A 230,150-nucleotide genomic window follows, 5' to 3' on the forward strand; every position below is an offset into this window, starting at 1 on the left:
TCCTGTCCCAAGCTACCTCTACCAGCCCCGCCTCTCCAGCAAGACTTCCTGTGCGCCTCCTCCCATCTGCTCTTCAAGGTTCTGTAGCTCCGCAAATTGATGGCCATGAAATTCACCTGCCTGGGATGAGCCCCTGCCAGTACTTGACCAATTTTATGTTTCAATATGGATTTTTGTCATGGTAGGATGCCCATGTGTATTAAACGACTTTTACCTAAAAGGGCAACATTTGATTTGATTTGAGCACAGAGAAGAAACACGGGTTTTTCTTTTCAAATTAAGCAACTTTTTAAAGCACCATTTTATTTAAAAAATAATCTATGCCGCACTTTAAGAAACAACTATAGGGTGTTGTATATTATAAACTGGTGACATTCTATTAAATTATGTACAACATGCTTATTTGTATGTTTCTTGAGGTGGTAATGAGAAAAAGTTTTTTTTTAAAGCGTTCCTTAATGTATTTCTTATACCATTTATTGAAAAGCTGCTTTCATGGTAAAGTTAGGTTGGTTTGAAAGGAGGAAGTAGCGAAGTTAACATGTGTAAATAATTTCTGTATATATGTATAATCAAGTACCAACCTTGATGTATAATGACAGTATAAAAGCTGTCATGTTTGTGATGTCTAGTGATGGGGAAAATATAAGTCTTATATCCATTAGATCACATGGTGATTAAAATTGGCATAATAAACATAGGTTACTAGGGGAAAAGGAAAATTAGTGATCTCTTCCACCTCTGTGTTTACCAAATTATTGCATCTGGTTATGGAAAAAATATTACATATAGTAGCTTCCAAAATATCTATATTGCATCAGAGGGTTGAAATCACTTCAATTAAAACAGTGGTTCTCAACCTTCTGGCCCTTTAAATACAGTTCTTCATGTTGTGACCCAACCATAAAATTATTTTCGTTGCTACTTCATAACTGTAATGTTGCTACTGTTGTGAATTGTAATGTAAATATCTGATATGCAGGATGGTCTTAGGCGACCCCTGTGAAAGGGTCGTTCGCCCGACAAAGGGGTCGCGACCCACAGGTTGAGAACCGCTGAATTAAAAACTACACATGAAACCTTCCCAGTTTTCAAAACCTTTCCAATCACTATAAAGATCTTGGAAACCAAATGATTTCATGCTAGTTTCCCTAAACCAGTAAAATATATATCCAAGATTTTTTATTTCTACTTATCATTAACTAGAGGCCCAGTGCACAAAATTCATGCACAGGTAGGGTCCCTGGGCCTGGCCGGCGATCAGGGACAATTGGGGCCTTCCGGCTGCTGGCCGGGGCCTCCCTTCCCTGGCTGCCAGCTGCTGGCTGCTGGCCAGGGCCTTCCTCTGTTCCACACTGTCTTCTGGTGGTCCGCGAACCTCATAGTGAGCAATCAAACTCCCAGTCTCCCGGTCAAACTCCCGAGGGGACACTTTGCATATTAGCCTTTTTTTATATATAGATTGTTTTAATGTTGGATCTCAGAATACTTAGTGCACTTATACTTATTTTATGTTATCATTTTTATTGAATTTATTTGAGTGATATTTGTTAATAAAAGTATACAGATTTCAGGTGTACAATTCTATAATACTTCACCTGCATATTGCATTGTGTGTATTGACTTATACCCTGTCATTCCTCTCCATAGTACTTAGCACCATATACTACAGTTGTTCTTTACTTATCTGTCCCTCCCCCTATAAAATCCAGAGACCATCACTTATTCATCTTAATATTCTCAACACCTAACATAGTTCCTGACACAAACTAGGCACTCAATGTACAGAGGATAAATAACTGATGGACAGAAGTGACATGTTAAATCTGAAAAGAGAAGCTGGCGTTTCCTATTCCTAGACCTCAAAGAACAAAATTCTATTCACAAGCAGAAAGTTGCAGTTGAAAGAAGGCATTAGTTGTGTTTTCCTTTAAGTAGGTGTATTTCATAGTTATGGCTATTTAGTGCCCTGGAGCTATGACACCACTTGTGGAACTACAGTCTGGCTGCCAGAATGACAAACCAGAATGAGAGAGTGACGCCGTCCACGCACTGGCCTTGATGTTCAGGTGTTCCCATGCTCGATGCCAGGGATAGTCCTCTTTACAGTCGTTGCTAGTGGTTTCCATTTTGCAGAGAATGTGAATTTTGGCACGGGGCATAAATGTGTTCATTAACTTTACAGCAGCTTCAAGGTGATGCTTAAATAATGGCTTCATTTTTTCTGAAAAAAATATTTTGTCAAATTGATGAAACAAAATAAAATCCTGGAAGAATTCCACAAGAGGAACCCATTATTTTTGTCCCCTATAAGGTTTCATCCCAGAGACCAACATTCCTAAGATTTTCTCCCAAGTATAAAACCGAGATGTAGTTTACATCTAAAACCATCAAGTCGAAGTGGAGATGACACTTTAAGCCCTTGAAATCAATCATTATTTTTTTGTTTCGGAAGGTTACGAGGAAAGGCGAGTTCAGAGCTAACATTGGCCTGCAGCCTGGCCTCCCTGGTTGGAGTTAGTGCCCTTTCACTTCCTCTGTTACCTTAAGGAAAACACAGCTTCAGCTCAGTGTGGTTTTGCGGGGTTAGGATTCGGATAGGCATTCTGCATGGGCAATAAACTATGAAAACACATAAAAATCTCAGCAAACTAGGAGGGAGGAGGATCGCTAAGAATTTGAGGGTTTTTCTCAAACACTCCTTTTTCACACACCCAGAATTTAAACTCAGATGTCGCTCTTGTGGGATGCGCTGCACACAGATTCAATATTTAACGACAGTGATGATGTAGAGCAGACACAGATCCCAGGATATAAAACTGGAAATGTAGCAGAGTAATCTTTCTTGTGCCGCAAGGGGACAAGAAAAAAGAAAAGGTGAGAGCAGAACCATGTGGAAAATTAAGTATTTGAAAACTAACTTTCAGAAGAGAGTACAGAAACATGGGAGAAGGTCTTTGTGTCCTTGGAGTAGGCAACATTTCTTAAACAGGACACAAAAGTAGTGCTAAGCATAAAAGAAAGATGTGTAAATTAGGCTATAGTAAAATTCAGAATTTCTTTTTATAAATATAAATATAAATATAAATATACCATCCATGCAATGAAAATGTACCCCCTGAACATGGAAGGTAATATTATTAAGACAAAGGACTTGAATCTAGAACATTTAAAAGAGAAAAATTTTTTTAAAAGAAAACTCAATAGAAAAACTGGCTATTGATTTGACACTTTACAAAGATGTCCAAATGGCCAATAAACATATGAAATGGTGTTTAACCTCATTAATCATCAGAGAATTAAAAAAATTAGTTCAACTTCAAAGATAAGTGAGTGTTTCTGTGTTTGCTTGTGTGTGTAACCAAGTCTTTGAAGATGTGGTAGAACCTTCTTTTACTATTTTTATTTTACTTCAATCTGAATTTCATAGAGAAGAAAAAAATGGGTTCCCAGGTGCGAAGGCTCTGACATGAAACCAAAGGATCAGTCTTGAGAACAGAGTCCAGACAGTCATCAACAGACCTGGCTTTCACTGAGAAGTAGACCTTCGTGTGTGGCCTCTCTTTGACATGCGTTAGTTTTAAAATTGCCACATCTCAACCACATCAAACACCTAGATGAACATAACTGTCTCTTTAAAGTGAAAAGCAAAAAAATAAATAAAAGCAAATCTTTGAAGCCTGGAACGAGAAATGATTTACCCAAATTCCAGTAACAAATAAGAAACTTTAGAGTTTAATTATTCGATTTTTATTTGACCCTTGATTCAAATAAACAGTCGTTTGACTATGCCAGGGATAAGGGATATAAATGTGTGTGCAGGTGTGATATTTTCAAGTCATTAACTCCAATGAGCACAAATACAAGTTTATTTACTAACTGGAATCAGCTTTGTCTGCCTAATGCCTAGTCCTTAATTTAGTCATTTCCAAATGAAAATCAGGTGTTTCAAGGTCCAATTTCAGGTTTTTCCTTTCCCTCCTTTTTTTCTCCAGATTATGGGGTGCTGAGTTCTGTGGGTTAACATAGAAGTAATAGTGGGGCTGGCTGGCTTGTGTCAGTGGTTGAGCGTCATCCTATGAAGTAGGAGGTCACTGTTCGATTCCCAGTCAGGGCACATGCCTGGGTTGTGGGCTTGACCCCCAGTGTGCAGGAGGCAGCCCATCAATGATTCTCTCTCATCATTGATATTTCTATCTCTCTCTCCCTCTCCCTTCCTCTCTGGAATTAATAAAAATACAATTTTTAAAAGTAAGTAGTAGTGGGAAGAGGAGGAGGGATTTGATTGGCAGCCACTCTCTGCCTGTGCTGGGATCTGCCAAGGTGACTAATCAGTTGCTGGGGTTCCCATGGCCCCCAATCCACTTGGCATTACTCAGTCAAGTCCCGTCTTCAATCCACACTCGCTGTTTCCTCTCCATCCAGGTATCACACGCCTGCTGTTCGCCGTTTGCATGACCCTCACGGAGCAGAGAACCTTTCAGGAGCTCTCTGATGCCTTTGGGGACATTTTCAACCCTCTCAGCCAACACATACCATGACAAACACGTCTACTTCATTTGTGTTAGACTATGGCAGGTTAAATTGTTTTCCCAGGTGCTCTTTACCGCCCCTTGGCTGTGGTGGGCCCATGTTTGGTGCCTTGACTAGAGGAGGATCAAGATTAAAGTGAAGAAAGTCAGTGAAGTCCCTAATAGGGTGGAAACGCCTTTATTATTAAATTAAAATAGTAATCCAGTGAATGTCCTCAAAGAACATACAGTCTCCTAGGAGAGAGAGACACTCACCAATAAGCAAGAGAAAAGCTTTAGGGTCTGTATAAGATATTCACCGGAATTCCAAGGAGAAAAAAAAAGGCAATTTCTGTCTGGAGAGAGAAGTGAATGAACAGTTTCTTGAAGAATATGATTCTAAAATAAAATTTAACAGGCGATCATGATTTCCATGGATGATAAGTTAGGATAAAGCCAATTTGGGCAGAAGAAAGCAACAGCTGAAGGGTTTGTCTTAGGAATCTCAGTTCTGAAAGAGAAGTTTTGACTTGTGTCCAGATCACTAAAGCAGAACTAGAGAGGCTTGAGTGGCATTTCCCAGATTGTTAGGTTTTTGCTATTTAATTAATTTGTCCATCAGCGTAGTGTACATTATATAACTCACATGTTGTCGTTATATTTCACATGAACTTTAAGATTTATTAATGTGGACACTAAGGAATAAGAAACTTAAGAAATAGCCCCAGCTGGTTTGACAGTGTATAGAGCATTGGCCTGCAGACTGAAGGGTCCCAGGTTAGATTCCCGTTGGGTTGTGGGTTCTATCCCAAGTAGGGGGCATGCAGGAGGCAGCCCATCAGTGATTCTCTCTCATCATTGATGTTTCTAGCTCTCTTTCCCTCTCCCTTTCTCTTAAATGTTTAAAAGAAACTTAAGAAATGAACAAAAGTATTTTTTCACCTTTTAAAATTTATTTTGGATACACTGGTATGAGATATCTGCCATCAATAAAGCTCTGATGGGCAATAAATAAATAAATAAATAAAGGTTTTGAAATCGCCTAGTACAGTTTTTATTAACTTCTCCTTGCCTTCCCACTAGATTTTGCTTTATGTATTTATAGGTTGTTTGGTGCATATGAGTTTATAGGTATTATAGCTTCTTCATAGATTAGGCCTTTTATCATTGCTTCTTTGTCCTAGCACTTTTAATCTTAAATTCCAGTTTGTCTAATAGTAATATTATTCTCCTGATTTCTTTTTTTACCTTTTCTGGGGTTTTTGCTTGTTTGGTTGGTTTGGTTTGGTTTGGTTTTGCAATTGCCCGGCATCTCTTTCCTCTATTCCTTTGATTTTCTCTTCATTTTAAGTGATTCTCTTTTAATCAGTATAAATTGAGTTTTGTTTTTTAATTCTAATTTGATAGTCTCTGTCTTTTATGGAAGAATTAGGTTTGCTCCCATGTACTACCATTACTAATGTAATTGATTTTATTCCTTCTGCCTTTATTTTATACAGGTATCCCCCCCCCCCAAAAAAAATGTGTTATTGCATCTGATTATGGAAAAATGTGTGTTATTGCATCTGGTTATGGAAATTAAAGCCCAATGGATTAAATATGAAAAGAAAGAAACATTGAAATTAATAATTATTCAAAGTGTGCATACATTTTTTGGGGACACCCTATATTTTCATTTCTTTTTTTCTCCCGTTTTTATTGATGTGATAAGATTGCTTTTCATTCCATTTTTCCCCTGATGAGTTCACGATATTTTTCTGTTCTATTAAATTTCTAGTCCTTTTACCCTCTTCTGGTCATTACTCACCTACTTCTCCTTTACTATTTGAAAAAAAAAAATACTATTTTACCAATATGATACCCTATTTCCCATTGTTAGGCTCTTTTCTCTCTGTGTCTCTCCTGCCTCAGAAAAATGTGACCTTTACTAGTAGAACACATTTACTTCCCTCCATGCCCTTCTACCCTAGTTCCTAGGCGTTTGTCAGACAACTTAGCACTTTAAATTTTGGATTGCTTTTGAATTTCACCTGAAGAGTGTCCTCGAAGAGTTTTAAACATGAGATTGATATTGTGACATGTGTAGGTTAAAAGAGCACCCTAGCTTCAGTGAAGAAACTCAGATAAGAGACAGATACCCTTTACAGCTCACATATTCAGATCATCCATATGCAGAGTAAACACAATATTTCACGATGCGAGCATGAATGCATCATGTACAAAAGTGTGTACATTGTTACCAGTGACAGACAGTTTCTTATATTTTTGTTTAACAACTAGTCTCTCATAAACCCAAAAAAGAATTATGATAAACTAGAAGCAACTGCTAGAAATTCAGATGGAGATGGGTCATAAACTGAGGAACTTAATTTTCTGATCTTTATCTTGAACTCTAGAATGCCATCAGCTTAACTCTGCAGTGAAGATAAATTAGAGAAGTCGGGGGAGGGGGAGAGAAGCATTAGTCTATAGGTTAAGAATACCAAAGAGATTTAGATGAAATGCTTGATTCTACTTCTGTTTCCTATGATTTTTTGCTTGTTTTCATGTTACCTATACTATCTACACTAATAAAAGAGAAACATGGTAATTGGCGTACGACCGCTACCCTTCCGATTGGCTAATCAGCGTATCCTTATGCAAATTAACTGTCAGCCAAGATGGCGGCCGGCAGCCAGGCAGCTGGAAGCGAACATGAGGCTTGCTTGCTCCAGGGACTGCAGACTCCAACGTTCCCCGCCTGACTTGCCGGACTCTGAGCTGGCAGTTTGAAACATTCTAACAAATATAGCCGGCTGGGATCTCAGAGCTGAAGTTATACATTGTTTCAATTATAGAACCGAAACAAACCAGATACCTGCTCTCAGAGCTAGAGCCAGAGCTAAAGCTGGCCCAGAAGAAAAAAAAAAAAAGAAAAAAAGGAGTGGTTGGGAGCTTCAGTCAAAACCCCTAGCCTGAAAGCAGTCCTCAGCCCCTCACCCAGACTGGCCAGGCACCCCAGTGGGGACCCCCACCCTGAAGGATGTGTGACCAGCTGCAAACAGCCATCATCCCCTCATCCAGGTTGGCCAGGCACCCCAGTGGGGACCCCCACCCTGATCCAGGACACCCTTCAGGGCAAACCAGCCGGCCCCCAGGCCTCTATCCTGTATAGTAAAAGGGTAATATGCCTCCCAGCACCGGGATCAGCGTGACAGGGGGCAGCGCCCAAACCCCCTGATCTCCCTGCAGCTCTGTGTGTGACAGTGTGTGGCGTCCCAACCCCCTGATCGGCCCTGCTCTGTGTGTGACAGGGGGTGGTGCCCCAACCCCCCCCCCCCCCCTCCATGGGCCCTGCTCTGTGTGTGACGGGGTAGAGCCATAACCTCCCCATCGGCCCTGCCCTGAGTGTGACAGTGGTGGCGCCCCAACCCCCTGATTGGCCCTTCTCTGTGGGTGACAGGGGGCGGTGCCCTAACTCCCCTATCGGCCCTACTCGCACTACTCTGTGCGTGACAGGGGGGAGCTCCCCAACCCCCTGATGGGCCCTGCTCTGTGCGTGACAGGGGGGAGCTCCCCAACCCCCTGATGGGCCCTGCTCTGTGAGTGACAGGGGGCAGTGCCCCAACCCCCTGATGGGCCCTGCTCTGTGAGTGACAGGGGGCAGCGCCCCAACCCCCTGATTGGCCCTGCTCTGTGCATCACAGGGGGTGGCGCCGCAACCTCCCCATTGAACCTGCCTTGAGTGTGACAGGGGGCGGTGCCCCAACCCCCCAATCAGCCCTACCCTGAGCGTGACTGAGGGTGGCATCGCAACCTCCCAATCCGCCCTGCTCTGTGCATGACAGGGGGCGGCGCCCCAACTCCCCAATCAGCCCTGCTCTGAGCCTGACCAGGGGCTGCACCTAGGGATTGGGCTTGCCCTCTGCCACTCAGGAGCAGGCCTAAGCCAGCAGGTCGTTATCTCCCGAGGGGTCCCAGACTGCGAGGGGCACAGGCCGGGCTGAGGGACCCCCTCTTCCCCCCCCGCCCCAGTGCACAAATTTTTGTGCACCGGGCCTCTAGTATATATATAATGCTATATTTAGAGGAAACATAGGATTATTTTTATAAAAATGTGGCATTCCTTTAACATTGTACTAGTATAACTCAAGAAGAGACAAGATAATTCCCTTCAGAGAATTTACTTACAATCAATGATGAGCAAGTTTACTGATGTGCCTGGCATGATATTAGGTGCTGTGGATGGGGGCAACAGAGGTACGAGATCCCTGTTAGTCCAATAGTGAGCTTTTAATTTGCCCTTTCATTTTTAATCCATGTGGTTCTTAAGAAAGAAATTTATTTGAAATTGATTTGAAATTTTGTTCAATAAAAAAATTAGCTCTCTCTGGGCGGCAGCTTTAAGCTCATCATCAGTGACTGTATTGAGTGACTATGAAGGACGTAAAATTCTGCTACCTGTCATTAAGCATCTTCCTTCTGCAAAGTGGGGGAAAGACGCCCATGCATGGGGGCGAGTGAAACGCTTCTAGAATCGAATGAACTCTTCAGAAGGCTTGCCTGAGCTCAATAATGAGGAAAATAAATGATAAGGCTACTTTGAGAAGAATGGCTAAAAACGGGTAAAATTTTTGGTCTGAGCCATAACCACCCTTTCCTATTTTATTTGGTATTTCTTTCCTTTCTAAGATCTCTCCAGGACCTCCAATTTCTATGCAATAAGTGAGATCCAATTAATCTTTCCTAAGTCATTTAAGTAACTTGTTCAAATACTATGACATTTCTTCAAGAAAACCCATTCATTTATTCAACAAACATGTATCCCTCACCTTCAGTGTCACATTCAAAGAGGTAACGTACAAAGCACACATAGTTACCTGCTCTATAAATGTTTATTACATGAGAAGACAGCCATCATGATGATGATATTTTCCAGGCACCGTGCTAACGGCAAGGCATACATTTGCAAACAAAAAAGATATGATCCCGGCCTCTTTCTGCCTGGGCAAGACAGAAAATACACCAAAAAAATTGCAAGATAGTAATGGCGTGATAAGTGCTATGAAGGAAACTGGGTGTTTTGATGGAAAAATGGGGAAAGCGATATTGACAGAACCGAGTCTTGTGTAAAGTTTGAACCAATGGGTCTAGGGTTACTTCCTCTTGTTAAAATGCCCTGCCTTTAAAAAAAAGTATTGTTTGAGATGAAATCTCTTAACTTAAGACATTTATTTAGAGCCATTGAGAATATCAGGTCCTATCCCTTTCTTCCTTCACATTAGCTACCTATGGTTGGCTCTATCTTCACTAACTTTATTTACCGGAAGTAGAATGTAATCTGTAGAATTACCTGTGAGGAGGGAAGGACACAAGAATCACTCTCCCCTAGTGGAGAAACGCAGATATCAGAAATAACAAACTCTAAATCAAATCTGTCCCTCCAAGTCCTTCTTAAAATTAGTCATTGGATTCATTTTTCTCCCTTTTTTTTTCCTGAGAGTAATCCAATTACTAAATGGTTTAGAAGAAATCTTAATGAAGTAAGCGTTCTGGCTAAAGGGGAAGGAAAATTAGACTTTGAAGTACAACCCCGAAGACTGGTCTTGTGTGTGTGCCTCTCTGCAAGCATGATGTTTTTGCGTAACTTAATTGGCTCATTTCTCATTTTTTGTCATCTCTCGCTTGTTTCCTGGCCCAGGGGCAGGCCGCTGCACTGTGTACCATTGTTTTAACCTCTATCAAAGGCCTTATTATGCATACCCCATCATCAGTAATATCAAAATCCATAAGCCTTACCTTCAACTGAGTTAAATATAATTGGACTTAAAACAACCAATTATGTCCTCAATGCAGCTGGTGAGCAAGGTGAGGAATGCAATTTCCCTGGAGGAAATGGGAACACCCTCCCTCCGTACAATACTTGTAAAGGAATTTTATAATCGTTCCTGTTCTCTGCCAGGCCTGTGCGCAGATTCCATTCGTGCATGTTCCCCACTGTTCCCCAAGCACCCCACATTCTCCCTGCAGTGCCCTTGTTCCTCCCTCTGTAGGGAATGCCTCTCCCCTCCCTGCAGTTCCCCGCCTAAGTCCCACTCATCCTCCGAGCCACCTCCGATGTGACCTCCTTCTTAAAACCGCCCTCATCCCCAGAATTATCCCCACCACCCCACCACCCCGTTCTTGTGCTTGTACCGTCTAATATCTCTCCTCACAGTGTGCCTGACTTTATAGGTATCTGTGGTCTCTTTTGCTTCACTTTCTAATTTGTAAATTCTTTAAGGCCAGGAATTTGGAAGCTTCTGTTTGTATCCCATGAGCCCCGCCCATGTTGCCTTTGACCTAGGATAAATTGTATTTTGAGAATAAATAAGCAACCAGACCGCATGTTATATCCAAAACAGTGCTCTTACATTCAGCATCCTTGTTGAATGGGATATGTTTTTTCTCCCCCCAAAAAACAGTTACTATTAAGACTTTTTCCTGCTCACATCCATAGAAAATTATAAAGCCTGATACAGGGGGAGTGGGAGAAGGAAGAGCGAATGCTGGCACTTTTGTTCCTGTAGATATCGCGTGTGTGGAAAACCATTTCGTCTCATCACCGCAGTGAATGTGGAATGAGCTCTGTAAACACTGTCTGCTGAGAGCCTTTCCCGGTGCAGGCGGCTCCCAGGCCGCAGGGTTTTCATGCTGGGGCCGTGTCAGCATGTATGAGATGGTTTCAGAGTTGCAGTCTTGTCCACCTCTTTAATTATTCACTGTGAAGGCAATTCATTATGCTGATTAGATTGGCAATTTCTTTAAATTCAAGTAGGAGGCTCTCACAGGATGCCCCGCCCACATGGACTCACAGTCTCCAAAATGGGAATGTTGTGGATGTTCAAGTCATTAAATCAGAGAATGCTCCTCTCCTTCCCTAATGCTGGGAAGAAACTTTTCGTGCGCACACACCACACACACACACACACACACACACACACACACACACTGATTTGCAGACCATTTCATCAGTTGAGTTCATCCAAACTCAGAGCAGAACTTTCGGTGTTGGCATGTCTTGGGCTGGTCATGAACCGAGATTAGCTCTGCAACGAAAGGCGTGTTTCCCTGGGAGCCCGTGTGAGAGAGATGTCCCGGTTGTACTCAGGTGCCCTAACTCCGAGCTGTGGCTGTCCGTCCCGACCCTCCGACTCTCCCTGCAGCTGGGCGACCTCCAACTCCAGCTCTGCAAGTTTCAGCCGAGCTCCAGGCCATGCGCTCCAGGATGGCTCCACTGACTATCCCGGTTCTCCCTCGCCAGATGTGGCCGAAAAGGAAACCGGGCCCAGCCGGCTCCAGCTCCCTCCCAAGAGGCCCGTCTCTGGCTTGTGCACCTCTGGGCTCGGGACCCAGCAGAGCGCTGCAGACTTTTCCCGAGAGCCTGGCATCTCACTGCATCCAAAAACAACTAGACAGGCCAGGCTTGGGTCTAGGTAACGTTTTAGCTCATACATGTATTTAATCATGGAAACGCTGCTCTGAGATTTCCTACAGAAACCTTTGCTTTGGAAATGGTTTCCTTTACACACAGCTACAAAAATACCATTTTTGAAATAGTTAGGTGGGTGCTGTCTTTAATCTTTGTGTGATTTCTGGAAAAGTCCTCTCGGCCAGTAAAATCAAAAGCTCCTGTTTCCGCAGCAGCCTCCTCTAGAAGTGGCACCAAGACTACAAAGAAGAGCAAGTAACACAAGGCCTGTCTCATTGGATGCTTCACTGATAAGAACTTTTTCCCCCCAGAAAATATGGATGCATTTTGTTCTGTGTTACGCTGTTCTATATTTAAACATGCAAAAATGGCAGTGGATAGTTTTGATTTCATTTAATGCTTAACAGTGCCGAGTACTGGTATGTTGTCATTATTTGGCTTAAAACATATGCTGTAAGTCTAAGAGAGTTTTGAATTCCCTGGAAAACCTTGCAAAATGCTTAAATCTCATTAAACGCCCCAAAATTACTCTATTTACTCAGCAGAACGGGCACCACTCCATCCTTCACTTTCTAACACAACCTTACTTGACTCAGGTCCCAGGTCTGCTGTCACTGCTCCATTGCTGGGTGGAAAAAATAAAATAAAAATGGAGGCATCTTCCTGCAGCAAAGGCAACAGGGGTGTGAGACCAACCAGGGCAGTAGATCTTCATTACGTCCCAGGTTGACGCTGAAAATACAGCTGCAAAAAAATCCAGTCTCTCGCGACCTCAGCGGAGAAAAGGATGAGAGCTTTACAGTTGTGGCATTGAGGTGCTGGATCTGCTACTCTGGGTACAAACTTGACTCAATTTCACAAAGCCTTTATTTTCTCATCTGTAAAATGGAGCAATCCATTCTTGTTGGCAGAATCAAGTGATGTAGATTATTTCTAAACTATGAAGGATCCCAGAAACACAAAATATTACTTTGAAAGAGAGAAATAAAGTAAGCTATTTTAAAACTAAACCTATGCCTAGCCTGTGTGGCTCAGGGGTTGAGTGTTGAGCTATGAACCAGGAGGTCCCTGTTCAATTCCAGGTCAGGGCTCATGCCCAAGTTGCAGGCTCGGTCCCCATCAATGATTCTCTCTCATCATTGATGTTTCTATCTCTCTCTTCCTCTCTGAAATCAATAAAAATATATTTTTAAAAAACCCTAAACCTACTATGATTTCCTTTAGAAAATAAAATGTTATCTTTTATCTTCCTAATTGCTATTAAGAGGCTGTCGCAGCGAAGAGGGCTATTCTGTCTATCATCCATCCTTTGGACAGTTAGGCGAGGAAACTAATTGGAGTCCAGAAAGTTTGGGTCAAAAGGATTGAACGTCAAAACTGTGGAACGCAGGCTCTATCATCCCTTCCATCTGTGCCAAGCACATGGAACTGTGCCGGTAATTCCGTGCCTCCAGCTGCGGAGGGGTCGCTGGATCAGGGAGGGTAGCGCTCTGTTGTGGCAAGCAGACCCCCAACATGTACAATATAAAGGCCCTAACACAACAGAAATTTACTTCTTGCTCATGTGAAAACCAAAACAGGTGTCCCAGGAAGGCGAGGGCTGCGCTTCAGGCAGCTTTTAAAGCACCAGGCTGTTTTCATCTTCTGGCTCCACCATCTTCAACACAGCGTTCCCAAGGTCAATATATTTGTCTATATTGATCCTGCAGAAAAGGAAGAAGAGCGTGAGAACACTCCCAGGCCCCTTAACCACGCCAGTGGGGAAGTGACACGTACATACCACGCTGCTATACTCCATCGGCAGGAGCTAGTCACGTGGGCCCACCTTGTTAGACCAGGAGCTAGGAAGGATAGTTGCTGGGTACACAGCACGACTTTATGATATAAAGAAGAGCTTTCATTTTGATTGACAATTGGTTTGCAGTCTCTGCCATGAAGTCATTTGCACAACAGACCGATTAAGGGTATCACAGCTGGAGGGCACCTGGAAGTCATCTCTCTCAGCATTTCTCAAACTGTTTGGCTGTGACCTACAGAACTAACTTTACATCCTAACCCAGTACACTGCACATGTGTGAGAAACCAGTTACATAAATACTATTTTTTTCTCTGGTGTATGATGCACAGGTATTTTTCACTCTTTAACCCCATTCTACTTAACCCGTTATTTTTATCGCTAGTTTATTTCACAGCTTACTGCTGGGTTGTGACTCACTAGGTATAGCTCATCACTTTAGAAATGATGCATATGAGGTGCCAATGACGTACCTGAGGCCACAAATCATCGGCACCAGCTTTGGACCCATACCTCTGAGCACAGCCATAAGCCAAAAATGAGTTTTTAAAAAACAATATACATCTTCTGGTTTAAACTTTAGAAATAAGTATCTTTGCTGAAAATTTTTAAATGTATTCGATGTAGGCAAGTGCTGACCTACTAGTGATTACTGAATAATTTATTATTCTCTAAATCTATGTATTTTTGAAATTTAAAGAGAAATACCAACTGTAAGCTATAAATATGTAGGGCATTTGAATCTTGAATAAGTTGAAAGACAAAGATTCAAATTTTCCCCATTACTGCATCTAACTGTCTTATTACTAAACTCAAAATTCTATTTTAAAAGATTTAAGTTCTATAAACTTCTTGCCTCAGAAATTCTAAATTTACTTTTACATCTTTACCCTTAAAGAAGACGTTCTACACACACAGATATGCAAAACTGTACAATGATATGTGTGCTTCTTTCCTTTCTCACAATGTTATTGTGGAGTCAGAGAGTAACTTGAACGTCACTTGGAAACAGAATATAGCACCATCCTCATCAGAAACATGGCCATCTGGCCTTGAAGGAAGATCGATCATTAAGAAGCAAAAACATCTCTGAAATGAACACATCCTCTTTCCGTTCAATTGTATTTTCCTTTTTCTTACATTCTATGCAAGGCTAATGATGTCCTTATGATCTCTCGCCAACTCTTTTGATTAGCAAGATTGTGAGGGGAAAAATGCTTTTTTGAGCACACATCATACATTTTCGTGAAAGAACTGTACTGCACAGGGTAATTAACGTTATAAATAGTGAGTGTTTATTTCTGCGAGGAAGCTGCTGGTTGCGGGTTCCAGCTGGCTAGGTGAGTGTTTACTCAACCGAGAAATCCATACGGCCGCCACAATAGCATCATTATGCTCCCTGGGTGGCATGGGAGAGGAGATGTGGGAAACTCCTCTAGGAGGAAATATTCCCATTATTTTCTCCCGGTTGCCAGGAATTGGCTCAGGATCCTGGAATTCGACTTCACCTTCTGGTAGCTTCAGTGTGGTATCCAGGAGTAGAAGTGTGAGCTTTTGGCTCAAACTGCTTTCAAGTCCTGACTCTTCCTCTTACTAGGTAGGTGAGTTTGAGCAATTTGCACAGCCTCTCCAAACTCTAAATGAATTCTATAAAACAGGAGTACCTATGTTACAGGATTTTATGAGGAGGATTAAATGAGAGAGAACGCATGTAAAGTACTTGGGGAAATGTCTGGCCTATGGAACACGTACAAGGATTGCTATTACTAAATTAAATTTGAAGACTCAAAAAGGAGCTTCACAAGTAACTATGAGGCTTAATTTTTTTTTAAATCACTCATAAGCAGATCCCCTTTGGATTAGACAAGTTTTATTAATTGTTATAAAAACCCAGGTTTATGTAGAAAGGCCTCTCTAGGCCGAATTTGCTTCTGTCTGAAATTTAATAGAAAGGCCCTTAACTGGCATTATGTGGCCAAATAATACAGCGGATTAATATAGAGAGAGAAAAAGATGTGTCATCAATCCGATGTAGCCAGGTGTAAATCACATTCCAGAGTGTCATTCACTTAAATGAGCCTCCTGTTGCTCTCCGTTGATCATTTGCTTGCCCAGAATCCAACAGGAGAAACGCTCTACATGGTTTAACTAGATATCAGAACCACATACCTCCACAGGCTCACAGTCCCTGGGTTGGTGATTTGCTGCAGTTAAAGGTAAATCTCTCTACCTTGTTGAAGAATCCAGAGAAGTAAACAGCATTTCATAAGTTTCATGTATTATAGCTTATCTCTCAGGTCATCTTTATTCTCTAAGTGAGACCATTATCTAGATAATTTACAATCACACTGTCTCCAGGAAGAAATCATGGCTTTTCTCATCACGTTGCCTGGCAGGTGAAATCCAGGTTCTTTTCCTGACTCTTCAGCCATTTAAGTCTTAAAGACAGGAATTTATGAAATTTAAAAATTATTTTCTATTTACATGCATTACTTATTTTGAGAGATTTCATCTTTTGCACTCCTGTCATTAATTGTGATCCTTCTGCCTTTGGGGGAACTTTTGTTTCCAAGTTTTACTGAAAAATAATTGGCATACATTACTGTATAAGTTGAAGGTATACACGATGATACATTTACACAATGGAATACTATGCAGCAATTAAAAAAAGAACTCTTACCATTTGCAACAGCATGGATGGACCTGGAGAGTATTATGCTGAGCAAAATAGGCCAGTCAGAGAAAGATAAGTATCACATGAACTCACTCATATGTGGAATCTAATGAACCAAATAAACTGATGATCAAAAATAGACCCAGAATCATAGAAGCATAAACACAGTTGAGCCTCAGAGGGAAAACAGGGGAGGGTGGTTGGGAAGAGATCAACCAATGAACTTGTATGCATTTTTGCATAACCCATGGACATAGACAAAGGGGTGGTGAGGGCCTGAGGGGGAGGGGAGGATGGGAGCAGGTTGGAAGAGGTTCATGGGGGAAAAGGAGGACCTATGTAATGCTTTCAACAGTAAAGATCTTTTTAAAAATGTATATGCATGTGATCCTTGCCATGTAAGAAAAATATTAACAGAATAAAATCTGAAAGAGCATGTACCGCCCCCAACCCCCAAAAAAGAGTTTAAGGTATACAGCATGATGGTGTGATTTACGTATTTTGTGACATGATTCCACAATAGGTTTATTGTTATTAGCTATATGCATCTTCTCTTATGGATACAATAAAAAGAAAGGGGGGGGGGGGAGGAAGAAAATGCTCCTCCTGATCAGGACTTTTAGGACTTACTCTCTTAGCAATCCTGTATCCCATAGATCAGTGTTTTTTCCAGGCATCATGCTGTATATTATACCCCTGGTACTTCTTTAGCTTATAAGTGGAAGTTTGAGTCTTCTGACCACCTTCCTCCATTTCCCCTGCCCCCACCCTCCACCTCTGGTAGCCACAAGTCTGATCCCTTTTTCTATGAGTTTGGTTTTTGGTTTTTATTGCTGTTGTTGTTGTTGTTTCAGATTCCACATATAAGTGAGATCATACAGTATTTGTTGTTCTCTGCCTCACTTAATTCACTTAGCAAAATGGTAGGACTTCCTCATTTCTAAAGGCTGAATAATATCCCGTTGTACATATATACCACATCTTCTTTATCCACTCACCCATCCATGGACACTTAGGGACTTTTCCATGTCTTGGCTATTGTAAATAATGCTACTATGAACATGGGAATGCAGATATCTCTTTGAAATAGTGATTTCATTTCCTTTAGATATATTCCCAGAAGTGGAAATGCTGGATCATATGGTGCTGGGGTCCAACCCCAGCGGGTCCAGGGGTCCCCAAAGGTGTGGACGGAGTCGGCGAAGAAGGAATGAAACGGAGACAGGGTTCAGTTCATCAGCATAGCGAGGTTCTCCAGCCAGGATCTAGCCCGGATCTGTTGCCATGTTCTGTCGCCAGGTTCTAGTCAGGTTCTCTTGCCATGTTTTCTTGGTAGGTTCTGTCTCTAGGTTCTGTGTAGGATCTCCAGCCAAGTCCTGTCTCTTGGTTCTCTCTCTAGGTTCTCTCTAGGATCTCCAGCGAAGTTCTGGTCTCCAGAGAAGTTCTGGTTAGGAACTGATGAGGAACTGATGAGGATCTGATGTTTATTGTCTTGTTACATCCGTATTTATACCAGCCGATTTTAATCCTGTCAATTTCTATTACAAAGGTTAGGGTGTTTCTTATCTCCATTCCGGGGAGTAAAGATTATGTAGCTTAACTACCCGCCTGGCACTTAATTAAGGGGTTGTATCCCCTCCCTAACCTCAGGGAAAGATCCCCACCTTGGGAAACAACCTTTTTCAGAGAGGTGACCTTGGTTAAAACACATGGCACTAAGGAGAGCAAACATATTAAGAACAATATGCTATATATGCCAGGTCCCTTGAAACATATGCTGTGCAGATGTTTCTTTCCTGCAGCGACTGTGTCAAGCAGCAAGGATGGACCGGCTTCCGGCAATATGGTAGTTCTATTTTTAATGTTTTGAGGATCCTCCACAGTTTTCCTTAGTGACTGCACCAATTTACATTTCCCACCAACAAGGCACAGGGTTCGTTTTTTATCACATTCACGCCAGCGTTTGTTATCTCTTGCCTTTTGATGACGGCCCTGTCAACGGGTGTGAGGTGGTAGCTCATGGCTTTAATGTGTCTTTCCCTAATGATACTGAACAATTTTTATTTTATCTGTAAGTCTTTTGTCTATCTTCTGTGGATAGCTGTCTACTCAGATCCTTTACCTATTTTTTGTAATTGAGTTACTTGTGGGGTTTTTTCCTTATTGTGCTGAGTTCTTTATATATTGTAGATGTGAACACCTTATCAGATATGTGGTTTGCAAATATTTTCCCCATTCTGTAGGTTGTCTTTTCACTTTGTTCGTGGTTTCCTTTGCTGGGCAGGAGCTTTTCAGTTTGATGTAGTCCCACTTGTTTATGTGTTTATTTTGTTGCTTGTGTTTTAGGTGTCATATCCAAAAAAATCACTGCCAAGACCCATGTCAAGGAGCTTTATTCCTGTTTTCTTCTAGGAGTTTCATGGTTTCAGGTCAAACATTTAAGTATCTTATCCATTTTGTGTTAATTTTTTGAATGGTATAGAGTTTTCCTCTTTTACATGTGAATATCCAATGATCCCAGCACCATTTATTGAGGAGACTGTCTTTTCTCCATTGGGTATGCTTGGCTCCCTGGTCAAACATTAGTTGACGGGATAAGCTTGGGCTTATTTCTGGGCTCTGGATTCTGGATAACTTACTCTGGGGACAAAATAATAGCAATTCTGTATCTGTTGATAACTTTCAATTTCTGCATCATATAACATTATATTACCCCCATGCAAATACTTTACTTCAAAGGCAATATCACAGGAAATGCTAGTATAACTCTGGGAATTACTACATGACAGTTTGAATGATTCTGTTGATTGCTGAAGTCCAGAGCCTAGAACTGTGCCTGGCACATAAGTGGTACAAAATAAATATTAGTTGAATATAAAAATTCATTTAAATCAATATCAGATATGTAAGTGTATCAACAACTATAGTTTTAAAATAAAACTTCCTACAAGATCATCTGAAGTAAAAGTAGGAATATTAATTATTACTTATAAAAAAGAGACTATTAGAATATCTTTACCTATTGTCTCACATTTTTCCATCGTCAGGAGTGTACAACTGAACAGAATCATCAGCCATATTCCTTTATACAAATAAATCTTTGATTCTTAAAGTTCAAAGTAAAAGCCATCAGGCACTACAAAGTCTTTTGATCAGCTGAAACTACTCCTCTCCTCCAGGAACTGCTCCAGTGAGCAGAATTTTCTTATTTGCAATTTTCAGCTGGCAGATGAGAAACGCATGAAGCTTTATCCAAATGGAAAACTCAGTCATTCTTGGTAGAGGGGGAAAAACCTGTCAGCTCTAAGAATTGGTCCGTGGGAACTATATTAAGGTGATGCAACTTATTTCTTTGAACCGGAGCAGGCATAGACTGAGTAGCTTCTCATTCTCACAAGTAACTGGACTCTCACCACAATTATGTTCCCTGCCCATATAGTCCACTCCCCTGCCACACACATATAAGCATATACACTCATATGGGTATATGCTCCTTGAAAAGGATGGGCATATGATTCTTGGTGGGATTGTAAGGGTAGCAAAAGGCAGAGAGGTTCTCTCCTCCCCACCACTATAGCAAGTCCTCTGGGCCTAGGACCCAGGAGGAGAGGGGAGGCAAGGGTGGCTCTGGTTTCACTCCTCCTGGGCCAGCTCCCCCTTCCTGCTCCCTTCATGGGAAAGTGCATATTGCTAATGACTGCAGAAGCCCTCCTGGGAGGAAAAGCCATGTTTACACAATTATTACTGAGCTGCATTCCAAAGTCTTTGTTGTTTTAGTTGTCTGTTTTAAATCACAGAGAATGGTAGGAAGTACTTGGAGAACCAACTGAAAAAGAGGAGTGGCATGGCCTCATGCAGTGGTTCCCAGACGGTTGGGTTTCCTGGACCAGTAATATGGCAAAGATAAGTTGGGGAACTCAGAGACAGTTACCAGCTTTTATTTTGTCAAGTAAGACAGTAAAGCAACAATACCAAGTCCTATTATTCACTATCATCAGATCTTCATGAAAGGAGCAACATGGAAATACCAATTAAAGCAGGAAGAACATACTCTTGGAATGAAGGACTGTTCTTCCAGAGAAAGGAGCATTGGCAACCCTAAAGAGAGAGAGATTAAAGAATGTTTTGCTAATAAGGATATTAAAAGACATATTTATGGGTGTTTTTTCTTTTCCTGTATTTATCAGAACAGATGTAATGCGTGACATAAATTCTTGTTATATTAGCATAAAAATGAAAAGTAACCACAGGAAATGATTACAGTATAAGTATGCTTATAAATTTAATATTTTCTTTGTAAAAGATGAAGGGCATGATTTTTAGTGGGGGGAAAAACATGTTTATTTTATATCTGAAAATGGACTTTTTTAGTATAAAAAAGGACAAAATGTCATATTGGAAAATGGACAACTTTTTTTGGTATAAAAAGGAAAAATATACCCAGGACACTCAATGTGATTAATAGAATTACAATTAGTCAGAACAACTCTCCCTACTGCTCTGAAGCGCTCGCCAACATGTAACAGAAATGCCATGACTGATGGGCTGTAAATGAGAATAGCCCTGCCCTGCCACGGGGTTGTTCTGGAAGATAAAATGAGCCTGTAGCATGTGCAACAGAAGTCCAACCTACACCAGCTCAGGGCTTTTCTTTCCATTGATCTCAGCCCTCTGGCTGTCAAGGCCCAATACCAATACCACCTGTCTGTAGGATAAGGGGTACAAGGGTCTTGGGTCATTGAAAAGGACGGGCATACACACATCAGAGTTTGGATGGAGGTTAGCTGACTCTCAGAGATGTGCCAGCTTTCTGCCAATGGGCAATCGAAGGCACTGTGCAGGCAACTGTGGATGGAAGAAAGATAGCCCACAAGAAAATGAATTTGTAAAAAGAAAGAAACAGCCCAAGGGCTTGAGGCAACAGCTCACATGAGTCCTACCCGTGGCTGACAAGACCAAAAATGTGAGAGGAGGGAGAGAGGAGAACTAAAGGCCAGGGCCAAGGGGGCTGGGCCTTGGAGAAGGGAGCTGGTGAGAAAGTGAGGAGGAAGAGTTGAAAGAATGACTTTCTCCAACACTTGGTGCTTGAGGAAGCTAGAGAGGAAGAGAGGCCATCAGGAGGTTTCTAAGGGCTGTAAACTAGATCTTAAAATAAAACCGTACAATGACCAGAAGGTAAAAGTTCTTTCAGAAGCACAATTAAAGATGTGAGTGGCTCTTTAATTACTTGTGGGTGCTAGACTGAGTCTTTTGGATGATCTATTGAGTAACATGGAAGCTGTGGTGTTTATTCAGGTGCTTATTCAGGTAGCCATAGTACCTCTTGCTGGCATATATATTGTCTGCATAATAACATATCACTGACAAAACTCAGATGATAGATCTAGTGAGATTTTAGTAATGAGACCTACCTCATGTACCTCAAAAAATTCTTGAAACAACAACTAGAAACTCTTTCAGATTCACACCATGATGTAGAAAGCAAACAGTTCTGTTTTCCACATGAAGTGAGTGTTTCTCAGGAGGTGGTATGTTCTAGTAGAAATTCATGTGAGTTGTGAGTCTTACTATCTAGTTCCAGTGAAACCACAGACTTTTTTTTTTTTTACTTTAGCTAAGTCATCCTCTCTGACTCTTTATAACTTCCCCCAAAAAATATAGTCAAGAGAATAAATCAGATTATCATTTGTATCTCTATCATTTGTGTCCTATTGAACATTTCAACAAAATGAACAATATAATCACAAGACTGGTATCTTAGTCAACGTTCTGGGCACCCCATAGCCCAGTCAAGTTGACAAAAGGAACCATTCCAGCTGGGTTTTTAAAATTAGAAATAAAGCCATGTTTTCAGGGGAAAGAGGACATACGTAATACTTTCAACAATGAAGATTAAAATGAATAAAACCATGCTTTCATCTGATAGAATGTAGTGTGAGATTGTCTCTACTTCTTTGCCTGAGAAGGAGCCAGGAATTCATCGCTTTGGCCAAGGGCCTGTCTGACGTTAAGGGATTCCCATCACAGATGTTTTCCTACTTTGAGCATCGCCCCTGAAGGGTCAGCCTTCCCATGGGTTGAAGTGAATGGAAAGCAAATGCAGAGTCAGCAGCAGGCTGGGAGCAGGATGAGCAAGGAGGCCAGTTAGCTCCTAGAGCGGATCCTGTCTGACATTCCCAGACCTCACACCGCCTCACCAGAGACCTAAGAGCTGGACCACCCTTTGGGGACATACAGCTAAAGGAAGATGAGTTCACTCCAGGAGAAAACAGAGGGAGCTCTTGGCTGGTTGTTGAGCTCACGGGTCAGCCCCTGAGAGCCGATTTCTCGACTTTATTTTGTCTCTCAGAGTTCATTTTGTTTTGCAACCGGTCTTACATTTCAGCTTAAAACCATATCTGAGTGGCCCCTCCCTCTCCCCAAGCCTTAATCAGGCAGTGCGTGCCTTGCATCCAGATGAGGAATCCTCAGTGAGTATCATTCTGGAGTAATAGCCTCTTTGTAATAATAACTTACAACTAACTCATTACCTTCTCACCAGCCAAAACTGTGCACTTCTCCAGGGCATATATATCCACATGACAGTGAGTAAATGTGGGAGCAAAGAAACAATCGCTTTCCATGAAAATCTGCACTGATTTCTCTTCATGGAAATTGGCTTGACATACTGATAGTTCTGGCCTGACTCTTCAACAGATAAGTGTTCTCAGTTGATTCATTCTCATAACCAACAAGACCCTGGCATACTAGCTCGTTGCCCAGTCCTTAAGCTAGAACTAATTTCTCCTTGTTTCCCCTCAGCATATAGTTGCACATCTCTTTTGTGGTGTAATTATTTAGGTATACATTTTGTCTTTCCTACTGTGTTATAAGCTCCTTAATCTTTCTGTGATCCCTCTTTACACCTTGCACAACACTTAGCACAGTACTTTGCTGTTGGTATGTTCTCTATGAATGTAATCCACATAATAAAAATGTGTATTTGCCATGCCAAAGCCAGTTATTACTTACTGAGCAGCTAGTAAGTAACCAGTATGGTGCTATCCCTATGAAAGGAATGATCTCTAACACGGAGGATTTAAAATCACAGTGGTGGATCCCAGATGACATGGCTCAGTGGTTGAGCATTGAGTTGAACCAGGAGGTCACAATTGGATTTCCAGTCAGGGTTTGATCCCCAGTTCCTATAACTGTTGATAGTGTATCCTCTGGGCATTACATGAAACATCATAATCTTCTGTTGGACCTTCACGCTTACTTCACTAAGCTTTTTAATTGCTTCCTCCATTGTCTGCCATGGCAGTCTGGGCATTTCAACTTTATATAGACCATCACTTTTTCCACATTTCTGGGAGCCACACTAATAACAAGCTTGAACTGTCTCCAGAGGTCCCTTCCATCCTGTTACTCCTGTATCTTGGGAGAGTGATCTCAAATCAATAAAATCTGCCCTATATAATCTTACGTTCCTACCTCCTTTATCAAGTTCACCCATAATCTTTTGTTGGACCTTCATGCTTATTTCACTAAACTTTTTAATTGCTTCCTCTCATCCCAGGCAAATGCTCCTTGCTCAGACTGGTATATGTTTGCTAGCTCTTGCAGCTCCTTTAGGGCATGGTCTAATTGTTTCCCCGATCAGTTCCCTAAAGTTCTCTAGTTGGTTAATATTATGACTTCACACCAGTTATAGGCTGAGTGGTCATGAGAGAGGGTTAGGGACAGGTCCTGAGGAGGCACATGTTCTCATGTGGGGGAGAGGCACTAAATTGTCTCAAGGACAGGGGAGTGTGTTAGTTCTTAATAGAGAGGAATGGGTGATTTGAGAAAACTCAAAGGGTTCAGGAATCTGTGACTCAAATTTTAATGGGTGACTCATCCAGATGTCTTTATACCAAAAGTGAGACCCCACTTTTCTCCAAATCGGGCCTGACCTTGACATAGCGTACCTGTCTTGGTTGGATGTTTAACCTTCTCTGGAGCTTGGTCACTTGATTAATTCTTGGGCCTGGGGTTAGTCTTCAGCTTTCTCTGCCCCTCTGCTATGGGAAATGAGAGCCCCTTTGTAAGTTATCAGGGAAGACCTCTGTTTTCCATGCCTCACTTTTCAATTGCCGGTTCATCACTTACAGCTTTCCATAATCTTTTTTTAGGGCATAAACAGTATTTAGCAAAAGCCATATAATCTCACTGCCCTTAGAGTTTCTATCCCCCCCCCCGCCCCCCCCCCTCCCACACACACACACACTTCTCAATTGTTTACTCACACCACTAATACTTCTGGTGAGAATGTTAACCACTGGAGTGCCACCTTGGGTCAGGAACTCCTCCTACCAACAGTGATGGGGATCTCATTACCAAAAGGGAGGTATGTGACCCAGCTCATCTTTATCACCCATTTCCTCTGACAATCCTTGTACTAATTGTCTCAGATTGGGTTACCTCTGCAGGAGAAATGGGGGTGATAAAGGGGAAGAGCAAATAGATTTATGGAAATGACCAGCTAATGCTCCTGTTCTTGAGTTGGGTGGCAGACTCGTTATTTATTGTATTATCTGGTAATTTACACATAATCTCTTGGCTATATATACCAATATTTTTTAAAGACTAGAAGGCAAAAAATAAATTGTTTATTAATTATTTATCTTGCGCAACATCTTATGCTACTATAATTAGAAAATTATGAAAAAGCATTACTACATTTAAATTTTTTCTTCTATGCTTGTAAATACTTTAAAACAATACATGTTATTTTGCTGTTTAAAGTATATAGTGTAATCTGTTGGATTTAACTAATAGTAGTGATAGTTCATTATCTTTGTTACTTTTTGTTTTAATCTTGGAAATTATTTTGAATATAAACATGGCTCATTTAACTTTTAATGAATATAGTATGCTTTAGCTTTTAACCAAGTAATGCTTTAAGTCTCCATTTTGAGGTATAGGTTATATATCTCTATAAGAAATCAGAGTTTTAACAAGGCTCTGAGGTAACACTCTCAATGTAATAAAGGATAGTCTCCTAGGTCAAGTTCTACTAAATTGTTTGTGTTGATCTTGCCTCATTAAGTTTCATCTTTCAATTAACCTTGTTGTAATATTAATGTAATGATTCTCAATTCTGTGCATGATAGAATCCTTAAATATTGACAAGATTTGGCATGGAGCAGAGTTATGAGTAATCAACAAAAGTCTTGGATGACTGTTTTTTGTTTTTTAAGCAAGGTAGTAAATGATCATATCTGTGTTTTAAAAAAATATATCTTGATGTTCTTAGACTAGTTAATGGGAGAAAAAAGTGTAGAAAAGGCAGGAAAGTGGCCACTGAGGACTCTTACCAAAGTCCAGGTGACAAAGAGTAAGTATCTGAATCAATGGAAGTGATAACGGAGAGGAAGAATGGAACCACAAGAGACCTTTGGGATGTATCCTAGGGATGAACTTGGTACTCAATCTGATATAGAGATGAAGGGCAAGAACTAGTCAAGGGTGATTCAAGTTTCTAATTGAGTGGACTTCGTGGAGATCTTGCCATCAGCACAGTTTGATAATCAATGAGGAATTGATAGGTTTGGCAAGGAAAGGATTAACCCACGTTTTAGCCATAGTGACCTGAGAAGTCAATTGGGCAGAGTGGTAGAGCTGCATAGAGGTACAGCTGCCAAAGGAACACTTCGTAAGATTTTTAAAAATATTTTAAAAACTTCTCTGCCATTTACCTCAGCCTTTTCTTTTTTTTAAATTTAATTTATTGAGGTGACATTGGTTCACCAAACCATACATGTTTCAAGTGCACAACTCAATAAAACATCATCTGCACACTGCATCATGCGCCCATCACTCCAAACAAAATCTCTTTCAGGCCCCATTTCCCCCACCTTGGCCCACCTCTACCTCCCCCAACTCCCCTTTCCCTCAGGCCAACACCACACTGCTGTCTGTGTCAATGTGTTATGTATATATGTCTTTGGCTGTCAGTTATGTCTTTTCTGTTTTCCTAGAGGAAACCAGACGCAGCTCCTGAACCTGTGGGAAGGAAGAAAAGACAGCCACACAGAAGCAGCCCCAGGCCAATCCCAGTGCCCAGTGCCATAGAGGCCTAATATGGAACTGAGAGTTTCTCCATATTACTTTAGATTTTTTTCTTTTTAACATCACAGTACAAAATATTTTCGAAACTGTGTAAAGTCCAATTCTTTATAAGTTTGGAACATATAGCCCATGTTAAAAATGAATGATAGAAAAAACATGTTGAAAAAAAATGAATGACGATATACTGACAACCACAGGATCCATAATTCCCAGTGGGAACAACACAGAAATAATGGACATATGACAACAGGCCTACCAAATATCAATATGCAGCAATAAGCCAACCAGTTCTTTTATAAACGGGATATATAAGGCTTTAGCAGCAAGCCCACTTTGGGCTTTTATTTTTAATTCCGCATAGCTGACCTTTAAATAGATTTGCATTGGGAGAAATGTAAAACTTCCTCAAATATCATACTACTTAATTCAACATAAGCCGTGGGGTGAGGGTGGAGGATTCTATCTCTGGAGAGACTTTTTATATCATAGTAACTATAAAATAAAGGTTAAATATTAAGCTATTTCTCTGAATTTTTCAGATTTTAGTGAAGTTTATAAATATGTCTTTGGCGTCGGCCTGCAGACTGAAGGGTCCCAGGTTCGATTCCCATCAAGGGCATGTACCTTGGTTGCGGGCACATCCCCAGTAGGGGGTGTGCAGGAGGCAGCTGATCGATGTTTCTCTCTCATCGATGTTTCTCTCTATCCCTCTCCCTTCCTCTCTGTAAAAAATCAATAAAATATATTTTAAAAAATAAAATAAAAATACATATGTCTTTGGGCTTAATAACAATGCCACTGAGTGGTGTGACCCCCTCAAATCTGGGCCTGGGTTTTTGGCATCTACCCTCAGGGTGATTGTTGTCTCACTCTGAGAGCTATTTCTTCAATTTTGTTATGATGCCACCAGAGGGTGATAATAAATATACTGAGATCAAACTGTAGAGGCTGCACCCCAACGATGCAAGACGGGCAGGCAACTAAAGGATTAATGGACACCTCTTTTCCACCCATGATTTTAGCTTTTGTAATCACAATAGTACAAATACAGGGTTGTGAGTAAGTCTTAAGTGAATGAATTTGTTTTCTGAAACCTCAACTTCCCCTTCGAGCCCTTTACTAGCCCAGGCATTTCTTCCAACTTCTTGCCCAGTATCAGTACCTGTCTCTGCTTTCAATGGCAACCCCAATATCTGTCTCTTTATTAGGCATCAAGTTTTTAAAATATTATGTCAGTTATTCCTCATGTCAATCTGTGAGTAGAAATTAATATTATTCTTTCACTGAGTATAGTAACACCAGGGGAAACTACGGATCCAAGCGATTAAATAATTTGCGTGTGGCAACCCAACATATTGAAAATGTTATTAAACACTGGAAAATTTAGAACCAGGCCTAACTTTAAAACCTCAGAAATTCTACTAGCTGACCTCATATGTTATCTGCCTGGCTCTACCTAGGTCATTAGCGGAAGGGAATCCTTTTGGTGGGGAAAAGGAATTTCCGGTATGAAAGAGTTTAGGGGAACTGGAAGATCTCAGAGGATGGAGATTTTTTTAGCTGTTTTCCTACTAAGCCCCAGATGACATCTTGGCCTACTTGATTCAATTCAACCAAAATTGATTTAAGGCCTCTGTGTGCTAGTAAGTGCTCAGTGTTATAGCAGAAACAAAGATAAATGAAGCCAAGTGCTACCTCCCAGGAAGCTTATGTTTCTCTCCATCTTTGTCTACCGCATCACTGGATGGCATGCTATCCTCACAGAATTTGTCTTAATCCAGGCAGCAACAACCTAAGGTTTATCAGGTATAGATTAGTACATAGCCCAGGACTTATTTGGACCCATCCCAAGTCCATACATTCCACATAGTATCAAGGAACACATTGAGTAACAGAGGAAGAGCATGAATGGAGGAGTCATTGTTAATCTCCTACTTATGTTTAACACCGTAAAAGTTTTATGGACCATTTATATGTTGCAGTGTGCATCCTTTTATTTATCATCATCCCTTCCTTGGAAAATCTACCCCTTCCGTGCGTGGTTAGATCCTGACAGAGCTATTAATCACACAGCCCTGCCTCCATTGGCCATAGGAGTGGGCACATGAGCCTCAGATTATTCAATGGTGTCCCTTAAGGCATTGTGATTGGTCCAGAGGTGTACATGTGCTTCAAGGATAACCAATCAGAATTCTCTTTGGAGATTTATATGTGGACACTAGAAGAAGCTCTTTTTCCCCACTGTGATTTCTAACCATGGACCATGTGAAACTCGCCCACCATGTGGAAAGAGACTGCAGCTGGAATAAAGCCAAGAGATGGAGAGAGTCGCAGCTCCTGATGACATCATTTGAACTCTTGGATACATTTCTTAGACTTTCAGTTGTATAACACACACACACACACACACACACACACACACACACACACAAGCAAAACATTTTTTCCGTGTCCATTTGGGAGGGGGTGTTTGTTTGTTGGATGTACCTGAACGTTTAAGCAGCAGTAGGAGAAGTTAGGTTGAAAGTATAAGAAGTTCGATTGACTACCCGTTGCCTAGAACCAGGAATCCTGACCATAAAGAGAAAAAACATAATTTGTAATTCCCTTAAACCTGGCAGTTAGTGGAGCTGCATCCTTAAATCTCTGAGGGTAATGAGACGCAAAGCCAAGGGCCTGCAGACAACCTGCTCTTCATCGGCTGTGCCCACGCACAGCTCTCTTGGGCATGAGTTCACTGTGTTTCTGAGGACTCTTCCAGAAGGCTTTGGAGCGATCTGTCACTCTCGTCAGTATCAAGGATGTCGCCGAAAGCAGCATCTTGAATCCTAAGTATCCAAGGCAGCCTTCACCCCATGTCAGCGATGTGGGCAGCCCGTCATCAGGTCTTGGGTCTTGACCCTTCTTTGCTCTGACTCTGCAAATGCTCTGACTCTGACCTGAGGTCCCTGATCTAAGGTCTCGACCTCCACAAAGAGAAATATTTCAGCTCATTCCTCCTAGTGATGAACAAAGGGGCTTCCGGCTATGAATAATCTGAAAACAAGCATTACGAGGGCTCTCGGTGGCCACTATTAAATGGGTAAGTCATTAATCAATTTCAGTTACCTGGCACGACAGGGGGATGAGGTCTGGAAATGGATATTCGGTCTATAGTGCCCTGGTCTGGGAAATTGGCTACCAAAAACATATGCAAAAAGTAGCTGAGGTTTCAGCCTCACAAGCTCTGATAATTTACCACTAAAAATAAACATGTGCTCAAGAGATGACTACTATGTAAACAGTCTCAGAAAGATTTCCTCAGCATCTGCCTGCAGAAGCTGCCATCCAATAGCCAAGGACGCCGAGGGCACCGCTCACAAAGAATGCTTTCTCTTTGGGGGAGCTGGCATCTGCCGAGCAGGAGGGAAAGGCAGGACAAAGAGTCACTTCTCCAGTCCAGGCGGGGAAACCAAACGCGATTCATTGTCTGTCTTAAGCAGTTGCCTGTTTGTGGTTCCATAACTGGGCTGAATATTGGAGTCTGCGTTTCATTAGACACACAGTGCCTGTCCTTGGCCTTGGTGTTGAGCAACCCGATACTTATTGGGAAGCTGAGATGACAGTCCGCCTTGTTCTCACTGGGTACCCTGCGGTGTGTCCAGCATGCTACCTGGCACTTAGTAGGCGCTTCATAATTTGTATTTCTTGCCCACCTTTCCATTACCGCCTACTTTAGGCGAATACAATTTGTGAAACTCAGGTCTATGAGGCAGCTAAACTAGAACACAAAACCCATAAGATCAAAAGACTCCTTTACCTCACAGTGATTTTAACGGAAAGTTCCCTCCCTCAGGGTGCATTTAAAATGCACAATTTATATACAACTTTTCAGGGACATTTTAAAGCGTAAGAAGCAGGGCCCACATTTGTGCTTGCCTGTTTGCCTCCATCAGGGTTTGCAAAGCAAAGGCTAGAGGAAGAATTGGCCAAAAGAACAGCTGTTTTGGGAGGCAGGAAGTCAAAATTTTAAAAGCTTTTGCATTGAAATGAGGTTTGGGGATTATCTGAGTCCTTTAAATATGCATACGATTTGTATTCTTCACTTTCCCTGGGTAGAGGAGAGGCCGTGCAGTGCTTGGGAATTTACTGCCCGGCACTGTGGCAGGAAACTCCACAATCATTAATTCACGGATTTCTGGGGTTTGAATATGAATTTCTGCCATGGATCACACACTCCTCGGGATGCGGAGTTGCTTTGGATGAGCTGAGTGAGAAGCAGAAAATGCTGCCAAGGTGAGGAGGGGTGGGGAACGACACCTGGATGGGAAGGAGCTGCCTGCTACTTGATATGCTGCTTTCTCAGCTTTTCTGTAAGTCTGAACGCTACACCTGCCCCAGCACACATCAGTCTTCCCGGAACACACTAGCCTCCCCGCTGAGCCTGGTGCCTGCCAACCCGCCCCCACCCCCTCCCCCCACCTGGTGGGTAGTCACATCTGCACTGGACTTTGCAGTGAAACCCTCACTCCGCCTAAACTTGAGGGTCTCTCCAGATGTCTCTACAGTTATGCTGATGGTTTAGTTTCTTTTCTCTCATTTTGAGTTTGTTTCTGATTTTGTGGTTTTATATAGTTACACGTAACGTTATCTAGGCAGGATTGGGGTTTTTGATGATTCCTGGCGACTTGGGGCCTGATTCTGGCTTTCAGCATTTGCTGAATGATGGCTAACATTTCTGACTCCCAGCCAACTCCTTTCCATTCCTGTTCCTCACGTTAGAATTTATAAAAACACATCACCAAATTCTCGTGCTCAGGAAATCTCTCACGGGGACTCAAGGTCAGAAGCCCAGAATTTTAGAAACAACCCAGTGACTAATGATGGACTCTATAGGCTTGAACAAGTTCTGGACTCCGAGACCCTGGTGATGGTCAATTTATGTGTCACCTTGGCTGGGTCACAGTGCCCAGATATGTGGTCCAATGTTATTCTGGATGTTTCTGTGAGGGTGCTTTTGGATCACTAAACTTTGTGGAAAGCAGATTGTCCTCCATAGTGTAGATGGGCCTCATCCAATCAGTTGAAGACTTTAATAGAACAAAAAGATCAGTCATTTCAATAATATTCTTTTGGTTTCAAATTTCTGCCAGTGATCTAAACATTGTTAAAGAAGCCCTTTTGATTTTATTTTAAATATGAATTCCTTTTGACTTGATTATCTGTGGCCCCTGGCTTTACTCTGAATTGAATTCTGTGTGCATTTGTAATGCCTGAAAGTAGTAGTTAAAAATATAAGCATCAACAACATACATGCAACTATGATCAAGTTAAAATGCTTATTATTTATGCATGTGATTATGTAATATTTTAAACACATAAGTCCTGACCTGTGTGGCTCAGTGGGTTGGGTGTCATCCTATGCACTGAAATGTTGCTGGTTCAATTCCCAGGTAGGGGGCGTGCATGTTTCTCTCTCTCTCTCCCTCTCCCTTCCTCTCTCTCTCAAAACCAATTTAAAATAATAACACTAATAAATATTTTAAGCACTTAAAATTTTTTTGTCTTCACATAGCTCTAATTTCCCCTGGAGTTTTAATTTCATTTTCAAGCATATTTACACACTGTTTTAAAAATGGCTAAAAAAAAAAAAAAAACCTACATAAATATGTGACTGGAAATGTAATGTCTCCTTAAGTTTATTATACAACAGGGAAAGAAAGAAAACTAACATTAATTATGTGCATATGTGCTAATTCGTATGCTAGGTTCTCTCATTTAATTATAGACAAAAAGCTTATAGTAAAACAAAGGAAAAGTGTAAATGAATTTTAAGGATTTTGCAGAAATATGATGATTTTACTGAATTCATGAGGATTTTTTCAATGTCTACTTTAAGTTCAAGTTGAATAATGACTATTTGAACTCCCTAAGAAGATCATCTCTAGTGGATAATTAAAATGAAACCTTCTGGGCTCGCTCACCTTGATACTAAAAATGTGTTCAGCAATCTGACCCTTCTATTCCTCCTATACTGTCATGTTAGTGTAATATTAAAATTACATTTTACTTAGTCCCCCTTTGTTCAGCTTATTTTCTAAGAAGTCTGAGAACAGATTTGCATTAGGTGTGATAGGGTCTTCATTGAGTGCTGTAAAAATGGGTTTCATTTGTATCTAAGAGACTTCATTGACATAAATTAAAGTAAAACATGTTTAGGTTACCTCTAATTCAAGTTTTGGATTGTTCATGAGTCCTTAGCAAAAATAGCAATTAAAAAATAGCACGTAAATAGACCCATTTGTAATGCCGCGACCCTTTAATACAGTTCCTCATGTTGTGGTGACCCCCAATTTCATTGTTACAAATTGAACATAATTAAAGCATAGTGATTCATCACAAAAAATATGTAATTATATATGTGTTTTCCGATAGTCTTAGGCGACCCCTGTGAAAGGGTCGTTCGACCCCCAAAGGGGTCACGACCCACAGGTTGAGAACCGCTGCTCTAAAGTATAGTGATATTGTCCTAGCATGTTATTGTGAAATGGAAATTATTGGAGAGATAAACCCTCTTTTATCCTGATTAGCAATGAATAGTCACTGAGATAGGAGATTTGAAAAATTCATCCTTAGTGCGAAATGTATGTGTTCCAAGAGAAGGAGTGGGAGCAAAAGAGGCAAAGAGGAGAGACACAGTATGTTGTGTTTTTTTGACCATTGAGGTTTTGGAATTTCCCAGATCTGGAAATACCATCGTAGCCTGTCTCGTCAAGCTAATTTGGGGTCAGAAGTTACCTAAGGAGAAAAAGCTGAGATCAGCTTGGAATAGCTGTTTGTGTTCCCCTTGAAATTCATATGTTGAAACCTAACTCCCAAAGTGATGGTTGTTGGAGGTGGGGCCTTTGGGAGGTGCTTCAGTCATGAGGGTGGAGCCCCGGTCATGGAATTAGAAGAGACTAGAGAGATTAACCCCTCCTTCCCTGTGAGAACACGGCAAAAAGATGGCCCTCTGTGAACCAGAAAGCAGACTCTCACCAGACGCCAAATCTGCTTGCACTTTGAGCTAGACTTCCAGCCTCCAGAACTGTGAGAAATGAATTTCCGTCGTTTTTAAGCCACCCCAGTCCATGGTGTTCTGTTACAGCAGCCCAAACAGACTAAGACACCCAGGACCTGGGGGAAATTGCAGTTCATGTAGTACCATTTGGGATCCAGAGAACAAGGGCATCACCAAGTTGGGGAGATCGTCCAACCCATTTCTGCCCAGGACACTCATGACTTTGTTGGCACAGGCCCCTTGAGGCTTTAGGACATAGTCTGAAGGTGCCATCACCAAGGACACCAGCAGCGGAAGCCCTGAAAAGCTGCCTTTTCCAAGGGGTTGGCAAATAACTGCTTTTCTCATAAACCTCAGAAAGGCAAGATCCTAAGAACTGAGCCACCTTGAGATACCACCTGGTGACTCCCAACAGAGAGGGGGTGGGCATGGAGAGCGGCCACAGTGTTTGGACAGGTTCAAGCCTCGGACTAATGAGAGGGCACAGCCCTCTCATGGCAAAGCCACCTGCAAGTTCCAGCTTGGAGGGCAAAGCCCTCCCAGCACAATTATTGCCAAAGGCTATAGTTGTAAGCTTGAACCTATGGTCCTAACACGTGGTCCCACGTGGCTGAGTGATGTGGGCTTGATAGAGTTCAGGTGCATGTAGTTGAGTAGGATCGAAACCCACAAGAATGTTGTAAACATCTTGACCACGCCCTTACGTTGCCTCATGGAATCTGGCTATAAAATAAAGACAGGGCTTTCAGGCTGTGGTGCTGTTGCTAGCTCTCCATCAGAGAGGACAGCATCCCACCCGGTTAAGCTGGCTCGGCACATATGGCACCCAATGTGGGGCTGAGTATGCCATGGCCATGCCGGCTTGCCACGGCAGGGAGGGGAGGACGGGGGGAGAAGAAAACTCAGGGCGATTTCAATGGGGAATGGGGCTGAAATCTGGGAGTAGTACAGGTGGGAATATAAATCTTGCCAAATATTATTAATAAACATAACCTCTTCATGCTCACAGGCTGGTGAGTGCTGAGGACGTTCAAAGGAAAGAAATTTTTAAAATGACAGCAATCTTAAGAATACAGATTGCAAGCACTCCGTCTTGTGGTGGGAATAACTTTGTTATTTTACTATTAGTCACACACCATGAGTAATTCTAATTGACCTCAGCTGCTTGCAAACGGCCACTTCAACCACCACTTCTGTTACCAGGTGTGGACCTCCAATGGGAACCCACGGCTCTGGGAGTGTGAAGCATCAGGTGAGCGGGTTTTGCTGAGCTCAGGTTCACTGAGGAGGGGCCATCCTCTCCTCCTCCAAGCAGCTCCTCCTCGGCCCATAACGTCCACCTCTTTGGTAGTAATGGGGAGACTGTCCTCATTCCACTTCACTCCCCTTCTTTAAGGAGACAGAAGTGGTGTCTATAACTGATGAACTTGGAGAAAGGAAGTGAATTGTTCCTAGCTTAGTTCTTTCTGCTTCTTTTTCTTAATAGATTTTTTTTCCAGAGAGGAAGGAAAAGGGGGAGAGAGAGAGAGAGAAAGAGAGAGAGAGAGAGAGAAACATCAATGATGAGAGAGAATCATTGATCAGCTGCCCCCCTACTGGGGGTTGAGCCCACAACCTGGGATTGTGCCCTTGTCTGGTATCAAATTCAGGACCCCTCAGTCTGCAGGTCGATGCTCTGTCCATTGAGCCAAACCAGCCAGGGCAGTTCTTTCTGCTTTTGATATGGCCAGTCCTCAGGAAAAAACTTCTCCTCTGCTAAGAAGGGGTTTGCCCTCCCCAGGGAACATGTTGTATGGTTGTAGTTGGGTGGGTAACAGAGTTCAAAACCAGTTAGCTGCTGTTTCAAAACACATGATCCCATCAGGGTCCCAATGGAACAAATTTATATTAGGGTAATTTGAGGAGCGTATATTCACAAAGGAACAGTTTACAAAGATGGGAGCAGAGTACAGGAAAAGCTCAAGAGATTGAACCAGGATAGAGCTCCCCGATGTGGATGGCCATCATCCAATCCAGGGAGGACCTCAATGGCACAAAAAGACAAGAAAGGTTGAATTTGCTCTCTGCCTGGCTGCATGGGCTGCACAATGAGCCTCGGGGGCTTTTAACCAGGAGCTCTTGTAACTCTTTGCCTCATGGATTTCTCAGGCCAATAGGATCTACTTGACCTGCACACAGAACAGCTGATAGTTGCTTCTGAGAGCACCACTCAACCAATAACTGATGGGAGTTGGAGGATATCTACCTCAGGCCCTTGTTCAACAATTTTGAGGTATGTCCTACACTATCTTCCAGAGTTTACCAGTAGGTCAAGGCCAAGGGTCCAGTGGCAATATGCTTGGTACTATACCCTCTATTGGGCTTCCTGCCCTTCCCTGTCTCATTTCCCCATGTCCTACCTGTGCTTCTAAGGATTATCTCCTAAAAAAACTATTTTACTCACGTCCTTAATTCAGGGTCTATTCTGAGCACACCCAAACTTCAATAGTAGTGCACCCAGCTGCAAGAAAATGAGATAATTATCCCAGAAAGCATTTCAATAGACGGAGCTCCAAATAACTCTACAAATCTCGACCAGACCCCTCAAGTCTAGATAAAGTTAAGAGAGCTGAACTGAGATTTAAACCTCCATCTAAGAATCAGAGTTTGAAATCTGAGTGTAACCAAGTCAATTGCACACTGTCTTGGACAGCATCTATGGTGCCTAAGAGACCCCCTTCTGAGAGACCTCAGAGTGATATCTACACTCACAGGCTACTGCTGAACATGTCCTTACCCCTCCTCACCATGCTTTTTATCACTGCGTCTTAGCATCTGCCAGGGTGGAGGGGACCATGCACATATCTGTCTGTTTGCCAGTGACTGAAAGAGATTTTGGAATTGAAACTGATTGACCAAACCAAAATTTGAGCGTGAGATACCATAGACGAGTCAGGTAACTGGTAGCAATTGGAGCAGAAAGCAGCTAATGCACCAATATAGTAGAGCACTAGAATAGGGTTAGATACCAATTTCTGAGGCAATTTTAAAAAATTGGGGTTTTGAAAAGCTCAATTTGAACCAATTTTCAAGGGACTTTCTGAGGCTTTGTGGTATATCCTCATAAACCTGAGGATATGTGGTATATCCTCATAAACCTGAACAGACCTCAGTTCCTCCCAACCTTCAAATACCCAGTCTCATCTTCCTTTCAGTTAAGTGACAGGCATGAAAGGGAAAAGAAACTCATTGCCTCACACAACTGAACAGCCTTGAAGCGTCAAGGGAAGTTGATCTAGCAGTTCAGTTCCATCACCGAGGACTTACTTTCTCATTGACCAGCCCTTCTGCCATCTACCGTGTTGGCTTCATTTCCAGGTTTCAAATAGAAGCTCTCTTCTCATGGTGGCAGCAATTTCAGCCTTTACAATTTTTTAATCCAGTGCTTGGCGAAGAAATGTCTGATGGTTCCTGCACACGTCTAACGATTCACTCTCATTGAATCAACAACTCATGTCATATTCCCATGCTTGAACCAATCTCAAGAGCCAGGGGCAGTGAGAGCTTATTAGTCCATGTTCCATACCTGAAGTTAGAGGTGGGCTCAGCTTTTAGGAAACTACATGACTTCCCAAAGATTTGGGAGGCTATGGAAAATGGGATAAAAGAAAATGGATGCGTGGAAGCAACATATATCTACATATGTCCACTATGGAGCCTAACATGGCCGTCAAAGATAGCCATTGACTCCTTGAGCCCGGACATTCCACTCTTATAAAGTTTTTTGGTTAAGCCTTGTTCTTCCCCTCGTGGGCAAGTATCCCTGTTAGTACATTCAGACGTAATCATCAATCCTGGGCAGGTTTAGATTTGAGGAAGGGAAAGGGCAATTGAAGCCCAAGAGCCTTGGATACTTAGAAAGGAGAAGAAACTACCAGAAGGGGAATTGGAGAAAAGACAGTTAGGATGCCATTACAAATTGTGTCTCGTTTAAAAAGTGGATACCTTTTTAATGGTTAAAAAAGAGAGGCTACTTCCCAATACCAGCAGTAAGATGCCTCTCGGCTGCACTGAGCAGGCTGAGCAGGCCCATGTGTCACCTCAGACCTGAGAATGGCTTTAGGGCTTCACAGGCCACTCCAGACATTTGAGACATTTTTTTATCAAACTCTGGTGGGCCACTCCAAAAGGGGAAGACGGGCCTTTTCTCTCTACTAAACTGAAATAAACAAGATCTGTAATTAACGATCCCCTTTCTGCCTCCTATAAAAATACACAGACACACACACATACTGTTAAAGATATTCCACTCCTGCAAGGGTCAAAATCCACACAGAAAAGATGCTTCATGCAATAACACTGGAGGTTCCCTAATGTGCCAGTTCAGAGTTAGGAGGATTTTAATGAGGTATCAGTTAGGCATATTTGCCCCTGGTTCATACCTACCCTGCTTCCCATTATTCCTCTTGCACTTGGTAAGGCCCCGGAGCTCTCTGGATTAAAGCAAGCTTATAGAACTCAAACTTTATAAACTGAGAAACCAATGGGACATGAGACAGGAATAATGTTGAATGATTCCTTTACTATAAAAATAAAAAAGTTAATGTGACACCTCAAAAATTGGTTAAGTAGAGAATAGATTTACATAACTCTCATTACAGTATATTGTTATAATTATCCTATTTTATTATTATTTATTGTTGTTAATCTCATACTGTGACTAATCTGTAAGTTAACTTTATTATAGGTTTATATGTATAGGAAAAATATAGTATATACTAGTATAGGGTTCAGTACTATCCACGATTTCAGGCATCCACGAGGGATCTTGGAACACATCTCCCAAGGATAAGGCGGGACTGCTGTGTAGAGGGAGGACAGGACACTGGGAGCGCCAACATTTAAGAGACAGGAGAAGGAAGACACGCCAATGTGAGACTGAAAAGAGGCAATCCAAGGGTTTGGATGAGAAGTCAGAGGGTAGCACAGAGGAATAGAGCATTCTCAAAAGGATAACAGAGTCCAATAATTCAAGGAGGGCATGGAAGATAGGGAGTGAAGAGTGTCAACTGAATGTGGCAAATAAGAGGTCTCCAGTGACTTTGGTGAGAGCAGTTTGCATGTCACTGTAGATAGGAAGCCAGACACCAATGTGTTCATATTCTTGCCTTGCACGTTCATTATTGTAAAGGAAGCAGAAGAGAAGCAGTTGGACATTTGAATCATTCCTTCTCAGACAAGACTCCCAGCTCACTGGAACAATCAAAAAATGGCATTTGTGTATTTAGACTTCTAGCTTTCACTTATTTGCTCCCTTCCTAATATTGATCAGAATTCATGGCAGTCATCACTTCATCGTTCCTTTTCCCCGTCACTTAAACTTCTCTGCCCCTTATTTCTTTCTAATTCCATCTCTCTCCTTCAAGCCGCTGGAAAGAGTGGTCCATGCCCACCATCTCCACTTCCTCACACCCCCTCCTCTCCTACCATGTTTAGGCACCAGAATCCAGTCCTGATATGATGGGGGTTTGTAATGCTAGATAAAGGGGAGCCTAGAGAGTTTGACCACCAGACTTTAAGACGCCAAATGTGATGTACTTTCCAGATGAGAACCATACTGACATGTCTGAAATCTTCAGTCCCAGGGCTGTTCACTCTTTAGTGTAATGCCTGTCTGGTTCCTACCCTGAGATGGCCCTTTTCTGCTCCAGCTCTTGACTGCTGTCTATAGACCGTCTGCTATCCTACCTGTGGCTCAGTGGCAAAGGGAATGCTTGGTGGGGGGCTTTGGGGTTTGGATTTAAGTTGTTCTTTCTTTCAGAGTAGTGTGGCTAGTTTGGCTTTTATCTGATGTCCTAGTCTTATTAGCTATCCATCTTCCTTCTCCCCCCCACCTGTACTAGAATTCTTAGAACAAAATTCCCGTCTCTGTCTCCTATCCCTTAGCACCTGGCTTGTTAGTTGGTGATATCAGATGAGAATTTCAGTTGGTACCGAAACAGGGAATAACAGTGGCTTCAGCAAGATAAAAGCTTAATTTTCTCTCATGTAGAAACATCCAGAGGTAGCCAGTCCATGACTGCCATGATGGCTCTTCTTTGGTGAGGGACCAAGATTCTGGCTTTCTTTCTGGAACAATTTCCTTAGCACTTTTTCTATTTTCAAAGTTGTCATGTGGCCCAAATTGTCTGTTGAAACCAGCCATCATTGCTGTCTTTCAAAGAAAAAGCTGGAGACCAAGGGAACATGGTGGATTTGGGGTAGAAGACGAGCAGTCTCTGAGCTAACTGCTCAGCTTAGAAATGTTTGCCATTTGCGTTCTATCCTCCCTCTTCCCCTGTACCAGTGTCCCACCTTATCTCTCTGACCCTAATATCTGCTGATGGACTTCTATGAACCCAACTGCTTACTGATTACCCACCTGAGTCTCCAAATACTGCCTGCTTCCACAGTTTCTATAGCTATGCTGTGTCGACATTCTGGTTTAAATGACTGGATCACCCCAACGGGCCTTCCATGCTGACACTAGGCTCAGACTCTCCATAAATTCCTGGTGAATGGTACTTTCCAATATTGCCAAACATGCTTGGAGGTCCTTAAGGAGAGAACGATGAGCGCATTGCACAAGGGGCAAGGGTTTCGAATGATCGTGTGGGAGAGAAACACATCTGGTCTGAGGCCAGCAGCTCCGCCCTGTGAACGGCAGCATCTTCCCCTTCTCCTTCCTCTCCTCCTCTAATCAGCCATCATCTCTGGGCTATGCCCCTGCATCCAAGGCTCTCATTCCCGGTTAGTAACTAGATGGCTTCCTTCTGAGATGTTTTTTCTCTGTGTCTTCCTTGGCTCAGAATCATTTTTCTGGCTACAAGTCTTCAGTTTTAAGACTTCATCTTAGAAATTAGGTTTTCTTGACTACTGTCCCCTTCCCCTGTGCAGGCTGACACTCATTCTCACTAACAGCATCTCTAGGCTCTCCCCCGAGACTGCAGGCAAACAGTTTGTTGGTTTATTGCCAAGAGTTTGCTGGAGCAGGCTCACTCTGGCTTGAAAGAGACAATTGTTAAATATAAAAATATATTAAAAACAATATAAATACAAATATAGAACCTCTTGTTGAACTGTTGGTAGCTTGAAATTGGGCATGGTAGAAGTACTTATAGCATGGAAATTAGCAGATGCTACAAATCAGGAACTTGTTTCCCTGAAAGGTGGTTTACTAGCACACAATTGTTTATTTCCCCCCATAATTACCCTCTGTGCACATGCGTGCACGCACACACACACTACACACGCACAATGCACGCACAGTACAATTCCAACACCAAGTCCTCCTCTCTCCATCCACCTTAGCTTCTGGCTGCAGATAACCCTTTCACACTCACCTGTTCCAGTGAATTGACACTTTGACTCCTACCTTAACATTCATTTTTAACATTTGATAATTTGAAAATACATTCTGGACCCTAAGTAGACATATCCGAAAAATAGCTGACCACATGTTCTGAGAACTGCTAATTAGCCCCTTTAACTTCTGTGAACTTAATATTTGGAGGAAGAGAGCCAATTAATTGCTATAGATAGTTCAGAAAACCTGGTGCAAACTGCAGTGATAAAGCTGCATGAGCCACCAAAATTATCAAGTTGCTTTGCTTTTGACAAGAATCATTCCGATGCAGATCATGCTGTTACCTTATGTTGATTGGGAGCTGTTACATATGTCTTTAAGAAAAATGAAAAATGAATTAATTATTGCTTATTGCTGTATTTTAGCAAATAAAACCATTCAAAACATGGAAGGAAAAAATATAAAAGACTAGAGGCCTGGTGCATGAAATTTGTGCACGGGTAGGGTCCCTAGGACTGGCCGGCAATCAGGACTGATCTGTGAGGCAACCAGTGGGGGGACCGGGGCCCCCGCTGGCACCCGCCTTGACTGGCCTGGGGCCTATGGGCTGGGGGCAGCTCCTGCGTTGAGTGTCTGCCCCCTGGTGGTCAGTGCACGTCATAGTGACCGGTTGTTCTGCCGTTCAGTTGATTTGCATATTAGGCTTTTATTATCTAGGATAATGAAAGGCTAAGAATCACCAGACTATGAATTTCTAAAGAACATGCCAATTTCTTTTATTTTAAAGAGTTAATGTTTAGAAACATGTAGAGGTTATTAATATAGTGACTAGAAGCACAGGCTCTGGAGACAGACCACGTGGGTTTGTGCGAGAGCTTTGCCCTCAAGTTACTTACTGCCTCCATGCCTCAGTTTTGTCACCTGTGAAATGGAAATAAAAGCCTCTATCTTACATGAATGCTATGAAACCAAAATAAAATAGCACATAAAGTGCTTAGAATGGTGTCTGGCATATAGTAAGTAATAAAGAAATATTGGCCATCGTTTTCATTATTAATGCTCTTTTTGGAGTGCATATAATGGACCAGGAACTGTGCTTCAGGCTTCTCTTCCAATCTCCTGTCACCCTCTGAAGTAAAAATTAAGCCTTTATGGGTAAGGAAATAGCCCCTCCCTGAAATGATGCAACTTTTCCAAGGCCTTGTAGCTGGTAAGTGGAAGAGCTTGGCTCAATCGAGTTTGGGAGTTTTAATTTCACGGAGAGAAGATGCAAGACCACGGCTTGTCCTGGAATCCAAGCGGCCCCGATATTTGGTATTCCACTGGGAAACCCTTCCTTCGCAGCCGGCCGGCCCTTGCATGCTGCAGCATAAACTGCCCTTGTTCTGTCTCCAGCGGCGACAGGAAAGCTCATCAACATGCCTGCGTTTCCACTTGAAGACTCTTATTACGTTGCCCTCCTGACGTGTCTTCGCCCGGTTTCAAACACGCACAACTCCCACAGGTCTTCTCATGAGCTCCACTTATTAACCATAGAATGAGCTCCACAGATGTAGTTCCACTTTGTCTAACTCTACTTTTTAAATTAGACTCTAAATCTAAGGCTCGTTATTCCTGTAAGTAGGCCACAGTAGCCTTTGGCTGAACTTGCTTCGTTTCTAAAGCAGCTGAATATCAGGGTGCTTTTCCCTGGTTGGACTTTCCTCACTCCACCTTCCCATGGAGGGGCTGCTGCCCACAATGTGCCGCAATGAACCCTGTAAGGATTGCTCCAGTTTTCAGATGTGCTTGTCATCTTGTTCGCAGGGGTGAGTCTTCTATTTGGTTGTGCAATCTGGAAGACAAATGGCAGTGTGGACCGGCATCCTTTCAAAGATGAACCTTGTATCGTTGTCCATCATCCATTCGTTCCCCTTGTCTGGACCAGGCACTGTACTAGGCATCAGAATCAAGGACACTGTCCCTGCTCACAGGGAGTGCAGAAGTCTCCTCGGGGAGATAGGTGCACAATTACCTAATCATGGTGATAGGACAGGGACAGGAACGTTCAGGAAACACAGCAACATAGGAGAGGAGTCAGGGAAGGCACCCTGGAATGCAGCTCTGATAAAAAAATCCTGGATAGCCAGCCAGAGACCCAGGCTCGAACCCCACTTTTATTATTATTAACCTCGTCATTATGGTTGAATTGTGTCCCCTCCAAAAAAATCTGTTGGAGCCCTAGCACCCCCGTACCTCAGAATGTGGCCTTATGTGAAGATAAGGTCAGTAAAACGAGCTCACTAGACTGGACCCTAATCCAATGTGGTTGGTGTCCTTATAAAAAGGAGGAATTTGGACATGAAGACAGATGCATGCAAAGGGAAGACACCATGAAGAGATGCAGGGAGAAGGCAGCTGTCTGCAAAGCAAGGAGAGAGGCTGGGACAGACCCTCCCCTCACAGCCCTCTGGAGGAGCCAACCCTGCTGACCCCTAGGTCTCCGACGTCTAGCCCCCAGGACAGTGATACAATACATTCCCCCTGAAGCCACCCACTCGCCTGCCATACTTCACTATGACAGTCCAAACAAACAAATACTTCATTTCACTGTCATAAGCATATCTCCCATCTCTGCTTCCTCCCCAGGCAAGACCACGCCCACCTATGGGAAAACTTGGGCAAAAGCACTCAGGGCACAACCAATGAGAAAAAAGTGCTTGGAGCTGCCTTTGACTCATTCATATGCTATGACCCAGAGGAATCTTGAGGTTTTTTAAAATAGTGAGTTTAGGTACAGAACAAGATTCCTTTATCCTCGCTAGTGTGGTATCCAAAAGCAACACAGGAAGCCTTTATTTATAAGGTAAATAATACACAATAATATGGGGAATTTTAGAGTACAAGCTATACCCAATAGATAAAACAAAGCTCTCTGTTAAGTAACTGATCAACATGGCACTACTTAAAATAAATGGTTAATAAACACACGAGACGATGTTCTATCTCACTAGAAATCAGATTTGTGATCAACAGAAGATGTTAATACACACCAGAGAGCAGCTGAACACACGCATCCTGAATGCACGATAGCCTATTCACCTAGAACACACACTACTGCCATTTGTCTTCCTGTTGGCACAAGTAAGGTTGAATGAACCTGGAATTATCTTCCTAGAACACACAGTGACATGTAATCTTTAAAACAAAACAAAAAAACAAACCGAACCAAAAAACAAAAACAAAAACAAACCCAACTTCCATGAGGTACAGATCACTTCAGGCACCAGATTCTGAGAAGGTTGTAACCTAAAACAATCGGAGGCAGTGATATTTAGTTCCTGTAGAGACGAAGCAAGTTCAGCCAAAGGACATTCATTTGGTTTTTTTGTTTCCAACATGTTTGCCCTCAGGCCAGCAAGGTTGTCCTTTCTCTTCTCACCCCAAGCCTTCCTCTTTTCTGGAAAATGTCCAAGCAGAACCCTGGTTCCAGTTCATAACAACTCCATCCGCTGCCATTGGAACACTGAGACAGTGACTCAGTCCTTTGGATGTGTCTCAGCAAGTCTTCAGCCAGTCTTTGTTCCTCAGGCCATTCATTCCTCAGCCCCCGGCATTGGCCAGTGTCCACAATGGGCTTTTCTTTCCGTCTCTCTTGACTTCTGTTTTGTTTTCAAATTATAACAATAAAGATGATAGAAAAGGGGGAAAAGTGTACAAAGTTAAAAATGGAAGTCCCTCACCCCAAGGGTTATTCGTGTCAACGGTGTACATTCCCACAAGACACAAAGACTTCTGCCCTCCGATCCCACCCCCTTTTAGAGCACACACTGTATATATTATTCTCACTTGCTCTTATCACTGAAAATATATCATTAACACTCTTCCATGCCAACAAGCACATCTCTCTCTCATTTTTAAACAGCTGTTATTATTCCAGTGTATATTTAGCAAATGTATTTAACCATTTCTCTATTCATAACTGTTGAGCTGTGGTCCAATTTTTTTGGGGGGTGGCTCCTACAAATAATACTACAATTGACATACCTGTAAATATATTTTGGCACACTTAGTATTTCAGTTGGATAGATGACTTATAGTGGAAATGCATGGTCAGAGCATATATGCATTCTTAATATTTACAGATACTGCAAATTGCTTTCCTGAAATGTTTATCAATTCTTACTCCAGTCAGTTCAGTATGAAAGTCATTTTTTATACACATTCACAAAGAGTTGTTATTAAAACACTTTTTTCCCAATCCGACTAGAGGCCTGGTGCATGAAATTTGTGCACTTGGCGGGAGGGTTGGGGGTGCCTCAGCCTGGCCTGCGCCCTCTCATAGTCCGGGAGCCCTGGGGGGATGTCCGACTGATGGCTTAGTGGGTCTAAGCCGTCAGTTGGACACCCTTAGCATTGCCACGGAGGTGGGAGAGGCTCCCACCACTGCCACTGTGCTCACCAGCAGTGAGCCCAGCTTCTGGCTGAATGGCGCTCCCCCTGTGGGAGCACACTGACCACCAGCATATATTCTTTCTTTTGAGAATTACCTCTTCCTATCCTGTGTTCATTTTCTTATTTTACTGCTTCTCTTTTTTTATCTTCATTTCTAGAAGCTATTTGTTATTTTGCATATTAAACCCTTCCTATTGTGTATGTATGTTGTATATATTTTCTCCCATTAAATAACATTGTTTATCATACACTTCACTGTATAGAAATTTCTTGGATGGTAGTTTGTTTGTTTTTTTAGTCAAACATGTTTAATCTTTCCTGTTATAGTTTCTAGAATTTTAATCGTGATATTTCTAACTAGTATTAGAATGATAACCAATATTATAATAGAATCTCATATTTTCTTTTAGTCTTTTATAGTTTTCTTTGTTTAGATTGTTAATCCCTCTGGAATTTTTCCCTGGAATATGGACTAAGATAGTGTATTAGTTATACTCAGCTCAACAGGTTTTTTGTTTGTTTGGTTTTTTATTAAGAAAACATTTCAACATGGGTGTTCAGCAAGAGGACACCACCCAGTTACTCAGAGACTCAGGCCCCTTCCATCCTGTGTGTCTACCCTCCTCTAGGTAAGGAGTCAACATATTACTGTACTCAGAGCACAAACCCACTACCCATTTTTGTAAATAAAGTTTTATTAGAACACAACTATGTTCATTTGTCTATGTCCTTTACAGTGTCTATGACTGCTTTCCTGTAAAACAGCATAGTTGAGTGGTTGTGATAGAGACCGATGACCCAGAAAGCCTAAAATATTTACTATATATATAGTCCTTTAAATAAGAAGTTTGATGTCTCAGAGACCTTAATTTCCACGTGGCTGATGGAGAAGAGAGATCCCATAGGAGGCTTTCCGTGGGTGAGGACTGGAAGTGGAGTACAAAGCTTTCGTCTACATTTCATTGGTCAGAATTGAGTCACTTGGCCTCACCTGATGACACAGGAGGCTGGGAAACGTGAATTCGTTGTGCATCGAGGGAAAAAGAGAAACAGTTCTGTAGAATTATTAGCCGTTCTCGGCCACAGGGTGCCCAGCAATTCTTTCTTGCTTGCTTGCTGCCTATTTTTAATTAGAATAGGCTAGATTATGCTGCAGAAACAAACAACCCCTACATCTCAGCAGGTGAGAACAACAGAGGGTTATGTCTTGTTCATACTGCATGTCCCTAAGGGCCAGCAGGGGCAGCACTGCTCATGGTTGTCATTGACCCAGTCCAGTGAGCATCCAACACCAGGCGCACCTGGTGGGCTGCAGTTCCCGAGGGAAGAGAGAAGGGGGTGAGCTGCGCCAGGGCTTAACTTCTACCCTCCTTTCGCAGGCTGACACAAGTCGCACACTGTGCATCATGTGCTTCAAAGGAAGCAGAGCTGGAATATCCGGGAACAGTCCTAATGAACACCGCACTCGCACACGGAGACCACATCTTTCTCCTCCCTCAGGGAGGTCCCCCAGATTCCCACACAGTCACAGCACGACTCTCAACGGGAGACGCCACAGGTCTGAAGAGTGGTCTGGAGCCTAGCAAGTCACTTTCTGTCCCCACCGAGGATTCAGATGCCAAAATTCTAATTCAGATCCCGGCCTAACACAGGCTTCTGAGGTCTGAGCTACTCCCAAGGATGTGAGCCCCGCTCGGAATGACCACATCTACAGACTCAGAAGCATGGCACAGCCTAGGGGTGGAAAGTAGAGAGTAAGGAAGGCATTTTGCTGAGATTGGGATGGCAGGAACTAGCCTCACTGGAGGATATGTCATGGTTCCCCCATGCTCACAATGCAACACAATGAATTGCGACTGTTGGCGACAATATAGAGGAAAGCAGCAGACACAGATTAAACATACCTATATGGAGACCCTGGAAGGGTAGCTCAGTTGACTAAAGTGTCCTCCTGACACGCCAAGGTAGTGAGTTCAATCCCTCGTCAGGGCACATAAAAGAACCAACTAATGAATGCATAAATAATTGGAACAATGAATCGATGTTTCTCTCTCTCCTTTGTTTCTCTCTAAAAAAAAAATCGATCAATAAAATAATACCTATATAGAAATATTAAAATATATAAATTAATATTTTGTTTTCTTAAAAAGACCCTCACTTTTCTATTTAGTTTTGAAAAGAGTAAAAAGAGATTTGTGGATTATAATAATAGAGAATCATTTTGAACAATAGAATCACACTACCATTAAACAGATAGCCTCCTGATCAAAATTTCAAGTAATGTAAGTTTTCAAATAAATGTTCAATATCTGATGCCAACAACAATACATACCCTCTCCCTCAGAAACAGAAATTTTCATTTTTTTCCAGAGTAAATTAAACAAAAAAAGATTTGTTTGATTTGAAACTCACTGTCTATAAAACTATCAAAAGTCTGATTTTTTTGTTTTTTTTTTCTGGCTAGGTCCCTTAGCTAACTCTTGAAAGCTATAATGATTTCTTTTAGTAACTTTGTAATTGTCCTTGCATGGGGTAGGCCTCCATTCCTAATAGAGAATTAGTTTTAGTCCAGTTTGTGGGACAATGGTTACTACTACATCCCTATTCTCTCTATTTTTTCATCAATGGAATGCTTTAACATTTTTGCTCTCAACACACATACCAGTTATTCTTATGTATAGTACCCACTAACTGGGAAATAGCCTTCAGATATAAAAGCCACATGTGTGAGTTCCAGAAAACTCTTTCTTCCTTGTGGTCATGTTTCTTTCAGACTTGACGAAGAAGCCAGTTAGATTTGGAGTCCTGGGAAGATTGTGAAGTTGTAGAAGAAAGAAATGAAAACTGAGTTCAATGTTATTTCCAAAAGCCTTCTTAGGAAAGCAATAATTTATTCTTTATTTTGGAATTCTAACTATGGAGCGAGCCCAAAAAAGCTAAAATTATTTTGCCAGAGAACCTAAAAAGCATATCAAATTTTAAGTCAAATTGTTGCAAATTACCTTTTCCACCTAAACTTAATAAGCAATAGGATGGTGTTTATCCTTTATATTTATATGTTACATTGCTTCTAGAAAGCACATTTTCCTATCTGCAGCCTCAGCAGAGCTAGACATGTAGGTTCAAATCCTCCCTCCACCATTTACTAGCTGTTATTTAACCTCTTCATGCCTCCGTTTCTTTATCTATGGAAACGAACAACAACAACAAAAAGGATTGTTTGAAGTATTAAATCAAGTTAGTACTTATAAAGCACTTACAAATGCTCGTGAAATAAATCATAGGACCCATATACCCATCCAAGTATAACAAGAACCACCAGCACAAGTCACGTAAGAAAATCTATTCCTTGCCTTTCAGCCTCTCTCTTTCTTATTATGGCTGTGCTTTGCTAACTGGGGCACATTATGTTAGCAGATCTGAACTTTGCCAGAAAGGTGTTTGTATTTTATTTCAAATTATGATTCTCGCACATCTGGTGATATATAGACCATTCCGCCGTGCTGCTCAGGAGCCCCTCAGAGTCCGGGGCGTGAGACGCATAACCAACTCTGGTCTGATATTTGCAAGGGGCTTTGACGTCCAAAGAGCCGCCGAGACACCGTTATTGGTATTCCGGAAAAGGGAGGCAACGAAGCCATCCTTTCAATAAAAATAAACTGAACTGGAGAGCTGCCTGGGAAGAGTGCGTTATCCAAAGTACTTCCATCATGAGTAACGATTGAGAAACGGCCTCTCCGCTCCCAACTGCTTCCTCCCAGGCAGCACCCCACCCGATGCCCAGGTGCCAATCGGGACCTCGGTGATCGCACACGGTCAGAGCCACCACTTTCCAGAAGCTCGGCGTGCACTGGCAGCGAAAGAGGGGGGGCCGGGACGCCCCGGGCTGGCGGGGTTTCTAAGGTGGGACCCCAGCCCAGGACTTTCCCGCGCCTGGTTCTTCGGGTCCCTTCGGAACCCGCTCTCTTTGTTTACGTTTGGCGCCTGGCTCAGCACCGGAGAGCATTGCAACCTCCCCAAAGGGGCAGCATCTCGCCTCTGTCCACGGGGCGGGGGGCAAAGTTCGCGCTCCCGGGTGTGGGGGTGCCTCTCCTGCAACACGTGTCGGCGGTGACCGAATCACTAACAGAGGCGGCGGCCGGGGGGACGGCGAGCTGGCTGGTGCGGGGCAAGCGAGCAAAGTGTGGCAGCGATCCTTCTGGAAAGTGGGTGGGAGAGGAGCTGGGAGGGCGCGGGAGGGACGGGATCGGTGTCAGAACGTGCGTGCGAACGGATGCAAACCCGAGAGGCGTGAGCGGCGCCGGGTGCGAGCCGAGCGGGGGGCGCCGCGGGGGAGTGCGCGCCGGGTGAGTGACACGGGGCGGGCGGGCCGGGGGCGGGGGCGCCGGCGGGGGGCGGAGAGCCGGGCGCGGCGGGCCGGCCGAGTGGTGTAGCGAAGGCATCCGCCGGGGCCGAGCAGGCTGCGCCCTCCGCCGCGAGCGCCGGCAGCTGGGCGAGCTCGGGACAGCGCGCGGCCCAGCCAGCGGCTCCCTCCCGCCCGCCCTCCTCCCGCGCCGCAGGGGCCGCCACCTCCACGGAGCCACCCCCGCGACCGCGTCCCCGATCCCGGTCCCGGGTTCCTGGTCCGGGACGGAGTGCCCGGCGATCGGCAGAGAGGTAAGCGCGGGGCGCCTGGCCACCGCCTCCGGGATTCCCTCCCCACCCGCCGGGCCCGAGCCCGGATGCGGGACGGAGGACGGGCGCGGCGGGGCCTGCGCGGCGGGACGGGGGCTCGGTCCGGGTCGCACGTTCGGCAGCCCGAGCCGCCCGGCTCCCGCCGCCTCCGGGGCGCTGGGTGTGGCCCTGCTCGGCGCCGACGCCGGCGGGCGGCGCGGACCGGACGCGGAGGTCGCCGTCCTTCCTTTCTCCCGCCCCGCACGGCGCGATCTAGCGGGCGAGGAGAGGAGCCGGGCGCCCCGCACCCCTGCGCGCCCTGGGAGAGCTGGTGGCCGCCGCGCTCCGACGTGGACCCGCCCGCCCCGGATCTGAATCGGCCGCGGTCCCCGCTCTGCCCGCCCCGCGCGAGCGCCCCCTGCCACTGGCCGAGCGGAGTGCCACCCATCCCGGCCCCGCTCGCTGCCAGCCAGGAGCTGCCCGCCCCCGGGGACCACCCTGCCCGCGACCGGGGCCCCGCGCCCCTGGACACCGGTGGGAGCGGGATGTGGCGGCCCCCGTGCCCGCGGACTCGCCGCGTTTGCAGGCGGGGGGACAGAGGGGGCGCCGAGCGCCCGGCCGCGGGACGAAGCGGTGGTGCCGCGGTGTCCGGGCGGGTGGACCGGAGTCCGCAGGCGGCGGCCGAGCTCGGGACTGTGCAGAGGACGCAGTCCCGGGACAGCGGCCGTTTCCCGGGGCAGGAGGGTCCGCCCCGCTCTCCGCACCCTCCTGCCCGCTCGCGCTCCGCTCGGTGTTAGTCTCACTGCACCCGCAGGAGAGGACGGGCTGAGCCTGGACCGGGATGCGACCGAAGCCTTGCATCTTCCCGAGCGGAGGTCCCTGTTCTTGGGGGCTGGTGTGTGTGTGTGTTCGTGAACTTCCCAAGCTTTCAGCTCCCAGCATTGCTGGTGTCAGTGGCTGCGAGGGCTTGGGGACCTGACCCTGTCCTGATTCTTTATGTACAGTATTTCCTTTGAGGAGATGACAGACTCTGTGGCTTGAGAACTGGTGAACTTCAAACACAGCCCATCTCCACATAAAATGTTGTGGAACCGCTCCGCTTGCTTACTTGCAATGTTAAAAAGTGTATTAGAAACTTTTACTCGTCCCTTCGCAAGTAAGAAAAAAAAAACGGCTCTGAAATTGTAGAACCAATGCAGAGGGAGAGGCTGGGTGCCAGCATTTGAAAGAGGAAGGTCGTGTCACCTTTACGACAGCGTTTTAGTTCGTCTTACAGGAATGATTCATTGCCGTTCTGATGGATTATGTTTTCTAGACAGAAAGCTGATTGCAATATGGCAGGAGGGAAAAAAAGGATAGGAAGTCAGAAATTGCTTCATTAAGAAAAAGAATAAGTAACAAATTCGGTTATTTTGAAAGATGCACTGAAAATAAAGACTTAAGTTGCTTTTTGGGTAACGTATGTCATTGGCCTTAGACAGTTGTATTACTTCACCAGCCAGCAGTGTGTTGTGTGGATGGGGGCAGTTTTAGCAAGTGACTGCAGTGTTTAAAAATACCTGTGTCTGATCATATTTGTTGGATCTTTAACTGGGGGGAAAAATCAACTTTGGGAATGATTTTCTATTTGGATAAGGCATTCATTGCCGCAGTCTCTAATTAGAGTTTTGGATTAAACTCAAGCTTTGTTAAAACCTATTTTATGGAGCAGCAGAACAGAAAGCATGTAAAATTCTGTATCTTTGTGGCTTTAAACACACACACACACACACACACACACACACACACACACACACAAACTAGACTAGCCCCAAAGATAATTTGCATAAAACATGCAATCACTTGAATGCAGAGAATATTTAAGAGGATAGTAAAAACTCAACATCTGGGAAAGGAGCATATTAATTGCCAATTTTCTTTCTTTCTGTAATCCTTGCCTCTGAAAATATTAAATGATTTTCTAGGAATCAACTTCGTTTCATATACTTACTTGGACAGGCAGAGGGATCAAGACTCCTTTTGTATTCATTTTGTTTAAGGGGGGCCCCTAATAGAAGTCCTGTAATCGGTCTGTGAGCCCACTGATTTTCAGGTGGCCATTGTGGGTATAGTATCCCTGGGCTCGGGAGCTGCTTTGCCATCTCTGTAATGGTCAGGGAAGGAAAATGCTTGGGCCACATCACTGCAGTCTTTGAAGCACTGCCAATCACAAGCAGCTCATAGGTCACTTTTGCTGTGCAAATAGGAATACTTCTCCGTCAGAAGTTAATCTTGAGATATGGCTCATTTTGGGTGCTAAGTGTTATCAGTATCTCAGTTTCTGATCATAGAATTGTGCTGTGATTAGCCATGAATATTCATGGATGGCTTTTTGTGTTGAAGGCGCGCGCGTAGGTGGTCTTCATTCTACTACCTTTGCACAATTTTAATCAGCATCTTAGGAGGTGAGCCGGGGCAGGAACTTCTGGTTTTGTTTGATAAAATGGGAGACCCTGAGATTGCTTATGGTAAGATCTGAGCTATCACCACCTGTCTCGCCGAATAAGAATGGGGTGGGTTCTGTGCACATTAAACAGATTCTGCCTGCTCGCTGTTCCATAGTACTTCTTTCCTGCTCATCTTCTGTAGACCTGCTACTATTATTTGACTGTGACAACTGCATCATAAGACTGCTGTAATTTTTGTACGCAGAACAGTCGCTTTTATAAACATGACACAGGACCTGAGGGCAGAAACATAATGTGACAGAGTGATGGAGTCTGTTTATTGATCTCTACATGATTGTGCGTAATTCAGCTAATCAATTCCTGCCATCACTGTTCTGCCTTGCCGTGTAATCACACAATTAAAATAGGATTTTCATGATACAAACAGTTAATGACCCAGTACACATAATGATAGAAGAAAAACAAACCTTTCTTTCTCTTCCCCTTTTGGAAGTAGTCTGCTGTGAAGGTGTTAGTTCCTTGACACATCAAAATGGCTATTTTGGAGTTGCGATGCTTGTTATGTAAATAGGCCATATGTTGAATTGCTACAGAACTTAATGCGTTCAGTGTTGTGGCACTGGACAGGATCCACTAAGTACCACATCTAAGAAAAATAATCGATTTCTCTCTCTTTATATCATTCCCATTACCTTTGTTTAATAGTATCTATACTAATAAAAGCCTTGGGGCGATCAGCCAGCAGGGGAGGGCAGTTGGGGGTGATCAGGCCAGCAGGGGAGCAGATAGGCATCAATCAGGCTGGCAGGGGAGCAGTTAGGAGCCAGTGGTCCCGGATTGTGAGAGTGATGTCTGGCTGCCGATTCAGGGATCAGGCCTAAACCGGCAGTCAGACATCCCTTGAGGGGTCCCAGATTGGAGAGGGTGCAGGCCGGGCTGAGGGACAGCCCCCCCCCCCCCCGCATGAATTTCGTGCACCAGGCCACTAGTTTCTAATAAGAAATTCTTAATTGTGATGGTGTCATCTGCCTTTGCATCATACAAATCTTTAGTGCTGACACAACTACTATCCGTGTTCATTTATGCGCCCATTTAACAGACTTTTCCTAAGTGGATGCCCTGCTGTCAGGTTAAAGGCCTCCTGCCTGATAACAAACTGTTCATGTTCTTTGCTAAACCTTTTCCTTGCACAGCGAAAAGACTTTCCTTTTCTTGATAGTCTTAGCATTCTCTTCATCACCCAGACTGGAGACCTAGGAACCACCCTGACTGCACTCTCCGGTTCCCTCAGTAAAACGCTGCATCAGGTCCTGTTAACTCTTCCTTTGTAACGCTTCCATGGAGCCAGCCCCCCCCCCCGCCCCCCCCGCCCCCCCCCGCCCCCCCCCGCCCCCCCCCCCGCCCCCCCCCCGCCCCCCCCCCCCCCCCCCCCCCCCCCCCCCCCCGTCCTCTGTATTCTCACCTTCCCCGGATAGCCAGGCCCTCAGCACCCCTGTGCTCTCGGGTGATTGTAGTCTCTCTGTAATTGAGTCTGCTCCCTTCTGCACACTTCCGTCACATGGACCTCCCTGAAACTCTTCTCTAAGAATTGTCTCATAGGAAGGCTGTGTTGAAGTCAGGTTTTTCTGATTCTAAAGTGCTCTTTCTATAGTTAAAATCTTTCCATGCCCTGCCCCCTAAGTTGCCTTTGACGTAAAGTCTAATCCCTCAACCTGTTTTAATGTGCCTCATGGTCTTGCCCAAATTTAACTTACTTCTCTCCAACATGAACCTTTACTCCTACTAACTGGATATCACTGGCCTTCAAAGGTGACTTTGTACCCTTTTGTTCATGATCTACATTTTGGGGGTTTTTTTGTTTATTGATTTGAGAGAGAGGAGGGAGGGAGGGAAAGAGAGAGAGAGAGAGAGAGAGAGAGACTAGTTGTCCCACTTATTTATGCATTCATTGGTTGATTCTTGTATGTGCCCTGACTGGAGATGGAACTCAAAACCATGGTGCATTGGGATGATGCTCTAACCAACTGATCTACCTGGTACAGTCCATGATTTACCTTTTAGAATGTCTTTCCTTTTTCCTTTGACCTAACCACAGTCTTTAAATTCAAGTCCACCTGTCCATGTTACCCTCATCTGTTTCTTTCTCTTCTGCCCTTTTGTCTGCATCGTTCCTTTAGACCAGTGGTTCTCAACCTTCTGGCCCTTTAAATTCCGTTCCTCATGTAGTGACCCAACCATAAAATTATTTTCGTTGCTACTTCATAACTGTAGTGTTGCTACTGTTGTGAATCGTAATGTAAATATCTGATATGCAGGATGGCCTTAGGCGACCCCTGTGAAAGGGTCGTTCGACCGCCAAAGGGGTCGCGACCCACAGGTTGAGAACCGCTGCTTTAGACCATCAGGCCCTCTCTTATACTATTGTGTTCGTGATTTTTTCTTTCCTAACTAGATTGCAAGTTCCTTGAGGGCACTGATGTACCTTGTGCGCTATCCTTGAATCGTTTACAGGCCCTTTGGCATAGCACTGGACAACCAGAAGGGGATTTTTTTTTATGATGGGATTTAATATTGTGTACTGCTCCCAATTGTGTCCCCAGAGCCTACGGAACACCTAGCTTGACACCTAGTCCTGACCTTCATAAATATTTGTTAACATAGAAATTAATGTTGACATTGGGTCACAGGGACAGACAGGCATTTGAAGGAGGCATTTGTCAAGGAGATTTTCCCATTTTTCTTCAGTGGTTCTAATCAGCCTCTTTACTCGTCAGCTGTGAGGATTCAGAGGCCTGGCATTTTCCAGAGTGGAGATGATGATGGAGGCTGGCAGGTGTGAGTTAGGATTAAGGAGGTTATCATTATTTTAAGGTGAGTGATGGGTCCCATTAGTGAGCAAAAATAAAGGCATGCAGGCTGTGCCAGTATTTTATACATAAAACAATTTAGACTAGAGTTATCAATTGTATAAAAGTTCAGCTAATCGGCCCTAAAATCCTAGACTTTATCAACTGGGTTGCCCAATCTTTTCATTTAAAAGCTGCCTTGTAACGTTAAAAATAAATTTATCTGGGGATCCATCTGGGGATGAAAGTTGAGGTAGGGAAGAGATGCCACACCCCTGCTATTGTGTTGAGGACAAAACCCAAATCTTTAAACTTTTAATAAGACTTACGTAACTGTTTCTGCCAGGAAGGAGTTTGTAGTCAAGAAGGAGAAAAAACATGTACCCTAGAAACAAGGGTCTAAGAGAGCTCCGAAGGGAAAAGTTCCTCCTTCTGGTGGGGGGCAGGAGCCTGCTAAAGTGTCATCATTGTTTGAGCTGATTATTAAAGGGGTTGGGGTAAGACTTCATAGCTGTTATTGGAAATACAGGGGCATGGGAATGGGGGAGGGGGGACAGTGCCGGGCAGGCATTGCAGGGTTTTTAACTCTACCCTAGGTCGTATGCCAGGGCTCTCCTGGGCGTTGGTGGTCTGCGGGGTTCGATAATGAAACTTGAAGGATATAGTGACACCTGCAATAACTACTTCCGGTGCCAAGTGCTGAACTGACCGTGACATAAAGCGCAAAATAAGTCTTGTAAGCAGTGTAAGCAGTGCATTCCTGGGTTGCATCCAACTTGCTTATAATGCTCAGAAAGGCGTCCTGCATTATAGAAACACCACTGAAGGCTGAACTCTCCAGGTGATGTAAAGAGGGAATGTCTGCCCGATTGTGCTCCCAAGTGGACAGCCATATAGACACTGCCCAGTGCACCTAGCAGAGCTCAGTAAATGGGCAAACATAGTGTTATATATAGAACCCTAGTGAGTCGGTAGAACTACCCCCATGGATTGTGAAACGAGGACCGATGGTATGTTTCAGAGAGACAGATTTGGGGTCAGTGGAAGGGAAGTAGTCCTGTGATGGACTGCACTATCTCATTAGATGGTAAGCCTGCCATGACTGAGTGCATTCAAGCATAGGCTAAACCACAGGCAGTGTCTCCTTTAAATGCATGCATGACCTCCTTTCTTCCTCAAAGTAGTGCTTTGAAGTACTTATGCTGATTACTCCCGGCTCGCTGAAGAGCAATACTGAAGCCTAGGAGGTTGAGGAAGTTGTAGAGCAGGTGCCAAGCCCAGGCAGTCTGAGGGCAGGGGCTGAGTAGGTACTGGATGAAGAAAGGATGCAAACATCGAATGGCCGGTAGGATTTTCAAGGGCCCTTCCTAACAGGATTGATTCTGAAGTTCTTATGGATCCAGGCGCTAATTGTTGCAAAGCCCGCATTCATGATCCACACACCCAATTCCTGCAAATCAGAACATAGTGCCTACAATTATCATCATCTAGTTCACACTTATTGGTCATCTCATTTAAACCTCACATGATCTTGCAAGGTAGGGATTATGTGCCTTTTTAAGAAGAGCACACAAGCTCAGGGAAGTCACGTGGCTTGATCGAATCAGCAGAGCTGAGAAGTGGCAGATGAACCTGTTTGGTGTCTGACCCCCACCCCCAGCTTTCTTCTTACCCTACCCTGTGAGGTAATGCTTGGTGACATTGAGAATATTTACCCATCAGTTCAGCACTGGACACCAACCAATCAGAGAGGCCACTCGCTATAAACAACCATGGTGGCTCTCCGGGGTGATGACTGTCACCTGAGGTGACGTTTAGGTGAAGTCAGTCCAAAGGTGTGTGAAAGGCTTGGTAATATTCCAAGAACTATTAAAGAAAAAGCATGCCTTCATGTGCAATTATATTTCATCTATATTTCTACACAAGGAAAATTTTGCAATGTTAATGTTATATCTTCCTTAGAAATGACCAGATCTTCCCCACTCCTTTTCTTTCCTGTACCTTCTTCCAACCTGGGGCTGGTCTCTCTGGACGCCATCCCCTCTTGCTTCCTCAGGGATCTGGCTTCTTTATCTTCCTTGTCTTCAGGGTCTCAACCAACCCTTTCTCTCAGTGCATGAGCATGTGTAAGTCCTCATTTTTCTCAAAACAGAAGACAAGACAAACAAAATCCCCTTGGCTCCTTCTCTGTCTGCATGGTTATGTTCCATCCCATTCCTGGCCTCAGAAGGCAGCTCCTTGAAAGATAAGTCCTCATGCAATACCGGCTCCTCCCACCTACTCATTCTCTCCAACCCTCCACAATCCTGCCCTTTCATAATGGCCAACTCTGTCCTTCAAACCGCCAGATCTGTCGTCCAGGATTCTCCTCTAATTCTTGACCTGTGCTGGTGTTAATGACCTCTCTCTGCCCCTTGGAACTTTGCCCATCTGTTTTCTGAGACATTCCTCTCTCTTTGTTTTTCCCTGTTGCCCAGTGTTCTGTATCAGTGCTCTGTGGGTTCCTTTCCTCCTCCCAAACCTCAGCATCCTCTAGAGCAGTGATGGCGAACCTATGAACTCATTTTTTTGGTTGATTTTTCTTTGTTAAATGGCATTTAAATATATAAAGTAAATATAAAAAATATAAGTCTTTGTTTTACTATGGTTGCAAATATCAAAAAATTTCTATATGTGACACGGCACCAGAGTTAAGTTAGGGTTTTTCAAAATGCTGACACGCCCCTTCAGCCCTCTGTTCGCTCTCCACATTTGCCTTGGGGCAACTCACCTGTTTCCTTCTGCTACCACCTATATGCCATTGATTCCTTAATCAACCTTGAACTCTTCTGACCTCTGCTCCAGGTTCAAAACTCCACTTCCACAAGCAGCATATTTTTTGTGTTCTCTTAATCAATGAAACCTACTTCACCAAGTTTAAAATCTGGGAGTTGCCCTAGATTCCTTGTGCTTCCTCAATCCCTACGTTTTACTGATCCCCAAACCCCGTGGAAGCTATCTTTTCTAACTGTCTTGCACCTGCCCTCGCCTCTCTAGAGCATTGCCACCATCACTGCTGTGGCTCATGCCCTCGTCACTCCTCTTGCGGATCACTGCAGTTGCCTGGGAGCTGGTCTCTCTGCCTTCTGCCTGGCCTGCCTCCACTCCACTCCCCACACCGCTGCCTTTCTAAAAGGCAAATGTAATCACGACTCTGCTGCTTGAAACCCTCCAGCAGAGTCAGTGCTGCTCCGGGATAAAATCAGAGCTCTCCAGCCTGGAACAAAAGCTCCTTGTGATCTGGGCTCTCCCTCCAGGTGTGTATTACAGTCTCCTCTGATGGTCCTGGTCCCCACTGTCGGCCCCTGCCTATGTCATCCCCACTACAGAGCAGGAGTCATTCCAGGGGAGAAATGAGAGGAGGGGTGGGAGCATGGGACTGACCAGTACCACAGCCACCAGCTGGATCTGGCCAGTGAGCCCTTGAAGTACGTCTAGTCCACATCGAGATAGGCTGCAAACGTCAGATGCACCATCGGTTCAAAGACTTCATAGAAAAAAGAGAATGTAACATCTCACTAACAAATTTTAATATAGATTAAAGGTTGAAACCGTAATATCTTGGATAGAGTGAGTTAAATAAAATGCATTATCAGAATTAACTTCACATGTTTCTTTTACCTTTTTAACGTGACTGCTAGGATATTATAAATTGCCTGTGTGGCTCACACTCAAGCCCCACTGGACAGCATCGCTATAGGACATCTCCTCATTCTCAGGAGAGGCTTCCTGCGAGAGCCAGCCCAGGAGCCCTCTGGGGTCAGCCCTACAGGCATAGAGAGGCAGCAGTCACCCCGTCTCTTCAATCCAGAGGTACAAAGTGCTTCAGAGCAGATTCAGAATCGGAGAGACGGATTGTGCCAGCGCCAGGCAGGAGAATTACAGGCAACGCTCACAGTGCTGAAGTCGCGATGAAAGCACAACTGTCTCCCAGCCACTGTCAGGAGTGGGAAGCAGGGATCCTCGTGTGCTAGAGGGAGCATTTGAGACCGACAGGAGGAGCAGGGAAGGACAAGTGGAGTCACAGCCCATGGGAGCTTCCCAACCCTGAGGCACCAGGCGGGATGCTGAGAGCCACGCCTGTGTCTCCGAGCCCTCCAGCCTGCCATTGACCCTTCCCAGTGGCTAAGTCCCGGCTCCCCCGCTGTCCAGCTGTAGGATCCTGAGCAAGCCAATGAATCGATGGGTCTTAAGCCTCAATAATATGCACATCCCATGGCCACTGTGTGTCAAACAAAACGCCATGCCCAACATCTGGCCCATGCCCTACAGAAGCGCAGCATGCCTCCAGATCTTGAGGACGGCAATCTGGCAGCCGTGAGCCCCTGAGGCTTTGAGGACAGGCGTATGGGCCTTCAGAAAGGCCCTGAAGCTCTGCCTACAAGATACGCAGAGTTTCAGGTTTTCACAGTGGAAAAGCCGACCGGTGATCGGGAAGCAGAGCTTAGCGTTTGGAGCAGGAGCCAGGAACGTGGCAGTGAGGGGAAGAAGCCATGACCATCAGGAGAGAGGCTGACAGGATCAGGTTCCAGGGAAGGCGCTCTCCTGAGAGTTTGCACGCTGTGTCCTGTTGAACCCTTCGCTTCTGAGTGGTTTTGTTTCTTTGCTTTTACCTACTAGGCATTAGTAAGAGATTCTGTTAAGGGGAAAGATTCTGTGCTCAAAATAAAAGGATGAAAGTCACCCATCTATAGAAACGGCCTGCGAAAGTGGGGGCCACCCTGCTGGGATTATTTCTCCCCCACTTGCAGGATCTGGGAGCGGTTTAGGCCCTATTCAGGTGCCTCACAGCTTCCTTAGTGACTGTCCATCCTGCTGACCGTGCAGCTTGCCTGGCCAGACAATTGACCTAGGAAGCCATAGCAGCCTCATCCTCGGGTAACCAAATCTTCCCTTTGTCTCCCACATTCCCAAGTCCCTGCTTCGAGTTCTTGCATAGCAATCCCAAATGGCTTGGGGTGAGTGTGCCATCACGTATCTCCACGCCTCCCTGGACGGTAGTCTTGCCTCTGAGCTGCAAGGCCTGCCCCTCCCTGCTACTCCCTGCCAGGCTTCTTTAGGATCCTTCAGGCCTCCAGCAACGGGCAGGAAACTCTGTTCGTTTAATCATTGGTTTCATAGCTTGCCTGGATGCTGGCTGGTCCCTGGTTCCAGGTCCCTAACACCAAACACTGCTCACTAATTGGCACCTCTGTCGGTCTGGAGGTCCCATTTGTACCATATGTGCAGCTTGGGAAGAAAAGGGAAGGCACAGGTAGGGCTGGGTTTTTCTAAATTGTGATACAGCTGCTGCTTTGTCTCCTGTGGGCAGGCCAGTCTTCCGTGTGCATAAGAAAGGCAGCTGCCTCGACGAGGTGATTTCAGAATCTGCACCACTCAAAAGGGCGCTTCAGATGTCAGCGCTTCCACTTTCCTGCTCTCTGATATGGGAAAGCGTATATTATGACAACCCCGGGCTTTTTCCTAAGACCAGTACGGTTTAGAAGAAAAGGAAGACACATTTGGTCCTTGAATGCCCTGGTTTTGATTCATGTAATTGGCTGGCTCGATGAACTTGAGCAAATGATTTAATTAAGAAACCTCAGTTTTTTCATGTATGGCGTGGGACTGATACCTATTTGTTTTGTTATGGTTTTATGACTAAATAAAACAGGATAGAAAGTGCCCAGCAGCAGGGCCTAAACTGCAAATGCTATAAAAGTGGTAACTTAGGTCCTTGGAATGAATAATTGTAGATCCTTCCCTGCGACTGGGAAGGAAGAAAAGAAGAAATCTGGGTCGACAGGCCCAGGTTTTACCCATCCAAGGGCACAAAAGGAGCAGAAGGAAGTTGCCTTCACATTTTGCTTGAGGCCAGCCTTGCCTGGTGGTTTGCATTTGTGGAAATATTCACCTGGGATTGTGAATACAGCAGGAAGCCATGGAAAAAAAGGCATGTTTACATCTTCTGCCAGGAAAATGTAAGAATAAACAAAGCAACTTTTTGAATCTCTGAATAGTCAGGTACACCGGCCATCAAAATAAACTTTTATTTCTATGCTTTGCTGACAAATGACAAATAAAGGACGGCACTCAAATACCCTGAAAGGAAGACTCAGACACAAATTAGGTACCAGGGACAGATTTCACACTTATTTTGCCGGAGCCATTCTTTCTGTAACTGGGTGTTTGGGAAGTTCTTTTGTTGTAGCTTTTGTTGCTTACAGGAGGGGGGAGAAAGCTGTAGTGTACTGAGGAAGAATGGTTTTGATTGGAGGCAATATTGTTCTCAGTGTGGGCTGACTTTCATATATTACAGTGATTGCTAATACATAACTGAGAAAACCCATTTATTGAAGTGCCATTCAGTGGTGAGATGGTCGGATCTGCCACTCTGCCACTGCTGATCAACGAGGGTTTTTTATGGAAATGTGGGCTGTGTCGTTGAATTTGTAAAGGGGAAAGTGGAGGCTGTTATGCTGGCTACGTGACTGCCAGTGTCCTGGCCTAGAGGGTCTTTGTCCTTCCTCAGGCGTTCCCTCTGGGAAGGGTGAGTGGTGGCCTGGATTCAGTACATGGGTTGACTCCCCCACTGTGATACCATGGCCTTAGCGTAGTGCCATATTGAAATTGTGAGCACGCAAGGAGAAAGTGTAAATCTCCTGCCTCCAAAATTAAAAATAAAAGCTTATTTAGTGCCGGTTTGTGGCATTGAATATATAAACTCAGTTATTGTTCTGGTAGTCCCAGAGCAAGAACTCTTTCAGCTATAATGGATGATATCAACTAAAGTTACCATGACAACATGAATTTATCATTTCTAAACTTTGGTAGAATTTGACTCCTGGTCTCCTCTGGATTGCATTTAAATGTAGTTATTTCTCCTTTATTAAGGCCAGGCATATTTAGATATTGCTAACATAAATGTACTGGGAAGTACATAAACCTTCAGGGAAGTTTCTGATGTGAAGTTAGAAGCATAGACTGTGGGCATTGGACAAGGGTAGTGGATGCTGGGGGTCTAAGATTCCCCCAAATGCAGTGTCCAAGTCAGCCAGCTGCCATTTGTTTTTTGTTTGTTTGTTTTTATCTTTATTGTTGAGAGAATTACAAATGTCTCCCCCCCTTTTCCCCTTTGCCCCCAGCCAGGTGCCATTTGAAGCGTGCCAGGGACGAGGAGTTCACGATCTTGTGATGCCAAGGAATTTTGCTGACAGAGCCTGCAGGGCTCCTAGACCTTAAGCCCCTTTAGATATGGTTGGGCCAATACTCACTAACAAGCACAGGAAGACAATAATATTGACACCTGCCTCCCTGAGCTCCCCCACTTGTCTCCCGTCACCCTTTGGGGTGCCACAGAATAGACACGGACCTTCTGTGTGGCGGCTCTTCACATATTCCATCATAGCTATGGTATTTCCTACCATATGTGGCCCCAGGTCTTTCCACAGGTTCCCTAGCCTGTTAACACTCCTCCGGGCCCCCGCCATTCTGCCTGTGCCATTTACAAATGAGGCAGCTTGCCCAGACGGCGTGGCTCAGTGATTGAGCATCAACCTGTGAACCAGAAGATCCCTGGTCACTGCACATGCCTGGGTTGCGGGCTCATTCCCCAGTAGGGGCGTGCAGGAGGCAGCTGATCAATGATTCGCTCTCATCATTGATATTTCTATCTCTCTCCCTCTCCCTTCCTCACTGAAATCAATAAAAATATATTCTAAAAGATAAATAAAAGTGAGGCCGCTCGAACAGAACACCCTACTCCTGAGTTCCCCGAGGGGTAGAAACGCAGAGCTGCTGTTGACTGCCTTGTGCAGGCCCCCTTCTTTGTTAAAATATATTTTATTGATTTTTTACAGAGAGGAAGGGAGAGAGATAGAGAGTCAGAAACATCGATGAGAGAGAAATATCGACCAGCTGCCTCCTGCACATCTCCTACTGGGGATGTGCCCACAACCCAGGTACATGCCCTTGACCGGAATCGAACCTGGGACCTTTCAGTCCGCAGGCCAACGCTCTATCCACTGAGCCAAACCGGTTCTGGCTAGGCCCCCTTCTTTTATTAATCTAGTCAAGTACTGTGTTGGCCTCCGTTCTAAATCAGGGAGAGTTCATTGTTAGTTTATATCTATAAAGTCAAATAAAACCTCCCAAGTCTTTTTCCTACCAACTGCTGCAAAGCCAAGTGTTCCTTCTCCTGTCCGTGTGCAGTTACTGCGTGAACCTTATCCTTGTTCCATTTTTGTCTCTTTTTGTAGAATTTTTAAATTCTCATTAAAAAATCCAACCCGTTAGTGGTACTTCTTTCACTTGTCAATTACACCTTTGAGAATGGTACTTTCTCTGTCATTGACAAAATGTTGGTCACAACACAAGCCAAAGATAGATAGAGGGAGAGCCCTTTGACCTTCTGGAGACCCCTGACACCCACCTGTGGATTTTGGTAGCTTTTTAACTAGCTGGGTCATCTTTGACTTGTGCTTATTTTCCTGCCCCAGGTTGCCTAAGAGTCAGGAAAGAGTTAGTCAGATGCTTAGTAAAGCTGTCATTGTTGATCCACTTATTGCCAGTCTCGACCCTCGCCTATGAAGTGAAATGAGATTCATTTGGAGCCACTGTTAGAATGCATTCATTTTTCTTTTGACAAATTTACTAAAAAGCTTATCCAAACAACCTTATTTTCAATTTATGTAAAAATAATTTGATGAAATAAATTCATACCTTGCCTATCATTCCAGTTCCTATGAACTTGTTTGGTTCAAAGGAACTGCCTTTTGGCCCATCATTCCGTTCTTTGTGGAGTCATTGCTGTGAAATGACTCGGTGGTGTGACAGGAGATCACTCCTCAGGTGTCACTCCGGCACATCATTATCTTCAAACTCCTGGGAGCGACTGCCTGCGATCAAGCAGAGGCAGGTCCAGACAGTGCGCAGGTCTCTGCAAACAGCTCTGACAGCATCGCTACATGGTCATGACGGAGCATGCGCTGAGGGCAGTGTCCCTGATGGTGCGTACTCTCTCTACATGGAGACTTATATGTTACTTGAGAAGGGTTATTTTCCCCCTTCACACAAACACTTTGGCTTTTTATGTTAATACTAGGAGCCCAGTGCACAAAATTCGTGCATGGGTAGGGTCCCTAGCGGCTGCCGGCTGGGGCCTTCCTTTGTTCCGTGCCGCCCCCTGGTGGTTAGCGCATCATAGCAAGCAATCGAACTCCCAGTCGGTCGAACTCCTCAGGGGACACTTTGCATATTAGGCGCATATATATATATATCAAATGTCTGTCAGATATCCATATGGTGGTGTCTGTACTTATTCATGTACAAATTAGTCTTTTTTTTTTTTTTTACTTTGGACTCAATGGAAAAAATAACTTAAAGGAATAATAGCACTGAGAAACCCAAATCTACCATAAATCAAAGGATAAACTGTCACAAGTACTCTCTCACATTTCCTTTTTTGAAAAACATTTTTTCTAGTTGTGAAAACAATGCACACTCATTGAATTTGGAAAATATACTGAAATGGATAAAAATTATTAAAAATTAGCTAAAATTTCACCACCCAGAGACTGTCATTGTTGGCCTCTGTCATTTATTACTTCCAGATATGCATGTGTGTGTTGTAGGTATGCGTGTATGTGTACATTTGCGTGTGTTTAAATAGCCTTATGGTGGACCCAGATGTCTGTACTGAAGAGTCCATGTCACGTAGTAGTTAAACATGCTTTGTAATCAGACACTCTGAGATTCCAGTCCTGGCTGTGCTACTTATGCAGTGACTGTAAATCGCGATGATGAAGACTTCAGTTTCTATTTCTGTAAAATGGGGATAATAATATGCATCTAATAAGTTTGTTGTAAGAATTAGTAAGATAATGCATGCAAAGTATCTAGCATGCTGCATAGCTCATAGTAAATGCTCAGCAAATGTGAGCTGTTATTATTATATAGGTTTTCTTGTCTGTTTTCCTCACTTAAACTTTAGGGTAGCAATTTCCCTTGTCATAAAATACATTTGAAAAATATTCGGAATGACTGCATATAGTTCAATATATGAATATACCTTAATGTAATCATTTCTCTATGCTTAGACCATTTCCAATTCCTTGCTATCATAAAGAGCACCACCGCTAATATCCTCTACATTATTTGGGTGCACAGACAACAGATTCAAAATGAAATACTAATAGCATTTCATAGAGAGGCAGAAAAAGAATAACAATTCTTTAGTGTCTACTAATGTACCAGGGTACACGGCAGGTTTCTTTACAGCAGAATTCTCACTGGACTCTTCCATGGCTCTGCTTAGGTGCATCTGTTACCCCCATTTTTCAGATGAAAAGCTCTGAGGGGCGATAAGTAGCTTGCCAGGGTCATGGAGATAACAGTGGTGGAAATGGTATTTGACCAGCTGTCTGATTTCAAAGCTTACGCGTTTCCATGCTGGCATGCAGTCCATGCCTATCTTTTTCAAGGCTGGAGGAATGAATAGTGACCATTGTGCATTTTACAAAATGTCACTCGGTGCCACGTAAAAGATAGGACACTTGGCTGGAACTCTTGGCTTGCTCCGTTAGTACCTTTTGTGTGCGTATGTTCTTATATGTTTTGGAATCGAGCCTCATTAACATAAGGTGTTAACCAAAGGAAATAAAACATGATGAAAGCAAACCTCAGGGAAGAAAATATTTATTTATTCAATCATACAAAGTCATCTTTGTTTAGTTGTATGGACTAAGCCAGAATTACTTACCTCACTAGGAATAGAGAATTTCACATAGATCAATGTAGGAATTAAACAGTAATGAGAGCCGGAGTACATTAAGGCGGTCAAAAGGAATTCTAAGTTTCACTACTTGCATGTGAGGGTTGAAAGGGAAAATCTTTAGTCTTGGCTATCAGATGATACACCAGCGAAGAGCTGTAATAATTGCTATAGGTCTAAGTATAGGTATAGGGAAGACATAAAGTGTACGGGGAGGAACCCCTAAAGAATTACTTGGTGAACTGTCAGGTTGTCTTTAAAAAGTCAGCCGTTTGAAACATTTATCTTGGCAGCTCTCAAGGCTGGTAATGTGGCAATCAATTTTGTAGGAAAAATGCATAATTAACATGAAGATGATGGTATAGGTATTGCCAGTCAGTAGCTAACAGTTTCTCAGAACAAAGGAACGATTGAAGGTGTCTTTTAATAGGGTAATCCTGGTTTGTCATTTTGTAGGTCTCAGTTCTTAGTAAAAATAAAAGAGAAAAAAAAACCTAATGTGTAAGATTTCAGATCCAAGAGGTACTAACCAACCGCTGTCTCATCAAGAAAGCTATCTTTGGTTTTTGAGTTCTTGAATTTTTATAGCCCTTGAGCTTACCCATTCTTGTCTTTGGATTGTTCTCGTTTTCTTCCGTTATTTTAGTTCTTGCCAGGGAGGGACAGTGTCATTCGAGCCTTCCTAAGAAGGCGTGGGATCTTGATAGAACATGACGGCCACCTGGACCTGTGGAGGGTATGTCCCGCCAACTTTTGCAGGTGGGAAGGACACACCAAGTTCCATTCGGGCTGTCTGTACAACTCGTGCGTAGCTAGACCTGTGAGCAGAGACTTGGATATGAACCTGCAGACTGGATTCAAGACGTGGCTCCGTGCTTAGTCTAATGCTGGGCAGTGCTGTGCTATCTCTGAGCCTGGCTCCCTCAGCCCTCACATGGAGATAATGATGAATGCAGTCAAAGGTCATATGGGGGATTAAATGTAGTGAGCAAACTACTTGGCTAACTCAGAAGTGCTCTTATGATTAGTTTCCCAGTTATTAATTAACTAGAGGCCCAGTGCACGAAATTCGTGCACTGGTAGGGTCCCTAGCGGTTACCTGCTGACTGCAGGTCGAGTACTCCCTCTCTTCCCCTGGCCACCTGCTGCCACCACAGCTGGCCAGGGCCTCTCTCCCTTCCCCCGGCCGGTTCCACCCCCTAGTCAAACTCCCAGATGAACTTTCGGTCGAGGGGACAATTTGCATACTATGCTTTTATTATATAGGATGGTCACTGGTTATCCCTCTTGAGGAGAAGCGATTTACCATTTAAAATATTTTCAAATGAATAATGGGGATATTAGTAAAATATACACTGAGTTGCCAGATTATTATGACCACCCCATCAGTACTTCATTGGGCCCCCTTATGCCTTCAATACTGCGGCGATTCTTCTTGGCATTGACTCCACGAGATGTTGAAAGGTGATGTGAGGAATCTGACACCATGCCTGATGAATAGCACTGTCCAGTTCTGTGAGATCTGATGGTTGTGGAACCAGCTGCCTGATGGTTCTTTTAACTTTGTCCCACAAATGCTCAATTGGATTGAGATCTGGTGATTGTGGGGGCCACCTAAGCAAGGTAAAGTCTCCCTCATGTTCTTGAAACCACTCCTGCACAATATGAGCACTGTGGCATGGTGCATTGTCTTGTTGGAAGAAGCCATCTCCATTGGGATATGCCATCAACATGATAGGATGAACTTGATCAGCAACAATACTTAGGTATGTTGTGCTATTCAGATGTTGTTCCACATGAATTAAAGGGCTCAAATCATGCTAGGAAAACATGCCCCAAACCATAACACTGCCCCTACCTGCTTGAAGGGTTGTACTCATGCATGTGGGGTGCATGCTTTCATGCTGTTTCCGCCAAATTCTCACTCTGCCATCTACATGATGCAACTGGAAACGTGATTCATCGGACCACATGATTTTTTTCCAATGCTCGACTGTCCAATCCTTGTGTTCCTGTGCGAATTGGAGACATTTTATCTTGGTAACTGCAGACAGCAAAGGTGTTCGAACAGGCCTTCGGCTTCCATATCCCATATGATGCAGTGTATGGCTAATTTGCCTACAAATGTCAGGTGGTCATAATAATCTGGCCACTTAGTGTGTATGTGTATAAATAAATAAAGGAGAACATTACATACCTTTGTTAGAAAGCAAGATATGTTTCTAGAGTTGGGAGAAGGGAGATGTTAAGTATGTAGTGATTTTTGTCTTTTGCTGCACATTTTACAATAAATTGTACTACATAAAATCTATACCAATATTCATTTATGTAGCAAATCTCTTCATAAAGAAAATTCCCGTTAATCTGTGATTTGGGCAACATCATTAGAACACAATTCCAATACAGAAGACTGGACAATCCCTTGGAGTGAGCTAAATGAGATTTGACCTATATATCAAGCTTTTCATGGTTTTGATATTTTTCATTTCCACATGTCAACAAATACCTGGCTTGATATTAAAGCCAGGTAAATCAATATTTCTTGCTGTAATCAAGGTACAGCAACCAATATCCAAGGGCAACATATCCCCCACAGCCATATTCTGTTGAGTACAGAGATTTATCACAAACCTCACTGATTGAACTACCCTTGGATGAGTAGGATGAAAATATCAACATAGCCACCATGAAAAAAGAAAAGCCAGAGAATCTATAATCTTGTCCTCCCCCCTCATTTAAGCAATATCATAATTTATTCTGCCCACTTTAATCATAAGGAATGACGATATGGAAAAGATCTTGATTGTGGTAGCTGTGGGTCTGCTTTAACCCTTCTCCCAACTCCCATCCAACCAGAAGATGTCTGAATATAGAGCAGTATAGTAGCAGGTACCAGTGAATCCAAGTGTCTCAGACTGTAGGAATATAATAATTGTGATGACTAGGAGAATGGGATGGAGCAAATTACTTCTTACTCTTTTTCTGAACTTTTAACTCTTAGAAGATTTTTGTTAAAAACTCATTCGCTTCTATAAACAAATGGCCTGAAGCATCTATATATATAAAAGCCTAAGCAACCGAACGACTGGTCGACCGGTTGCTATGACACGCACTGACCACTGTGGAGCAGATGCTCAATGCAGGAGCTGCCTCCTGGTGGTCAGTGCACTCCCACAGTGTAAGCACTGCTCAGCTGACCAATGGGTGCCAGATGCAGTGCTCACAGCTGGTGGTGTGAGCCTCTTACAATCTGGACTGACTGGGTGTGAGCCTGCAGCAGGTGCAGCAGGGCTGGAATGAGTGGGAGCGGCAGGCAGGAGCAGCAGTCCAGCATCCCCTGAGGAGGTCCTTGATTACGAAAGGGTGCAGGTCAGGCTGAGGGACCTCACTGGTGCATGAATCCATGCACCGGGCCTCTAGTCAATTTGTAAACACCAATGAATTTATTTACTGTTATCAAAGAAGCCTAACTTCTCTTCCCCGTGTACTATGAATAGAAGAGTGATTGTCATTTATTGGGCCCCTACTCTGTGCTAAGCACTAACAGTATCTCATCTGTAATAGGTGAAATGTTGCTTCAAGGGATGCGTCATTATTTCCCTTTCATGTGCAACCCAGGCTGCTGAGCAACTTATGTGACATAAGTTGCTAGAAAGGGTACAGGCTGGGATTTGAGCCCAAGCTTGTCTGATTCCAGCGCCTTTTCACTTTTTACATCAGGTGATTTTCCATAATATATCATAAGATTGAAAAAGCAATTGTTTCAAATTGTTAAAGTAGCACATGATTATTATAGGAAGTTAGGGAAGCAGATAAAATTATAAAGAAGAAAAGGATCACCCATAATTTTTCACCCCAAAGATCATCACTATTAAAATTTTGATTATTTTCTTTCTAGGCGTAAGCAAGCTATGATTTATATATCCAAGGAGTATTGTTCCTCAGATTTGTCATCTTTGAAGTTTATGCATGTGCTCCAATAATGTTGCCATTGCTTAAAACATTTTTGGAATTCCTTTCAGAGTAATTTAGGAACCAAATTTTCTATAGACTCCTATCCACAGGGTGCTTCGATAGAGACATTATGTCCATTACCTGATTACCTATCAAAATAATACATTTTTATATCTTCTACCACTTTGTGCCTTCTAAAGTTATATGCTGCCAATATTTAACCATCTGTAAAGAATATCATCATTGCCTCTCTAAGAGCATAAACATACTGTGCTGATTTTTATTGTGTTAGCAGATGCCACTTTCTCCCATGTCAAAGATTGATGGACATTTTGGGATATGTTGAAAAGTCTTTATTAAAAATTAAATCTATACATGTTTAATATCTCATCTGACAACTTGTGTGTTATTTATGACATTGCCAACACAATATTTGCCTTTTGTAGTTCATAATATCAGAAAATTTTGTTTTTCAAAAGTTTGAAAAGCATATTTTAAAATCAATTTCTCGTTAATGGAAGTATTATACTCACTGAATTAGTCTCCTCTAAGGAGTATCTATGGAAGCAAATATATCTAAGTGTGATGAATTGATCTTTAAATAAAGTTAGTAGCATCTTGTGTTGAAGTAAATGTTTCTCAAAGGGGCAGTATGTGTGTACTCACACATACATGAAGAGAGATTGCTATCAAAATAGCCAGTGGCATACTTCATTAAGGTTGAGAAAATCAACTAGTTATCTGCCAGCTGAGTTCTCATCTCTGAGTTGTTGAATACAACACTGTTACTTTAGAAAACAAATCCAGCCCTCTACCCAAGCATCTCACCGGTTGTCTGTTTCTGGCTTGTTTTCCACATTCTTTTTTTAAAAAACATTTATTGTTGAGATTATTACAGATGTCCCTCTTTTTTCCCACCATAGCTCCCCTCCACCCAGCTCCTGCCCTGCCGCAGGCCCTCTCCACCCTATTGTCTGTGTCCATAGGTAATGCATACATGCATATAAGATCTTTGTCTAGTCTCTTCCCACACCCTCTTCCCTCTGAGAATCATCAGTCTGTTCCATTTTCATGCCTCTGATTCTATTCCATTCACCAGTTTATTCCATTCATCAGATTTTTTATTCGTTTGATTTTTAGATTCAGTTGATGATAAATATGTATTTGTTGCAACTTTGTTGTTCATATTTTTTTATCTTTATCTTTTTCTTCTTCCTCCTCTTCTTAAATAATACCCTTCAACATTTCATATAATACTGTTTTGGTGACTTCAGCTTTTTCTTGTCTGTAAAGCTCTTTATCTGACTTTAAATTTTTAATCATAGCTTTGCTGGGTAGAGTAATCTTGGTTATAGGTCCTTGCTGTTCATCACTTTGAATATTTCTTGCCACTCCCTTCTGGCCTGCATAGTTTCCGTTGAGAAATCAGCTGACAGTCGAATGGGCATTCCCTTGTAGGTAACTAATTGCTTTTTTCTTGCTGCTTTTAAGATTCTGTCTTTGTCTTTAGCCCTTGGCATTTTAATGATGATGTGTCTTGATGTGGTCCTCTTTGGGTTCCTCTTGTTTGGGATTCTCTGAACTTCCTGGACTTGTAAGTCTATTTCTTTCACCAGGTAGGGGAAGTTTTCTGTCATTATTTCTTCAAATAGGTGTTCAATATCTTGCTTTCTCTCTTCTTCTGGCACCCCCATAATTTGGATGTTGGTACACTTGGAGTTGTCCCAGAGGCTCCTTACACTATCTTCATATTTTTGGATCCTACTCTACTGTTGAATCCCTATATATTATTCTTTATTTCAGTCAGTGTATTCTTAATGTCTGATTGGTTCTTTTTCTTTTCTTTCTTTCTTTTTTTTTTTTTTTTTTTTTTTTGCATTCTCACTAAGATCCTCAAAAGTCTCACTAAGTCCCTTGGAGGTTTCTAGAAGATTCTTGAGTAACCTTATAACTGTGGTTTTGAACTCTATATCCAATAGTTTGCTTTCTTCCATTTCTTTCATTTGTGACATGTTTCTTTGTCTCCACATTTTGGCTGCTTTCCTGGGTTTGTTTCTATGTATTGGGTAGAGCTGCTGAGTCTCCTTGAGTTGATAGAGTGGTCTTGTGTAGTAGGTGTTCTGTAGGGCCCAGTGGCTCAGTCTCCCCAATCACCTGAGGTGGACACTCTAGGTGCACCCCTTTGTGGGCTGTGTGCACAGTTTTGTTGCAGTTGAGCCTTGATCCTGTTGGTGTCACTGGGAGGAATTGGCTATGAGGGCCAGCTGCACCTACAGTGGAAGAGCTGCTGTGCAGGAGACACCCCTATGGAGCAGGACTTGCTTCAGTGGGGCTTTGGTGCTCACTGAGTCTCTGCCTCTTGAGTGTGTCGCTTATGGAGGTATAGAGTTGTAATCTGGTATGGTCTGACACTGACCACTGGGTACACTGGCTCTTGGGTCTCCAGGGAGGTGCAAAATCAGCCACTGCCTGCGGCCAGCCAGCAGGAGCTACAGAGATCTGCAGATTCCTCCTTTTGTATTGCGTTTGGAAGAGGCCCAGCTATGAAGCAAGGCAGGCTGGTGCTGGTGTCTTGGGCCTTTTATTGATTGGTTTGGGGCTCCCTGACCCAGCTGCAGCTTGTTTGACAGGCCCTTCATATGCAAAAGCCACTGCTCACAGCTTGGATGGAGTTGTAAATTGGATGGGGCGGGTCTTAGGGAATCACCAGGGTGGAGCAAACAGAAATGGCTGCTAGTCAGCCCTGGGACTGGGGAGGTCCCAGTGTAGGAACAATGATCCCTGCGAGCACCTCCGTCTGGAAGAAAGCCGCCCCTGAGTTCCTGCCCCATGCCAGACAACCCAGTTTCTCCTCATTTGTGTCTGTGTTCCCCAGAGCCTCGCCCTGGTGCGGGAGCTCAGACGAAGCAGGACCTTGTAAGTTCAGTTTGTGGTGCCGGCCTTTTAAGAGGAACAGCTGGGTCTCCAGCAGCCTCTATGTCACTGAGCCCCAATTGCACTGGTGGTTTTTACAGCCTGTAGTTCTTACTGCTCATAGGGACTTCTTTTCCCAGCTCTGGGACCCTGGTCTGGGGGTCTGGTGTGGACTGGGGCCCTTTGCTCCTCTGGGGGACCTCCGCAGAGATGATCTCCCTCCCAATCCAGTCTCTGGGGCGAGATGGTCACAAGTAGAATCCCTGGTCCACCACTTGCCCTGTATGGTTTGATGAGACAGGTGATTTGACTCTTTGATGTCTCATTTTCTCCATCTGCAGAATGCCAGCGTAGTCGTGCCTACCTCAGAGTGTTGAAGAGTCAGCCTATTTGAAGCTCTAGAACAGTGGTTCTCAACCTTGGCTGCACATTAGAATCACCTGGGAGTCTTTTTAAAATCCTGATTTCTGGGCCTGGAATGATTTTTAAAAGACTCCCAGGTGATTCTAATGTGCAGCCAAGGTTGAGAACCACTGCTCTAGAATAATGCCAGGCACTTTCTAAGCAAGCAACAGATGTTAGCTATCGCTATCATTATCGTGTGCTCAATTCGTTGCACGACTTCTTTAATATCCAGTCTTCACAACAACTCTGCTAGGGATGTACTATTACCTTCCACTGTACTATTGAGTAAACTGAGTCCCAGAGAGGCTGCTCTGCCCACACAGCTATTGTCACGAATAAGGGCAAATTCCAGGTCTGTCTGACTCCAGAACCTGCAGCTGGGTGTGGGTAGGATGGAAGTGGGTGGTGTGGCTGCTAAATGTAAGATCTGACCTCCCAAATTTCCTTTTCCCTAGAGCACTCCAGAACCCAGGCTGCATCAGGAACACCTCTGTGGCTTCCCGGGTAAGTAGCAACGGTCCTTCCCTTCTCCATATCCTCCTCCCGTGCACATGGCCAGCTGTCCTTGCACCTGCGGCTGACTCCCAGGGGCCTTGTCACAGCCTGGTCAGCCTTTCAGGGTCTCAGCGCCAGAGTTCCTGCTTATAGGTGTGTAGACTGAAGTCACTTGTAGTGGAGTGTGGGGGAGGGGCAGTGGACCCAAGGCAAGTCTGCCTCATTTACATTCCCCTTCTCCACCCACATTTACATTTCTGTGGGTTTTCCAGGGGGGTGTTATGCATGTCAAATACTTCAAAGTCCCAAAAGAAAGTATTTTACAGATGTCCCTGTGCTGTAGAAAGGAATTATGGTTAAGTGTGGCGGGCTCTGGGGCTGGACTGCTTGGCTCTCCCTCCTCGGTGATCGCCAGGTTTGCTGTTGTTGACGTTGTCGAAGGTCTTGCTCCAGTGACTCTAGGAGTAGGACTTGCGTCTTCAGGGCTCACTTGGCGTTGGGTGGGAATGGAAGGACATAGGCATTTGAGCAAGATGACGGGGCTGGCTTTGCCTCCTGCTTCTGCTGCCTAGAAATCGTGCGGTCTTGCGTGTCACCTGCTTCTCTGAGCCTCCGTTTCCTCCTCTCTAAGACGGGGATAATCACACCCATCTTGCGGAGTGGTTGGGATGTTTCTAGCCCTGGTGCATAAAGGGGCCTGTGTGACATAGACTCTCAGTTAAAGGGTATTCACTGTTGTCAGTTACTAGTATTTGAAGGGGCTCATCAGATGTATTTGCTGGGCAGAAAGCATGGTCTTTCTGGTTCATCATATTGTCCTTGGACTAAACTATTTGTATTCCCACCCCACCCCCCAGGAGTTTTGCTTGTTTAATTTACTTAGCAAGCCATATATTTATTGTGAAAAGATCATCTCTGGTTCAGGCCCTGTCAAATGATTATAAATTCCAAATTGAGGTAGTCCAAATTAATGGGGCCTCATGGCACCTGGATATTTCCATGAATGTTTAATCTAAACTTGATTCTTTTTCCATAACCTTGAAATTTTACTGGTACGATGACTAACTTTGAAACCATTAATGTTGGTGGGAGCTGGTTTTTTTCCATGAATGGAATAGAATATTTGACTTCCTCATATCTGAATTGTGAATCACCATGAAAACACTTTATTGTTGTTCAAAGAGAATTATTACAGAAACTCCTGGTCAACCCCTCCTCTCTCTCTCTCTCGCTCGCTCATGCGTGTGCACACACACACACACGCATACACACTGCTTCGTTTTTCTTTCTGTTAGGCAACTGAAGAGTTACTATGTACATTCTGGCAGCCTTCTGCCCATCAGACACGCAAGGGCACAATCAATTCCTGTTTTCTCGGAATGTACCAAATAATCAGAATCTCTGATTATTCTGCTGGAAGGCAACAAACAGCTTGATGGAAAGATGTACCAATTGAAACCAATTCTGATCATATTTCTGTCGGGAGAAGGAGAGGCCTCCAGCTGTCTGTCACTAATCATATTAGAGGTGGGAGGCGGGAATGTTGTGGCCTGCAACAGATTGCTCTAATCGCGTGTCGGAACACGACTTCTACTGACTGCTTCTCCCAGAGCAGGGACAGGGGACGGCCGTTCTGTAACTCCTCTTGCCAGTGGGTGGTAGCCTCCAACATATGTCCTGTGAGCACACTTAAGGAATTTTCTAATTACAGTTCAAAGGCTTTTCTTTTATATTTTTATACTCACTCCGCAGACATCCCTGACTGCAGTGTTTTCTCCCTCGGCACAACCCTGGTGCCAGCTCTTACAAAAGAGTGATGAGATGGCAGATGAAACTCACAATAACTGAAGAGGTGTCCGAATTTAATTAGGAGGAGGCCTCTCCCGTGTGGACGCCTGAACCATATAAATCCGTTTTAATCGTGAGCTGTGGTGCTTATCTGGTCATGTTTATTTTGGATACAAGTGCCAGAGCTGGATTTAGACCAGAACTCCACATCTTTGAGCCCTAATGACTAATTTGGGTATCCGTTGAATCCCTTAATTCATTTCTTAATTAGTTCTCTCAGAGTTAGAGCTGCTTGGTTACAACCATTTCCACAAAATGTTCATAAATGAAAACAAATGTACACAGGTTCCCCCCACCATGGCTCGTACATTTTTGCTCTGGTCTTAAAAGAGCTATTCTTATTATTATCAAAATAATAACAACAATGACAATAGCAAAAACGAATGGGTTGCCAGGCAGTGCAGTGGGGTCTGAACTGAGACACCAAGAAGTTTGGTTCCGATTTCCAACGCGACTACTTACAGCCGTGGGATCTTGGTCCAGTTACTTTCCCTATCTGTGCCTCAGTTTCCTTTTGAAAATGGGAAAAATAATCATACCTTCCTCATAGGGCTTTTCTGAGGATTAAAACAGCGTTCCAACATGAGCTAATATCCAGAAAGCTCTATAGTAAATGTTAGTTATTAAGTTTGCTATCAATGAGACAATGGGTGACAACTGAAGAGTTTCACTGGTGCCACCATATTGTCGCCTAAGCGTGTCCCATCTCTGTAGTCCGTTTGCAGATCACTCATGACTATAATGAAATATCAGGAACTCTGACGTTGGAATTATCTTTGTCATTTGTATTTGTACTCAGTTTGGCTACAGGATTAACATGTTTGGCTTTTCATGTTTGATCAATCTGAGTGTTAACTGGAAGCTTTTTTGCTGCAAAATGGCTTTAAATTTTGAATGGACATTTTATTCTCTCAGCAGACATGTATTGGCCCTCATTAAAAGGAAAAACTGTTCTTACAATGTAAAAAATAAATATGTGGGGGAGGAGATTCGGGGCAGTTGGCTTCAATAAATTCGTTGGAAATTCTCAAAGTATTTTTTAACATAGTTAATATCATAGTTCAAATTTAATGAATGTGCCAGGCATGGAAGTCTAGGGATAAATCTAGTAATTTAATGAGCTCATGGCTACATAAGAGTTAGTTAATGTGAAAATTGATTGCTGAGAGTCAAACTAAGTTAGATGGGACCCGTCAATTCCATTCACCCACACTCGCGTGCGTGCGTGTGTGTGTGTGTGTGTGTGTGTATACATTTTAGAGAAACGTATACTCATGTGCGTCCATAAATAGGTGTGCAGTGTTCTTAGCAGCGTTATTTGCATTCACCTCAAATTAGAAACATCCACAATGCCTATCAGTAGTAGAATGGCTGAATAAATGGTAGTGTTATCATAGGATGGAATACTAGACAGTGATGAAAAAAGAATACACTAAAGCTACCCATAACACAGATGTATCTTAGAGATATAATGTTGAAAGGAAGATACAAAGGAATACATAACAAAATTTTTCTATTTATATAAAGTGCAAAAACATTAAAAACTAAACTCTGTTGCTGAGGGGTGCATACATAAGTGGCTAAAACTATAAAGAAAAGCAAGACATGTATTACCAGAGGAATTAAGATAATGGTTACCTCTTAAGGGAGGGTGTGCTGGGAAAGAGAAGGGACCTGGAGGGCTTCTGAGGGTGCTGGCACTGTTCCGTGTTTTGACTGGGCTGCTAGTTACATGGGCAATATATGGTCTATTACAGCCAACATTAATGTTTTATGTGCTTTTCTGGTTGTGAGTTATTGTTTAAAATTTTTAACGTTTTTTTTTTAAAAAATGCACTGTCACTGTCTTTTCAGCCAGGGTTGGTTTGTTTTTGTCCTGCATAGTTTTAGGCCTAGAGATTCCTGTGGTTGTAATTGGCTCCAGAATTGAGCTACTGCCTTGCTGCACAGCAGAGTGGCCTCCAAGGAGGCATGTGCACCCCTAGGAGCTCCTGAGACTGACTTGGGGGGAAAGAAATGGATTAGACCTTGCATTTCCGTTCACTTTATCATGAAGCATTGTGATAACTGGTGTTATCATGACAGTCAACAGTGACTCCTGACACTGGCATTGTCCCAGGGTCCACATGCCAGGTGGCCGGGTGTCATCACCTGGAGGGAGGGAGGTGAGGCCTCCCCTTCACCACGACTTCCCCTCCGGTTCCTCTGCTTTGGTGTGGAATAGATCGTGCCTGGGTAGCTGGATTTACAAATTCTCAATTTTAGTTTTAGCAAATCCTCACAAACTAGCAGTTGCTTAAAAAGATTCTGCAAAGAATGCCCATAAATTAAAGGTAACTTTAATATTGCAATCTGCAAGAAAATGGCAAAAATTTAGTGTGAACTCTTTGTCAGCCACATTATGAGGTAATGACAGTGACCATTAAATCAGATCTGGCAAGAAGCTGGCCATGAAACTCTAAATTATCTGGATGACATATGGATTTATAGCCACTGTGGTTAATTAGTCATGAACCTCATCCCGTGTGTATTTGCCTTGAAATAATCATGATTAGCAAAACATTACATCAATTCCTTTATTCTGTTCCATTTTGTGCATGCCTTTAAAGGTATAAAAACATGTATATTGATTATAAACAAAAAAACAAACATATTTGAGGACACATGCTCAAGACATGTACGGTGGAAACATTTTGGGGCACCACTGGCATGCAGTTCAAAGGCCACTCCTTGCTAATAGGTAAAATGTGCCGAAGCTGGCGAACTCGCTCTTCATATCGAAAGGAGGCGCCTCTCAGTCCTAATTTCTCTTATTAGCAAATGTCAACATGATGGCAATAATTTACATGTTGCACTTTATTAAAACTTCTCCAAGCCGCTGAGTTGGAGTTGGCCAGTAAGAGATAGCAAGTCCTAAATAGAGTATTGTCCCCTTTGGATTATTCATTATAAAGCTATAAAGATTGCGGAAATTCTTTGTTTTTCAAGCATGTACACATATGAAGTCACCGCATTCTATATTGTTAATAAAAAAAAAAAGAAATGTCTTAGAGCAGGTGTACCACGGAAGAAAGAGATATGGGAATAGCAATCATTTGTTGCTTAGCCTCTGTTTTCCAAAGTGCTGAGTTATAACATCATCTATGGTTCATACTTTTGTACCAACTCTCAATACATTAACAACCCAGCGCCTCACCCTGGTTACAAGGATGATTTATTATTCGTTAGATTTTAAGTGCTGACTCATGGAATGCTAAACTTATATTGGCAGCTGTTGTCCAAAGGTTTGCAGATGTCCCGACTAATGCTTTGAAAGACCAGCATTAGCAATAAATCACTGCATGCATAACTTTTCAATAAAGTAATGGAAAGGATTTTGTATTCTGGGTCCTGTAAGCCTTAGCATTTGGAAGTTACTGCACATAGAAAATTCAAGTAAAGGGGTAAAATCTTTTCAGGCTTTAACCCTTGACCTTTGGGCCAGCCATAGTCAATAGCAAAAGCATCTTGGTAGCTTTGTTCTAACCCTGAGCTCCCTTGGCTCTGAAATCTGACACAATGCCAAGTACAGGCCTAATTGCATTCCTTGTTACTGAGAAAAGAGAATCTCAAAAGAATTTTCCTTTTATTTCAAGGGGTACCTTGAGCATTAACATTTTCTGGAATAGCAAAATTGTTTACAAGCTTTTGCAAAGCTTTCTGAAAAGAGAGTGTGAAGAGGGCTCCGGCGGCCAATTAAGAGGCATGTGTTGCTTACCTAGAGCAGCAAAGTGTGGGGGAGATGAATCAAAGGAGTAGGAGAGATGTGGCTTTGTACTCTGCGAGCTTGATTTCTGACTAATGAGCTGATGTCCTCTTTTCTTCTTTCTTGATGGTCTGCCCAAACATTTAGCAAGATAGTACAGGATATATTCTGCTAGCCCCATAACAGACCACTGACTGTCTGAATGCAAGTTCTGCTCAGCCGTAGCCCCACCCCCTGTGTTATGCCCATTGCCTGGTATAGAAGAGATGTCCAGTTAGGACCTGCTGAATGAAGGGATATATTCAGGCAGATCTTTCTGTGATCTATACATTAGTGAATTATATATTGGACCAGATATACTCTGGGCCAGACTAACTCTGATCAAAGAATCAGCATCAGACTCTGGGATCTTCCAATACAGGAGCCAATACTCTGGTCGGGGAGCCAGACAATGAAGAAACAAGTAACCAGGTGAGTAAACACAGTAAGTATAGCTAAGTGATAAGGGCGCCAAAAGACCTCAGCGGGCTGCGTGCTGCGATGCGGACCACAGGATTGGAGAAACCACAGCCCAGAACAGCGTGGGAACTCAACGGTGTAGAAGGAATTGGTATTACCTCCCAGGGGGCTTCATTTACCCCGGAAGCTAGCGGACCCAGTAGAAATGTTCAGCGTATCGCAGCTTTTCCTCATGTACACAGGCTGGCAGAGTTCTGACCACACCGGCCGTACCAGTCTCGACTTGATAGGAGTCTGCTTCTCACACATCAGTTGGCTGGTGCCTCGTGCCAAGGCCAAGGGTGAGCTTTCTGCTTCCCTTCCCTTCTCCAGGCTGCAACTTCTCTCCCCAAGCTAGACAGCTGTCTCCCAAGTGCCTGCTGTCTGTCATAGAGGAGGCAGAGGACCCAAAGGGAGGAGCTCAGCACAAATCTATCATCAAAGCTGAAAGGGGGAAAAGAACCTCAGAGTCAGCGCCCCGCTGACTGTGGGTCAGAGTTATGTCTTTGTGTCTCCAGGACAGAACGTTTAGTGAAGATCTGACACGAAGGGCACCTCCCCCTCCAGGCCTGCAGAGCTGTGTCCACCGGAAGGCTGTTCCTTAGGCAAAGAGTCCATAGGACACGTACTTGCCTAATGACACAGCAGTTCATTTCAGCTCAGCAAGCTGGAAGCAAGGTTAGCCTGCTTCCTTTCCGCCATGCTTTGCGGGAATGGGCCACAGTAATTTTGCTTCACTCTTCTTCATCACCTTCTAGCATGCTTCCTGTTGATGCTATTAAGAGCTGTTTTTAAAGACCCCTTAAGGGATATCCTTTAATGCACTCTTTTTAAAATAATTATTCATCTATAGTTCCCACTCAGAATGTCTGAGAGTTTAGGAATATAGAATCTTCTTAAAGAGAGATGCTTAATGGTCTATGCAGAGTATTGTCAATCTCACACCTAGTTCAGTTCATGCAAATTATATTTAATCAGCCATTCTGGAAAAGTAGTAGATATTTTAGTATAGATTCAGAGCTGAAAACTCACCATTTTACATTTATGTATAGTATTTATAGATAAACTTCTAGGAGTAGTATTTATAGATGCAAAAAAACATTTGCAGTAAGAAAGTCACTTCTCAGGGACTCAATAATATGAACAGCGTGTCTTGTTGGGGCCTGAGAAATATTCATGCGGGACAGAAGATCCCTGTGATAAAAACTCTTTCTCGCCTTCAGAGTGTGGCACAGGTGCAATCTGTTCGTTGTGTCCACACCAGGGCCTGCAGCGCTGGGCTGACAGCAGTCTGTCACTTGAGTTTCAATGGTGAGCATGCTCCTGTTCCAAGTGAGATTTCTTCTTTCCCATGTAACTCCTGTGTCCTACCCAAAGCTCCCCACGTGGGTTCCTTCCCACTGCACCCGACTTGAACTCTCCCATCTATGCTGTGCCACTGAAAGCAGCTTCCATGATGCTCTAGAACAGCGGTTCTCAACCTGTGGGTCGAGACCCCTTTGGGGGTCGAATGACCCTTTCACAGGGGTCGCCTAAGACCATCGGAAAACACACATATAATTACATATTGTTTTTGTGATTAATCACTATGCTTTAATTATGTTCAATTTGTAACAATGAAAATATATCTTGCATCTCAGATATTTACATTATGATTCATAACAGTAGCAAAATTACAGTTATGAAGTAGCAACGAAAATAATTTTATGGTTGGGGGTCGCCACAACATGAGGAACTGGATTAAAGGGTCGTGGCATTAGGAAGGTTGAGAACCACTGCTCCAGAAGGAGGTTTCATTTCTAGAAGGAACCTCAGCCCGCATCACATCTGAGCTCCATGGATGCGCCAGGAGCCATGGCCAGGCCAGCTCCCAGTCCCCTGCGTGTCCTGCTTCACGTGTGTGGTCCTCTGTCGCACCTGCTGTCCCACGGCTCCTGTGGCGTGACGCTCTCTTTGCTGCCTTGGTATCTTCCGCAGGCTGGCCCTTTTTGTGTAGTTATTCCAGCCACCGGTGGCTTTCTGCTCATCCCTAACCTCCCAACACCACATTCTCTGCGCATTAGCCTCCTTTTTTGCTCCCACAGCCACACACGAAAACTAGAAATGTTAACAAGCGCCCAGTTACTTCCTCTGCAGATTTCCCACCGCCCAGTCCTGTGGGTGACACTGGTTTTCCCACAGCACTCCACGGGCCCCCCAGCTCTCTTCTCTCCTCATAGGAGGCGCACGTGGAGGGGGAGGGAGGGCTTGGGGGGGAAGGGCGGTTGCTGGCCCAGAGAAGTGCTTCGCTGTCCACATGGAGGACCAGGCCACGAACAGCAGACTCCCCCCCTCCCCCCCCCCGCCCCCCCGGCCAGTCGCCATAAGCTGCACAAATATTATTGCCATTTAGCTTCATCTTCCATTGTGCTCTGAAATAACTGAAAATACTTAAATCACGTGCAGTATTTTTCTGGAAGCAAAAAGAAATGGGGTCCTTTTAAGAAGCCACCCTTGAACTTTTGCCCTTTTCTGACTTTTTGAGTCATTATATCCAGTTCAGGGTTTCCTTTTGTGAGAAATAGCTAATTTCTCTGCTGATAAAATGAATCATAGGAGCGCTGTAATTGTTGGAGATTAGGATGCCTCCCCCCGGCTGGCTTTCAAGCACTTGGCTCTGGGAACTGAGTCTTGCAAACATTTCTGAAGTGTTTACTGTGTGCCAGGCTCTGGCCGGCTGACTTCCTAATTCTTTAACTGATCTAATGTATTCACTAGTCCTCACAGCAGCCCTGGGAGGTGGGTAGTATCGTCCCTTGTTCCTGCTTTATGATGTAGACACACTGAGGCAGAGTGAAGTAACCGGCCCAAGGTCACCGAATGACCAGTGGTCAGGGCCTGGACTTGAACCTCGGTGCCCGCTTCCATGCCCACGTTCTCATCACCCGGCAAGCTGCCTGACTGACTCAGGTGCGCCTTGGACCCTCGGGGAGCCTCTGCTTTCTCATCTCCAAAGTGACACGATAGCACTTACCTTCCTAAGTTGTGGTGAGGATCCAATAAAATCGTTATTCGAAAGGGCTCGGTAGACTGTGAAGCACAGAAACGTCGGGCGGCCTGTCCGCATGCTATTTCCTGTTAGCCAGGCGGGCCTTCCTGCTGAGCGTGGCCCTTGCTCCTGCACACGCTGCCAGTTCAGATGGAAAACCGTGAGCTTTTCTCGTCATTTCAGAAAACCTTGGGTTTCACAGTGGAAATGGGCATGTGTGAGTATGTAGAACATGGGCGGGTCTCAGCATCGAACTTGTAATGTGCCAAGCACATTAATGACATTCACCCCCATTAATGTAGCACTTAACACCCCTCCCTTTCCCTCTAGATCACAAAAGATTGCTTTCCGCCAAGTGTCTGCTCACACATACTGAGGACTTGGCCTGAAGGGCCCTTCAGTGTGTCATATGGGGTCTGGGACCATGTCTTTTCAGCATGCGACCCCGAAGCAGAAATGATATCGAGCAAGATTTTGACCAATGGAATTGAGGTGGAGAAGAGTCCAAAGATGAGGATTTAGAAAGGCCACGCACTAAAGAGCCATGCTTCCAAATGCGGGATAGGAGACCAAGCCGGCCCTCTGCGGTGTGGTAGGCGATGCGGGCAGGAGGAAGCCTGGGAAGGAGGAGCAAGAGTTGACTGAGAAGGCCCAGTGGCTGGAGGGAAGTCCAGGGTTTCATTGCAGTGGATCTAGTGAGAGGCACTTCCCCTCCCCCTCTGATGCTGGGCCTGCTTTCCCTGTTGCTGGGTCCTGGCACATGCTCTCAAGTCAGAATGTGGGAGATCTGAGTTCTTGCAGTCCCTCAGGGGAGGTGAACAGCCCAAAGGCTGGCTTTTGGGGATTCTTTGGAGCTTTTTAAATGCATCCTAGAAATTGAGTTCTTCCTGGCTTTTTATGGGGCTGGTATTGCATCCCCAGGGGCACTCTGCTGGGGGGTCTTCCAGGCAGGATTCGTGATCACAATGAGCTATTTTTCCCTCTTTTCTGGATGAGAACAATATCCTGCCATTCAGTGTCCAAATATAGCAGGCAGTTATGATAGAAGAATATCCTTATGTTAGGAAAGAAGTTGGCAGCCTCAATGATGTGAAAATGTCCAATTTAGAAAACACATTTAAAAAGAAAAGCTCCTTAAAGTCGTCCTTTTTTTGGAGTCAGGTGGAATAAATAAAAGGCTGAAACGGAAATGTGTGGTCTGACAACACAGTCCACTTCCTGTCCTGGGTCCTGCAGGTACTTGTTGATTTTGCCTGAACTTCAGATGTTGTTTCTGTCGTTTCACTAAAATGTCAAACTGCAAGCTGGTTCTGGCATCTGATCGGGAGCATAATTCGCAGGATAGATTTTCTAGCTGGTGCATGTAATCGAAGCACTGGAAGCATGTTACCAGGGACTGACCATCTAGACTCCTTTTGAGCATATTGTTAAGACTGCATAATTCAGAGGAGGGCAAAAAGGCATCAGATCCCAGAGAAAGAGTCCAGATGGGATGTATTAGTCGGTTACGGTTGGCAGTGTATAATTAGGGAGATCCTAGTGAGCCGGGGTGTTTTCCCTGAGCAGGATGCAAGGGTGATTTCTTTCCCGGGTTCTTGTCCAAATGAATTCGAAGAAGGAAGCCATGGACAAAAGGTGGTAGAGGAAAGAGTGGAAATTTATTGGAAGCAAGTACAGACTCCCCCATAGTGAGGTGGTCCCCAGCGGGTAACCCCCCAAGCTCTTTTTTGCTGATGTTTATAAAAGCTGCAGTCCTTTGTCTCTTCATACTGACTTCTAATTGGTAGAATTTCAGCTTCAAAGCCCAAACTCCACATGGTTCCCCCCTCTTCCTCTCCCCTTCAGTGATAGAATTCTCTGTCTCCTGTGAAGATCTGTTTTCCTCTTTCTCCCATTCCTCGGCATTTCTCTATCCTCTGTGAGTTTGTTTTCTCTTTCTCCCCGTGCCCTGTGGCTTGTCCCTATCTTCTGTGAGTGGATGTCTTCCTCTCCCCTTATCCTGTGGCACCCTTTTTTTTCCTCGGTGAATGTATGCCCTTTGGCAGCTCCAAGCCCTCACCTCTGTCTTCCTCACCCATGGACACTCTTTATTTCTAAAACTCCCTAAACCTGCCTATTTTATCCCTAAAACTCCTTTCACTAGTATAAAATCATTTAGTTGATTAAGGTGTCTATAGTTAACATTCATCAGAATTGTAAACGTAAGCATGTCTGTCACACTTGGCCAACCCCAGTGCACCTCACGAGTTTCTCTTCATGGAGTCCTGAACTGACCAATACAAGTGATGTACAACCCAAGCAAATTGAACTCTATGATTCCCATGTAGAGGGTAGTTTGGCAATGTGTTTTTTTAATCCTTTAAAATGAGATCACTGTTCTGTCACAGGAATTTTATTTATAGGAATTTATGTTAAGGAAGTAATTAAGGATGTGTCAAAGGTTTTAGTCATAACGTTATCAACCACATTGTTTATAAAGGGGTAACTAGGAAATTGCTTACATGTACAATAGCAGCTTAGTTAAATATATTATGTTACAGTCAAATATGAAATACTATCCAGCTATTATAGGTGATGTAGATAAACATTGATAATGAAAAGATGTTCACTATATATTGTTAAATGATAAAATCATGTTTAAAAACCACACAAGTATGCACAGTACGCTCACATTTTTGTTAATCTATAGGTGTATTTCTAGAAATTGACCTGGAAATATATTTCAGGTTTTTAAGGTGGTTCTCTGGCTTGTAAAATCATGGGTATTTAAAATGCTCTCCTTTTTTGTTTATCTCTGTCTTTACTTTTCCTGCTCTAAGCAGATACTGCTTTTATATATAAGAAAGAACCCACCAAGTTTCTTTTTATTAGAAAGGAAAACGAGCCGGACCATCTGAACGTGAGTGATTCTGATAACCTCACGTGATGCTTCTCAGCTGCGCACATTTGTAAGCAGATTTCAGCTGGCATGCCCTGCCTTCAGAGCAGTAACCGCTCTTTCATCCCTGATGTAGCAGAGATGATTCGCTTTCTCCCTAATCTCTGCAAAATGCAGGAACTCCACTTATCAGACCATCCCTGGGGTTTCTTCCTACTCCCAAACCCCAGGTCCACACTTTCTGGATTTCCCTAGAGGAACTGCTGAGTGGGTATGTCCTGCAGGTCTCATACTCACAAGCGGCCAAGTGACGCATGTATATGAAGAAGAACCCATCTTATTATTTGTATTGCACTCACACTAGCCACTCTGCAAGGTTATCCTTGATTCTGTCTTCTGCTACTTCCAAGAGAGGCCTTTATATGATCTCGTTTTTCCATCACTTGTCGAGTACCCTAGTTTTGAACTTTGGGGGAGAGCTTATGGCGAGGGCGGCACGTGGCTGAGAAGTCCGTGTTTCAGGGGAAGGTCAGCAGTAGGTGGGAAGCACTTGAAACAGTGACAAGGAATTCACTTCCTTTCGAAGGAAAGGTCCCACCAGCTGTTAAAGCCTGGCAACCTCTTAGCCCCTTCCTCCCGTACCAAGGAGGCCTCTGTTGTTACAGAAGAGCAAAGAAAAATCAAGCACGCTTCCTAGAGAAAGGAAAGGACCCATTTATTAACACTAGTGACTAGTGGACTCCGGGAATAATTTCCAAATCAGAGTGAAGTAATATACAGAGGCTTTGCTTTTTATAATCTTTTGGGGTCTTTGTCTTGCAGATATGGTTCCGCCCCATTGTGGGCTTACAAGAAGACCCCCAGGTGTTGGGGTTCCCAGGTCATATCAGATGATCTGTCTAGGGGCCAGCGATAACGACCTTCCCCGTCGTCCCCCCCCCCCCCCCCCCCCCCCAGCCCAGGGCAGTGCATTGTTCAGTTTTTATGGCCTGACACGCCTTGCAAGACCAGTTTCCTCCTCACTGTCTGTCTGTCCACACTCCCTGGGCCCGTTTAGTTCAGTGAAGCGAGATACATGTTTTTCCTCATTAATCACTCTTGGCACATGTCATAGTATTACTGTTAATTTCTCCTACCTTTGAAAATACAATTTTAGGAAGAATTTACAGTCAACACAGAAGCGAATCACAATACACATCTGGTAGACCAACTTCCTCATTCTGTGACTTTGGAATGGAAATTAGTGGACAGAGAGTTGGGAAACCTGTATTTTGATTCTGATTCTGCCATGAACTTGTAGAACGTTAGAGAGGTGACCTACCGTTTAGGTCCGAATTTCTCCTCTGCAAAGGGACAGGGTCAAATTCAGTGATTTTTCAAGCTTCCTTCCAGCTCTGAAATTGTGTGAAAATTATCCACAAAGGATAATGTTATTGTTGCCTACATCACCCAGGGCTGGAGGCAGAGCCCTGTGAATATCCCAGCCCTGTGGCCCCCCTGCTTATCTCTCTTGGTCCAGTCAGCCACTGTTTTCTGGTTTATCTTCCTCTTCTCATGCCACACTAAGTAATTTCGGAGAGAATCTCATTTTGGCATTCTCGATATCCTCTAACGAATGATGTGTCTTTGTGACTAGTGAAAAAAAATCTTAAAAGCAGCCATTTCCATTAATCCCCAACTTTTAAAGCTATCCCCTGGGAACTAAATGTCAATTCGAAGATACCTACATTTATAACCATTTCCAGCCTAACCTGGAGAAGCCGAAGGCATAATTCGAAGCAAAAGATTCCTGCCCTGAGACAGTGGACTCATAAATATGGAGTGTGATTTATCTCTATAATTTAGGAAGGAATTAGGATATTTAGCATTTTTAGCAACATTTTTTTTCAGTCTCTACATTGAGTATGCCAAATTGGGCTGCTGCACGTGCTTGCCAATCCCGCATTTTTAATTGTAGATACCATATTTTAAAATTGAATAATAATTTCAAATGAATCTACACTAATAAAAGAGAAACATGGTAATTAGTGTACGACCGCTACCCTTCCCATTGGCTAATCAGCATATCCTTATGCAAATTAACTATCAGCCAAGATGGCAGCCAGCAGCCAGGCAGCTGGAAGCAAACATGAGGCTTGCTTGCTCCAGTGACTGCAGACTGCAACGTTCCCCGCCTGACTTGCCAGCCTCTGAACTGGAAGTTTGAAACATTCTAACTAATATAGGCCGGGATCTCAGAGCTGGAGTTATACATTGTTTCGATTATAGAACCGAAACAAACCAGGTACCTGCTCTCAGAGCTAGAGCCAGAGCTAAACCTGGCCCAGAATAAAATAAAAAAAGGAGCGGTTGGGAGCTTCAGTCAACAACCGCCAGCCTGAAAGCAGCCTTCAGCCCCTCACCCAGACTGGACCCCCACCATGAAGGGTGTGTGATCAGCTGCAAACAGCCATCATCCCCTCATCCAGGCTGGCCAGGCACCCCAGTGGGGACCCCCACCCTGAAGGGTGTGTGACCAGCTCTACACAGCCATCATCCCCTCATCCAGGCTGGCCAGGCACCCCAGTGGGGACCCCCACCCTGATCCAGGACACCCTTCAGGGCAAACCAGCCGGCCCCAGACCTCTATCCTATATAGTAAAAGGGTAATATGCCTCCCAGCACTGGGATCAGCGGAGCCGCAAGGCCTCCTGGCACCGAATCAGCGTGACAGGGGGCAGCGCCCAAACCCTCTGATCGCCCTGTGGCTCTGTGTGTGACAGGGTGCGGCGTCCCAACCCCCTGATCAGCCTGCCCTGAGTGTGACAGTGGCGGCGCCCCAACCCCCTGATCGGCCCTGCTCTGTGGTTGATAGAGGGCGGTGCCCTAACTCCCCTATCAGCCCTACTCTGTGCGTGACAGGGGGGAACTCCCCAACCCTCTGATGGGCCCTGTTCTGTGCATGACAAGGGGGAGCTCCCCAACCCCTTCATGGGCCCTGCTCTGTGCATGACAGGGGGCAGCACCCAACCCCCTGATTGGCCCTGCTCTGTGCGTGACAGGGTACGGAGCCCCAACTCCCCTGATTGGCCCTGCTCTGTGCGTGACAGGGGGTGGCGCTGCAACCTCCCCATCGACCCTGCCTTGAATGTGATAGGGGGCGGTGCCCCAATCAGCCATACCCTGAGTGTGACTGAGGGTGGCATCGCAACCTCCCAATCCGCCCTGCTCTGTGCATGACAGGGGGTGGCGCCCCAACTCCCCAATCGGCCCTGCTCTGAGCCCGACCAGGGGCTGCACCTAGGGATTGGGCCTGCCCTCTGCCACCCAGGAGCAGGCCTAAGCCAGCAGGTCGTTATCTCCCAAAGGGTCCCAGACTGCGAGAGGGCACAGGCCGGGCTGGGGGACCCCTCTCCCCCCCCCCCCCCCCCCCCAGTGCACAAATTTTTGTGCACTGGGCCTCTAGTTTATTATAAAAGAAAAATCAGATTACCTTAATGAAAGATTTTACAAATCAAATACTTGTGTGTGTTAGCTTGGTCTCATACTGTATTTATAGATCCTGAAATATGTAATAACTCTCTTACGGAACCTAACCCAAACAGGTCACAAAAGAGACTATTAATTGCCCATCCAATACCCATTCTTTCCTCTTCCTTCGTAACACACTCTGATTTTATTCAGGGAGGCAACCTGACCAGCCAAAAGACTGCATTTCCCATCCTCCCTTGCAGCAAGGGGCCAACAGAGAAATGGTTGATGGGACTTCCGGGAACCCTCCTTGGTGGGAGTAGACTGGGTTGTGCATTTCTTGACTGCTTCCTCTGGTTCCTCTAGGTTGGCCCTTTCCCAGCTCCACATGTTCACAAGAAGGCTGAGGCAGCGTTAGTCCCTCCATCCCCTTCATTCAAGCCTAGTAAAGAGAAAGTCCAGTTTCCTCGTAGTCAAATAAAGCCCCAGACTTGCTTCTCCTTGGCCTGCCAGCCCGTTTTGAGCAGCAGCGAACCCATCACCGAGACACATGGGATGACGTGCTGGTGGTGCATCCTGGTCACTCGCCCCACCCTGAGGCCCATCCTGGAGGTGGCTTCTCTGGGCACTCCCAAGCAAAATAGAGCTTTCGTGGCCAAGGGAAGTGGAGGTGAATAGATACTGGAAGATCAAACCACAAACATCCATCACCCACCAAGTTTGCCAGTTTATTCTTCAAGTCATTATAGTCCCTAGTCACGAGGTAAATAATCATTGGGTTTGCAAAGTTATACTGAACGATGACTTGGTCATTGGATTTATTTCTGGTAAGTGAAATCTAAGTCCCAAGCCCACACCATTAATTCAGGTTAGATATCAAAATATATATCTTTTCATTTTCCAAACTAATTCTTGTAGTAAACCATATAACTTCTCTTCCTCATTACCACACTGTATATGGCTGTCTGAAAGGGTGGAATAAAAGTTGGCCAACAATTTTTTAAAACCCCAACCAACTGGATTCTCCAATCTAGCTTGTTGATGCTGCAGAGGATATTGTTTCTAAACATTCAGTTGTGTAACAAGTTAGAGCTAGATGAAATTTAGGATGACTTACAGTAAACACTGGAAAAGCGGTACTTTAAAATAATAATGTCAGCAAGCCACCTGTTAGGTAGCCACAGTGCCAAGTGCCCTGAGTTTAGACGGAGGAGCTACCGGGCAATGACAAAAAGTATTGTGTGGTGTTCTGTTTTGTATGGTGAGCATGGAGAAGTGATTTGGAAGTGATTTACTGCAGGAGCATGTTGGGACATGCTATGCAACAAGATAGATGATTATGGTCACAGTTCTGAAAATGTTCAGATGGCTTTCAATTAGCTTTGGGCAAGGCTGCTTCTTGCAGGAGCCAATATTGATTTTTGAGATTGCATCTTAGCTTTCCAGCAGAAGGGCCAATCATGTCAGTCCTTGGAAGCCACAAGAAAGGTCATTGGAGGATGGACTGCAGAAAGCTTTCTGGCTGAGGCCGGGGGACTGGCTGTCTGAGCGCAGGCTCTGCAGTTAGAGTGAGATCTAGGTCTGCCGCTGGCCACTCCATGGGTACCAGTAGATCACGTAAGCTCTTGGCACCCCATTTCCTCATTTGTGAAATGGGGGTACATGAGAATCTGATGAAGAAAGATGTAAAACTTCTGGCCCAGTGCCTCGGGCCTACCTTAAGTGTTCAGTAAATGTTAACGATTATTCTGTTTTCAACGTTGACCTTAAAAAGAGAGAAGAGTGTTGAGTTTTTCACTCCTTTCTTTTCCTCCTGAGTTTCATTAAGAAAATAATAATGTGTGCAGGTAAGAAGTTGGGTTGGCTCTACCTGGGAATGCTTCCACTTTGTTATGTGGGGAAATGGAGAGTTGATGGGGGTGTATCGTAGGTGCCTCGGGTGCTGTCCTATGCTTGGGGTGGAGGACTGTTGCAAACAGCCTTTGTGGAAGAATGGCGTCATGGCATCGCATCTAAGAATGGCAGCCACCTGCTGTGGAAGCAGCCAGGACGCCCAAGAGGTCAGCGAAGCCTCAGGCTACAGATGGTACCATGTCAAAGACCTCAGACACTCTGCCTGTCGTTTTAGACCTGCTGGGAAGAGTGAGCATCTCAGAATAACACGACCCTAGGACCGTTACCCTTCATTTTACAAATGCGGAAACGGAAACCTAGAGAGGAAAAGTAACCCAGAGGCCACGTGAAGGGTCAGTGACACAAGCAGGGCCTACACCCAGGTTCCTGATGCCCACCCAGGTCAGGGAAGCAATGACTGCAGCCACTGGCCTGCTGGTCATCCTCCAACCTCTCCTCTGGTCTGTTCATCGCCTATCTCATCAGCCACTGATAGACAGGAAGTCGTTCCTGTGAGCAAATCAAACTTACCCCTCCCCAGATGTCAGCACATACAGGTCTTCCTAGTGTGGCCTCCAAGTTCCCCATCAACTGAACCCACACCTCCTGCGTGGCCACCAGCTAAGCTGTTGGACGGGGGAAGGGCTGGAGGCTGCCCTGTCAGTGCCCAGGCTCCCTGCTACATCCCTTGTTCCCAGCCTGGCACCCACACTGTTCCTGATGCCTGACTTCACCAGCCTCTTGGGGTCAGCTTTTCTAGAGAATAAGCCACCCACGTCCCACAGGCCTGGCTGCTCGGAGGGGGTGGATCTGCCGCCTCCTGATCTTCCCGGGGTTTGGGGTGGGCCAACCCGCTGGCTTCCCCTTTGTATTCTTGTCTGTGGGCCCTAAGTCTCCATCTGTTTACTTTTGCTCTTGAAGAATCATTGTGCCGTGTCTCAGCCATTTTTGTCTCCTCTCCCATGTGTTGTCTTTTGGGCTTATACCTTTTCATTTCTTTCTCACCATCCTAGTGGGTTTGGGAAGGAAACTGAGATGAGTTTATCTGTTAACTACTGTCCCTCCCTCCAGAATGTTAATAGCCTTTCCCCCCACCTTCACCTCTCTTAATACAAGGTCCTAATGGACCCACAGTCTAAGGCAGTGATGGCAAACCTATGACACGCGTGTCAGAGGTGACACTCGAACTCATTTTTTTGGTTGATTTTTCTTTGTTAAATGGCATTTAAATATCTAAAATAAATATCAAAAATATAAGTCTTTAATTTACTATGGTTGCAAATATAAAAAAACTTCTACATGTGACATGGCACCAGAGTTAAGTTAGGGTTTTTCAAAATGCCGACACGCTGAGCTCAAAAGGTTCGCCATCACTGGTCTAAGGAGTAATGCCTGACCAGGGCTGAGCGCAGTGAATTTTATTTATTTATCTAATTATTGGGGGTGGGGGAGTCTTGAAGACCTTGGCCTGGGGTAACACAGAGAATGGGTTCAGGGAATCTCCGTTCTCATGGGTGAGGAGTTACCCTCCACAAAGAACACACCATGTGCCCAGTCTCTGCCAAGGACCTTCTGAGAGACAAGTCTCAGGTTTGTGTTGTCTCCAAAAGTTAGCCTCAGGCGTAGCTCACACTCACGGTGATGAAAGGGTTTTAAACGTGAAACCCTCCGCTGTGAAATCATGGGTGGAAATCCGCGAGAGCTCCAGGGACAGGCAGGAAGTGTGTTTCTTCAGCAGCAGGGCACTTGCAGGGAGGAAGTGCCAAGCATCGCTCTGTGTGTTTGTGTTCCTAGATGCGCTGAGCAGCGTAGACACTTTCCTCCCGGTGTGTACGTGCGGAATGCGGAGGAATAAATGTTTGCTAAGTAAATAAACTTAAAGCATGGTGGGGGATTTCTGACTGCAGCAACGTGTTTGCAGTACAAACATTTGAAGGCAAGATGCTTGTCAAAATCCCGGGAAATAAAAATTCAATGAATGGCCCATATTTTATTTTCTCAAGACTAAAATTTTCCCTTAAAGAAATAAATATATTAGCCCATCAGTAAGTTTTCTCCAACACCTGACATATTTTCGTTAATACTGCATTATTCCTGGTGTTGACAGGCATAATTGTTACCAAAGGGATTCACGGATACTGTTTTCGGAATTGATGGCTGACTTACACAGCCTTAAGATGAAGGATGGCGCATTAAAAGTTTTGTACTCACTTCCCCCAGTCCCTCCAGTGAGGGATTATGAACTGAGCTTTTACTTTGATGCAACTACAGTTCAGCCTTGTGAAAACGTAGCTAACAATAATGCAGCCCTTAGTATAAGGTGGTCCTGTGGCCTTTATCCAGGAAGTAGTGGATTCTAGAAATAGCTGGGGAGTTGGGTTATAAATCCCTGCCCCTGGACATAGTTCTTGAAGGGGGTGGACCTCATTCAGTATCATCCTTCTAATGGTTGCTTTCTATTGCCTTTAACGCAGTGGTTCTCAACCTGTGGGTCGCGACCCCTTTGGGGGTCGAACGACCCTTTCACAGAGGTCGCCTAAGACCATCGGAAAACACATACATAATTACATATTGTTTTTGTGCTTAATCACTATGCTTTAATTATGTTCAATTTGTAACAATGAAATTGGGGGTCACTACAACATGAGGAACTGTATTAAAGGGTCGCGGCATTAGGAAGGTTGAGAACCACTGCTTTAATGGATTCTGAGAATGTTATTACATCTCTTCTCCCATCTATTTGCCTACCTTTCTGGTTTAGGGAGTTTCCCATTTCGGTGTCCATCTCAGTTTCGTGTTCATGTGCTTGAAGAAAGAACCAGAGACCGAAGCGGTTCTGTGTCCCACGCTTTTTGTTAATGGCCAGACCACGTGACGATGCTCCGTGGTTTACAACCCAGTGCATGCTGCCTTTGTGTCCTGAGTTGGCCTTCTCTCGTGTAAGCAAAACTGATGGTTTAAGGACCATAGGGAAGGGCCTACCCTTGAAGACATAAAAAGCGTTTGGCAAGCTCTCTATAAAATAGAAAACATTTTGCTTTGAAGCCAGTGTGTAACCAGCAGACGTTAAGATAATAAAGGCAAAGGCAAAGGGGCCATCTTTCTCTCCCACACCATGCCAGATAACTGGTTGGACTAGTCTCCGCTGCATTGAATGCTCTGCAAACCTGAGCCCTTCTTTTCTTTCCTAAGCCCCCGGCTTTAGAACGGCTGCATTTCATGGCAGGGGGCTCAGCCTCTGTCCCAAAGGCCTTTCCCTCCCACTCCCCTGGAGAGGGAGGCAGGATTCATTTCCCCCCTTCCCTTTTGACTATAGGGAAAGCCGGCTGCACCGTAATTCAGCGCCAGCGCACCTGAACTGAGGGGCAGCTCCCCGACAATCGCACTCTTGTTCCTTAGTCTTCCCGGTCTGGGGAACGGTGAGGGCGAAAGGGTAATGAATTCTTCTGGGTGGTGATAAGAGCCACATTCCAAGAGGATTAGCAGCACAAAAAGACCTGCTTCTAGAAGGAAAAAGAAACACTGAAAAATCGGGGGAGGGGGAACACCCACATAGACACGCACACAGCCGCACAGTGAGCTTCTGAGGGTGTGCTCAAAGCCACATTCCACCTTTAGCCCCTGGACCAGCATCTACATGCTGCACATGGCAGGAGCGGTCTAAGGCGGGGAACGCCTTGTGCAGAGGAAGGGCAGGTGGGCTGCGGCCTCTGCCTCGCTGTAAGGATGCCATCTGGCCTCTATCAAGTACTTCCCGGATCAAGACCCAGCAGCATTTTCAGAATACCTGGGTTTCAGACTTTGCAACCGAGAGGAGCAGAGAAGAGGGGATGAAAAAATCCATTGTAATCTGTTAGCCACATCTGAGAACAGCTCTGCAAATAGAAATCTGGCTCCATTTAAACTTTCCTAAAACAGCATGAGCACCGCATTGAAATGTGGGATCTTGATTGTGCAACTCAAGTGGAGGTCCCTCTGTGATTCGATGGATATATTTGGTGAGACGTAAAGGCAGTATCATTCCTGGCTGCTAATCAAGGGCCAGAATCAACCCACACACATCTGCTTAGCTCTGCCTCACTGCCTGTTATGAAAATAACCTCTCCTTCTGCAGAGAAGTCACTACCCTCCCAGGGGAAAACGAGAGCACATGGATGTGGTCCCCGTATCTTCTCACCTCCTTCCAGCCCTTTACCACCCTCAGCCCAATGGCTGTGCTCCCCCAGGCTCCCAGGCTTGACATCTAAACATCCTTTGTCTTGCCACGTCCCTTTTTTAGCTAAACCCTAAAAAATAATTCTGAAGGTGTTTCCCACTCGGACACATTGTTCTTGAGAAATAAACACATCATCATCTCTTGCTGAAACAGTGACTTTTACAAGTTCTGTGCTACAGCCTAAAAAAGAAAATTGCCACCCTGTTGTAGGAAACTACAGCTTTGACATTTTCTTGGCCAAAGTCTGGTTTTCTTTTTAGCCAGAAGAGAACATTCCACAGATTTCGAAGTGGGCCTTCGGCAGAGACCCTGGTCCACAATCCATGGCTGAGTCCATCGCAAAGCCACCCTCTCGATGACAGACAGGCTTACTGACGTTAATCATTTGCCCAGGGAGTTTGTTTTTGAGAGGAGTCGCTTTGGGAAAGGCAGGTTGGAGCAAACCTTTGCTTAGCTAACCATGAGTAATTATTTGCCTATGTCCATAATTTTAACAATGTGAATTATTAGCTCAGACCCTCCCTTTGATCCCAAATTGGAAAAGATCCATTGGCCAAGACCATGAATTTGAGTGAAGGCTCTTTGCTCTTAAGAGAAAAGGATGTTGATGGTCTCTGTGCAACGAGATGACTTTAGCTTCAGCGTCTGTGACCCCGGACATGGAGCCACCAGTCTTGTGCAGTGTAACCAGCTCTTGTAGAAAAGGGGGACATCTGTAATATTCTCAACAATAAAGATAACTAAAAATAATAAATAATAAAAATAAATAAATGGATTAAATTTTAAAAGTCCCGTGGGTCCACCTCCACCCGGCGTACCTGCTTCAGTCCCGTGCCTCTGAAGCCCTCGCCAATGGAGGAGGCCCGTCATTGCCAAGGATTCTTGTTGCGGTCCTTCCTTCCCATTTGGAGAGGCGTGGGCTGCTTGTAGAAAATCCAAGTCGCTTTTGACTGTCCGTGGATGGATTTTAAAGTGCTTTCTGGGATACGCGAGAAAATGCTTTTCAATTTACGAGAAAATAGCCTCGAGTTTGTTAGCTATTTGCTGTGACCAAACAAACCCGGTTTTAGCAACAAAGGCAGTACCTTGACGTCTTGCCAGGGTTGTGTTTCGTAGCTAAACATGACATTTAGGAAATGTCAACTGTGAATGACTTTTTAAAAAATCGTAATAACGTGGGGTTGGGTGTGCGTACAACCCCTGACTTACAAGAACTTGACAAACAAGTCTCCAGTGGACATAAAAGGCTGCCCTTCCTCCATCCGTCCTTTTCAGGATCCCTCTCATGTCTCCTCGTGGGCCTTCCATCCCCCCTCCCACCCTCTGCGGTGCCAGAGCAGTTAGGCAGCGCTATGGAAACTGCCGGTGGAAAACCGTGGCTCTTCTGGGAAAGCTGGTTTCCAAGGCAGGAGAGGACGCTGTGTACAACAGGCACAGTTGCCCCTGACCCCAGAGATGGCTCCTGAACTGCACCAGCTGGACTCCCCAATATTTCCTCTAATGCGACATGATTCTTTCTAACTTGGTTTACTTTTATTCGTTTAGACTTAAAAGTCTTTTCTTTTTTTTTTGAAGAGCCCATGTCTGTGAGAAAGATGGGAAAACAACCCTTGTTCATTTACATGTGCATGTGAATGGGGTGAGCTATGGTGACCACATGCACACACACAACCCTCCTGTATGTTTAGTCTTTATATCTCACTGTTTACATAGGCATCCACACACACTTACTCTTCATTCACCTTTACCAGTGGTGCATCTGGGACTCAGAGAACTTGAAATGTCTGAGCTGCTGGAAGCAGGACTAGAAACTGAACATTTCATTCTGGATTGAGTTCTCCTGTTATTCCATATTACATTGTGTGTGCATAATTTTATATGTGTGAGTGTGTTTGTATGTACACAAAAATGCTCACATCTCCGCCTTTTTAAAAAGTGAAGCAAAAGCATTTGCAGATGATGAGCAAAGAGTGTAATTCAGAGGGTCTCAGACCATCTCTGACTTCAATATCCTGCTATTCAAGACCTGTAAACCTGGAAGGTGAAGATTAGATGACTGGATCTTGTTGCATAAGCTTTAGAGATTGAGGGTTCTATGTGTGCAACTATACAACACACTTAGAAACCTGAATGGTAAGATATTACTACTTGACTGAGAAATATCTATGTAGTGGTTGATTAAATGATTAATAAGATTCATGAATTATATTTCTGTTGATAGGCCTAATCCCAACACTAGTAGCATATTTCCATCTGTGGTTTGGACTTACTAATAGTAGTCAGTCCATTCTTGGTAAATGGGTATTATCTGTATCTACAAAGTATATTTGAATCTCATACCAAAAAGCTTATTTAATATCATTCGATCTTTTCGTGTGATAACCTTTCGGATCAAAGCCTAAATAACACAATTCTGCAAGTGAACATGATAAACATGTACATAAGCACATTTCACAGCTCTATTTATAGTAATAATATTGATGGCTCTAGACAGATTGCTCACTGGCAGTGAACACACAGTGGGAACGTCGTACAAGATGAACTGGTGCCATTTGCTGAGATAGAAAATTCTCACATTTTACAGAAAGCCTAAAGTTAAAATGGTTCCAAGAAAAAAAAAATGTGTTAAGAATTATAAGTGTTTAGCTTAACAAGAAGGAAAAGAATTGGGTTATCACAAACATTGCTTTTTTTTTTGCTCCCAAAGTATAGAAACAGTTTCCATCCTCTGATTCCATGATGTCATGCTCTGAATAAGAAATGGTGAGGGAAATGGAATTATGCAAATGAATGACAAACTTGGTACCAATTAGACTTAATAGCAAATTAAAATTTGAAACAAGTTGGTAAATATTTAATAATGCCTTAAGGAGCATAGAATTATTGTTTGCTAGAATCTTGTTTATGATTAAAATTGTATCAAGTTCTACCTGCAGATGTTCTCAAAAACAGTAACATCATCTTCCAGCCTTCTCCACAGATGTTGAATGTTGGTCCATTCACGTTTTTCTTATGGCCAGAGTTTTCGGACATGTATGTACCCTGCTAATCTGCCTCGTTGGGATGGGCTAGCACTATTCCTGAGGGCCATCTCATTGGCAGTATCTATGGAATGCTGCTTTGGGCTCTGCTGCAGCCCTTAGCATTGCTGGCTAAGAGAGGCCCCTTAGACAAGAAGCCAAACCCATAGTTCACAGACTCCAACACTCCGCTCAGCCTTTCGCTGTCTCTGGGGACAGGTAGGCAGTTACAGAGATCAGCAATTCCTGACTTTTGAGAAACTAGGAAAGGGGAAAAGAAACTATGAACTGATGTGACTTTTTAAAAAAAGATTAAATGCCTCTTTTCTTAGTTTAAACAGGATGTGAAAAGCCAATCCATGCCATGCTACTTTTTCCACACTTTAGTACACCCTGGCTAAATTTTATTTTATTTTGTATTTCATTTTACTTATCCCAAGAATGCAAGGATGACTTATTTTCAAGATTGACAAATAAGTCAATATGATACACTACATTAATTTAACAAAGGATAAAATTACATGCTTATTCAGTAGATATGGTAAAAACACATTTGATGGAAGTCAGCATCTGTCATAATAAAAACAGCAAAATAGGAAAAGAAGAAATAAACATCATCATCACCCTGGCTAAATTTTACAGCATAGGATGGATTTTATATAATGAGAATAGGGGAATGTTATTCCCATTTTTCATGGGACTTGGCTTAGGTCCGTTTACATTCAAGCAGACCATGATAATGTCGACCGTGGCCTAGCACTGGGTGTTAAAGTTTTTGTAGTTAGTTTTAGAGCATCGGTATATGTACAAGAGCAGTCCTCGTCCCAAGTGCATTGCAGATGTCGTCTTTGAGAGATGACAAGGATAATTGGTTTGACTTCATAGCTGAAAGCACTCAAGCATGCAGACTCTGGGAGAAACTTGCTTAGCCACTGAGACCGGGAAACTGCCCTCGTGTCACGCAGCTAATGTTCTGTCACTTGCCAGACATTTCTGCTACAGGTTCATGTTCTGATAGTTTCATGAACCAGCTAGATGAACAAACTGTGTGGTCTGGATTAAATAATATCTGCCTGAAGGAAGGAAGTGAAAGTTCGCCAGAAGGCCAGATGGCAGCTGCATTTTCTACACAACTCCATTTGGAAAGTGAGCTTTATGTAATTTTTGGTCATTTCTTACCATCTTGGGAGACCATTTTCAGAATAAGTCATTGAGCACACAGGTTTCAAAAAATGAACTGCACAGACATAGATACATCATATATTCTGCCCACGGAATTACAGTATAGTTATATGATAAAAATGCTTGGGTTTCTTTTTCTTCCAGCATTGTTATAACTGACTTCTCTAGTCTATCTTTATTATTTTTCAGCTGACTCAATTATCCCAGAGCTAACCTTCATAGCTTATAAGACCATGGAATTCACATGGAGGAACAACGTGGCTGAAAAGGTCATGAACTTATTACTCATCCTCAACTTGTGGTTGACTAGATTGTTCACCTACAGAAAACCAGAAATTGTGAACTGCATACACAGAAATACCATGTTTCCTTTCTTTCCAAGGCAGTGCCATTTCTAAACTGCATCTTCCGGCAAAGTAAGCAAGTCATAGCTGGGACTCCTGAAGAGTTAGTTAGTCCATGGTCATGTTTAAGTTAGAGGCTGAGCCCCAAGCTTTTAAATAAGAGTAGAGAAACACCATCTCACACTGAGGTTACTTACCTTGGCAGATCAAGAGAGAGGATCATTTCAAAAAGTCAGTTAAGGTTGTTCATTTCCCAAGTGGTGGCATATTTGGTTTCTTCTCCTTCTCCCTCCATATCATATTGGTTACCAAGGGTTAATCGTATTCCTTCTAATTGACTTTTACTTTCAGACTTTCTCCTCCATTATCACCTCCATCACTCCAGTCAGATTCCCACGGTCTCCTTCCAGACTCCTCAGAGCTGCTCAAACCCAGTTGAAATATCATTCCATCCAATACACATCCTACTCCCAGTCTAATCTTCATCAAACATTGATACCATGATGGTGTTTATATCTTAAAACTTTCAATCGTTCCATATTTTGTTCTACAGCAAATCAGATCCAGACACCTCTGCCTAGATTTCATGGCCCAGGAAAAACCGCCACCTTCTCTCTTCTCTCTCTCCTCCAACAACCAACTTCATTTCCTGCTGCTCTGCAGTATGTTGGTGCTCAAGTCAGTGTCTGATGAAAGCCACTCTCTCCCCCAATTCTGTGATGTCTGTCCTTGGAATAAGAGATTCCCAGATAAGGCTCTCTTGGAGTCCCTCTCCCTTTTCCTTCTAGCTCGATAAACACACCTTCATCCACAGTTGACTCAGTTCTCACCTTCTCTTTCCAATCAAGTCAACACACACTGAGTACCTGCCATAACATTGAAAGGCACCTTCCAGGGTGTGGTGAGGAGTGCAAAATTGTGCGAAGCAGTGTCCCTGCTGTAGTGCTGAGTTGTCTGGATTGTTCCGGACCTCCAGGTCCTTTTCTTCTAAGTGTCTTCAGCATTTAAAGTCTAGACCAGTGATTCCCAAAGTGGGCGCTACCGCCCCCTGGTGGGCGCTGCAGCGATCCAGGGGGCGGTGATGGCCACAGGTGCATTTGTTTTAACTTTTTTTGTATTACCTTTCTATTCTGAGTTCAATAAATAGTTTCATAATTTCAAACTTCAATGTTTCTAATTTACACCTTTCTTTACTATATTTTACGAAAAAGGTAGAAACATTAATACATATATCTTTCTGTTTAATTGCTATTAAAATTTTTAAAAAATTAATTTCCAGGGGGCGCTGAGTAATATTTTTTCTGGAAAGGGGGCGGTAGGCCAAATAAGTTTGGGAACCACTGGTCTAGACCAGTGGGTTACAGCGCGGAGTGCTCAAAATAACACACTGGGTGCAGGAGGAGCATATTGGAATTTCTAGTTATAGTTTTTGTAATTTTTTCAAATTTATTTTAGAGTATTTTTATAAGGTATATAATATGTTAGTACAAAGGTACATGTTTAACATTTACAAATACATAATATACTAGTACATGTATTGGAGGTACATGTGCAAGCATTTTTACTAATGGAGTGAATGATCAAAAAATATAGACAGCCTCAAATTCAAAACAATTTCATCAGGGCTTTAGGTCAGCAAACTGATGCAGCCAGTCTATGCATCTTTCATTGATTTTCATTGATAACTTGTTTACAAATACCAGAGAGTTGAAGTTGAAGCTTGACCACAAGAATGTCTTTTGCTACCGTACAGCTGAATTAAAATAGATTTCTAGGTGAAGTTTCCAGACCAAGTAGGTTCACTATAAACCAAGATCACGCCTGGCTGGAGTGGCTCAATGGTTGAGCGTCAACATATGAACCAGGAGATCGTGGTTTGATTCCTGGTCGGGGGCACATTCCTGGGTTATGGGCTCAATCCCCGGAGGCAGCCAATCAATGATTCTCTCTCATCATTGATGTTTGGATCTCTCTCTCCCTCTTCCTTCTTCTCTGAAATCAATATAAACATATTAAAACACACACACACACACACACACACACACACACAAGATCACAACTGTGCTGGTATTTCAGGATACAGAAGTCATGCTCCCTCATTGCCCCTTGATCTATTAGTCTAAGGCAGTGTTTCTCAACTTTCCTAATGCCGCAACCTTTTAATCCAGTTCTTCATGTTGTGGTGACCCCCAACCATAAAATTATTTTCGTTGCTACTTCATAACTGTAATGTTGCTACTGTTATGAATCGTCATGTAAATATCTGATATGCAGGATGTATTTTCATTGTTACAAATTGAACATAATTAAAGCATAGTGATTAATCACAAAAACAATATGTAATTATATGTGTGTTTTCCGATGGTCTTAGGCGACCCCTGTGAAGGGTCGTTCGACCCCCAAAGGGGTCGTGACCCACAGGTTGAGAACTGCTATAAGGTTTGCTACACTTTTCTGGAAAAGGCAGTGATGTATATTTGGAGCTTGTAATGATAAAAATAAAACTTTTTAAATGCTAGTGAATGAAAATTTTAAGTTTAATAAAATTGTACTTCTGCTATCTTACAAGATCTGCATCACTTTAAGAATGTTCTAGGAAAATAACCATAAAAGACACGTTGCTGATTCCGGCGTTACCCATACTCCATCGGGGACTCGAATGCTGTATTTGTTTACTTGATTAGCCAGGCGCTTTTTCCTGTTAGTGTCCACATTCATCTTTTTCAACTATAACCCTGGTTTTCATCTCAGCCTGACAAAACCAACCTGGATTTTGACAGTCACACTGATGTTTATCTATTTAAACTGCTAGGAGCAAAATCTGATTTTGTGCCTGGCTTTTGTTATTGAAAAAAAGTAATAAAAAAAAAACCCAAGGCAGAATTAGATCAGGGACATCCTTTATTTTAACCAGGAACAAAAATAAATAAATATATAGCTCTACCTGAATATTGGATTAATTTAACTGTACAGGGGATGCAGAAAAATTGCGTTTGAAATTTATCTCTCAGCTGATCATTTATTTCATAGACAAATTTAACATTTCTATTGCCTATTGTGGAAACATTAATATAATAATGATGAAAACTCTCATTTGTTGAACGGTCAGTACGTATCTTTCTTGCACTGACTTCTGTGGTCAAAGCTTCTGCCTCGACTCAGTCCCACCCACCCTGGAAGGCTGCTACACACCAGAGGAAGGAAAATTGCGGAAGATAAACAATAGGTTCTACTTCAGTAGTGTTATTCCCATTTGAATAGAATGTGCATTCTCAACAGGGCATATTGCACCCAGATTGAAAATTGGTTTTTGGAGAGCGAAAAAATCAGATCTTCTGGCTGACGTCCGAGGGAGAGGGAGATGTGACTGTGGGAGACTGGTCGGGGGGATGCTGCATTGCTGGCTTTGAAGGTGGAGGGAGGAGCACCAGGGAAGGAATGCGGACAGAATCCAGATCTGAGGGGATGTGGAGAGACTTCAGAATCTGAAAAAGGCAAGGAAACAGACCCTCCTCTGGAGCTTTCAGAAAGGAAAGCAGCCCCCAACACCGTGATTGTAGGCCCATGAAGTCTACGTTGTATTCTTTGAAGGCAGCAATAGAAAACAAATGCACTCAGTTACCTCTCCTCTTTCATGAGAAGAATAGAAGGATCTGCACCACAGGTGTTTTGTAAGCATTACGGTAAATAATCTGCGAGGAGAAGGTAGGGAGCACAGTGACGTGCCCTGGCCTTGCCGGTGTTCAGGTGGACAAGGTTTGCCCTCCGAGTCCACATTGCTCATGTTTAAGTTGCTGATAGACTTCTTTCTTTATGTCAGAAGTGATAACAGTCAAGTTTTACGCTGGCCCTGTCACGTTAAGGGGACTTTATCAATTTTCCCGCAGGTTCATCGTGTATTGATTTTATATTTCAATTGCGGGAGGTTCCTTTTAGTACCTTCCACGTACCAACTCTTAGCTCCTCTCCCAAATCTATTCTCCCCTTATGGTCTTGCCTGTCTTCTGCCCTGTCTGAGAAATGCCTGTAGCCTTGGCTAGGGGGGCGGGGGTTGTGGAAAGGTGGGGATCCAGGGAGCAGAAAGGAGAGAAGGGCCAGCTGCCAACGCCCCAGTGGGGGAGTGGGAGCCCCCGTGGGGCTGCCATTCCATTGAGAGGCATTGCAATTAGAGCCGCCCTGGGCTGGGAAGAAGGAGCTCCGGGTATTGTTTTATTTTCAACTTAGGCAAAGTGTGTGTGTGTTTCTGTTCTGGTTTTCTTAACACGTTGCGTACCGCTCAGGAGTTTTCTCGTGTTTCGCGCGCCATCTGTTAAGGACCGCTCACGAGTGTTCTCGTTTTTCACGCCCATGGAAAAAGGAGCGAATCTAGATACTTATGTAAATTTTGTTTGGTCCCTTTTCATAGAGGAGAATGTTTTACGCAGTACCATACGTTAAAAAAGTACTAGGAACTTTAATTGTTTAAGTAAATAAAAATGTTATAATTATTGAAAAACAACACCTAAAGTGCATTATGATGATTTAAATAACGTGCAGTTTGCCCAAAAACATGCGGTCCCTGGCGTATGTCTTAGAGATTTCTATGCTGTACGCAATGTGTTAAGTGACTAAGAACATGTCTCCAGAAATGAGAGTCTCACAATGTCCCGTCGCTGACTTGCTCCATGAAGTCAGTTGGGTTGAGCCTGGTGCAAATGCAGTGAGAGCCACCGGTTTTTCTCTTCTCTGTTGTCAGTTATTTTCACAGAGAACAGCTTCTGCATGGTCACAGGAAAAGAAACCAACAGAATCATGTTCCTACTACCCGAGTGCTAAAATATGTGCGCTTACATATGTTACCTTTTAATCCTCCCAGCGTGGCTGTGAAATAGATATGATTACTCTCATTTCCTGCTGAGGCAGGGAGTACCCTCCCAATATCACTATGAATAGATTAAGAGATAGTATTACCCCCACTTACAGCGGAGGACCCCCGGCTCAGGGAGTGTGGCAGCTGCACTGGGTTGGCTGGGGACTGCAGGGTGGCCGCTGACTGGGCTGCTGTAGCTGGTTGCCTAGGCAGGCAGGACTTCTTGTTTGAGGCAACAGTCCATACAAAACTTTCAGTCCCCAAGGCCCATGCATTGGACTTTTCCTGTGAGCTCAGAGACACTCAGACTCTACAGTGCTGTATTGAGCTAACAATGTATTTATGTGGATGGTGGATAAATCACAAAGTTTATTTCTTGATTTTGACTTCCCAAGGGCCAGGACATCCCCTTTCCTATATTAACTGTGTGGAATATTTGATATGAAAATAAAAGGGAAAAAGGAAACCACTAACATGTGTGAATGTCAAATGGAAGCCATTGCAATAGCTCACACATCATGTCCACTAGGCTAACTCCATGGTGAAGGAATCCATGTCAAACTGCAAGACTGTATTTGAGCACCTACATTATGAAAGTTGCTTCCTTCTACACATTCCTAAGGCTTGTTATCATAGGAATCATACCCTTGACCATGTCTCGGGTACTCCTGCTAGTAAATGAAACATGTTCAGATATTTCATTAATATATGTAATCATCTAAAGTAGTATTTTACTAAGACATTCTATAGGTGTTAGTAATTTCTTCTAAAATTTGCTCTACATTTCCTGGTAATTGTGACTAATTCAAAATTTGAAGATAGACTGAAAAAAATTTTCACTAATTACTTCTTAACCTTACTGCAAAGTCTTGATCAATATTATTGAAATGATGCACCTAATGGGAAAAAATATTAGTATTGGAAGTAAACTCACTACAAATGATTTTAATTCCCACTTCTTAATTGAAAGTTTTCTGGCCAATGCCAAATTTCTTTTATCTTTAGACAAAACTGTATTTGGCCTAGTTTGTAGGCTAATTAGCATTAGGGTTTGTGTTTTTTCTCTCCATCACTTTCATGTGTTATTGCTTACTTAGTAATCCATGATGATCTCTGACCTCCTGACTCAGCAAAGCTCCCTTCTAGGTCAGATGTCCATGACCTTGTGTGGATAGAGCATAGTCTGTTAGCAGCACATAAGGAAAACACCAAAGACAAATGGATGTGTTGTTTCTCTTCTGACAAGTTACTGTGAGCTCAAATCATGGCCAATGAAAATGATTTGATGACTCAAATAATTGCTACAGAAATTTTGATAAAAATCCATACTTTTCAAGAAAATAAGAGTATCTATTTCATATGGAAAATAAATTATGGTTTATTTGGGGACAGCTTTTGCATTTGATTATAGATTACTTAAATTACTTTGCAAAAAGTAGATTAAAGAAATTAAGAAAGGAATGCTTATATTTATATGTGTCTTAGTATTGAAAGTGCATTCTAAATTTCATGCTACATATGGGGTATATAGACATCTAAATTAAAGTCCAAATCCTATTTGGTTGATCATCAACTCTGCATGTTGATGACCAATTGAATAATGATATAAATTTGGCTATATTCTTTAAAAATGTTAATTATTTCCATCAAGATCAGTGATTCTTAGTGGTGGGTGGAAAGGAATGTAGTTTATAACAATAAAATACTTTATCTCATAGCTCTGATTTTTTAAGTTGCTGGTCTTAATTTGACATTTCAAAAAACAGTATAGGAAAATAAGGAAGTTTTTATTACCAAAAGACTGAGAAACCCTGTTTTAGCTAATCTGCAGTTACAGAAAAGGTTGGTCAGTGGCAGAATTTTTGACAGAGAAGAAATAGAAGAAAATGGGTTATTCCGGTAAAGCAGGAATCGAGACATTCCAGGATGCAGAAGTGTGGGTATCCAAAAACCCGAGAGAGGCACACTCTTGGTGATGTTAAAAGGAGGAAGAAAAAAATACAGTGCCCAGAATAGTTCCTTGCACATGGTAGGTAGTCAATAGATAGTTTGGAGTGAATAAATGAACTCAGACCACCCAACATATCAAGCATTGATCTAATTTGCTTCTGATATAGCATACCAAGTGACACGAAGTCATTAGTAGGTCTTATGAGACACTTAAGCTATGTGGGCCTCTGCTAGATATTTTTGTTCATATCTAAATGAAGATAGGATCTCAGATACCGGTCTACCTTGCTGACATTCATCTCTAAGAAGCTAAAGGAAATTAAGGGAACTGTTATTTTGGATCTAATTTTAACCAAAAAGAGATTGGTTAGTGAAATAGAGGTGGAAGGAGATTTATCCTTTTATTCAATAAGTATTTTTGAATGTCTGCTATGTGCCAAGCACTTGGAAGATTGTGCCATATCATCATAGCTTTTGTGATACTATGATGGATAGTAGGAGCAGATGATGGATACGGCCAGATATGTATTACAGCCTTCTGGAGGAAAATTTCAACTATTCAGAGAAGTAGATGTGATTCTATCGACTGAGACTCTAAAAGAAGATGACTAAAGAAATGAGAAGCCCAGCCCTTTAGTTCAGATTAGGGCCGTTTCTCTGTGTCCCCAGAGCTCCTCAAACCTCCCTTCTCAAATCCGATATCTTATGGGATCATAAGTGCCTTTGTACTCATCTCAATTTATACTGAAACTTTAAGCTTCAAGAGGGCAGTGCTGCATCTATCATGTTTATCTTTGTGTCCCAGCAAATAAGACAATACTTAGCACATAACTGATATATACAATAAATTACACACACACACACACACACACACACACACACAAAACACACACATGTCTAAGAGACCACAATTTTTTGAATGATTAGAATTAAAGGTTTGAAAGTTCTAAAAAATGAAGAAAACAGAGAGTTGTCATTACAAAGGGCATGTTCAAATTAACTAAAAATATAAAAGACCATTTAAAGAAGAATGCAAGGAGAGGCACATAACAAATACCAGAGAAAGAGATAATCCCATTAGAATGATGTCCGGAAGCCTAGAGTCCAGAGTGAGCTGAAGTATGTGAAAAATGCTGAAAACAACAAAAAGGGACTTAAAAGCTGGCAAGGAACAATCCTCCAGAAAATGAAATTCTGCAGGAATGAATAAGCCGGACGGCGAAAACTGGAAAGCTCATGGAGGTCAAGCATATCGTCCCATTTTTTTGGATAATGACATAGTTATAATTTTTGTCAAGACTGAAATACTATTTTTATAGTGTTTTTTATTGTAGAATTTATTTATTTATTTATTTATTTACTTTTGTAGAAAATAAGAAACAGGAAAGGGATAGGACCTGTGATGGGAAAAAAACAAAGGACTTTTCATCTCTTCTTATTCTCTCCTTGTAATCAAGGACCATGATCTCCCACCTGGGAAGTGAACAAAATGTGAATCTTAGGGAATTGTGGCCCACAGAGGCATAATGCTGGATCCTTAGCCCTTCGTCATGGGTAGGGCTGCCTGGCCCAGATTGTATCCACAGGCCTGGAAACCTCACACCTGTAGCTCTCCCAATTCAGCCAGCCATCTGGAAATTTCAGCAAATGGAGAAATCCCCCAAACCTGACAAAAAAGAAAAACCATGAAATCCCAGTAACATTCTAGAATTTATTTGGAAACTTTTGAGAACACTTAGAAATAAAAAAGCGATAATCATTAGGCAACAATAAGAAGTCAAGTTGGACCAAATGATTTTCCTTTTCAATAAAGTAACTGAAATAGAAGACAAAAATATGGTAGAGATGATGCATATGAGTTTCATCAAGGCAGTTTTCACAGTATCTCAAGATTTCATTGTGGATTTGATGGGAAAATTGGGACTGAATAACTGAAGAGTTAAGTGGATTCACAACTAGGTTTGCATAACCAAACCCAGAGTGCTAAAGAATGGGTCCATGTGATCACAGAGGGCGATCTCTAGACGTCTACTTGTGTCTTATTCTAGATTCTTCTTTATCAATGACTTGAACGATGATGAATTTGATGAAAATAATAGAAATAATAGACACCTGGAAAGCTCATGAGGTCAAGTGTATTGGTCCCATTTTTTTGGTTAATGACATAGTTCTAATTTTTGTCAAGACTGAAAAGACTGAAGGCGATTAACTCCATTTTATCCAGAATTTACTCACAATTGCTCTTGTGCAAAAGAAGCCACATTGGGAACTCTTATGTGTCAAACCCTTATATTACTCCATATGTATTTAATTCTTACAGCCATTCTATGCAGTTGCCACTTCTATCTCTACTTTGTAAATGAATAAACTGCCGGAAGAGGGTTTAAATAACTTCCTCAAGATCACAGTTCTTAGGTGGCAGAGCTGAGATTCAAGCCCAGACTGTTCACTTAATGGCATAAGTTATATGAATGATATCCATCGATTTGTGAATGACCAAGTGAAATGTACAGCTAAAGTGGAAAGTTATAGATTTGGTATTAAGAGAACTAATAGACTGGAAAATTCAGCCAAATTAATGAGGCAAAATTAATTGAGGCAGATATAAACTCATGCACTTAAGTTCCAAAAAAATGTCAGTTGTAAACAGAAAGATTGGGGAAATAGGACTTACTTATAGGTCAAATGAGGAAGTCTTAAGGAGTTCCTTTACTATAGGCTTTATATGGCTAATGTATAGTGTGATCTGATTGTCAACAAATGCAGCCTTAGGCCATAGAATGAATATATATATGTATATATGTGTGTATATATACATATCTACACACATATATGGACTTATGTAGGGTGAGAAGACTCAACACTTTGTATATGAGGAATGAGTGGACTCTCAAAAATAAAAAGTTCTGAAGGCCTGACAATACAAAATGAATGTCTTATCCACGAAATAGCGTAGGGATCTATGAAATCCTTTTGTGCTCTGACGTCCTGTGGTTCAGTGAATGATTTTGCACTAGAACAGAGAAAGCATACTTAGGGCAGATCTGTTTGGCAAGAGTGGTTAGATTCCTGGCGTGTCTGGAGGCAGAACTAAGAGCATTGCATGGGAAGTTGCAGGACAGCGATTGACTCCATTCTATCTAGAATTTACTCACAATTGCTCTTGTGCAGAAGAAGCCTCATTAGGAGGCAACGTGCCTCCACCACGGAATTTGTTCGAGCAGAAGCTGGATGGCCACTCAGTGAGGATGTTGGAGAGGAGATGCGCTCATAGGTCAGGAAGGTGGGGACCTCTGAGTCCTTTTGTAACTCCACGGTTCCAGAAGAGTGGAAAGTCACTAGACTCTCTCCGAAGCGAGCAGCGAGGGGGGACGTGGAATTGTGTCAAAGCTGCACCAGCTTATAGGATGTGGGCACGTTGAGGCCTCGAGATGCTTTCCATGGGAGGTAGATTGAGTTCTAAACCAAAGCAAACACAAAAAAGCTCAGTTATAAGGTACTGGTGTGCGCCTTCCTACTGACAGTTTCTTTAGATTTTGCCTCAAATGTTCGGTCACAACAAAGCCATCCATTCATCAGGAGACCTTTCCGGCCCCACCTACACACAAGCTCTTCCGGGACTCTCTCAGATTCCTAGGCACAGAAGCCCCAAGGGGATAACTCACGTCTGGGAGTCTGCCAGACATCAGCAAGACCGCACGTGGTTTGTTTCCATTTCAAACTTTCAGACAAGGCATGACTCAGACAGAAGGAGAGCACTAGATGCTCCATGGGGGACTCACACACTGAGGGAAACGACACACCTCATTGTCTCCCTTCTGGAGTCCTGGAGTTAGGAGGATTGTAAGTGAGTCCCCGCTCCACTACCCCATCCAACTTCCGCCTGAACAAATTCTGTGACTCGCTGCTCCTAAGACAGCTCCTGCTGCCTAGAGACACCAGACGTAACGGGAAGCAAGGGAGGGGAACACATCATTCCATTCCTCAAAAAGCTGGAAATGGAACTCCATTACACTTGACCTCATGAGCTTTCCAGGTGTCTATTATTTTCATCAATTCATCATCGTTCAAGTCATTGATAAAGAGGAATCTAGAATAAGACACCAGACGTAACGGGAAGCAAGGGAGGGGAACATGGGAGCGCAGGCAAAGGGAAGGGTGAACAAGAATACGGAAATGGTCTGAGGATGTGTGTTCCACAGTGACTGTCCTCACTGGGAAGATGAGAGGAACATTTAAAACACTGACATAACATTCTCCTTCTTCCCATTGATAATGTTCCTGCCCCACGGGGCTCTCTGCCAAGCCATCTTTCCATTTCTGATTCTAATTCTCATGAATGCTAAGATTGCTCAATTGGAATGAACCCACTAAATAGTTTTTAGGTGATTGCCTTTATTAGTGTTGAACCTAAATGGTGGCAGCAGACTAGTGGTATGGCATAGCTTGGGAGTCAGTTTCAGAGGTTTGAGCCCCTGCCTTGCCGTTGTCTGGCGCTGGGACCCTGGGCTTGGCCTCAACTTCTGTCCTCCTAGTTCCCTCATCTATACAATAGAGATAGTAATACCTACCTTGTGAGGACTCAGTGAGACAGGCAGACAGACAGAGATACAATCACCCAGCATAGTCCTGAGGGGATTTTGTTTTGCTTACTGTTGTATCTCCAAAACCTAGGACAGTGGAGCTGCTTTATTTATTTTTTTTTAATATATTTTATTGATTTTTTACAGGGAGGAAGGGAGAGGGATAGAGAGTTAGAAACATCGACCAGCTGCCTCCTGCACACCCCCTACTGGGAATGTGCCCGCAACCAAGGTACATGCCCTTGACCAGAATTGAACCTGGAACCCTTGAGTCCGCAGGCCGATGCTCTATCCACTGAGCTAAACCGGTTAGGGCAGTGGAGCTGCTTTAGGCATTGGTTAAATTAACACTGAATGAATGAATGAATGAATGAATGAATGAATATGCTCAATATATCATAGCTCTTGCTAAAGGGATGGTAGTGTTATCAGATATGAGACTCTTTGTAAAACAATAGGCTGATTATTCAGAGGCTTGAAGGAGAATACTTTGTCCTAGCTACATTCCCGCCCCCACCCCCAGCCCTCACCCCCTGCCATCAAGTAGCGTAGCTTTAGGATTTTTAAAAAGCTAAACTAAAATAGTGACCATTATGGAGTCTTTGTATTGTTTCCTCAGTCCTTACCCTGTGTTTCCCAGGAGGTATCTAGCATGGTCTCATTTTGTCTAGCCGTATTGTTTGAAAGTTTGAAATGAAAAAATAGTGAAATAAACCAGTCAGAGAAAGGTAAGTACCACATGGTCTCACTCATATATGGATTCTAATGAACAAAATGAACTGATGAATAAAATTGAACTAGAGACATAGAAGCATGGAACAGACTGTGGAATCTGAGGGAAGGTGGGAGTGGAGGGTGGGAGGGGAGTGATTAATCAGAGAACTTCTGTGCACATATGCATAACCCATGGATACAGACCATAGCGTGGTGAAGGCCTGGGAGGGGCAGTTACAGGATTAAGGGGGTGAATAGGAAAAAAATTCACAAAGGGGACATCTGTAATATTTTAAAAATAAAGATAAATATAAAAAAAGAAAAACAAGTTAGCCATTCAGAAATAGATTTTTTAAGTAGATTAATTTTCAAAGACATTTTCCCTCACTAATACTTCCTCATATTTTTTTAAAGGAGCATTTAGTAAAACAACAAGAGTATCTTTTCAGTTTCTGGTTGTCTCTATTTCAAGACTGAGTTTGGTAATTGTGTAATATTAGCTGTTGGTCAATGCCCAGGACATAAAACCAGGTAAAAATAAAACCAAATGAAAACTTCAGTGTAATTTATGAGTTGCTTTCCTAGAGCTCAATGAAACTCAGGTACTTGGTTTTATTTGTTTTGGAGCCTCTGATATCAGTCAGATTATAGCATGTTTATGCAAAACTAAAAGGACAAAGAATCAAGTTGCATCAAGTTGAAATGGTTAAAAAAAAGATCCAGTTTTTGATTCAGCATTTCAAGAATAACAGAGAAAGTAAGGTCTAGTTTCAGAGCCTTGTAAGCAGCAATGAGAGTGGCTAAGCAACAACTGGGGTGTGGTGGGGGTGAGAAGGAACTCCCCCACTGCTAAAAGGAAAACGAAACAAGGGCGTTATCTCTTTGCTTCATTGCGAACAGGACAAGCGTATAATTGAAACCACACCATGTAACACCTTTCACATACTGCCTTCTGATGTCAGCTAACTGCTTACTGCCTGCTAATCTTATCTCCCGTCGATCTTGTACTGCATTATAATTAGCTGCACACACTGCATGGAGCCAGGACACACAGTGCACACCCAATAAATATTTCCTGACTGACTGTGCATGATGCAGGTAGGTTTTCTTCCTGGCCTCACACGTGAGTTGTTTCTGCCAGAGAGGTTTCAGCTTTGCTCTTCCTCTTCCCTGGAATGCCATTCCCATCACTGCCTCAGAGCAACGGAAAAGGGCACTTCCTCTCAGAACCCACCCCGATTAAAACCATCTCCCCTCTCTAGAAGCTCCTTTTATAGACATGGTCGGAGTCATTTCATCATGATTTGTTTAAGATTCAGTCACTGGCATTCTTATTTCTCTTGGTTCTGACACACCCCATGCCCACAATATACACTCCTAAGAATAGGCATCTATACAATGGAATGTTACTTGGCCATAAAAAGGAATGAAATCTTACCACTGGGGACAGCGTGGATGAACCGAGAGGGTATTATGCTAAGTGAAATAAGCCAGACAAAGACAAGCACCATATAATTTCACTTACACGTGGAATCTAAAAAACAAAATGTATGGACAAACAAAGCAAACAAACCCCAACCTGCCACATGGCTCAACATCCAGAGAACATTTCGATGGTTGCCAGAGGGGAGAGGGGCTGGGTGGCTGGGTGAGAGAGGGGGAGGGATTAAGAAGCACGATAAGGATGTAAAGGACAGCATAGTGACTCAGTAACATTGTAGTCCTTCCGCATGGAGTCAGATGGGCACTGGACTTACCATGGGAGATCACTTCTTAAGTTACATCAATGTCTAACCCCTGTGTGGTACACCCGAAACTAACATAATATTGTATGTCAACTTTAATTGAAAAAAATTTTTTAATTATGAAAAAAATTAATTAAAAGAAAGACAGAATAGGCATTGAGTTTTACTTCCCGTAGGGACACATACACGGATGTCCCTCTGCATGCGGTGTCCGGCCCACGGGGAGCACGCTGACTCACAGGCGTGTTCTGCAGCAGGATGACGAGATGAGATGTTCAGCATTCGTAAACAGTCAGATAGCACTGCTGGCTTGTCTCTTATCAGCCTGCCAAGAACGGTATTCATGGGATCAAGGCTGTGAGAGATGGATCTTTTATATCAACAAGTGATCAAAACCTAATACATTTACACCTCAGAACTGCTTCCAGGTAAATTGGGGGCCTAACAGAAAGTCTTCCAGAGGGAAGTAATCTATGGCGTTATATTTATTTGAGAGGCCTGTGCAATATTGGTAGGGAAATAGTTTTGATTTATTCCATCTTTGGAGGAGATTAAACTTCATATCGCTAAGGCTTATAGGCCATCCTGAGCATTTGATACTTTCCGAACGTCCCGCAGTGTGAGTGGAGCCATAGGCAGGTTGGAGCTCAGTGCAAAGTAGAGGCTGAGGTGTCTGCTCCTGGGCCTTTGCTGCTGTAAACCAAGGAGAAGGCAGCCAGGCCAGGAGAAGGCTGACTGAGAACCCATCGCACGCACATGTCGTCCACAGCAATAAAGATCCATATAAAGGCGAGATTAGTGTTTAAATATGTTTAGCATCGGGTTGGAAAACAATTATTTTTTGTTTTCTCATACTCCATGGAAAAGGTTAAATTTCAGTCTTTTCTGTTTTGAACAGAGCATAGGCTAGTCCAGTGATTGGGTTCTCCTTAATGCAATGAAGGCTCTGCATTAAGAAATAAAATAAGTAGAAGAAGTTGGGGTAGTTACCTGGTTAAAGATAAGGGTACATGGGGCCTAACGCAGGAAGATGTGGGGGGCTTCGGGGCTCGTGATTAGACCTTGACTCTGAGAATGACTAAACCTTGCAGGGCTGGAGACACAGGGGAGGGGGAGAAGGAGGGTTGGAGTGGGTGTAGACCCGTGGCTAGGACAGCATTTGACAGTGCTGGTTATAAATGGTGGCATTTAGAGTGGGACCCCAAGTACTAGGTGTTGAAAACAGGAGAATAAATTATTAAAGACTCGTTGCAACCAAGAAAGGAAAAATAAAATGAGAGGACATTTATTCCTCTTTTCCCAGATGTCTTTATTGAACATTTAATTGCCAAAGGGATTCTACTAGGTGCTTTGGAAAAGAGAAAGAAGCAGTGGAATTTATCAGAGACAGGCTTTTGGAAAGAAAGGAATTATTTTTGTAATTTAGTAAATCTATTAATATCTTGTATATTTGAAGCATTTTAAAGCATTTCTTCATTTCCCCCTAAACAGCATATTTCAGATGGCAAATTTCATTTTGTATTACAGTGAGAAATTGAAATGAAATTCACTTAAGATAGTAAATATGACCTCTCGAATTTTGAACATGTCATAAAATGGTCGAAATGAGTTTTTATTATCTGTGATTGCATTAGAATAAACTCAAGGACATGAGAGTCATATTAATTCTCTCTACCCGTCTTGATCTCATTACTTGAAATTAGAATGTGTGAAGAGACTTTGTCGTTTGTAGGTGGTTCTCTTAGTAGCTGCAGAACGTCCTTTGAGCTTTGCTCTTTCTATGTGGTAACTGTGAATTGTCTCCCAAAGGCCAGCACCTTCGCTATGAAGTGGGTCACTACGGCACTGATCACATCCGGGAGCCACAGGCAGGAACCCGGGACCTGGCATGGGTTTCCGAGCCGGTCTGCAGGGAAAAGGGGTCATGGTTTTGCATGGACTTTACTTGCGCCCGATAAGTTTTAAGACCACGGGGAACCAATGACCCTGTGGACACAGGGCCCTGAGAGTGTCTACCCGCCTGGCAACGCCGCAGTCGGGTGTGGCGGTGGGGAGGGAAGAGCACAGCCGTCGGAGGGATACCTGTGCTCAGGGTTTCGTGTCCAGGTCCACCTCCATCACTGCCCAGGCACAGGACCGTCAGTCCCAAGGCTTAGTTCCCCAGCTACAGTATGAGGATGGTGGGCAAGCAGCCGCACAGGCTGTGGAGAATCTAAGGAGAATGGTTACCTGATTCTGTTGCAGCACTTTCTGCGTGTCAAGCACTGTATGAATCGCTTTGCAGGTGTGAACTCATGTCATCCTTACCACCACCCGATGCAGTGGCGAACTGTGGTTGCTCTGATTTTACTGATGAGGAAACGAAGGCATGGAAGGGTTGAGTAACTTGCTCAAATCCCCAAAGAAGTAAGAGGCCAAGTTGGGATTTAAAGTTGGTTAGATTGTACTTGCTTATTTTCTATCATATAAGATAAGGGGGATCTAAATAGCAGAAAATAGGCAGTGTTTCCTTTTTGCCATCATGTAAGGGCCCACGATACTATGGCTTTTGAAAGAGGCACCTTAGTTAAAACAGATACTATAGGGACTTCCTGGCTGACTTTGCCCATGAGTGGTTAGTGAGATGAGAACCAAGCAAGCCTTACCTTACAGAGAAATACCGCCTAAGAACATGTTGAACAAACTCACAACCGGTTTGGCTCAGTGAATAGAGCGTCGGCCTGCGGACTCAAGGGTCCCAGGTTCGATTCCAGTCGAGGGCATGTACCTTGGTTTCGGGCACATCTCCAGTAGGGAGTGTGCAGGAGGCAGCTGATCAATGTTTCTCTCTCATCGATGTTTCTAACTCTCTATCCCTCTCCCTTCCTCTCTGTAAAAAAACAATAAAATATATATTTTTTAAAAACACAAAACAAAACAGAATACAAATGACATATATAGGACTAACTTGCCGACAGGTAGAGGAGGCATAAGAAAACCTTCTCCATTCTGCCCCTCAATAGTTATCCCACCCCCATGCTCCTCACACTAGCTGTCAGTGGCAGAAACTGGACATTTCACCGTGAGAACTTCATTCCTTTGAGTGACAGCATGATCCCGAACACAATGTATATACCCCTGGACGTGGTAGGACATTATCCATTTAGTGCAAAACCAGCCAGCGGATACTTGCAGGGAAGTCCAGACAGGAACAGGTTTCGGAAGAGCGAGCCTCGGGGTGCCGTGCTCGGAATGTTTGCTAATTGATTGCGATGCCTGTGCTGGTGTCACCGGAAGATGACAGGCCCTCAGCCAAGACCACACTCAGAGAGTGACCTTTGGAATGGTGACTGCAGTCCCAGCCTGCACTATCTCAGCCTCTGGGGCAGTCGATGTAAAGGTTGCAAACTCATTCTTAAAACCGTGTCTTTCCCAAGAGAAGAAGAAGAGCTGGGCATTCACTGACGGGCCTGCAGACAGAAGCCCTGGCGGTTTGACAAAAAGGTTTCCCTGAAGGTGAGCCCCTGAGCCTCAGGTGGCTGAGGCCAGCAGCTGGTTGCTCAGCCACACCCAGGATCCTGCCACCGATCCAGGTGCCCGACTCCGTCTGCGTCACTTCTGAGATGACTGACTGGTCACAGGACGTGCAAGTTGATAAAGGAGGCCAGCTGGGGAGCAAGGCGGATTTGCCTGTTGGGAAAGCCAGTAGCCGGGCCGTGCACTGGGAACCCTGACTTGAAGCTCCCGGAAACCTGAAACAGTGAGTTGAGGTTAATTTTGTTGGAAAAATCTTAGGCGGCGCAGTAGGGGGTGGGCAAGAGGCAGGCGGGGGCTGGCTGCAGAGCTCTCTGTCGCTGGATGCCCCGGCTCTGCCTCATCCCCTAGCATTCTCCTCGTGTGAATTAGTACATCATAGGCTGTTTGCAGTCAGCAGCGCCCGTGGCATTTCAAGGAAGCAGGAAGGACCCGGCCGCTCTGCTGCTTTGAGAAAATCATTAAATGTTTTCCAGGAGACTCCCGGCTTCATGACTCAGGAATGCCGGGAGCTTGTTGAAGCCAGAATGTGCTCTGACGAGATGAGGGCTTCCTCTAGCTCGTGTTTATTCCGTAACAAATGAGCCACCTTCCCCAGAGCTGGCTCTGGACGTGGCGCCTCTGTCTGCCAGGTTTTCTCAGGATGGTTCCTGGCCAGTCCAGAGAGTCATTGCAGAACCACAATGCATGTTCTCGTTGGAGATGAATGTGCAGCGCTATCCTTAAAAAGAAGCTACAAAAAGTTTTTTAAAGCAGACAACTCCTCCCCCGCCCCACGCCCCCACCACCTCGAGCCTGCCTCTAGCCCTGGGCTGTACCAGGTCTCTGAGATGAGACTTGCAAGTTGGGCAAATCACAGCCCCAGTGTTGCTCTGCCCAGAACCTTGAGCCGGGTCCATTCCAACTCTCGTTTCCTCAGCCCCTTCTGTGTTTTCCTGTACATGTCTGTCTCCATCCGACCATATGAGCTCCTTTGGGGGCAAGAGCTCTGGACCAGAAGGTCCAGCTCAGCCCTCAGCTTAGCATCTTTCTAGCTGTGGGACTTGGGTAAGTACTTAGCTATCTGTGTTTCCATTTCTTTTTCTATAAAATGAGGATAATGAACTTCCTAGGGTGATAAGGAGAATTAAATGAGTTATTACATGGAAAGGGCTTCGAGCAGTGCGGGTATACAGTAAGAGTTCAGTAAGTGTTATTTTGTAACCATTGCCAGAATTCCCCAGAGAGCCTGGCCCGTGGTGGCTGTTCAGTAACTGAATGTCACATCAGAGGAAAAAGCATTGCCCTTTCTGTAGGAATTGCCTAGAGCTAGCTGGGAGGTGGGGGAGGGAAAGAAGGAAGGGGTAGGCATAATATTCCCTTTTCAGCGTCTGGGGACTGTGTGGTGAGATGCAAGGAGAACTGTGCTTGGTCTTTTGTCTGGACCCCTCTGGGACTTGGGATTTGCTCAGCGGGTGGGGGTGGGGGTGGGGGTGGGGGTCTGCCAGCCTGTTACGGTGTGCTTGGAGGGGGTGGGATTTATTCTCCCGAACCTCACAACGTGGCCACTTCACCTTTCCCGAGACATGTCTAAGGATGGCTCTGTTTTAGAGACTTGAGCTGACATCATAGCATCTTCAGAGAACCCAGCATAATTGAATTGCTGATACAAGTGGCTATTTGCCCCAGGCCCGGGTCGCCCCCATCTCTATGGAAACACATGTTTGCTTAAAAGCCCGGCCATCAGAAGCAGAGTCAGTGTCGGGTCACTTAAAAAAAAAAAAAAAAGACACTTGTTTATATTCTCAAACCGTCAGAGACCTACAAAATAAGATAATTTCAAATTAAATAGAAAAATCATGCCGTGGATGAATGCGAATGGAGCCTCCACGGGCCCTCCCCTCTGCGCGCGGGGTGAGATCCATGCATTTATTTTCGCTGTCCTTTGCTCTTTCGCTCCCATTTGCATTCTGCTGCCGTGGGGAGCTGGTTTGTCATTTTATGCAAAAATGGTTAATCTTCATTCATACGCATTTGGCAGCACTAAGATGGAAAATTCAAAGCGGGCCTGCCCTGGTGTGCTCCGTGCTGCTCTCGGCCTCCCTGTGCGGCACACACAAGGGCGTGCAATCCGAGGGCCATGCCTCCCGCGCCGCACTTAGAGCTGTTAGTGAAGACTGGCTCCCAGGAAGGTCTGAAGCTGCATCAGCACATCTTGCCCTAGATGTGCTCCAGTGATATTCTTAGTGATTGCAGAGCTTTTATCTGGCCCTGGAAGCAGGCCTTTTCAAAAGAGTATTGACTGCTAATGACCTGTTTAAATAAAACATTCCATTTTCTTTCTCCCCCCACAAAGGACTTAGTAGGCAGTGACATTTCCAATCCAAAAGCTAACCCTGCTTTTCTAAAGAGGCAGAGCCAGGGCTTTCAAATGTGAAATTTTTGTCTGACATTTGCCCTTAAAATGCTTTTCAGTGAAGTTGTTCTAACAGTGGGTTTGGTGCATTGAATCGTCTTTGAATAAATATGCAACCTTGAGATTTCCCTCCCCAACTAAACAAAAAAGTTTAGGTAAATATCTTCACATGAAAACCATATTGCAGTCATCATTCCGTGTTTCATTGCTTATATGTCCTCATTCCTAATAATGAAAGCAACTTCCCTCTGAGGAGCAGGCACTGCTCAGGAACTTTATTGAACCGGGAATTCAGCCCCAGAAGAGAGAGCTAGAGCACTTGGAATATGAGACCTCAGTACTTAAGACCAGATAAGGAACAGCAAAGGAGTAGAGGGAAAGGGCAAAGGGGATCAAAGAGGAGAGAGATTAGGCAATGAAAAAGTTAAGCAGCAGAAAACCTACATAATGGTAAATTTAGACAAAGTCCCGAGTTTATAGAAGGACACTCTCTCTCAGCTGGCATGCCAGCACCCATGGTGGTGCTAGGGGACAGGGCACTTCGTCCTTGGCCCGTTTCAAGGTGATCCTACAGATGTCAACATAAAAAAACAGCCAGACCTGAAGAGAATTTGTATGAGTTTATTTGAGCCAAACTGACAACAATTGCCAGGAAGCAAAATCTCAAGGGCTTGAAGAAATGCTCCATCCAGAGAAAGGCAGTTTTACTGCTTCCTTTCTACATTAGAATCAAAGGAAGAGGCGTAAGGAGGGAGGGTTACATGAAATCCTTTGGTGGTGGACTGGGGAGGTGGGAGAAAGCAAAGCATGGAAATCTTCAGGAGTGGATGAAGAGGAAACCCGGGAGACACACTCCTTTCACATTGGTGGCTGCAGGACAGTTAGCGATTAACCTTTACAGCACATAGAGATGGAATTCGGGAATGAGATAACAGTGAGGTCTCAGGCTCTGGGTGCAGTAGGTGTGCCCTGAGGGGTCTGGAACAGGGATTACTAGGGCATTCCAATGGTGATTATCTTAGATGCCGGAAGACCATAGGCAGGCTCACTTAATGTAAACCTTGGCCTTTGTCAGGGAAGCTACAAGCCTAGGACGTGACCACGCACCATGACCCGCTTTTGGTTAGGAATGTCGTGTTCAGGCCAGCCTATGCGGTAACCTTTGGTCTCCGAGTTTGTAAGGCTCACCAGGCTGCCCCCCCCACCCCCACCCCCCAAGCCTGTCAGGTTTAGTATGTGGCCTCTTTTTTGTCCACACAGAGAAACAGCCTAGTACATTGGAGACACCATCCACATCTTTTATTTTTTTAAGTTGAATTTTCAGCCTTTTGCTGCCCTAGTTGCCTGGCACATTATAAGTACTGCATACGTGTGGCAATTGTTATTTTAAAATGTCTTCTTGTGTATTTCCTCTGGTTTCACAATTCAATTCAAGTAAAGTGATGTCATACCTGAGAACACGAAAGTGAATCTAAGAGCAGTAATAGTTTCCAGAGAAATAAAAGTGAAACTTTATCGCCACCTGCATAATAAAACACGAGGAAAAACAGTCATTGGGAAGTCATCAAGCAATTTGGCATTTCAGTACATTGTTTTAACTTTTTTATATTTAAATGATTGCAAGAAGAATATCATTTATATCTTTTTTAAACTGTTAATCAGATTGTCATATATATAACACTTCACTGAATTGTATTCATTAGAAATGGTGAAATAAACATATTTGCCAGAATTGGTATTATTCAGTTTTAGTTTTTATAAAGAATATTTATCTTTGTCATAGACTAAATAGATTTTATGACTGGCATTAATGCATATTAAGTAAAATATTTGCATAATGAGTAGCTCAGTTTGCATAACTTTGAGCATGAAGTGATTGGTGGCAACCGTATTTGTGGTGTATTAATTTTCCACTGGAGAAGTGTATAGATGATATATCGGTGATAAATGGTGAAATTCTTTTCTTTGGAATTTTTTTCCTAATATGTTTTTGATGATGGAAGATATATATCTAGAAAGAAGAGATTAATCTGTTATTTCATAAATAAAATTTCAGTCAATTTTCTTGATCTTTATTTTTCTCTAGGAATAATATATATATATATATTATATATATATATAATATATATATATATAATATATATATATCTTAGATGACAGCTATATATGTTGGTAATGTTATTACCGAAAAATAAAGTATAATTTAGAGGAAAAATATTTCAAATAATACCTAAGCTACTGAAATGTTGCATGAGTATCAGAACTTACATTTCTGATTATTTATATGCCTGGAACATGTATCGTGGATTTGAATAGCTGGGCCTCAGTGATTGGTTGGTTCCAAGCACAGTTTTAAGTGATAATAGGGATTAGAAACCACATTCTTTCCCAAGAAGCCAGAAGTCCCTTCTTGTGGACCTGCAGTTCTTGCGATCAAGCTCTGTTGGGATATGGGCATCACTCATGTCCAGGAGTGATACACTGTCACCTGTGGTGAACCAAGCATGATGGGAGGGAAGTAGGACTTCTGTTGGGCCCGAACATCTGTCACTCACAGCGTTACAGGTGTCTCGGGTTAACCCAGCGTCTGCGACTCTGAGGACTGGGGTTTGAAGTTGCTGAACTTTGGGCCTGTCAGTGGGGAAGGTGACAATATGTTTCCTAAAGGCAGAGTTCCTTAACTGTCTAAAGGTTAAGATTCAGACTGAGTTGCTCCGACTGTCCCGATATAGTTCATAGTAGACAACAGAATCCCAAGAGTAGGGGCACAGCACAGGTTCACAAACGGGTTCATTGTCACGGGGAGAGGCTCCAGAGACGTAAGGGGCACGCAGCGCTGTGCCGGTCGAGGGGCGCTTTTGAGTATTCTTGAGGGGCTGGCGCCCACACAGGGCCACAGACCCCAGCAAGCCCCTTTGGCATATTGCAGATCAACCCCTCCTGTGCCATAGTGTCCCTAGCATTTGTCCTGACTAGTAGCACCCAATTGGACTGTCTGTCACTTAACTTCCTAATTCTTTAAGGCAAACCCAATGTACTTTTTTTTTTTTACATTAAAATCCTTCATCTAGTGTCCACAGCTGGGGCGGATTTCCCAGGCCTCTGTGTCCCCGCTTGCAGGAAGCCTGGACTGCAGAGGCCATTGGAGGTCACGGGGAGGTGGGGCCTGGAGAAGCAGCCCTCCACGCAGAAGAACATTTAAGGGAGTAAAATGAGCAAAGAACAGCTCCCTATAATAATTTTTTATCTTATCTTCCCTGTAATAGCCTCATCCTACCCTCATAGCCAGCATTTTCCTTCCACAAAAAAATAATGTTGTAATTAATCTTACTGGCATCAGTGCCAAAAAAGAGCTTGCCCTGAGTCAGACTTTGAGGTTAAAGAGAAAGGGAATTGCCAAGGAAACATATGTATATTCCTATGGATTATATACGTATACGCACATTGTTTTGCCCTATGAATATAGCTCACCATTCAGTCCCTCCACTTCCTCAGATCTCAGAAATTCCTCCCTGATTCCTCTGTGGATTAAAACGCTCTAGCTTTAGAAAACGCCGCACACCCAAATCCTAGACATCAAAGCAAAAAAAAAAAAAAACCAACAACCAAAAACCACAAAACTTCTCTCAGTTTTCACCTATAAAGGCAAGATTAGATGTCTTCAAAAGATTTAGCTAACCTAGTCTAATGAAAGGAAGGTGGCTCACAGATCCGTCCTAAGAAATAGCGCCAAATCCCGTCATCACCTTCAAACCTTTATAGTTCATAGGTTTAACCTGTATCTCTCTCTTTCATCTGTTCCCTTCCTCCTTCCATCCCTCTCTCTCTTCCTCCCCCATCTTTATTCTCTTGCACACCCACATATACTATAATACACAGAAAAACACCAAAAATATAAACTGTATACATGATGCCTAAACTCCCATGTGAAGAAGAAAATCAACCACCCACAAGTCATCGAACAGCACGACTGGAGGCCGACTTGTGGGCAGTGTGATGACTGACCAGAGGTTTTGCCTCTCCTGTGTGGCTTCTAAACAGAAACACCTGGTTACTTGTCCCTGGGCCTCATGTCATCTCTGTTCACTGATACAGATAATCAGGAAATAATCCTGTTGGCTTTTACTAGTAACTCTCAGGGGCAGGAATAAATGAGGATGAAGTTCCGCTATTCCCTGCCAGCTCGTGTTATTTACTTTCTCCCATATGTCAAGTCAGAGGATATGAAATGTACCATTGGGGAGTTATTTACGAGGGAGGTGTGTTTAATGGGATGGGCACCCTTAGCAGAGCGTATGGGAAGGAGCTGCCTTCATGGGGATCGGGTATGCGAGTCTCTCCTGCCACCGTGCCCACGTGTATGTCTGTCAGTGGCTCTATCATGTGGAAAGTTATAAAAAGAAAATCTTTCTGCTTCTAATAGTTGGTAATATATAATAGTATATCTATAAGGATTCCTATTTGAGTGTTACTAGCGTTAAGATGATATATTGCCAAGCTTTCGTCCTAAAATCAACAAAAGGTAATGAATTGAAATTTATAGTTTATTTAAGATCTAGTTTTAAAAGAAAATGATGAGGCCCTGGCCAGTGTGGCTCAATTGGTTGGAGCGCCATCTGTGCACCAAAAGGCCGCCAGTTTGATTCCTGGTCAGGGTACATGCCCAGGTTGTGGGTTCAGTCCGCGGATGGGATGCAACCGATTGATGTTTCTCTTTCACATGGATGTTTCTCTCTCTCCTTTCTTCTCTCTAAAATCAATAAATATGTCCTCGGGTGAGGATTAGAAAGGAAGGAAGGGATAGGGAGAAATTCAAGAATTTTTGCAAGTTATCCCTAAAATGTATCAACTCTAGATACACTCTTTGTCAAAAGACAAAAAAGAATATAGGAAAGCATTTCTGTGGTTCTTGATTTACAAAAAGCATAAGTATGCAAGTAGGTGGTATATTGATATCTTAGTCTGTCTAGCTGCTAATCTGAACCAATGTGTTCACTCATTTTAAGTCATTTATATGCTATTTCAAAAAGAGATCGAAACTGTTAAAGACTTAAGATCTAGCTTCCATCATAACAGTGAACGACTTAGAGCAGATGAGAGGAGAACACCTGAGCTCAATGTTAAGAATAGACATCTCAGCACCGGCCACTTCCCAGAGAAGATTGGACACCCAAGTCAGGAAACTAAGAGTTAGGGAAACAGAAGGATTATGGGCAATTGTAAGGGTCCATTTGAAACTCAGGAGCATGAATCTATGGTCATTAAAAATATGGTTGCCCTAGCCAGTTTGGCTTAGTGGATAGAGTGTTGACCTGCAGACTGAAGGGTCCCAGGTTTGATTCCGGCCAAGGGCACATGCTTGGGTTGCGGGCTCGATCCCCAGTGGGGGCCATGCAGGAGGCAGCCAATCAATGATTCTCTCTCATCATTGATGTTTCTATCTCTCTCTCTCCCTCTCCCTTCCTTTCTGAAATCAATAAAAATATATTTTTAAAAAAATATGGTAAAGGTATGGATGTTCATGATATGTTGGTAAGTGAAAAAGCAGGTTTTAACTCCATTATATGTAGTGTTTCTTATATTTAAATCTGGAATCATTTCTCCTATTTCTTCCTTAAGTGCATGATACAAATATACCTGGTATGCAGGAAAGACTCACTAAATATTTGTTATATTACCTGTCCGCTGATAAAAGCTTTGGGACAGTAAGGATTGTAAGACAATGTGTAGTTAATGTAGGTACACTTTTCCTCCTCTCACTGCTCTGACCACCTTTCTTTTGCGTAATAAGAAGAAACTCAGTTTGGGTGCATAACCACCTGTCTTTGTCATTTTTCATGTCAATTCAGTATGAATAAAATATTGTGCGTTGTCTTCTAGAGTTATCGTAACTTGCTTTTAGAACATATATAAGACAAGTGCTTTGCTTGAAAGTATTTTTACATTCCACAACGGTATTTATGATTATGTCAGAGTGAAATTGTTTACTAGGTTGGAAGAGAGCATAAAAATAACACATTGGGAAATCAATTTTAAAACTTTAAAGTTAATCTTTTTCCCCCTTCTTTACAGGGCTCATTCCACTAGAACCAAGATGGCTGAACTCAATCCTCATGTGAATGTCAAGGAGAAGGTAAGATCAAGTTGCAGAAGCTCCACACTGGATGACATAGTCTCTAGCTGGTGCAACTTGCAATGGAAGAAGGGAAAAATGGTTTGGGGGGATATTTAGTAAGTTTGACACACTAGGAAACCATTCAATGGAATCATAAGTCCCATTTACTGAATTTTTAGTAAGCATATTAATTCATTTTCTCATTTAAGCTTGACCATAACCCCATAAAGTTAATACTGTTATTATTCTCATTTCACAGAGGAGGGGCTGAGACACAGAGAAGTAATTTGTCTAAATTCACATAGGTAGGCATCGCCAGACCTGGGATTTGAACCCAGGTGGTGCCGCTCCACAGTCCATTCTCTTAACCATCATGCTGTTGCCTCTAAAGACAGTGGTTCTCAACCTGTGGGTCGCGACCCCTTCGGCGGTTGAACAACCCTTTCACAGGGGTCGCCTAAGACCATCCTGCATATCAGATATTTATATTACGATTCATAACAGTAGCAACATGACAGTTATGAAGTAGCAACAAAAATAATTTTATGGTTGGGTCACAACATGAGGAACTGTATTTAAAGGGCCAGAAGGTTGAGAACCACTGTCGAAGAGCTGGAGTATTATGCTGCATCTTCAGAAATGGTCTCGTGTAGAGATATCCGAAGCCTCGCCTAGGGGTCGTGCTGTGTAGCCTGTAAAGTTGTTCAACTCTGAGAGTTCATGGCCAGCAGTCCCCCTCCTTATTGGTTGGAGGCTGATTACATTTCAGAGTCCCACCAAGCCTTGTCCTCCTCTTGAACTGTCCTCTACTTAGGGTCACCAGTCACAACCCCTCACTTGCCACGTAGGCTACTGTGCACTGTTAGCTCTTAATGATCATCAACCATAGACCATATAAGACCATGGAGAACCCATTCATCAGGGGACGGAGGCCCCAGAAGAGATTTGCCCCTGGTCATGCAGCAGAGAGAGAGAGTACGGGCGGGAACTCTCTCTACCTTCCAGGTGGCCACTTCCCGCCTCCAGTAGTCTGTAAACTACTTAAGGGCTGGAGTTTGTCTTTCGTCTCTTTGTGCCCCAACAGCACCTGAAACACACAGTGAAGGATGAGAGGAGTGACATTTGTGGGGTTCTTACTTTTTTTCCTTTCACTTAGCAAAGATGCATCAGACCCCTACTTTGTGCCAGACACCGTCCTAGATGCTGGGACATGGCACTGAGCATGGAGAGGAGTCCCTGCTCCCGTGGAGTTCGCTTTTTACGGAGGGAAACAGAGAATAAGCACAAGAACATGTATGAACACAGTCATTTCCCATAGTGACAGCTACCATGAGGAAAGCAGGGTGGTGGGCAGGGGGGAGGGGCAGCCACTTTAGATGCTGTTGGTCGGGCAGCCCTCTTGGAGGAGGTGACATTTGAGCTGAGATAATGACAACAGGAAAGAAACCATGCACAGATCCACGGGCAGAGCGTCCCAGAGGGAAGAACCAAAGCAGATAGGCAGGTGGACTAAATAAGCTAATGTGTTTGAAGAGCAAGTGGTTGATGTGGACACCGTATGGCAGGCAGAAGGGATGGTGAGATGAGATGAGATGAGTGAGGCAGGAGCCAGTGCTGGGAGAATATTGGCGCCTTACCTGTGCTCCTGTACCTCTAATGGATCCGTGGGTGGAATTCAGGTTCTGTGAACTTGGATGGGAAAAAATACATTTTCTTCTTCACTAACACCTGAATGAAATGTAGCATTTCCTTCCGTCAGGAACGTAGGCAAAGGGAAAAAATATCCCCAGTAGTAGCAGGAGTCCCCGTGACTCTCACAGCTGGAAATCAGAGGTATCTTCACGTCCAGTTACATTTGCAGCACATCTCCTGCGGATTGTTAGTGCATCACTACTTCACCGTCGCTGTGGTTATGGGGCCTGCACTTCACCGTGTTGTTGAATGTGGACATATTACCGCAGCATGAATGTGTTTGTTCGTTAATATTTTAACTTTACCTCAGCAGGGGGAGGTTTCCTTTGTAATTGGATGTGCTTTATTTCGTGAATTTTAAGGCATTATTCTTAGAAGGACTCGCGGGCTTCACTGAGTTCAGAGCCTGAGACACAGCCACAAAGGGCTTTATTCAAAGGGCAGAAGCAGCTGTTGAAAGGTTGCAAGTAGAAGCATGAGTCAGAGTGATATTTCCTAAAAGCTCACCCTGGCTCAGCTGAACGCTCACCGTGGCTTGTCGGCAGCTATGCTACATGTTTTCTAAATCTTCACAATAAGTGGGCTTCCTGTTTGGTGAGGTCACAGAGGCTTGAGGCGAAGCTCAAAGTCAGAACACACTGGTCACCCCAAATCTCTGCGGACACGATCAAAACCAACTTCCGCCAACATACAATTTCTTTGCAGTTGTACGTGTTACCGCAAAAATGGGTGCATGTGTTTTAGCCATTGTATCCCATACTACGCTCCACGTTTTTACTGAGCGCGCAGTAGCAGAAAGATGCGCCCCTTTTATAGCATGGCTTCAGATTCTCCCTGACCGACAGTCACACACTCAGGGGAAAACTGGGCCCAGCACCAGGCGCTGACCGAAGACCCCCTTTCCCTAATGCCTGCTGACCGATGGGGGGAGCAGCTCCTGCAGGTGGGCTGTGGGGAGGAAACGCACTTTACACATCAGGGTCTCAGCAATCGATTCCCTGCAAATTACAACTACTGGGCAGACCAGGATGGTCGTCTCGGCAGTCAGAGAGAGTCTGGCTCGGAACAAAGGTGGCGCCCAGCCAGTGAGGGGAACGTGGCTGGTCTGTGGCGCGCACCTCCGAGGCTCAGTGTAAACACTCGTGTGTTGCTTTCGGCACCCCCTTATCTTCCTGCTGTGCTCCATGTCCCATACACACAGGAAGATGAGCAGTCAGTGGTGTTCCCGCCATCCCACTTCAGAAACTGATGGAAAGCTTGGCATTATTTTGAAAGAGGATGATATTTAAGTTGTAAATATTATCAATCCGCATGACAATGGCAGCAGAGCCCCGCCAGCTCCATTAGTAAAGAGCCCCGCCAGCTCCATTAGTAAAGTCCGTCTTCCTGGGTCAAAAGGTTAATAGATTTCTCAGCTCAATAAAATAAATCATCATAAACAACTGAAGATTCTGATCACTTATAATTTTACATTGATTTATTTTCAGTACGTTTATTTCCTTTAGTTATTAGCTTTTATGGCCCTTTTATGATTACTTTGTTTCTCAATCTGTCACACAGAGCAGTGATATTTTAGTTCTGAAAATTAAGAATAATAACAACTGTTATGTCTTAAGTCCTAAAGTATAAGCTTTGAGAGGTCTGAGAACAGATCCATGTAGAGCTCTTATACGATGTCCAGCCAAGCGCTGTGGGAAATGAAATACTCAATAAAGGCCTTGCAATGGAATGCGCCCACACTTATGCCTGGTGGACCCACTATCAGATGAGTTGGAAAGGAGTAGGTGCTTCGATGAGGAAATAATTTCTGTCCTCAGGCAGCTTTTCATTCAAAGGAGAAACTAATAACTCAAGGTTTCATATCCAAGACAGCTGAAATTTACAATTGATACTCTGTTTCATTTTAAAATATCTTGATATTATTGGATGGTAACTGTAAGGATTTAAATTGGAAATATTGTTGGGGTCAAAGTTCAGTCTCCTTGGTGTGACGTGGGTGATCAGTCTCCTGTGTGACCCAAACCCCATTACTTTACACCTTTATCTATTGCCTCTTCTCCACACCCTGCAGCAGCTCCCGGCCTCCAGCACTTGGCAAAGGCAGTTTTCTCTCTCGGGGCAGGGGGGGGGGGGGGGGGCAACCCTCACTCCCTCCGTTTCCTGAGCCTTTCAGATCCCTCCTTTCGCCTTCCCTCCGCTTCACCTGGATCATCTGCACTTCCGCCCTTCTTTTGGCTTCGGTGGGGTTTTCTGGATTCCGCCTGCAGACAGCACTCCTTGCACTGTGAGTGTTAGCTGTCTCCTCTGGGAAGATGATGTGCTCCGGGGCAGGAACGGGGCCATTCACCTGGGTGACCCCCAATTAGAAGCAGTGAGATGCATGGGTAACAAATGAACGGACATGCCTGCTTGAGTAGCTAAGTTCTTTAGAGATGCATGTCTCACTCGCACTATTTGCGAAATCGCAAGCCTTCTTGAAAAGGAGATACAGGTTAATGGTTAATGGCAATGTCATCTCATTTTAGTCCTCTCTTTGCTATTAAGTAAAGCAAGTTTTAAATTGCTTCTAGAATCAGAAACTAGGGTTACCTAGGTGATTCTGTCAAAAAAGCAGCGTGTTTACGAGAGGCTTACCAAATGCAGTTGTTCTCACGTAGGTTTCATGATAACAAGCGATGTCTTTTGGTGTGTAACTAGTCATATCCCACTATGACAAAAAAAAAATTAAAGAAAAAACTGGGAGGGAGGGAGGGAGGGAGGAAGGAAGGGAGGGAGGGAGGGAGGGAGGAAGGGATCCTCATGTGTCATTTTGTTAAGGAGAGATACCAGAACCAAATATTTGGGCTAATGAGGGATCTTATATTTAGGGCATGCTCACTTACAGCTCTTTTCTAAATGACATATTTTTAATGAAATTCAACATTGGAAAATCATAGAGAAGCTAAGAATAGGACTCAGTCACTATTTCATTACTTCTCATATGAAACACTAGGGTACCAAGCCAAACTGATTTATAAAATTTTAGGTGTAATTCTCAACTGAGTATGAAAGGATTACTGGAACTAGAATGAACAAAATAAAAATTTTAGTTAGGTATTTTCAAGCGTTATTATAAATCAGTTTAAATAGAACACAACTCAGCAATAAGATTTGGTGATGGAAAGTAAAGGGCTCCTCGTGTGTAAAATGGGGTTAATATTCCTGGGTGTCCAGCTTTGGACTGAGAACTAAACCCTAAATCACCCTAGAGAACCCAGAACACTTGGGAAGTAAGCTCCAGGGAGGACAAGTCGTGGGGAAAGTGTGCAGGTTGGAGACAGAAGCAGAGATATTAGCTCCCCGATTATTAGCTGAGCAGCCTGGAACAAGTCACTTACCTTGTACGGGCCTCAGTTTTCTCCTCTGTAGATTGGGTATAATAATAATAACACCTACTCAACAAACTCATCAAATGCAGTAATAAACGTGGAGCTGCTTTATGAGCTCCCAATCGTATAAACTACGCAGGATCCGGGGGAGCTCATCTGTTTATTTTACAATTTAAAAATGGAAAAGCAGCTCTAGTTAGCATTTTTGTGTAGAACTCAAAATATAGATTCACATGGAACTGAGATTAGAAAGAAAACAAAATTTAAAAACCCCAGTAAGAAAAAGAACCATGAACACAGACAACAGCATAGTGAAGGTTTGGGGTGGGGTGGGAGCCGGTGGAGGGGGGCAGGGAGGTGAAACAAAAAGAAAAAGAACATGAAACTGGACTGGACTCTCTCAGACTTTCTCAAACTATTGCTGAGCCTCGGACTAGAAAACATGCTATGGGAATGAGGAATAGCTCGGTCGAGAATATCCTCACAGAGCTGGGCCCCTTCCTGTGAACAGCTTTTATAGCTGTTCACGTTACAGAGGTAAATGGGGCTGTGAACAGTAATCACATGGAGTCATTAAAATAATGGAGGAGGAAGCGCAAAGGCAGGAGAGCCTCTTGTCCACAGTGGGAGCAGGGAGGGGTCATCTCAGCATTTCTGCCGGTGACTGGACAGGCTGTGTCCCCCTCTGTCCACAAAAGGGGAGCCTATGTCCCATTTCTCTTTTCCTGGAACCGCCTCGGTCTATTTCACAAAGCACCGAATATAGTTCAAGTCTTCCTGGGGCGGGGTCTGGTCAGGAAAACCCAAGCATTTGATTAAAGAGATTTCAGCAGCATCAGAGAAAGTACAGAAGAGACCCGCCATCCTGTCATCGCCAGCTTTGAAGTACTAACTCCATTGAACAGAGAATTCGTTTTGTGGGACTCGGGACAAGTTTTAATGATACGCAGTTGTTTTAGAAGACCAGATGTGCAAGCTTTGGGGGCACATGTTAACGTCATGAGTTTTTAAGGGTGTTTAAGTCAATGTCGCCCAGGCCTGGAGTTCCAACAGCAAGACCACCAAGCCACACGCAGCTTTCCGGTTTCCCGCCGGCAGGTTCTTGTCACCATCTTCTCATAGGAAGGGCCATTACGCTCCCGTTTCAAAGAAAGGAGAGATGTTTGACAACAGTCGTTGCCTGATGCTTATGTACAGAGCTTGCTGTTTTTGTTGCTTGGCAACTGGAAGAGAAAGAGATTTGACAAGGAGTCTAAAGGAACTGAATGAATAAGTGGAAATGCCAGCATCCCTTTCAGGGGATGAGAAGGAATCCACTATTGTGGGACTAGCATGGCCTGGCTTTTTTGCAGCCAGACGATGAGAATTCAGTGTTTCTATCCTGCTTCTCCTGCTCTCTCTCCTTCCAGCCTTTCCCTGTAGCCTTTCTGCACTATGTATATATACATAGGCTGAGATGTATATATACCATAGATGATTAATGCTAAAGAATACAAGAGCGCAACCAAAATTGAAACCTTGGCGGCAGGAAGAAGTTCCCTCTGTTGGCCATCCCTTGGAATTTATGGGTATTTCACCAACATTCTAGTTATCTCTCATGATGATCCTTCACATTAAATTATCCAATTTTTACAGATGAAAATATGAGACGACCGCAATGGTTTCTTCCTTTCTGACCCTGAGCACTAAAATCCTATCGAGATAGATTAGATCAGTAGACAGCTGAACGGATGAATGCGGCACTCGAAAGTATACTGCGAGTGGTATTATTATTGAAAACACTTTTTCTCTGTGAGCGCTTTCTCCACAACTTGATTACACGCTCCTTGTAAAACAAATGGACTTTTTAATTTATTTGTGTACTTCATAACTCCTGTAACAGTAATATCATAGACTTCATGTCCCCAAATACTTATAACTCAGCGTGTAGGTAAATGACTGAGCCAAGATTGTATACTGGTGGCTCTCAGCTATTAGGACAACAGGAAGAGGGAGTGGGGCGTGCGTTAAGATGGCTTGGGACAAGCACATTTGTGGAAGAAGCATATCTGTGTTCATTTGAGTCCTCCAAGACGCCAAGATCAGGCTAGATGAGGAACAGATTTGGGGGCAGGGGGAGCAGGTGAGTGCTTACAAAAGAAAACCGAGAGGAAGGAAGCACAGGCAGGTAGGGTGAGACCTCCATGAGGGTCTTACATCTTTGCAGGAAGAGGGAGAAGAAAGGAAAGTTGGGGAGGCAGTCTCAACCGGCAGCGTGGTTCTAGGAAAGTTTCTGCAGGCTGCTGGGGAGTCCTTGGGCCGGAGCTGCCCTCATTCCCCAGACAGGAGGTTTCCCCAGCACCGCAGCACCCCAGGTGTTGGCTGGGGCGTCCTTGAGGGGGAGAGGGGTGGTGTGGATACCGAGGCACCAGTGGACCCATGGGGTGACAGCGGGACTGTCGGTCCCTGGGCTTTCCGTAGTGGGAGGCTTCCATAGCCACACAACATGAAGGGGCAACGAAATATTTTATTTAGAAAGGGAATTGAAATACCTATTTGGGAATTTAAACATATAAGTGATATATGTTTATTGAAAGGCATTAATAAAAAGTTTGAGAACCACTGTTCTAAAGTAATTAGTAAATTAAATACAAACTCTAGACTTTCCTTTCCCTTAATAAGCTGAGCCATGCTGCCACTGGTAGAGGGGAGTCTTCTCAACTTTCAGGGCAAGGAAGTTAGGAATCTCATTTTTTAAAATATATATTTTTTTAATGATTCCAGAGAGGCAGGGAGAGAGAGAGAGAGAGAGAGAGAGAGAGAGAGAGAATCATTGATTGGCTGCCTCCTGCATGTCCCCACTGGGACCAAACCCGAAACCAGGACATGTGCCCTGACCAGGAATCGAACCATGACCTCCTGGTTCCTAGGTGGACGCTCAACCACTGAGCCATGCCGGCCGGGCTAGCATGCCTTTTTTTAATTGGTAAATCCTATTAAAATAAAATAAAAAAGATATGTGGGTGAACAAATACACTTCTCCCAAAAAAAGAGTGTGTTCCTAGTCTCCATGGTGTTCAAAGGGTCCCCTTCCTGCATGCCACGGTGAGGAAATAGCCAAGGTTGAGGTAATTGGGAGATTAACTTAACTCCTTCATTCTGGCATCGACTAAAGGGTAATTAACTCCTTTACTCTTGCATTGATTAGCGGGTATTAGTGACTTACACTTTCATGGGGCTGTTGATCTGAAAAGTCCTGTGAATGGATGAGGCAAAACAGCCACAGGGAGAGTGGGCGTCGATAATTACCCTCCCCCCAGCCAAGCAGAGGCCTTAAATTCCAAAGAAGAGGTTTTTACTGAATAGTCTTAAGTTAGAAGCGGAAGATAAATTAAAGCTCTCTTTTCCATTCTGATTAAAATACCAGAAACAAATGTCTTGTAAGAAGAATGTCGCCTTTTGTGTCTTCACTAATAAATTCAAATATGGATTTCATCAGAGAAGGTATTTACCGAGGTCCTAAACTGTGTGGGTGTAGCAGGCTGGCTGGAAACAGACTTCCCGTGGCCCCAGGGGCTCACGCTGCCCTAAATTATGTGCAAGTCTAACTAGTGGTTCTGGGGAAACAGGGAGAATCAAGCACAATTATAGAAAACAGGCAGGATTGCGTGCGTGCGTGCCAGATGGGCGAGATGAAATGTGTATGAAGCCCGTTGCTTGTTTCAATAGAGATTAGAGGGGCAACGGCTACTAATAGCAACCTTTTGAGATATATACACGTGTGTGTGTGTGTGTGTGTGTGTGTGTCCTGCAAGTGTCAGATTAAAGGTAAGAATTCTGCTATGAAAAATGTATCATAGACAAATCTTCAATTATAAGATTGAAGATACTTTGGTTATCAGACTTCAATTTTGTGTTGTTTTTAGATAGGAGAAAAGCCCATCTGAGTATGTATCTCTTGCTTGACACATCAAGTTTTTAGGAATTAAAGACGTTATATGGCTTTTTGATGCTATCGATTTTCATTTAGTGTTATAACAACTGTTAAATTATTTTTCTCTCTCAAAAGTTTAGTGAATTGACAAAGTCTAGACCAGCGGTTCTCAACCTGGGTGTCGCGACCCCTTTGGCGGTCGAACGACCCTTTCACAGGGGTCGCCTAAGACCATCCTGCATATCAGATATTTACATTACGAATCATAACAGTAGCAACATGACAGTTATGAAGTAGCAACGAAAATAATTTTATGGTTGGGTCACAACATGAGGAACTGTATTTAAAGGGTCAGAAGGTTGAGAACCACTGGTCTAGACCCAGAGTTGATGGGAAGAAATCTAGGTGGTGGTTGTTTTGAACCCTTTGAGGCAGATTGTATTCTCCAGTGGCCACAGCAGCATCCCCATCGACAGGTGGGGGTATGCCCCTTCCCTCGATTGGGAGCGGGGCGGGCTTTTGGAACCAGGCGGCCAGGATAGCAGGAGGGAGGTGGCCCTGTGTGGCTTATGCAGCCAGATGACTCGGCGTCTTCCTCACTGGTTGGGACGGTGGCTGCAGCTCTGGGCTGCCCGGTGCACAATCTGCTCTAAGGCCGCCATGCTGTGAGGAAGCCCAGACCAGCCCATAAGGAGAGGCCACCCGGACATGGAGAGAGAAGCCCAGCCGGTCCCCAGCTGCACCAGCATCCCTCTCCCCATCCTTACCAGCCCCTCCACCTGCCCGGGTGAGAGACCCCAAGGCAGAGCCACTCAGCAAACTCCTCTCGAATTCCTGACCCACAGAAACATTGAAGACCAGGAGAGGGATTGCTGTGTTAAAGCCACAAAGGGGTGGGGTGACTTGTTACTCAGCAGTAGATCACTAGGCTAACCTCTCGCAAGGTAAAACTGTTGTAAACGAGAACCGATATTTTTGAAGTCATGCATAAATAATGAAAGATGTGGATGAGCAGGTGGTGCGCTCAGGTAAATTAGTTGGTGGCGAGTGGTTATAACGAGAAAGAGGTCTGTCCCATCCACCTCTCTTCCTTCCACACTGCCCCTCGCCTGTCTGTGACTTCCCTCATGTCTCTCCCTCGTGGTTCTCAATTCTGATGCACATTAGAAGCACTAGGAACACTTAAAAGATAATCAGTGTCCAGGCCCAGATTTAATTGTTTGAGGCAGGACCAGGTCGGGGTATATTTTTAAAACTCACCGGGTTACTCCGATTTGCAGCCAGGGCTGAGAACCACTGTTTGACACCCAAACCTGTGTCCCTGGCTCAGGTCGTGCTTGGAGCTCAGATTTCGAGATCCGATGGCTGCCTAGATACCTGGACATGCACGCCTCCCTTCGTGCGTGGTGCTCATTACTCCTTTTCTCTGGAAATGGCACCACTGTCCAGGTAAACAGATGTTCCTGCGACAAACCTGGGAGCCATCCAGAGTCCCTGTCTTCCTCCGTCCTCACCTCTAGTTAAACACAAGTCATTCACTTCCTCCCCAGTAATTTGTAAGTCATTCTCCACCCGGCCCCATCTTGGTCCGCCTTCTCCTCCGGAATCTGCTCTAGAATCCTAGCTCTATCCGTTTGCTCTCCTCCAAGTCATCCACATAGAAGCCACAGTGCCCTTCTCAAATGCGTGAATGTCACACTGCTCTGAGGAAAACCCTTCAGTGGCTCGCCCTTAGCATAAGGCTCAAGGTTGTAGGATGGCCAGCAGGGCCTTGCCCACTTTTGCACCGTGCTTCATTGATCCAACTGCATCTGACATCTCCTTCCTTGTAAGATTCCATGATGCTCCATCGAGCCTGGCGCTTCATTCCTTTGAACGTGCTTCTAGTCCCTCGGTCCTGTCCATCATAGATGTGTGTACCCTTCCCGGGACCCTCCACCTCCTCTCCAGTCCCCTTCTCCTGTCTCAGCCTTGCCTACCCCTCATCCTCAGTCCTCAGTTTAAATGAGCCCCAGGCCTGGGAGGGGACTTCCCTGACTGTCCAGATTAGGTCAGGTCCCCCTGTCACAGCACCCAGACCATCTTTACTTCCCTTCTGGAACGCTCACCAAGCATCAGTCTTTCTAGACCAGGGGTGGGGAACGTCCGGCCCACGGGCCATGTAAGGCCCAAGAAATCATTTGGTCTGGCCCTGTCAGGGTAACCACAAATGAGACTCCAAATTCAATAAATCTAAGAGCCTTTTTTTATAGCAGCATACATTTATATTAGGTGAATTATATTAAGCAAATGATGTTATAAATATCCAGATGGCCCTCCCTTGGCAGAAGTAAAAGGTTCCCCGCCCCTGCTCGCGACTGTCAGGTCTAAAGCAGGTCAGGATTGTATCTGCCGCCGCCTACAGCTCAGCTTCAAGCAGAGTCTGCACATTCTAGTCCCTGCACAAGTGAGAGACAGGGTGCACTTGTCACCGGAACAACTCGGGGCGTGTTAGCCGGAAAGGAAGCTCCCTGGGAGGCAGTAACTGACATGGCTCCCAGAGGTGCTCATGCCAGCTCAGGCTCCTCTCATGGATGTGCGGGGTCCAGCCCAGGCAGGCGGCCCCACGGTCCTCTGCTCCGACCGGCCACCTCCGCTGCACCGCCTCATGCGCAGGACCGCGCTCAGCAGGACTCGCGCAGAGGGGCTGGACCCGGGGAAGCCTGGGAGGCACAGCTTATGGGAAACTGCCAAAGAGCCAGTGTCTCCTGCATACAACACGGAATTCTGGGGCAAACTTTATTACCATCCCCCCCCACCCCTGGTCTCCCGCCCACCATCCCCCATCCCTGGTCTCCCGCCCACCATCCCCCCGACCCCTGGTCTCCCACCCACCATCCCCCCCTACCCCTGGTCTCCCGCCCACCATCCCCCCCACCCCTGGTCTCCCGCCCACCATCCCTGGTCTTCTGCCCACCATCCCCCCCCACCCCTGGTCTCCCACCCACCATCCCCCCCACCCCTGGTCTCCCGCCCACCATCCCCCCCCCCGACCCCTGGTCTCCCACCCACCATCCCCCATCCCTGGTCTCCCACCCACCATCCCCCCCACCCCTGGTCTTCTGCCCACCATCCCCCCCACCCCTGGTCTCCCACCCACCATCCCCCCCCACCCCTGGTCTTCTGCCCACCATCCCCCCCACCCCTGGTCTCCCACCCACCATCCCCCCCCACCCCTGGTCTCCCGCCCACCATCCCCCATCCCTGGTCTCCCACCCACCATCCCCCCCACCCCTGGTCTCCCGCCCACCATCCCCTGTCACAGACCACAGGTGCCTTGAGTGGCCACCTGGATGACTCTCAGCCCCCCTGTCCCTGAGCCTTGGGCTCCACCACTGTGATTCTCATGTTGTAACCTCGGGTCCTTCCTTTCCATTGCTCCTGCTCCTCGCTTACTGAGAATTGCTAGGGAAAGCCATGCCAACTGGCTCCGTGACAGCCCTGTGCTATCAGCGCTAGTGGGCCTTCGTCCTGCTCAGCGTCCTTCCATTCATCCAGGCCATTTCCTACCACATCCCAGAGAGCAGCTCTAAACCTTTTCCCACTGTTATAGCCCTAAGCAAAATCTACAAACGCTCACACAGACGAAATAGTTGGCTTAAAATTCCTCTCCACAATCTCAAAATGTTATTGTATATTCATTCTTCCTTTTTCTCTTCTCCTTTCTCAGAATTCTGAGAACCATCCCCCATCTCCTCCTCCTTTCCAAAGCTTGCTTTCCACGTGGACTTTGGTGTCTTTTTCTCTTTTTTTTTCCTCTTTTCTTTTCTTTTCTTTTCTTTTCTTTTCTTTTCTTTTCTTTGCATTTCCTCTGGAACTTCGTTGCATAATTTATCTCCTGTCTTCCCTTCCCTGTCTCCACATTCTTCCTCATGGCTGGCCCCTTCTCTCGGTTAGTGAGCGAGCCTAGTACTTCGGGGAGATTAATTGTGCCGTGATTGTTTGAGATGGTTGCAGAGCAGGCTTTTTTCCAGGTGAAGGGCGAAGGGAATCCGCACTGAAAGGATGGAGAACCGGTGAGGTTCAGAGGGATTTTGTTGTCAGAGTGACTCTTGAGTTAGTTGTTATTTATGTCTCTGCCTTCTTCTCCTACTGTTCTGTCAGCTCCTTGGGGCAGAGGCTGTCAGATTTATCTCACTTTCCGGCAGAAATATCTGGCTTGAATGAACAGAATTCCTGCAAAACGTGTGTGTATGGGGAGAGAGAGCTGCTCTCTAAAGGTGTAATTTTTAAAAAAACAGGAGAGTTGATGGGAGAGAGAAAGACATCTTTCTGTTAGGAGGACAAAAGGGGTCAACCGTTCTTCCACGTGTGGTCCATTGTGTTAGGTTCCTGTCGCTGCCACAAATCGCCACAAACATAATGGCTTCGAACAACACAAGTTTATTCTCTAACAGCTCTGGAGTTCTGGACGGGTCTGACTGGGCTGAAATCTGGTATCGGCAAGGCTACCTTCCTTGCTGGCGGCTCTGAGGGAGAATTGGGTTTTTTTTGCTTTTCCCAGCTTCTAGGAGCTGTCTGCATTCCTTGGCTCGGGGTCGCCTTTCATCTCCAGACCCAGTCATGGCGGGTCAAGTCTTTGTCGCGTGGCATCGCTCTGACCCTCTCTCCTCCCTCCTTCCAGTTATAAGGCCCCTTGTGGTTGTCTTAGGCCCACTGAGAGCTTCCCGGGTTACCTCCCCATCGCCAGGTCACCTGACCAGCAACCTCCTTAATTCTCTCCCCAACCTTAACCTGCCATGTTACCTAACGTCCTCACAGGTTCCCGGAGGTTAGGGCATGGACGTCTTTGGGGAGCATCCCTCTGCCTGCCACCGCTTTGAACAAACAGCATGGGAGCTTGTTAGAGATGCAGAATCCTGGGCCCCACCCAAGCTTCTGACGCAGAATCTGCATTCTAATCAGTCCCCAGGTGACTGGAATGTACTTTCTAGTTTGAGAAGCCACAACTAGATTATCGCAAAGCCCCACTTTAAACTTCCCACGATTCTATGAAAACTGCATTTCCCCCCACCTTCCAATCTTCATTTTTCCTTCTTATCCTGGTTTCCTGCCAAAAAAAAAAAAGTTAATTTTGATTTGTACCCATGGTGTTAATTCCCCAAAAGTCAGCCAAGTAGAACATGACAACAACTCATGCATATATTTTGCAGGCAGACAGTAGATGCTGGGAAAGGCAATTAAATTATAGAATCATCCATGATGCGGAGGTACTGGTCTGCAAAGAGTATTTTCTTCCCCAAGAAGATTCACCGGAGAACTGCCTTCATTAGTGAGAAGATGACGTTAGTGGCCCAGCAAGCGAAGCAAAGTGAGCTGTTTCTAAGGCATCTTTGAGTGGCTCAGCCTTTGAGAAATGTGACCAAAGCTGATTAGAAAATTCCTTTCAAAGTTGCAGGAACGGCAAACCCATAAATAACTCTGGTTCTCATTGGCGGGAAAGGAGGCTGCTGGCTGTGTGGTTGCTGTCCTTCTGGCAGGAACAGGACTGAGCTCACCTCCCAGACGACAAGCTGCTCAAGGCTAGGACCAGCCATAGGCCGTGCCTGGGACCTGGGAGCCCGCCATACATTCTGGGCTTGAGCACTTTCTAATACTGAGTGATACTTTATGCTGAATCCAGAGATTCACCTTGTTCCTAGACACAGCGTGAGCACACACACTTCCCGGCACAGACGGCCTGGCTCCACACCGCCCTGGGGGGGGGGGGGGGGGGGAGGGGGGGGGGGGGGGGGAGGGGGGGGGTGCTGAGTCTGCTTCCTCTTCGTGTCCTCAGCACCTGTCACTTACTGGGAGCTCACCCACTATCTGTCTGCTGGGCTGAGCTGCGGAAGGATAGGTAGTTACGCTGCTATTTCATATTTTTTAAATACATTTTTATTGATTTCAGAGAGAAGGGAGAGGGAGAGAGAGATAGAAACATCAATGATGAGAGAGAATCATGGATCAGCTGACTCCTACATGCCCCACACTGGGGATCGAGCCTGCAACCCGAGCATGTGCCCGGACCGGGAATCGAACAGTGACCTCCTGGCTCATAGGTCGACGCTCAACCACTGAGCCATGCCAGCCGGGATCATTTTATACTTTTAAAACTCCACAAAATACCATGAGTACATTCTAAAGAAAGTAAAATTATCGAGTCTTATAAATATTTTTCCCTCTCCATTACTGAAATTTAAGAAACATATGTGTATTCTTCCTGCCCATGTAATGTTTAGTTACATCGCAGTCAACAGAGACTCACCCTCTGTTACTGTGGTAAAAATACTGGTGAGTCAAGGCAGCAGCCTGGTATACCTACACATTGGCATCCTCTCCTTCCAGTGGGCGTGGGATTATGCACAAATGTCTGGGAGGAGGATTCTGCGCCCTCTGCCTGGAAGACACAGTGTGTACACAAACACTCGATGTGAAGTAACAGGTGCTAAGTGTTAAGAGAGACCTACTGCTTCCCGGCGGTGTGACTCAGTGGTTGAGCGTCGACCTATGAACTAAGAGGTCACGGTTTGATTCCCATCGGGGCACATGGCTGGGTTGTGGGCTCAGTCCTCAGTAGGGGGTGTGCAGGAGGCAGCTGATCCATGATTCTCTCTCATCATTGATGTTTCTATCTCTCCCTTTAAAAAGAGAGAGAGAGAGAGAGAGAGAGAGAAACCTACTGCTCAGGGCTATGGGAATTGAAAGGCAGCAGGGATGCCCTCTGGCAGGGATGGGGAGGACTTCATGGGACACAGGGCATTTCAGCTAGAATGTAAGATTCAGACAAACGCACACAGCTCAGGTCAAAGGCAAACCACACAGAGGTGGGGGTGGGGGTGGGGGTGGGAGGCCAGCACTGGGCTGTGCTTGTCCGTAAAGGGCAGAGCAGGAGGGGCGCTTGCAAAGCAGGTTGGAGCCTGTTGCCGATGGCCCCGAGAGCCAGTGGTAGAGCTCACTTTGTTCTCAGGAAGGAAGGTGGTAAATGGCCACTATTCCGCTTCAGGCAGAGCAGTCTGGCAGCGGAGGGAATGGATTTTCGGGGGAGAGCCTGGAGCAGAGGGAGCGGGGATTTTATGTTTATTTGACAATACTGGGTCTTTACTGATCACACAGCTGTGTAGGGGGACTGGACACCGGTCAGGACCATTTCTGAAACTTGGGCACAGGCTAAATGACTCATGGCTGAGGCTACAAGGATTTCTAAGGAGTCATCACAGACAGGCTCAAACAATGCACAGTGCGAAGGAGGGAGCCTGCTAGCAGCTCTAAAACCGGGCCAGGCGGTCCAGAGGAGGGGGAGGGAGGTTAATGCAGGAAGCAGCAGTCAAAAGGCTTGTGGAAGGCAGGGCCTCGCTGCTCAGTGAGGGCGACATGCCAGCAGGCGGGCCTGTGGCAGAATGGGACAAAACCTGCCCAGCCAGATAGGAAGCCCCAGAGAGAGGAGGGGAGGGGAGATTAAAACGCTGAAGGCGAAATCACAACCACTTTTGAGGTGCAAAAGGCAAATTTCTAAAGCAGGGGAACATGATTTGGGGAAAGGCAAAGCAGTTGCTAAGTGAACTGCTAACAAGGGCTCCCGATTGTCAGCCTGCAGCCTGGCCCACTGCTGGCCCACTGGGTTTATGGCATCGGATCCGTACCTAGAGGGATGCAGTGGAGCGCAGCTCCGAGCAGCGGGCCTGGGTGTGAAGCTGCTGCAGCAGGCACATCAGGGTTGTGGGGTGCAGGACGCACTGTGTACCAGGCAGCGCCAGAAACAGCCTCTGCGGGACAGAGCAGTCCCTGCACGCGTGGGTTTTCTGACTTCCCCGGAGGCAAACTACCCTTCCTCACCTCACGCACTGATTGATCCACTCCTCCAGGAGCTTCGTTTCCAGATGCAAAGGCTGCCTGCAACCCAACCTCGCTGCAGCACTGCCCTGTGACCCCCTCCTGACAGTTAAAGCAACTGGTCAGGAGGTCTTTTTCAGAGTTAAATGTTCAGAGCCCTTAGGACTGGGGCTGCATCTTGGATTGTGACACCGTGGGGTTCCTGTATTTTTATGCGGATACGTGCGTGCACACGATTTCATCATCTTTCTCGCAGACGTTTTCGCAGGAAAATAAGTGTAGTGACTATGAATAAGAAGGTGGTGGAGCAATACTACGCCCTTCATATCAGCAGAGTTCAGTGATAAAAGCAGAAACAGTGTGGCCCAGAAATTCACTAGAATTCAACATCACTACGGAATATCTAAGAATAAGCAGAAGCTATTTTTTCCCCTCTTTCTCTTATTTTTTTTTTTTTATTTTTATTTTTTATTTTTTTATTTTTCGCTTAAAGTATTACAAAGGGTATTACATAAGTGTCCTTTTTTCCCCCCCCACCCTTGACAAACCCCTACCCTCCCTTACCCCCCAGTGTCTTATGTCCATTAGTTATGCTTATATGCATGCATACAAGTCCTTCGGTTGATCTCTTACTCCCCTCCCTCCTGCCCCCCAACTCTCTCTGGCCTTCCCACTGCAGTTTGACAATCAGTTTGAGGCAGCTCTGCCTCTGTATCTATTATTGTTCAAAAGTTTGTAATGGTCTTTATTATCCATGAATGAGTGAGATCATGTGGTATTTTTCCTTCATTGACTGGCTTGTTTCACTTAGCATAATGCTCTCCAGTTCCATCCATGATGTTGCAAATGGTAGGAGTTCCTTCTTTTTAACAGCAGCATAGTATTCCATCGTGTAGATGTACCACAGTTTTCTAATCCATTCATCTACTGATGGGCACTTAGGCTGTTTCCAGATCTTAGCTATGGTGAATTGTGCTGCTATGAACATCTGGGTGCATATATCCTTTCTGATTGGTGTTTCTGGTTTCTTGGGATATATTCCTAGAAGTGGGATCACAGGGTCAAATGGGAGTTCCATTTCCAATTTTTTGAGGAACCTCCATACTGCCTTCCATAGTGGCTGCACCAGTCTGCATTCCCACCAGCAGTGCACAAGTGTTCCTTTTTCTCCACATCCTCTCCAGCACTTGTCGTTTGTTGATTTGTTGATGATGGCCATTCTGACAGGTGTGAGATGGTACCTCATTGTTGTTTTGATTTGCATCTCTCAGATGATTAGTGACTTTGAGCATGTTTTCATATGTCTCTTGGCTTTCTGAATGTCCTCTTTTGAAAGGTGTCTATTTAGATCCTTTGCCCATTTTTTGATTGGATTGTTTATCTTCTTTTTGTTAAGTTGTATGAGTTCCCTATAAATTTTGGAGATTAAGCCCTTATCAGATATGACGTTGGCAAATATGTTTTCCCACGAGGTGGGTTTTCTTGTTGTTTTGTTGATGGTTTCTTTTGCTGTGCAGAAGCTTTTTATTTTGATGTAGTCCCATTTGTTCATTTTCTCTTTAGTTTCAACTGCCCTAGGAGCTGTATCAGTGAAGAAATTGTTTTGGCATATGTCTGAGATTTTGTTGCCTTTGTATTCTTCTAGAATTTTTATGGTTTCCTGTCGTACATTTAAGTCCTTTATCCATTTTGAGTTTATTCTTGTGTATGGTGTAAGTTGGTGGTCTAGTTTCATTTTCTTGCATATGTCTGTCCAATTTTCCCAACACCATTTATTGAAGAGACTATCTTGGCTCCATTGTATGTTCATGCCTCCTTTGTCAAAAATTAATTGAGCATATTGGTTCGGGCTAATTTCTGGACTCTCTATTCTATTCCACTGATCTATATGTCTGTTCTTGTGCCAGTACCAGGCAGTTTTGAGAACAGTGGCTTTGTAATACAGCTTGATATCTGGCATTGAGATCCCACCTACTTTGTTCTTTCTCAGGATCGTTGCAGCTATTCGGGGTCTTTTTTTATTCCAGATGAATTTTTGGAGAGTTCGTTCTAGATCTTTGAAGAAGGCCATTGGTATTTTAATGGGAAGTGCGTTGAATGTATAGATTGCTTTGGGTAGTATGGACATTTTAATGATGTTGATTCTACCAATCCAAGAACATGGTATGTTCTTCCATCTGTTTATGTCTTCCTCTATCTCTTTTTTCAACGTCCTGTAGTTTTCTGAGTAGAGGTCTTTAACCTCTTTAGTTAAGTTTATTCCTAGGTATCTTAATTTTTTTGGTGCGATGGTAAATGGGATTGTTTTTCTGATCTCCCTTTCTGAAAGTTCACTATTGGTGTATAGAAATGCCTCAGATTTCTTGGGGTTAATTTTGTATCCTGCTACATTGCCAAATTCATGTATTAAGTCTAGTAGCTTTTTGATGGAGTCTCTAGGGTTTTGTATGTATAATATCATGTCATCTGCAAATAAGGACAGTTTTACTTCCTCTTTTCCAATTTGGATGCCTTTTATTTCTTCTTCTTGCCTAATTGCAATGGCTAATACTTCCAGTACTATGTTGAACAGGAGTGGTGAGAGTGGGCATCCCTGTCTTGTTCCTGTTCTTAGGGGAAATGGTGTTAGTTTTTGTCCATTGAGTATGATGTTGGCTGTGGGCCTGTCATATATGGCTTTTATTATGTTGAGGTATGATCCTTCTATTCCCACCTTTCTGAGAGTTTTTATCAAAAATGGGTGTTGGATTTTGTCGAATGCTTTTTCTGCATCAATTGATATGACCATGTGGTTTTTTTCTTTCAATTTGTTTATGTGATGTATCACATTTATTGATTTACGGATGTTGTACCATCCTTGCATCTCTGGGATAAATCCTACTTGGTCATGGTGTATGATCCTTCTGATGTACTGCTGGATCCGATTTGCTAAGATTTTGTTGAGGATTTTGGCATCTATGTTCATGAGGGATATTGGCCTGTAATTCTCTTTCATTGTGATGTCTTTACCTGGTTTTGGTATTAGGGTGATGCTGGCTTCATAGAATGAGCTTGGAAGCGTTCCTTCCTCTTGAATTTTTTGTAGTAGTCTGAGGAGGGTAGGTTTTAGTTCTTCCTTGAATGTTTGGTAGAACTCCCCTGTGAAGCCGTCTGGCCCTGGGCTTTTGTTTGCTGGAAGCTTTCTGATGACTGCTTCAATTTCTTCCATAGTTATTGGCCTATTGAGGTTTTTAGATTCTTCCTGATTGAGTTTTGGAATGTTGTATTTTTCTAGGAATTTGTCCATTTCCTCCAGGTTGTCTAGTTTGTTGGAGTAGAGTTGCCCGTAGTATTGTTTAACAATCATTTGTATTTCTTTGGGGTCTGTTGTTATTTCGCCTCTATCATTTCTGATTTGGTTTATTTGGGACCTCTCTCTTTGCTTCTTGGTGAGCCTGGCTAGGGGTTTGTCAATCTTGTTTATCCTTTCAAAGAACCAGCTCTTGGTTTCATTGATTTTCTGTATTGTTTTTTTGGTCTCTATGTCATTGATTTCTGCTCTAATCTTTATTATCTCCTTCCTTCTGCTCACTCTGGGGTTTTCTTGTTGCTCTCTTTCTAATTCTTTGAGTTGTAGAGTTAGATGATTGACTACCATTTTTTCTTGTTTTTTGAGATAGGCCTGTAGAGCTATAAACTTCCCTCTCAGGACTGCTTTCATTGTGTCCCAGAGGTTTTGGATTGTTGTGTTTTCATTGTCATTAGTGTCCAGGATGTTTTTAATTTCTTCTTTGATGTCATCGGTAACCCAATCAATATTTAATAACATGCTATTCAGCTTCCAAGTGTTTGAGTATTTTGGGTTGTTTTTATTGTAGTTTATTTCTAACATTATACCATCGTGGTCTGCGAAGAAGCTTTTTATGATTTCAATCTTCTTGAATTTGTGGAGACTTTGCTTGTGACCCAATATGTGGTCTATTTTTGAATATGTCCCATGAGCACCTGAGAGGAATGTATATTCCGCAGCTGTGGGGTGAAGTGTTCTGAAGATGTCAATTAAGTCCATCTGATCTAGTGAGTCATTTAGGATTGCTGTTTCTTTGCTGAGTTTTTGTCTAGCGGATTTATCCAGTGATGTCAGTGGTGTATTAAAGTCCCCTACTATGATTGTATTGTTGTCGATCTCTCCCCTGATATCTTCCAGAAGTTTTCTTACGTATGTGGGTGCTCCTGCATTGGGTGCATATATGTTTACCAGGGTTATATCTTCTTGTTGTATTGATCCCTTTAGTATTATAAAGTGGCCTTCCTTATCTCTGGTTATGGCCTTCACTTTGAGATGTATTTTGTCAGATATAAGTATTGCTACCCCAGCTTTCTTTTCCTTTCCATTTGCGTGAAAGATATTTTTCCATCCCTTCACTTTCAGTCTGTGTGAGTCCCTTCTAATGAGGTGGGTCTCTTGTAGACAGCAGATGTATGGGTCATGTTTTTTTATCCATTCAGCCACTCGATGTCTTTTGGTTGGAGCATTTAGTCCATTTACATTTAAAGTTATTATTGAGAGGTACTTGTTTGTAGCCATTTCTTTTTTTGTGTGTGTGTGTGGCTGTTTTCTTTCTGAGCTTGATATTTCTTCTTTTTACACCAGTCCCTTTAGCATTTCTTGCATGGCTGGCTTGGTGGTGATAAACTCCCTTAGCCCTTTTTTGTCTGTGAAGCTTCTTATTTCCCCTTCAATTTTGAATGATAGCCTTGCTGGATAGAGTATTCTTGGATTCAGTCCTTTGCTTTGTATCACTTTGTAGATTTCCGTCCATTCTTTTCTGGCCTGATGTGTTTCTGTTGAGAAATCATTTGATAATCTAATGGGAGATCCCTTGTATGTTACTTTCCGTCTCTCTCTTGCAGCCTGTAAGATTCTCTCTTTATCCTGAACATTTGCCATGGTAATTATGATGTGTCTTGGTGTGGGTCTTTTCGGGTTCACCTTGTTTGGGACTCTCTGGGCTTGTGTGACTTTTTTCTTCCCCACCTCAGGGAAGTTTTCTGATATTATTTCTTCGAATAGGTTTTCTAATCCATGTTCATCTTTCTGTTGTTCTGGCACCCCTATTATTCGTATGTTGTTTCGTTTCATGTTGTCCCAAAGCTCCCTTAGGCTCTCCTCCTGTCTTTTAATTTTTTTCTCCATTTGCCGTACAGTTTGAGTGTGTTTTGCTTCCTTGTCTTCTAATTCACTAATTCGGTCCTCTGCTTCTCCCAGTCTACTGTTGATACTTTCAATGGAGTTTTTTATTGAAGCTATGTCACTCTTCATTTCTTCTTGGGACTTACTTAAGTTGTTGATTTTTTCATCTGTTTCTTCTAGCTTCTTGCATAAGTAGTTGAGTTTTTCATCTGTTTCTTCTTGCTTCTTGAACATCTGGTGCATGTACTCTAGGAACCTTATTCTGAATTCTTTTTCCGTCATGTTGCATATCTCTGTCTCACTTAGCTGCTTTTCTGGCGAGTCCTCCTTTTCTTTCCTTTGGGGGTTTCTTTGCCTACCCATGTTTGATCTCGCTGACATATGTAGATGTTGAGATGTTCAGTGGCTGCTCCCTGGGTGGCAGGGGCTCCTTGGGTTGTGGTTGCTGCTCAGACGGTTGCGGTAGCAGCTGCTTTCCAGTTGGCAGCAGCTCCTCTGGTGGGTGTTGTTCACAGCTGTGTTGGCTCTTCTGGCTGGTGGGGGGAGGCTTCACGTACACCTGCGGTCTGAGAAACGCTCCTCTCTTACCAGCACTGCATGGTCTGGGAAACGCTCCTCTCTTATGGGCACTGCATGGTCTGATCAGTTCCTCAGGATGCCCCCTTTAGTCTCAGTTCTCCGCAATCACAAAATCCAAATCTCAAATCTCCTGGCGCCAGCAAACCCGCGGAACTCCTTACCCTGGTCAGGGTCTGTGTCTGTCCCAAGAGACGCGGCTGTCTGCCATGCGGTCTCCCTCCGACCCTCTGGGCTCAGGTCTGGCAAACTTTCCTGCCCAGATCCCTGGTTTTTAACCTTTCCAGGGGAGGTCTGCCCTTCCCGGCTGCAAACCGTCTCCTTATTTTTTTTTTTAAAACTTGATATTCCTGTCTTGGTTAAGTGTCTTCCTCTGGGAATCATATGCAATATTCACAGTTAGATTTGATGTCAGAATTCTGTTGTTGACAATGTTTTAAGGATACGTTCAGAGCTAGGATGTCTAAGATGACAAGGATGGATGTTTTCTATATCTGACCATGGTTGTTGTATAAACATCTAAAAAGGAAGTGTCTGTAAGCCATGGTTTATACTGTGTTTTGCTTTAACCTGATACAGTGCATTATGTTCTGCAGAGGAGAGACTGGAAACAGGTAGAACCGTTAGTTATGCTTATTCCATAATTGTGGGTCTTTACTGATCACACAACTGTGTAGGGGGGTTGAGAACTCCGGTCTAATGTAACTACAGATGACCCTGGAACCACACGAGGGTGGGGGGTTACCGGCACGCCCCTCCCTCTTTCCCGCACAGTCAAGAATTTGAGTGTAACTTTTGACTCCCCAAAAACGCAACTACTAATAAGCCTACTGTTGACCGAAAGCCAATGACATACACAATAGCACATTTTTGTATGTTACATGTATTATTCTGTATTCTTATACTAAAGTAAACTAGAGAAAAGAAAATGTTATCAAGAAAGTCATATGGAAGAAAAAATACATTTACAATATTTATTTAGAAAAATCCAAGTCTAAGTGGACCTGCACAGTTCAAACCCAGGGATAATGTAGTTAATGTCATTAATAACTAAGCATTATATTATTTAGAGGAGCATGGCTGATGTGGTAATAATAATGGTGATTATTAAGAAATTCTGTGTAATACTAACCAACTAGAGTGGGTTGAAATGCTAGAATTTTATTTTAAAGAACTACGTTAGAAGGGTCGCACGTAATGTCTATACATCCAGTGCACTGGTAAATACCAGGTCACTGTAGTTATTGTTGGGCACACACTGATAATGACTTCCCTGGGTTGGATGTAGGTGGTTTTGTTCTTGTTTTTCTCGCCATCTTAACTTCTTTTAAAAAGAGGGGGAAATGGGAAGATATTGGTCAAGGGGTACAAACTTCCAGTTATAAGATTTAACAAGGTCTGGGGATCTCATGTACAGCATGGTGATTGTATCTAATAATACTGTACTTTGTATCTGAAAGTTGAAAGTAGATCTTAAATGTTCTCACCACAAAAATAAATGGTAATTATGTGATGAGATGGAGATGGTAACTAATACTATAGTGGTAATCGTTTTGTAGTATATAAGTGCATAAAATCAACACCTTAACTTGCATTTAGATACACATACACACACACACACACACAGAGAGAGAGAGAGAGAGAGAGAGAGAGAGAGCGCTTTTTTAACACAATGAATAAGAACAACTTAACAGAAGTTCTTGTGAGCATCCTTGAGGGATACTCAGAAGACCTGAATCCTTTGCACAGCCCCATGGGCCCTGCATGATCTGGTCCCTGCCGTCTCTGGCCTGTCTTACCCTCTAAAAGCCCCACCCTCTGCCTCCCTCCTAACTCACCTCCGGCCACTCTCTCCTCATCATGCCTTGCTTCTCATTCATGCTGGTCCTTTTGCCTAAAATGCCTTTCCCCTTACCTCCCACTCATCCCTTCTCACTTCAGATCTCAGCATACCTACATAAAGGCATGCATGTCTCCCTGCCATAAGATTTTATAGATTTTATCAGTGTACATGTTTGTGTGGTCATTTGATCAACATGTACATTTCTCTCTAGTCTGTAAGTTCCAGGAAGTTGGATGCCTTGTCACACAATAGACATTCAAAAAATAATCACTGAATGGATTTAAAAAAAAAAAAAAAAAACTTAGATTTGAAGAAGTTACTGTTTTTTTAATATGGAGGCTAGAAAAACTAAGAACCATAAAATGTGAGAATAGAAAAAAACACACAGAGAAATCTTGAGTCACATATACAAATACATATATTGTATGAGTTCTCAGTAAACACCACAGAGTTGACATTGTTGAGTGTTAAGATTCAAAACCAGCTCTCTGATCTATAGTGTCAGAAACTCTACAAGTCATTTACCCATCGCGTATACTGTTTGCTCATCATAATCTAAATACTCATCTATACAGTTCTATATGGAGAAGGCTACCTTTTTCCTAACGTAATTGGGAGAGAGACTATCCTGTTTAATTAAATGTTCTAGTCAATCGAGTCACACTCCATCCATACCCGTATAATCCATAAGCCACGACTCTGATTACAATAAACTGCAGGCAACTCACAAACTCAGCTGGTCATACATCACCATTGCTGTAAACCCTGAAGATCGTGCAGGGATCACCCTGTGATGCCACTTACCTGGGCACCAGGCGGCACCCTCGTATTTGTCAGGAGCTGCTGCAGTAATCTTGACAGGAAGCTGGTGAGCCAGGCTTTGCTAACGTGGATCGAGCACACCATAGCAATTGCAAGGGCGGTAAAGATCAGTTCTGTTGAGCCAGACGAAAGAACACGTGCTAAATTTGACTAAGAAATACGTACAGGCCATTAAAAATTGACTATCAGCCTAATCTATTGCAATCCTTTGCTCTCACATACGTATTTGCTGTGTTTGAAATGCTTGGTTTTCAGACGTGTGTTGAGGAACATTTTCTGTCCTGTGGCTAAGTCTGCCACGTCCCACAATGCAATGCCCGCGTTTTCCTGTCTCTGTAAACATCCGTGGAGGGTCACAGCACACTGGGAGCCTCGGATGACGGGTTCCACTGTGCGGAGCGGAGACGCTGAGGCACGAGGCCGCATCTGCACGTTCCCCAGAGATCCCCCTGAGCCAGTGCAGGGGGAGCCCGAGACAGAACACATCTGTGTCCTCCCTGCAGCACATCTGTGTGCACCTGGAGTCTCGGGGAGGGTTAGTTGGCTTTTCACACGCGCCGTTAGAGTCCGAACAAGGGACCTTTGTAAGACCTATGTGTGCAGCACGGGGGTGTCCAGGTGGTTGCAGGGTGCATCCCGCTGGCCTGAAATGCCTGAGAATGCGGAGGGCAAGAGGCTTCCCAACGCCTTTCCCGAGGTTAGAATTCCGTCCGGTGAGAGACCCCTGGGTGGGAAACGTTTAAAGCGTTTCCCCTCCTTTTCCCTTGTCCCCCTTACAGATCTATGCGGTCCGCTCTGTCGTTCCCAACAAAAGCAACAACGAGATCGTCCTGGTGCTGCAGCAGTTCGACTTCAACGTGGACAAGGCAGTGCAGGCCTTCGTGGATGGTGAGTGCAGGCCCTGAACCGAGGGTGTCAGAGCTGAGTGTGCCCTGTGCTTCCGTACGGTTCTCCTTAAATGCATCGAATACCAATGCGTTACTAATGCTTTCTCATAAGAACAGGCATTTTGGAAAACACACACACATACTCAATAAAAACACAATTTAACGTTTTTTCCATCATTACTAGTAAAAAACAAACAAACAAACAAAAAACAGTATAGATGTTTTCTAAGTATTTTCTAAAGGATTCCTATAGTAATGCTACTGCTTCCATTGCTACCAGTCATTCACGTGTGTTACTAAACACGAGCTTCATTTGACGGTGTCCTCTGCCCGGAGGGGGAAGGACTCGCTCCGACCTGGGAAGTTGTCGCTCTACTTGGCTCTACGACTGGAGTCCTTGAATGTGATGCTTTAATATCCAAGGGGACTGGTTTGTTCTTTGATATCCTTGCTTTTTTATTTTGAATTTGCCTAATTAATTGGAATATCAGTTCATCTCATCTACTTCTAGAACAGTGGTTCTCAACCTTCCTAATGCCGTGACCCTTTAATACAGTTCCTCATGTTGTGGTGACCCCCAATTTCATTGTTACAAATTGAACATAATTAAAGCATAGTGATTAATCACAAAAACAATATGTAATTATATATGTGTTTTCCGATGGTCTTAGGCGACCCCTGTGAAAAGGTCATTCGACCCCCAAAGGGGTCACGACCCACAGGTTGAGAACCGCTGTTCTAGAACCTTTTTGCTTTTTTTTTTCTTACTTGTTTTTTAGAAAGCCCATTGCCAGCGATGTTATAGAACCTCAAGTCTCGAAATGTTTTTATCCTGTAAATGTATAACCTACTGCTTTAGATTCCCTGTAAACTAGGAAATCCTCTTCTCCTAATCACATTAAATACGTTTCCTTGATGGACAGAGATCACATGCCCGCCCTTGGGTATCATAATGCCTCTGGTCCCGTGTCAGCGTCTGTTTTGTAAATATGGACTGGCTCGCCCTTATCTGACGGATGAGGTCAGGGAAGACTTAGCGCATCTCTCAACCACATCCTATTTACACCGTATTTGTTAAGGGTAGTGTGACCTGCTCATTTTCCGAGGAATAGAATAATCGTCCGACGTTCCTACCAGCATATTTGCCTTTCAGACAAGGTCTCGGAACCAGGCAACAGGCTCGCATTCTGATGTCTGCAGCCAAGGTCTAAGGCCCTAATTGAATTTAAAAATGATTATCATTCAAAATAGACCTGCAAGCAAACCCGCAGTGCACAGCTTCCCTGCTCTTCCCTGAATCATGGACCAGCAGATAATCTGTAGTTATCAACAACCAATAGTAGAGAGAGCCATATTAACCAGGCATTGCGGCTTCCCGGACAACGTGTCTCAAGAAGAAAATGTTGGGCCCTGGCCAGTTTGGCGCAGTGGATAGAGCATCGGCCTGTGGACTGAAGGGTCCTGGGTTCTGTTCTGGTCAAGGGCACATGCCCGGGTTGCCAGGCTCGATCCCCAGTAGGGGGCGTGCAGGAGGCAACCTTCAATGATTCTCTCTCATCATTGATGCTTCTATCTCTCCTTCCCTCTCCCTTCCTCTCTGAAATCAATATATATATATGCGCAGGACCTATTTAAATGCATCGAACCTATGCGCCTATTTAAATATATTAAAAAGAAAATGTTGGAGCCACACACATCCTGGCTCAGACACACTGCTCAGGTTTCCCCTGCCAGCGTCGCTCGCATGGAAACGGAGCTTCAGGAAAGGGTGAGGGGGACGGTACCCACCCCCGCTGGCTTGTGGCCCCACATCGAAAGTTCCATTACAGAGTGACCCTGAGGAAGTGATGGACGCCCAGTAACTGATCACTGTCGGAGGTCCGGGTGTGTTTAAATAGAGCACCTTGCTTGTCCTTCCTGAAGTGCTCGCCTTGTCAGCGTCGAGGTCTCATTAAATAAAACCCTCATCGATCGCTGAGGAGCCTCGTGCCGTTGTGGCTGGGCACCAATCACACGGCTTGTTTAAAAGCCACTGAGAATCAAAAATATGTGTCAGCAACCAACTACGTGGCATACAGCGCTCCTTCCGAGTGGCCCAGGAAACCCCCAGCATTTTCAGGAGAATTAAACTTGAACAGTAACAGTTTCACAATTCTCTGCAAACATGGTTATTACTTCTTCAGAATTACTCTCCAGAAGCTCATTTTTTAAAAATTGCAAGTAGAATTTATGTCAAAATATGGAAACCAGAGGAATAAATGAGTATTGCCACTGAAAGCTGGAAGCAGTTCACCTCCTTCCCCTGCTTAAAAAGGACAGTATTTTGACATTTTTAAAGATAGTACTTAGAAAACTGACGCTTATCTATGAGTGAGGACCACCCTCATGATTAGTAGCCGCTGCTGTGACTTACCCCGAAACCTGATGAAAGTGACTTCCTCCAGTTCTAAAGAGAAATACTGTGAAGCATTAATTCTTTGGGAAAATTAGAGGAAGGCCGGGCCTGTTAATAGAAAGTCTGAACTACAGTGCACTTTTAAGTGCAGTGTTATTATTTCAAGTACATGTAACTCAAAAAGCCTGCGAGGGGCGCTGAATCGGAAACTTCGAGTAGACAGGAATAATTAGCCCGTCTAAGCATTAGTCACAGCAACGCCGCCTCTGCTTACCCAACAGTGACAGCAGACTCCATAATTGGGACCCGGCTAATTTGAAATTTCTCACAAAGGCCAGGCTCAAGTTTATCTTTGTTTGGCCAACACACTCCTTGCAGGGAACTATTACAGTGCAATGAGATTGTGTGCGAATGCTTACTCTTTGAGAAGTAACTACTTAATATGAAAAAAGCTAACGTACTCATTACCAATAAGTTATTGTTGAAATTACCCCCTCCCCCCTCACCCCGCTCAGGTGGAATGAGTGAAAGAACTTTGTTAGAACAGGTAGAAACATTTACTTGAGCAAAAGATAGATACAAGCATTCGTATATACATACATACATACATACAAAACAACAATGTTGTGTAACATACCAGGGTAGGCTTTTCCTCTGAGTCTGTGTGATTCCTCATGTGTGAGTGGTATTGACAGAACCTGGCACTGTTGTCATTTGATGAACTTTTTTTTTTTTTTTAATATATTTATTGACTTTTTACAGAGAGGAAGGGAGAGAGATACAGAGTTAGAAACGTCGATGAGAGAGAAACATCAATCAGCTGCCTCCTGCACATCTCCCACTGGGGATGTGCCCGAAACCCAGGTACATGCCCTTGACCGGAATCGAACCTGGGACCCTTCAGTCCGCAGGCCTACGCTCTATCCACTGAGCCAAACCGGTTTCGGCTTGATGAACTTTTGTTTCAAAGTGGGCGCCTGGCAAAGACCACCCCCCACCTTTCCCCCAGTGATGAGAGCAATGCTTTCGTCAGCTCATCTGGCCTCCTTATCACCCTGCAAGCCGTGAACACAATAGAGGCAGGAAAAAGAGTAGGAATGGCCAGACAAAAACCTATGATTCACATGGTTAATAATATTCAAAACCCCACCTTTGGTCCAGAAGATTAGAGGTATTTTGATTCATCTATCCAACAGAACAATTTTAATTCTACTTACGGCAACAAAGCTAGCAGAAAATTCTCAAGATATATTTCATTTTCTCTAAGACAACATAATGACCAAAAAAAGCAAGCTTCATGTAGTAGGGCTTAATGTTTTGATAAAACCAAGATCATGCAGTGAATTAAATGAAAATCTGGAAGTAAAACACGAAACTGGCATTTTTATTAAGGCAGGATGTATCAAAACAAATGAAAAAGCCGGGGGGGAAAATTGCTACCAAGATGAAAAGACCGAGATGAATTTTGTGTGGTGTTTTATTATGTGAATACGCATTAAAGATCCTTTGTCTTTGTCTAGGCAGTGCAATTCAAGTTCTAAAAGAATGGAATATGACAGGAAAAAAGAAGGTAAGATTAATATTGATTGTAAATTAGTAGCATCTTCAATCAAAACTTTTATTGTTGTTATCATTTTTTTAACAAGGCTGCCAATGTTACGCTTCTTTCAAATATGATAATATGTGCACCCACAAAGCTTGTAAATCCATGGCTCTCTTCAGTTCCCAGCCGCCCTCCCCACGAAGGCCCTTGTTTTCTGCTCGGTGTTCCAACCACCAGGTGTGCTTCAGAAGTGCCCGGGTTTTTCTTTTTAAGGATTAAGGGGAGCCTCGCCTGAGAACTCAAAGGATTCAAGACATTAACATGCCTGAACAGATCCTGTGGCACAGGGAAGATTAGGAGTGTTTCAAAGACACTTGGAAACGCTCTAAATATATTTTCACATGTTTTTCCAACTGCAAGAATCTATCCAAAGCTGCGCTGAGATACCTTTTTGCTGAGTTCTAAGCTAGGTTTTCTTAAGAGAGAGAGAAAATACTTTAAAATCAGAGTAAGGGACCTGTTTTTTTCTTTTTGAGAACTCTGGCAGACTCCTCCTTGAAAACAGAGGGGAGATTTTAAAAGGCCCCTTTAACATTACTTTGCCTTCTTGTCTAGTCCGCAAGAGTGACTTGTGGACACGCGTGAGGTGTGCGTGCACACACGGGCCTCTGTCTCCAGCTCGCCTTCCTCATCTTGTGAGCATGCTCACTCGCTCCTGGTCCTGCGCCTATAACCTGCTTCATGGCCTTTACAAAAAGTCTGCTCTTTTCTTTTTTTAAAATAAATCTTTATTATTAAAAGTATTATATCTGTCCCCTTTTTTCCTCCGTTGATCCCTTCTAGCCTGCCCCACCCCCCACCCCCACCCCCACTCCCACCCCAGGCCTTCATCACCCTATTGTCTGTGTCCCTGGGTTATGCATATATGCATATAAGTTCTTTGGTTGATCACAAGTCTGCTCTTTTCAAAGTCACTGCCCTGCCATTGCCACTGTTTGCCAGCGGGGCCTGAGTCCTGGGCATCCCAGGAGATAAACCCCAGTCTGTCCTGCTCCCTGAGGGGCAGTCACAGGCCTGCAAGCCAGGTTTTCACCAAAACAAACGAGCAAGCAGCATTACTTCCATACAATCCCGAGATCGGGACCATTATCCTGGCCCCTTTTTGTCTTCCTAGTTTCATGTAGAATAGGAAGAATTATGAGCTTTTTTCCTAGTCTTTGTGAGCCACCATCTTTGACAGTCTCCGCTTGTCTTTAATCATAGCTCCCTGGGCATTTGTGGGAGATGAAGATGATTCACAAGCGACTGAAAGGCGGTATTTACTCTTACATGGAAATTTTCAGAAGTGTGGTTTGGGTATGAATTTCTCTGATGTGAGAAAAGGAGCAGACAGCAGCTGCAGACCCAACTCATTACCAAGTCTCCCTCTTAGTGGTTGGGTGGGACCGTGGGAAAATGGTCTGCCCGGCCTACTAGCTGTGGGGCTCCTGTGGGAACTGGGACCTGGTGCTGCTGGCCTTGGCCGCCACCCAGTGAATGAATGAATCTGCCCCCTCGTTTCTCTAGGGGAGAACTTTCTCAGGGGCATGGTCGTGGTTTCAAAGGAAAAGAACGGGAGTAGGGAGGAGAATTCAGGAGAGAAAGCTGTTCTTTTTATTCCTTTTCCAAATGTGTAGAAGAACAAAGCCAGCTGAGGTTCAGCTGGTACCCACTGATGCTGCAGGCAGACAGGCCGGGTCCTGATGGGTCGGCATCCATTCTGATTGGCTGAGGCCTGTACCACACTGAAGGTTAAGAACAGTGAATATTCCTCGGTACAAAACCAAAGCAGTAAAGCATACAACATAATTAGGCACAACGTCTCAGTATGCTGACCATTAGGACATTTTAGGAGAGACAGGAAAACTCCCATATTGTAATAATTCAGGCCTGAAAGATTTCTGTTGTCTGAAGTGCAGGGTAGGGGAGCCTTGTAAAGTCGGTCAGCTACAGCTACAGCCAAGCGGTCAGGGGGCCCACTGCTCAGTCCAAACCCAGATGGACTGGGTCCATTTGGCCTTACTTTGTAGCCATGGTCTGCTCCAGCTTAAATATTCGTGGGGATGATTTGGGGTCCCGGGGCTGCCTGGAACCTCCCAGCAGGGGTAGCAAACAGGACAGGACCTCTGGTGGGCTGGCCGGTGCCTATTTCACAGACCCAAGGGGGGCTTTGGGGATCTGCCGTTCACATCCTCATCTTGCAAGGACTTGCCTGCCTTTTTCGTGTCAGTCCTTCCCTCAACATCCTCTCCTCCCCGGAGGATCAAACCTTCGTGTCCTCCTCGCCTCCCACCTTCATTGCCTCTGTAAGAAAGGAGAGCCATTCTCCAGGGCGCCATGGCCGATTCCAGTTCTCTCAGGGCACAGTCACAGGTTCCCTGTTACCGCGTGTGGTGTCTCGGTTCGCTCAAGCCTGCCGGTGTCTAAGCCATCCCTGCCATGGTTCCCTTTCAGAGGAAGCTTTCTGTTTACAATGTTTATGAAATGAAGGTTGATACAACTTATTGTGAGAAAGAAGATATTTACTTACATTAAGTTGGGTGGTTAATAAAGATGTGTTTTCACCCATTCTATTAGAAGAGACAGGAAATTATATATATTTAATAAATAATAAGACAAGAATAAACTCTGTGTGTTTCACATACAACTGTAAACCTACTTTTGCCCCACCTTGTGTTTATGTGTGTATGTATATATATTTGTGTGTGTGTGTATGTATACACACACACATATATATATGTATGTATCATCTTATATAAAACTAAAGGCCCGATGCACGAAATTCGCGTCTCTGTCTTGGCCCCCACCCGCTGTGGCTGTGTCCAGAAGGAAGGATGTCAGGAAGGACGTCTGGTCTAATTAGCATATTATGCTTTTATTATTATAGATATCTTATTTTGGTCTCTCGGGCTCATCTTATAATTCAAGGATCTGAGCTAAAATCATATTTCTTCTCATTCTAGAACAATAAACGAAAAAGAAGCAAGTCCAAGCAGCATCAAGGCAACAAAGATGCTAAAGACAAGGCCGAGAGGCCGGAAGCAGGGCCGCCACTCCCACCACAGGCCCAGAACGGCCACAGCGGCAACTGCGAGAAGGATAGCTCGTCCACCGACTCGGCCAGCGAGAAGCCAGCCCTCCTCCCTCGGGAGAAGAAGATCTCGATACTCGAGGAGCCCCCCAAGGCTCTCCGTGGGGTCTCAGGTCAGTCATTGTTAAGTCAAGTTGCTGAGGAAGATGTGGAAGGAAGGGATGCAGAGGGAACCAACTGGCCCAGTCGTGGCTGCTGTTGGCGGGGAAAGGATGGGCTCGGTGCACATGGTTCAGGCTTCCTGAGAAGGGGAGGGTGCGGAGGACTGTCAGGGACCAAAGAACAAATGCTCAGTCCAGTCCTGCACTGAATCAAAGGATTATCTTTTCTCAAAAACCCCAATCTTGTCTGTATTAGGATCATTAGGAAAGTGGAAATTCCAAGTTTAAAGACATTTTCTCTCTTGACACTTTTGCTGGGATAAAGGAGGGATAATTGGTGACAAAAGAAAATGTTATTTAAAGGTAGTATTTTCCATGATGTGATAGAACGTTATCTTCCAGGGTGTTAGATTCTGGAATGTTAATTATTTGGGCTAAAGCTATATGTTAACTAATCTACAAAGGCTACTTCTCAATCAGCTGCATGGCCTTGGGAAACATCATTTCATCTCTGCTCTCCCATTTCCTTGCTGTCTCTACTAGAATGTACTAGATCACTGGTCTTCAATACTACCTGACCCAATGCTTCATTTTTACAACAAATCCTAAGACTAAACTTCATACGTAATGTAATCTACCTAGAATTTCAATAAAGTAACACATATAAGAGTTCAGGGACAACTAAAATAGAGGCCTAAGAAAATGGCCAGATGTTCACACCTGCTGATAATGAATCACTTTGCCCTAAAAGAAGCGAGACATGGCTGGATATTGTGGACACTGTTTCTCTGTATTTGACATGTGAATTGAGAGCTAAGTAAGTGTTTTTGTAGGCAGACCTGGAAGTGAATGCAGCCGCTATAAATACAGTTGTCAATTCAAATACCGCGACTGCTGGTGTAGTTGGCCATGTGATTTTCTAAACGGTGAGATTCTCCTGGTAAAGTTCTGAACACCATAAAGTACAATCTTTTCTTAATTGACACCGCAGCTGAAGCCTGGGAATCCAAGTAAAACAGTGCAAAAAAAGACCTTGGGTTTATGTGTAAAGTGACTAGAAGGACATGAGAAAGTTCAGGACACAAGGCAATTCTTTGTTGTGCAAGACTGTTGTGATTGTAAGTCGACCTGTATCCTCCTTCCCCTCCCCAACCCCCCAGACATCACTTTTTTAAGTTTTAAAAATGCCGTCACTTTTTCAAAATGCCTCCTAAGAGGTGGTAGATCCCTTAGTGAGATCCAGGACACTAATTTATTCCCAAAGTCCTTCTAGTTATAAAACCCTGAGTGTATTGCATCAGCAACTTTTTAAGCTCCTCTTACATGCAAAGAAGTGCGCTGGGAAGGGTGTGGTGTGGTCCAGGCCCTGGGGGAACCCCACTCTGATCTCTTTAAAGAGAAGGTCATGCGAACACTGATGAGTTGATGGTTTGGGAAGAGAAGAGCCACATCCGACTGAGCGATGCAGGGGATGTCGTGGGAGCAGTGGGTACTGAGGCGGCAGAAAGGACTCGGAGGGTCAGGAAACAGTAGGGAGAACTTGACTCAACACCCACCTGCTATATTCGATGCTGCACTGTCCTCTGATAAACCCAAGATGAATTGGACAGGGGCCCAGCCCAGGAAGCCTTCAGTCCGGCAGAAGAGCCACGTGCCACGCTGGGGGTGCAGTGAGGCAGCATGAAGTAACCGACACGCTCTACAGCACACTAGCAAGTGTTCCGATGGTCACTAAGCTCTACTTTTCTCCCATAAACACATTACCTAACAACTCTGTTCCTAGGGCTGGAGTTGGGGTAATCCTGACCACACCATGATTTCTGAAAGCCAGCCAAACAGCAGCAAAGACAACCTATTTCCATTTAGAATCCGGATTTTCCAGGAATTTTATAAATTCCGTTGTTAACGATGCCTACCCTTTTGAGAATGTTTTGATTTATAGTCAGGGCAGGAGAAAGAAATTAAATAATCGAGTGGCAGATTCCCAACTTTGCTTGTTATTGCTTTCACATGAATTACTTTCAAAATCTAATTACTCAAGTTGCTGCTTCGATATCAATCATAGACTAAAAGCCTAGCACATACATTTGTTCATTTACTGATAATTTATACCTTCTCCCTAAAACAATTTCGGTAACTCTATCAAGTATACAACGTTAGAGCAAATGCAATATTGAAGAGCTCCCTTCACCGTGGAGAGCTGCCTTGAAAGTTAAGTGCCCACTGGAGTTCTCTGTCCAAGGGATTCCGTAAACCTGCCGGGAACTTCCTGTGAAGAAGTCTTTCCTGCACAAAGAACCATCCCCAGTGTCCCTTCAATTGTGTGAGTTTAGTGCGAAGGCATTGGGGCATGTCAGCATTATATATTTTTTTAAATATATTTTTATTGATTTCAGAGAAGAAGGGAGAAGGAGAGATAGAAACATCAATGGTGAGATAGAATCATTGATACGCTGCCTCCTGCACACCGCACACTGGGGATCAAGCCCACAACCCGGGCATGTGCCTTGACCGGGAATGGAACCATGACCTCCTGGTTCATAGGGCTATTTTAATGTTATTGGTTCATTACAAATCTATGTCTCATGTAAATTTTTCTGTTAAACAATAAGCAATGGTAATGGACGGTTATTAGATGTTTTTACAAAAGGACGTGACCCCTGGTTGACCATTCACTTCATTAGTAACTCACTTACTAAGACCATACATTTTTAAATGAGTTTGTAATTAGTTTTTTAAATGGGTGTGTAATTAGATTTTTCTTCCCCAAAATAATGAAGATTCTCGGAAATTGATGCCAAGTCTGTCAGATGACTTGAAAATGTTTGTCCAATCTGCTGGCAATCCACAGGCCTCGAACCGCTATTTCACAAGCGAGTGTTAGGTCCTGGACATTCTGCCCTCTATTTTCAGTAGACCCTTGGAACCAGAAAGGATGGGAGGGATCCTTTAATCTCGCGCCCTCATTTTATAGCTCAGGAAACCGAGGCCCCCCAAGTTAAGAAGCTGAGATGATAACCTTGGGTTACCCTGGCGTAACTCTCTTTAGTGTGCAAACACCTAACACAAACTCATATACTTTTATGCATGCATTGGAGAGCTATTGCGAAAGCCTGGGCTTCCTAACTCCTAAATGATGTATAATTGGAAAATGATATTGTGTGTTCACCACCCCAAGTCAATTTTCCTTTGCCCTCTTTACTCTCTTCTATCTTCCCCCACCCGCCTAACCCTCTGTGTCATTGAGGTATTTTTTCCTTAATCCCTTCACCCTTTTCACACAGTCCCCCAACTCCCTCTCCTCTGACAGCGGTCAGTCTGTTCTCTGTACCTATTAGTCTGTTTCTATTTTGTTAGTTTATTTTCTTCATTAGATTCCACATGTAAGTGAAATCATATGGATCTTGTCCTTCTCTGACGGACTTCTTTCACTTAGCATAATGCTCTCCAGGTCTATGCACGCTGTCGCAAAATAAGTGATGGTGGGAGAAGACTTGACTTGGGGTGGTGAACGCACAATACAATATACAGATGATGTGTTATAGAATTGTACACCTGAAACCTATGTAATTTTATTAACTACTGTCACCCCCAATAAATTCAATAAATAAAAAGGAAGGAAGGAAGGGAGGGAAGGAAGGAAGGAAGGAAGGGAGGGAGGGAGGGAGGGAGGGAGGGAGGAAGGAAGGAAGGAAGGAAGGAAGGAAAGAAGGAAAGAAGGAAGGTAGGAAGGAAGGAAGGACAAGTAGGGGGAAAGTCATCACAACAAAGCCGTATAATGATAGTCTGCACTTGAGTGGTTTCGAAGTATAAGCCTAAAAGAAATCTCCATTCTGCTAGCGGGGAGCATTTCTCAAGCTTTCCATTAATGAAACTGGCTCAATCCCACCTGACCGGGGGCCCAGCTGGGCAACAGGCTGTGAACATGCACAGCAGGTGTTTTATCTTTTTATAACACCTTGACATTCAAGATCTCTCTTTTTAAAAGTTTTCAACAGAATTGTTTTCTGGGAGGTGGAGTCAGCTTTAAGAGATATACAGGTGGCTGGGGGGTGTTAGTGTGACTTCCTACGTAGAAAATACCACCCAGAGCATCATCATTCAGGCTGTAAATATAGCGCTGTCGAGTGGGACAGCGCTGCCCATCAGCAGATAGCTCAGGCGTTTGGGAGTTTGGTTTAAACTTAGTACAGAATGACTTCTTTAAGCCTTGGAGTACTTTTTTCTGGGCTTCAGAATTTTTAATAACAGCACAACTGAGATCTTTTACATAATGCAATCAAGATTCTTCCTGCATCCAAGTACAAAGTCGGACAAAGGGCAGATCAAGATTTTTTCTTACCAAAAGCAATGCCAAGGATCATTTTTATTCCTAAGGCCCCATTTAAAGCACATGATGGCGTTAGGGTCCAATTTTCCCAAATGTTCTTCCTGGTCTATTTTCCTTAAGGCTTAGATTCTTCACTTGTTTGTGGGGTGGTTTGATTTATATACTACATTATCAAACGAAGTGCTTTGCTGAAATTATGTGTATGGGAGGCTATGAAAGCATTTTAACACAATTGGTTAAAATAATTATTTTAGAAGTACTTTATATTCAATACATTTCTTAAGGTTAGATTCGAATTTTATGTATACTTCTTTCAGTCTACTTAGAAGTACATAAAGCTTTCACTAGAAAGTAAAAACTAAAGAGAAAATAAGTGTTTACAGAAACTTTAAAATCTGAACACATACATGGCTGTACATATATTACGAAAATCTTTGAATCCAAGTTCATATATTTCTCCCAAGAGGAATATTTGTTTTCTTTGGTGATGTTAACAAAAAACAACAGCCACCATTTACGTTTTGCTGTGTAAAATAAATCAAGTTAAGAACAAATTAAATTACACAAGTTTTAGTAACTAGAAAATTGAAAGTCCTCAGTATTGAAGAGCTAATTCTGAGAACAATTGCATGCATGTACAGCTGAGTGTAAATGGGTACCAATTGACTGGAAAATAATTCAGCAATGCATATCAATAACTTTTTTAAGAAAATAAAAGCATGAATTTATATCTTCTTCATCACAAACTGCACTGACTTTTTGGATGTAGAAATCTATAATAGTGAAGAAAAAAGGAAAGGTGGGCCCGGGTTAATAGAAGAGGACAAGGAGATGGAAGAGGATTGACAAATGAAGCTACACACAGAATTATGAGGGAGCTTGGGCAGGGAGGAGTATGACTGTCCAGCAGAAAATGGAGAAGCTCTAGATTGAGAGTCAGCAGATAGGATGGAGGGCCAGCTTGAGCAGAGGTATAAAACAGGGCAATTGAAGGGATTTTAAGAAACAATCCACTATCTCCATACAATCTCTTCTACTCCAGCTTGTTCTATAAAATGCCTAATATTTACCTTCAAGGCAAAAAAAAAAATCAGGGGGAAGAGAGTGGAACATGACCCAGTATTTTAATGACCTATTAGAACAAAATCAAACTATCTTGAGGAAAGTAACAAAATCCAACATTTCTCAATGTGTCATCCACAATGTTCAATACCCAGTTTTAAAAATTACTATTCATGGGCCCTGGCTGGTGTGGCTCAGCTGGTTAGAGTGTCATCTTGTTCACCAAAAGGTGGGGGGTTTGATCCCCAGTCAGGGTACATGCAGAAGCATCCAATTGATGTTCCTCTCACATCAATGTTTCTCTCTCTTCCTTCCTCTTGCTAAAAGTCAATAATTTTTTTTAAAAAAAATTACTATATGTGGGAAGAAGCAAGAAAATTTGACTTGTAATAAAGAGAAAAGTTAATCACAGAAGCAGATCCGTAGATAACCCAGCTATTTTAGTCAGACAAATTTTATAAATATGCCAAAAAAATTATAGAAAAAAAGGAGATGGATATAAAGGGTGAAGAGAAGGAGACTTTCAGGAGAGAAAGAAATATTGAAATGGAAATCCTAGAACTAAAAAGTACAATATTGAGCCCTGGCTGATTTGGCTCAGGGGATAGAGTGTCGGCCTTCGGGCTGAAGGGTCCCAGGTTTGCTTCCGGTCAAGGGTACATGTTCAGGTTGTGAGCTTGATACCCAGTAGGGGGCATGCAGGAGGCAGCCAGTCAATGATTCTCTCTCATTATTGATGTTTCTATTTCTTTCTCCCTCTCCCTTCTGCTCTGAAATCAATAAAGATAAGTTTAAAAAAAAGTACAATATCTGAAAAAAAATCTTTTAAGTCATCAGATGTACTTGACAGCAATTTAGACAATGAAGAAGAAAGGAGCAGTGAACTTTAGGACAGGTCAAAAGAAGCTATCCAAACTGAAGAACAGAGAGAAAAGATTTTTAAAAGAGAGAAACCAGAAGAATGGAATACTTCTCAACTCATTTAATGAGGCCAACATAACCTTATCAAAACCTGGCAAAGTCATTACAAGAAAAATTACAGAATGATATTGGTCATGAATAAAGAAGCAAAATTCTCAACAAAATATTAGCAAATTGAAGTACGATTTTATATTTATATTTATTATATTTATATTTATAGTACATCATGAACAAGTGTGCTTTTTCTCAAGGATGTAACATTGACTTAACATTTAAAAACCAATCAATGTGTCTTACTATATTATCAAAATAAAGGAGAACAAAATAAAATCACTTGACAAAATAAAAACTCCCAGCACATTACAAATATAAGAGAACTTACTGATAAAAGTGAAAAATCTACAGCTAATATCATACTTAATAATAAAATATTGAATGCAATTTTCCTAAGATCAAAATCAATGCAAGGATGATGATTCTACATTGTACTAGCATTCTTAGCCAGTCCAACAGGGCAAGATTGGGAAGAAAGAAGTCAAACTTCATTTGCGGATGTCATTATTGCCTATCTAGAAAATTTTAAGACAAATACAAAAAAATAGAAATACTAGTATCTACATTTAAAAAATAAAAAGAAACAGGTGAATTAAATTGGATAACATATTTTGTCTAACTTAATATACCCAAAATATTATCATTTTGACATGTGATCGGTTTTTTTAAGTTATCAAAGGTGTTTTTCTGTACTGAGTCTTCAAGTTTTAGTGCGTATTTTACACTTAATAGCACATCTCAGTTCAGACCAGCCATAATTTATGTGTTCAACAGTCGCCTGTGCTGGTGGCTATTTTATTAGACAGTATTATGAATCAGCTCTGAATCAGCTACAGTCTATTGAAATTTGCAAGTGGATTCCAGAAAGTCAGAGAATTGGTGCTACTTCTGGCCTGTAATGTTAGAGGACAACCTCTACATCCAGGAGAGAACTCCCATTTATCCTAATTGTTAGAAATATCAGGATTTGTGGTCAAGATGCACCTAATTCTGTTTTAGCTGAATAAGTCTCTACCAGTTTTCATCTGAAAGAACTTCATTACTACATTTGGAAACAGACCTGTATAGCCAATGTGCAAGCAGTACTATATTCCAGTAGTACTGAGTATCTGAGAACTTCAGATCCTCCCAGTGTTCAGTGATCCCACCAATACTGAGACAGTTTTCCAGGACCCTCCTCCAAAAAAAAAATACTGCTACTCAAATTTCTCAATAAATGTATGTTGGGTGGATGGTGAAATGAGCCATTGTCCACATATCAGTTCTCTGATACACAAACATAGTATTTTCAGCTCTAGGTTAATGAGCCTGTGCTCATTTGCAAGCTTGTCTTCAGCTTAAAATCTTTTGCATTCAACTGAATAATTTTTTTCCCTTCGGTTGTTATTTCCATCAGGCTATCATATAAACGCCCTTATTTTTAAGAACAAGACTAGTTTACTATACTATTCACACTAGGATATATATTAGGTTCTCAATTTATAATATTTCTTTGAGGCCGAATCTTCTCTATGATTTAGAGAGGAAGGAGTTGGAACCAGCCTGTACTTAATCCCCGTGTTAACAAAACAGTTACAGGCTCATCAAAAAATTAGCTTTTTTAAAAAAAATTAGTTTTTCATCTTTCAGAGCAGATTTCCTCCAGGTGGGTGGTGCCACCCATCTTCACCCCAACAGAATCACCTGCGGGTAGAATCCCGGGCCCCTGCTGAATCGGAACCTCTGGGGTTCTCATGAACACGCAAGTGTGACAAGCACTGCCTGCAGTGAGCTTCCACTTCAGTGTAACTGCGGCCCCCTCGGGACCCTCCCGGGTGAGAAAGCTATCGCAGGCGACTACCTGATTGATAGTCAGTGTCTTGCCCAGGGTCACCCTGCAAGTGATTCCCAGAGCAAAACACCCACCCAGGTCCTTCTAAAGTACGAATTTCTTTCCATTTCTGGTACATCCTCTAATCTTCTGGGGATGCCAGTAAATGTTTCATTGCTGGAGGAAATGCTGTCTTCAGTACTTAATTACTATGTTTACTAGCTTTGTTGCACGTTTCCTTGTGAACTGTAATTTCCCTTTAGGTCCATTTTAAAGAGTACTCACTATTCAGCCCATCGAGCATACGTTGTGCTTTCTTGATATGGAAGTTATGAATGATGGATTCAACTTCACACGTCTCATAAGTGGGCTAATGTCTAAAGCCAAGCGGACTAGGACCCAGATCAGATTCTTTTGCACTTTCCGATGCTGCCTCTGTAATGTTTGTGACAGTGTCAGGAAACTTGGTTTTTATTTTTTGGTGTTTTTTTTTTCTTTTTCCTATGAAATCATTTAATTCAGTCACAGTTTTACAGATAGCTATTGAGCCAGACACAAGTACTGGGGCTTCAAAAATGTGTCATATTTTAGTATTTGCCTTCAAGGAAGTCACAGCCTTTTTAAGGCAAAGGCAAGGGCAGACATGTAAGTATTGTGTTCAAACATCGCACGCTAAGTTTTTACGAGGCCCTGGGGGAGTCGAGAAGGGAGGCAGGCGGGGTGACTATCTGAAAGGGGTTGGGCTTCGTTGAGATGATGATGTTTTCTGTGTGAGTGTGAACCCTAGTTGGCCAGAAAAGTGAGGTCCTTCCTACAGGGTCATCGGGCCCTAGGGAAGATCAGAACATGGGTCTCGGGGATCCCAACCTGCACTCTCCCCACAACACCCAGCTCTCCCCAAGAACCTGGCCTTCAAAAGCACACTGGCTCCCCCTTTTTCCACCCCCAGAGCTCTCTCTGGATGTAAGATGTTAAGGGTGATCCATTTCCTTTTCAGGCCACTAAGGTGCCGTTTAATTCACTCCAGCAATAACTAAATGGGAGCCTACCTTTAAAAGATGCCAAAAGCAACGTGCTGCTAATTTATGGCAGCAACTATCAGAGCTCCAGAGAGCATCGGACGCCCTGGCTTTTAAATATAGTTGAGATATTATGATGATGTTTCCTGATTTAATCCCCCCGTAAATTAGATGAAATGATTGTAATACCTGTTGTCACTTCATTCTTGCCCTCTCTCCAATCACTCTCCCGCCTTCATTAATTCAGAATAAAATACCACGAGACATTGATGTAGCTCTTAGCGATAGGAGGACTGCATTTTATAGCCTCGATATGAAATCATAACTCAGAGACATCTAAGCCTTTCCTGAATGAGAAAAACAAACAAACAACCACCCGATCTTCTCATGGATCCATGGGAGCCTCCTCATAACTTTTCTGGGTGAGGAAACTAAGGCTTCAGAGATGGTAAGTGGCTGCCCAGGGTCACCCTGCGAGTAATTACCAGAGCCAACACGCCCCCCCGGGGCTTCTGACTCCAAGTACAACGTTCTTTCTATTCCTAGTATATTCTCTAACCTTCTGGGGACTCTGCCAAAACAGTCTCTTGACTGTTTGCAATGAAAGGCATTGTTGTCCGCATGGAAACAAACCACAAATAAATCGTGGCCTCCCCCGCATCACCTTATCATCCATGTTTCCCGTTGATCCCGCCACAGTCATTATTTGGTGTTTTCTTACAGAAGGCAACAGACCACTGCAACAGAAACTGTCCTTAGATGGGAACCCCAGACCTATCCCCGGGACACCCGAGAGGTCAGATGGCCTGCAGTGGTCAGCTGAGCAGCCTTGTAGCCCAAGCAAGCCTCATGCCAAAACTTCTCCTGTTAATTCCAGTGCCCCCGCAGCTCATCTTGAAATAAAGCCAGATGAGCTGGCAAAGAAAAGAGGTAAAGTGGTTTCTTTTGCACCAATGATTCACCGTCTTTGACACACAGAGAAAAGTGCCAGGGTGACAGGACGGTCCCAAAGACGCTGCTTCGTGGAAGGGAGATGCACCTGAAATTGCGTTTCTTTCGGTGACACACACACACTGCGAGGCAGATGTGATTCCGCCCATGTCAGCCGAAGGGCGTAAATGGAATGACATCCCTCTTCTCTGCATCCCTGGGACCATCCCTCTCTTTGTGGTTATGGATAAATTTGCAGATACTTTCTACCCTGCTGTCTCATGAAGCAAATGTTAGTGCCAGATCCTTTACACTTAACTGGTATTCAAAATGAAAGGGGCTAAATCACTTCCTTCTGACTCCCAGAAGATTAAATAATATTCTTCTCATCCAGCCTCAGTTATATCTGATTTCCTTGGCTTTGGTTTGATGTGCTTTCTCACTTTTCTTGAGGGAGATTGCTTTCTTCCAAGAAACATGCCCTTGTTGGGATACGTACAATTTGCCGGTTTGTTTTGCACTCTCTGTCAGCCCTGGTGACGGTTTCAGGAAATCGGGCAAGATTGGCACCCACGGAGCCGCTTAAGTGCTGCTGTAATTACAGGCCTGGCCCGCACTGATGGGGCCCGGGCCAGCGTGCCTGGCACCGCCGCTCTGGCCTCTCTCGCTGTTTGTACCTCTCCCAACCTCTAAGACTTCATTTCCTCCTGAAAAGCCCGCAGGCTGAGAATCGGAACCTGAAAGCGGCACAGACAGTCTCTAGACCAGCGGTTCTCAACCTGTGGGTCGCAACCCCTTTGGGGGTCGAACGACCCTTTCACAGGGGTCGCCTAAGACCATCGGAAAACACATATATAATTACATATTGTTTTTGTGATTAATCACTATGCTTTAATTATGTTCAATTTGTAACAATGAAATTGGGGGTCACCACAACATGAGGAACTGTATTAAAGGGTCGCGGCATTAGGAAGGTTGAGAACCACTGCTCTAGACACATCCCACTCCAAGAAACTGCCATGTGTAATGGAACATACATGATCAGGACATTTCCAAAGAGCAGAGGAGACACGTGTGCCCAGAATGGCCCAGTCAGAGGACCCACTAGTGGAATCTTAGCAGTCTCCCTACAAACCACCCACTCTCGGTTTTTAAATCCCCAGGTTACAAACAACCTCTTCGCAGAACTTTTTTATTTTTTTTCATTGAAAAACAAAAAAATATCTTTTCGTTGGTGGGGGGGTGGTGTTGGTGGTACGTTAGTTCGATTTTGTTGTTATTGTTCAGCTCACAAAGATAAAGTGCTCAAATTAAAAAAACAAACATTTTTTTCCTTGACATTCATTTTAGGCCCAAATATTGAGAAGTCGGTGAAGGACTTGCAACGCTGCACCGTGTCTCTAACCAGGTACCGCGTCATGATCAAGGAGGAGGTGGACAGCTCGGTGAAGAAGATCAAGGCCGCCTTTGCTGAGCTGCACAACTGGTGAGTCAGCGGCTGGGAATCTGCACCCGGAGCTGTTTCTATAGGGAAAGCCCCGGAAGGAGAACACTGTTTATCTAATATATAAACAGCGCAGGGCAACTCTTCAGCAGGTTGTTGTTTTTTTAAGCCCTGCAGGCAGAGGCATGTATCTTGGGAATGAAAAGAAGAGAACGTGTTTGAATAAAAAGAAACCTGAGGCACCTAATTCATTGGCGTTTGAGGTTGGCCCCAAAGTGCGTGGATGAGGTAGAGCACAACAAAGAACAAAACCTCAACCAGTGGCATTTTTGACAATTCTCTGGAAAGCCAGTAGCACGCATGCTGCTAAGAAAAGTCTTTCCCAGCCTCGTCCTTATAAAAGGACAACTCTCTTAACAAAACTCGGAAGCATCCTATGCAAACCTAGTGAGAGGCCCGTCCTAGGGGCTCTGAGACTGGACTTAAATGGGGCGCCGTGCGGGGTTGGCCATGCCTGGCTCTGCAGCTGGTCTGATGGGAGACACTGCTTTGTGTCCTGCACCGTTGCTCGTGTCTGTCTACAGGTGGAAGGAAGTATCTGTTAGGAAAGGTTGGGTTTTTATCAGGAAGGAAATGTTCTCAGTGGATCAGCCAGAACCCTTTCAGTTTTGAGTGACAGAAACCCAAGTCACACTAGTTAAAGACAAATAGAATTTATTGGCCAATGCACATGAAAACACCAGGAGGTTCCTTTAGGCCAGTGGTCGGCAAACTGCGGCTCTCGAGCCACATGCGGCTCTTTGGCCCCTTGAGTGTGGCTCTTCCACAAAATACCGACTTCTGCGCATGGGCCACGAAGTTTCAATCGCACTGTACGTGCGCACCCGCACGTGGTATTTTGTGGAAGAGCCACACTCAAGGGGCCAAAGAGCCGCATGTGGCTTGAAAGCCGCAGTTTGCCGACCACTGCTTTAGGCAAATTTGGTTCTAAACCCAAATCATGTTGTTTCTGTCTGTACCCCTCCCTCCCTCTTCTTCTCCCTCTGCCCCTCCTTTCCTCTCTTGCTGTCTCCCACAATCTCCTGGTTCTGCTTATTCTTGGCTTCCCTCTCAGGCATGATCTCTCCATGGAGCAGCTTCTGGTCACATCTTCTGCATATTTTTTCTATTCCAAGTCCTTTTTTTGGCCTCTGATGTGCTTTTTAGCTAACGGTTGAGTTGTGTAAAACTAAGGATTACACTTAACACTAACCTAATAAATCCTTGAATTTTAAACCATCAGCTACATATAATACAAGATCCCAAGGGAATCTATAAGAATAAAAGGATAATATGCTAATTAGACCAGACGTCATTACGGACATCCTTCCAGACGGAGCCGGGGCCAGAGGAAGCCCAGGTCCTGGGTGCCTGCCTGCAGCCAGGGGAAGGAAGGCCTACTCTTGCACAAATTTCATGCATCGGGCCTCTAGTACTAGTATAAGAACCCTTCAAAGACACCCACGCCCTTGGATTGTCCTTCAATGAGGAACCCTTTCCCTTCCCCCAGTCTCGGCATCTGGAGCCTCAAGGACCACTGCTCTGTTTGATCAGATTATAACCTACTTGTTCTAGGCAAATTCCAAGAATATGCTTGAAACCATTAGAGAAGATAGGGGCTCTCAAGTGAAAGATGTTACGCTTATTATTGTTGGCTCTTACATTTTCCAATCTATCCTTAAGTTACCCCGATATTTAAAGCACACTCAACTTCCAGGCCTGTTCTCTCGAGCCCAAGTCAGCAAACTTTATCTGTGAAGGGCCAGCTAGTAAGCGTTCTAAGCTTTATGGGCTGTAACATCTCGGTGTTGTGGCATGAAGCAGCTGGAGGGGATGCAGAAAGGCTGTGGGCCTAGTGGCCCAGGGGCGGGGGGAGGGGGGGGGTGGAGGGGGCCGGGGTGGGCTCGGGCTGGGGCTCAGACTCGGAGCTGGCCCTCCGCTGTCTGGGGGCATTAGCCGGCTGCTCAGAGAAACCCTCTGTCTTCTCCTTTTGTGCGGCATTTTAGAGTAAACTCTCCCTCTGAGGCTCCTGTTATACCTTCCCTCTGAGTGACTCACACACTAATTGACAAAGTGTAGCAATGACCTCGAATTACCTCTCTCCTCCAGCTGCTCGGTGTACTTTTATTTTTATTGTTTTACTTTATTTCCTTAGTAAAATGAACATCACATGGGTCACGGGACATCCTGAGATTTATAACGTCTTGAGATTCTTGGAGTGTTTCTCGCCTCACGAGCTAAAAGCTTGGGGCCTGGGAAGTCAGCCCCAGGGGAAGTTGTATATCTTTTCTCTGCTTGTAACTCACATTGTGTTTTAAACTGGAGGGGGGGGGGGTGGGGGGGGCTCCCTTCTGAGTGAGCTCCGCCAAGCAGTGCTGCCGTTTAAAAGTCACCTACGGGACAAAACAGCACTTTTCCTCCAAACTGGAGAGGAAGGAATGTAGAGCACCCATTTTCTGTATGCTGGTGCTACAGGGTGAGTAAACGCCCGCTTATTTTCTGATCTAACCTTAAAAAAAACGGTCCCAAAACATAACGTAAATGTAAAGTAAAACCAAAGTGGTTTTTAATCAACCACTTTCATGCATTTCTGCCAAATGGAAAGACGTTGGCTCTGGTCCAGGCCAGCCCGCAGCGGAGATGTGCCTGAACGAAGCCTGCCTCTCCTTTCCTGAGGGATGGATTTTAGGGATTGTGGTGCTTTTGAAAAATAGCAGGTCACAGGACTGAAGAAGGCAGTTTAAATGTTCTTTAAAAATTAAGCTTTTCTGTTGGTGATGAAATCATGAACAATAGGCACGAGCAAGAAATTTGAATGCGGCCCCATTCGTTTAACACAATTGAAACCTCGGGATTTCTGTGGGGCAGGTCCTCTGGAGGGTTCTGGAAAGTTTCTGAGACAGACAGCAGCTCACCTGGTGCACGAGGGACGTGGAGCCAGCGCCTCGGCTCGCCATGGCTCTCAGCAGCGCTGTGTCTGGTTTAGAAACAAATTCTAGACATTCACTTTGTTACCAAAGTGCCAGCTTCAGGGGTGCATCCTGCCTGACTAAATCCCCCTGAATTCTGCTGGAAGCCTTGGGAAAGGTGGTGATGTGAGGCTGGGAGAAGCCACTGTCGGCACATGCTCAGGGCCAAGTGACCACACAGCTGAGTCAAATGGACTCAATGCTTATCTTTCCCAGTCTGCTTGTGAACAATACTTCATTCAATACCGTCAGGGGAGAAATCCATTGAGTTGCTGGATTCTGATATCAGAGTTGGCCTTGAACCCGGACACAGTTGCATAGGGACCTTGCACGGATCACTGCTACTCCCCCAGGAGGAACTGGGGACGTGAGAGGGGAACAGGGATGCCTAGAGCTCTCACAACTCCTCTTGACAGGAAGTGAATGTTGCAGCAGGAGCCTCTGTGTGAGAAGTCCCATCGGGAACTAACATGAAACAGCTGGTTTCTTGTCTGTACGCTGGGCCCCCTACCACAACTGGAAAATATTCATTCTTCGGAATTATAGCTGCCAGATTTAATCGCTCTGTGTGCGAATGAGTCCAGCTTCTCGTGGCAAATCTGTGTGTGTGTGTGTGTGTGCACGTCCACGTGGATGGCGAAGGCTTAAAATGAGCCATAAAACACTGAATTCACAAAGCACCGAGGAAGGAGAGCGATGCTGATCACTGCCGTGTGCTGGGGGAGGCAGCATTCCAAGGCAGAGCTGTAGACGTCTGATCAACAGCAAGGGGTGGAGTGTGTGCTGGGTGGGGAAGGGTGGAGAGTGGGAGCTGGAGGGGCCACAGCTGAGGCTGCCTCGGGCTCAGATAGGAAGGGGCCGTGGCAACAGGCCTTCTGTGCACAGGGGCAGAACTCCCTCTGTGCGCACGTTGGCTTTTTCCTGAAGCAGCGCCCGGTCTGCTCAAGGAGAAGTGGAAGTGGATCCGGAGTCTCCACTCCCCTGGGCCCGGGCCCTGCCCACTCCCCCTTCTCCCATCTTGGAGTTTCCTCCCTCGGCGAGGTGGGCGGGGAGGGGGGGGGGGGGGCAACCTCCCGCTGCTCCTGCAGGCCAGGGCTCCTCGCCCCACACCAAGCACTCCAGGGCAGGAACTCCCATGGGGCCCGTTCCCCTTCTCTTCTCTTTTTCACCCTTAACTCTCATTTTTGAGTCACTGATAACTTCATCCTTTCGGTGCCCAGGTGTCGCCCCTCAAAGTGACATATTTGCATGTTAACAAATGTTAACCAAATCTGCTGAGGCTCACCACCAAGCAAACGAATAACTCTGAGCATGAGGCTGCAGGAAAGGCCATATTGAGCTACATCCATCTTTTTCGGCCTCCCTCACGCCTCATCTGCCGGGGAGCCCCGGCCGGAGCCCAGCAAATGCACACACAGCCTGCCCTGGTGGTCGGAGGACCAGTGTCACCACTGTGACACCCAACTGTTTGTCCTCTTTCTGGGCTGGGAGCTTGGGAAGTCTCCCCACCCCAAGGGGACAAGCTCTGCAGCCCTCTGACCCGCATTCCCGGGCCCTGCTCCTGGTCCCCAAATACTGTCAAACCCTTGGTGGACACAGCCTGGGAACGACTTTCCTCGTTGGTTGTCTCCCTTTGCCCCCCCGCCCCAACACACACACACACACACACACACACACACACACCACGTCCCGCAAACTCCTAGCTGCTGCTTGGAGAATGCCTGGCTCTCCACTCAGGGCTGGAAGCCCAGCCCGGGTTTTCTGTGCCCTGCGGGTTTTTCTTTTCTCTCTTTGTGACTAACTTAACAGCGACTGGAAGATGGTGCCTATGAATTAATATGGACTTCTCTCCACACCAGAGCCTGTGTGTGCGCTATAGTTAAGAACTCCTGGAGCTCTGTGGTCACCCTTGGCTCCGGGACGCTGAGTCACTGGTCTGAAGTGGACCCAGAAGTCGGTGTGTGTGTGTTTGAGAGCTCCAGGTGATTCTTTTGTGCATCTGTGGCTGAAACTCGGGCTGAGAGGCCGGCAAAGGGACCGGTATGTCTGGGGCCAAGCAGTGTTCTCCGAGGGATGGATTCTTCCCAGGAGACAGCCTGTCTGGGAGTACTTTGGGTTGTCACCATTGGCATCTAGGAGGTAGAGGTGACGCATGCTGTAGATATTCTAGAATGCACAGGACAGCCTCCCCCCGCTCCCCCCCCTCCGCCCCGCCCCAGTATTACAAAGGATTATCCTTCCCTTGACATCCTCGATGCCCAAGAAGCCTGCACCCGGGAAAGTGAGAGGACTGTGTCTTCTGGCACCTTCTCCTCGCCCGCCCAGCTGCAGGTTCTGCCGTAGCTGGAGGCCTGGAGGCGGAGGTTACTCCCCCTCCCCCAGCTGCCCTCCCGGTGCACCGCTGGAGACAGAAGAGGGGAAAGGTCCTCTCCAGTCATTCACACGCCCAAACAACATAACCACGGCGCCTCGTCTTCTCCGATCAGTGAGGGAGGAATTTTATTTTCCATATTGCCTGAAATGTAAGCCTTCTAGCTACGCATTTTAAAGGTCAAATTACATTTTTGTCGTCTTAAGACCAGAAAACCAATTGTATTGAAGTGGAGAAAATTGAGGGCTTTGCTTTTGGGTCTATTTTTCATTATAGAATTCAACTCAGTCCTTAGGAAAAAATGGAGATGTTAAGAACGGACGCTGGTAGCTAATGAGGGACAGTCACTTTCATCAGCCGTTCTGTCTCGACCGGAGTCTTTTTCTCATTTTGCAATAAGACCACACAGCGCAGTGGGGCCGGGGATTAGGGGAAGGATCTGAGGCCTGTGACAATGAATTCAGCAGCGAGTGCTTCTCTCCAGCGGTGGTTCTTTCCCTTCGGCCTCAGCCAGGCAGCAGTGTTGCTCAGTGCACCTGGGCACACGTGGCATCTGTCCAGCCACCCTCATGCCGGCCACAGTGGCATCCTCAGGTGTGCCAGCCTTTGTGCTCCCCAGCGTGAATGAAAACAGGCCTTTCTGTGTATCTTATGCTTCAGTGGTAGTTGAACACATACTTGCTCTCCGTTTAATTAGCCTCCCTTCATTAGGAGAGTCATTGAACTGTGGCACTGTATGTACTTCGATAGATAAATGGAGAGGAAATGAGTATTGGGTGAAACAGATCTGTGTCACAGAGAAGACGCTGTGACAACAGGCAAACGTGGCGAGTGTTGACAGGAGCACGGATAATGAGTAAACACTCCATTTTAAAACCGTGTGGCTAAGCCCTGCTGGTGTGGCTCAGTGGTTGAGGATGGACCTATGAGCCAGGAGGTCACTGTTCAATTCCCAGTCAGGGCTCAGTCCCCAGCAGGAGGTGTGCAGGAGGCAGCCAATCAACGATTCTCTCTCATCATTGATGTTTCTATCTCACTCTCTCCCTCCCTTTCTCTCTCTGAAATCAATTTAAAAAAATTTTTTTTAAAGATATAAAATGATGCGACTGACATATAAGTATTCCTAGTGTCCCCACCAGTATCAGAGTGGTGTGTGTCCTGCAGGAAAGTAATGCTTTTCTCTGCCCTATTCAACAAGGGGTGTTGGTCGTGGGTTACAGCAGAAGGGCTGAGGTTAGGGAGCTTTTAGCCACGTAGATTGTTATGTAATAATTTGACATCGCAGTGTGTGACATGATTGCTACATTTTGCCAGCACCTTAAACCAAGCATGTGATGGAGACAAAATCAAGAGTTTACATTATATTTTTATGGAATTTTTTGAAGACATTGAATGAAAAGTCTCTATGTCCTTTTGCTCTGAACATGAATACAATCTTCCCATTGATCAAAACCTGTATAAACCAGACTTTCCTTCTCATATAATGACCTTCCTAAGTGCACACCTGCCTGTGACCTGTACCAAGTACTGCGCAACGGAAACTATCCAGGCCCGTGCCTCCTCCCCACACCCAGGATTCGCGATTTGCCCACATCTTAGAAGAACACACCGAATGGACCTGAACATACTCCTGTAAAGGATATCAAGAGGCAGTAGCAGAAGAGGCTAATAAATATATTTATGCCTCAGGAGGGCCGTATGCCCGGTTTTTTGTTGCTGTCCTCCCTGACAAATTGCCCCAAATAGCTCCATTGCCTCGCTCTGCACCCGTCCCGTAAACAGAAGCGGGCTCCAGGCCACGCCGAAGCTGTGGGAAGGGTAAGTCACGCCACGCAGGAGCTCAAGGTGCCTGTGACTTTGCGACGAGGCGAGCCCCTGAGGTGCCGTGCATTTCAAATCTTGCCTCGTGTGTGAATGTGTCGCTCTAAATAGGTGGCGCTCGCTTCTGGGAGGTAAAAGCTTCTCTTTTCCTATTTCCTTTCCTCCCCGAGGTTTTTCTCTGGGTTAGATGTTTCCCCGGGGCACTGCCAGGGCTCAGTGAATCACTCAGCAGGAGGGAAGAGCAGGTTGATAAATACAAAAAACTCCGGAACCAGCCTTTTCAGTCTCGGCCTCGTCTCCAGGAAACCAGCCTGAATAGCACCTCGTAGTAAGAGCCTTGCTGAGCCTCGCGTGTGATTACCGCCAGACGTTATGCCGCTGCACACTTAGGCTGCGAAGTCGCTTCCCGTTCAGCGCAGCCTTCCTTGCAGAATAATAGCCCCCCACCCCCACCCCCCAGAGCTGGAGAGCACGCGGTTGGCTCTAATTTCAGCTTGAAATCTGAAAAGATTTCTGAACCTTTTCAGCACATGAAGGCTACCGATCAAACCAGCTGGGTAACATGCTCCTTGAATAAGAATTGTTAGTTTCATTATAGAATGGGAATATGAAAGGGAATTAAGCAAATTGTTCTATCTTCACAATCCCAGAGTATGTATTATTTGTGTCTTTTTAATTTTATAGTATAATCCATTGTCACTGGAAAATAAGACAAATTTGTTCTTATATGTTAGTGTAAATACAAAATACATTATAATTTCACAATTTCTGAATGGACCTTGGAGCTTATTTCTGTTTATTAGATGGGTACAGAGTGAGACCAAGGCATTGTTTTGGGCAATTTGTAGCCAGGCAGCAGCAACTCATATAAAAGAATATATAAAACACCCAGAGTTACTCTAATAAAATTCCTTGTGAGTATGTTATGTTATTTTTCCTGTGACTGTAAATCTTTGGTTCTCAGTAGGCCAGTGGACTCTAACAAAAGTCACATGTTCACCCTGACTGGTTTGGCTCAGTGGATAGAGTGTCGGCCTGTGGACTGAAGGGCCCCAGGTTCGATTCCGGTCAAGGGCATGTACCTTGGTTGTGGGCACATCCCCAGTGGGGAGTGTACAGGAGGCAGCTAATCTATGTTTCTCTCTCATCAATGTTTCTAACTCTCTATCCCTCTCTCTTCCTCTCTGTAAAAATCAATAAAATATGTATTTTTAAAGAAAGTCACATGTTCAAGGCTTATCAACCACTTACCTGGAGGCATGAGATGTAGAATTACAACAGCATTTAAATCCCATCTCCACATTTTCTAGCTCTGAAGATGGTTGAGTTTCTTAACTTCTACTCAGCTACAAAACAGGCTTGCCGCTGTCACTTTCTAGAGCTTTTGTGAAGATTCAGGTACAAGATACGCATTTCTTAGATTATTCCAGAAAATCTCTAGCCTGCGCCTGAGAGAAGTCCCATCTATTGTCGGTTTCTTCGCTTCCAGATAAGCATTTAATGAATTTCTTTCCCTCTAACCCGGGACACTGGGAAGGCCGTCTCCTTCTCCTCTCTCTGTTTATTCAGCGTGCTGTGGGTCCCAGCCTGAGATACGGATGTGTCATCACCACTCTTTGCTGTTTACTGCTCGGTGAAGAGAGAAGTAAGGCAAAGGGACCCGGGTTCCGAGTGGCCACTGCTGCCACCAGCCCAGCCCTCCTTCCCCTGGCCTGTCTCCCATGCCTTCTCTCTGCCTCCTCTTCCCCTTCCTTCACTCGTCCATCCAGTAGGTAGATGAATGTGTGACCAGCTGGTGCCTCTCAGAGGTTGGCATCACAGGGAGCCTCAGAGCCCCATTCATTCCCAGCGTCCCCCGTCTGTGGGTGCGGGGCCCAGGGCTATGCATTCAGAAAGCACAGTGGGGACCATTACCTGGAGAACATTGCTAAGGGATGAGAGAGATCTCCTTCCCAAAAAACATACCAGGTCCCATGGGAGCAGACAAGCAGGCTGTGGAGCGTGTGGGTGGGAGGGGCCCAGCAGCCCCGGCTGTTACCTCGGGCCCTGAGTGACCATGTCCTCGTGCCGAGAGACCCCTGCAGAGAGAAGTTTGCTTTCTCTCCCATAGAAGTCATTTTAGGTTTGTTTGTTTTTCTGAAGGGGGTGGTGGTAACTCGTACCATTTTTGTAGCTATAGAAACTGAGACCAGTTAAGTGGCTTTCCTTGAATAGTGATCACCATGGAAAGAAACGAAACTAAGAAGTAATTAGCAAAGCTGAGAAATCCTAGTAAGCACAATCACATGTAAAATTCTAAACAGAGGTGTATGTAAGGACTACAGATTTTCCTGTTGAACATGTGGAATTCATAGAAGTTGCAGGATTTTGCAACTCTTAGAAATTTTAAGGAGAAAGAGGAATCCCTGTGTTTGTTTTTCAATCAGCTGTGTCTGATTTGAGGGACTCCCGTGTTTCCTACATGTTGGGAGTTGGTCCTGGTGCGCCATCTGCGTGTGTCTCATCCCAGAAACACACCTCAGACAGCGTGATGAAATGTTCATTAGCTGTGCTGCGATCATCGTAGGATTCCAACAAAAAGCATGTGGACGGGGAGGTGCTAACATTAACAGAGGATATTACCTCCGATAAAAAATAATAGAAGTAAAACAGCCCGGCCTGGTTGGCAGCTGAGTGCATTGGAGAGCACCGGGCGCAGGCACCTGTCGTAGGTGTTGGGCTGCCCTCCTCCTGCCTGGGAATAGAGAAGCTCAGTGTTGCTGCGTCTGGGCCCGGGGAATGGGTAAGCTGAACCCCCACTGGCTTGGCTCTGGGCCCTAGAACGTGTGGTAATACCTGAGGAGATGGCCTGGACATGGCACCCTGGCACTGTGCACCCCCAGTGTGTACGGGGAGCTTGTCTGCCCCCCCGCCGGGAGGGGAAGTCCTGTCACTCCGGGGAGGGGACCTGGGTGCCTGAACCTGTGGGCAGTGTAGGCGGGCTCTTCCCTTGTGCTCCCTCCTGAGCCCCAGCCCCCCCCCCAACACACACACACACACACACACACACACACACGGCGGCCCCTGGGCTCTGCAAGGTGCCAGGAGCCCAGCAGGCGTTCCTCGGGCGCTCACAGTGCTCACCGCTGGTGCAGTGGTGAGGAGGGAGCCCCCGTGGGGGGATGTGTGCAGTGTGAGAGAAATAGAAGTTCTTTACACGGGAATCCTTGCATTAGAGTGTCGCTCACTTGTGTGCTGTGTGTAGAATGCGGGGGCCAGGCGGCGGAGGCAGCATCAGCATCCCCCAGCCCCCTCGCCCAGCAGCGAACGCAGCCTCTTCCCTCGATGGCGGACAGGAGGCCTTCCTCGGCCTGCGGGGCTCTGGGCTCCTCGCTGTCTCCTTCCAGAAGCTCTGCTTGCTTCGCTCCGCTTGGCAGCTGAGGGTTAAGGCAGCTCCAGCCCGAAGCACTTCCTCCACAAGGAGGTTCTGAAGCAGAACTGTGGCGATGAGATGGGCCAGGCCATTTCTCCACTGCAGGCCCGAGGCAGACCCCCCGAGGCCCATGCCCCGAGGTGGGAGGGGCCCCTCTGAACCCCAGCATCTACCTCCTGCTGCTGCTGCACATGGATGCCTTCACATGCCCTTTGAGATTCTGCGTTTGTGCCTCAGTATCCCCAGCTGGTTCTGCTCAGCAGCTCAGCAGCGTGTGGCTGCTCCTGTCCCAGCACCTTCGTCTGGGAAGAGCCGAGACCTGACCTGGCCCATCCCGCTGCCAGCCGAAGCAGCCGGTCCCTCAGGCCTCGGGCCGGCTTACAGAAGAGTCCTCCACGGAGCAGGGACAGGTCGCTCCATCCTGCTGAAGTGCCTTTCCGATTCTTTTTATTGTTGTTATTATGAGTCCTCTACAGAAAGGAATCGAGACAGTGGGGACGTTCTTATAAAATGACACTTTATCTCCGTGATTAACTATATAATAAACCGTAAAGGCTCCGCCATGGTAATCTCCTTCTCCTCACACCTTATTGCTTTGATAATAAACGCTTTTTTATGGCAACAGAATAAAACTTTACTGTCCGGAGAGTTTGGGTGAAACGAGGAGGTGTGTTTTGGAAGGGAAAGGGCGCATCTGAAGCCCATGAGGTCAGCGTGGGTTTATGTGAGCTCAGGGCAGGTGGCACGTGGTCACGTGGCTGAAGTCGGTGACCTCGGGACCGTACCCGACCACGGAGAAGCCGCGCAGTGGCCGGCGGTCAGCCGTGGCAGCGTTCTGTGTGCCAGTCCGGTTCCGGCAACCGCTGCGGAAAGCAGAAATGTTCAAAACTTAGAGTTGCAGGTGATTAGCGGAGGGAGAGCACAGATTTCAATAATTTATCGCCGTCTCAATTTGAGAACAGAATCATTAACTACCTGTTTTGATTCGAAGCCAAACCCTGTGTGGTTTGGTGAATATCGGTGCACTTTTATTCATCAGTTTGTGTCTCAAGTGATTAGATTCCGTCAGAGACAAACATGATATAAATTGTTGCATAAGCGTGATTTATGTGCAAGCACCACAATATACCAATTAAGGAGAAGTTTCATTATTGATGCCACAGGAAAATGAATATGCTTTCTTCCCTTACATTCATCACGATCAAGCAATTTTTGTGGAGCAACTCACAATAGTCTAAGATCACACAGCTTTTAAACACTCGGCGTTTCCCTGAAGATGCGATGATTAAACAGAGGCCTGAAGGGATGCTCGGACTTAATGAGAGGAAGAAGCGTTGCCTTCCAGCCGAGGCAAGGGCATGTGCCACGCCCTGTGGCGAGTAGCGAGCAGAGCTCCTGCCCTCCGGGAAGCTTACATGAGATCCCCCAGCAAGGCCTTGGCGCTCTGTTCAACGTGCCTGGGACGCAGCAAGCTGCCGGGATGTGCTAGCCAAGATCAGCCTCATTTTGAGGTAACTGAGGGCGGACATGGCCACACGGGTGTACCTGGAAAGCAAGCAGGTGACCTCTTTGCCTCCCTGTGGGCATGTGGTTGGCGACACTGTCTGTGACTTTTCTGTGACTCGTCAGCTCTCAGCTGGCATTCCTCTCAAGGCTCTCCCTCCAGCCTCCATAGCTGGTAACTCCATCTCAGGGTTTCACCCAGCATCTGGCCTGGTCCCGCCCGCGGAGCTGTCTGTCACCAGGCGGCACTGCAGTGTCTCTCTGTCCGCTGCCTCTAAGATTCAATAGGACGTGTGAACCGCACTGATGAAATTCCTCGTGCAGCCGATGCCACACCACCAGGCCCCGTGGGCACCTGGGAGGCTCAGACAGGCTTTCCTCTTGGCCCTTCCTGTGGTCTGGCGCTCAGCTTGGTGCAGCAGCCGCTAGAGGACGGGCTGGCCTCCACGGCCCGGCCCCTGCACCCACCTCCCACGGCTGCTCTTCTCTCCAGGCCTGCGGCCTTGAAAGCAGAGCCCAAGGAAAGGCTCGGGCGCCCCTCGTGCAGTGCCTGAGGGAGGTTCACTGGGAGCTGTCGGGCCGGGTGTGCCTTCAGATCCTCGGTTCCGACGAGAGACCTGACTCAGCAGATTCCCGGCTGCCTGTATCCACGGGCGTTTTGAACGCAGTCGCACAGAGCAGCACCTGAATTACTAAGACTCTGAGGACAGTGTTTTGTTGAAATACCAGAGGAACAGAAGCCTGGTTTGGTGCCAACTCCACGGGCTTTCTCACATCCTCACATAGGCATGAAGCAGATTAACAGTGTGTTGTGCGTAGCCTCCATTCCTCCAGTGGGGGGCCCGGGAGGCCGAACTCACCATTGTGTGAGTGCCCAGCTTTGTGTCCTATGCATCAGACCTCGGGGGGAGGGTGTATTGTGCCCCAGATGTCCATTGTCCATCTCCTAAACCCTCTGGGTACATAATGATATTAACAGATTTAATCAGATTTATTGATGCCAAAGGAAAATGAATATGCAAAAACTGGCCACGGTTTTGGAGCTGGCAAAAAATTTGCAGCAGCCTTTCCTACACTCTTCTCCTCACCCAACACACACAAGCTGCAGGGCCTGTGGCCTGGGGGGGGTCAGAGGGGGTGGGGATTTGGTGAGGCTGTCTGGATACACCCAGGCTTGTACCCATGGATGCATTTCCTATGTGGCATACTCTGCGAGCTCTCAAAACCTGGAGACCAGTTAGAAGCCTTCTGTTTGGTTGAGGGTCGGGGAGCCCTAATTTCTTCTTCTTGCCATCACCATTTTCTTCCCTCTTCTGGTTCTCATTATTTCCCAGTAATTTCAGCAGATCCTCTCACCTCTCCCCAAAGAATGTAGGCTCCCCAAGGATGGTAGTAATTTTTTTTTTCATTCACAGCGGTATTCCCAGCCTCACCACCCTTGCCTAGTACATGGCAGACACTCGGCAAATATTTGTTCCACGGATGAAGGTTTTGCCAGTCTCCCCCTGTTTCTAGTGCTGTCTATGGCATATTCCTATGCAGCCATCCCAAACCCAGGCCACCCGCTGCACACCACTGAGGAAGAGGAGGGAGGCAAGTTACCTGCCAGTCTCCCGTGACCTGCCACCCAGTAGTCCGCTGGCCTCTTCCCGAGCCCTAAGGCCCAAAGCGGTTGTCCGGGACTCCTGTTCCGTGCCCAATGGAGCAATGTTCATTGGAAGATGCTTGAAACGCTTTCCCGGGGGAATGAGGAGGCAGAGACTCATGTGATAGAGCATGTGGGGGATTGACCAGCCGCATTTCTCAAAGTAAATGGCTTCCCCCTCCCCACCCCTCCCTCCCCCCAGCCCACAGCCAGAGTCTGGGAGAGTGAAGCACAGAGACCCTAGAGAACTTAACCAGCCTCCGTGACCCATGCACCAGTTTTTAAAATATGTATTATATTGTTGTGGAACTTGGGAACTCGTAGGGCAAAAATACTCCCAAATTCAAATTCAAAGCGGTGCCATCCTGCAAGTCTGAAAGGCTTTTTTCTAGACTTGCTGACAGTGATTTAATCAGCAGCTGCCACCGTGTCATCCTGGGGCACGTCCCTCCACGTCGCCTCATTTCGGAAAAGCAGAGTGTGCGGCTGGCATTGCCACAGGGAAATAGTTATGGTGATTTCCGTTTTGTTTAATGAAAATAATCTTTCTTTTACTTCCAGGGCTTATTACAAGTTCGTCTTTGATTAACTTTTTTGTTTTTGTTTTGTTTCCCCTCAGCATCATTGACAAAGAAGTTTCCTTGATGGCAGAAATGGACCAAGTCAAAGAAGAAGCCAGTAAGTACAGCCCTGGTGGCCGGGCCAGGGGCCTCCCCCGTCGGAAGCTGTCTGTAGGTCAGACTGACCGTGATATGGATTCCGAGTTGGGTCCTAAAATCCACACGGTTTTCTGGCTCTTGAGCTCCGTCACCTTGGGCAGTACGTCACTTAGCCCCCGGGGACCTCCGTGACCTCGTGTGTGAAGACTGGGCCCTCGCAAGTCCCAGGTGTCCCAGGAGCTATTTCAAGTCCAGAGGGACTTTGGTGCGTATACTGGGCTACTTCCAGTAGTTGGATTTAAAAATGACATTAATTTTCGTATTAAACTTTAAAACATAACGTTTAAGCCTTTACAACTCACAAATCTCGCTCTACAACTCGCACAGTCCTCTTCACTTGGTCCTTTTTTAGGTTCAACTAACTGAATCCAACCAAATTTAATTTCCTAAAAAAATAAGTCCCATTTGAAACTTAAATTCCTCTTCACATTTTAAAGAACATTTATGAATTTAATATGTCTGGTCTTTATTTTTTTAGCACGTCAGGCGTCTGACCAGGCAAACTCACAAACCTAATGGGCAAAGCACCCTAAGCTTGTCAGCAGCTCTGCTAAGATGAGCAGCTCAGACTTAGAGATGCACTCAGTGACGTTTTCCTGACCCGCTCCAGTTCCGTTCACAGACTTAGGCGCATTGGCTGACACCTGCCAGCTTGACGCCTCAAAAGAAGATGAATTGCATGTTTTAAATTGAAATCACAAGTGAGATTGCCCAATGTACCAGACACTGAACAATGAACACACTCAGACCATCTTGATCATTGCAAAACTTTTCCTAGTTTTAACACCAAGTATTTATTCCCTGGGTTTGATTTATTTTGTTATCTTCAAACTCGTCTCTAAACCTTTCCACTGCTTCGAGGTTCCACGGCAGCAGGTCGGGCAGATTTGCCGTCTCAAATGGGCCGAGGCTCATGGGTTGGAAATTCCAGCCGAGACAAGATTGCACAATCAGATCCAACACCAGCCCAAGTGGACACGCGGGAGCCCTCTCTCAGCACTGACTTCAGCCTGCTCTGGTCACGGGAACCCTGAGACCATGTTTTTAAGCTGGGATTTACTTTTATAATTCCTATCCCCTGAGCGTTTTAAATTCTCCATCTTTACCGAAATTTCATCGCGTGAATTAGACAGATGGCAGTCTGCAGCCCCAGCCGGGTTTCAGCTAAATGCCTTCACTTTGACGGCACTGCATCTCTGTTACCGGAATGAAGGCTCGGGCCAGATTCTGCATTCTCTTCACATTCTTCTCGCCTGGCCCGTGTCCATACGTCAGTAGTCCCTTCGTGGGAAATAGCTATTGTTATTTTTTTTACCCAGCTTTTCTAAATAATTACAAGCTAATTTCCAGGATCTAAAAGAGGGCAGGTTTGATGAAATAAAACTAAATGTGGCCCAGGGTCCAGCTGTGGGATAGTGAGGCCATCGCGCAGTCCCTTCGATAGAGACATTGTTTTATGCTTCTGCAGTTGGTTGGTTTCTGAGGTAAAAGTGATTTCCACCTGGGGGGATGTTTCCTGTGTCTCGGGTAAAGCTGATCTTCCCTTTTCCGTTTCATGCCCTATTGGTAACAGCAGTAAGAGCCGACACAGGCACAAATGCTCCCCTGGCACCCAAGCGGAAAGCTGCTGGCACATCACTGTCTGAGAGGTTAACACAACACCCGCGATTTCGTGCGCTCATTCTTCTTCTCGGGACAATGCTCGGTGCCAGGACCTAAGGAACTCGGAGCCTCTCGGGAGGGCACCCCGTTTCCACAGCTCACTCGGTCGGGAAACATGACCGTGTGCTGCCCTGTGTCAGAGCATGTTAGAGCCTGGGACAGCCACGGGGAGGCCTGTGGGAGCTCTCCGGCCGCTGCCCAGAGCCGGGGAAGCAGAACCCAGTTCAAGTCCAAGTTCCACCCATTTACTGGCTGTGTGACCTTGAACCATTTTGTGAATGTCTCAAACTCTGTGGTTGCACATCAGAAAAAGGGGAATAAGACTAGTCTCGAGGCCCAGCCTGCATGGCTCAGTGGTTGAGTGTCAACCTGTGAACCAGGAGGTCACCGTCAGGGCACATGGCCAGGTTTTTGGCTCGGTCTCCAGTGTGGGGCATGCAGGAAGCTGCCGGTCAATGATTCTTTCTCATCATTGATGTTTCTGTCTCTCTCTCCCTCTCCCTTCCTCTCTGAAATCAATAAAGATATATTAAAAAGAATAGTATCTATCTCAAATAGCTATTGTAAAGGTGAAATGAGAAAATCCGTGCCAGGCACTTAGCTCTGTTAGCAAAGGGCAGCCCAAACCCCTCCTGGACAGTCACACGGTGCAGGTCAGGGGCCATGCGGCATCTCAGGTGACAGGCCTGTGTCAGCCGTGTCATCTCCACACACAGAAGCTGGGAGACTCTCTCCCCACAAGGTAATGAACCGTCTGTACAGCCACCACCTTGAGCTTGCTTGTCTACTGCCTCACGAGTACTTTTCATTTCCTGCACACGGTAGAAACCATATTTCCTCAATTATAACATAAGCTCCTACTATCCCTCATGGCACCTAACACAATACTGAGAAGGCTGTAGGTACTTCCTAATATTTGTTAAACAAACCATTGTAATTAATTCAGTGTCTATAGGCTGCGGGACCCAATATCGGTGAACGTTAAGGTAATTACAAACAGAGAAAGTATATTCTAGATCAGTGGTTCTCAACCTGTGGGTCCCGACCCCTTTGGGGGTCGAACGACCCTTTCACAGGGGTCGCCTAAGACCATCGGAAAACACATATATAATTCTATATTGTTTTTGTGATGAATCACTATGCTTTATGTTCAATTTGTAACAATGAAAACACATCCTGCATATCAGATATTTACATTACGATTCATAACAGCAGCAAAATTACAGTTATGAAGTAGCAACGAAAATAATTTTATGGTTGGGGGTCACCACTACATGAGGAACTGTATTAAAGGGTCGCGGCCTTAGGAAGGTTGAGAACCACTGTTCTAGATGAATACATCTCACTTTATTAATAATATTCGTAGTGAGCTTTTCTGGAATGTACGGTACTAACCACTTCTCATAGTTACTGCATGTAGCTTCACAGTGGCCTCGCGAGGCGTGGGGCTATCACACTGTGCAGATGCGGGGACCAGGCTGCCGTCGTGCGGCGGCCCCAGACTTTGTCCGGGTACCAGGGAGGGGAAGGCCCACATGGGCAGGTTCCTGGAGAGCCAAGTTGGCCAGAAATGTGGGAAGAAAACATTACTTTACATTAATAGGAACACAGACACATTGTGAAATAAAATGCAGGATTCACAAGAATTTTTTCAGGAATAAAAAGGATTTCAAAGAAACTTTGTGCCTGAAGAGCTACTTCTGCCCCAGCTCCCTGCGTCCCAGGGTTTCAAGGACTCTCCCCCGCGATGGAGTTCTATTTACGAAGCCCTCAACATTGTCCAAGGCCCAGGCAATAGGAGCAAGCTCCCAGTGTGTTTCAGGAACTTGAAGGAATGTCTAATTCCTGTTGAGAAAACGGCTTTCAGCACGCCAGATGCTGTTCACAAAAGTGCCTAAATAATCTGAACTGAGTCCTGCGAGCAGCGGAAGCCTAACGCTGCGTGAACTGTTCCCTCCACAGAGGTATCAAAGGAGGGTGCTTTCACAACACACTTGTTATTCTATTTTAAATTTTAGGATCAATGAATTTTAGGATCCAATCTGGTTTTGTTTTTTGCTTTTTACTTCTGTGATTGATGTTTTTGAGGTGAAATAAATGCCTCTCCCCAAAGCATGTAGCTTTAGATCTCAAGTTTTAAGGCTTTCTCATCATGAACGGCTTTGAAATGTTAATGAGACTATATGTAAAACTCATCCAACACTTGCTGATGCAACATCTGCATTCCCTTGCATATCTACAAGAGTGTAAACTAAGGCTTTATTGGTGACCTTGCACCTGCATTCCTATTTTAGGGCCCGTTTATCTCTATTTCTATAAAATCTTTTGTTTGGTGTGAATGCCCAAGTTCTACCTAATCAAAAAGAACAGTTGCCCCTAATTGTCACCAGTCCCATAAATGATCCGTTAAGAAACGTCAGATCTGCTTAACTGTGTCCTCACTCAGGGTCCGCTGACCCCTGTGCTAGCTGTTGTCAAGTCTGGGCCTTCAGAATTTTTTAAGACTTTGCACAAAGAAAGTACTTTCTTTCATCTTCTTACTCAAAAATAATTTTTCCATGCTCCAGACATTAGTCCCGTCCATAGGTTGAATATACTGGCAAACAAATATTCAAAGGTACGAGTCCTAGACGTTGTTAAGTGGCCGCCGTGGAAAAGGAACTTCTGTCCTCTCTGCATATTCCTTTTAAGTAGCGGATTGGTTCATTTATTCAGTCCATTCAGCCAACATGTGTGCCAGCCCCGAGGTGTTATGGACGCAAATAACCGCATGTGCAGTCTCTGCTGTGATGGGAGATGCCTGTTGCAGAAGCCGGGCAGGTGACATTCATCAGCTGACAGGGCAGGGAGGGACCGGGCCCGGGGAGCGCCGAGCTCTGCCTGAAAAGGGCAGCAAGTTCTCAGCCCCAGCCAGCTGTTGTCACAGGGAAATGCTCGCCAACCATGGCCAGAAATTCGAGTTATCTGAAGAGAAGCCAGAGTCCAGCTCTCACACGGACTCCCCTTATTTTCAAATGTGGGCAGTTAATTTCAAAAATTAACTTGTCATGTGCAGACCAAACAAAACATATGCGCTCTGTAGCCAAAGGTGAAAGTGGGTCACCTTCTCGTGTCCTCTGGTCTCACTGGGTAACCTGGGACATGGTGCGGTGACACGCTGTCTATGGTCAGATGGGAATTCCCTGTATTCCGCAAGGCCGCCAGGCCTAGACCGGCCTCTGCCCAGCTACCTGGTGTACGTGGGAGGCGGGGAGTCCCGGTGAATAGCTAGAGCATGATTAGAGCAGTTTGGCAGATGGTAAGGCTTTACTTGTAGATTTCTTATTTTATTGACATCTCAGCATAAACAGATAATGTTTCTCTGTCTGTCTGAAGAATGGTTTCTGATGTGCAGGAAGTCTTCTTAACTCTGGACTGCCTCTGAACTTCTTGGGGGGTTTTAAGGTGACTGTTTTTGACATTTACGAAGTAAGAACTCTCACAGTGAGAAGTCACATTGTTTGGCTCTGCGTGTGTGCTGCGAATCAGGTCTAAGGAAGCAGTTGACCTTCGTTCAACCTAGAACAGGATGTGTTGTGTGCATAGTATCTTAGTTAGATGGGCCTCTCCTTTCTTATAACTCAAAATATTTGTCCAGAGGAATGAAGGCATATCCTGTGTGGCTTGAATTAGAGAGCTTCAAGTCTGTCTGTTGAAAGATCAGACTTCATATTAAATCTCACCCCATAGGTTTGTGCTCATTGCTTTTGAGTTTCATGATCTTTTGGGAAACACACACATGTACACACACGCACGCGAACACACAGATTAACTTGTGGGTTACTACATCTACGTGAGCCTTAGTCCATCTGGCAGATGTGTGAAATGTGGTACCAGCGAGCTCCCTGGTGTCTTCGCTGTGTGTGCAGATGCTAAGGAGTGCCCACGAATCCAGCTCAAAGGGGCTTTGACTTGCCCTTGAGATGTCTCCATGGAGACACTAAAAACAAAGCCAGGACACTCTGGTCTGGAACCTCCATCTGAATGCAGAATGGAAACATATCTGCAGAGTGTCAAAAGAAAAGGCATTTTTAGCTCACAGAGATCAATCAAGTGAACCCTTTATGTCATACTCCAGTAACACAGCTGGTTGCCCCGAGTGTGTGTAAAGGTTCAGGAAGCTTGATGCTGTTAGAATTTAGCAGGACAGCACACAGAAGAATGAGTTTGGCTTAATGGACTCCTATCTTTGTAATACCATTCAGATAGGATTTTAATACGTGTCCTTTTTTTGAAATAGCTGTTCTGAGTAACGCACACATTTAAAAGTCCAGATTAAGTCAGTGAGACCAGATGCCAGTGAGGAAAATGAAGAAGACTGTGTGTGGGTGTGCAGTGAATCAGAGGGATCGTGTTTGTTGGGATGGGTGGGCGAGGACATCCAGAAATGGGTGGTTGGTGATGAGCACCAACTCGAACCCACCTCGATGACCAACTCAGAAAGCAGCCATGGTCCAGCTGAGTGACCACTCCACAGAAGGAGAACTGACTCCAAGGAGAAGTGACTACACAGGTTACTTCCTATGTTTACATCGCTGGCCCTAACGTATTCCCTCTCACTTGGCAGTGGAGATCCTGACTGCTCGTCAGAAGAAGGCAGAAGAACTGAAGAGGCTCACTGACCTGGCCAGTCAGATGGCAGAGATGCAGCTGGCCGAACTCAGGGCAGAGATCAAGGTCAGTTTCCAGCGACCGCAGCCTGGGTCCCCGAGCCCTGAGCCCGAGACCCGACCCCATCACGTGTGTGTGGCACCCATAGAGCTGCTCTCTGAGGACCCAGCGTCTCACACCCAGCTCCCTTTCGCAAAGCTGAAATTGAGAACAGGAGGCTGAAGAGCCTTCTAATCGCTATATTTCCGTATATATGGTTTGAACGGGCATTAATAGGGAGGGTGGTACAAGCTATTTTCTTAGGCAGTGGGGACTGACCTAAATACAATGCATTCAAACATGAATTACAGCTGAGATGGGATGTTATTTTCACCTCATGTAACTTATGTGTGTGTATATAAACATACCATGTGAACACACTAAGTCTGAACGTAGTGGAACAGTAAGGATTCTAGAGAATACACCGTATGTGGAGACCTCTTCCCTACGTCCTTGCCTAGCTTAGTTCCCCTTTTGTTAAGGGTACCACCCACAAGTACGTGTCCACTAGATTTCAGGGGTGAGCAGCAGAAACTGACCCTGGCTAACCTCCAGAACAAGTTAAATGTGAAAGAGCATGGGTGTAGCTCACCAACGCAGAGTGGGATCTGAAGACTCCGACTGCTATTAGGCAGAAGCCTGGGGGGCTTGGGTGACTAGGCAGCAGTAATTACCAGACGCTCCTCGGGGCACCATCAGCCATTGTGCCCCATTCGATTCAAGTCCCAGAGAGAGACTCTGACCGGCCTCTACTGGGTCACAACCACCATTGAGCCCAAGAGTTCTGATTGACAGACCACCCCCCCCCAAGACTGTGGGTCTTTGAAACCATGTTGGGGTACAGTTACCAGAAGGAGAAATGGTTACCAGAAAGCAAAAACAAGTATCTACAATAAAATAGGAAGTTGCAACTTATAAGTTTCCCCTTTTCTCTTCTTCCCCAGTATACTAAGCACACACACACGTGCACACCAGCCTCTGACCTACTTCTTGGGAACTAGAGTACTTAGAAGCAACAGGCTTTATAAGTAGGATTGTCTGCCCATCTGGGCATGAAACTGGTTAGGCAAATGACTCCCAGTCTCCTTGCTTTGGTTGGGCATGGAAAGGAGCAGGAAATAAGGACCCCAAGAGTCCTGGGAGACTATCGGTCTCTTCTTTCTCACCTTCTCTTCTGACCTTGGTTGCTTCCCACCCACTCAGTTGCCATGGCCTCCTAATTCATCTTTGTGCCTCCACCTTCGCCCTCCAGCCTGGCCATCCACCCTCACACGGGAGGTGCAGCCCCAGAGCAAGGTCTGAATTTCCCTCAGAGCAAACTCCACAGCTGGGCTCCAGTGTCTACACATCCAACTTCTCTCTCCCTCTTATTAGAACACTAAAGGCCCAGTGCACGAATTCGTGCACAGGTGGGGTCCGGCTGGCGACACCCCCCCACCCCCACCCCCGGTCAAACTCTCCATAGAGAGGACAATTTGCATATCAGCCTTTTATTATATAGGATGAAGTGAGGAGTATGAGGTTGCCAGCTTCCTCGTCTGTTGAAACTATTCATCTGCCAAGTTTTGTTTCTGCTTGTCAGAATCCCTCTGAACATAATATGGTTAATAACATGGGCTTTGGGCTGTAGCAGACTAACTCCTGTAACCTCGGATAAGCTACAGATTCTTAGAGCCTTAAGTCCCCTCTCTGTAAAACAGGGATAATAATAGTACTGACTTCATAGCACTGTGACCAGATGAAAATGAGATTATCTGTTAAGAATTTGGCCCATTTTTTTTAATGTTCCAGCTCACATGCTTTCCTTACATAACTCCCCTGCCCCTCAGTGGGAAATAATTTCTTCCTTTTATTGTTTTATTTTTATTTTTTTCTTCTTCTTCCTCTTTTATATTCCTGAAGCATATCCACAGTCACCCGGTGTTGTAGTTGATGGTATCTGTTTCCCTTGCCACGTGGTAAACTCTCTGGTAAACTCCAGGAGGAACTGAGTCATAGCTATTTCTGCATTTCTCACTCTGTCCTCTGCACATAAATCTTCATTTCAAATGAATTGAAAGATAATCTTTTTCCCACTTCCTCTAACAGCACTTGGAATTCTACCAAGACAGGGTTTTCCAGTTACTGAAAGCTACTCAGACTTCCTGGTCCCCTAAGAACACAGAGAAGGGTGGCTCGACTGGTGTGGCTCAGGGGTTGAACATCAACCTAGGAACCAGAAGGTCACTGGTTCAATTCCTGGTCAGAGCACATGCGTGGGTTGTGGGCTTGATCCTCAGAGTGGGGCGTGCCGGAGGTAGCCAATCAATGATTCTCTCTCATCATTGATGTTTCTATCTCTCTCTCCCTCTCCCTTCCTCTCTGAAATCAATAAAAATGTATTTTTTTTTAAAAAAAAGAGAGAGGAGTGTCTAGGGAAGAATGACATGTCTTCTGTTGAGGCGTAGTAATGCCTGAGCAGGCCATCAGCCAAATCAGGAAGATGGGCTCGACCCAAAAACTTACAACAGGACATAAAACACTGCAAAGAGGGTGAGGGGTGCTACAAGGTTCAGGAGATGAGTCCGGACGCTCACTTTGCCTGGATCACCGTTTTGTCTACGCCCAGGCCGGGGAAAGCCGGGACCCACACGTGTCCCCAGGACAGGAAGGTGATCGTGCTCCAGGCCGATCAGAGCCAGGTCTGACGCGGGGTCCTGGCAGCCGGCTCACCCCCACCTGGCTAACACCGGCCACGGCAGCGGCTGAGCAGAGAGGCGCCTGCGTGAGCCCTCTCTGTCGTGTGGCGCTAACTCCTGCTCTCCTCTCTTGCCTCCAGCACTTTGTCAGCGAACGTAAATATGATGAAGAGCTCGGGAAATCGGCCCGATTCTCCTGCGACATTGAACAGCTCAAGGCCCAGATCATGCTCTGCGGGGAAAGTGAGTTGTGCGCGCCGGCTCAGTGACCCTGTGCCAGTGAGCCCAGCGCTACTTGGAGTTGGTGTGTCAGGCGAGGTCCCCAGGGGGCTAAAGCGAGGCCCAACGAGATTTAATGATCTAAGGGCATGACACAAGTCACTGGAAATGTCAAGATCTGAACTCAGAGTCTCCCGATGCCACTGCCCATCAGTAAATCCTCAGGATTCACTGAGCAGAACGGAACAGGGCAACTAGTTTAGACCTTTTGCAAACTTTCCTTAAGCAGAGCCAGATACACTGCCTCTCCCATCCCAACAGCCTGCTCCGAGATAGAGACCTGGTCGCCAGGAGCGTCTTCCTGATAAGTCAGGCACAGCAGCCACTGTCCTGAGGGCCCGGCTGGGGGTGCGCTGCTCCGAGTGCCCAAGCCTGTCCCTCGGTTCTGCACTGAGTGAAGTCTGCAGATAATGAAAGCCTTCAGTGCAGCCATTAGCGTTCATCTTGTTCACTATCAAGGCTTAATTAGAGCAGTTAATGTGCAGACAAACTGGCTGATCCTTTCCCATCCTGCAGCCGCCCACCGGGGTGGGGGTAAGAGCACCAAGGGCAGCCACAGGAGGACAGAGGACCGTGAGGGACGCGGAGTAGCCACAGCCTCAGAGTCAGCAGAGAAATGGGGATTTGGCTGCACTTTTTTTTTTTTTTTTTTTTGTCAAAGTGAAAATTGCTGTTTTTTTCCCTCAGCATACAAAATATAAGCTTGATCTAAAAGTCACAGGCCCCCTCTTGGAGAGACTAGTTCTCCAAGGCCCCTCCTTCTCAGCTGGGTTGAGAGCCCACAGCTACTGAACCAGCACTGGTCTCCTCTGCGGGGAGTTAGGGCTTCCCTGACACTGAAGCTGGTCAGCACTGAAGTCCCCTGGCTGTTGGCACAGCCCCCACCATGCCACCGCCCCTCTGCTCTGAAACCAACGGACCAGAGCTACATCCCTGTCCTTTCCACTCCTCGTGTCCTCTGATCCCCACGAGTCCCCCCTGACCCTCTAGAACATCGGTTCTCAACCTGTGGGTCGTGACCCCTTTGGCAGTCGAACGACCCTTTCACAGGGGTCGCCTAAGACCATCCTGCATATCAGATATTTACATTATGCTTCATAACAGTAGCAACATTACAGTTATGAAGTAGCAACGAAAATAATTTTATGGTTGGGTCACAACATGAGGAACTGTATTTAAAGGGCCAGAAGGTTGAGAACCACTGCTCTAGAAGAACCCGAGGATCAAGTCTGAGCCAGCACAGGTAGCAGAGAAACCTGCTTCTAAAAGTTGGGGACAATTTTAAGATTCAGGGGTCTCGCTTTCCAGCCTGGCAGGCAAATTCTGGTGACCTGTGCAAGGGCCTCGAGCCGTCACCCTTAGATCGCTTCCCTTGGCCTCGAGCCAGGTCATCACCGAGAAACCATCCCTGATCGGCCTGCTTGGACTTGAGTGTTGGGCTTGGTGCAGCCTCGCAGCGGGGCTGGAGCAAAGGGGGTGATAAAAGGCCAGATCACGCAGCTCTGATGGAGTATAAGATGCCTTGGGGCCTCTTTCGATCTAGCCCCAGGGTCGGGGGATGTGTACAATCCAAGTGACAAAATTCCCGACATTACGGCGCTGATGGGCCATGTGTCCCTGACCGCCCTCCCTGTCTTCTGCGTCTGAGACCAACTGGCCAGGGGTCTGAGGACAGCGAGAGTGGGGTTGGCCATGGGAACCAGGAGGCAGGCACAGCTATGGACAGGCCACGTGGGCACTTCAGGACTTCATTACCCACCTTCCCGTGGTGCTCTTGACCTAAGGAATATTAAAGTTGTGCAGAGAGGTCTTATTTCCTGCCCACGTCTCCCAGCTCGGATGATCCTGCTGTAACTGCAGTTCAGTGATTCTCACAGAAGGAACTTGGTGGTCCCCGGCCACCAAGGTGCCCTTTCGAATGACCTCTTTACAAATAAAAGCATTTCTTAGTGTTTTTATGAAGCTCCAGGTCCTCGTGGGTTTCCAAGGCAGCCGTGGCCGTGGCCGTGGCCCAACCCTTAATGCCGCTTGCTTTCTCGTTGCAGTTACACATCCAAAGAACAACTATTCGTCCAGAGCCCCCTGCAGCTCCCTGCTGCCGCTGCTGACCGCGCACGCGGCCTCTGGGAAACAGAGCAACTTCGCCAGGAAGTCCACTCACAAGCCCTCCGAGGGCAAAGCCGCAAACCCCAAAACGGCCAGCAACCTGCCCAGCACCACGGACAGCGCTCACCAGGCCACACCGCCCAACAAGCAGGTACGGGGTCAGGGTGAGGGGGCTCCTGCACTGCCTCGGGTCCCACAGACCCTGGTCCTTGCGGCCAGGAAGAAACCACTCATCCTTAGAGGAAGAAAACAGCAACTGCTGGACACAGAGCTTCCTGGGCCCCAACAGGCCCTCCCACCCCCAGCAGCTCGGCGTGGCCCCAGGGCCTCCACCCTCCTGGCTGGCTCCGAGGCGTCCCCTGGTGCATGCAGTCCGGGTGCCGTAGGGCCTTCCGTGTGGAGGAAGTGCCTGTACACGCCTGACACGTCAGCGAAGAGCCTACGGGAGACGGCTCCCCTGCTCCCTGAGTGCCTCCACCCCTGTCCCCGGGACTGGCCCGCAGGTGGAAGGGACTCCCACAGATGCAGGGACAAGACTCGGAGTCTGGCTTCTGACACCATGGGGGAGGAAATCCGGCATTTGTTTTTTCAGATTCTTTAATTCCCGCTTATGTTTATCAGTAAGAGGCCAAAGTTAGTTCAAACTTCTCTCTCTTCTCTTGGGCCTTCAGTAAAGAGAATGCACTTCAAGTGGCATCATTCACTCTTATCTAGTGTGTCCCCTGAAAACACAGTGTCCAAAGGGCAGTCTTCCTTCTGCTTCTGCGTGTCCTTGAGAAGCGATCGCCTCTTATCACTAGAGAAGGAACGAGAAATGGGACTGGATGGCACAGACGCCGGGCATGCTCTAAAGACATTGAACACTTCCAGAATGCTGGTTTTCTGACCGGGGCCCTGCTGGGTTCGTGGTCTCAGTCTTTTAGAATTCTCATCAATGAGAATTTCTCTGGCTCTGAATGTCTTCGTGAACTTGAACATCGGGCTGGAGCAGGGAGCCTTTCACATACGCACAGCTGTGCGATCACGATCACATCTGTTTTCCTTATTGTCTAATACACCTTCCCAGCTTTTGTGCTTTACTCATTATTAAACCCCCTACGAGAAGTTAAAATGTAGTCTGCATTTCCCTTCCACAGTTTCTTTAGAAAGAGGCCGGGTTAAATGCTATCCACATAGATACTTTTCAGCTCACTGTTCTTAATGTTTTCAGCAAAACATTGCAGGTGATGGCTCGTTTAAGTTGAAATGTGCTTACATATCTAAGCTAGAACACTGTCTATATATATGGGGCAAGAAGGTCCCGTGTTTTAGAGCAACCCTTCCTGGTCCTTCCCCAGCTGTGGCCCTCCCTACAGAGCGAGACCAAGGAGATGTGCCTACCCAAAACCTGTACCCTCTCTACTGAAAAGTGCTCCAGCTACTTGAGATCCTGGAATTCTCGTCCCACGTGGCCCCGAGCCTGCCTTCCCCATTTGGACCATTTCCCTGGATACATCACCTTGAGACCAGACCCCACTACAGTCTGCATACCCCCAGGTCCAAGGGTGGTTATCTGTGAGGGCGGAGACGAGGCTGAGGTGCAGGCTGGAGGGCCCCCCCAGTTGTGGGTGCAGGGCCCCTCACAATGAGTGGTGGAGCCAGAGGTAGGAAGACCCAACGTACAGGCAGGTGGGGTGGGGCTGCCTTTGTGCTCTTGCCCGGAGCCCAGAATTATCGGGGGTGGGTCTGCCCTAACCCTCCACCACCCAGTCGCACTGCACCAGTTCAGAACTTTGTGTACATTTGTATCTCATAAAGGTACACATTTCAATAATAGAAGTTTGATTTTCAGTAAAAGTCTGCGTTCGTGTAGCAGCCTATCTGTGACTCTTATCAGGAGAGGGTCCGGGAAGTAGGAATGGCTTCGCCATTTTCTAACCGAAGACCTGGGCAAGCCCCTTAAATGTACCTCCCTCCTCAATAAAGTGAACAAGTAACAGCAACTGCCTTCCAGGGTGGCTGTGACGATCAATGAGATGGGACCGGCGCACTGAGCTCTTCCTGGCCTCCAGGAATTCCAGTATCTTTCTGTTCATCAGGCACAGACACGCTGGCCCTGCTTCCTCTCTGCTCACCCCTGTGTTCTCATCTGCCCGTTGGTCGAATGTGGCGTTTTTCACTGTGGTCCTCCAAAACTTGTTGGCTGACAACTGTAGCATTTAGGAAAAGAACAATTACCTCTGTAAAAATACACATCACCATCCCACCAGGATCTACCAGATACACCTCATCCCTGTGTTCACCCAAGATAACATTTCAGAACTAGGGTATTTATTTTGAAATAAAATGAAAAGAACTGTTTTGGAGTAGAGAAATTACAAATAGAATTTTCCATTTTTCTTCATAAATGTAGTGAAAATTCATATATGTAGTCTCCTCAGCCTGTCCTCAAAATTTCCATCACAGAGGATCATCATTGCCCTGCTTCTGTGTGGCCTGTGCTTCTGCCCTGTTTCAAGTTGACTTGGTGTGGCCTGGTTCTTGAATTGCCCATCTTGTACTTTTGTAACCTCTCTCTCTCCATCGGTCATTTCCTTGGAGTTCCATTTGCAAACAGCGGGTGTTCTCTACGCTCGGGGGTCTTACCAGCTGGACTCAGTTGCATGTTGTCCTGTTCTGGGTGTAAAACAGCTGCCCTGGGGCTTACAGACGGTTTCCCTGGTCTCTGCCGCTGTCCTCATTGTTTGCTGGCATCTAACACCTACCTCTTTTCTTTTCCTTTTTTTATTGCAGACTACGTCTAATAGCCAAAGACGAAGGTTTAATCCACAGTATCACAACCGGCTCAACGCGTCTGCCAAGCCGCAGGGCGGTGGCAATGAAGCTGACCCAGCAGTGAAGGGCAGCAGCCGCCACGAACACAGGAGACAGCCGCACAACGGCTTCCGCCCCAAAAACAAAGGCGGCGGTGCCAAGAACCCCGAGGCCCCTCTGGGGACAAAGGCCCCGGAGGCCCCTGCCCATCCGGAAAAGCCCCGGCGGAGGCAGCACGCGGCAGACAGCGCGGAGGCCCGGCCTTTCCGGGGCGGCGTCCCCCGGGTGTCGCAGTGCAACCTCTGCCCCACGAGAATAGAAGTCTCCACGGAGGCCGCGGTCCTCTCGGTCCCCGCCGTGACCTTGGTGGCCTGAACGGGGAGACAGGAAAGCTCTTCTCCCTCCCTTCTGGCTCCCGGCCCGAGGTGCTGACCCAGTTCGCTGCCAAAAGAGAATCAATCAGAATAGACAGACCCTGTGGGGTGGTGTCGTCTTCTCGTAATCGTTTTTACTAATCCTCATAATCAGCTCTAGCTTGCTTCATCCCTCCCATGGCTTTGCTTGCCCCGTTGATGCTTTTTCTCATGGAGACGCTGCAGCAGCCCAGCCGGGTGCTCCCTCCTTGGTTAGGAAGGTGGGCCGGTGGCTACGGGGCTCGCGAGCGATCAGGGCCCGGCAGCAGCCGGCCTAGTAGCAGTGGTGTCATCCGTCCGTTGGTCGTGGTTAGAGAGTCGCTGTTGAAACCAGTCTTACCGATCAGACAAACATGATCTGCTGAGGACACATGTGCTTTTGTAGAATTTAACATCTGGTGTTTTTCTGAAATATATACATATATATATACATATATTGCTTTATTTGAAACAAATTAAAATATGCTGCATTTGACCCCCGGCTGGTTTCTGTTCTTGATGCCCACGTCCTTCTTGAATGTACGTGTAGTGCTTGCGAGAAAACCTGAGAGGCTGGAGGCTGTGGCACAGAGCTCGGAGCAACACTGCTCCTCTTGGGACAAGTGTCCTGAAGGAAACACCATGCCTGGCAGTGGCCCCCGCCAGCACCTTGCACACACACAAACGGAGCTGCACCCCATCCCCTGAGGTTCTTTTTTTTGTTTGTTTTAATATACTTTATTGGTTTTTTACAGAGAGGAAGGGAGAGAGATGAGAGTCAGAAACATCGATGAGAGAGAAACATCGACCAGCTGCCTCCTGCACATCTCCCACCGGGGATGTGCCCGCAACCCAGGCACATGCCCCTGACCGGAATCGAACCCGGGACCCTTCAGTCCACAGGCCGACGCTCCATCCACTGAGCCAAACCGGCTTTGGCCATCCCCTGAGGTTCTGTGCGGCCATTTGGAACCTTGGTTGCAAGTCACATAAACCTCAGCTCAGCCCAGCTCCGTAAACATTGGTCCAGTGACTGAGAAGTCCAGGGTTCAAGGACGTTTGGGGTCCCGTTTGACCAGGGCTTTCTCTTGATGATCTCAGGTCTCCTTTCCTCCAGCGGCTGACATTGTATTCAGAGTGGCAGCAAATGGCCACTTTGCTTCTAAAACTCAAGTCCATCCACAGCGTCCACATGGAGCAAGTGCCTTCCACATTAGCCCCCACAAAGGCCTTGCATGTCATTGGCCCTAGATGGCTGGCAGGCTTTTCCCTAAACCAGTCACCAAGGTGGGGAGAGTGGGGGAGGGGGCAGCAAATGAGACCTGCTCATTAGCACATGCTATTCAGCTCCTCCTCCTGGAGTGGGGTGTAGCCAGCTCCCCAGATGCACATGGGGCTGTGCAGGGAAGAGCTACTGTGACCCCAGGCAGGAAGAATGGATTCCGGGGGGATGGGTGGGGGGGACAAACCCCAAGTCCCTGTCTTTGGCTGCAGGGCAGCTCAGTTTAAAGTGCTTCCCAGCAAACTTCCATGTGTCCTACAGATTTGTTGGCCTCTTTCAAGTGCAAATGCTTGTTTTTCGGCTCTAACATTTTTCTGATTCTCTTCCACGGATCGGCTGAGCCTGCACACCACGCAAGCATCCGTCTCTTCCTTTGCCGAGTGCAGGAGGATGTCTGCGCTGTCTGTAGAGGGCTTGCTGAGGTCTGGGTGCACCCAGAGATTTCATAGGAATTTTAAATGTTAAGTCACATTCCAGGAAGGAAGGAAGAGCTGTTTGTTCAAATAAGAAAGATAAATATCCAGGGCTGCCTTCCCGTTTATTCCATCTGAGGCCCTGAATTTAAATTTTTCAAGACAGAAGGACTTTTGCACAGAGTTTGTGTATCAGGATTCGGCTCGCCACTGACACATGTCAGTTTAATGCGCCGGCTCTAAGGATGACTCAAATCATTCTTGCAGCAGAAAGACAAGGGGTTTGCCAGGCCAGGAGTGCACACCTGCCTTGGGCAGGGTCGGACCCAGCCACCCCAAGCCTTGACTCACTCGCTCAGGTTGCCCTTGGGGTTAAAGAAGTTCAAGCACATTCCTAAACACATAGCAAATGCTCCCAGTTTGCCGCAAAGGAGCAACAACAGCAGAAATGCAAAAAGCGTTCCGACCTAGGTTTTCTCCTAGATCAGTGATGGCGAACCTTTTGAGCTCGGCGTGTCAGCATTTTGAAAAACCCTAACTTAACTCTGGTGCCATGTCACATATAGAAATTTTTTTATAGTTGCAACCATAGTAAAACAAAGATTTATATTTTTTATATTTACTTTATATATTGAAATGCCATTTAACAAAGAAAAATCAACCAAAAAAATGAGTTTGCGTGTCACCTTTGACACGCGTGTCATAGGTTCGCCATCACTGTCCTAGATTTTGCCTTTCTTGTAGATCCCGTGAACATTTAGTAGTTTGCATTTTGAAACCGTAATCTCAGTTCTTTGGTGCCAATGTCAGCCATTGAAATACTATATCAATAAGTAGTAATCTGTTCTAGTCCGGCTGGAGTGGCTCTGTGGTTGAGCACTGACCTATGATCCAGGAGGTCACAGTTCAATTCCCATTCAGGGCACGTGCCTGGGTTTCCAGATCAATCCCCAGTAGGGAGCGTGCAGGGGGCAGCTAATGGATGTTTCTCTCATTGATGTTTATCTCTCTCCCTTCCTCTCTAAAAATCAACAAAAACATATTTTGAAATGTTTTGAACTCCTTTAAAAAATCCACAGGCTGCGCGCACTCTAGTCTCTCTACTTAAGGCACAATAGCCAGAAGAATCCACTCCTCTCTCTTGAACATATTTCCTCGCAGAGATTGAGACATTTCATTCCCATGAAGATGGAATCACTTCAGAATTCACCTGTGTTGCACCAAGACTCCATTTGTGAAATCCAAAGCTCCCTGTTGGGTTCCCAGTTACATTCCACGTTTACATTTCATTTGAGAACCTGCGTACCCCAGCTCTGTGCTGTAGAGACTCCCAGGGGGCTGAAGGCTGCGCGGCTCAGAAAGTTAAGCACCAATCAGTACACAACTGAGCCTCCGTCAAGGCCAAACAAGAGTTGGGGGGAAGAAACCAGAAACACACCACCTCCCTCCAACTTGAAGCACAGTTCACGAGCAGTTCAGTTCTGCCAGCGTCGGAAAAAGAGGTTCTGATTAGACATTCTTTGGGAAGCGACATCCAATGAGGCAACTGGGAGAAGTTGCTGGACTAAGACTGACCTACATATTTTTTGCCAAAGGAAGAGATTTGGGAATTTTTAATCTGAGAGCTTAGATTTGAGCCTCAATCTTGATCTAACCGAGAGGGAGAATCCGGGGCCTGGACAGTTCTTTCCCTGGGGCAACTGAGGAGAAAGGGAACAGAAGGGAGCTAGCAGCTAGACCGGAAGGTGCCTGAATGCAACTCCCCCTACACTTCCTCCTTCCCGCCCTCCCTCCTGCTGGCTTACAGTACCGCTGTGGAGAGTGCCCTCTTGTGTCCACAGATGGTCAGACTATTCTCCCAGCAGACATTCTCTGACAGCGCCCATGAAATGCCTAATGGCACCTTTTTACCACCACACTTGCTTCGGAGGCCGTACCTAAAATTCGGGCACAGGTGGGCTAGGAGTCCAGATTGCTCCCAGGCACCAAACGCGAAGCAAAAGAGGAAGAGCCCGTCGCTTGCTCCCAGATTTCCTAAGGAAACGATGAAATAGCAAAGACGATGATTAATAATAACAATAACTTGATTGGCTAATACATTGCCCCAGCATTTTTCTGAAAGTACTGAGCTAATGTAACGGCTCTAATCTTACGAGAAGAAAATAGGAAGTCACTAAATCCCAGGGATTCTCTTGTTACCTCACAATTTGAAGCGCGATTTTCATACTTTTCATTGCCAGCGATTACCAAGGAATTTTGTTTGCCCTTTTGCTTTTTACAAGCTTTTAAGTCCTACAGAAGTTTTTTTGTCTAGTGTTAGTTTCCCCAATCCGGGAGGCAGGCCCACAAAACCAGCGTTCAATGTCACTACAGCAGCCCCTCCAGCACAGGCCTGGGCCCAGTCGCCATCTGAGCAGTGCACTCGCACCTCACGGGGTCCTTAGAAAGAACTTCTGGCGACTGACTTTGGAAGCCCCCTTGTTTGTGAGCTCTGCTCCCTGCAGCTCAGCGGGGCTTTTGATGCTACCATGAGGTTCAAGTTTCACAGGGAAACCGGCCACACACACAGTGTTTAGAGAATAAATACATTCTAAAGCAAATGTGTTTGTCTGAGAAAGTATGTACATTTCTGGCGCACGCGCACACACACACACACACACAAACACACACACACAATGTATTTCAGAGCCATGGCTGCAGCAATAACAAAACAAAACAAAAATTCCTACAGAAATAAGTGCAAAAAGGCTTCTTGTCAAACACAGAAAGCTATCCTATTTTTAACGTCAGATATGTCAGTTGGAATTCTATTTACCTATTCCTAGTCTTTGAGAGAACACACTTTCTGGAAATTGCCATCATTATGTAGCAAGCCGGCCAAGAATGTCATTACCCCCGGACAATGCCTGACACACAGTAGGTACTCAATAACTACAGGGAAGAGAGCAGATATGAACGAGTGATCCACTCCAAGGCCCCTAGAAAAGTCTGGAGTCTAAATGACTCGTGCAGAGGAATCCAGAGAAGACGGGCAGCGCGCAGAGCCGCTAAAGCTGCATCCGGGAGCCACTGGCCTCGCGTTCAGGCCCCTCCTCCCCCTGGCTGTCCAAGCGCTTCTAACCATCGGTTACCTGGCTTTCTCTGCGGGTACACGGGGCTAGTCACCATACCTCCCCTGGAGTTGTCACAGGGTTGAGGAAGTTAATATTTGCAAAGCACTTGGAATAACGCCTGGCACTTTGCTTGCATCAGGTTCCAATCAGGAGTCAGTAACCAACCACAGAGCAATGGGGAAGCTTTATAAATTTATATGGGGGAGCTTTATGTCCATATAAATGTATATGTACATATATATAAAAATTTTATATATGTACATTTATATATTTATGTACATGAAGTAATCATTAGTAACAGGGGATTAGCTACTGAAGTGTACAGGAGTAACAGATACAGGGACAGCTGAGCCTGTGCCCAGAGCCCAGGCAGAGTTCCCAAGGAGGGGAAGAGTTTGGGAGAGCCTCCCCTCCCCCACTCCTGCCCCCAAGGCTGAGATTCTGCCCTTGTAGGGAGGATGTGGCTGTGTCCCACGAGAGGACAAGCAGCCGGTGAGCAAGAAGCCACCCCAGAGGAGCCGGCCCACGCTGGGCCCAGCTGCAGGATGCCACTGGCCGCACTGAGTTCAGCTGGCACCTGCAAAACTGGCCAGCAAACCACCTGCAGGGGCATGTGGAATTATCTGGGGAGCCAGCAGGGGGGCCCTTGAGACCAGAAGCTGCCACTGAAAGCTGCTGGGGTAAGGGCCTCTGGGGGTCCCACACCCCAACCACATGCTGCAGGAGCAACAACACAGGGACGGACTAAACCAGGAAGAAGCCCCTTGCTCCTGAGTGTCCCTCAGTGAAGGTGGATTTGGAACCAAGAAGAAGGCATTGATAACTGGCACACTGTTAGAAAGCGCATAGGAATGTTTGATAAATGAATGAACTCTATGCCGCCTATAGGAGACTCTGCGGCCTGTCTTGCTCATCTGGGAATGGCGTGAGCCCTGTGAGGAGGCCTACATGGTGTCCAAGGGCCTGGACTCAGGAAGGTGCATGCGTTTCAGTTTTTGCCTCATTCTCCCCCACTTACCAAGCACCTCTGTGCTTCAGTGAATGAGGATCATAATGCCCGGCTGGTGTGGCTCAGTGACTGAGCATCAACCCATGAACCAAGAGGTCATCAGTTCAATTCCTAGTCAGGGCACCTGCCCAGGATGCGGGCTTGATCTCCAGTGGGGGGCATGCAGGAGGCAACTTGATAGATGTTTCTCTCTCATCGATGTTTCTATCTCTCCCTCGCCCTTCCTCTCTCTAAAGTCAATAAAATATATTTTTTTTAAATGGGGATAATAATAACACATCTACCTAATGGAGTTGGTGTATTAAATAAGTTAATACATATAAGGCTGACATGAGTACATCTTAGTTTTTTGTTTTTGTTTTTTAAATATATTTTATTGATTTTTTACAGAGAGGAAGGGAGAGAGATAGAGAGTTAGAAACATCGATGAGAGAGAAACATCGATCAGCTGCCTCCTGCACATCTCCCACTGGGGATGTGCCCGCAACCCAGGCACATGCCCTTGACCGGAATCGAACCTAAGACCCTTCAGTCCGCAGGCCGACGCTCTATCCACTGAGCCAAACCGGTTTCGGCGAGTACATCTTAGTTTTTATGAGGCAGATGCTTAGAACAGCAAACAAAAACCATTGCTAATATTACACTGAACCCAGACATGTAAGTGGGAGTTAATAGGGTAGATTGTTTAAATGGCAGGCCGGAGACAGCCTTCTTTTGTTATCATCCTCTGTCAATTCTGTGGCTCATTCCCGCCTGTGACTGGCAGCTCCTATGTACTCCTCTTCATCCACAGCACCAATTAGGAGAGGCAGTGATGTTGCTCAGATTAAACCACCCAATAAAGCAACGGTTCTTGGCTGAGGGTAATAGATTTTGTGCCCACCCCTTATCCCCCCCCCCCCCCCCCCCGCACCCCCCGGTGACATTTGGAAAAGTCTGGAGACATGTTGCCACAACTGGGGCGGGGGGTCCTGGTCAGGGATGCTGCTCAACATCCTCCAGTGCACAGCACTACCCAGTCCCAGATGTGAGTGGTGTCGCTGCTGAAACCCTGACCTGCAGGGAGCAAGGGGAGTGGAGAAAGGGAGCAGCGGGTGGGCGAACAGGGACACGTGGCCTTTCCCCAACAATGCTCGTTCTTGGTGGGTTCAGCTCAGGTTACCAGATCCAGACTGTCAGACCCACAGTGAGAGTCTAAACCAAGGTGGGGAACCCTTTTTCTGCCAGGGGCCATTTGGATATGTACTAGTATAACACCATTTTCGGGCCATGCAAAATTATCAGTATGGGGCGTGGCTACAGTGTTTTGGCCAGGTCCAAGCCTCGGACTAATGAAAGGACAGGGTCCTCTCATTGCCACGTGGAAGTCCCAGCTGGAGGGCAGGGCCCTCCCAGCACAATTATAGCCAACGGCTGTGGTTGTAAGCTTGAACCTATGGTCCGAACACGTGGCCCCACGTGCCTTGTGATAGAGATCAGGTGCATGTAGTTGAGTAGGGTTGAAACTCATGAGAATGCTGTGAACAACTTGATCACACCCCTACTTTGCCTCGTGGCATCTGCTATAAAATAAAGACATGGCTTGTGGGCGCCGGCGCTGTCTCCTCATCAGGGAGCAGCGTCCCACCGAGACCCAGCTTTCATTCTCTTGTCTGTCTTTTATCAATCCTTTCACCCTCCGATTCAGGATCACCTTTGGCCGTAACATATCAGCTTAGGAATTAGCCTGCTATGTTTGGTCAAACATTTCATTAACTCACCCCAAATGCCTTGGCAGGGCCGACCCGTGATTTCTCAGGCCTCACTGGGCCCTCGGGCAGGACGGTCCCCACTGCTGGTCTAAGAGACAGTCTCTCCTGTCCCTGGGCTCTTAGCGCCATCCCCATAGAAGCTGAGCTCCCACTCCCTCCAACCTGAGGAACTAGGGGCTGAGTTCCTGAAAGAGCTGTTCTGGAAACAGAACGTCCAAGGTTTTAAGAAATCTGGGCAGAAAGAAGCAATGCTTGCCTTTTTCCCACATTAGCAAATACACGACCTGTTCCTTTCCATAATGTGCTCTCTGTTTAAAACGAGTTTCTCTTCTGAGCGCCAGGCCCCCACATTCATTCCTGTAACTGGGCAACATGTTTCTAAGGTAAGGAGGGCTTTGGGGTAAAATAAGGGAAAGTCTGAGAAGCAACGTAAGATGGAAAATTGTTCAGTAAATAAGTAGGGCAGAATGCTGACACGACTCCATTTGTCTCAGCCACGGCCACCAGACACAGCGCAGCCAGCAGACTGAGTGCACATGGCTTGTTATCCATTCCTCAGGCGTTGCAAATGAAATGCTATGCTTTTCTTATTTTACTGTGGTGTTTTACTTTTTGGTTGTACCGAAGTTGTGTATTAAATATAATCATGTTCTTTTTAGTATTATTATTGTTTTTATTTTTAAGGTGTACAGCTACCTGGGGCCGCAACATGCGAACAATGGGAAAGCAGTTTTTCTGTAACAAAGCGAACCGTTTGTCTCTCTCGTGACACTGACGAGACTCAGGTGGAACCCGCCCCTCTGAGCCTGCCCTACCAACCAGATTCCGTGAATATGAAATTCCGACAACAGCTGGACACCGATTCCTTTCTGTGAGCTCTTGGTGACGGTTCCTTTTTTGGCTGTGCTACACGCTTCAAATCCTGCACACTCACTGGGCCCTCAACAGAGATGCACTCAGCCACCCTTCACTGCCGTGTCAGCGACTTGCTGACGGTTTTCAGGGAGAGTTCTGGCATCCGGAGGAATGACTGTATTTTCCACGTTAGAAAGTCCCTAGTTAACGTGGGAATACACACATGTAAATCATTTGAAAAAACTTTCCGTTGGCCATAGAAGCTCTTTCCCTTCACTTTGTTAGGTTCATACTTTCTACTTGGTATCTAACCAACCTCCTACCAAATGCAGACTAGACTTATTCAAAGGGATCGCAGGCATCACCATCCTTCGCAAGGCAACCTTACATTCATATGAATGTCAGCATCCTCCCCTTTACGGGACAATCTGAGCATATTCAACACGGTATTTAAATCAAAATGTTTTCTATGAACAACGTCTCAGGTAAAGCCAATGGGACTGTATGTTCAAAGTCAAGGTATAGCTGGGTAATAATTGTACTGTGTTGAACCATAGACTAGAAAGTGAATCAACGATTTTTTCCATGTTAGCACTTGCTGAGAAAGCAATAGGTTCCGGTCTGTGAATGAAAAAAAAAAATGCATCAGCAATCCTGGCGTGGGAGATGCCAGACTTCTGCTTCCTTCTCAGAAGTCAGGGAGTACCGGCCAGCGACCTCTCTAGGATCTTGTGGTCCACATCTCTGACTTACTTTACATAACATGACAAGCTATGTAACGGCTCTCGCCACTACTAATAGTGACTGTGGTCACCGAGCTATGATCACAGTACTAAGGAGGCCCACTTGGTTCTGAGAGTATAAAGTCCGCCAGGTTCCCACCCTGAAGACGGCTACCAGATACATTTTCTGCAATGACCGGGGGTGGGGTGGGGTGCCCTAACTGTTCAGTTTATCAAAGGCCTACTATTTACCAGGTTCAGGGAGACAGAGTCCCTGTGTATTAAATATAATCATGTTTTTAGTGTTACTATTATTAGGAGGAGACAGACATGTCATCCAATACTTACTACTTTTTGCTCAAAAACTTTAAATATTAAACAAATTCACATTTTTACCTCCACTTCCTCCCTCTAGCTTATCCTATTGTCAGCGATGCTGTGTCATCCTGCAGAAATCAGATTATGGGGCTAAAACGTGGGGAAGGGGGGTCCAGGTGGAGATTGGAGGGTGGGGGCTGTCGTTATTGTACAGCCTTAAGGTTGCTAAAGCTCGTTGTCTTGATCTTTAAGGACTTGAAAGGAGAGCTGCAGTATGTTGTTGTCTGAAACTAAAAAGCATAATGGACACGAGGAAATGAAATATATGAAAATACTTAAACTTACTCCCCCCACAGTAATGATACTGAATCACTCTTTATAAAGCATGCTATTATTAATCTTTATTTTTCCCAGAAAGAACAATGGGTTATGATGAGTTACTAACTCTTTCGTATTTATAGGGCCTGGTATTAGGAAAAATGTGTTTTCATGTGAAATTACCCTAAACCCCAGGGAACCACGTCCAAATAAAGTATGGTTCGTGTTTCTCCAACATTCTGACATTGACTTTGACTGCTGATGAACACAATGAAATAAAAAATATGAAAATACTTTATAAACTGCAACATCAGGCAATATCAAAACAAAAACATTTAAAAATATACCCTTAAGGGACTATTTGTTCCTTCCCACCTCAGCTGCACCACAGCCCAGTAATTATTCCAAAAACTTTCTTTCTAGAAAGGCTAGATGGGCTAAATAGACTATCCCTGAAACTACCTGATACCAAGAAATGAAGGTGTTGACTGAATCACCCACGATTAATCTTCAAGATGTTTCCTTTCCAGATAAATGTTTATTAGGTATAAAATAAGCATTACATGTTTATTAGTAGTATCATATTTCTTATATGAATCAGCGATTCAAAATGTCCTAGCTCAAGCAGTACTAATAAAGCCCTCACTGGAAGTTTCAAAATTCCCTGTGGTCTTTGATTTTCGGGATGCCTGGATTCTCTATAATAGTATTTTTTCAAAAGGAACTGCGTATTTTATATATTCTACAAGGGGATGTCACCCATGACTCTTCAGTTAAATATTCATTGTTGTCAACCAAATAAACCACCTATTTCAAAAGGCTGCCTGTAATTGGTTTCATTATTTCATACATTACCTACACAGGAAAGCAATTTTGTAAGCAGAAATAGATAACCTACACAAACTGGCAAGCTTTCAAACTACAAAAGGGCGGCAAGGCTTAAGAATAAGTATAGTAATAGAAAACGTTACTTTTTATGGAAAAGTTTTACTTTATTTTGTAAAAAATAATGTTTTGAATAGTTACTTTACTCTTTCAAAACAATGCAACCACAAGAAGCACTGAGGAGAAAGTACCCTGCTTTTATGAACTTGTTAACACACCGATGGCAGGCACACTGCTCACTGAAGCAGCCATATGTGACCCAATTGCAAGACACAACATGTAGGAGTAAACACACAAGACTGAACAGCTGTGAAAAATAGAGGATTAATCAAAAGATTCTGCTTAAAAACATTAAATTCAAGTTATGTAGATCTTTTATGCATAAAGATCATACTGTGTCATCAGAATGACTCTTCAATGGTCAGTTCTGGAAAACAAAACTTAACTTTAGTTAGAAAGTTAAACTGTTAACTTCTCTTTTTCAAAGCATTTTCAAAAACTATGCTATGTAGTTTTTATTCCAAGAAGCCTTCTTGTGATGTACAAATACATCTGCTAATGGAAAAAAGTAAAAAAAGGCAACCTAGGTCCTGGCTGGGTAGCTAGGTTGGTTAGAGCGTTGTCCCTATACGTCAAGGTTGCGGGTTTGATCCCATCAGAGCACATACAGGAATAACTAATGAATGCATAGATAAGTGGAACAACGAATTTAACGTGTGTGTGTGTGTGTGTGTGTGTGTCTAAATTAAAAAAGGAAATAAATAAAAAGAAAAGCCAATCTGGAAAAGAAAACAGTTTAATTAAATGAACGTCAAAGTGTGGTCTCTATCTTCTGCCCCTCATCTTTCTTCTCATGTCGCCTTTGAGACTGAGAGTAACGTGGGGCAAGTTCCCCTGATCTGCGTTCTCTCCGCCTCTCTGGGCTGTGCTACCACCAGGGAGCCCTGCAGCACCCTCGCTGGTCCAAGGCCGGAGGACCTCAGCCAGACTCACTCCTACCCCTGGGCTGCTATGACAAACATTACAAAGTGCCTACAGCCTACAATTATTTCAGCAACAAAGTAAACTTCTCTAGTGATGATGCTGTACTGGTTTGTCGCCCTAATACCAACCAACCTTTAAAAAAAAATTAAAAACCGGAAATTCAAACTGTCTGTAGACAAGTAATCATTTAAAAGTTGGGAAAATGAGAAGGAACTGTAGTCCCAACCACCTAAAGTCTCCCCTCCTCCACTCTTATGTCGCAATTTCCTTTCCCCGTAATTATCCTGAATGCAAACGTGACGCTGTCACCTCTACTGCATCGACAGTGTCACTTGTGTGCATCACCGGGTGGCAGCCCTGGGAGGCCAACAGGGCGTCTGGAGCCCAGCGCTCCCTTCAATCGGTCTTGTCCTGCCTGTTCTCAGTCCGCACATCCAAGGTGGGCGCTTGGGGTGGCGGGGCCCCCGCGGGGCTCGCTGCTGGGCAGGTGGGCGGGGGAGGCCCCGTGGCACACAGTGGAGTCCGCTTCAGCTTTATCACCCGGGGTGGGGTGGCCTTCTTGTCGCACAGCAGAACCTTGGCTGGAGGGGGCGATGTGGCCCCATTTTCAGGACCCCCGGGCCCATGCGATGGGGAGTGCCCAGGCACCTCCGTGCCCACCAGGGACAGGGCCTTAGACAGTGCAGAGTGCTGAACTGGCATTCCGCCTGGAGACGGGGACACCCGGACTGAAGCCGAGTTCTTGACCTTGATTTGGGTGCTGGTGGAAGGGCCCGAAAACCTGACAGGTTTAGGACCAGCCTTACAGTTCACGCCTTCCTCCCCTTCATCCAACGCCATCAGCCTCCTGCAAACACAGAAGCATGCCCGTCAGCACTTACATGGTCAGCAGCTAATGAAACCAGCTCCAAAATTCGCCTCTAAGGTGAACAAAAAGGTTTCCATCAAGAATGTGAGCCAAGAGATCGATGCGTATCAATCGACCCCATTTCTCATCTCCCGCCATGGTCAGTACGTACATCGGCAAGTTTATGAGAGATTGTTTCACCTTGAATAGGAACCCTTTTAAAATCACATACAATATGAACAAGCTAAAATGTGGAAAGAGATGTTATGTGAGAATTACACAACATACCGCTCTGTTCCCAAGAACCCTGATGCGATCCAGGGGCAACCAGAAACATCCTGAATTGTTTTTCCCAGGTTACTGAGGAAGAGCGCTTCCAGGCCACTAGACTCCAGACCAAGGTTTCTCAGTCTTGGCACTATTGTCACTTTGGGCCGGATAGTTCTTTGCTATGGGGGCTGCCCCATGCATTCTAGAACATTTAATGGCAACCCTGGCTTCTACCCACTCGATGACAGTAGCATTCCCCACTCCACAGTGTGGCAACCCAAAATGTCTCCACACATTGCCTAACACCTGGGGACAAAATGACTCCCAGCTGAGAACCGCTGCTCACACTGAAATGATGTTTGCTAACTATAGGTTCAATGGGCAACACAAATAATGATAACAAAACGAGAGCCTTTAGGAAAGTAATCTGTTTTAACAAGAGATCATTAATTACTAAACACTGAATAAACTCGGCATTTCTGAGAAGGATCCAGAGGGCACAAGTCAGAGAGCATCTGGAATCCCACAGGAGCTTTGAATCAAGTTCTAGAGCAGAAATCCAGAAATCAGAACTTCCGAAAGCCATGAATAATTCCCAGACGATGAAAAAGAAAAATGGTTTTTAAATGCATTTAAAGCACAGTGAACGACACAGATGTGGAGTGAGTTTAATGTTAATAATTTTAAAGAACACAAGAAAGTACCACTAACTTAAAATGCTATTTGTGGCATTGAGAAGGAGAAAGGAATTCAGAATAAGTCACAGGAAATTCCAAATATTAAATCTAATAAATACATTTTTTGACTATTACCAATAAAGCCTGGATTTCACTTCTGTGCAGAAAACTACTTACCACAGCATTCCCACTGTCTCCACTAGTATCATTAAAATCACACTCTCCCCAAAAGAACATACTCTAACTCCGTTTTAGAGAATTATTTGCACCTTTTACATAGTTTTGGTAAATTTGCATTTATCCAGATTTATATTTTGGTGGTAAGGCAGAATATTCGTCTATGTGATTAATAGGCTTTTATTTTAGTAAGGTCAAGAACTGTTATTTATTTCCCCAATAAAGTCAGAAAAACTATAGGTCACAGATTAAAAAACAAACATCAACAAACATCAACAGAGCAGAGTTCACCTCTTCCGAATCGGGGCCATGTGGCGCAGGCTCCCCAGCAAAGGCCGCTCCTCCAGGGTCCAGCATTCTATCAGCTCGTGCGGCACCCGCCAGTAGCTGACGCCTGGGAGAGAAAGGCATCATTAAGAGAACCTCTGTCCACTGCACACGGGGCAGGAGCACTGTCGCCTAGAAGAAGAGCCAGGGAGAGCGTCCGAGCTTCATGCCCCATTTCTTTCCCTCCTAAGAAATCAATTATTTGCTTAAATTTCCTTTTAGTTTACTATAGTTTCATTTTTCATTCATAAATCTACCTGGGCTTATTTTGATAAATGATGTGAGGTCAAAGATGTTTGTTTCTCAAACATACTTGTCAATTACATGTTAAATAACCTATCATTTTTTTCATTGATATTTAGTCAGTCAACTCTGTGACTTTCTTATTACATAATATTTGTATTCTTATAACTTTATTGGGGTTTACTCTTGCTCTCTGCATCTATTCTTATACCAGGAACACATGGTTTTTTTATTATTATCTACAGCATGTTTTGTTTTTGCTTTTTTAAATATGTTTTTATTGATTTCTGAGAGAAGGGAGAGGGAGAGATGGAAACATCAATGATGAGAAAGAATCATCGATCAGCTGCCTCCTGCACGCCCCCCACTGGGACTGAGCCCACAACCTGGGCATGTGCCCAGACCAGGAATCAAACTGGGGACCTCTTGATTCATGGATCAACATTCAACTGCTGAGCCACACCAGCTGGGCTACAGCTTGTTTTAGTATCAAACAGAGTTAGACTCATCCCTCTAATAACCTCTACTTCCCAAAATGTTCTTGGCTATTCTTCGTTTATTCTTTCAAAGGAATTTTAGAATCATTTCAAGATTCCCAAAGAGTCCTATCGATATTTTGGTAGAAACTGTACCAAACTTACCATATAATCTCAGAAGAACTGACATCTTTATAATATTCAGATTTCCCTTTCAGGACCATGGCATGTCTCACCATAGCCTTCATGTCTTCATTTATATGGATGGATGGATGGATGGATGGATGGATGGCTAAATACATTTTAGCAGTTTTCTTCAAAAAACACTCAAGCATTTCTTGGTAGGGCAGTCCTAGTTATTTTTGTTTTATTTATTGCTATAGTGAATGGGATTTCCCCTATAATTTCTAATTAATTTATCATAAATGAGCTGCTCTTTGTTAACATATATGTATACAGCTAATAATATATTGTACACAACATATAAAATAGGACTACTAAACTCATCATTTAAAATACCATTAGTAGATTCTTCTGAGTTTTCTAGAAATACATATTGTTCACAAATAACCATAAATGTCTTCTTCCTTCCAACTGGCCTTTCTCTTACTTCTGCTTCCTGCTTAGGGCTTTCCACAGACCTTCTAGAACTTTTTAAATAACAGTGATGCTCTCCTACACACTTTCTAAAAAGTTAAAGCAGTTGCACGCTTTGTTAAAGTCAGGGATCGCAGCTCTCTGCTCCAGCTTCCTAAGTCAGCAGAGAGCCTCCTGGGCAGCCCGCCGGTCCAGGGCACAGAAGGAGACAGGACGCCATGGGTTTGTTCTCAATTATAAGTCCAAGTGTCTCAAAGTCAGTTAAATCGACAAGAATAAGCTAAAAGAGAATAGCACTCCTTTCATTCTACTTTATCCTATCTGCTAGAGGGGTATGAAAAGAAAAGAAAAAGGAGGGAAAGTGAGGGAGGCAAAGATGAGGAAAGAAGAGGTTGGTATTGGCACCCCACCTAAAGGAGGAACAGCTGATGTAGTTTTTATTTATTTTTATTTTTATTTTTAAAATATATTTTATTGATTTTTTTACAGAGAGGAAGGGAGAGGGATAGAGACTTAGAAACATCCATGAGAGAGAAACATCGATCAACTGCCTCCTGCACACCCCCTACTGGGGATGTGCCCGCAACCAAGGTACATGCCCTTGGCCGGAATCGAACCTGGGACTCTTCAGTCCACAGGCCGATGCTCTAGCCACTGAGCCAAACTGGTCAGGGCTGATGTAGTTTTTAAAAGCCTCTTCCACTCTTTTTATTCCATTTTTAAAAAAATATATTTTATTGATTTTTTACAGAGAGGAAGGGAGAGAGATAGAGAGTTAGAAACATCGATGAGAGAGAAACATCAATCAGCTGCCTCCTGCACATCTCCCACGGGGGATGTGCCTGCAACCCCGGCACATGCCCTTGACCGGAATCGAACCTGGGACCCCTCAGTCCACAGGCCGACGCTCTATCCACTGAGCCAAACCGGTTTTGGCCTTTTTATTCCATTTTATAATGACCTGCAATCTCTGTTTCTATCCGCTTTTAAGATCATTTGAGGACTAAGATGTGTGCTATTTATCTTTGGACCCATTTTTAGGATTTAGTATAATGGTTGCACTTCACACTCAATAAATGCTTACTAATTAAGGGGGGGAACATCTTGGGCATAGAACAGTTAATCATCTGTGATCCTTAAGCAAGTGGCATGGCCTCTCTGAGATTCAGGTTCCTCACCAATAAAATGATAAAGAGCATAGGACGTTGTTTTAGGATTAAATAGCATGATTATTATCAATCCTATATAATAAAGGGGTAATACGCAAATTGACCCTAACAGCGGAAGAACCGCTCCGCCAGTCACTATGAGGTACACTGACCACCTCTTGCTCCCTTTCCCTGGCCGGCAGGCTCCCATCGCCCAATGGCAAATGGGGACCTGAGGGTGGGTGGCAGGGGACACGGACGGCACCGGACCAAGGCCCCGCCCTGACAGTCGCCCCACACACAGAGGGCGACCTGTGGCAGGGGTGGGGCCAACGGGCAGGAGGGAATGGCTGACCTCTTGGTCCCTCCCCCTGGCCAGCAGGCTCCGATTGCCCGATGAGGAATGGGGAACCGGGGGTGGGTGATGGCAGGGGGCGGGGCTGGCTGTGGGAAACCGGGGAAAATGGCCCTGATCACAGGCCAGGCCTAGGGACCGTACCTACGCAGGAATTTCATGTGCCGGGTCTTTAGTTCTCATATAAGCTTGGTAAAAATGGCCAAATTTCAAAGTGTGTATTTAAAGATTATTTTAATTGTTTGATAAGGGCTCTTTAGACATCTTACCAGCATTATTTTCATTTCCTCTGTCTCTTTTTTTTTATTATACATTTTATGCTTAACTTAGAGATGTACTTCCTAGGACAATGCTAGGTACATAGTAGGTGCTAAGTAACCTCTTGTTTAATTGAACTAAATAAGCATAATTAACAGAAGCATATTTAAGGTTACTGAATTATAAACTATTAATCATATCTAGCAACTCACGAGGTTTAAAGATTTGCAAGTAAATTATCTCAATGTTACCATGAAATGACAAATACCTGGACCCACACAAAAAATACTTTCTCAAAAAAAGAAATGCATCTCAGCTCACTTTGTCTTACTAAGGACACGCCTCCTTCTGCCATGAAATAAAAGAACTGGACTGTACCTTTTCCTTCCCAGGCATCAAAGGCATCCATCATTTTCTTCAGTTCTGCTGCTGAGTAATAGCTCCAGATGTACTGAACATTATTGCCCGCCTCTCTAGAAAGATTGCAAAAGGTAATGAAAATATACCACCTAGGTATGAATGTGTGTGTGTGTGTGTGTGTACAGCTAACAGACAGTAAGTGCTTGTTCGTTAAGGAAAAGGTTTGTTTTGTGACCGTTAAGCACACATATAATTCTATATACTATATGAGTATTATATACTATATGAATATACTAACCTACATTTGATCTCTTTTTACAGTAGTAAAATATTTGTTAATTTTACTATATATAGACCGTGCAGACAAATCAACAAGTCTTTAAAATAGCTTTTCTAAAAATCACCAACTCCAGTAACGTTAGAAAAGACTCAACTTTGACCAAAACTTTATTAAATAACAGTGATGCTCCACTACATGCTTTCTAAAAAGTTAAGAGCAGTTGCACGCTTTGGACTTGCCTAGCCTTTGCCAGGCAGTTATAAGTCTCCTATAGTAACATCTCTGCCCGTAAAGAATTCAGAAAATGGTGACATGTTTAACCATCTAAAAACAAACTCATGTGGTCATGCATTTGTCACTAATATGTGCCCTAATTCAATATCCCAGAGAACTTTTTCTAAAAATTGCTAAGTGGATTGACCACTTAGCAATAAGATTACAGGGAAAATAGTAAGAGAATAACCCTTAGTAATTGAACATATTCAAGTCATACAATTTTGAGGCTGGGAGGGACCAGGAAAGTCTCTCATCATTTCTCAGGGCAGGACACCAATGCACAGGCCAGTCTGGGCCACTCAGTGGGCCTACCGGCTCCTTAGCCAGGGCTTCTGCCCCCAGGCTATGGTTGAGACACCCAGGCTCGTGGCTTTGCTTTTCTTTCTTCCTTTTCTTTTTTAATAAAGTCTCACAGGGAATTCTGATGTCCACTTCCAGTTGAGAACCACAGTAATAGACCACATAGATAGCCCATAGCTTCTTTGTGAAACGGTCTTAATTATAACTTCTGTCTCAGCAGCCCAGAAGGCTCACTCTGCCTGTTGAGAGGGGCTGATGTTCTTTTCTGGTCAACCACATATTCCATTCAGTAACACCTCTTAGAAAAGATCAAGACTTAATTTTGTTCCGTTTTCATTTTTAAATGTGGACATACCTTTTAAAAATGCTCTTACTGTGAATTCTTCCTCCGAGCTGCTTATCAATAGCATCTGTTCCGTCCGTTTTTGTGGCATATACACCAATAATTCTACTCTCACAGCTTGCACCGGATGTGTTAAGATAGTGGAGAACCCAAACTGTTGGTTTGTTGCAAACTAAACCATATGAATCACAGAAGTCTGTTAAAGCCTGGAGAAAAAAAAAAGAAAATTTGAATTTAATTCTGGAAAATAATTTTTTAATTTAAAAAATTAATTTGTTGTTACTTTCATGTAAGGCTGCAATTTCAGTTGGTCATAAGGAAAAAAAAAAAAAGAAGATATTCCTAGTCTTTATGCCTTTAAGAACCAAACATGCATGGGTTGAACTTGGAGTGAGGGGCAAATCACCAAAAAAAGCATCACTCAAAAACCCAACAGCTTCCCATCTAGAGAACCCTTTTCCTGATGGAAATTACATTTTATTCCTCCTTCTTTAACCTCACTACCAGCATCACTTTTAATTTTTAAATCTTCACATAATAACTAAAACTAGACCTCTTTACTTCTCCCTTTAATTTCCCCCAAACTTTCCACTTGACTCAATCTTCCTTTTATCTCCTACTGACTCTCCCATGATTGATGCTTATTTTTAAATCCAAATCCAATCATGGATTAAGTGGATTTTAACTTGCTCCTTTGCACTGAAAGGTACGAATATATGAACTCAAAAACAGACTGTCTGAACTCACTTGGCACTTACCCACCTGTTCATTCATTCGCTAGAATATTAAGTAGCTACTATGTGCTGAGCACTGTCTAAGGTCCTGGAGATATAATGTTGAGCAAGACAGGGTCCTAGCCCTCCTAGAGTTTATGGCTGATGCAGAAGACAGACATTAAATAAGCCAGCAGCGCACAATGTGGTAAGTGCCACTAGGTGAGCCTAGGCGGTGCTGAAGGGCACAGAGCAGGAAGGCTTCGCCCAATCGGGTGGCAAGGGCCTTCCCGGGGAGAAACGGCATCATTATTGCTGTGAGCGCCCTGAGGACAAGCACTTTTATATGCTATATGACAAGTGCCTGAAACACTGCCTGACACAAAGGAGATGCTTAATATGTACTGACTCAGTGAATGAAAATAGGACCCTGACATGTCTTGCATTTCCATTTAATATTGCTATCTAACTCCTGGTATTGGTTTTTAACTTTACTTGCACATCTATGAGAATTCCCAACTATATTATAAACTGTTCAAGGGCAAGCACCAAATGTTGTATTTCTTTCTGTCCCACACAATCTCTAGAACAGTGCTCCCTATGCCTAAAACATTTGAAATAAATGTGTTGGTGAGCAGAATGAATGTATGCATACTATGTCCTTTTTGCATACAAACCAGGAACAAAAGACTACAGAGTTGGGACTTCAAAAATGAATGTTAACCCACCCCAACCTTCTAGTCAAGTTTTTTTAGGCCCATTCTGCAAATGTGTCAAAAAGCATCAAAAGACTATCTAACAACTCAATTTATAAAGAATTTCAGTAGCAGAACCCACACAATCATGCAAAATCCTGAAGAGGGTCTGGAACCAAATGAATGTTCTCTATGCTGCCCTCCTTATAGCCATAGCATCAGATTGCTGTCGATATCCAAACCAAAGACTTCATACTAACTCAAATCCATTTTCACTATTAACAATTATCTAGGTAAAAGACCTTTCTTAGATGTCCAAATGTGCTAATTAATAGAAACATAATATTTATCAATAAAGCAAAAACAGATAATTAAGTAATAAAGATCTTTAAAATGTGATTTAAAATAGAAGCATCTTTTAAAAAATTTACTGATCTCAAAGTGAATTAATCAAACTGATGTTCTAACTTAGTAACAAACTTTATATTCACTAAATCGGGTAAGAAATTTTATACAATCTTTTATATATTATGACCATTTTTTAAAAGACAACATTTCAGAAAACAAAATAATACCACCATACCCTCACTACTACAGTATTGCTCTTAATTCAAAAAGACCTTCAAGAGAAGAAGAGTTCTATAAAATAGCCATCAAAAAGTGCTACATCTTCAATGAAAAATAAAAGCCCCACAAACCTTTGAGTGATGTAATGCACTTTCCTAAAATAGAATTTTGGCCTTAAAAAATGACTAGTAGTCATTAAGAAATGTGTCTTCAAAATTATAAAAAAGTAAAACAGCCTCATGTTGGGTTTATGTGACAGCACAGGCTATGCAAAACAACACACATCGCTTTGTGCAGAATAAATAGAGATATGTATATATATGTGTGTGTACATATATATATGTTAAAACTTAAGAAAATGCCAAGACCTTTTTAAGTTCTATATTTGACCTTAAAGAATATGTCTCCATTTCATTGGCCAAGTGGTCAGACAGGCTGTATGGATAAGGGATGCCAAAGTAATCCGCCTCTTCCTGTAGAGCGACTCGGGTTTGCTCGTCTGTGGGGATGTGAACTTCTCCATGGAGATAATCCAAAAGGTATTTAAACAGATGTCCATCGCGGTCAATAACACAAGCCCCTAGAAAAGATTCAGTTCCAAAGTCATTGCACAGATACATATGACCATGGACAACATTTCCACATGTCAAACCAAGGTCAGATGGAGGTAGACACGTCTCTCACAAGAAAGTTCCCGTCTGGTGTTCAAATAGGGTTAGCCAAATGTGGTGATCCTCTGCACTCTCTCCCTCCAAGTAGGAAAATGCATGCTCTGAGCTCCATTTGGAATCTTGGGTGCAATGACCATAATCCTACTGAAGCCCCTGCAAAAGCTGTGGAAACCTCAGACTGCTGGCAGAAAGGGAAACTTACCCCTAACTTCAGGCCACTTGACTCAATCTTCCGGAAAGGCCTGTGAGTTTCTCTCTGATGAGGGCTGGCAGGGGCCTGTTACTATGTCTAGTGTTTGTATTGATCTGCAGTGCTGACATATAAACCCAGGGTTCCCAGCTCCAGCCTTCCATGTGTTTGGATTTATCAGATTAGTCCCTTTGTACTGTGAAAATCTAAACTTTAAAAAGCGAATGTGCCCGGCTGGCATGGCTCAGGAGTTGAACGTCAACCTATGAACCAGGAGATCACAGTTCGTTCCCTATCAGCACACATGCCCAGGTTGTGGGTTCAATCCCCAGGACGGGGCATGCAGGAGGCTGCTGATCAATGATTCTCATCATGATGCTTCTATCATTGATGCTCTCTCTCCCTCTCCCTTCCTCTCTGAAATCAATAAAATAAAATAAAAAAATAAAATAAAAAAACAAATGCTATGCTGGTACTACTTTATGATAAAAGGCTTTTCTTGGGCAATTAGCAGAATTTTTTAAAAAACAACAGTTCTGTGAGTTACTCAGTAATTCCTTTTCTCCCTTGATTAGTTTAGAAAAGAAGGGATTAAGAAGGTAAAACTTGGGGACAGAAAAAAAACTCAATCTCTGCTTATCATCTTCCACCAGCAACCATTCTGTCCAGATGGACGTCAAGCCCTGGGCCATTGGTGACTCTCCCAGGCTTTCCACTGCCATTCCGCTGGCAAAGCTATCTCTCCGACCCAGGGGTGACTCACAGCCCCCCATGCCCAAGACCCCACAAGCCCTCTCTTCTAGCAAAGAAGAATGGGTACCAGGAGCCCCGGAACCTCTAAGACATGCAAATTCCAGCTGTACCAGGTGACAAGCTTAACATTAACTCTGCACTAACAATGACGGCCCTGTCAGCTATGAGGGCAACTGCTTTTTCCAGAAATACATATTTTCTAACTTGAAAAACACAGAGAGAAGCTAATATTTTTAATCGGCCTCAATACCTTTACCCATGGAGTTTCATGAACGTAACAACTTCCAAAATATAATCCCCGTAAATCACACACTGATTTGCCTTCACACACTCTCACTGTTTTGTCAACTTTCAGCGAAAGCATCACAGATCCTAGAGACTGGTGTTTAATTTCTCCAAGTATTTAATAAGTCTCCATACAGTCCTAATGAGCTCATTAATTAGTAAACTAATCTAATCTATTTCATTGTAATTAGGAAAATCAAAGGGAATTTAAGCTAGACTCCTATTTTAATGAATATGCATGATCATGCTTACAGATTGTAGATATTTACCTGACTCATCTGTTTTTAGAGGAAAACGACCACTGAACATGGAAGCCAACATGGAGTCTTTAAATCGGCACAAGGACTCTCGCCTGGCTGTGTAAATACAGCCACCCACGTTCAGTCGGAGAATGTCTAACATCTCTTCTTCCTTGTGATCTTCCATTGCTCCCGCCGACACCTGAATTTGTGCCTTGAAATACTTCCAGAAACTGCAAACAATGGTGGTCCCGGTCCCCTCTGTAAAAACAAAGGACAATCACCACTGACATTTTCAACAATAGATAATAAGATAAATACATTTTACTGTGATTTCAAATAAATTCCTCAGCACTGGCAATACTGAATTGAAGGACTTTATACACTATGAAAAAAGTCTGACATATGCTGAGAATCTGGAAAACTCGGGCTCAAAGGACCTGTAAGTAATAATAAACTATGACCAATGGAATCATAGCTGTGGAGGTGACTGTTTAAAGAATTAAACAGCATAATGCATTGTGTGTCATATAGAAAACAAGGGCGAGGTGTGCTTCTGAGCCTCAATATTCACGTATCTTTTTAAAGTACAGTAAGTCTGAGGGGGCTGTCTGGACTGCAGAGGACGCAGTGGGCATGGGATGAGCCTGCAAGGATCTACCGTGCACTAGCTCGGGGGCCTCAGGCAATACTGGTCGTCCCCTGCCTGTGTCCTCATCTATAGAACGGAGGTAGGGACGGTGCCTACCTCAAAGGATTATCAGAGGTATAAGTGACAAAACATATGAAAAGCATATAGAACAGTCTCTGGCTCAATGTTAGTACTTAATAAATGATAAATATTACCTATGATGATATACATTTTACCATAAGGGGTATACTAGGGACTTGATGTTGGCTCTGCAGACTTAAGGAAACAAAAGGACAGAAATGATTAACAATAGTAATTGTAATTCTTAAATTGCGTAACTAAGGAAGATATAATTTGTCAACTGAGATTGGAATTCCATGTCTGCCAGTAGCTAGACTGGTCCAGAAGAACAAACAGCATCTCCAAATCATCTGACTTCTGCCTGGTTGGCATGGCTCAGTGGTTGAGCATCAACCTATGAACCAGAGGTCACGGTTCCATCCCGGCCAGGGCCTATGCCCGGGTTGCAGGCTCCATCTCCAGTGTGGGGCATGCAGGAGGCAACCGATCAATGAGTCTTGCTCATCATTGATGTTTCTCTCTCTCTCTCCCTCTCCCTTCTTCTCTGAAATCAATAAAAATATATTTAAAAAAATAAATCACCTAACTTCTGCACTCTGAAATGGCTGAAGCTTTATGCACGTGCCATGGCAAGGGTAACATGGCTGTCCAGAGGCTTGGCTACATCCATGGCAATTCACTTTACCACGTGCTCAACTAAGACCCTTTCGTGGATGTTCCAGTGTATCCACTCTCCCATGAAAGGGGGACAGGAGACAACCACAACCATGTGTGTCGAACACGGTCAGTGACAGAAGCTATCACGGACCAATGGTCCAGCCTTCAAAATCCACCCATGGATGTGACTTCTTGCACTACCTACAGGTCCTGGGAGCAGCCCCCAATGATCCCGGTGAGAGAACCACCTGGGAGGCCTGGGATGGAGCTGGTTCTTGCTGCCGGTTACCAGCTCCCTGGAAGCCCATCTCTTCTTCAAAGCCCCAGGCAAACCTCACTGCCTGCACTACCTTCCCAATCACCCCCAAGTGAGAGCCGGTGCACAGTTCTCCAGATGAACTGTGCTCCTCTGTCTCCATTTCACCTCGCTTGCTTAATCCCTAGTTTGGGGGCCTCTGCGCCCCTAGAAGGCAGGGCCTGTGTCGCTCTTACTAATTCCCTTTTACTGAGTGCGTACTGTGTGCCAGCCCCTGAGGGCGCCGCCGGCAGACCCGACCTAATGCACACGAGAGCCCTCCTGGATGCGGCTCCCTGTGCCCAGGGACAGATGAGGGCCCTGGGGTCCACACCCAGGCTGCCCTGTGTGTGGTAAGCGGTGGGGACCGCTCGCATCCAGGTCGCAGGACCGACCCCCCAGTTCTGCCTGCTGCACCCACACTGCCGCCTCAGTACAGCTTCGGCCCAGGCACTGCGCTCTGTGCACCCCGGGAGCACAGCAGCACCCTGAGTGCAAGGAGGAGACTCCCCGGCCCCGGCCCCGGCCCGGCTCTCCTAAGGCAGAGGGCCACCACATTGCAAGTCCAGCCGCGGTGCCCGCCCTCAAGTGCACCCACTAGGCTGCCTACTGTGGCGGAAGTGCCCTGCCCTCCGGAGAAGCGTCCCCGAAGTGCGGGCCTGGGACCACCTGTATCTAAGCCGCCGGCATTGCCTGCAGCAGGCGGATTCCCGGGCCGCGGCACGGAGTGCGGACCAGAGTCCGCGGCGGGGGTGGGAGTCCGCCCGCGGACCCACTTTGAGAAGCGCTGCTCCGGGGACTCGCACTTCTCCCTCCAGGTGGGAAGGAGGGAAGGGGCCGGGACACCAGGAAGCCCGCAGGAGTCTCCCCGAGGCCCGGCTATCACAGATTCCGCTCCCAGCCCGAGCCCACGGCCCAGGCCTCCCGTGTGATCCGCGCGGCCGGGCCCTTTCTCGGGGCGCCCCGCCGCCTCCCGGGCCCGCGGCCCACCCGAAGCCCAGATCCTCCGCTCGGGCGAGGCCGGGTAGGCGGCCTCCCCGACTGACCTGCGGCCCGCGCGGCCCTCGGCGCCGCCGCGGGACACTGCGGGGCCCCACTGGGAAGGGAGAGCCTCCTCCGATGCTCCGCAACTCCCGGAGCAGCGCGGCCCTAGTGGCGCCCTCGTGCGGCCCCGCCCGGCAGCGATGCCCGGGACACCCCCACCCCGCCCCGCCCCCGGACTGGTCTCGCCCAGCCAGCGCCCCGCCCCCGAGCTGGTCCCGCCCAGCCAGCGCCCCGCCCCCGGATTGGTCCCGCCCAGCCAGCGCCCCGCCCCCGGATTGGTCCCGCCCAGCCAGCGCCCCGCCCCTGGATTGGTCCCGCCCAGCCAGCGCCCCGCCCCCGGATTGGTCCCGCCCAGCCAGCGCCCCGCCCCCGGATTGGTCCCGCCCAGCCAGCGCCCCGCCCCGCCCCGGGACTGGTCCCCCCCGCTGGCTCTGGGCGAGGGGAAGGCGCGAATCAGGGTCTTGGTACAACTTCAGGGAAAGGAAAGGCCGGCAGAGACACGGGCTGGACGTCGAGGGACGGTCTTGTCCGTCAGCTGCTGCTTTTAAATATGAAGAAAACACCGAAAGTGCTAATAGTTATAATGAGTTAGGTTTTCGCTCCCCTACATGAGGGCCCGTCCCTCCAAACTGGGCTGCTCAATGCCAAGATTTGTAAACATATTGCACTTAGATACGCCCATTTGGTAGTATTTGGAGTTTGCGAAGCTTTTCCACAGAGAGCATTCTTGCTTCATATGTGAGGCAGCCCTATATTTTTATTCCCGTTACAGCCAGCAAAATTGAGGCAGGAGCAACACTAATTGAGCATTTCTGTACACCTGACATTCCTCCAAGCCTTTGTGTGTACTATTTCATTTTCTCTTTCATTTCCCAGCTTCATCATGCATTATGCAAAAGACTGCTAGGTATTACAAGAAGAATAAAACACAGTACTGTTTTCAAGGTGCTTCCCCAGAGTCCGTAATAATTGGTTCCTAATTCCTCTGGGTCTTAGAAGGGAATGAGCCAATGAGCGGTACACCCATCTACCCCTCAGATATTAATAGTCGGGTGAGAGATGGAAGGTTTATCCAACCTATAATTATTGACCACTAGCTATGGACTAAGCACTGGGAGTGAAGGACTGACTATGACAATGTCCCTGACCCATGACATGGTTTAATATTATAATTCACAATGATTATACAATAGTTATAAATTCTATTCACCAAATAATTCAGCAACACGTGTATAAAGCAAAAAAAAAATCATAGGACATTTAAAGAAACATTGATAGAAATACACTAGTAGTGGGAAAGTTTAATATGTCACTTTTGGTACACCAGACTAGTCAATAAGATAGATCTTACGGATATACATACTTTATACCCTGAAAATAGAGAATACGATAGTAACAACGAAGATAAAATGTTGTTTCAGAATGAAGTTTTCAAGAAATGTGCAAACCTTATATGAGAAAAACGTGAAAGCACCCTTGAACAAATGGGCTTGAACAAATGGAAAGATATTCCATAACATAAACATATCCATTTCCTCTAAGGTAATTTATAAATTTAACAAATACCAATAAAAATACCAACAAGATTTTTATAGAGCTAGACAAGTTGACATTAAAATTCATATGGAAAAATAAAAACGCAAAAATAGCCAGGAAAACAGGAAAAAGAAAAGTTTATGAGGGGAAGCTAGCCCTACCCGTCATTAAAATACACTATAAATCTGGCTTGTTTCCTACTCATGGCAACTGGTGAGCGAATAGGCCAATAGACCAGTGGAATAAAATAGAAAGTCCCAGAAATACTATATACCTAAATGCATATGAAAATGTAATATGTGATAAACATAGTATCTCGAATTACTTGGGAAAAGAAGGGCAATTTAATAAGCATTGGTAAGGCAACTGGCTTGCATTTGGAGAAAGATAAAATTAGAACCAAGTTTCACGCTGTAATCAGGAATAAACTCCAACTGGGCCATGGATATAACTGTCAAAGATGAAGCCATGTGAGTACTAGAAGAAAGTATGTATGATTTTCTCTTTAGTCCGCTGTAGGAAAAGACTTTCTAACTATGACTAAAAATTCAGATCCAACAAACAATAAAGTTGCTGAATTTGACTATGTCTTAAAAAAAACCTTTTAAACAACAAAAAATAAGCAAAGATCAATTACTAACCCGAAAACACTTTCCCCTTCACACACATACATTTCTCACACATTTCTCAAAAATATGAAAAGATGTTCAAATTCACTTACAAGTGAAATGCACATTAAATCTACTCTGATAATACACCTCCAAAAGTACGACAAAGTTAGACATTGTGTTATGGGTGGAAGTGGAGCTCTTGGGGTGCTGTGGGGAAAACAGTTTCCTGAGGTCCCCACCGTGGATGTGTTTTTGTGGAAAGCTTTATAATGTAAAATTAAGGGGGTTGCCCTTCGAGGTCCCATCTCTGTCCATCCCACCATGGAAATAGTCCAATCTTGTCTGCAGCAGGCCAAACTAAAAACCAATCTCCAGAGTTTCTGCTCCATATTAAAGTATGTCCAGTCCAGCATCCTGCCTGTGGAGTCCGCATGGCCACGGCTCACGCAGCTGCTTAAGGCCACATGGGGGGGGGGGGGCGGCCAGTGCGGGTCACAGAGCAAGAGAGCATAAGAGCAAGCAAGCAGGCAAGACAGGCTGAACTCTTTATTTGGAGATTTTAACCTTCCAAGAGTTCATGTTCTTGCCAATGATCTTTTTCCCAGGCTAGACTGACAGCCAAGCACCATCCCTACGTCACCCAACTTCGCTTGCACATGTGCCCATCTCCCCCTTGGTTCCATCCCTTCCCCAGTGATCTGCAGGGAGTGGACCCGTAGTTCCCTGGGGGTGTGAACTGTAGTTTCCCAGTGAAGCTGTCCAGATGGCCATGCTTATAATGTCTGGCCTTCCCCCTTTGCTCTCTTCCTGTTGTTAATATTGATAAGCTAGCTAATTGCCATGATAACTGTTAGGGTCAGTGAAGGAGGAACACATGAGGCCAAAAGGGGTAAAGAATTATACATTTACTAGAGGCCCAGTGCACAAAATTTGTGCACTGGGGGAGGGTGGTCCCTCGGCCCAGCCTGTGCCCTCTCGCAATCCAGGACCCATCTGGGGATGTCTGCCTGTAGGCCTGCTCCCTGCAATCGGACATCCCTCTTGCAGTCCGGGAGCCCTCACCCCTTACCACCTTGGTAGCTGCTCCTTAGCGCTACCATGGAGGCAGGAGAGGCTCCCGCCACCGCCACTGTGCTAGCCAACCATGAGACTGGCTTCTGCCTGAGCGGCGCTCCCAATGTGGGAGCACACTAACCACCAGGGGGCAGCTCCTGTGTTGAGCATCTGCCCCCTGGTGGTCAGTTCACATCATAGCAACCAGTCGTTCTGGTCTTTCCGCCATAATAGTCACTTAGACTTTTATTATATAGGTTAAGTAATCTGGGAAACCAAATGGGCTGAGCCCCAAAATGGCACCAGCACCAGGAATGGGGAGGCAGGGGTTTTAAAGGACTCTAGGTGGGCTTTTTCTGGGCGGAGAATTCTCTAGGTGGGTCCGGATCCTGGAAAGGTCTGGAGGGGAAGGATAATGAATGGTCTTAGCAAGTGGAATGTGGTCTAAGCAAAAGGGAATGTCGGTTGTGAAGTGGTCTAAAGTACAGGCCCAGAGGAGGGGGTATCGATTCAATATTTGATCAGACCTAATAATAACAATTGTAGTATTGTTTGCAATTGCAAAATATCAGAGGGAAAAAAATAAATTTCTATAAATAGGAGAGTATGTGAATAAACGATGACACAGACATAGAATGGAGTATTATGAATCCGTAAAAAAGAATGAGGTCATTTTCTATGAATTAATGTAAAGTGATTTCTAGGATACTTTTCAAATGACCAGTGGGAAGTTTCTGTCACTGGTGCATCTGGGGGTGGAGAGGTGGTGTCAGTTTCAAGCCAGGCAGCTACAGTGACAGCCTGAGTCGGATGGAGTGGAGGTCCTGTCGGACTCTGAGCACGACCCATGATAACAGCCAAGCTCCAGGGTCGAACTGTCCGATCTCTGAGTTCTCATGGCCCAAGAGAGACAGCGGTCCCACTCATGTGAGCGTCCAGACTTGGGTTTTGGGCATTCCGGGCCCCTCCCAAGGGCTTTCCCATTACACGCACTATCTCAGTCTTGGGCAATATTGCCATTTACAATACAGGTAAATGTCATGGCTGACAGTGACTCCATATCAGATTGGAAAAGTCTGCTCTGCTCTTGCTCTATACACAGGCTGCACTGGTAGCATGACTGTGGCTCAGTCCTTCTCCGCTGCCAAGGCCCCCTCATTCTTGCTTGTTTTATTAAAGCCTATATTTCGATCCTCTCCAGAAATGCTTTAAACTACCCATGGTCCTTTTCTGTGTCTATCGGTGCAATTCAACCTGCCAGAGCAATACAGATGATCAGATCAGATGGTTTAATGAAATGTAAGTCCACTATTTCTACTTTATTAGTTTATTGATTTGCAGTGTGTCTTCTATTTGGCTCCTATTCAGGGAAGACATTTCTTGGATGATTTTTGTTTTAGTAATGCTGAGATGTTAAAGGAGATTTTTGCTGTTGTGCTGTTTGGCAGTAGCCTTTCTCTTTCCTCCCCTCTACTCCTTTATTAGTGTGGGGAGTGTGGGTCAGGATAATCAAATTTTAATGGACCAGACTCTACCTTTAGATAGAGGAAATCAGGCAACTAATGAGTGTAAGAATAAAGGAAAATGAAGGGAGAAAAGCAAATCAGTTCCTTGTGTCAGAGAGTATCACCACAGAACTGTGAGCTCATTTCATTTCATTGGTTTATTTTATAGGTAAGGAGGTTGCGACTAAGAAGATATCGATAATGTGTATTCAAGATATGAATAACTGCATCTTCACACTCCAAGTCCAGGGCTCTTGCCTCTGTCCGTTATACCAAGACCCAAGTGACCTGAAAGCAAGCTGAGATCAGGT

The 230,150-nt window shown here is 44.9% G+C and overlaps 2 protein-coding genes across 6 annotated transcripts; one reads left to right on the top strand and one right to left on the bottom strand.

Annotated features, from left to right (window-relative positions):
- Positions 1-49,202: 49,202 nt before the first annotated feature.
- SPATS2L (spermatogenesis associated serine rich 2 like) lies at positions 49,203-200,225 on the top strand. Of its 5 annotated transcripts, none has more exons than XM_070421783.1 (13): positions 49,203-49,222; positions 73,782-73,830; positions 125,745-125,805; positions 151,805-151,913; positions 155,828-155,877; positions 158,853-159,093; positions 169,001-169,207; positions 170,558-170,693; positions 185,031-185,089; positions 191,399-191,508; positions 194,300-194,402; positions 196,484-196,695; positions 199,317-200,225. In XM_070421783.1, exons 3-13 carry the CDS (start codon positions 125,767-125,769, stop codon positions 199,710-199,712), a joined length of 1,662 nt encoding a protein of 553 aa, XP_070277884.1. In that variant the 5' UTR covers positions 49,203-49,222; positions 73,782-73,830; positions 125,745-125,766; the 3' UTR covers positions 199,713-200,225. The 5 variants fall into 5 exon arrangements, with proteins under 5 accessions (XP_070277884.1, XP_070277883.1, XP_070277886.1 ...); XM_070421782.1 differs by lacking the exon at positions 49,203-49,222 and adding an exon at positions 49,572-49,665; XM_070421785.1 differs by lacking the exon at positions 49,203-49,222 and adding an exon at positions 49,852-49,975.
- A 10,948-nt stretch (positions 200,226-211,173) lies between these two features.
- Positions 211,174-225,227, bottom strand: KCTD18 (potassium channel tetramerization domain containing 18). The gene is made up of 7 exons (XM_070421786.1): positions 225,137-225,227; positions 222,457-222,687; positions 220,657-220,868; positions 218,326-218,519; positions 217,133-217,227; positions 213,642-213,744; positions 211,174-212,226 (listed from the first exon to the last, which is right to left on the bottom strand). Exons 2-7 carry the CDS (start codon positions 222,611-222,613, stop codon positions 211,776-211,778), a joined length of 1,212 nt encoding a protein of 403 aa, XP_070277887.1. The 5' UTR covers positions 222,614-222,687; positions 225,137-225,227; the 3' UTR covers positions 211,174-211,775.
- Positions 225,228-230,150: the final 4,923 nt, after the last annotated feature.

Source organism: Myotis yumanensis, unplaced genomic scaffold, assembly GCF_028538775.1.
Source record: "Myotis yumanensis isolate MYYU_CA2020_CCGP unplaced genomic scaffold, mMyoYum1.0.hap1 SCAF_8, whole genome shotgun sequence".
Classification (NCBI taxonomy): Eukaryota; Metazoa; Chordata; class Mammalia; order Chiroptera; family Vespertilionidae; genus Myotis; species Myotis yumanensis.

What these genes read in the sequence shown, in the direction of transcription:
- SPATS2L (XM_070421783.1), top strand. Translation starts at nt 125,767, where the DNA reads ATGGCTGAACTCAATCCTCATGTGAATGTCAAGGAGAAG. An exon ending in TTTGCTGAGCTGCACAACTG is followed by an intron (nt 170,694 to 185,030) that starts GTGAGTCAGCGG and finishes GTTTCCCCTCAG; the next exon opens with CATCATTGACAAAGAAGTTT. An exon ending in CCAAGTCAAAGAAGAAGCCA is followed by an intron (nt 185,090 to 191,398) that starts GTAAGTACAGCC and finishes CTCACTTGGCAG; the next exon opens with TGGAGATCCTGACTGCTCGT.
- KCTD18 (XM_070421786.1), bottom strand. Translation starts at nt 222,613, where the DNA reads ATGGAAGATCACAAGGAAGAAGAGATGTTAGACATTCTCCGACTGAAC. An exon ending in AGTAAGAGCATTTTTAAAAG is followed by an intron (nt 217,228 to 218,325) that starts GTATGTCCACAT and finishes CAATCTTTCTAG; the next exon opens with AGAGGCGGGCAATAATGTTC. An exon ending in ATGGCCCCGATTCGGAAGAG is followed by an intron (nt 212,227 to 213,641) that starts GTGAACTCTGCT and finishes CTGTGTTTGCAG; the next exon opens with GAGGCTGATGGCGTTGGATG.